Source organism: Bos mutus, chromosome 5 (genome assembly GCF_027580195.1).
Source record: "Bos mutus isolate GX-2022 chromosome 5, NWIPB_WYAK_1.1, whole genome shotgun sequence".
NCBI lineage: Eukaryota > Metazoa > Chordata > Mammalia > Artiodactyla > Bovidae > Bos > Bos mutus.
This window is the reverse complement of record NC_091621.1, coordinates 33,735,355-33,979,147: the sequence shown is the minus strand read 5'-3', so window position 1 is coordinate 33,979,147 and position 243,793 is coordinate 33,735,355. Positions and strand designations below refer to the sequence as shown.

Below are 243,793 nucleotides of genomic sequence, written 5' to 3'. Positions count from 1 at the left end.
GCATCTGCAATTAAACGAGGGTTAGAGTCCTAGCTTTATCCTTTTCTAATTATGTAATATAGAGGAAATCACCTAACCTCTCCGGAGCCTCAGTTTCTTTTCCTCCGGAGTAAGGGCAACAATCCTTACTTGGTAGAGCATTCGTGTGCACAAAACCAAGTGGCTCAAAGCACCTAGCAATGGCGCTCACTGGCTCCCGCCTGTCCCCGGGGATCCTTCGGGCTGGGCAGACGCGCCGAGACGCGCCAGGCCCGGAAAGCGGTTCTACCTGGAGACCGCGGCCGCGCTCTCTGGTCCGGAGCTGAGATGACCTCCGAACGCCGGCCCACCTCGGCCCAGGCTTCCGGCGGGATGGCACAAGATAACCCCGACAGAGCGGCTCGGGGGACGCCCAAGGGAAGCAGGCGGCTCGGGGCAGAGAGGTGGCGACGGCGTTGGAGGCTGCGGCGGCCACCCCTACGCCGCCGCCAGCGAACTCCCCGCGAGTGCTGGGCCGCGCTGGCCGCGTTTGAAGTCTCCGGCGCGGCCGCTGGTTGGCTGGCGCGGGTCACGTGGCCCAGGCAGGAGTTTCCCCGACAGCTGGAGGCTGCGTGGGATCCGGCGGCGGCTCCGGAGCTCGGCGGTGCGGCCTTCCCCACCCCCTCCCTCCCTCCTCCCCCGCCCGCTTCCGCCCGGCTTATTATCCTCCTTATTGACAAACAGAGCGGCTGCGGCGGCGACTCTCGGCGTGCGTTTGTAGCCAAGTCATGGGAGACAAGAAGAGCCCCACCAGGTAACAGCGCCCGGGCCCCGGGGCCCGGACTGTGCAGGCGGCGGGGCCCTTGCGCCGGGCTTCGGGCGGCCGCCTCGCTCGCCGCCGGGGCAGCGGGACGAGAACGGGGCGGTGCCGCCGCTGTGCGAGCGCTGCCGCGTGAAGGGCCGGCGCCGGCCGCCCCACAATGGAGCCGCGATGGCGGCGGCCCCGGGTGTCCGGCGGCAGCCCTGGGTGTCCAGCGGCGGCCCCGGGTGTCCAGCGGCGGCGGCTACTGCTGCGGCCGTGCTCGCGCCCCCGCCTTCCTGACTCCCCTCCCCCTCCGAGCGAGAGCCTGGCGCGCCGGGGACCGGCGGGGCGGGGGTCGCGGCACTGGGGCTGGGGGCGGGGCGGGGGCGGCTGCGGGGCCCGGGCGCGGCCCGCTGGTGACCCCGCGCCGCGTCGTGTCCGGGTTATGTCCTGCAGGCCGAAGCGGCAGCCGAAGCCGTCCTCGGATGAGGGTTACTGGGACTGTAGCGTCTGCACCTTCCGGAACAGCGCCGAGGCCTTCAAGTGCATGATGTGCGATGTGCGGAAGGGCACCTCCACCCGGTGAGTCCCGGGCCTGCCCCGCGCGCCGCCAGCCCCCGGGGTCCCGGCGCCGAGGACGCCCCTGCGGCCGCCGCCCCCTCCCAGGATATTGGCAGACCCGGCGGGCCGAGGCGAGACTGAGGTGGTGGCCGCGATAGGAACTGGGTCAGATTGATCACGACCCGAGCGATGCTTTGCGGTGAGGGTAATTGAAGAGGCTGTAATGTTTTTTGCTGCCAAGAGAGACTAAATTATTTAAGGGAGGCATTAGCTCTGCCGCGATTAATTTGTGTCGCTGGATGTAATGCCACCCCCACCCCCCCATCCGCACCACATTCTCTGGATGAAATAACGTTGGCTGCATTGTTGTGATAGTGTGTAGGAATCAGAAAAATCATGAAAACCTCTTTAGGAGCAAACGATGTAATTTAATTTCGTTCCTCAAAAAAAGTATCTGATTAGAGAATACACAATAGATTAAGCTTCCTTTTTTAATATAGACTCTGGAAAGGTCAAATCAGGGATTTGTGTAGTGTTTTAAATCTCAGTTCTTTAATGTTTTATAAATAGTTGGAGGTGAGCCCAAGTCACAGGGACACATTTTTCCTGAAAGTATCTGAATATCTTTAGTTTGATTAAATGGCAATTTATTTTACTATACAAATGAGATAAAATGATCTCTGCCTATTTTCAGTCTTTATTTCATTGTCAGCTTACAGTATGATAACAGTCTTTTAAAAAACCACTTAGGTGTATTAAGTGGATAAAGACGATCATTCAGGAGATTCAAAGTCAGTGACATTCTTGAACTGCCAGCACTTGGTTGCTGTGATTTGTGGCCTGATATTTAGAGGGCATATATTTTTGATTAAAGTTTCTTGGAAAGTGAATTGTCATGAGTATACGAATGCAATATACTGTTGCTTTTGAAAAGGGCTATATGATATTAACCTTGGGGGAATATATTCAGTAGAAGTTATGATTCTAAAAACGAGATATCTTGATTCTAATTAAATTTTAAATGTAAAGACAAATGGTTATAAAAACTTTAAATTTTAAGATTTGCTTATTGAAGCTAGCTGCTTTTGACATACTTGTCTTTTTGTAAACCATAATATGCTGTTTGTATAGTCTCATTAAATTCAATAAATTGTTAAATATTTTTCTGATATCTTTTAAAAAGCAAACTTTCGAACAACTACTAAATTCAAGGGAATGTAACAACATACGAAAAAGGAAAAAGCACCATTTGCTGAAATGAATGTGGTAGCTATTTTTGGACCCGTGATTTAAGTATTTTGAAAAGCAAAGTATCTTTATACCTTTTAGTTTATATAAGGTTTGATTTGGTTTAGATTGTATTTATCTATGCAGTACTTTGTACTGTTTTAAATGCTCAATAAGCAATGTTAAGAAAAGGCAGGAACTTTAATGTGGAGACAGTTATAATCTTAACCTCTGGTACAGTATTGTTGCTTTTTGTTGTTCCCTTTCTATGTTCTTGTAGCCATTAGAAAAATACTGAAACTAGAAGAGCCTATATGTTTATTTGCAGGGACAGCAAGGAAGGGGGGAAGCTGGTGTCCTACTCCACAGCCAGTCTTGGGGTTAGAGGAACCCTGAGAAATAGAGTAGGTGGTGGCAGCTCAGAAGAGAAGAAACAGGCCGAATACCTGGCACCTGGAAGAAGAAGGAATATAGTGCACAGGGGAGTTGGCCCGGGACAGAGAAGTGGGCCTAGTTTAAAAGAGGTTTGAGGCCCACGTTGGGGGCCCCTGACATTTTTTACCAGTACATCTGAGCTCTTATAGATCCAATTTTTAGTGGTGGAAACATTTCTTGAGAAGGACTCAGAGAAGCATTGTCATTTGGATTGAAACTGAAGAGGCTCTGGGCAACTCACCAGAAGTCTAAGGGACACTCTGTTCCTAAAAGTAAGTGTTCTACACTACGACCCTCTCAGCTTCTTCCTTCCTCTCTCTGAATTTGTCTCTTCTCTTTTGATTTTGGCCCTAAGTTAAACCTAAGAGCTCTAATTTCTCTGTTATTTGTTACTTTTCTCCCACTGTTTCTGAAATGCAGAGTGGAATCCATGTTTGGAGAGAACAATGGAACAGGGCATTGTTAATAGGGCAGATATTGATTGCACCACAAAATATTTGCCTCTCTGGTGGTGTTAGAAATACAGAATTAAAGGACTATATAATACTCAGGAGCAGAAGTTTCAGTAGTTGGAAGAAATAATTCTCTACGACTGACATGTTAATTAGCAGTTAGGGTAATTTCAAGAATGAGGTTGGCGATTACCAAGGCAGGGACTGGATAGCTGCAAAGCAGAAGGAGGCAGTTTCCTAATGACTTGTTTGTGAGACTGACAGACGGGACTTCAGTCCCTTGGGTCAGACTGATCTTTGAACTGATTCTGTCTTAGTTGCCAAATGTGAGGCCATGTTTAAGCCAATCCCAGACATTTGAAAAACTTTTCTTTTTAAACCTCCAGAGAAGATGGAGTCTGTGGTCTCCCTTTAAAGTCTTTCTGGCAAGTCTTTTTTGTTTAAAGGATATCTAGTTCAAATCCTTTTATATTGCAACAGAAGATCTTTTCCTTTGACAATATCCCTGGTAAGTCATGTTTTTTTGCAGAGTAGCTGTATGAAATAAAATGGGGTTATATTCATAGCAGAGTTTTAAGATGAAATGTGATTTGAAGTAACTTCAATTCCTAAATTGTTAGCTTCTTTAAATGTATGCCATTTCCCCAATTGAATTGCAATTTTGTACTTGCTGGCCTTAGTTAGTTTAAATTTGATTAATTTTTAAAAAAAAATCTAAACTCTAAATAACTAGATAGTTCCAGTACTGAAAGTTTTATACATTGTGCTTTTGTAAGAAAATCAATGACAAATGTCAGTCTGACAGGAAAAATCGAAGAAGTTACAGTGACAATTACTATTAAAAGTGCTACACATTTTCCTTTATCTTTATATTTCATTCTTTTAAGGCAATAGTGTCTCAGATATAAGTCTAAGAAACTTTAAAAAATCAAGAACAATTCTGAATTATCAGAGAAAAAGAAGTAGCATAGCGTGTGTGAGGTAGTACAATCAATATGTTGAGTTAGAGTGGTATCTTATTGTCACTTCATATAGGAATGGAAATTAATGCTTAATTCAGATTGTAGATATTTGAAAATGAAAGTTGATAGAGCTATTTGGTTTTGAACTGTGATCTAAATGAATACTTAAAAACACCTAGCCCAGAGCAGGCTTTCAAATGTAATTTCAAGTATAATAGGTAGTGTTGTATTTTCTGAGGGTAAATTGTATTAGTTCCTTTGGGTTTCTCAGAGATGTTACAAGAATGATGAGAAAGGTTTCATGTATTAGCAAGAGCACTAGGTGTTATACTAGGAGTTTAACCATGAATTCTTATTTTTAACCACTTCAACATTCAGCAATGTTTACTGAACATCTTATTTTGTCCTGGGGTTGAGCTAGGTACTAGACTTACAGTGGTGAACAAAATAGATACTTGTTTCTTCTATAAAACTTTATGATTTGCTGTCAGTTCAGAAACACTTTGAATTGTACCCAATTCTATACATGAGGTCGTATTAGTAATTCTTAATGTGTAAGCAGAAGAGGTGAAATTTTCTTATTTAAAAAAACAGTGTTTATAATTAAATACAGCATTATGGTTAGGATTTGACTGTTGGTAAAAAGAGTGATTTAGTTTCTATAAAATGGAAGTAAATGATAAAATTCACATTTTTTTGAAGAAACCTTAAACCAGTTATCATCTGATAAAAATCTTTTCAGTGTCATTGTTGTCATGCTTGCTTTCTGTCTTCTAATTTGAGGCTTGGCACAGATTTCATCTAGACTCTTGTGTGAGAATGTGGAGAAAAACACTGAGGACCATCTCAGGCAGTGTGTTTTTCAGAAATGCAGAGTTGTGAGCCTCCCTTACCTGAGGAACCTTTCCCACCACACAGTTATATTGTTCATAGACTTCTGATTCTAAGAGGTTGGCTTATTTTCTCTACATCTTGGGTTAGAGTAGCCACACGGTTCTTTGTATCTTGGGTTAGAGTAGCCACATGGTTCTTTGTTTACAGAGAAATTTTAAAAAGTGATTAGTGTTTGGATAGTAATGGTTTTCAAAGTGTGAACCAAGAGTCCCTAAAGACTTCTTAGGGAGTCTGTAAACTCCAAACAATTTTCATAATCATTCTAAGATGTTACTTGCCTTTTTCACTGTGTTGACACTTGAGGTGGTGGTACAGAGTTAATGCTGGGTAATGTTGTTGGCTTGGGGCTTTGCTGGTGGCTCGGTGATTAAGAATCCGCCTGCCAGTTCAGGAGACGCGGGTTCAGTCACTGATTTGGGAAGGTTCCACGTGTCTCGGAACAACTAAACCCATATGCCACAACTACTGAGTACTAGAGCTCTTTAGAGCCCAGGAGCCACCACAAGAGGCACCACCACCGTGAGAGGCCCCTGCTTGCCACAACTAGAGAAAAGCCTGTACAGAAGTGAAGACCCAGCACAGCCAAGAATAAATAAATAAAATTATAAAAAAAACCCCAAACCTGCTAGCTCTTCAGTGGCACCACATTGCTGTATTCATCGTAATTTCACCACCATGCACATGTTGTAAAAATCATGCTAGTTTCACTTTAGAATATCCTTCGTGAAGCAATGAAAATGATTAATTTTAGAAAGTCTCGTGTCTTTTAAAATATTCTGTCTGATGAACTGGGAAGTACAAGTAAGGCATTCCTGCTGCATACCAAAATCATGTGGTTGATTCACGGGAAAGCATTTTTGTAGTTGTTTGAGTTTTGAGCAGAACTAGCTTTTTTGATAGAATATTGTTTTTATTTGAGAGAATACCTAGCAAACTGTGGTTATTCAGACTTGGATACTCATTAGATATTTTCTCAAAAATGAACATAGTCTGTCACTTCAAGGAAAACAATTGATGGTATTTGTTGCCAATGAAGAAAACTGAGCTTTCAAGTGAAAATTTTTGAAAACTTGTAACCTCTATATTGAGTTTAAGAGCTTCCTAGTACTTTAAAGATGAGATTGGATGGTTATATCAACAAATATAATTTCTGATACTTTATCATAAAGTTTGTTATCATTTGGAAGATTTGTATAACTCACTAAACCAGTATTTCCCAATTACCAGTGTATTATGTTATAAAACCATACATAGATAATCAATTCAAAGTATAAAAGAACCAGTGGATTTTAAGGGAACCCTGTGAAAACTTCCCTGATGTGGTTCCAGATTTCATATGCAACTAACCTTTTAGAAACAACTCCTTTTTGTGTTTTTATGTACGTATGGAAGAATATCCACAATTATCTGAAAAGGCTATTAAAATATGCCTCCCTTTCTCAACTACAAATTTGTGGGAGTCAAGATTTTCTTCATATTCTTAAAAAAACACATTGCACAAAATTGAATGCAAGAGGCATTATGACAATCCAGATGTCTTACGTTAAGCTGAATAGTTGAGTACATTAAAAATACACAAGTACACAAAGTTATATTTGTTTTGGAAAATATAGTTTTTTTCATAAAAATATATTAAAATATTTTAAAATGAAGTAATGTATAAATTTTTCTGTTTTTATTTTCAGTGTAGTAATTTATTTCTTGGTTTAGATAAGAGCTAGATAAACAAAAGCTCTTTTAGCTTTTGAGAGTATAATGAGATCCTGGGACCAAAATATTTATGCACTGCTGGCGTAGAGTTTTACTACCTTGGGTTTCTGTATGCGGTAGATGTCCTTCATTAAGCATTCTTTCCTTTTCTTTTGTCCTTAGTTAAGTGACAGCTCTCAGATATAACCTAGTGACCCCTAGTGACCTAGTGTTAAACTCAGAAGCCTAATTCTCAAGTCTTTTTCATGACACCTCAGCAGTATTTGATGTTGGCAGCCTTTCCTAAAAATTTAAGTTCCCCTTCCTTGACATCTCTAACACTCCTTTTCTTAGTTTTCCTAATACATTTTGAAATTAACTTCTGCTTACCCCAAATTGACTTCTCTCTATTCCTTATTTTGTATGGGACATAAGCTTTATGGAATTTCATTGTCTCAACTTTGATTTCAATTCATCATCCTCCCTCATGTCTGGTCTTCTTTTGGCTTTTTCTCAAATCTGTCCTTTTTACAGTTTTTGTTGTTAGAGTTAAGAAGCCAGTAATCATTTCTCTCATGAGTTATTGGACAAATGGATTTCTTCTCCAGAACACTGCTAATGTTACTACCTTCAGCACTTTTTTGACACCTGTGGGATTATTTTGATTGCTCTGTATTAAAAAAAAAAATTGAGATCTTTCTAGTGACTGCTGAATAAAGGTTGAGCTCTTGAGCATGGTATTCAAGGCCATGACAACCTATGTCTAGATTGCCTTGCTAGTTTCAGTTCTTGCTATGTATCCCAGCCAGGCCTGTGCTGCATCAGCACTCAAGTATTCCTATCAGATGGTGCTTCTAAAAAGAAGTCCTGTGGGATTGCAGCCCTCCCTGCACCCACTCCCACTATCATATTGATTCAGTGTATCTTTTTATGTGTATGTGTGTATAGTTACTTCCGCAGCAGAACACAGTACTGTGTAGGTGTTTGCTCTCCCCAACAAGGACTATCTTACTTTGCTATCTCTGAAGCTAGTACTTGGAACATTTTAGGCATTTAAACCTTGTCTGTTAATGTTCTTTTAAATTTGTTACTATTTGCCACCTGGCATTGCTTTTCCAATAACTTTAGAGATTGTCTTTGTAAAAATATGATTGGATTATTTTGTCTTAATTTGTTAAGTATATACTAATCCTTCGTGCATTTAAAAAATTTTTTGCAATTTTGCCAAATAGTAAAAGCACTATTTTTACAGTTGGATTAGTAACTGAGATGAGTAATTCTGAGTACTTTTTTAAAACATGGAAATAGTATTTTTATAATACAATATTTGTTTATTTCAAAGATCAGATAAAAACAAAGAGCTTAGCACATGTCTTATTTCTATTACCATATTTTATTTCTTATACACATTCTTAAAAGCATGTATGTGTACAAGAGAAAAAACAACTTTTATCTCAGTTTTAGTACATTTTTGGCTGTATCATTTTTTGTATTGACATATAACATGTTTCATGTTTTAACATTATTTCAAGGATGATATTGTACATGAATACCTTAACATTTTTAAGGTTTAACTTTGGAAAATTCTATGTTTATTATCTCACACCCTTTTGTTAGGTCTTGTTATTTACATTACTGAAGTTTGCATAGTATTGAAGTACTTCCTGACTATACTGAAATCATAAAAGAGTACAACATATTGTCAAGTATTTTTTATTACTCGATTAAATTGTAAGTTCTCCATTGAATATTCAAAGTTAAAATAGTTGATGTCAAGAGCCTATCAGAAACTAAAATATACTGGACATAAATTTGTAATATTTGAGATTGTTTAATTGAAAAATAATTTAGAATTCAGATTTTTGCAATTGTTTGAACTGTACTGACTTTAAAATTAACCAATGGAATGAATTAAATTTAATTATAATTAAAATGGCACTAATTTTTACCTTATGATTGAGGTAGCATTGTTTTATCTATCAACACGTTACTTTTAAAGATAAATCAGTTGTACAAATTAGCAGACACCTGTGTAACTGTAGAAATTAGCTGTTTTTCAGCCACTAAATCATGTCCAACTCTTGCTACTCCACGGACTAACACACCAGGTTCCTCTGTCCTCCTCTGTCTCCCGGAGTTTGCTCAAATTCACGTCCATTGAGTCAGTGATGCTATCTAACCATCTCATCTTCTCCCACTTCTCCTTTCCTGATAGAGATTAGGCAGACATTAAAAAGAAAAAAGAAATTTCCCTCATCTTGTGCTTCTTTACTATTTCTAATTTTTGTGAGTCAAGCTAAAAGAACTAGTCATTGATATCTTTCTAGAATTGGTTATTTTGCCTGCATTGTTAACTGCTGCTTCAAGATCCAGCTCACATGCATAGTCTCTGTGCCGTTCTCCTAAGTCCATCCAAAGCTTGCCTGCCTTTGTGTCTTTGTTCATACCTCTCATTGTGATCTCTAACTTGAGCATTTCCTCATAAACCCAGAATTGGTTTTGTCTTTCTCATGAAGCTGAGTATTTGAAAAAGGTGGAATTCTGATACAGTTTAAGTCAATACTTGGAAAAGAAACCTTCTGTATACATGTATGAATTATTGGAAATAAATGATCAGAAGTGAACAGAATCTAGATTCTGAAATCTTCAATTGCATAGCAAACATCTTCTTGTTGTTTGTTGGGCAACATGTTGTCATTGGACATGTACCATATGCCAGAAATTATGTTGCTGCTGCTACTGCTACATCAGTCCTGTCCGACTCTGTGCGACCCCATAGACAACAGCCCACCAGGCTCCTGTCCCTGGGATTCTCCAGGCAAGAATACTGGAGTGGGTTGCCATTTCCTTCTCCAGGGCATGAAAGTGAAAAGTGCAAGTGAAGTTGCTCAATGGTGTCCGACTCTAGCGACCCCATGGACTGCAGCCCACCAGGCTCCTCCGTCCATGGAATTAGGCCTGTAGAATTGTAGACACCAGTTCCAGCTTCTAAGAGTTTGAAATCTAGCAAAGAAGATTGATAGTATTTGCTAATGAGTAAACAAAAGAAGGAATTTAAAATTTTACAATATTGTCTAGTTTTTGGACCTATAGTTTTTATATTCAAGTTGAGTATAAAAACAGTTACTGTAGTGGCCAGTAGTAAAGTGCTTTTGGTACAAAGTGTGCTTTAACATTGTGGCCAATTTCCAGTTTGATTGATTACCTTTCTCCTAAGAAATTTCAGCCAAATGAGGCTGCCACTTCATTGTTGGGTAAAACCCTCTTTCTCTTTATATGTGTGTATATATGTATGTGGGTATATATATATATGTATATATGCATATATGTATAAATATGTATGTTTTTAAAAGGGATTGCTGTTTTTAACGAGATGTTTAAGGAGGAGGAGAAGGGGTTGACAGAGGATGAGATGGCTGGATGGCATCACTGACTCAATGGACATGAATTTGAGTAAACTCCAGGAGATGGTGAAGGACAAGGAAACCTCGTGTGCTGCAGTCCATGGGGTCACAAAGAGTCAGGCATGACTTAGTGACTAAACGATGAACAACAGGAGGATGTTTCCTATGTAATTGAAGATTTCAGAAGACTAAGATGATTACTATCAAGACTATGACAAATTTACATAGGATGGATTGAATGAGGTTTATGTATATTTTGTACTTATCCCAGGAGCCACTTTTTTCTCAGCTGTCTTACTGGTTATATTGGCAGTGATCTTCATTATGCCACTCAGGTTTTGTTTTTCTAGTTTGTTTTTCCTTTAAAAGTGTTGAGAAAATTAAATGAGTTAATTTCTGTAAAGCCTTTATCATTGTGGCTGGTACAAGTAAGTACTCACTAAATATTTTTAAAAAATATTTATAACTTATTGCTACCAAATTAATTCTTAGTTATTATAGGTTGTTTCTGTGGGTAGGGATTCAATAAAAGCAATATCATTAAATTATTTATCATTCATATAGTGCTTTACTGTGTTCAGAATGCTTTTGTTTATTCTTCCATTTGCTCATCAAGCCACCCTGCATTCAGGAGAGGGAGATGGTCATCTAATCATAGTTTTATTGCTAGAAGCATAGTTGTTTTTTTTTTTAATTCTAAATAAACCAAAGAAACACAGGTTTGTTTGACTCACCCTTCTGTCTCTGATAAAGAGGTTTATGAAACTATTTTATTTGGGTGAAAGATTTCTTTGCTGTTCCTCTTTCCTTCGAGGTTAGATATCTGGCCCACATGCTTTGGTACAAGATTGGCATTCTTTGGGGTATCAAGTTTTCATTCAGTGAAACCTGAGATGGTTCCTTTTTTTAAAAGACACATTTTCCTTAAATAGTGATTTTAATAAGTTGTAAAATATTATGTAATTGTGACTTTGAAAATAAATTATTCATTTAACAAATATTTACTGAACACTTAGCTGTGTTTTGTTTATCGGCTTTTATTCCTGCTAAAATCTCTACCTTTTGTTACATGATATGTGATCTATGATTGATCAGTTTTAAAAGATTCAGTAGAGATTTCATTCCTTAATATTGTTTATTATGGCAATTTACAGAATTACTGAGACTTTTAAGAGCTGCCATAGTGTTTAGTCATTTCCTGAGAGAGGCTGTTTTTTATTTCTTGAAACCTTAATGGTAGAGGGCTTCCCAGATGGCTCAGCAGTAAAGAGTCCATCTGTAATCCAGGAGATGCAGGAGACTGGGTTTGATCCGTGCGTCGGAGCTGTCCCTTGGAGGAGGAAATGGCAACCCACTTCAGTATTCTTGCCTGGAAAGTCTCATGGACAGAGGGGCCTGGTGGGCTACAGTCCACGAGGACACAAAGAGTTGGGCACGACTGAGCGCACGGGCACCTCATGGTAGAGAGAGAAGGTGGTCTCCAGAGGGAAGTTTTGAGGTGTATGGGGCGGAGATGTTGGTATTAAAACTTCTGAAATTGTCGAGGCCGTTATTGTTTCCAGATCCTTTTGTTTGACGTTTTCAGCTCAGTTTAGAGGATTCTTGTTTCACTCAAGTCTTAGAGAACTGCCAGGTAACACATAGCAATATGCTGGGTGAGGTCTTTTCTATGTGTTGGAACTCATGGCTCTAGCTTAGTTTCTTGACAAGTAAGAAAACAGGCCTGGAAAGATTGTGACCTGTTCAAGGTCAGTAGCTGGTTAATGCCAGGTTCAAATGTTTGGATTTCTTTAAGTCTTTTTTATTACCTTGCTGTGGTAGCTTTAAATTTGCTGCTGCTGAGTCACTTCAGTCGTGTCCAACTCTGTGCAACCCCACAGATGGCAGCCCACCAGGCTCCCCCGTCCCTGGGATTCTCCAGGCAAGAACACTGGAGTGGGTTGCCATTTCCTTCTCTAATTTAAATTTGCTAGCAAGTAGTTTCTTAAGGATTTCTTCTGGTGAATTTCCTATGCCTGTAGCTAGTGTTGTACACCTTGAAAACTTCTAACATTAAACCTACTACTTATAACTAATACATGAACTTATGTTAAAATTTGGGCTAGCATTATACTGAATGAAGAACAAAATGACTGTTGTTTTCCTTATTTTAGGTAATATTTTTGAAGTTAAAATGTTAAACTTCATTTTGATGTCTTTTATGGTAATGGTTATTGTGCTATATATTCTGACTTCTTTGATACCATAGTGTTTCTTAGGAGAAAAATCCCAGTAAATATTATTTCCTTCTTTTATTTGTGATACAAATACTAAGAATCTCTAATAGTATAACTAATAACAAATATGAATGTGTGTGTATGATAAAAAAATTTGTACAGTTCTCTGATAATTTTTAGGCATGAGTTGAGAGTCACTTCATCTTTGCATATTTTATAGTCTGATCACAGCTTTTTTATACAATATCATCCTTTATAGGATATACTAATGATGATAAACCTACAACAGCAGCAAGTAGGTAATATTCTATGCCAGAGAAGTAGTTGCTCAGGAAGTAGACCTCTTATGTGTGTTTTCAGAGTAGGCAGAGTTGTTTTAGTCGCTTTTCATCTTTTTCCATCCTTGTTCTTTATTTACTTTTTGTCTACCCAAGGCCCAGCATCTGCTTGATAATAATTTATAGCCTACTTTCTGAAATGTTCTGATTCCTTTATGTTGTTACTCCACCAGCAGTTATTCCTTTATTAGAACTTTCCTGTTTTAGGTAAATCTAAATAAAATAATACTTTCAACTATGAATGTAAATAACCTGAGCATGGGGGATAGAATTATTTTTTTGCTTTAAGACAGTAACTCTTTTTGGTAATAAAAGCACTACATGTTTATTGAAGATACTAAAGTATAAGGAGGAAAATAGGAATGCGCACCCATTATGACATCTCTCCAGCCAGAGAGATGTTAGTACAGCATTGAATGCACAGCCATCCATTCTTTCAGCTGTACTGCTTGTTCAGGGCTAGCTCTGGGAAGCCTCCTTCCTGCAAGTTGCAGGAAATAAGAAGTAAGGAGGAGACAGGTTTACCGCTTAGAATCAAGTAACATGTTTCTTGGTGTAGAGAGAGCTGTTTTTTCCTTTAGAAGGGTGCAGAGGTTTTGAATTGTGCTGTTTGGAGCCCTGAGATCTCTTGAAGTTGTCTCAGTGGCTGCCAATAGAGCAAACACGTGGGGCTTTGTGTTCCCCCTACTCTACTTCAGCCAGATCATCTGTGCTCTTAGACATTTTGTTGTTCAGTTGCCCATTCGTGTGTGACTCTTTGTGACCCCATGCATTGCAGCACGCCAAGCCTTTCTGATCCTCACCATTCCCGAAGTTTACCCAAGTTCATGTCCATTGCATCAGTGATGCCATCCAGCCATCTCATCCTCTGTCATCCCGTTCTCCTGCCTTCAATCTTTCCCAGTATCGGGGACTTGTCCAACGAGTCAGCTGTTCGCATCAGATGACCAAAATACTGAAGCTTCAACTTCAGCATCAGTCCTTCCAATGAGTATTCAGGGTTCATTTCCCTTAAGATTTACTTGATCTTGCTGTCCAAGGGACTTTGAGGAATATTCTCCAGTACCACAGTTTGAAGGCATCAATTCTTCGGCTTTCTCCCTTCTTTACAGTTCAGCTCTCACAACCATACGTGACCACTGGGAAGACCATAGCCTTGACTTACACATTTTACTTACTAGGATTTCTCTTAATTTTTATTTCCTAAACGTGTGGTGCTGTCAAAACTTTTTGAAGATCATTGTCCTGTTCTATCCATTCTACCACTCAAATTCTGTTCAGCACAGGCTGGGTTAATTGTGCCTAGACTTCTTAGGCTCACATTTCAAAGGAAAGAGCTAATACTGACTTTTGTACAGTGGTGGGGGAATTTGAAGCTTTTCCCTTCGAAAAGCCTTTTTCTTTCTCCCTCCTTCCCTGTTCCTTTCCTTTTTGTTCACCCATCTTAGACTTTATTTTTTGCTCTTTTTATTTTTTTAAAGACATTTTTGCTTTTTTTTTTAAGACCAAGGCTGGTAAGGCCCAGAGCTCTATAATCATTGATTAGATACATAATGAGCAGTACAACTTACAGGGTCATCAAGTTGTACTTTATGATAAAACTTAGTAAGACTATTTCCTCATCTATATGAACGTGGTTATCAGATTTGCTCAGTATGCTAGTTTTTTGTAACCTTCATGTCTCTGGTTCACACAGCACTTTTTGGTTCCTTGGTAGTGTGCGTTTTAATTGTAATCTTGCCATCTTCCACTTATGTAGAGTTTCATTATACTTGTTTTTAGTGCAGGAAAATATATTTAGTTTTATTTTTTCAAATGTGTATTTGTTTTTAATTTTTATGTATACTCATTATGATAACAAAAAGCAAAACAAAGGAAAGAATGTTGATATTTATGAGTTGCTTGTAATTATGTAGTATAGTGGTGAAGAGTTTTGATTCTGTAACTCATCTTCTTGGACTTACATATTAGTCTCCACTTACTGACTATGTGAACTTAGGAAAGTTACTATGAACCTGTTTTTTCATTTGTAAACGGAGATGATAATAACAACCAAGGGTGGTTGTAAGGATTAAATGAGATAATTTTTGTAAAGTACTTGGCACAGTGCCTGGCATACAATAAGTCCTCAGAAAATATTAGTTGAAACAGTCAAATACCTGAGTGGTGATATCATAGTAGATTTGTATTTAGGGGTATGACATTCCCTATTGTCAAATGTGTGGGTTCCAGTGGGGTGAGTGACAAAACCAGAACATAAGGGTAAGTGTCTTCTACTGAAAAATAATATTTCATCAGATTGCCTCAGGGATGTTTTCTCCTCTTACCTCCTTCCATCTCTCCCTCTTTCTTCTCTTCCTTGTGTGTGTGTGTGAAGCTGATGTGGACTGTCATAGAAACATTTGGACCTCACCAGTAAAAGTTTTAACCTCTAGGAAGTACTTTGATAGTATAATAGTGGTAAGCAGTTTATATAGACTTAATTGAATAGTTAAAAACAGCCTTTTTTTAAACTAAGAGTAAGTGTATTTTCATGTATTTGAGCAAACTCCAGGAGATAGTGGAGGACAGGGGCGCCTGATGTGCTTCAGTCCATGGGGTTGCAAGGAGTCCAACATGACTTAGTGACTGCACAACAGCAACAAGTCTGTTTTCAAGGTTGGATTGACAGACAGCTTGGTCATGGTCTTTTTTAGGCCACTGTGTCTTCTTGTTTATTATATTATTTCCTCTGCTTCATACTCTCCTATTCGTGACAGTTTCTTTCTTATTCTTTATGACTGCTCAAAGCATCATCTCTCTCAAGAAGCATTTCTTTATCTATTAGGCTAGAATGAATACCCTTTCAATTAGTCTTAAAGTGTTCTGTGCAAAATGTGATGATCATATTTACAGTGTACTGAAAATATTTTATTTTGCTTCCCTGAACTGTATTTCCTTGAGAATAGTGCCACTGATACTGGAATCACATTTTAGTTTAAATCCCTAACATGCCATTTATGGTCATATAACCATAGGACTCTGTGTTGATGATTGAATTTGATAATTGATATAAGAAACTTAACATAATTTTTAGTTAATAACAATGATAATAATTGTAAATGACATTAATAAAGGATCCCAATGTCTATCATTGTGTCTTGCATGAAAGCGAAAGTCGCTTAGCCATGTCCAACTTTTTGCGACCCCATGAACTACACAATCCATGGAATTTTCCAGGCCAGAATACTGGAGTGGGTAGCCTTTCCCTTCTCCAGGGGATCTTCCCAACCCAGGGATCGAACCCAGGTCTCCTGCATTGCAGACAGATTCTTTACCAGCTGAGCCATCAGGGAAGCCCATAGGTACTGACAATGCTTAACTGAATTGCAAAGGCTCTTTATCATTTATCTGGTTCTATTGTTCCTTTAAACTGTTTGTCACTTGTTTTTAAGGAACACTTACATCATTTCATTTCATTTTTTGAACTTTTGAGTTGGGTAGAGTATTTACTTCATAAGAGAACTTGTGTTAACCTAAATTATCTTCATACTCAACTTTTGCAGGAGTTTAAAATGTTTTCTTTTGCCATCAAAATAATGCATAGTAGAAACGAGAGCAGGCAGCATTTTATTCTGCTTAAATCATGCTTACTGTTTGTTGAATCTTAACTAGAGGTAGAGAAACCATTTGGTGGAATTCATTGCAGTATGCTAGGCAAGAGACAGTAGTGGCCTAAACAAAGTTAATGCCAATAGGAGAGAGAAATGAATGGATTCTAGATATGTTTAGGAGAAAATATATAGGCCTTGATGGATGGTTGAATATGGTTGTGGAAGATAGGAAGTTGGGTTTTAGAGAGGAAAATTTAGAGAGTATTTAGAGAGAAATTGAGGATAAATCCCCGGATTCTGGCTTAGTTATACAGCTAGGTCAATGGAGATACTTTTCACTGAAAGGGAACAGAAGAAAGGACAGGTTTTGGGGAAGGTAATATTCATTGGAAGGACTGATGCTAATGCTGAAGCTCCAGTGCTTTGGCCACCTGAGGCGAAGAGCTGACTTATTGGAAAAGGCCCTGATGCTGGGAAAGATTGAAGGCAAAAGGAGAAGGGGGCAGCAGAGGTGGAGACCCATATAGCATCACTGACTCAATGAACATGCATTTGAGCAAACTCTGGGAGATAGTGAAGGACAAGGAATCCTGGCATACTACAGTTCATGGGGTGAGGAGTCAGACGTGACTTGGCGACTGAATAGCAACAAATGGGTCACTTTTAGATTTGTTGAATTTCAAGCATCTGAGAGAAATATGAGAGGGTAGATATATGAGGCAGTTGGATATGTGGTGCTTAAGCTTAGGAAGGAAATCAGAGCTTTAAATGTATGTTCAGTAGTCATCAGCACATATGACCAATTGAGGCCATGAGAGTGAGACAGATCAAGGAGAGAATAGATTGAATAGCATGAGAAACGGAGAAGGCAGTGGCACCCCACTCCAGTACTCTTGCCTGGAAAATCCCATGGACGGAGGAGCCTGGTAGGCTGCAGTCCACGGGGCCGCGAAGAGTCGGACGTGACTGAGCGACTTCACTTTCACTTTTCACTTTCCTGCATTGGAGAAGGAAATGGCAACCCACTCCAGTGTTCTTGCCTGGAGAATCCCAGGGACGGTGGAGCCTGGGGTTGCACAGAGTCGGACATGACTGAAGTGACTTAGCAGCAGCAGCAGCATGAGAAAAGAGAACCCAGGACAGAAACTGAGAAACATCATCACTTCCTTAAGGTAGAAGAAAAGCACCATATAAAGAAGAAGAAAGAAATGGAGGAGAAAGAAAGATTAACTAGGGTATAAAAAGCCCAGGAGAGAGTAATGTTATAGGAATAGAAGGAAAAGAATGTTTTCAAAAGGAGAGGATGTGGTTGGCCATGGCAGAGGGCTTTTACTTTTGTCAGAATCTTAATTTTTCCTTTGCATTCTGTGTAGTGTTTATTTTTAACAAGTGTTGCATTAACATTTATATTTCAAATTGTAACAATAATATAATCCTGCATAGTTCTTGGGCTAAGCTTTCCATGATAGTTTCAACAATTCTGAATTAAATCTATAGATCACATAAAGGAGGTTATGGATGTGAGAGTTGGACTATAAAGAAAGCTGAGCACTGAAGAATTGACGCTTTTGAACTGTGGTGTTGGAGAAGACTCTTGAGAGTCCCTTGGACTGCAAGGAGATCCAACCAGTCCGTTCTAAAGGAGATCAGTCCTGGGTGCTTTTTGGAAGGACTGCTGTTGAGGCTGAAACTCCAGTACTTTGGCCACCTGATGCGGAGAGCTGACTCATTGGAAAAGAAAAGACCCTGATGCTGGGAAAGATTGAGGGCAGGAGGAGAAGGGGATGACAGAGGATGAGATGGTTGGATGGCATCATCGACTTGATGGACATGGGTTTGGGTGGACTCTGGGAGTTGGTGATGGACAGGGAGGCCTGGCATGCTGCGGTTCATGAGGTCGCAAAGAGTCAGACACGACTGAGCGACTGAACTGAACTGAATGATGGTAGATCAGGAGATGAGTAAAATTATGTTACTCTTTCAAGGAATAATGCTCTAATTATCTAGTTAAATCTGTAACTAAGCCTCTACGTTTACAGGTAACTCCTGATTGTAGCTATAGAAATGAATAGAATTAATTTGAAAATTGGGTCCAGGTTAGTATCAAAAATATTTTAAGTGGTAAGTATATTAACTTGGAACACTGTTTTGGAAAATTGCATTGTTAATTGTGGGGGAGCTTGTATAGTTTGAAGAAGTCCTTATCTTCTGTTTTTAGAAGGAAAGAATAATAGTTTTAGATTAGCTTAGTAAGCAAATCACAATACTTTTCATACAGTTCTACAGTTTGGTCTCTAAAGTGATAGCCATTGTGGGGTATGTTGACTTTGATGTGATCCATGATTCAGATTTTTTTTTAGGCAAAATAATTTTGTGACCTTTTAAGCCCTAGAGAAGGAAACAGCAACCCACTCCAGTATTCTTGCATGGGAAATTACATAGACAGAGGAGCCTGGAGGGCTACAGTCTGTTGGGTCAAAAAAGGGTCAGACATGACTTAGGGACTAAACAACAAGCAGATGTATGCTAGCTAGATATAAACAAACAGATATATAGCTAGATATAGATAAGCTCTAATAAGCCCATTTGTGGGGTATCTCTTTTGAGAATGTATGTTCATTACACTATGATTCAGATTTTATGAGTGCTGAATTAACAATATTTAGAATATAGTCAGTAGGTTGCAAACTGTTACTGTTGACCTCAGACTATTTGAGATTTATTGTTAGAAAAGTTTGCCATTGTTTTATAAAATCAATTTTACACTGAAAATATGCACTTATATTTTAGAGATGGTTATTAAAAATTGAACTGAAAATGAATACAGGGCTTAGAATCTCCTCAGATTAATTTTAATATTATAGTCAGAAAAGGTGAGAAAAAAGGTGAAGTTGCAGAGTAGAAGTTAGACTTCTTTATCATGTTGACATTCAAAATAGTTAGCTGTTTGTTATTTTTGTGTATTTAACTTGGATACTGACTATAATTAGCATATAAAGGACTAATGCTCCTGATACTTTGAACTAGGATCAGGAAAATATTTCCTTGAACTAGAAACTATTAAGGATAGAGGAGTGAGTGAGTGAGCGGGTGAAAGTTGCTCAGTCCGATTCTTTGGGACCCCATAGACTATAGAGTCCGTGGAATTCTCCAGGCGACACTACTGAAGTGGGCAGCCCTTCCCTTCTTCAGGGGATCTTCCCAACTCAGGCATCTTCCCAACCCAGGGATTGAACGGGGGACTCCTGCGTTGCAGGCAGATTCTTTACCAGCTGAGCCACAAGGAAAGCCCAAGAATACTGGAGTGGGTAGTCTATCCCTTCTCCAGTGGATCTTCCTGACTCAGGAATCGAATTGGGGTCTCCTGCATTGCAGGCAGATTCTTTACCAACTGAGCTACCAGGGAAGCCCCAAGAATAGAGGATATTAAAAGACCCCAATGCTGGGAAAGATTGAAGGCAAAAGGAGAAAGGGGCAGCAGAGGATGAAATGGTTAGACAGCATCACTTACTCAATGGACAGGAATTTGAGCAAATTCCCAGGAGATAGTGGAGGACAGAAGGGCCTGGCATGCTGCAGTTCATGGGTTGCAAAGCATCAGACATGACTTAGTGATTGAACAACAACATATTAACTTTCTACAGAAGTACCTCATTTTAAGATAGAGTTTTTAAAATGTGTTGCTTAGTTAAAGGCCTAGGGTATTTGTCAAATTAGAAAGATCAAAATATTGTTGAAGATCAATTAATGTGATTAAGGTGTCCTTAGGAAGAATGACTAGAACATAAAATGATATAAAACGCAAAACCATATAGCATTATGACACGGGGTAATTGGTCATGTTTAGCATAGTACAGGGGGCGGTAGGAAGTGAGAGATGTTATTTGGCACTTGCTAGAATGGTGCTTTATTCTGGAGTTGTAGTGATGTAGGCTTCTTTATATTAAGTTAACCACATCTTAAACTTAAAAATTAAAAAACGTAGCTTGTAGATAACAGCAGCCAGTTTTCAGGGCCGCACACCTAGACTGTGTGCACTGTGCAGGTCTTTGTAGTGCTTTGGCTCTGTCCAGAGGGTTGATGTGGGGCAGGAAACAGACCTGGAAGATGACGTCTGATTTGTTCGCAGTTTGAGGAGGTTTGTAGGTATAATTGAGTTGGGTCTTATCTGCTTTAGCCCTAGGTTGAATTTTTGAACCTAAAACCCAAAAATTCAGAATTGGGCCTCCACCAATTGGGACTCATGTTTTCCGGTGAGTTCCTTTTTAGGCACCAAATTGATACTCACTTTGCAACTTTTAGCTTAATACTAATTACTTTGTAACGCTTTCCGTATTAGTTACCTATTGCTGTATAACAAACTACCCCAAAATTTAGTGGTAGAAAACAATCAGCATTTATTATACTCCCTCCCTCTCCCCCATCCTTTCAGTTTAGCAGGTGGTTCTGGCTCAGGATCTCTCAGGCCCAACTATGGAGGGATCCATGTCCAAGCTCTCATGGTTTTCAGTGGCCTTAGAATACCTGCTCCCAGGTTACTCACACAGCTGTTAGCAGGCCTCTCTCGGAACTCTGGCTGTCACAACTTGACAGCTTACTTACCCCAAAGCACCATATCTGGTGAGAGTCATGAAAACAAGAGCCACTGTCCTTTTATAATCTAATTTTGGGAGTGACATCCATTACTTTGGCAGCTTCCCTGGTGGCTCAGATGGTAAAGAATCTGCTGCAATGCAGGAGACCTGGGTTCAAGCCCTGAGTTGAGAAGAACCCCTGGAGAAAGAAATGGCTACACACTCCAGTATTCCTCCCTGGAGAATTCCATGAACAGAGGAGCCTGGTGGGCTACCGTCCATGGGGTCGCAGAGTGGGACATGACTGAGCGACTAACGCTTTCCATTACTTCTGCTAAATTCTGTTCCCTAGAAGTGGGTCACTAAATTCACCCCATACTCGGGAGGAGATTACAGAAGGGCATGTATACCAGGAGGTGGGATCATTGTGGACCATCTTAAAGGCTGCCCACCACAATGTCCTTTAAAGTTGAAAACGTTTTTTTTTGTTGTTGTTACAGAATTCGTTATTGAAAGGAAAGTTTATAGAGGAAACCCAGAATATAAAATGGATAAATAGAGAGCTGTTCTGTCCAGAGCAGGGGTTTTAGGAAGCTAGAGCTGACCTACTAGCATCCCTCCCCTTCAGCTTTTCTGAACAGTTTGAGTATTAGTATGTTTACCATCTAATGTCCATCAGGAACATGAATATATACTATTTTCCTCAACCTTTCCTTTTATAATTTGTTAGCAGTTGCAGTTCTAAGATTCTAGCTTATAACAGTCAGGTTTTAGAACATGAAAAAATGATTTGTGTAAATGTTTCTGGCAATTTTAATAGTCTGGGGAGCTTTCTTTACTAGTAAATCTAATGGAATACCTGATTTTGTAATATTAGCAGATATAATTCATATATTGATAGGATAGTGATAGTGATTTACTTAGTAACTACTGTCTAGAATGTTTTCTTAACTATTTCCAAATTGTATGTATTTTTTAAAAAATCACAGGTATATCAATGATATTTGTACTTCAATTTCAATATTAACTTGTTTCGTATCTCTTTCATACTGCAAATCGTGATTCTTAAGTGAAGTGAAAGCCACTCAGTCATGTCCGACTCTTTGGGAACCCATGGACTATACAGTCCATGGAATTCTCCAGGCCAGAATAATGGAGTGGGCAGCCTTTCCCTTCCCCAGGGGGTCGTCCCAACCCAAGGATCGAACGTCTCCCGCATTGCAGGCAGATTCTTTACCAGCTGAGCCACAAGGGAAGCCCAAGAATACTGGAGTGGGTAATCTATCCCTCTCCAGCAGATCTTCCTGACCCAGGAATCAAACTGGGGTCTCCTGCATTGCAGGCAGATTCTTTACCAACTGAGCTATCAGGGAAGACCAATTCATGATTCCTAATGAATACCATAAATTACTTATTTTCTTTCTCTTGCAATATAAAGAATATAATCTCAAAATAATAGTAGAGTCATCCTTGTGTACCCATGGGGGATTGGTTCTGGGACCTTCTCCGTTACCAAAATCTGAATATGCCACAGTCACTTATATGTAGGTTTAGGATTATTAACAGCATATTCCACAAACCTACACATCCTCTTGTATATTTTAAATAATCCCTGGGATACTTATAATTCCTAATACAATATAAATGCTCTGTAAATAGTTGTTAGCATGAGAAATTCATGTTCTGCTTTTTGAAACTTAGTGGAAATTTTTTCTGAATATTTTTGACGTGTGGTTGGTAGAATCTGTGGATCCTGAGCCCGTGATACAGAGAGCCAACAGTTAATACAAACAATAAATCTCTAAACTTAGAATTTTTTTAGTAGTTCTTTGCAGATACGTAAAATCATTTGAAAATAATTCCATTTCTAGGTGGATATGTTACAATTTGATAACATGGTTAGATTCCAGGCATAGTTTTTAAATGCATTACTTAACTCTAGTACTTTGGCCACCTCATGCGAAGAGTTGACTCATTGGAAAAGACTCTGATGCTGGGACAGATTTGGGGGCAGGAGAAGGGAACGACAGAGGATGAGATGGCTGAATGGCATCACTGACTCGATGGACGTGAGTCTGAGTGAACTCCAGGAGTTGGTGATGGACAGGGAGGCCTGGTGTGCTGCAGTTCATGGGGTCTCAAAGAGCAACACGACTGAGCAACTGAACTGAACTGAACTGAACTTACATTTTTATTAACTTAATCGTCATAACTGTTCTGTGAAGTAGGTTCTGTTTTTACCCCTATTTTACAGATAAGTATAGTTTTTTCATCTTGATTTTAGGTTATTTATGTTAACAAGAAAATAATGCTGTTTTTGTTTCTTTATGAGTTCATGTAGAGCTAAAGGATAAAGCTGAAGGAAAGGAAAATTTAATTAACAGATTATCTGATGAGCTTGTTAAGGAACAAAGAAAGATGACAGTTTCCTTAAATAACATTATTTAATAAGTAAGTTTACAGCTCACTTTTGACCTTACTTTGCTTAATTGAGCTACACACCTCCCCCTATATTTATGAACCATTATGATGTCACTTAAGTATATGTGAATATATGTATAATATTAAATTTTATTACCTGCTAAAAGATTTCACATCCCGGATTTACCATGAACAACTTTCTACAACTATAGTACCCTACATTAGAATTGCAAACCTTATTTGAAAATTTGAACATGTACTTGGAATCACAGAACCAGTTGTCATTTAAGTTGCTTCCAGCCAAAACATAATATCTAGCAGTAGTGGAAGTGAAAGTTAGCTAACTTATTTTTTTTTCTGAGCAGTTTTTTCAAAAGTTCAGATTGATTTTTTAGAGTAGATTCTCATTAGTGAAATGCTTTATTAGGTTCTTAATTACTTGTTAACCTTTTTGTGAACCAGCATTATAATTGTTAGAACTTACAAAGGCTATTTTTGAGTAGAGTATTCTAATTTCTGGAATTTCTTTTCTAAGCTATTCTAATAAAATCCATTTTAGTTAAACCTATGGCATAATAACAGCAACAAATAGCTTTGAATGCTGGTCTCTTAAGTGACCTTTTAGGTTACCTTAAAATATTTTCAAGATATTTTAATTTCAAATTATTTTAAAAAGTGCATTTGATTTTATTTTAAATTCACAAGATCTTAGTCTAAATGAAGACTGTATGTGTTGCTATTAATTAAAATTGGAAATTATTGTTTCCAATTTCATTAGTTCTTAATGAAAAGTTTTATACTAGCTTTTACTGTAGGATAAAATATTTGGATTATTGCTCCTGTATCGGTTGTGTTAATCCAAACACATAGGACCTTCATGCCATGTACTGCTTCACACTTCAGGAAATATAAGTTAACTAGGAATCTAATTTAAACTAGATGATCCTTTTGGAATTTATCTCTATATTGCAGTTAGAAATTGAGGTCTATGTAGTGCTCCTGTTTGCCTGAATGAGTCATTTAAAAACTAATGCACTAATTGCTATTATTTTTTAAAACTCAGATTTATATAAAATGGATATAGCTTATCCAAAACAAATTGTATCCTTAAGTGAGAATCTAGGAAAAGTCTTGACATGGTGCTGTCCACCTTTACTAAATATAAATATTACCTCATAACAAGATTGAAATGCTAGATTTTCATTAGAGTTACATTTTAAGAATTTTTTTTGAATTACATTTTGTTTTTGATGAATTAATGATTTTATATACCATCTTACCCTGTTTACTCTTAAAGTAGAAGCTATGTATTTAATTTTTTCCATAAAAAGAACCATGAAACCATATTTTTTGAAGGTAGGAAATAACTATTAAATAGCAGCATAATGAGAAAAGGAAGACTGTTACTGAAATATATCTGTATCTTCAATAGGAGCTAGTGTTTGAAGTCATCACTACTATAGCACATCAAAATGGACATGTACCTGATGAATATGTATTGCTGCTGCTGCTGCTAAGTCACTTCAGTCGTGTCCGACTCTGTGCGACCCCATAGATGGCAGCCCACCAGGTCCGCTGTCCCTGGGATTCTCCAGGCGAGAATACTGGAGTGGGTTGCCATTTCTTTCTCTAATGCATGAAAGTGAAAAGTGAAAGTGAAGTCTCTCAGTCGTGTCCGACTTCTTTGAATATGTATTGAGTTAAAGGTAAAAGCAATCTTCATGTGTCCCTGAAGATAAATTTCTATTGAGGATACCTTTCTTTTGTTAGAAATAGTTTTCTTTTTGTTTTGTTTTGTAATGACAGGTCCAATTTAAAAAGTATAACAGTTAATTGAAAATATTACTGTACTACTTTTATAAGTGTTTACATTAAAATCAGCATTTTTATTTATCAGTGGCCTGGCATTCTTAAGGGCTTCACAGGTGGTGAAGTGGTAAAGAATCCGCCTGCCAATGCAGGAGATGTGGGTTTGATCCCTGGGTCAGGAAGATCCCCTGGAGAAAGAAATGGCAACCCACTCCAGTATTCTTGCCTGGAGAATCCCCATGGACAGAGGGGCCTGGTGGGCTACAGTCCATGGGGTCACAAAGAGTCAGACATGAACATAGCACAGTGACATACTTACATATATATATGTGGTTGGTTTGTTATAGGCAACAAATGGTTATTTTAAAGACTTATTGAGTGATGAATGGGACTTGCATTGCTGCTGTTTATCTGAAGTGTTATAGATTGTTAATTGACTGTAGTGGCCTCTACACCCAAATTCAGCCTATGTTAATGACAGTGTCTAGAAAGAAACGGTAGATTTTGATCAATTAATTACCCTTTACGGATATTAAAAAATGATGGTAGTACTTTAATGAGACAAAATAGTCCGATAGCTGATATTTTTATAAATTAAAATGTTGCTGTTGTTGCAGTAGAGATTTTAAAATGAAACTATTCAAATCATTTTCTTTTTCTTGTGTTTCTAATAGTGCCAGAAGTTTCTGTTGACTATATAGTTAGCACATTGTTTCTGTATTTACTTTGGTGTGTTCATGTATAGTTATCTAATTAATTTGCAGCCCTTTCCCCTGTAGTTCTTTATGTATTAATCTCAAATAAATTTAAATAATTTTCTTATTCTGATAGAGAAGAAAAAGCTGGATCACTTACCAGTAACTGGAGTTCTCCTATTGGGTAATCTCCACAGATCCACATTCTTTGAAGTTATTGTGAATGCCTCGTGGACCATGGGACTGTTGAAATTTCCAATTTCAGGAAGGTAAGCAAGCACACTGAAGCATGTCTCTAGCATCTCCCAAATCCCCTTCCCTCCACTTTCTTACATATGCATCTGTCCTGCATGCCCCCTCAGTTCCAGTGGATGCCCATCAGGAAGATTCCCATGCTGGACAGAAGGGCAGGAGAGGTGGATCTGTGAGGGAAAAGACCCAATAGGATAACTCAAGTTACCGGTAAGTAGTCTAGTTTTCACAGACTTGAGATTCTTTTTGCCCATTTCTTCTCTTGAGGAGTTCATTTAATTGCAAAGAGAGGAAATGGTTTGGGATAGTTTCTTTTTGTAAGTTTTATGTGGATTATAGTATTTATTGTATAGACGATAAATACCTAGTTCTTAATGGACATATGAATGAATGTGACATTAAGGTACAGCATTTACATAATAGTTTATAAAAATTATGTATTTACTACCTTTTGGTAAATAGTGTAATAGTTCTAAAGCAATATGAGGAGCTATGTGTTGAATTACTTTAGTTCTTTTATTTGTGATACTGCTTTTATTGAAGTAGATGCTCCTACTGTAAAATTTCTGCTTGTGTCTAATTTAGCCAAATTATTTTGACATTGTACTGAACAGCAAGAATAGTTTTACATTAATTGACCAACACTTCTTACTGATATAATTTTCAGTGTACCTTAAATTTCATTGAATGTATGTTTGGAAATAATTTAAGGTATCTTGCAATTATATTTACTACTTTGTTGTTTATAATGGATAGCCTTATTAATGTGAAGGGTAACACAGTTGGTTCAGTGTGAGCTCTGCCTCAGTTACTAACCCTATTTATTTGTATAAATGTTAGAATTGTATAGAGTTCCTTGCTTCCCATTTCTCTCTTACTCATTCTGTATTGTTACCAGTTACCGTTTCTAAAAGGCCACTTACATTACATAAAGAGCCATAGTGATGCCATGCTCTTGCTGTTTTATAAAATTTCATCCATAGCTCAGTACTTAGGGCCTCTCATAATCCAGTCCTATTTATCCAGCCTTAATTTCTTTTTATCCAGCCTTAATTTCTTCAATTTGAAACTTTTGTTTTGGTGTTACCTCAGCATTTATGCTTTAGCTTGTGCTTTTCCGTTTTCTTGAAATGACCTTGGAAGATCCATTCTGCTTCTCTATATTTTAAAGTTGAAGTTAAGTCCTATCCCTTACGTATATCCTTTTATGCTGACATCTCTGTTCGTCTCTTTCTTCAGTGAAAAAATGAGATTACTATGAGGCTTGAATTAATTAATTAATGAAATGTACTTAGAATAGTGACTAGCAGCACATACTAACTTCTCTTATTAACTATTATTTGACCATAGATTTATCTTAAATATTTTTGTGATTGTACATATAATTCTTATCTGTATGACACAGTTTAGCTTTAAATATTGGTATCAGATTGTACCAATAGATATTTCTTCTGATACAAAACTGTTACTCTGACTTTATTGTCTTTGACAGCAAGTATAGGCTTTTATTGGGCTTCCCTTGTGGCTCAGAGAATAAAGAATATGCCTGGGATGGGAAGATCCCCTGGAGAAGGTAAAGGCTACCCACTCCAGTATTTTGGCCTAGAAAATTCCATGGACTGTATAGTCCATTGGGTTGGAAAGAGTTGGACACGACTGAGAGACTTTTTTTTTTTAATAGGCTTTTTTTTTTTTTGTCTGTAACCTTACTTCTTAAGGTTAGTGACTGAGATTAAATCATGCCCATTGAAAAGTTAGTTTTCATGTAGAATGACATACATACTTACCAGTTTTTTCATTTGTAAAATAGGTTTTCATTTGGCTAATCAATCCTGTTTGTACTGTATGTTTTTCTTAAGAACAGCTTTCCTTCAAAGCTGATATACATTGTTAATTTCCATTGCACTCGAGAAAAGACTGTATAGTATTGAGAGAGTTAATTAGATTGTATTCACTTTAAGACTGTGTGTTATTGGAAAACAATCTGGAAACTTAATGTACTTGATTTTTGAGGCCTGAATATCTTAGGAGATAGTTGGTTGATTTTTTTTCAGAAATGCTTGAATTTAAAATACCTGTCTGATGAAACAGTATATAGAATCTGATTTCAAGGCCATTGAAGGAAGGAAATGCTCTTTGACAGATTGGGTGTCACTTTATTTTATTTTGTGGCTGTCCCATGCGCCGTGTGGGATCTTAGTTCTCTGACAAGGGATCAAACCTGTGCCCCCTGCATTGAAAGTGTGGAGTCTTCACTGGGCCTCCAGTGAAGTCCCAAGTGTCACTTCTAAATAATCACCAGAGAACCACTTCAGGTCCAGTTAGATGAGCCAAACTGAAGAATGTTTAGTCAAATGACAGCAGTGTTTGATTTGAATCTGCTGACTGTTCAGTCTCCTGATTTTTTAGTGTGATTGTGGTATGGTGGTTACATTGAGAATGGCCTTATTCTTTAGAGGTACATGCTGAAATACTTAGAAGTGAAATGTCATGGTGAGTTCAGAAAAATCATGTGTGGGTATCTGAATGTGGTATATGTTATGTGTATGTAAAGAGAGATAAAGGGAGAGAGAAAGCAAATCTGGCAAGTTTTAACAGTTTTGGGTCTAGGGGAAGGGTATAGTGGTACACATTGTACTTTAAGCTTTCCTGTGGCTCTGATATTTTTCAAAGAAAAGTTGTGTGTGGGGGAGAGTACTTTAAAAAGAACTTTATTGTGCTTCACTTTCTCTAATTCTAAAATGACAATAATAGAACTTATTCTTTCCATGCCCTGATGCAGGTAGGCACAGTGGGATAACATTTGGTAGAATAGCAGCCAGGAGAGCTTTTTAAGAAGTAATTTTCTTTTTACGTTAAAAAAGAATTTTATAGTGGAGAACTGTTCAAAGAACATTTCACCTAAAAGTGTATTAGATTAAAATATATCTGTTCCCTTTTTTATTATTCAGAGCACATTCCATTATAATTGAATAAAAACAATCAAGTAACAGTAAATACATGTAGATATATAAATTAACCAATTGAAATCTTGAAAATGAAAATATCTAGTTATAAAATAATCATGGGCAAAACAGAAGATTAGACATAATAAAGAGAAACGTTGTTAATTCCAAGATAAAACCAATAACTCATCCAGGACCAGAGCCCAGGGAGATGAAGAATGAAAAATAGAAAAGAAAAACTAAGACACTTTAGGGCTAGCTTGCAAAGCTCCAATGTAATGTACAGAAGACAGAATATGGAGAATGGTAGAGAAGCAATATTGAAGAAAAATGACTAAGGATTTTTCAAATATTAAAAAGAAATAATGGAAATTAAGAAATGACTAGAGTGGAATCACAAAAACGTTGTATCAAAACTAGAAGGATGTAAGAAAAGTGGTACTTAGGGGTAAATTTATAACCTTAAATGGCTGTGTTAGATTGAAAAAAAGTAAGTGAGCCATATATACAACTCAAGAAACAAAAATAAAAAGTAAAACCAAAGACAGGAGAAAAGAGAAAATAAAAATGGAATTAGATGAACTAGAAATAATCAACAATAGAAATGACAGCAATCATCTTTCAAATCAAAGCTGTTTCTCTTCAGCTGACTAAGTACTGGAAATACCAAGAAGCACATGACATAATAAAATTATAAAATGGGATATAATTACAAATAATAATTGTAATTTAAAAAATCATAAGAAATCACTATTAATTTATGTTATAAATTTTTAAAAACCTGATGAAATTGTCTGTTTTCTAGGCAAAATATCAGTTAGAAATTGACTGTAAAAGAAAAAGATAGTCATAGAAACTAAAAACCATTAAAAAATTGAAGCTGTAGTAAATTTCCCCAAGAAGTTTTTAAAAATATCAGCTTAATTGCCGTATAGTTCATAAACCATACCACCTACCCACCTAAAATGTACAATTTAATGGTTTTTAATATTTTTACATAATTGTTGAATCATCATCATAGCTAATTTTTAGGATATTTTCATCACCTCAGAAAGAAATGGTGTACCTATTAGCAGTCAGTTCCAATTCTCTGAAACCCTCCAGCCTTAGACAGTCACTAATCTACTCTCTTGTTTCTATAGGTTTGCCTGTTCTAGATCTTTCACATAAATAGAATCATTTAATAAATGGCCTTTTGTGGTTTGCTTCTTTCATTTAGCATATTTTTAAGGTCCAGCCATGTTGAAACATGTATCATATACCTCATTCCTTTTTATGGCCATATAATATTTCATTGTATGGATATACCACATCAGTTGATGGATATTTGGATTTTTTCCCATTATGAATAGTCCTTATACTGGCATTTGTGTATAAGATTTTGTGTAAACATAGTTATATGTTTTCATTTCTCTTGGATGTATACCTAGGGGTAGAATTGATGGGTCTTGTGGAAACCATGGAACAACAACAAATAGGGAAAGGAGTACATCAGGGCTGTCTATTGTCACCCTGCTTATTTAACTTCTATGCAGAGTACATCATGAGAAACACTGGGTTGGAGGAAGTACAAGCTGGAATCAAGATTGCTGGGAGAAATATCAATAACCTCACATATGCAGATTACACCACTTTTATGGCAGAAAGCAAAGAATTAAAGAGCCTCTTGATGAAAGTGAAAGAGGAGCTTGAAAAAGTTGGCTTAAAACTCAACATTCAGAAAACTAAGATCATGGCATCTGGTCCCATCACTTCATGGCAAATAGATGGGAAAACAGTGTCAGACTTTATTTTTTTGGGCTCCAAAATCACTGCAGATGGTGACTGCAGCCATGAAATTAAAAGACGCTTGCTGTTTGGAAGAAAAATTATGACCAACCTAGACAGCATATTAAAAAGCAGAGACATTACTTTCCCAACAAAGGTCCATATAGTCAAAGCTATGGTTTTTCCAGTAGTCATGTATGGATGTGAGAGTTGGACTATAAAGAAAGCTGAGTGCCGAAGAATTGATGCTTTTGAACTGTGGTGTTGGAGAAGACTCTTGAGAGTCCCCTGGACTGCAAGGAGATCCAACCAGTCCATCTTAAAGGAAATCAGTCCTGAATATTCATTGGAAGGACTGATGCTGAAGCTGAAAGTCCAATACTTTGGCCACGGGATGCAAAGAACTGACTCATTTGAAAGGACCCTGATGCTGGGAAAGATTGAAGGCAGGAGGAGAAGAGGGTGACAGAGGATGAGATGGTTGGATGGCATCACCGACTCAATGGACATGAGTTTGAGTAAACTCCGGGAGTTGATGATGGACAGGGAGGCCCGGCATGGTGCAGTCCCTGGGGTCACAAAGAGTCGGACACGACGGAGTGACTGAACTGAACTGTGGTAACCATGGAAGCTTTTAAGGGACTATCAAACTATTTTACAGAGTAGCTGTACCATTTTACTTTTCAACCAACAGTGTATGAAGGTTCTAGTTTTTCTACACCCTCATCAGCATTTTCATTATATGTTTTTTTTTTATTAAAGCATTCCTAATGGGTGTGAAGCAGTATCATAAAGAATAGTTTTAATTGTGATTTTGTTATCATAATTTCAGACATATTTTTGGGGAACAGGTAATCCCAATTTTATACAAACTGACCTAGATAGTAGAAAAAGAGGGAGAGCTGTTCTGTTGTTTATCAGAGAAACTTACCCTGGAAACCTAAACTGAAAAGAATATGCAAGGAAAAATAATGGTACATTCAATCTCATTTACAAACAGAGACAAAATTTTTAATTAGGATAAGAATGTAAACATAGCTCAATATTTGAAAATTATTAAGACGATCTTGAAAGATTTGATAAAATTCTTATAGAACTCAATACTCATTAGTTTTGTTTTTTTTTAAAGTAACCTTTAAACCATGACGAGAAACATGTTTCTTCCAATAGACGCTCTCTTTAAAACTTAACTGTCTAAATCTTAGAAACATACCCATTAATATCAAGAACAGGACAAATATACCTCTACTAGTAAGATTAAAAAAAAAAAGGAAATAAATTACAAAAGGACTAGAAAGGAAGAAAAATGAGATGAATGTATCCATAGGAAATTAAAAACAAAAAATAACAGACTATGGTACTTCCTTGTGGTTCAGTGGTCAAGACTCGACATTCCCAATGCAGGAGACACAGGTTCAATCCCTGCTCAGTAAACTAAGATCCCACGTGCCATGTGATGTGGCCAAAAAAAAAAAAAAAAAAATTTTTAAATCAACAGAATAGGGAATTCCCTGGCAGTGCAGTGGTTAACATTCAGCACTTTCATTGCTATGAGCCTGGGTTCCATCCCTGATCAGGAAACTAAGATCCCTCAAGTCATGTGGCTTGGTCAAAAAAACCCTCAAAAAGCCATCAACAGACTGACTATATTCATAAGAGAATTCAGTGTTGCTGGATACAAGATCAACATTCAAGTTGACAGTAGCTAATTAGGAAATAAAAATACCTCTTTTACAGCAAATTCTATGAAGTACCCAAAGTTTTATTGAAGGACATAAAATTAGACATGAACAAAAGACAAGATATAATTATTAGTGGGAAGTATAAATATTGCTAAAAAATTAACTTCTGTATGACTTATATGTAGTTTCAGACAAAAACCTGATAGAATTTGTTTTCTTTTTTGGAGGAAAATGATCTTCATATACAAAAGTAAAGAACCAAGACAGTTGTGAAAGAAGAATAAGAATGAGGAGGAAGGAGTTGACTGTTGGATATCTAGATTAATCTTAAATTTTGGTATTTAGAATAGAATCTGACACAGTAATGAAAAATAGTAAACTGCTACACACAACATGTGTGTGGCTTTCCTAGTGGCTCAGACAGTAAAGAATTCACCTGCAATGTGGGAGACCTGGGTTTGAGCTCTGGGTTGGGAAGATCCCCTGGAAGAGGACATGGCAACCCACTCCAGTATTGTTGTCTGAGAAATCCCATGGACAGAGGAGCCTGACGGGCTACAGTCCGTGGGGTCACGAAACATCGGCACACACAACATGAAATGAATCTTCCAGACTTAGCATTGAGCAAAAGAAGTGGGACAGAAAAGAGTTCATATGGTATGAGTTCATTTTTAGGAAGCTCAAAAACAGAACTAATCTATGATGATTGAGATCAGAATAGTAGTTCTCTTGGAAGCATGGTACTAACTGAGAATGTGTATGAGGGAGATTCTGAAGCATTGAAAAAAGTTAAATCTTAGTCTGAGTTGGATCACACAGGGGTATACATACTTAAAAATCAGGTTGTACACAGTACTTGTATTTAAAGTAGTATAGTCTTAATAATACGAAAAAACAGATTCATATAACAGAATAGAGTTAAGAAATGGATCCATATATATTTGAGAAGTTGGTTGGTGCTCAAGATGGCATTTTCTGTCATCAGGGAAAGGAAATGTGAACTGTTGGATTGGTTTTTCTATATGGGGGAAAACTAGATTTCTACTTCAGGACATATGCAGAAATAAATTCCAGTTGAATTAAATACTAATCGTGAAACCCGTTTTTTTTTAAAAAAGGAAAATATCTTTTTAAAAAAGTAAAGTATAGGTATCTTCAGAATATGTAAGGCCTTTTTTAACAAGTCAAGAAAAAAAGAAGAAACCATCAGGGATGAAAAACCATCAAGGATTTGACTACCTAAAAAAAAAAAGAAAAAACAACCTTAGGTTTAATGTAAGTTCCCATAAACCCAAATAAAACATAATGTCACAACTGGGAGATATATATAATGTCTGTACTATCCAGTGTTTTTGTGTCCAGAATATGTAAAGATCAAAAGAGGTAAGATAGGTAATACAAATAAAATGAACAATGGATAGTAAGACAATTCACGGCAAAGACTGGAAATTGTACTGAGAGGATGGTTAGTCTGTTTGTAGGGATTTTATTTGAAAGTGTTAGTTGCTCAGTCATGTCTGACTCTTTGTGACCCCATAGATTGTAGCCTGCCAGGGTCCTCTGTCTGTGGAATTCTCCAGGCAAGAATACCAGAGTGGGTAGCCATTCCCTTCTCCAGGGGATCTTCTCAACCCAGGGGTTGAACATGGGTCTCCTACATTGCAGGCAAATTCTTTATTGTCTGAGCCACCAGGGACATCCCATTTTTAGGGTAGATGCAGTTAAAAACTTACGAGTCATCAGTGTTTACCCATTAAGTTGCAAGGCTCAGGATCAGGTAAGTGTTACACACATAAGATAAGTGTTACACAATTAGAAATGTGCATACACAGTTACCCAACAATTTCTATTTAAGATATTGTCTAGAGAAGCTTGCACATTTGCCCAGGGTGATTTGTGCAGGGATGTTCATCTGGAAAACAGTCTAAATGGCTGCAATAAGAGTCACGGATATATAGGATATAATAGTTATTTAATTAAGAATTCCCTGAGTCTATGATTAGGTTACAGGCTTCCCTGTTGGCTCAGATGGTAAAGAGTCTGCCTGAAGAGTCTGCCTGCATTTCGATCCTTGGGTTTGGAAGATCCCTGGAGAATGAAATGGCGACTAACTATAGTATCCTTGAGTGGAAAATCTCATGGACAGAGAAGCCTAGTGGGCTATGGTCCATAGGGTCGCAAAGAGTCAGACATGACTGAGCCACTACACTTTCACTTTTCATGATTAGGTTATTATCAGTGGTTTAATTTACTTATTTATGGCTACACTGGGTCTTCATTGTTGTACACAGGCTTTCTCTAGTTACCGAGAGTTGGGGCTCTTCTTTGTTGTGGTGTTTGGGCTTCTCATTTTGTGGCTTCTCTTGTTGCAGAGCACAGGCTCTAGAGCGGGGGCTCAGTAGTTTTGCCTCGTGGGCTTAGTTGCCCCGTGGCATGTGGAATCTTCCCACATCAGGGATCAAATCCGTGTCCTCTGCATTGGTAGGCTGCTTCTTTACTTCCGAGCCACCAGAGAAGTCCAGTGATTTTTTTTTTAATATAATAAAGTGGTACTGTCTATAACCATGATTGTTTTAAGCATTTTATAAACATTAAATATTTTAGTCCTCATGAGAACTTAGAAGTAAGTACTGTCATTGTCTCCACTTTTTAGATGGAATACTAAAGCATAGAGGAGTAAATACCCCTGCCTACTCTCATGGGTAGTAAATAGCAGAGCTGGGATTCACAGTTGCCTTGCTCGAGTCCACTATGCCATGTTGCCTTTTGATGTTTAAAAATATGGAGAGGCCTCCTAAATATAAGGAAAAGTTAATTCCTTACATAAATGTAAGGAAGAGTCTCATTTACACCAGTTCATGGTAGTTGTTACCACTGAATGGGATTGGGAGGTGAGGGAGATCCAGTGATGGTGGTAAAATAAAACTAGCATAGGGAACTTTCCTTCAAGATGATGTATATTACTATATAGCTTTTAAATACTTGCACTTATTGTTTATATATGCTTATTCTGTTAAAAGAAACACTGAAAAGATTGGCCTTTATTTTAATCTTTATTTTTCTTTTTTTTTAAATTTTATTTTATTTTTAAACTTTACAGTATTGTATTGGTTCTGCCATATATCGAATTTATTTTTCTTGATATTGGTTATATAGAAAAAGAAAAAAGCAGTGGCCCTAGAACAATGGCTATGATTTAGTCTAGTTCTGAGATAGTGAGCAGCACATAAGTGCCAGACCCTGGATTAGGGTGCTGGAGATAGGGTGGTTTCATCCTCAATGGCTCAGCAGGTAAAGAATCTGCCTGCAATGCAGGAGATGCAGGTTCGATCCCTGGGTTGAGAAGATCCCCTGGGGGAGGAAATGGCAACCGACTCCAGTATTCTTGCCTGGAAAATCCCACGGACAGAGGAGCTTGGAAGGCTGCAGTCCACGGAGTGAACAAAAGAGTCGGACACAACTGAGGGGCTAACACTTTTATCCTCTCTCTTTAAGGAGTTCAGAGTTGTACAAGGAAAGAGATTAAAAAAATAGTTTTAATTCAGTATGTTATATCCGGATCTCTTCTTCTTCCCTATTTCTCTGTCCCCATCCTTTCCCCTCCATATGCAACTGGAGAAGGGGGAAATGTCTTGAGCTGAGGCAAGAGAAACAGGCAGTGAAATATTGATTGTGATTCTACTGCCTATTCTTTTAAAAACTACCGGGGAGTAAATTCTATAATGGTCGGTGATTGTGGCTTGTTTACCGTCTCCGAAACTTGGTATAATGCCCTGTGCTTAACAGACCCCTGGATGTTGGAATGAATAACTAATGCACTTTGACATTTTACTCTCAAATGACTTAGCACCTCAACCCAAAGTTCTTAAGCCATCTAGGGTATCTTCCATTGACTAATAAAGTTTAAAGCAATTTACCTGAGAACTTTATATGAAGTCTTATGTAAAATTGTTTTGTGCCAAAGAATTCTGACTTGAGAAATATTTTCATCTGTAGGAAATTTTGGATCTCTAAAATCTAATATAATTTTCTTTGTGCTGAGTCCATGGACTATTTCCAGGTGGTATTAGTATTTATAATCTGAGAATTCTAGTGTCTTTTAAAATTTATCTTTTAAAGTGACTACCACTTTTCAGTCCCACCAATGATGAATGAGAATTCCTGTTGCTTCACATCTCTCCAGTGTTTGGTGGTATCAGTGTTCTGGATTTTGACCATTCCAAGTAGGGCAACCAAGTAATTTTTGTTTTAACTTTAGTAAGATCATGTTATTCCCCATTTAGAATCTTCACATCCTACTTCATTTCCCATCCTACTTAGAATAAAATCCCAAGTTATTTCCAACTGTATGAGAGGAAGGCTTTGTATGATCTGGTCCATGGCCACCTCTTCAAACTAGTTTTACCATTTTCTCTCTTTTTCATTGCAATTCAGACATGTTGGTCACCCTAGTGTTCTTTGAACATGCCAGCCTTCTGCTTCAGGGCCTTTGCAGTTGGTCTTGCCTTTCCTGGAATGTTTCACATCTAGATACCTTCAGGGCTTACTCCTGTATTTCACTGAGGACTCTGCTTAAGTGTAACCTTGTCAGAGATGCTTCTCTGATTTTCCTGCCAAAAAATAGCACTTCTGTGCTTCTTCCTATACCCTGCTTTATTTTTCTTCTACTGCTACCTCATAATGTATATATGTATACTTGTTTATAATAATATATATAAATTATATATATAATATATATGTAGCCTATCTTTATGAAAATGTGCGCTTCATGTGTGGGATATTTCTGTATACCTCTAGAGTAGAACTGGTACACAGATGGTGTTTAATAAATATCTGTTGAGTGGATGAATGATTGTATTACATCAAAAAATGCTTTAATGTTAGTGATTTAGAATATTATGGTAGGACATAATCAGACACATAAGGCAGGCTTAAAACTTAATAAATAATTAATAATTAAATGTTTAATTTCACAACATGTAATCTATCCAAGGCTAGGAATTTTTTCTTCCTTGCTATATTCCCATGCCTAGAATGTTTCATGGCAGTAATACACATTTGATTAAGTATTTGCTGAATGAATGAGTTTATGTAGCATATCTTTTAAATAAACAACCAAATTATGCTATATGTAAAAGTAATATTGAATAGAACTAAAAGTAGACCACAGAACTCCAGAATTGGGAGAAAGGGGACGGGGATGAGCGATAAGTACTATGTAAATTTTTGGATCCAGCTTCACCATTTGCCAACTGCTCCAAGCCAGCACTGCTGCTTGTCAGGCCTACTCTAATACTGTACCATTTGTTCTTCAGTTCCGTATGTGTCATGTTTCATTCTCTATGTTTAAAATTTAAAAGTATTTCAGGATCTTTCCGTTCAGTTCAGTTCAGTCACTCAGTCGTGTCCGACTCTTTGTGACCCCATGAATCGCCAGGCCTCCCTGTCCATCACCAACTCCTGGAGGTCACTCAGACTCACGTCTATCGAGTCAGTGATGCCATCCAGCCATCTCATCCTCTGTCGTCCCCTTCTCCTCCTGCCCCCAATCCTTCCCAGCATCAGTCTTTTCCAATGAGTACTGTACCTAAAATAAAACTGAGATTCTCTCTTTAACTTGGAGACCTGATGTGGCCTTTTTACCTCTTAATCTCATTTAGTTCATCCCTCTTGCTCAATATCCTTCAGCTTTTCCTTCTGTTTCTATAGGCCATCAAGTTCTCAGACACACTTATACACTTACTGCTTACTTTCTGCCCATTATAACCTTTCTTTCACTGTGTCATTGAAGCACCTTCTTTGTGTTATTTAAGTCTGAGTGTGTTGGATCTTGTGAGCAGTCTTCCTTGAAAACCTTATCTACCCCTGCTCATATTAGAATTGCTTCTGATATTTGCATGGGGTGGGGAAGAACAAAACCACAGTTTGTAATTATGTATAGTGTCAGTCGCTCAGTTGCCTCCGACTCTTTGTGACCCCATGAACTGTAGCCCGCCAGTCTCCTCTGTCCATGGGATCCTCCAGGCAAGAATACTGGATTGGATTGCCACTCCTTTCTCCATTATTATGTATATGTGCTAACTTTTTTTTCATTTACCATTGTGTTCTTAATGCTAAGCATGGTACTTGGCACATAATAGGTGCTCAGTAAATTTTAAAAGATGCTTACTCCTTGAAAGGAAAGTTATGACCAACCTAGACAGCATATTAAAAAGCAGAGACATTACTTTGCCAACAAAGGTCCGTCTAGTCAAGGCTGTGGTTTTTCCAGTGGTCATGTATGGATGTGAGAGTTCGACTGTGAAGAAAGCTGAGCGCTGAAGAATTGATGCTTTTGAACTGTGGTGTTGGAGAAGACTCTTGAGAGTCCCTTGGACTGCAAGGAGATCCAACCAGTCCATCCTAAAGGAGATCAGCCCTGGGATTTCCTTGGAAGGAATGATGCTAAAGCTGAAACTCCAATACTTTGGCCACCTCATGCGAAGAGCTGACTCATTGGAAAAGACTGTGATGCTGGGAGGGATTGGGGGCAGGAGGAGAAGGGGACGACAGAGGATGAGATGGCTGGATGGCATCACCGACTCGATGGACGTGAGTTTAAGTGAACTCCAGGAGTTGGTGATGGACAGGGAGGCCTGGCCTGCTGCAGTTCATGGGGTCATAAAGAGTCGGACATGACTGAGCGATTGAATTGAACTGAACTGTTTAACATGTGAATAACTGTATAGCAAAAGATGGAATATAAAAATGAGCGTGAAAGGAAAAAAAGACCCTCAAAACCAGAAAAAAGATCATATGTGCTTATTAAAACAACAGAAATCCATGACATAAGCTCAGCTGTTAAGCAAGACTCTGATAAATCATAAAACCCAACTACATGCTTGATGTTAGAAACATTTAGAACAAAACTTCTGAGGGAGTTGTGGGTAAATGTATAATCAAAACAAGATACTAGGCAAATAAAAACAAAAAATTAATTGTTGCATGGTATTGCTAAACAAAGGTGAATTAAAAGTAAATTAACATTAGGTGAAAAAAGATGCACAGTGTAGTATGTATGTACATACATACCTGTCTTATCTATTTCTCTCTATATTCACACACACATATATATAAAATCAAGCATATAGTTACCAATATGAAGAGAACCACAAATCTTTATTTCTTGAAGATGAAGCATTGAAATGTTTAAAATAAAAATTATAAATTCAAGAAGGAAGAGAAAGAAGTCTAACGGTAACAGACTTTAAAACATCTTTCAGTTCTAGCCATGTCAGAAAAATTAAAAATAGAATCTGGAGATCTGAATTATGTAATTAATAAATCCATATAATATACTTTGTTATTATAAAAAGAATAGCATATTTTTAATTCCCCATGGGACATTGTCAAAAATAAATACTAGAAAGAAAGTTGGGGGAAAAAAGGTATTAACTACATGCTCTACAATGAAATCTTAAGTTAATAGAAAAGTTAGAACCAGAAACCAACCACAAAATCTTCCCAACCTCAAAACAAAAACCTCAGCTAATTGAGTTTAAAAATGTAAAAACATTCTCCTAAAAAATTTTAGATCAAAGGTCTAAAGGTACCTCAAACCAGCAATTGTGGTCTCTCTAGAAAATAATTACAATAAAAATTAAATACAAGGACTTCCCTGGCAGTTCAGCAGTTAACACTCTACTCCCAAGGCAGGGGGCGCAGGTTCAATCCCTAGTTAAGGAATAAAGATCCCACGTACCACATGGTATGGCTTAAAAAAATAAACTAAATAAATACATAAATTTATTTAAAAAATTAAATATATAAATATAAGACATAAGTAATTTCTAAAAGTTTCATTACTAAATGAAAATAAACAAGTTAGCATTCAAAGAATTTATTAAAAGAACAATAACACAAACCTAAGGAAAGATGGAAAAAAATAATAAAGCACAACATAGCAAGTAATAAATAAGAAAACAAAACAGGTAGTTAAGATAAATACAACCAAGAACTGATTCTTTGTTTAAAACAAAAATAAGACTAGCTAACTTTTTTTTTGTAAACAAAAGGATAAAGTACAAAACTTAAAATTTAGATTATGAAGAAGAAAGCAACCGTAGATGTAAATAATACAAACATAAGAGAATGGTTGGCACAATAAATAAATTAGAAAGCATTGGGAAAACATATCATTTTCTAGGAAAATAGACATTATTCTATATTCAAAACTGATCTAAGAAGAGACTGAAAATCTGAACCTACCAAGCCCAAATGGTTTTACAAGTGGTTTTTTTCAAGCCTTCATGGAACAGATAATTTCACATATATTTAAATTGACCTAGAGAAAATAAGGAAGAATCGAGGCTTTCCTATTATTTTTAAAAAAACTTCAGCATAAGTCCTTCCAATAACCAGGGCTGATTTTATTTAGGATTGACTTGTTTGATCTTGTAGTCCAAGGGGCTCTCAAGAATCTTCTCCAGCACCACAGTTTGAAAGCATCAATTCTTTGGTGCTCAGCCTTCTTTATGGTCCAGCTCTCATATCTGTACATGACTACTGGAAAAACCATAACTTTGACTATATGGGACCTTTGTCAGCAAAGTGATGTCTCTGCCTTTTTATACACTGTCTAGATTTTTCCATTGCTTTCCTTCCAGGGAGCAAACATCTTTTAATTTTGTGGCCTTAGTCACCATCCACAGTGATTTTGGAGCCCAAGAAAATAAAATCTATCACTGCTTCCACCTTTCCCCCTTCTATTTTTCATAAAGTAATGGGACTGGATACCATGATCTTCCTTTTTTTAGTGTTGAGTTTCAAGCCAGCTCGTTCACCTTTGTCAGGAAGGTCTTTAGTTTCTCTTCACTTTCTGCCATAAGGGTGAACTCGGCTATCTTGATTCCAGATTATGTTTCATCCAGCCTGGCATTTCACATGATGTTAATCTGCATAGCAGTTAAATAAACAGGGTGAAAATATATAGCCTTGTACTTCTTTCTCAGTTTTGAACCAGTCAGTTGTTCCATATCCAATTCTAACTGTTGAAGCAAAAGGCAAGGGAGAAAGGGAAAGGTATACCCAACTGAGTGGAGATTTCCAGAGAACAGAAAGAGCGATAAGAAAGCCTTCTTCAATGAACAATGCAAAGGAATAGAGGAAAACAATAGAATAGGAAAAACTAGAAATCCCTTCAAGAAAACTGGAGATATCAAGGGAACATTTCATGCAAGAATGGGTATGAAAAAAGACAGAAATGACAAGGACCTGACAGACAGAAGAGGTGGTAAGAATACACAGAAGAACTATACAAGAAAGGTTTTAATGACCCAGATAACCACGATGGTGTGGTCACTTTCCTAGAACTGGACATCCTGGAGTGTAAAGTTAAGTGGGGCTTAGGAAGAATTATTGTGAACAAAACTAGGGAGGTTATGGAATTCCAGCTGAGCTATTTAAAATCCTGAAACATAATGCTGTTAAAGTGCTTCGCTCAATATGCCAGCAAATTTCCAAAACTCAGCAGTCGCCACAGGACTGGAAAGGTCAGTATTCATAACAGTACCATACAGTTACACTCATTTCACATGCTACCAAGGTTATGTTCAAAATCCTTCAATCTAGCATTCAGTAGTATGTGAACTGAGAACTTCCAGATACTTAAGTGTATTAGTAGATAAAAGGAAAAAAGCTATGTGATTATCTCAATAGATCTTGAAATACAGTTAATAAAGTCAGACATTTATTCCTGGAAGCAGTCTTTAGTAATAACATGATTAAAATATGTACCTCAAAATCATACTCAGGAAAGTGCTTCAGGGAGATATATTAGAAATTAAGTGATATTAATATTAGAAACAAGGCAAGGCAGTTCTCATCACTATTATTTAACTTTGTTCTAGATGTGCTAACAGTAAAAGAAATTAGAGAAGCATGATATCGAAGTAATCCCCAAACACTTTGGATAACATTCAAGTGCTTTGTTCTGGGCATTTAGTTACCATGTTCAAGAGCTAAACTTTCAGCCACATTTCAGTTATTTCCACAAATGCAGTCTCACAGTGTTTTTGATTAGCTTATTTTAGTGGTTTTCCCATTAAAAAATCTCAAAAAATTTTGTTTGGAGCGCTAATGAATAAAGTGAAAGCAGAACTACTTTTGTTGCAGAGGGATTAGGGAGCACTGTAGTCACCTCTTCGTCATCCATGACTCCTCCATTAGCTTCTGGGAATGCTGTGTGCAACTTTAAGAATTACAACTCTATTCTGTTTCATGGAATTTTTTTTGTGTCACAGTTGTTAATAGTGATATAAAACAATTTTTGTATAAAATACGACCACCAATTTGATAAGATCTTATTACTCTTGGCAATTTTCAGTCCTTCTTTGGTTATGGTAGATATTAAATTAGAAGCAGCTCGGGGCTTGGAGTTGTGATTGAGATGACTAAGGTTGCCTAAAGCAGTTATACAGAGAAGTGGTAACTGATGCCAAGATGGGACACAATAAAAACACCAACTAGAATGAGGCAGCAGTCTGGAACTGCCATTTCAGATAAAGGCAGACTTTGCAAAACATCTTAATGGCTCCAGAACACCATGCTGCATGAAGTTCTAAAAGATGGTTCTGAGTAGAAAAGACAGCACAGCCTTGTGACATGTGGGAAGTATGGGCTGTGGAAAGACAGATACTACATAATGTGGAACATATGTGGAATCTAAAAAAGTTGAACTCATAAAAGCAGGGTGAATGGTTGCTTCCAGGGGCTGGGGATGAAAGAAATGGGGAAATGTTGGTAAAATGGTACAAAGTATCAGTTATGCAGAATAAGTAAATTCTGGGGAATCTAATGTATTAATCCATGTATTCAGTTCAGTTCAGTCGCTCAGTTGTGTCTGACACTTTGCAACCCCATGGACTCCAGCATGCCAGGTCTCTCTATTCATCAGCAGCTCCAAGAGCCTACTCGGTCTTATGTCCATTGAGTCGATGATGCCATCCAACCATCTCATCCTCTGTTGTCCCCTTCTCCTCCCGCCTTCAATGTTTCCCAGCATCAGAGTCTTTTCAAATGAGTTGGTTCTTCACATCAGGTGGCCAAAGTATTGGAGTTTCAGCTTCAGGATCAGTCCTTCCAGTAAATATTTAGGACTGATTTCCTTTAGGATGGACTGGTTGGATCTCCTTGCAGTCCAAGGGACTCTCAAGAGTCTTCTCCAACACCACAGTTCAAAAGCATCAGTACTTCGGTGCTCAGCTTTCTTTGTAGTACAACTCTCACACCATACATGACTACTGGAACAACCATAGCTTTGACTAGATGGGCTGCAGTCACCATCTGCAGTGATTTTGGATTAATCCAAGTTAATACATGGTTAACTGTAGTAACCATGTACAGCATGGTTGCTGTAGTTAGTAATATTATATACTGGAAAATTGTCAGAAGATTACATCTTTAATATTCTCTACATCTTTAATGTTTTCACCACCGCAAAAAGGTGATATTATGTGATGGATATGTTAATTAGTCTGTGTAACCATTTCATAGTATATATGTATATCAAAACATTACATTGTACAGCTTAAATTGTATATAGTTTTGTCAGTTGTGCTTTTTTTGGTTTATTTTTAATTGGAGGATAATTGCTTTCCAATAGTGTTGGTTTCTGCCATACATCAGCTTGAATCAGCCATAGGTATACATATGTCCCCTCCCTTTTGAACCTCCCTTCTACCTCCCACCCTATCGCACCCTACTGGGTTGTCACGGGGCACTGGATTTGAGCTCCCTGCTTCATACAGCAAATTCCCACTGGCTCTCTGTTTTATGTCTGGTAACGTATATGTTTCAACGCTACTCTCAGTTCGTCCCACCCTCTCCTTGCCCCACTGTGTCCACAAGTCTGTTGTCTATGTCTGTGTCTCCATTGCTGCCTTGCAAATAGGTTCATCAGTACCGTCTTGCTAGGTTCCAATATATGCGTTGATATATGATACTCATTTTTCTCTTTGTGACTGACTTTGCTGTATAATAAGCTCTAGGTTCATATACTTCATTAGAACTGACTTGAATGCTTTCCTTTTTATGGCTGAGTAATATTTCATTGTATATATGTACCACAACTTCATTCATCTGTCAGTGGACATCTAGGTTGCTTCCATATCCTACCTATTGTAAATGTTGCTGTGATGAACATTGGGGTACATGGCGTCTTTTTTCAGTTATGGTTTCCTCAGAGTATATGACCAGAAATGGGATTGTTAGGTCATATGGTAGTTTTATTCCTAATTTTTTAAGGAATCCCCATACTGTTCTCCATAGAGGCTGTCTCAATTTATATTCCCGCCAACAGTGCAAGAGGGTTCTTTTTTATCTACACGCTTTCCAGCATTTATTATTTGTAGATCTTTTGATGATGGCCATTCTGACTGGTGTGAGGTGATACCTCATTGTAGTTTTGATTTGCATTTCTATAATAATGAATGATGTTGAGCATCTTTTCATGTATTTATTAGCCATCTGTGCGTCTTTTTTGGAGAAATACCTGTTTAGGTCTTCTGCCTACCGTTAGATTGGGTTGTTTGTTTTTCTGGTTTTGAACAACATAAGCTGGTTGTATATTTTGGAGATTAATCCTTTGTTAGTTGTTTCATTTGCTGTTGTTTTCTCCCATTTTTGAGTTTTGTCTCCTTACCTTGTTTATAGTTTCCTTACAAAAGCCTTTAAGTTTAATTAGGTCCCATTTTTTTATTTTTGTTTTTATTTCCATTACTCTAGAAGCTGAGTCATAAAGAATTTTGCTGTGATTTATGTCAGAGTGTTCTGCCTATGTTTTATAGTTTCTGGTCTTACATTTGGTCTTTAATCCAGTTTGAGTTTATCTTTGCCTATGGTATTAGGAAGTGTTCTAATTTCATTCTGTATACGTACCTGTTCAGTTTTCCCAGCACCCCTATTGAAGAGACTGTTTTTTCTCCAAAGTTCTCATAGATGTGTGGGTTTATCTCTGGGCTTTTACCTTGCTCTGGTGGTTTATATTTCTGTTTTTTGTGCCAATACCATACTGTCTTTATGACTGTAGCTTTGTAGTATAGTCTGAAGTCAGGAAGATTGATTTCTCCAGCTCCATTCTTCTTTCTCAAGATGGCTTTAACTATTCAGGGTCTTTTGTGTTTCCATACAAATGGTGAAATTTTTTGGGCTAGCTCTGTGAAAAATACCTTTGGTAGTTTGGTAAGGATTGTATTGAATCTCTAGATTGCCTTGGGTCATGTAGTCATTTTTATAATATTGATTCTTCCAACCCAAGAACGTGGTCTATCTCTCCATCTGCTGTGTCGTCTTTGATTTCGTTCATCAGTGTCTTATAGTTTTCTGCATACAAGTTTTTTGTCTCTTTAGGTAGGTTTATTCCTAGGTATTTTATTCTTTTCATTGCAATGGTGAATTGAATTGTTTCCTTAACTTCTCTTTTTGATTTTTCATTGTTAGTTTATAAGAATGAAACGGATTTCTGTCTATTAACTTTATATCCTCCAACTTTACTATATTCATTGATTAGCTCTAGTAATTTTCTGGTGGCATCTTTAGGGTTTTCTGTGGATAGCATTAATGTCATCTGCAAACAGTGAGAGTTTTAGTTCTTCCTTTCCAATCTGGATTCCTTTTATTTCTTTTTCTTCTCTGTTTGCAGTGGCTGGGACTTCCAAAACTATGTTGACTAATAGTGGCCAGAGTGTGCTCCCTTGTGTTTGTCAATTGCACCTTAATAAAGCTGGCAAAAAATAAAAGTGCAGACTTTAGAATCAGGCAAACCTGGAGTTCAGTATAACTTGGAATATGATCATTACAGATTCATTAAGAATCACAGATTCTTAAACATACTGAACCTTGGTTTACCTGTCATATAAAAAGGAATATGAAATTAAATAAGTTAGTGAATGTATAAAGCTTAGTATGACCTTTGGCACTTGTAAGGTGTCTTGAAAAGATTAATAGCTTTTATATGTACTGTGTACTAAGGCAGTGAAGCCTGTACTGCATTTGGGGAACAAAATAAAAGATTAGTTTTTTTATGTGTGTGTATATATATATATTTAAAATATATTTTATTGAAATATAGTTGACTTACAATGTTTCAAGTGCACAACAAGGTGAATCAATTATTCAAATACACATAAATTATTTTTGAAATTATTTTCCATCATAGGTTATTGGACGATTTTGACTATGGTTCCCTGTGCTATACAGTAAAATTTGTTGCTTGTTGCATATCTATTTTTAAATTAGAAATCTAGCTTCTGTTCATACTAAGTCAAACAAGTGGAATCAAAATGTCATGATTTTTTTTAGTTTAGTTTAGTTCAGTTGCTCAGTCGTGTCCGACTCTTTACGACCCCATGAATTGCAGCATGCCAGGCCTCCCTGTCCATCACCAACTCCTGGAGTTCACGCAAACTCACGTCCATCAAGTTGGTGATGCCATCCAGCCATCTCATCCTCTGTCGTCCCCTTCTCCTCCTGCCCCCAATCCCTCCCAGCATCACAGTCTTTTCCAATGAGTCAACTCTTCACATGAGATGGCCAAAGTACTGGAGCTTCAGCTCTAGCATCATTCCCTCCAAAGAACACCCAAGGATGATCTCCTTCAGAATGGACTGGTTGGATCTCCTTGCAGTCCAAGGGACTCTCAAGAGTCTTCTCCAACACCACAGTTCAAAAGCATCAATTCTTTGGCGCTCAGCTTTCTTCACAGTAAAACTCTCACATCCATACATGACCACTGGAAAAACCATAGCCTTGACTAGACGGACCTTTGTTGGCAAAGTAATGTCTCTGCTTTTGAATATGCTATCTAGGTTGGTTATCTTTTCTTCCAAGGAGTAAGCATCTTTTAATTTCATGGCTGCAGTCACCATCTGCAGTGATTTTGGAGCCCCCAAAATAAAGTCTGACACTGTTTCCACTGTTTCCCCATCTATTTCCCATGAAGTGGTGGGACCAGATGCCATAGTTAGGCAAAAACTCATAAGTTTTCTAAAATATATACATTATGCATGTTTATATATATGTATAAAAAAGCTTTTCTGCCACACTTGATAAAGGCTGGAGTAAGAACATCAGAAAAAAAAAGAGATGGAGAAATTGGAGAAGATAAACTAAATGAAAGGGGAGCATTGAATATGAAATAGAAAAAGTGAAACAAACTAGATGTAAGTAAAAGAGTATCATACAGTCCAGTTGTTTTTAAACATGACTACTCATTAGAAACATATATGGAGCTCTGGAGAAAAAAGCAATACCTGAGCATTTATATTATATATTTCAAGATAATTCTGATATGCATCTGGATTTTAAGGAGTGATTACAGATTTTTCTATCAGATCTTCATTTTGCTGATACAAATTTCTATTATTTTTCTGTTGACCAACATGATACAGTGGTATTAAGTGAGTAATGTTTACTCAATCACAATGATGAAAGATCTTTATCAGTTTTCACCATCAATAGCTAGACAAAAATAAAAGATAATTACAGTTTGCAAGCCATAATGGAACATGATTAACTTAACAATATAAAATCAGTTCAGTTCAGTTGCTCAGTTGTGTCTGATTCTGCGACCCCATGGACTGCAGCATGCCAGGCTTCCCTGTCCATCATCAATTCCCAGAGCTTGCTCAAACTCATGTCCATCAAGTTGGTGATGCCATCCAACCATCTCATCCTCTGTCACCCCCTTCTCCTCCTGCCTTCAATCTTTCCCAGCATCATGGTTTTTCAAATGAGTCAGCTCTTCACATCAGGTGGCCAAAGCATTGGAATTTCAGCTTCAGCATCAGTCCTTCCAATGAATATTCAGGACTGATTTCCTTTAGGATGAACTGGTTGGATCTCCTTGCAGTCCAAGGGACTCTCAGAAGTCTTCTCTAACACCACAATTCAAAAGCATCAATTCTTTGGCACTCAGCTTTCTTTATAATCCAACTCTCACTTCCATATGTGACTACTGGAAAAACCATAGCTTTGACTAGATGGACCTTTGTTAGTAAAGGAATGTCTCTGCTTTTTAATAGGCCATTTAGATTGGTCATAGCTTTTCTTCCAAGGAGTAAGCATCTTTTAATTTCATGGCTGCAGTCACCATCTGCAGTGATTTTGGAGCCCCCAAAAATAAAGTCTGACATTGGTTCCATTGTTTCCCCATCTGTTTGCCATGAAGTAATGGAACCAGATGCCATGATCTTAGTTTTCTGAATGTTGAGTTTTAAGCCAACTTTTTTACTCTCCTCTTTTACTTTCATCAAGAGGCTCTTTAGTTCTTCGCTTTCTACCATAAGGGTGGTGTCATCTGCATACCTGAGGTTATTGATATTTCTCCCAGCAATATTGATTCTAGCTTGTGCTTTATCCAGCCTGACATTTTATATGATGTACTCTGTATGTAAGTTAAATAAGCAGGGTGACGACATACAGCCTTGATGTACTCTTTTCCCAATTTCAAACCAGTCTGTTGTTCCATGTCTAGTTCCAACTGTTGCTTCCTGACCTGTATACAGATTTCTCAGGAGGTAGGTCAGGTGCTCTGATATTCCTGTCTTTTGAAGAATTTTCCACAGTTTGTGGTTATCCACACAGTCAAAGGCTTTGGAGTAGTCAATAAAGCAGAAGTAGATGTTTTTCTGGAACTCTCTTGCTTTTTCAGTGATCCAACGGATGTTGGCAATTTGATCTCTGGTTCTTCTGGCTTTTCTAAATCCAGCTTGAACATCTGGAAGTCCACAGTTCACACACTGTTGATGCCTGGCTTGGAGAATTTTGAGCATTACATTGCTAGCGTGGGAGATGAGTGCAGTCGTGCTCAAAATGTGTTTGAACATCCTTTGGCATTACCTTTCTTTGGGATTGGAATGAAAACTGACCTTTTCCAGTCCTGTGGCCACTGCTGAGTTTTCCAAATTTGCTGGTATATCGAGTGCAGCACTTTCATAACTGGATTTGAAATAGCTCAACTGGAATTCCATCACCTCCACTAGCTTTGTCCGTGGAGGTGCTTCCTAGGCCAACTTGACTTTAGACTCCAGGATGTCTGGCTCTAGGTGAGTGATCACACCATCATGATTATCTGTGTCATTAACATCTTTCTTGTATAGTTTTTCTGTGTATTTTGCCACCTCTTCTTAATATTTTCAGCTTCTGTTAGGTCCATGCCATTTCTTTCCTTGATTGTGCCCATCTTTGCATGAAATGTTCCCTTGGTATCTCTAATTTTCTTGACTTGATCTCTAGTCTTTCTCATTCTTTTGTTTTCCTCTATTTCTTTGCATTTATCACTGAGGAAGGCTTTCTTATTGCTCCTTGCTATTCTTTGGAACTCTGCATTCAGATGAATATATCTTTCCTTTTCTCCTTTGTCTTTTGCTTCTCTTCTTTTCTCACCTATTTTAAGCTCTCCTCAGACAACCATTTAGCATTTTTGCATTTCTTTTTCTTGGGAATGGTTTTGATCACCACCTCCTGTATATCAGGACCATACAGTGTATACCTCCAACCATAGTTATTCAGGCACTCTGTCTATCAGCTCTAATCCCTTGAATCTGTTTGTCACTTCCACTGACAAATTAAGGGATTTGATTTAAGTCATGCCTGAATGGTCTAGTGGTTTTCCCTACTTTCTTCAATTTAAGTCTGAATTTGGCAATAAGGAGTTCATGATCTGAGCCACAGTCAGCTCCCAGTCTTGTTTTTGCTGACTGTGTAGAGCTTTTCCATCTGTGGCTGCAAAGAGTATAATCAATCTGATTTCGGTATTGACCATCTGGTGATGTCCATGTGTAGAGTGGTCTCTTGTGTTGTTGGAAGAGGGTGTTTGCTATGACCAGTGCGTTCTCTTGGCAGAACTCTGTTAGCCTTTGCCCTGCTTCATTTTGTACTCCAAGGCCAAACTTGTCTGTTACTCCAGGTATCTCTTGACTTCCTACTTTTGCATTCCAGTCTCCTATGTGAAAAGGACATCTTTTTTGGGTGTTAGTTCCAGAAAGTCTTGCAGGTCATCATAGAACCATTCAGCTTCAGCTTCTTTGGCATTGTTGGTTAGGGCATAGACTTGGATTCCTGTGATATTCAATGGTGGAGTAAAAGATGTGTGCTCATCTTCTCCTGTGAGAACTCCAGAATTGCAACTTCCTGCTGAACAACCATAACAGGAGAATGTTGGATCCCACAAAAAAAAAAAAAAAAAAACAAGATATATAGCCATTAATCCAAATTTTTGGAGAACTTTATGAAGGCTGAGTTAAATCTTCTCTTAGCAGACAGAAAATAATAATCATTTGTTGATATCTTGTGTCTCTGTGAAGAATTCATATGTAATGTAATCAAAGGGAAACAGACTTAACAGTGATTAGTATTACTAGGCTCAGTGTTTTAAAATCTTTCTGATTACAGGACACTATCTTTTGAAAGAATCCTCTTTAAATTAGAAATCTCTGTGATTGTAGAGATCCTGAATTAAATTGAACAAACCATATGAAGAATACAACAAAAGTTGATTTTATGGCATTTATATTTTAAAAAGACAATTTTGATCAAATTTGTGATTAATGTTTTAAAAATCAAGTGTATACACACGTCTAATACATATATACATGTGTGTGTGTTAGTCGTTTCAGTTGTGTCCGATTCTTTGTGACCCCATGGATTATAGCCTGCCAGGCTCCTGGGTACATGGGATTCTCCAGGCAAGAATATTGGAGTGGATTGCCATGCCCTCCTTCAGGGGATCTTCCCAACCCGGGGATCGAATTCTGGTCTCCTGTCTTGCTGGTGGACTCTTTACCATCTGAGCCAAGAGAAGCACATATATACATACACAAGACCAAATAATAAAGTTGAAGCACATCTCTGCTTTGTGGTGTCACCGTGCTCTTATGCTTCAGTTATAAATTGTGACATCATTGTTCATTCCTCCCCTCTGTCTCAACACCTCCAAATAAAAATAGATTTCTGATTATTTTCCCTACATATGCTCTCGCATGTAGCCCATCTAATCCCTGAAGCTCTATTTTAAACACTTCTGTAGTAACAATTTCTTAATGATTTTCTTTGCTTTCAGTCTAACCCTGAGCGTCTTGCATGGTCAGCAATGAGGATTCAAAAACAGTTTCAACTTTTAAACTTTTATTTATATGTTGTTGTTATTCAGTAGCTAAGTTGTTTCCCACTCTTTGTGACCCATGGAATGCAGCACGCCAGGCTTCCCTGTCCTCCACTATGTCCTGGAATTTGCTCAAGTTCATGTCCATTGAGTCAGTGGTGCTATCTAACTTTTTCATCATCTGCTGCCCTCTTTCTTTTGCCTTCAGTCTTTTTCAGCATCACTCTGTTTTCCAGTGAGTTGGCTCTTCACATTGGGTGGCCAAAGTATTGGAGATTCAGCTTCAGCATCAATCCTTCCATTGAATATTCAGGGTTGATTTCCTTTAGCATTGACTGGTTTGATCTCCTTGCTATTCAAAGGATTCTCAAGAGTCTTCCCAGGACCACAATTTGAAAGCATCTATTCTTTGCTTCGAAAGCCTTCTTTATGGTCCTACTCTCACACCTGTCCATGACTACTGGAAAAACCATAGCTTTGACTATATGGACCTTTGTCAGCAAAGTGATTTCTTTGCTTTGTAATATGCTGTCTATGTTGGTCATAGATTTCCTTCCAAGAAGCCAGTGTCTTCTAGGTGCAGTCACCAGCTATGGTGACTTTATATAACATTATATGAAGTTTCAAACATATGATAGAAAGAATATTATATGGATTGAACTTGATAGCTCCTTATTCTTTCAGAATGAAATCCAGACTCCAGACCACTGAATATATATCAGTCAGAACTGTCCATAGCCTGGCTTCAACTTGCCTTTCCACCTTTATCTCTACACACGAGGCTAAGTTTAAGTACCGTCTCCTTAGCGGGGCTTCCCTGACATGTTTCTTTTCAACTCTGACTCTCCTAGCTGCAGGTGTGCTCTTTGAGTGTATCCTACTCCTCATATTTTTTTCAACAAATATTTATTAAGACTATACCAAGTTCTAGGTCATTATTGAATTCCTCCTGACAGTTTCTTCTACTAAATTGAGCCTCCATGACATTAGGAACCACGTCATCTTCATCGTTTGGTCTCTTCTTCCATTTAGCACAGTGTCTTGCATATAGATGAAGCTTTGAAGTCAGTAGTGATCTCAACAGTTGACCTTCAGTTATTTTCAAATAGATCATTACCTAATAAAATTATACACATGACATTCAGAAAGTCTTTAGAATTAAAAATTAAAAAGTTTTTAGGATTACAAATTTCTGTTTTAACTTTTTAATTTTTTTCTGTTTTTATTTTTAAAGTATAATAGATTGTTAAAAGTCTGGAAAATATAGATAAGAGCAAAAAAGAAGATTAAAATGACTTTTGAAACCTAGAGATAACAACCTAAAACGTTTTAAAAACTTTGCATTGATGTATTCTGTTCACTTGATTCAGTCTCTTCCCCACTCCCACCCCCTTCTGTATTCCTCTTTCCCACACCAGAAACCACTTTCTTTTCACCTGGATTTTTGGCAAACAGATTTATATATTTCTGTGTAACAGAGTATTCCAAAACATTTGTTTTCTTACAGCTTTTGTGAAGGAGTAGTTTGGGAACAGCTTAGCTTGATAGTTCTGGCCTTGGGTTTATCATGAGGTTGCAATTAAGATGTTAACTGAGGCTACAGTTGTTTGAAGGCCAGACCCAGCTGCAGCATCTGCTTCCAAGATGGTGCACTCACACTGGCTTTTGTTGGTGGGATGTCTCAGTGTCTTGCCATGTGTACTTCCCCATAGGCCCTGCATGAATGTTCTGATGACATAACAGCTGGCTTCCCCAGTGTGAGTGATCAAGGGTGAGCAAGATAGAAGGCAAGTGTTGTTTATGACATAGCCTCGAAAGTCCCACTTAAATCCACTTCTGCAGTTTCCTTCTGTTGGTAGAAATCAGCACTGTTCATCTTAGGAGGAGCCTGTGTAAGGGTGTGAATGCCAAGAGATGTGAAACTGTCTTGGAGGCCAGCAACAGTTGTCTAATCTAGCTCCAGAACTGCGAAACAGAGGGGAAATGAATAAGCCAAATAGCTTTTAGTTTTTTCCAAATTGGGATTTTGTAGTGTAGAAGTGATTTTTTTTTTTAAGATGACAAAGTATGAAAAACTTAAAGTCTTATAAAAGTATGTGTTCCTAAATCATATTTTAATTCTACCTTCACGTATCAGCTTTCAGATTTCTTACACAATTATAGGTTGCTGAAATGATAGCAAGCAATAGCTTGCTCAGATAATTCTGAATGTTCAAACTGAACATACCTCCAAGATTATAGATAGTTCCTTAAACTGTTTCTTGCACTCTCTCTTGATCAACTTTGTCTTACTAAAATGCTGAAAGTTTGCATTTTTTCAAATTGAGGCAGTGGTGAGTGTAATATTAATTAGCTTCCTGGTTATTTTTTAGTGGGAAGATCAATCTCTAGGTGATCAACCCACCATATCTGACTTTTCTTAAACTAAAACAGAATTTATTATTTTGTACCCTAAATCACCATATTTCATGCTACTCAAGATTTTAAACATATTGCTCAGATATTTATATTACTTGAACAAGTCTCTAGAAGTCATAGAAATGATCATTTCACATGTTATCAGTGTTTTAAAGAAACATAAACATTTTTTACTGCAACAGATTATATTGATGTGCAAAATTCAGTATATTCAATGTTTTCTTTGTATAGAAAAACATTATGACCATTCTGATCACATTGAATCAAAACAGGGAGGTGTATTTTTGATTGCCAGCTATATACTGAACAGTAAAGTAATGTGAAGGTTAGGCAATCAACTGCAACCTCTTTTGTAAGTTGGTATCTATACAAATGGGCTTCCCAGGTGGCACTAGTGGTAAAGAACCTGCCTGCCGGTGCAGGAGACATAAGAGACGTGGGTTTGATCCCTGGGTCAGGAAGCATGGTAACCCACTCCAGTATCTTTGCCTGGAGAATCCCATGGACAGAGGAGCCTGGTGGGCTATAGTCCAAAGGGTCGCAGAGAGTTGGACACGACTGAAGTGACTTAGCATACACACATGCATCTATATAAATATCTGGTGTTCTATCAATACTGACCCTGACCCACCTTTTGCAACTGATACTGTGGTTCACAGTTTTCAATATAGTGTCACTCTACTGGAAATAACTTTTCTGTAGCTTGGGATGTCAGTGATAAATCAAACAAAATCATTGATCATTTCTCTTTCAAATAGATTGCTTATAATGACATAAGAACTGCTTGGGTTTTTTTCACATTTATTTTTTTCCAACTGTAAAACAAAAATATCTGCTAGCGGGCACATGTACAATACATAGTATTGTATGCTATTAACATTATATGATGTCCAACTATATCATATTACAGGAATTTTATGCCTTCTACTTTCCCTTTAAACATATCATTGACTTTGTGAATTTTTTTAAAAAGCTTCTAGTTTATGATGTTTTTGATAATTGCCAACCTCCGCTGGATCATGGAAAAAGCAAGAGAGTTCCAGAAAAACATCTATTTCTGCTTTATTGACTATGCCAAAGCCTTTGACTGTGTGGATCACAATAAACTGTGGGAAATTCTGAAAGAAATGGGAATACCAGACCACCTGACCTGCCTCTTGAGAAATCTGTATGCAGGTCAGGAAGCAACAGTTAGAATTGGACATGGGACAACAGACTGGTTCCAAATAGGAAAAGGAGTCCGTCAAGGCTGTGTTTTGTCACCCTGCTTATTTAACTTATATGCAGAGTACATCATGAGAAACGCTGGGCTGGAAGAAACACAAGCTGGAATCAAGATTGCCGGGAGAAATATCAATAACCTCAGATATGCAGATGACACCACCCTTATGGCAGAAAGTGAAGAGGAACTAAAAAGCCTCTTGATGAAAGTGAAAGTGGAGAGTGAAAAAGTTGGCTTGAAGCTCAACATTCAGAAAACAAAGATCATGGCATCTGGTCCCATCACTTCATGGGAAACGGATGGGGAAACAGTGGAAACAGTGTCAGACTTTATTTTTTTGGGCTCCAAAATCACTGCATATGGTGACTGCAGCCATGAAATTAAAAGATGCTTGTTCCTTGGAAGGAAAGTTATGTCCAACCTAGATAGCATATTGAAAAGCAGAGACATTACTTTGCCAACAAAGGTCCGTCTAGTCAAGGCTATGGTTTTTCCAGTGGTCATGTATGGATGTGAGAGTTGGACTGTGAAGAAGGCTGAGCGCTGAAGAATTGATGCTTTTGAACTGTGGTGTTGGAGACGACTTGAGAGTCCCTTGGACTGCAAGGAGATCCAACCAGTCCATTCTGAAGGAGATCAGCCCTGGGATTTCTTTGGAAGGAATGATGCTAAAGCGGAAACTCCAGTACTTTGGCCACCTCATGCGAAGAGTTGACTCATTGGAAAAGACTGTGATGCTGGGAGGGATTGAGGGCAGGAGGAGAAGGGGACGACAGAGGATGAGATGGCTGGATGGCATCACTGACTCGATGGACGTGAGTCTGAGTGAACTCTGGAGTTGGTGATGGCCAGGGATGCCTGGTGTGCTGCAATTCATGGGGTCGCAAAAGAGTTGGACACGACTGAGCAACTGATCTGATCTGATCTGATCTGAAAACTATGAATGCTACCTTTATAGTTTTAGACTTAGCTGTTTTTGATGACAGAGTTCATTGATTTCACACCAAAGACCGTATTTTGCCTTCATTTTGTAAAAGCTTACTTGGTTTGACAGAAAAGTACTACATTTTAAAAAATAATTCAGAAGCTTCAATGCTCATGCCACTGTTTGAAAAAAGATTATACCGTGATCATGTGAGATGACAGGATGCTAGTTTATTAAAAAACAGTTTTCAGATATTTATCAGATATTTTTCCATTCACACTTTTCTTTTCCAGGTATTTGTGCATACACATGATGTAGATTCATTTACCTGTCATAATGACTGATGCTCTGTATTCTCTTGAAGCCCTATTCAGTGAATTCTGGTATTTTTTCACTTCTACTCTTATGAGTTTGAGTTACACATTATAAAATAATAAGGTTTTTGTGGAAATTTGTAATTGACCTTCCTTTTAAATTTATCATTATACCAGGCTGCCTGTAGATACTTAATAGATGACAGGGACACTGGTGGTACACAAGCCAAACTTTGAAAGTATTGCACTGAGTTGTTCCAGGAGCAGTTGTTAAAATAGCCACAGATCTGATTATTACATAAGTAATAGGTCTGGCAGGTAAAAAATAAAGGAGAGATAAAAATGAAAGTAGAAGTTATTAATGCCTTGTGATGATTCTGAAAAACCATTGTCTTAACCCACACCAGGCCAGGAAGCAGAGGAGAAGCAGTAGAGCAAGGAGTAGGATAGACAACACAAAGGAAACTTCATAACAAGAAGAACTGATAGTACAGACTAAAGGTGAACAGTACAAAGGAGTGAAAAGAAATACCAGTTGGAACTTGTGCGAACATTAAGTGAAGAAGAAATCAAGTATTTACTTGAGTAACTTCAAGCACAGGACAGCTTGTCCCATGCTGAAGGTGCTGTATCTGATAGATGATTTGTTATAGTCCAGTGGTGACCTGAGTCCATACCATAATCTCTGTGTAATATATAAAGATTCAGTGGATCAGAGTAGGTGTATCAAAGAGGCCATTATCATCCAATATGGGTATCAGATTTTCTGTAATGAAGGATGATGTCATAATACCTGGAATCTGAATTGGTCTTAATAAGTATATTATCTATTTCTGCATAATAAATTATCTCAACATTTAGCTGCTTAAAAACACAAACATTAATTGCCTCACTGGTTCTTTGGGTTAGGAATCTGGGGACAGCTTAGCTGGGGCTTCTGACTTGGGCTGCAGTCATCTCAAGGCATCGGTGAGGGAGGAATTGCTTCCAGGCTTGCTTAGGTGGCTGTTGGCAGCCCTCCTTTCCTCACTGGGTGCTGAACAGGCTTCTTTGTCATGTGGACCACTTTATATAGAGGCACTCACAACAAGGCAGGAAGATGTGAACAAGGTGGAAGATAGAGTCCTTTGGTCTCCTAATTTTGGAAGTGGCATCAATCAATTTTGCTGTAGTCTGTTAGAAGCACTTTATAAGATCCAGTCACTCCCAGGGACATGAGATAGGGCATGAATACCAGTGAGTGGGATTACTGGGGACATCCTAGAAGAAGGCTGCCACAATAAACATGTTCATGAATGAGTAGATGAATGAAGGAAAGAAGAAAAACTTAAGAAAAATAGCTTGTACTAGTAAGTCCTCTACAAATATGGATTACTAGAAAAGAAGCTGAGCCATAGAACAGAAAATTAATCTCCGGATAAGACTTGTTTTAGCTTAAAATAGACATCTTGATCAATAAGTACACTAGGAGTTCTTCAATATCATAAAAGAAAGACTTTGAAAATGTAAGTGCTATTTTCTGCAGACTGTAACTCAACATCTTTTTTTTTTTTAAGATTTACTTAATTTTTTGACTGTGGTGGGTCTTCATTGCTGTACTCGAGCTTGCTGTAGTTGCAGTCAGCGGGGTTGCCTTTTCATTGTGGTGCGTGTTCTTCTCATTGTGGTGGCTTTTCTTGTTGCTGAACACAGGCTGAGGTGTGCGGGCTTCAGTAGTGGGCTCAGTAGTTTCGACTTGCCTGTGGACTAAGTAGTTGTGGCTCATAGGCTTAGTTTTTCTCACCATCTTTTAAATGTTATCAGTTTCTATGTTTACAAAAGTTAATGACTTTTGATGTGTTTCAGTCATTGGTTTCCAGCTCTCCTGCACATTGGGATCCCTTTAGGAACTAGAAAACCGAACTAAAAAAGAATACCAGACTCTATTCCAGGCTAAATAAATCACAGCTCCAAAAGGTGGGGCCCAGACAAGGAAGTAGTGTCGTAAAAGCTCCTCAGGTGTTAGCAGTTTGTCATCAGGGTTTGGGACCACTGATTTAAGTGGTTCTGGTTTTTGGGGGAGAGGGATTGTGTTGCATTGATAGGTCAGATGAGAGGGATTGGTATTTTTAAGAAACTACTTACTTTTGTCTGTGCTGGGTCTTCGCGGCTGCGTGGGCTTTTCTCTAGTTGTTGATGGTGTGATGGTGAGCAGGGGCCGCTCTCTAGTTGTGGTGTGAGGCCTTCTCATTGCGGTGGCTCCTCGTGTTGTGGAACCTGGGCTCTAGGACACGCAGGCTTCAGTAGTTTCGGCTCCCGGACTCTAGAGCACAGGCTCAGTTGCTCTGCGGCATGTGGGATCTTCTGGATGGGTGATCAAACAAACCTGTGTCTGCTGCGTGGGCAGGCAGATTCTTTACCACTGAACCACCAGGGAACCCCTAAGTGGTTCTTAAAGGAAAGATTTGAGCATATACCCTTTCTCAGGTGTAGTACAAATTGAAAAAGGAAATAATTTTATTAACAAGCTTTCTTTATTCAACATGTTTATTGTGTCTAGTATGTGCATAGCACATGTGGGGGATTAAAATACATATACGTAGTCTAAAAATGGGACTAAGCTTTACTTCGTGGTATATATGTATTTACTATGATTACCTGATAGTCCTCATGGGCTGTGGGATTTTCGAGAGGGGAGAGATACATACAGGCTCCAGTAAGAAGGCTGTTTGGAAGAGGTGGGATCTGGGTGCGTTAGAGCAGTACAAGGTGCAAGGCAGTAATTTGCTTCACTTGACAGATCCTAGAATCTGACTTGGAGAAATTTGACAGTTTAGCTAGCACTTTGATCTTACTCTGTAGTGGCTATATAAGAAGAGCAATGGAGGAGCTATGAAAAATACCAAGTTTCACTGCTGGAGAATTTTATTCAGTTGGTCTGAGTGGGGCCTAAGTATTGTGATTTGTAAAAGACTTCCTGTGTTGGCTGCTGTGCAGCCAGCGTTCAAAAACTGCTATAGGACCGCCTAAGGTCCCTGGAAATCTTTGAGGAGGAGGGTTTCAATTTACCCTTCTATTAAAAACACATTAGGGTGGCTTTTTGTTTTGTTTTGTTTTTTATGCCATAGAAAGAGGGCAAACAGCAGTGAACAAAATAAAACAGGACAAAGTCCTTGTTTACACTTATAGGGGTGGAAGGCAGCTTAAATTCTTTTCTGGTAGAGGAAGACAGGCAATAAACTAATAATACATGATGTGATAAGCAAAAACAAATGTTTTGAAGGAAATAAAGCATAATGAGGGAAACAGGAATGGGCACAGAAGGGGGAGTAGGATCAGAGAAGAGAGTGCTATTTTATGTCAAGTTAGGAGAGACTTCCCTGATGGTTGGCATGTGAGCAGAGACATGGAAGAAGTGAGGGAGTGAGTAGACAGAGGAAGTCATAAGGGAAACTTCCAGGCAGCCATAGGCCAGTGAGGTTGGATGTTGTGGACTGCATTGTGCAAAACACATACCTATACCCATTTATATATCCAAACCTTAATCCCCAGCATGACTGTTTGGAGATAGGGCTTCCAGGAGGTCATGAAAGTTAAATAAGTTGTAAGTGAAGTGAAAGTTGCTCAGTTATGTCCGACTCTTTGCCATCCCATGGGCTACATGGTCCATGGAATTATCCAGGCCAGAATACTGGAATGGGTAGCTCCTCCCTTCTCCAGGGGATCTTCCCAATCCAGGGATCAAACTCAGGTCTCCCACATTGCAGGCAGATTCTTTACCAGCTGAACCAGCAGGGAAGGCCAAGGTCATAAGTATGAAATCCTAATGGGATGGGATTGGTGACCTTTTAAGAAGAGGAAAAAGAAATCACTCTCCCTGTTTGCCATGAGAGAAACAGCAGGGAGGCCTCTGCAAGCCAGGAGGGGGAGCACTCACCAGAAGCTGAATCCTCGACTTGATGTTGGACTTTCTGTCTCCCAAACTTTGAGAAAATAAATTTCTGTTCTTTCAGCTACCCAGTCTCCAGTATTTGTTATGGCAGCCCTAGCCAACTAAGACAGCATATTAAAAAGCAGAGACATTACTTTGCCATCAAAGATCCATATAGTCAAAGTATGGTTTTTCGAGTAGTCATGTATGGATGTGAGTATTGGACCGTAAAGAAAGCTGAGTGCTGAAGAATTGATGCTTTTGAACTGTGGTGTTGGAGAAGACTCCTGAGAGTCCTTGGACTGCAAGGAGATCCAACCAATCAATCCTAAAAGAAATCAGTCCTGAGTATTCATTGAAAGGACTGATGGCTGAAGCAGAACCTTTAATACTTTGGCCACCTGATGTGAAGAACTGACTCATTAGAAAAGACCCTGATTCTGGGAAGGATTGAAGGCAGGAGGACAAGGTGATGACAGAGGACAAGATGGTTGAATGACATCACCCACTCGATGGACTTGAGTTTGAGCAAGCTCTGGGAGTTGGTGATGGACAGAGAAGCCTGGAGTCCATGGGGTCGCAAAGAGTCAGACACAGCTAAGTGACTGAACTGAACCAACTGAGACTCCGGAAACAGAGGATTTCAGAGGGGAGAGTATAGGAGATGAAGTAGAAGAGGAACTAAATCATGTAGGGCTGCAGTCTAGGGCAAGAATTTTGGATTTTCTTGTCAGTTGCCATGTATTCTTTTTGCCTGGGGAAGGAGTTGGGTAGGGAGGAGGAATCCATTGAATTGTTTCAGGCATAGGAGTGGTATACTTTGATTTACACCTAGAAGGATCAGCTGGCTGCTTTGAGGGAGCATAGTCTTCCTTCCAGGGACATCAGTTATCTTGATAACTGTGGCACATATAGTATCAGTGGGAACGGTGTGAAATCATCCAATTCTAGATATAGTTTGAAGGTAGAGTGGAAAGAAATTGCTTGTGAATTAGATGTGGGTGTGAGAGAAAGTGGGGCATGAATACTGTGTCTAAGTGTCTGGTCAGAGAAACTGAAAAAATGGAGTGCTATTTACTAAGATAGGAAGACTGTCAAAGAATGGAAGAATGGGAGGAGGGAGCAATCAAAATTATAAGTTATTTTGAGTTGCTGCTAAACATCCAAATGAAGATTTAAGTAGGTAGTTGGTTTATAAGAGTTTAGAGGGGACACTGGGGCTGGTGATAGAAATTTTGGAGTATCATTGTATAGATCAGTAGTTTTCAACCTTGGATGCCCTTTATAATCAGCTTGGGAATTTTCAGAACATTTCTAAACCTGGTCCCACCCCTGTATATTCTCATTTAATGTGGGAGTGGGGCTCAGGTATTCCTGTTTTAATTTGGCTAGTGGTTAAACATTTTTTTCAACAACTTTTATTGAGGTATATTTGATGCCCCATGTACTATACACAAAGTGTGCAGTTTGATAAGTTTTGGCAGATGAATACACCTGTGAAACCATCACCACAATTATGATAGTGAAACATATCCATCACCAGCAGAAGTTTCTTTATATCCTATTTCAGTTCTTCCCTATTATGCCTCCCTCCCATCTTCAGTCACTGAGCAACTGCTGATCTGCTTTCTGTGTAGATTAGCTTACATTTTCTGGGATTCTATAAATGAAATCTTAACAGTATATACTCTTCTGTGTGTCTTCTGTAACTGCTTTGAGTGTAACTCCTTTAAGTATAATTCCTTTTTGTTACTGAGTAGTATTCCATGGTATGAATCTCTTTTTTTATTCAGCTGTTAATGAACATTTGGGTTGTTTTCAGTTTGGGGCCACCACAAATAAAGCTACTGTGAACGTTTGTGTATAAGTCTTTGTGTGGACATATATTTCCTTTAGATAAATATCTTAGAATGGAATAGCTGGCTTGTATGGATCACATTTTTTAATATATTTCAGCATGAGGGATTTTGTGTGTGCATGGATGTATGTGTGTCCTTGAGGAAACCTTTTATGCCCAGAAGTTTTTCAGACACTATTTTCATTATTAAAATTAATACTCAGTGTATTAATTTCAGTTTAAATCTATAATTTTTTTCTTAAACATTCATTTTGACAGATCTTACTCAATTTAGAAAATTTAGCAAAATTTAACTTATTTTTTCCTAGGTGCAGTTATTTTTAAGAAGCATCACAGGTTAATTCTTATGTGGAGCCAGGGCTGAGAACCATGGCACAGATAGTATTTAAAGCCAAATATTGAATGAGGTCACCTAGGATAGTCATTTTTCAAGCTTTTGTTTGCAAGCAAATACACATATTCCTGGGGCAAATTCTGAGAATTTGTATTTCTGTGAGGCTCCCAGATGCTGATACCCTCAGTTGAGCCGATGGATCATACTTTGAATAGCCCATCCTAGAAGGTTAATGTAGATAGAAGAGATAACCTCAAGGCTGATACCTGGCCCCTCCAAAGTTTAGAATTTGGAAAGAGGAGTAGAAAATGAGGCAAAAAAAAAAAAAAGAGGGTGGTGTTCTAGAGGCTTCTGAAGATAATTATAGTTCTGTCAGGAGGTAAAGTGTGATAAACTCTAAAATATGGCTTGAAGAAACGGAGTGAAATTTGAGCTGTAGTTGACTAATGGACATGGTAAAGTGCTCATTGAAATACTTTACTTGAAAGAAGTGCTTTTGGTGGAGTGATAGGGACAAAAGCCTGATTGATGTGAGCTCATGAGAGAAGGGAGGAAAGTAAGTACAGACAAATCATTTAATGCTTACTGTGGAAAAGAGAACAAAGAAATGGGGCAAGTGACTAGAAGGGGATGTGGAAGTAGGGATGGGCTTTCTTTTTTTTTCTTTTCAGGTAAGAACTATCATAATGTATTTGTATGCTGACAGGAATAACAGTAGAGAGGGAAATATGGTTGGAGCAGGAGTTGTGTCCTGGGAGAAGGAATCTTGTTGGCAGATAGAGGCATGACTAAATAGGAATATGGAGAGGGAAAATTAGACTATCAAATAGCATCTGTTGTCTTTCTGAAATGAGAATCAAGGTCACTCCATGATAAGTAAAGAGAACACAGTAAGTTTTGTTCAGCACTCTATCCTCAGTACTTAGAATGGTAATTTGAACATGTGAGGGCTTAGTTAATATTTGTTAACTGAATGAATGTAAGGAAGAGTGACCTTGGATTGGAGGGGAGGAGGTAAGGAGTCAAGTCAGGTAGTACAGAAGGTGGCTGTTGGCTTAGGCCAGAGTAGTGCTTATGGGGATGATGAGAGCTGTTCCAATAATATTGAAAGAAAAGTGAAAGGACTTGATTTTAATTTGACTAAGGGGATGGAAAAGTTGAGGATGACTTGTCTATAGCTCTGGAGCATGTCTTTAGTCTTTCAAATGAAGTGGACTGTGATGTTCTTTAATTATTTGAGTGATTTTTCAAAGACTTAACTGCTGAACACTAGCATAGTTTTTATAAAGTTGATGTAGTCATCTATCTTGTCTATACTTACCAGAGAGTGTTTCAGTAGCTCCCAAGGAATCAAGTCTCTCCTGCCACCATCTCTCAGGAATTTAGGGAAAATTGTGTCCCGGGCCTCTGAGGAAATGTTTGATGTTGAAAATTAAATGTATGTAAACCCTGGAATAAAAATTCTTCAAAATACTCAGCATAGATTCTTAAAATGATGACGGATACTGTACATTGCATTCTATAAGCAAATTAAGGCAAGTGACAAGACAAAGTGCATTGAACCTGAGGTGTCAGTTGGTTTGGTGTGAATACCTTGGATCAGCAGACAGAATTGCTTTCCTCACAGCCATACCTCAGGGTCAACTGGGAGATGCAAGGATGAGCACTGAACAGGTGGGGGCTGTGGAGTCTCCACGTTAACTTCAGTAGAAGTTAGTTTGCTTTTGAGATTGATTCAAGATGGTGGTGTAGAAGCACATGTGTTCATCTCCTCCTGGGAGAGCACCAAAATCGAAATTGGCTGTTAAACAGCCATCGACAGGAGGATGCTGGAACCCCCCCAAAGAAGATACCCCATGTCCAAAGACAAGGAAAAAGCCACAACGAGACAGTAGGAGGAACACAATCACAATAAAATCAAATCACATACTCGCCAGGTGGGTGACCACAAAGTGGAGCACAGTAATACCAAAGAAGTTCTCTTCCATTTGGGAAGGTTCTGAACCCCACATCACGCTTCCCAGCCTGGGGATCTGACAAAGGGACTGGGAATCCCCAGGGAATCTGACTTTGAAGACCAATGAGATTTTATTATAGGACTTCCATCAGACTAGGGGGAACAGAAATTCTACTCTTAGAGGGCACAGACAAAATCCTGTGTGCATCAAGTGTCAGGGGAAAGGAACAGTGACTCTATAGGAGACTGAACCAGACCTCCTGCTAGTGTTGGAGGGTCTCCTGTGGAGGCGTGAGTCACTGGTGGCTCACCATTGGCATGGGGGCACTGGCAGCAGCAATCCTGGAAGGTGCTCCTTGGCATAAGCCCTCTTCGAGAGTTAGCCCTACCACAGAGCGCATAGACCCCAGGGCTGAGACGCCTCAGGCCAAACAAGTAACAAGAAGGGAGTGCAACCCCACTTATCAGCAGATAACTGGATTAAAGTTTTACTGAGCATGGCCCTGCCTGCCAGACCAAGACCCACTTTCCCCCACCACTAGTCCCTCCCATCAGGAAACTTACACAGGCCTCTTAGCCTTATCCACCAGAGGGCAGACAGAAGAAGCAAGAAGAACCACTATCCCACAGTGGCTAGAACAAAAACCACGTCACAGAAAGTTAATCAGAATGAAAAAGTAGCAGGTTATGTCTCAGATGTAGGGACAAGATAAAACCTCAGAAAAGCAACTAAATGAAGTGGAGATAGGCAACTGTCCAGAAAAAGAATTCAGGATAATGATAGTGAAGATGATCCAGGATCTTGGAAAAAGAATGGGGAAGATGCAAGAAATGCTTACCAAAGACCTAGAAGAACTAAAGAACAAACAGAGATGAATGATACAGTAGAAGGAATCATAGCAGAATAACTGAGGCAGAAGAATGGATAAGTGACCTGGAGGACAGAATATAGAAAAAAGAAAGAAAATGAAGACAGTCTGAGACCTCTGGGACAACATTAAATGCACCAACATTTGCATTTTAGGGGTCCCAGAAGGAGAAGAGAGAGAGAAAGGATCCAAGAAAATATTTGAAGAGATAATAGCTGAAAAGTTCCCTAACATGGGAAAGGAAATAATCAGCCAAGTCCAGGAATTCCACACACAGAGTCCCAGGCAGGATAAACCCAAGGAGGAACACACTGAGACACATCATAATCAAACTGATGAAAACTAAAGACAGAGATAAAATATGAAAAACAACAAGGGAAAATGACAAATAACATACAAGGGTACAAGCCAGAAGGGAATGGCAAGATTATTTGAAGTGATGAAAGGGAAGAACTTACAACCAAGAATACTCTACTCAGCAGGACTCTCATTGAGATTTGATGGAGAAATCAAAAGCTTTCCAGACAAGCACAAGTTAAGAGAATTTAGCAGCACCAAATCAGCTTTACAGCAAATGCTAAGGGAACTTCTCTGGCAGGAAACACAAGAGAAGGAAAAGACCTACACAAAATAAACCCAAAACAATTAAGATAATTACCTTAAGTGTAAATGGATTAAATACACCAACCAAAAGATGTAGACTGGCTAGGCAGATGAAAACATGTATGCACTTCCACTTAGCACATCATTCTACTTAACCCCCCAAATTGTATGTAATTATTTTATATTGTTAGGTTAATCATATTTCCATTATGTTTGAAGTTGTAATTATCTTTTATTTTTTTGTCTAGCTATTGAGTGTAAAAACTGATAAACATCTTTTATTATTGTGATTATGTAACTATTATTTGCTTAATACTATTGTATCATGATTGGTCAACAAAAATTAGACTTCTATATCACGAAAACTATCATTTAATAGAAAAACCTATTTAAAATTTAGGTGCATATCCGAATTATTTTGAAATTTTTTGAGAAATACAAATGCCCAAGTATTGCTTTTTTTCTCCAAAGCTCCAGATGTGTTTCTAATGAGCACCTATGTTTAAAAACAATTGGACTATATGATGGTCTTTTACTTTTATCTAGTATGTTTCACTTTTTCTATTTCATATTCAGTGCTCCCTTTTCATTTAGTTTGTTTTCCAATTTCTCCATCTCTTTTTTCTTGTTCTTTCTCAATCCTTTATCAAGCATAGTATAAAAGCTTTAGTATACATATGTAAATATAATAGTATGTATAATATAAAGAGTATGTATAATATATATATTTTAGAAATTTTAGGAATTTTTGCCTAGCTAAATAATTTATGACATTTTGATTCCACTTATTTGACTTAATATGAACAGAATGATAGATTTCTGATTTATATTTACTCAGAACTTTGGTATAGTTCCATGGATTTTGGCACCTAGTATTACTGCTAAAAGTTTAGAAAGTTTATTAATGATTTTTGAAAAAGAGAATTTGAATGAGGCTTGAAACCTCTAATCCAATTCTGAGAATATAAAGAAATACTGTATCATAAAAAAACAGGAAGTTAAATGTGATACAGTATTGTTAAAGTACAGATTTTGTTCAAATTACAAAAAAATCTTATGCTAGTGTCCATTATTTATTTTCATACCTTATTCAAGATTCCACATTGTATTTAGTTGCATTGAGCATCTCCAGTGCATGCAACAGATTCTGGTAAGTTCTTTTTTTATTTTTATTCTAGTACAAATATTTTCTGATTTTCTTTGTTGTATCTTCTTAGATATACCCATCATTTAAAAGTGGACATTTAATTTTCAAATATATGGGATTTTAAGTTATCTTAGTTACCTTAAATTTCTCATTTTAATATTGATTGCTCATTAAATGCTTTCTTCTCTATAGTCACCCTCTGTTTTTTCAGTCTCCTAACTTGATTGAGGCTTTCAGTGGTTAAATCAAAGATCTCTCTTGGTAAATGTCACATTGCACTTGAAAATATGTTGGTTATTTTCAAATAGCTTTTGATACTGATTTTTAACAAAATTCCATAGTGATAAGAGAACACAGTCTGTATGATTTCAATACCTTTGCTGTTGTTCAGTCACCTAGTTGTGTCCGACTTTGCAGTGCCCCAGGCTTCCCTGTCCCTCACCATCTCCTGGAATTTGCCCAAGTTCATTTCCATTACATTGGTGATGCCATCCAGCCATCTCATCCTCTGTCACCCTCTTTTCCTTCTGCCTTCAATCTTTCCTAGCATCATGGTCTTTTCCAGTGAGTTGGCTATTCTCATCACGTGGCCAAAGTATTCGAGCTTTAGCTTCAACATCAGTCCTTTCAGTGATTATTTTGAATTTCCTTTAAGATTGACTGGTTTGATCTCCTTGCTGTCCAAGGAGCACCACAGTTTCAAAGCATCAATTCTTTGTCACTCTACCTTCTTTATGTCAAGGTCTCAACCATATGTGACTGCTGGAAAGACCATAGCCTTGACTATACAGACTTTTGTTGTCAAAGTGATGTCTTTGCTTTTTTAACAGACTGTCTAGGTTTGCAATAGCTTTCCTGTCAAGAAGCAATCGTCTACTAATTCCATGGCTGCAGTCACCATCCACAGTGATTATAGAGCCCAAGAAGAGGAAATCAGTCACCGCTTCTACCTTTCCCCCTTCTATTTGGCTTGAAGTGATGGGGCTGGATGCCATGATCTTAGTTTTTTTAATATTGAGTTTTAAGCTGGCCTTTTCACTCTCCTCCTTCACATCAAGAGACTGTTTAGTTCCTCTTTGCTTTCTGCCATTAGAGTGATACCATCCACATATCTAAGGTTGTTGGTATTTCTCCCAGCATTCTTGATTCCAGCTTATAACTCATCCAGCCTGGCATTTCTCATGATGTACTGAGCCTATAAGTTTAATAAACAGGGTGACAATAAACAGCCTTGTCGTACTAGTTTGTCAGTCCTGAACCAGTCAGTTCTCTATAGGATTCTTCTGTTGTTTCTTGACCAGTATACAGGTTTCTCAGCAGACAGGTAAGATGGTCTGGTATTCCCATCTCTTTAGAGTTTTCCACTGTTATGATCCACACAATCAAAGGCTTTAGCGTTGTCAATGAAACAGGTAGATTTTTTCTGGAATTCCCTTGCTTTCTCTGTGATCCAGAAAATATTGGCAATTTGATTTCTGATTTCTCTGCCTTTTCTAAACCCAGCTTGAACATCTGGAAGTTCTCTGTTCATGTAATGCTGAAGCCTAGCATGCAGGAGTTTGAGCATAACCTTACTAGCATGGGAGATGATTGCAATTGTCTGGTGGTTTGAACATTCTTTAGTACTGCTCTTCTTGGGAATTGGGATTTGGATTGATCTTTTGCAGTCCTGTGGCCACTACTAGACCATGAAACTTTTGTACTTTGTTTTATGTCCCTGGATGCGTTCCAGTGTCTCCTAGTTGATAGTCTATGGGAACTTAAACAGAATTTGTATTCTACTGTTGTGTGAAAATTGTATAAATCTTAATTATATTAAGTTGATTCATGGTGCTTTTCAGGTCTACTGTACCCTTCTACTTTTCTATCCATGCTATTAATTTTTGAAAGTTTAATATTGAAACTCCAACTAAAAATCTTAATTTACTTAAAATTAATTGTAATATATAGTGGGAATATATGTAACTTTGTTCTGTATTTTCTAAGTCTCCTGTGTTACCATACTTATAATTTAAAAAATAAAGATATATAAAAGACTTTAGTTTGCTTTCAGTTTTATATATTGTGATTCTTTGTAAAGATTTTATTTGCATGATTATCTACTGTAGAAATAGTAACAGAAAATATTTGTATATCTCTAGGGTAGGTAGCATTGAGTTTTGCTGAGAAGTTAGTGCTGGTATTAGCAGAGTAGATTATTTCATTGTTTGGAGGTGGGGAAAGCCACATAGAAAGGACTTTTTAATCCTTTAATAGTCACTATTTATGCAAAGCAGTCATACTTTAAACCTTTAATTCGTTTTCATGAAAAAGGAAGTAAATGGCTCAGAAGCAAAATGGCATCAGCAAATTTTTCAAGAAAGTGAATTCTTGGAAGTTGGCACCTAGTTAAATCAGTGTTTACAAAATTAATTTATAGTTGTATTTATGCATCATATTTAACAGGTTTTTATGATTGGTACTGTTGAGATATTTATTGAGCATCTAATACTGTAAGATCTACTGTATATGTATTTGTTGGGGATAGAAAAACAGGCAATATGTGATCTTTTCCCACGTAGGAATTAGAGTCCCATTGGTGAGGAGATAGAATGCAGCCATAAAAGGATCAACAGCATTGCAGAAGAGAGTAAAAGACCACCACTCCACAGAGCTGCTGCAGGGGTTCCACAGACATGTGATGTACATTTCTTTTTAAAAATTTCAGTAACCTGTTATATAAATGTGTTCTATGTACTAAATAGGGCTTCCCAGGTGGATAGTGGTACAAAATCCGCCTGCAGTGCAGGAGACACACTGGAGATATGGGTTCAATCCCTGGGTTGGGAAGATTCCCCTGGAGGAGGAAATGGCAACCCACTCTAGTATTCTTGCCTGGGGAAATCCCATGGACAGAGGAGCCTGGCAGGCTACAGTCCATGGAGCTGCATAGAGTCTGACATGACTGATCGACTAAGCAGCAGGATCAGTGTGCATCAAATATTCACGTGCACAAAAGGAAGATGATAAAGCTTACTAATTTATTTTGCTTATTAGTTCACTTTTTTTTTTTACCACTTCAAAATATAGTAGCAAATCCTTCATTTGTATTTCTCCAACATAGTGAAAACATTCACATGGCCTTAGCAACATTATTTAGTCATCATTTTCTCTCTTCTACCTCTGCTCTCACACAATAGTTTTGCTCCCAAGCTACACTCATCAAAACCTCTGTAGCCTCAAAAACTGATCTGTCGAAAATAAGATCTGACCTAGAAAGCCTGGGAAAGGAAGACACACTGAGCAGGCCAGGCCACGGAATGTACTTCCCTGGGCCCTGGGGGGAGAAATCCAGGGAATTTCAACGGAGTAACTTACCTACCTTCATGCTTGTTAGGCTGCACGGTGTTTGGGCTCTCTGACTCCAAGTCATCGTATGACAGTAATCCTGGATGAGTTTTTCTGCAGATTTAAGCAGACCACCTGATCTGCCTCTTGAGAAACCTATATGCAGGTCAGGAAGCAACAGTTAGAACTGGACATGGAACAACAGACTGGTTCCAAATAGGAAAAGGAGTAGGTCAAGGCTGTATATTGTCGCCCTGCTTATTTAACTTCTATGCAGAGTACATCATGAGAAACGCTGGGCTGGAAGAAGCACAAGCTGGAATCAAGATTGCTGGGAGAAATATCAATCACCTTCTGAGGTGCTATGCAGATGACACCACCCTTAGGGCAGAAAGTGAAGAGGAACTAAAAAGCCTCTTGATGAAAGTGAAAGAGGAGAGTGAAAAAGCTGGCTTAAAGCTCAACATTCAGAAAACGAAGATCATGGCATCTGGTCCCATTACTTCATGGGAAATAGATGAGGAAACAGTGGAAACAGTGTCAGACTTTATTTTTTTGAGCTCCAAAATCACTGTATATGGTGACTGCAGCCATGAAATTAAAAGACGCTTAACTCCTTGAAAGCAAAGTTATGACCAACCTAGATAGCAGAGACATTACTTTGCCAACAAAGGTCCATTTAGTCAAGGCTATGGTTTTTCCAGTGGTCATGTATGGATGTGAGAGTTGGATTGTGAAGAAGGCTGAGTGCCGAAGAATTGATGCTTTTGAACTGTGGTTTTGGAGAAGACTCTTGAGAGTCCCTTGGACTGCAAGGAGATCCAACCAGTCCATTCTAAAGGAGATCAGCCCTGGGTGTTCTTTGGAAGGAATGATGCTAAAGCTGAAACTCCAGTACTTTGGCCACCTCATGCGAAGAGTTGACTCATTGGAAAAGACTTTGATGCTGGGAGGGATTGTGGGCAGGAGGAAGAGGGGATGACAGAGGATGAGATGGCTGGATGGCATCACTGACTCGATGAACGTGAGTTTTAGTGAACTCTGGGAGTTGGTGATGGGCAGGGATGCCTTGCATGCTGCTATTCATGGGGTGGCAAAGAGTCAGACACGACTGAGCGACTGAACTGAACTGAAGAATTATAACATGAATAGTCTTTTAAGAACAGAAAGGGATATGGTTTCTCACACAAGTAGTCATTCAACCCAAAAGACTCTGTCATGAAATATTTCACAATAGTGAACCTGAATCATCTTGTTTTGCTGTAGGACATGTGATAGTATTCTTTCTTCATCTTTGATATTTGGCACTGAAATTTGTTTGATATGATTGATAAGTGGACAGCTGCTGAAGGGTTGGAGTGTATACCTAGTCTAGAAATGACAATGTGTGATATTTTGGGAGCAAAGAAAATGGCTGTCCTCTTCAAAAAATTGTGAGCTGTCAGGCTTTCAGATTAAAAGTGTTTTGATGATGCAATGCAAGACATGGAAGCAAAGAGAAGCCAGAGTCTATTAGAGATGTATTTGAGATCAGGAGTCACTATTTACAAGGTAGATATGTTCCTAGGATTAGGCCTATCAAGCTGATGAGGAATTAGTTACATTAGTCTATATCAGGTCTGCTGCTGCTGCTGCTGCTAAGTCACTTCAGTCGTGTCCGACTCTGTGCGATCCCATAGACGGCAGCCCACCAGGCTCCTCTGTCCCTGGGATTCTCCAGGCAAGAACACTGGAGTGGGTTGCCATTTCCTTCTCCAATTCATGAAAGTGAAAAGTGAAAGTGAAGTCACTCAGTCATGTCCGACTCTTAGCGACCCCATGGACTGCAGCCTACCAAGCTCCTCCATCCATGGGATTTTCCAGGCAAGAGCACCGGAGTGGGGTGCCATTGCCTTCACTATATCAGGTCTATATACCTTCAAATAGAATAAAAATTTGGGTTTACTACATTTTAAAGTCTTATAAAATTTTTAGTAATATTAAAATTTTTAATATTAACTGTTCCTTTGTTTTTTACTTCTGTAAATTATTCATAAAATGATTTAAAAGAGGAGGGTGGCAGTCCATGGTGATGGCTGTTTTTCTTGGTGTACTGATGGTTTAAACATGAGCTAAAGTTCCTTCCATCATGGAGTAAATCCTCTGTCTGATTTTTGAAATCACAGCACATCCTTTTTTCCTTCTTGGTGCTTTTGACAAAAGTTACTTTTATTTATTTAGTTATCCTTTGTGTGGCTTCTCTCCCATATATTAAGGAAACACTTTGAGGGTGAGAACTGTGTCTGTCTCGTTCACAGTGAATCTCCAGCACCGTGTCTAGTGTCTGACACGTGTGGATGTGCAATATATTTGTCAAACAGTGGGGCTTCTTTATAAAATCTTCCTTGGTTATATTTTTGGACTTTTGTTAGCAGTGTATCAACAGACTTGCAACAAGTTTAAGTTTTTGGTTTAGTTTTTTAACTCACTTAAATTTATTATATTGCTTCAATTTACAATATACGTATTTTAGTGTTTTGCAACAGATTGTATCTTTCTCAGCTATGAATAATGTTGCCTCCTTTAGAAAAGAATGAATAATTGCTTTATATCTTATTTATTGCCTATCCAGTTCAACAAAACTAATTTGTGATGAGGTTAATCAAGCTTAAAATATTTATTTCGTAATATTCAGCACATAGAATTTTTGTTGCAGGGTGGTTGGGGTGGAGGGCAGAGACATAGTTAGAAACGGTATATATCAAGCCACCATTAACCAGTCTCCTACCCACATGAAAAGTCAAACAGCTCCTAAAAGTACTTTGTTCTGATGAGTAGGAGATATCCATAAATGTTTGTTGAAATGTTCCCTCCTCTTTTTTTTAATGTTACAGGAAATCAATTTTTAGGTTACAGGAAAGCAAAAGAGACCTGTCAAACTTTACATAGTCTCTTTGACCTATTTGTGATGGATACATAGGGAGACATGGAGATCCCAAAATTTTGGAATGCCATATTTTACAAGTTACATCAAATCATGACATATGTGAATAATAGAGTACAGTTGAGATATGTCTGGATAGCACTTGTTTTTCTAACTGGGTAACCTTTTTGTCCTCCTGATCACAGAACCTTCAGGATTGTAGGTTTATTGTCAAAAATCATGAATGATAAATTGCTGAACATAAAAAAGGCATACCATATACATACCCTTCCCCTAATATCCTAACTATCTCCCATATCTTATCTCCCACCTCTAAAATCCCCTGCTCTCCTCTAGATTTTTCTCACTAAGTAGAAAATGGATCACAGTTAAACCTAAGACTCTAGAGATAGGAGAGCTTTCTTTTGAATAGAGCATGGTGAAGGTGAGTCAGTTTATGATAGGCTGAAAAGATGGTCAGAAGCTGTGTTCCTCCTGCCTTCATTGAAGGCTCTTTAAAACTCATTCAGCCATTAGAGAGCAGCGGAAAGCTTGTTCAGTAGTTAAGCTACGTGTATACACATGTTTTGTGCTTCTTTCATCCATAGTTGTACCACATCAAATAATCCTACAAAAGAGGAGCAAAGATGTAATTTTTAAGTGAAAATCAACCATCTAATTAAAATAAGAATAAAAGAATGAATTAATAGGAAAATCTAGGATTGAAAGAGAAAGAGATGTAACTACTGAAAAACAAAAACAATATTTTTTGAGGCAGAAGAGAGCAACTATAGAAAGTTTGTTGGTGCTTAAAAACTAACAAAAAATTAACAGCAGACAGACAGTGCCAAGTACACAGATTACTGGTTGCTTGTGCGAACACTGGTCTCACATTTCCACTTGCCCCAGGGACACCTTTTCTTAAATTTTATAAAATCCACAAGCCCAGCACGACCAGCACCATCATTTCTAGTTTGTTGTGATGGTCTTCGAGCTTGTCCCCCGATTCCAGTCTTTCACCTGACCAGGCCAGCTAGTCTTTCTTTCTGTGTTGTGTTCACCTTGTAGGAGAATATACATTTATTATTTTTATTCTTACCTCTGAGAATATGACACTTAGAAGAAATCTAGATTCATAACTTGTTTTAAAATATTGATTTATTTAACTCAACCTCATGGTTTTATGGAGAAAATCATTCTCTACTGACTGATATGCTTTCCTTTTCAGATTTATGGGCCATATAAAAAGGGGAAATGGTTCTAGAAAAATTCTGGAGCGAGAACTTGTTAACTATGAAAAACACTTGGCAGCAGTTTTATTGTAAGGTTCATGAAGTTGGGAATGAGTTTTCTAATTTCTTTCTTACGTAAAAGTGGGAGTGACTGAGGAACTGTGTCTCGTAAGCAACATGTACCAAGTTGGAGACAGATACTGATGGGGAAGGGGAGTGGTTGATAGTGTTGTAAAAATATTAAGTACCTAACCACAACACAGCAGTTACATTCCTAAAAACTTAGTGATCAGAGAATCCATGATTGAGACAGTTTCGTCTTAAGGGAAATACTGTATTGAGGTTAATAATGAATCCAGAAAAACCTAGAAAAATATTCAGTTTTGCTTAAAAACAGCACTAAATAAAGAGAATATACATGATTATATATCTGAAGTTAGTGATAATGGCCTATAAATAACTAAAGTCAATTTATTGATTGATGGAAACATCAGGATTTCTACTCTAGAATGTGAATTTTTAAAATTTTCCAGTTTATTGTAATTCAGTTTAAAGTTTTTATAAATTTATTTTGTATTCAGTTTTAGGTTTAAGGGAGTAACAGTACAAACTGTAATAAAGGAAGTTGTGAAATTCAGACACCCATAATACCTTGGGAGAGAAATGATGACCACACCTCAGTTGCATTATATAGCTTGGAGTGACTCTCAATTTTAGGTGACTCACTGTTCACCAGGCACTAGTCTAACCAAATCTTTATACAACCTGCCACACCTTTGAACTCTTTCTTTTCATACCCTAGAATAATTAAAAGAGAAATTAATTCCTGCTGCTTTTGCCTTTCACTACTTGCTTGCTTCTATGTAGTGAGTGAGTGGTTGAGCCTGTGAGTATGCATAGAGACAGTATTCCTTTCCTTAAAAAACATCTTTGTGGGTGAAGGGTGGGAGGGAGGTTCAAGAGGGAGGGAACATATGTATACTAATCGCTGATTGTAAAGCAGTTGTCTTCCAATTAAAATTTTTTAATAAATGCAAAAACCTTTCCTCGTTAAACCTGATTTTATCATTCATTCATTTTTCAACAAATATTAGGTATCTAGTATTTTCCAATACTATGCTAGGTACTAGTTATCCAGTGGTATATAAAACTGATATTGTCTCTTTCTTTGTAGAGTTTATACTCTAGATGAAGAAAGAGACGGTGAAATTAAAATTGCAATTCCTTCCTTAAAACTCCCTGTGTTCCTTACCTTTTTTTCTTCCATAGCATTTATCCACATCTAAGACTTTATTTTTTGTTAAATTTCATCCACAGAATACTGGTTACATGAGAACAAGCAAGAATTTCTGTACGTTTTGCTAAGGGACTATGTTGGTTGAGAAGTGGGAAAGGCATGTTTAATTAGTCACCATGTCCCCTGATTCTCTGTTTCTTCATTCTGTCTTTAAATAACCCCATGGCTGCTTCCTTTTTAGTTCAAGCCCTTTGTATTTTAGCCTGATCTATTAAAGTGGCTTTCCCTGCCTCTGTAGTACCTTTCTCTTCCACATTGCTGCCAGTAATTTTTGTAAAATTCAAGTCTGAATTTCTTCAGTGAGCTCCCATCTTTAAAGAGTAAATCAGACTCCTTAGCTTTGCATTATCAGGTTCCTTCATATCTTTTTTCATTTCTCTGCTGCTCCCTGCTCTCCATCTTAAAGTCTTTGTTGCAGTAATGTTAATATATTACACTCCTTCAAGCTTCTTTGCAAAGTGTGGTGGCTGGACCAGAGGCTTCTGCTTAACTGGGAAGCTATTAAAAATGCAGATTTTAGGGTCCGTCTGAGACCTACTGAATCAGAACCCGGGGAGCAGAGCTAAGCAAGCTAAACAAGACTTTCTAGTAATCCTGATGTACCTTAAATTTGAGAACAGTGCTTTAGTCCTTTTTCTTTTAAAGTTTATTTCCTGAACAAGCTCAGCCAATAATATTTTCATCTATGTAACTCTTGATATGTATGTATCATTAACCCTGGTATCTGGGTTAGCCCTACTTTTTTTTTTTTAATCGAATTTATTATTTATTTATTTATTTTTTACTTTACAATACTGTATTGGTTTTGCTGTATTCTGGACATCTTTCCTGGATATCCTACCTTTACTTCAAACTCTGTTGGTTCTAAACAAAATTCAGTATCCATCTATTAAGATGTTTTATATACTGCATTTCCTGTTTCCTCCTTCAAAGGATTCCTTCCTCCTTACAGCTTTGAAAGCTAGATTGTGCAGTATTTTCTCTTTGGTTTCTATTTTGTCTTGCTTTAGAAGAACAGAGGAAAAAAAATGTTTTTAATAGCTGTGCTGACCAAAAGAGGGTCAGGATTTTCCAGGCAATAGATTACTGTTGTTTGTAGACCATCTGTTATGATTTATTTTTATCTTACTTTTCCCTGTTTCGTTCTCCCATCTTTTTTCCCCTCTTTAGTAGTCTTTCTCATTTTAAGAGACCCTCAGCCTCCCACACTGTACCATAAAGTTGGAGGGATCCTTGACCCTGGGCTAATAGAGTGACAACTGGTACCAAAGGCTGTAGTCAGGCAACATTTCATCTCTCTTGGTACAGTTTTGCAGTAGGTTCTCAATACATTTATTTATTTATTTTTAATAAGTAAGCTAGGCAAGTCTCAAAAGACTGGGAAGATCTCCAAGGTTAAAAAAGCACAGTGAAATTGTGGCTAGATAGGTAAGGAAACTTAAAGACTTTAACAATAAGGAGAAAATTTACTGAATGAATAAACGAATGATTTTTAAAGAAAAGAATAGCCACTGTCACAGATGGTGAGCTATTTCCTTCTCTGAAAGAGGAGGGATACATTTAGATTTTATTTCAGTGTAAACTTTCAAATTTAATTTAAAAGTTTCATGTTTGTTTATATGTTTGCTTCCCCATGAGCACAGTTTGATATACATTTTTAATAATTTTCATGTCAATTTATGTGACAGTTACATTTTAATTGTTTGACTATATATCTTGGGTGATAACTTTGAACTGTTATTATAGTTCTATTTTTGTTGACTAGGAAAGAAATTATGTGTGTGTGTATATACATATATAGATCTGTTAAATTGCACATCTGAATTACCTTAGATATGAAAATTTTTATATGTGAAAATCACAATATATATCTATTCTCATAATTTGAGGTAGTCTCATAAAAAATCATGTTCTTAAATTATAGTAAGAAAAAAACCTTTGTTTTTAACATGCACACAGGAAACCTCGACCTGTCTCCCAGTTGGTTGCACAGCAGGTTACTCAGCAGTTTGTACCCCCTACACAGTCAAAGAAAGAGAAAAAAGATAAAGTAGAAAAAGAAAAAAGTGAAAAGGAAACAACTAGCAAAAAGAACAGTCATAAGAAAACCAGGTAAATTTGAAGAGTGTTTTAATGGTACTTTTGAAATAATAAAATTAACCATTTAATATTGTCTTTTAACACTGATATATAAAGTAGAATATGAAATATATAATATAGAAATAAAAGATTTCATCTGTTTTACTATGTCATGAAAGTATTTTTTCAAGTTGAAGATATATTAGAAATTAAATATGGAGGCCACAAATACAGGCTTAAGTGTGCGGACACTTTCTGCTTTTTGTTTTTGTTTTACTAGATTAAAAGACATTTGTGTTTGAACTATTTCTTTTTCACTCATAAAGCCAGGAGTGATATTCACAATACTGAACAGATATTTGCATGAATTCTAACCAATCGGAATGGTTTTGGGTCCTGGCAGAGCAGACAGTCACGATGCCCTTATCGTAAGTGCGCATCACTGGAGTGGCAGCCCTCCATCTGACTCAGCCTTAGCTGCTGTCAGCTTCCTCTGTGATGCAGCTGTGACTGCTGTTCTAAAATCTTTACTGTAGTAAAATTGATAAGCTGTTTGCCAAACTGAGATAAAGTTATAAAAGCACAAGTAGGAGACCATTACTCCCAGTATTTTTTGTCATGTTGAGGAAGATTCATGAATGATTGGCTTGATTAATGTTAATGATTTCAAGCATTTAATTATATTTTTGCATTTAGTTACACATGAATAGAGAGCTTTAAATATAGATGTACTTATTTTGTCATTTTTACTTAATTTAATATGCACTGCATGCTCAGAGACTTGGTAGAGAGAAAAGCTAGTTAAAAATTTTATTATCTTTTGTGTTTAGGCCAAGATTGAAAAATGTGGATCGGAGTAGTGCTCAACATTTGGAAGTTACCGTTGGAGATCTGACAGTCATTATTACAGACTTTAAGGAGAAAACGAAGTCCCCGCCTGCGTCTAGTGCTGCCTCTGCAGATCAACACAGTCAGAGTGGCTCCAGCTCTGATAACACAGAGAGGGGAATGTCCAGGTCGTCTTCACCCAGAGGAGAAGCCTCATCACTGAATGGAGAATCTCATTAAAGTCTATTTTCTCCAGTTTCCATCACTTCTGTCATACCATGCAAATACACAGATTATGCCAAGAAGTACCACATTTTCATGACAAACATATTCGTGCACAATCCATGATTTGCGTTTTAATTAAAATAGAAATTTGTTAGAATTCGTTAGGTTTTAATTGCAATCTGTGCCTACCAAACATTTCCAGACTTAATGTTTTGGTCTCCACAGTTAAGCTGCCATGAAAATGTGGTTGAGTTATTCATTATGCAGTGTTATTGGTAAGTCTATTTTCACTTTTAGTTTAGTGAATTCTAACACATAATTCTTGAATTCTCTACTATTGGCATGTAACGAATTTAAATTTTTATAACATAGTGCAAGCTGCCTAAATATGTATTATTTGAGAATTGTGAAACAAATAGTTATATGTATACAAGTCAAAGATCAACTTAATCAACTATTGCTGCAACAGAATTTTCTTAATGGATATCCTCTTAAATACACCTGCTGGTACTTGGTGTGGTTAAATAGGAAGATTGTTATTAAATAAAGAATTTGTATGAACCATTGCCAATGTTTTTGACACATTTTACTAAATTATTGTTTCTGAATTACGTTTTAGGTTTTATCTGTTTTGGGGGGATTTGCTTATCTTTCAAAACATTCATTTATTGTAATGTTTACTAGCAGACTAGTAAACAATAAAACATTGATTACGTAGCTTTATAATTCAGGTTTAGTGCTATTGTCATTGAACACTGGTATTTTCTGTATTGTATAGAACATTAAAATTCAAGTAATTATAAGCATTTGACGAAAACAGAAAAGAAAAGCTGTAATTTTAAGAGCTGCAATTTTGGAAAAGCTTTAATTTAATAATAGTTTTATCACTGTTTCCTTGCCCCAGACTTATCCAGGGTCATAGGAGTATGAATCTAATTAATACACAAATGGGAACTGTTGCACAGAACCAGGAAATAACTAATATTTAATCAGCTTAATTGGCCTCTTTATTAAATATAACAATTCTTATAAAAATTATAGTACCCTATTTTCAGAGACACTTGCCAGTTTATGCATTTATCAATATCCTAAAATTAAAAAAATATTTACAGCCCCACTTACTATTATGTAAATTTACCAATAAAATATTTTTATGACTACAGATTTTGCATTTTTGTTTGCAACTAATAAAAGTGTTTCATGTTGTCTTTAAAAATCAAACTTAGAAACCACACAGTACTTCTTAAATTCTAGGGTCTCCTGCTTTCTCTTAGCCATTTGTTTAATACATATTTACCTGTAGGAGACTTTTGAACTATAAATGAACTTAAAATCATAATGTGGATACAAAATATCACATAAAAACATCATGATCGCATTTGAAGAAAGGAAACTGTAGACTCTGACAGTTGTGATATTTGGTGGTTTCATGTGGTAATGTAACTTTTTGTTTAATTGCAGTACTTTTTACAGGCACTATGGTACTGTCTTTTTGTAAGATGCAAGTTGTGAAATACAGTTAATTGCATACAGTAAAAGTCTGTGATTAAAACATTTATATACCTCATTCTTTAGTGTTGTTAAGTGGAAGAATTTTGTTTTTAAGATACTTCCAGTGGAACCCCAAATAACTGGTATGTTCTTTTAAAACATGAAATTTTTAAATTTTATTCTTTTTCACATGTTTCAAATGTTTTATATATATGCATATATATTCATTTTTTAGACATAGTAAAAATTGCAAGTATTAACTGTAATAGGGAAAATATTATAATATTTAAGTTAGAACTACTCTTTGGAGGTACTGGGTCTTCTGATGATGATCAAATACTTTCTAGATGTGTTTTAAATGGACTGCAAGAGAGAATAATCGGACAGAAGATGGGATTTTACCTGAACGGAGCATAGTCATCTGTGTGAATAGTAAGGAGACACTGCAGCATGGAAATGAAGAGTGCTAACTGGTGTCTGGCATTTTAATCTCTTGTAGAACCTAAGGTAGCTTGAGTTAGTCACTCCAGGTCATTTCCTCTTTGGTATACAGGGATAATGATAATCATGTCTAGCTCGTAGTGTTGTTGGATTAAATGTCAATCCATATGCAGTTCTTAATAATTACCTGATCCATACCCAATGCTCAGTAAAGGTGAGCCGTTAACTGTCTTTATAGGTAAAATCCCATTTACAGAAACATAATGCTTTTTGGGTTTTTTTTGATAACAAAAATTATTTCCATGCCTTCTTGGATGACTGAAAGGAATTGTGTTCTACAGGTTAAACTGAATTTTTACACCAGATGTTTGCTCTGATCCCAGATGAGCTGTCTTTCTATAATTAACTTGATGATATGTATTATGAGACAAGAGAAATGAGTTGAGTTGGCTACTTTGACATTTTGTTTTCCTTTCGTTAATTATAGTTACGTTTATCTGCCTTTGTTTCACCCTACCTCAAATACACTTCCAAACCAGGAGACAGACCCCAATTCTATAAATACTTATCTCTAATGTTCAAGTATGCAAAAAGATTCAGAGCCTGGGCTTAAGGTATATATTTAGCTCTGTTTCATCAATTTACCTTGTGGTTTTAATAGTGGATTCTTTTAGCCAAATTCTACACAAAAAGAGCATTTGGATGTTTTTCAGAGTTTATTAGCTTATTTTGATATAAGTAAGAGTGAAGATATAATTTGAGGCGTACAAGAATACATATTCTTAAAACCTTTTATATTACACAGAAATAGTTGACTTAATAACTTAAAGGTTTTATTTTTATTAAATGCTTCCTAAAATTATAGTGATTATAGACAAAGTGAAAACATTTAAAAAGAAAAGACCTCAGCTTTTCTAAGTTGACATATTTATTACCATTTTTTTAGACAAAAGTCCTCATTGCCTGACAATATTGTAGTTTATTCATAGTATATGCATTTATGCTGAGTGGTCCAGAATTTTTAGTTTCCACTGACAGTCTTATTTTACCTGTTTCCTTGGTCTGCCACTTATCTCTTTCCTTAAATCTTTTAAAGACTTGAAGTAGGAACTGGGCCATTAATAAACTTCTGTACTGTACTTTGAAAATTAAGTGAAAACAGTGAATGTGTGTGTTAAGAATAATCACAGAGTAATACTTTGACTTAGCACTGGCTCCCCTCTTCAACCACAGGCACCTTCAGGTGTCTGGAACAACAACGGAAATGTAGAAAAACTGTAGAAATGTCATCAGTGACAAAATAGCCGAGCAGAATCAGGAGACAGCGGAGGTTACAGAATACACGACGTGACTGATCATTTTGTGAAAGCAGAAGGAAAAAACATTCCCTGGCTATTGAGGGTGATGAAAAAGAAGGTCCCCTAATAACAGAGGCAAGAAAATGAGGGAGGCAGAGAAAAAGCAATAATAGTAGGAGAAATTAGAAAATGGCACATTGGAATGCAGTTGATGACAGCAGAGAAGAACCACTAGGAAGGGAGAAAGAGAACAAATAGAAGAATTTGTCTTGGAAAGTCTCTTGTCTTGGAAAAAATTTTAAAACATGATAAATCATCTTCATAATGATGCATTGTTCCAGTTGTGTTTACTAGAGCAGCAATATGTGAAATAGCTATAAAATGATTTTCTTCAAAACCAGTTCACTTTTAGAAGCGTCATAGAGAAGATTTACCTTGAATTATATGAACACTTTGCTGTCTTGAATCACAGCCCTGCTAGCCTGGATAATCTAAATGTTATACTTTTTAATACAGATTTGTATTTAGCCAGTGCAGGTATTCCTGCCTGTGCAGAATGGGCCAATTCTGGAGCATATGAAATGTCATGATAAGACCAGGTCCATATGTACTAGAAAAATCAAGTAGAGCTCTGGAAGCTTTCAGTTCTCTGGGACATGTTTCATGTTCTGAATTGCTTTTTGGTGGTGATTTCTCTCCCCTCCTTCAGTGAAAGTTGTAGACTATAGTTGCTGTTTGATCACTACTTCCAGTATTTTCCTGATCTTGATTTTCTTGATGTTGGTATTCAGTGAACATTTATTGAGTATATTTGTGTGCTAGGCACTGGTCTGGGGGTTGATTTCAAAGAGGACTAAGATGTGGAACTCTCATACTAGAGGAGAGATCTGTAAATATAATGGCATTACTTCAACACTAAAAATACATATACAGAAGTAACAGAGAAGAGGGAGTGCTTGCCACTTTCCTTTCCTTCCTAGAAAATTCAGGCTTGGCCTGAGTGCCCACTGTGAGTCCACATTGATATTAGGATCTCACCTTGATAACTTGCAGCTGATAATGTTGGGTGTTAACCAGTAACTTTAGCCAGCTACCATTTCATCACCCTAGCTTGAATTTTCAAAAGTTAGACCGTAAGCCATGTAATGTGAGATTATTATTTTCCTGTTCTAATGTTTAAAAGTCAGTAAACCATTGAATGAGATCTCCTGTTGCCTTTTTGTGAGGATATTGAGGAAACATTACATCTCTCAGAATCTAAATGAGAAATTTTGTTCAGACCTGTTTCAGGAAGAGCTTTACTTCAACCTGAGAAATCAATTTGCATGTTTCTTATGAACAATGCAAATCACTGACTGTTTTCAGTGTTTGCTTTAGTTGTGAGAAATCTCAGATTAAAATCAGGCCTACTTTTAATATTTAGGTAGAACTCAATCATCTGTGTATTTGTATTCTGACTTGTTATTTTTGATCCAACTATATTTTTTTAGATTCCAATTTTTATCTACTTAACCTTTTTCCTTGTGTTCTAAAGTTCCTCAAATCTCTTCTGTAAATAAGGCTAAATAGTAATACTTAAAAAAAAATATCAAAAAAGCTGCTTAATTTTAGTTGTAAGGATAAGCCCCAATGTGAAATTTTCAGGGCAAGTATCCAGTAAAATGCATCCAACTGAAATTCCTGTAGAGTGGAAATAATACACAAGTTTGGTAGGTCTTCAGTTAACATCCAGGGAAACCTGGATCTGCTGATTTACCTAGAAGTAGGGAATGTGAATGAAAGTTACTATTTCATCTTCATATTTTCATCAACTCTTACAAGAGAATTCAGAAGCTAAACTGGGTACCAAGATTTATTAATTTAAACTTTTTCATGTGTATTATTTTCACTGTTTTAATTCAGACTAATAGAAACAATGAGGTTAGCCTGTGTTTAGAGTTGGGATACTCTTATAAAACCAGTTGGGGAGAAGACTCCTAAAGAACAAAAATGTAGTGAGAGCATTAAAAAGGAAAGTAGGTTGGTTTCAAAATTAAAGAACTGAGTGATCTGGCCTTTGGTCGGAGAGAGAGCTTTTGGTCTTTAATAAGAGATATATGAAAGACTATGATGTTTTCAATATACGATAAGTAAATAATGTAAGGGACACTTAATTAGAACAAAAAGAATTTTTTAACTATTTAAAATACAGAAATGAGAAAAAAAATTCAACATATGAAACCTATTAATATTTAAAAAAAACATACGACTGTTTAGGATGTAATTTCTATATAGAAAGGCATATAGATAACAAGAATTCTGACTTTATTTTTCAACTAAGCACTGTACTTCTGAAGTGTAATGGTATCAGAATTCTTTATTTTCATCTTTCAATTTGGAGGAATCTAGGTCCAGATGGCATGAATGTTTTAATTCTTATTTTCCCCGTGACTAAATTTCCCTACAAATCTAGACTTTTAATTTCACTGACACTAAATAATAATAGATTGTAATCTATTAATGGGAATGGAGAGTTCCTGTAGATTTAACCAGGGAGGATTATAAGGATGGCCCATAGGATATTCCTTTCTCCCATCCCCACTCTGCCTCTTCATACTCTCCCTCCTTTGTGGGCAGAAATAAACCAGCTGAATTCTGGGATTATTTGGGAGTGAAAAATGAAAGTGAGAGCCGCTCAGTTGTGTCCGACTCTTTGCGACCCCATGGACTATACAGTACATGGAATTCTCCAGGCCACAATTCTGGAGTGGGTACCTGTTCCCTTCTCCAGGGGATCTTGCCAACCCAGGAATCGAACTGGGGTCTCCTGCATTAAAGTGTCACCATTTATTAGTTTTCCACTGCCACTTTTTTCCTAATCTTTTTGCCTACAGCTGAGTTTTTTGAGCGTGAAAATAATCACTTTACTCTTTCATCTTCCCCCTTACCCTACCCTTTTTCCATATTTGCTGGTCTGAATGAACACAAAATGAAATTTTTTGCTCCAACTGACAACATAGTCTTCCAACTTTTTCCTCCAGTCCAACAAGGTCTCTAGGAAGTGGCTTGTGAAAAAGGTAATTTCACTAGAGGCCAAGAAGAGGAGAGAGTGGTTTTCACTTTCAGTGTGAATTTCTGATTCTTTGTGCTCTGCAACTAATCTGATTTCTGTTTCTTTGGTTGTAAATTTAATTTGTCTTATACCTTAAGACCGATCTCACAGATTTCCATGTAATATCTTTTTTTTTCCTTTTTGCTTTTCCTTTTAATCTGCATAACTTAGTTTAGCATTTATTTGTTCATAGTGAGATAGCTTGGAGAAGGCAATGGCACCCCACTCCAGTATTCTTGCCTGGAAAACCCCATGTACGGAGGAGCCTGGTAGGCTGAAGTCCACGGGATCGCTGAGGGTCAGACATGACTAAGCGACTTCACTTTCACTTTTCACTTTCACTTTTCACTTTCACTTTTCACTTTCCTGCATTGGAGAAGGAAATGGCAACCCACTCCAGTGTTCTTGCCTGGAGAATCCCAGGGACGGGGGAGCCTTGTGGGCTGCCGTCTATGGTGTCGCACAGAGTTGGACACGACTGAAGTGACTTAGCAGCAGCAGCAGCATGGTATAAGGGAAAAAAACAAATACACAGTTTGGATCCTCAAATGTTCCCATTTGAATTATGGATCTTCATTATTAGCCATGTGGTTAATGAACTTCTCTAAATTTCAGGTTCCTTGTTTTTATTAAAGAATAAAATAACATCTATTTCATATAGCTGTTATCAGGATTAAGTTAGATTATGCAGACCTTTATAAAGTGAAAGTTATATAAAAAAGTCTTTGAGCTTTACTCTGAAAAGGTGTAGAATTTACCTTGTTCCTCATAGGATATCTTTTTTTAAAGAAGTACTGAAATGTAGAATTGGAAAAGAAATGTTGAGCAGAACCTAAATTTGCTCTAGAATGACTTGGGAAAGATTTTTAAAATTTCATTAACTTGAGTGTCTATTATATATCCAACATGTACCAGGAGCTGCATGAAAAATCAAGATTAATCTTTTGAATATAAGATTGTTGATACTGGGATTATCCTGAATCTGAGAGTTTTCCAGGTCTGGAGAAGGTCTCTATCTCCATAATTTAACCAACAACCAATGTTGCTGTTTTTAAATTTCTTTTCATCCACCTAAACTTAACCTTTTTGACAGAATGAAGGGAAAATCAAAATTGATTAAAAATGTGAATATAGCCAGCCTGTCATTAGAGAATCAAGAGGGTGGTCTAGAGATGCCAAAATAGACTTAAGAACATGTACATACACAGAGTAAATGAAATAAATGCCTAACCGTTACGACAAAAATATTTTAAATCACTTGCAGTAATTTACAGTTGATTTTAGAAATATCAATATGTATGAATCCTGGAAATGATCAGAAGTATTCACACAGCTCCTTATACTCCAGGATAACCAGTTAGGACAGTGGGTGGGTAATACAAAAGTCATATCTAGTTTTGGAATGCCATATATACTTTTTCAACAATTTCCTTTTTAATTACAGGATTAAAAGGGATCTAAAGGTCTAGAACCCTGATGTCAAGTAAAAGGATGATTGTGCTTCTCGATATGCTCTTCCCATATATTGTGCAGAAATGAATACTGCCATTCCAGTATTTTAACATTCTCTGGGTCATTAAATTATTCTTTATTATATTTAGTTTGTTGCAATAGAAACAATCGTAGTTAGCATCTCTTTAAACTAAACATACTTTGAGTACTAGCTCGTACTCTAGTTTCTTGTTACAATATCCTTTAGTTGTCTCTCAAAGTCTATTTTCTGTTCTTACAGATGCTTTTATTATCCATCTTTGTATCTCATTAAGTTTCTATTTATTTCTCTAAGAATTGTAAGGTGTAGTGAAAGGATTATTGTTGCTGTTTTTACTTGCCTGTCTCCCCTTTTGGGGGCAGTACAGAATAGCCCCTTGTCTGGCATGTAGAACATATTCAATAAATGTTTATTGAATGAATAAGTGTATGTTTTCATTCTATTCATACATCTTATCAGCATGCTAGTTTTACTTTTTTGTTAAGTAAGGCAAAAAATTTAATCCTTATAGGGGGAGAAACTGAGGCTTAAATGTGTTAGTAAGTAGTTCCCATGGTCACAGAAGCAGCACTTATTTGGTGTAGGGATTCCAAATGAAGAAGTACTACTAATTACACAGCATTTCCCGGTCTTGTTTTGCATGGCCAAACTCTTCCAAGCTTCAACTGCAATTTGAACAGTTTAACAGCATGATTTTTCTCCATGGAGAGAGAGAGAGAGAGAGGTGTGTGTGTGTGTGTGTGTGTGTGTGTGTGTGTGTGTGTGTGTGTGTTTAAAGCCTCCTTCCTTTCCCTCACTTTCTGGCACTGTAGCTGCTTTCTGGCTCGTTTGCTCTCTCTCCCAGCCTCCACACAGTAGCCAGAATCTGCCCTCCAAAAGGCAGATGTTACCATGTTACTTCATAACTTAAAACACCCTCAGTGGTTCACCGTTGTCTGCCAGATTACCTTCAAACTCCTTGGTGTGCTGAACAAGGAATTCAGATATCTGGCCCCTTCAACCTCCAGTCTTATCGCTCATCATATTTTCTCTTGCGTTTGCTTAACTGATGGTATCACACTTCTCCCAGCTCCCTGAACACAAGAGCCTGTTTCACTGATTCCTCAGCCTGGAATCACTTCCATTACCCCATCCAAGACTCTGGGGCCAGTTTTGCTATACTCAAAGATTCACAAAGAACAGAAGTAAAACCTATGAATCACTGAAGTAGTTACCAGTAAAAGTGTATTGTGCACACAACCAAAAGACAGCAAACTGGTAACACTCAAACCAAAATATGCAATGAGGCTTAGAGGTATATTGTTATCAAGCAGTGTATATAGTGTGAAGGCAGTGAGTGTGTTGTCTTTTCAGTGATTGGTTAAAACATTACAATTTTTTCTTTCTTTTTTTTTTTTTTTTTGCAGTTTAAACTTCAAACATTGAATATTTTATTCAACTGCTTTTCTTTCTTATTTCTAAATTCTTTTTATTATACAAGTTTCAGGTGTATAGCATTATAGGTTGCACTAGTAGTAAAGAACCTGCCTGCCAATGCAGGAGATATAAGAGACCTAGGTTCAATCCCTGGGTTGGGAAGATCCCCTGGAGGAGAACTTGGCAATCCACTCCAGTATTGCCTGGAGAAGCCCACGCACAGAGGAGCCAGGTGGGCTATATTTCATGGGGTCGAAGAATCCCTCACGACTGAAGCAATTTAGTAGACATTCTGCAAAGGCATCACTACCATAAGTCTAGTTATTAACCATCACCATACAATTGACTCCCTTCATCTATTTGCCTATGCCCCCGGGAGAATTTACTTAAATGAAAAGGGAATTGGTTAGTGGTTACCTCATACCAGTTTTGGGGACTTAAATATTTAAGTTATACTTATTTTCAGATGTATAGGCAAGAAGTGACGCAGATCAAGTTAAACTCTTATCCTGCAAAATATGCTAAATTAACCTTTGCTTGTATGACCCGGTTTTGTCTGGTCAAGGAATTTGCAAGTCTGGTCTCTGTTTCATTTGACATTATGAAGTATCTCCTGACCATGCCCGCAGGTAGAACTGGTGCTCCTTTCTGTGTGTACCCACACCTTTACAGGCTTCTATCCTGACGTCTGTATGGTTGTATTGCACTTACAAATATTCACTGTCCCACCCCCATGCCCCAACTAGGGGTTTTTGTGCTCCAAGATACTCACAGTGCTTGGCACATAGTAATCATCTATAAATGTTCAATAGATGAATGGCGTGAAAATAGGGCCGAAGAAGAGGGAGAAGGACTGGAAAGCTCTCTTTAGGGGGATATTATTGCAAATGGTGAGTTGTGAGCTGGTTCATAAAGGAGTAAAAGCTTGGACCTTAGTCTTACAGGAACTTACAACCTCGATGGGAGGCGGAATATGCATCCTCAACAGCATTAGGCATCTGCACTCGATTTCTGCGTGAGAACGGCTCGAACCAACTCTATTACAGGATACTGGAGGCTAGGGAAGTCGCTGCTGGATGAGGTTGGAGCGGAAAAGCGGCTTAATCAAGTGCCTTCTCAATACAAGCCGTTTTTTGTGCGTTAAGCAATTTAATCTTTACAACCATCCTATGATGAGGATATCATCTCCATTTTAGAAACGAAGAAACCCGCTCAGAGAATTTAGGTCGCTCAGCGTCCCAAACTACTGTGTGGCAGAACCATAATTTGAAATTGGGTCAGTTGCCTCCAACGCCCCGCTCATTTCGCTACACTTCTGCAGCGCAGTTGGGAGTTGCAGGGCTTGGGAGTCGCTCGCCCGGCAGTCCCCAGTTCCCAGAGCTCCAGGACACCCCAGCCCACCAGGCGCGCCCCGCCCTCGCGCTCAGTGCGCCGGCGCGTCGGGCCGCCAGCCCTCCGGGAGGGGCCCGCGGCGGAGGCGGGGTCAGGGCGCCGGGGCGGGGTGTCGGCGCGCTGGTGAAGGTGGTGGGCAGGGAGCGGAGTGGGGCGGGTGCGAGGCCGTGGCGGAGGAGGAACTTGTTGCGCTCGCGGCTGCGCGGTGCCGCTCCCTCGGTTCCAGTTCGCCCGGGCGGGCGCGGCGACGGCGGCGGCGGCAGCAGCGCTGGGCCAGCGCGATGCGGCGCTATCTGCGCGTCGTGGTGCTGTGCCTGGCCTGCGGCTTCTGCTCGCTTCTCTATGCCTTCAGCCAGCTCGCCGTGTCCCTGGAGGAAGGAGCGGGCGGCGTTGGCGGGAAGCCGCAGGCCGCAGCGGCTTCCTGGCTTGGGGGCGATGGACGCGGAGCCGGGAGAGGGGTGGGCAGCGCGGGCCCTGCGGCGCATCACGGCCGGTCGGACAGGTACGGGCGGTTCCCTCTTGGGGGGCCGGGGGTGCTGCGGCACGGGGCTCGGGACTCGGCCTGGCCCGGGCTGCCCGCGAGTCCGCCTAGCGCCTCTCGCCGCCGGGCCCGCGTCTCCCGCTCCTTTGCAGCCGACTCTGACCTTCTTTGCTCGTTTCCCTCCTTCCCTTCACCCCAGGGGTGAGCTCCGTGCTGCTCTAGCCCGAGAGCACACCACGCGTTTTGCGTTTGTCTTCTGACCTGTTCCTTAGGCACAATTCAGAGCAGTTAGAAATTAATTTTCAACTCTTACTTGACAGTTGCGTCTTCCTTTTCTTTCTTTCTTAGAATTTGTCGAAAATAAGGGGGTCTTACAAAACCTTCTTGCTGTCTGACTAGTGGGAATTCCCTCTTGTTTCCATGGCGTTCCAGTTGAGATATTTAAACAGCCGCCTGGCGCCCTGGTTCAGCTTTCCGCCTCCCTCGTAAATGAGGCGTCTAAATTTCCTGTTAACGCTTAAAATTTTCATTATTAGCCGATCAGTTAAATCTGGAGAGAGCATTTTCTGCTGATGGTGAATTTTTCTTTAGGAAACAATCGGTCTATTGTGAAACTTAGAGCAAGTTAAGAAAAATAAGGGATACTTAACATACGTCTTTTGTGAGTTGGGATAGAGGTGTCTTTCTTTAAAAATGGGAATTTAAAAAGCACAGTGACTTAAGTGGATTAACACAAATCACTGTCAGAGTTGGAATCAGTATGAGATTTAAATGGAAAAAAGAATGCAACGCATTACGAATGCTTAAAATCTGAGCGCTCCCACTTCCTTGAAAAAGAGGCTCCTCCATTTCTGGGCAACTCTGTTGCTCCGAGTACGCTTTTAGTAAGAGGCAAAGGCTGCTTTGATCGGATAAAATATCGGATTGGTAGGAGGAGGGAGCGCAGGTCAGCTGTAGACTGTTGAAGGTTCTTCTCAAAGTTGATGGCCATTCCTAAAATGCAAAGGAGCGTTTGGGCAGAGGAGCAGCACAGAAGAGCCGGACTGTCGTGTTTTTTCACCCTCTGACTTGATTACAAGGGCTCTGTTCATAAAAGCAGAACTACTTTCCAGAGCCAGGTTTGTCACTGCCTTTATCTGTCCTGGGAGAGGCAGTGACCGAAGATCTGGACGAGCTCATGAAAAGCTGATCGAAGTCTGTGTTGTTCTGTGAAGCATTTAAAGTTAAGGGAAGGAAACTGTTTTTGTATTGGGTAGAATTGAAGAAACATTTTTGTCAAAATGGAATTGAACTATGATACTAGCATTTCAATTTGATAGAGTAACATGCATTTTTAGTGCCTTGTCTGAGATACTTAAATATTTTGTGACAAATTTTTATAAACTGTATTTGCTTGGCTAGCTAATTTTAACAGAATTACGTTATTTGAAATTCAGAAAATAAGCGCCTCAGTTTTAAAAGATATTTTATAGAGCTGTTACTGAAATCTGAAGTTTGATGTGTCAGAACCAACTAAAAGCTTTGTATTATAAGTCCTCTGAGCAGCATAACTCCTCATTTTAAATGAGGCATATATTTGAGTTAAAACTGAAGGTGTATCATTCTTTGCTAAAATGTTGTGAAATAACATTTCACCGTGTGTGCATGCATAAGAAGGTTGAGAAGAGGAACAACGTGGAAAAGCTGGATTGCTTGGATCGCATGATTTGATTACGGTCAGGAGAATTCCTAAAAGATACCAGGCTCTTTTCATTTTAGATATTATCATTTATAACATCTTTTTAGACTTCTCACAGAGTTCAGTTTTTTTGGCTATCATGGGATATGGAGTAGGCATTAACCTGCTTCCAGTGTATAAATTGTTTAGCCAAGATGCAGGGAGCATCAGTAGTGGACCAGAATTAGGAACTGTGTATCTTCTGCTTGCTCTGCCAGTACTCCTGTAAAGCTGCTGTGCAAAGACCCTAGTCTAGATAGTGTTTAATCAGTGAAAAATGGGGCTATGAGGCAAGCAACGTCTGTTTTTTCCTTGGTAGGACTTATCAATTACATTCTTACTTTTTTTTGAAGCAGTCTTAGCTCAAAGATTAAAACTACTATTTCTCTCTCTCATTTAACACAAGGGATTACAGTTGTATCTAATAGGTTCCACTGGTCAAATCTTAATAGAAAATATTCATTGCACAGTATTCCATGATAACAAAATACTTGTAAACGTCCTTTCACATTCTCAAAGTAAAAAGTTGAAAATGATGGAAACAGTTTTTCAGTGAAATTTATTATTAATTAGTCATTTTGTTTGAATCCATTGTTTTGGTATTTAGAAAATGGGTAGATCTTAGTGTCAGACAAACCTGTGCTGTCTTTCTGGCTCTGATTGCTATGAAACCTTGACCACCTTTCTGCTTTACTTTTCTCACCTGTAAAATATAGTTTATATTTACTTTAATAGCTCAAGTCGGTAAAGAATCCGCCTGCAATGCAGGAGACCTGAGTTCGATTCCTGGGTCAGGACGATACCCTGGAGAAGGAAATGGCAACCCACTCCAGTATTCTTGCCTGGAGAATCCCATGGACAGAGGAGCCTGGCAGGCTACAGTCTATGGGGTTTCAAGAGTCGGACTTGACTGAATGACTAAGCACACAGCACACACACAATCAGAATTCTTAGTTGTCAGTCATCAGAACCCATTAAAACTGACTTAATATAGTATTATATATAGACTATAGACTATGTAATAATAGACTATATATATATGAGTCTCTCTCTCTCTATATATATAGTATTACATATAGACTTATATGGGTTGTTAGAAGGAACAGGAGAAATGCTTGCTCAGCCATAGGAACCTCAAGGGCTGAGGACTCTTTCTCTTCTGCTGTATACAGGCTTTGTTCATGCATCTTTCCACTTCTTACAGTGTTTCATCTCTAATCTCAAGTAAAAATTCTAGAAAAAGACTCTCTTTGGACTTGCTTTGCATCACATGCCCATCGTGGGCCAGCTGTTGTTGACTGGAATGGGGACCTCTGATTCTGTGGGCTATATCCCTTGCACATCTCTACTGCAGACAGAATCACATGACCGGTGTAGGAGAGGAGTGCTGCCTCAGTGGAGGGAAGTGAGAGACTCTGAAGCTGCTAACTATGGACAGACTGTGTTACAGGTATTCGATCTACAGCACTTAATATTACCAGGTGTCAGTAATTCTCCAGAAGGAATTAAACCATTTTGTAACTACATTCTCAGGATGAGTAATTTCTCACCTTTCACTGATGAATCCTGGTAGTGGCGAACCAAGAAACTACTAAGCACTTCAGTGATGCCTTTTCTGGACTGTCCTACCCTTAGTGTGAATGACTGTTACCTTGAGAGGTAGGCATCTTACTTTCCTTTGCAGATCTGGTCAGGCCATCAAGTTATGGTTTCTGCTGGGTCCCAGGAACACCAGTAGGATATACTGAAAATGTAGGGTGCCAAGAGTCAGGGCTTTGGAAACAGGCTTCAGCTTTGCCCCTTATTGACTCTGTTAACCTTGAACACATTTCCTCATCAGTTACAAAGAGGTAAGAGTATCTATGATAACTGGGTTTTTTGGTGGGAACCGAAATAAAATAGCATGTGTAGATTACTTGGTGGTGCCTAGCACAGTAAAATTAGAGCTAATTCAGTGATGGTTTTGATCATTTAAATTTTAAGTGATTTTTTTTTTTTTTTTCTTGATTTCTGACCTTTGAGGAAAATTGAGGCCCCAGTCCAGACCTACTAAACCAGAGTGCCAGGCAGTGGGGCCTGGGAATATATATTTTAGATATGTGCTCCAGGTTATTGTTATAAAACCAAAGATTGATTAAACCATTGATTTAACTGGGAATCATTTGACCACTATTTTTGCACTGTTGTTTTCTGGGGGAGAATTTTCTTCCCTCTTCCTTGTGCTTATTTTTGAAGAGGAGAGGAGTTAAGCAGTGAACAGTGAAGAAGGCTGAATTATTTACTAAAGCCACTTTAATCTCTGCTTTGTTAATGCAGCGACATCTTATATAAAAACCAGTAACTTAGCACCTTGTATTTCATTTCATTGAAGATTACATTTCATGTATTTGTAAAGTGCTTAGCACAAACTTAACTAGTAATTAGTTATTCTGTGATTTTGAAAAGCGAAAATGATTAGGCAAGTGAAAAAATGTGTACTTTTGATTTAGAAATCCTATTTTAAAACCTTAAGATTATTATCTATGTGTCATATCTGTTGGAAATACTTCCCCCAAACATGTTGACTTAAATTTGTTGTTGGAGTGTATACTACGTGAAGTTCAAAATTTTACTGTATTCAGATTGGCAGGTTTTCCTTTTCTTTTTACTGTTGTTGTGTAGAAAAACTTTCTATCAGTGGGATTCCCCCCCCCCCCTTTTTCTTTACATTTAAATCTTTAATTCAGTTTTTTTTTTTTTTGGATAGAGGATAGGTTGTACAGTGTGATGCTAACCTATTTTTTGAAATAACTGTTCATTGCCATTTATATGTAGACAATTCTTTCTCACTTCCTGACTATTCCTGAAACTAGATATTTAAGAAGAAGAAAACTGATTAGAGCTAGAAACTAATCTAACTTGTCTGAAGACAATTTTTAGGTAAAAATGGGCTGTGCAGGTACTGATCTTTAAATAGTAGTGGTCAGAACCATGGGAATGGTCTCCTCTTACGTGGCTGTGAGCATCTTCGTTTCTCTCGCAGTCACAGTGAAGGTATCCGTTCATGCCTTAAGGTGCATCATTGGTGAGGCACCTCATTGAGACATTGTTATGCTGGATATGCCTAGACATATCCCCGACTCTCCTCAGTATGTATGGTTTTCACTAAAGCCTCATGGTTATCATGGATGTTTTGAAATGAAAAATACCTTTTCCAGTTGAATTTAAAAGTATAACTGACCTTCCACTATTGGATTTAAGTAAATTTGAAGTTTGGAAACTGTTATCGTGGAGAGAGTTGCTACTGTTTAATGCTCTGTTTATCTCCAGAGGGTGATGCCTCAGTTTTTAAAACATTTTTCAAGTACTGAAATTTGTGACCTGTTTGTTTTTTTAAACTTTTGAAGTAAATGTAAGTTTACAGGAAACTTTGTGGACATCCCATTTAATCTTCACTCAGTTTTTCCCCAGTAGTGACATCTTACGTGAGCTTGGTATAATACCTCTATATCTGGAATATATGTGTATGAACGTAGTGGAGTACTGGAACCCTAGACACTGACATTGTACAACCCATACACCATCTTCAGACATCACCAGTTTTACATACACGTGTGTGTGTGTGTAGTTTTATGATGTTTTATCAATAGGTAAAGTTCCTGTCACCACCCCCACAGTCATCATGGAGAGTCCCGTGCTGTCCCTTGATCAGTTTGCGTCTAGACAAGCCACCTAGTTAGAAACATTAAGCCTATGAAGTAGGAGGATGAGCCTTAGTAAAGTTTTATTTCTGTCTGATCCACGGTGGAAAAACTTTGCATTTATGAACTTTACTGATTCTGGATATCATTACTTACTGAAGACATACCTATTTGGCTCAGCTACAATTTTATTCCATTAAATATATTGAAGTTATCTTTTTGAATTTTGTATATCTAATGTTCCATTTTTCAGTAGTCTTAAGGAATAAAAGCAAAAGGAACTAATAACTAGAACTTGGATAAGTACCTTTACTTTTCCAACATTTTTAAGATTTTTTTTTTCTGGCCTGAAAGTGCAAGTACTATCATCGCTAGTTTAGTTGCTTTTCCTAATTTATTGTTTGTAGTGAGGGTTACTGGTATGTAATGAGTTCTCAGTATGAGTTTCTACTTTTTCAGTCTTTAAAACCAAGTTTTCATAAGTGAGAGAATGTAAGCTTGGGAGATAGAAAACTTAAGTAAATTATGTCTCCTCTTGCCAGCAGCACCTCAGTGTTTTATGTGTGTGTGTGTGTGTTTTTTTTAAATAAGGAAAATGTATAATCACTAATGGATATGTTTTATATTTTCATTAAAGAAAGAAACAAAACATTCTTCCTATAAACTGTGTTTTCTGACATTGAGTTATTTATGGTCAAGAAACTTAAGTAAAACTTGACATTTTTTTCCCCTGTAGTTTTATCTGCATTAATCAGTTTACAGTGGTTACACGATCCAGCAATTCCTCTTGTAGGGATACGTACTCACACTCAAGAGAACTGCAAACATATGTTCACTTTAAAATTGTACATGAATCTTCATAAAAGCATTATTTATAATAGCCAAAACTATCAATGACCCAAATATTCACTAATTCAAGAATGGATAAAGAAAATGTGGTATATACATTTATTTATAAAAGGGAATATTATTTGGCCATTAAAAGGAATGAAATGTGCTGATAAGTGCTACAGTGGGTGAACCTTGAAAATAAGCTAAGCGAAAAAAAAGTCAGATTCAAAAGGCCACATACTAATGACTCCATTTATCTATGGAGACAGAAAATAAATGTGTGATTCCTTAGGGCTAAGGGATTGAATAATGCAAGTTAAGGCAGAAAATGGTGTTAATACATAATTTCAGATAATCATTTTTACAGAAAAATTTACTTAGTCATTTTCTTGAGACTTCATTTTCATTTTCTACTGTTGGAAGATTTGACAGGAAACGGAATAACTAGCTTCCTTCCTTAAATAAAGGTGTTGATTATAAATAAATTGTGGGCTTGAAAGAAAGGTTTGATAATCTGTATCTGAAAGATAGGGATACCTATTTGAACAGTTCGTTGTGAGGCTGAAATGGATGTGAAAGCTCTTGAGTCTGGAAAAAAAACTTCGTAGTTGCCACTTCCACTGAGCCTAAGGAAATGCAAAAGTTAAAAAGTAGGTGACCACACCTGGAAGGGGACAAACATAAATTTCCTTATCAAGTTGTACATTTTACTGGTCTGTACATGTTTTCTTTTTCTTATTTATTAACCATTTAAATTAAGATATGTTAACGTTTTATGCTGTGCTTGAGAATGCCGTCCCTTTCAAGAAAAACCACATTACAATGTCAGTTTTTCCCATTGATTTAAAATTCTGATCTAGTTCCTTGTGCAGTAGTATACAGAATTACTTAGGCAGGGTTTTAAAAACTACTAGTTTTTAAAAAAAAAACTACCAGTGCCTGGCCCCAGAGAAGGCACTGGCACCCTACTCCAGTGCTCTTGCCTGGAAAATCCCATGGGCGGAGGAGCCTGGTGGGCTGCATGCAGTCCATGGGGTCGCTAAGAGTCGGACACGACTGAGCGACTTCGCTTTCACTTTCCACTTTCATGCATTGGAGAAGGAAATGGCAACCCACTCCGGTGTTCTTGCCTGGAGAATCCCAGGGACAGAGGAGCCTAGTGGGCTGCGGTCTATGGGGTCGCACAGAGTCGGACATGACTGACGCGACTTAGCAGCAGCAGCAGTGCCTGGCCCTGTTTTCACAGTTTCTGATTTAACAGGTCTGGTGTAGGGGTCTCTGGTGACTTCACTGTGTGTCCTGGATCTGAAACTCCCCTGTCTTAACCTGTTGGCATTTGTGAGAGGTGGACTCAGAGATCTTGCAAATATGACATTTCATAGACCTTTCACTGTAAGAACAGTCAATTGAATTCATGATGATGGGACATGGTTTAGTGACTCTGGCTTCAGACTTGCTTACTTTAGTAAACTCAGGCTTCCACTGTCCTGAATTACCAGCTAGACTATTGTTTTGAGAAGAAATAACAATGAAAATACATACATTTTGTATTGTTAAGTAGCTGCTGTTGTGTGTGGTTTCTTTTTTTTTTTTAGCTCCAACCTGCAGTCTAAGAAGAAATTTGATCCTCCCGTTTAGCTTGTGAAATACAGTGAAGCTGAGATAAATGTAGAAAAGTGAAACAGAACTGTGAATATCAGCATGATTTCTTATTTCCCACTTAAAACATCATATGTGTAACTTGGATTCAAGATTAATTTAAAAGCGTTTAAAGATCTTTTTCCTTTCCACCAGCATTTGTGGCTTAAATTTTGCCCCAGGATAAGCAGATGTTTTGTTTGGCTGAAATAGATTTTTTTTTTCTAGGGGGGATGTGTGCAGTTCATGAAGGAAAATTTTAGAAGTATTCCAGTATTTTCTGTGTCATCTGAGAAGGAGATCTTACTATATTAGAGAATTCATGACTAAAAAACTTTTCCAGTCTGTAGTATTTTCTGCCTAAAAGTTTCACAGTTCTGTTTAAAATAGTGGTACCCTAAGGGAGAAATCAATTTCCAGAAATCCTCATTACCATAGCAGGTTGGATTTGCAGTTTTGTTGCTGTAAAATAGAACAGTACGTTTTTATGTTATTGAGTAAATTTCTTGTTAGTTTTAAGCCTGAATACTCACATAGGTTTCTGTCTCACTCTGTTAGGTGTAAAGAGTTCTCTCTGTGTTACTGGAATCCCTATTGGATGCTGCCCTCTGATGTTTGTGGAATGAACTGCTTTTGGGAAGCGGCCTTTAGGTAGGCACTTAATATTTAATTGGTAGATCAGTGTAGGTAAGATCAGATAGTAGATAATACATTTTTAACTGTAACAGGTCAGAAAAAGGTTTCTTTTCTTGTCTTCTAACATTATCATAAAAGTAAGTAAGTCATTTTCTGATTAGGTTTTCTTTTTTTTTTCCCACTTTGAAGTAGTTACGACTAATTTTTAAATCCATACTTTGTGTGAAATGCTCTAAAATTTTTTAGATGTTATTAAGATAAACCATTGTTCATAGAACAATTTATGGTCTAATTTTAGGTAATAGGTGATAAAATGATAAACAGATATTGAATATAGACTTCCACTGACATTTGCAGGCATATGGCATTTATCTAATTTAAAGCTGGTGTACTAAAAAAACATTTGTAGGTAGATGGAGACAACTGGGGCAGGGTTAAGTTGGTCATTAGCAGAGGGATTGAATATTTGGGAATGGGAGGAAAAAGACAAATGTATAATGAAGAAGCAAATGATGTGACAATGTTTATTGACCCTTTTTAAAAAAGTTTTTGAAGAGTGTGGCTTTGTTAACTTATCAGGATAATGAAGGCACAGGGTTGGCTGACTCTGGTACCTCCTGCTTCTAACCCTGGATGAGGGAAACAAGTGTAGGTAGAAATGGAATATCAGACTCTGAGATAGTGGCAGGGGAATGCCCTCCCCAAGAGTAACATTTTTTTGTGATTCATTTGAATTTTAATTCTACTCATTCCATTTGCCAGGCACAGTGCTAGATGGTAAGAATCAGACTGAGTCTGGTTAACACGGCCCTGTTCTTCTGGAGCTTACATTCTGATGGAAGCTTCAGATCTGAGATTATAGTAGAGGGTGACAAGTTATAGCCAAGATGATGGGAGAAGCAGGTGATCATCAGATGGAATTATCTTAAGGCATCAAGGAAGGCTTTTTGGAGGGGTTGACTACATGAACAGGAAATTAGCTAGGCTTAAGGACAGGAGGTGACATATTCCAGGTGGGAAGAACTGCATTCTTAATCAATACTAGTAGTGTATATTTTTAAATTCTTATAGTCCAGATATATTATGCAGCCCACAAACAACTGGGAAGAAATCGTTGAAATCAGATATTTTAATCTGGTTGCTATGGAAAAGATTGGATGAATGAAATTCTAATACGAGTCAGTCAAGTCAGATTATGTAAGCTTTTAAATAAAACTAAGTTTTTAAGGTAATCTTACCATTCAGCTTGTTCATAATTTTGGAGAGTAGGAGCTCCATATTTTTCCTTCTTTAAAGAGTTGGCTAATGAATAGAGTATTGACAAGCTTCACTTGTTGTCTCTGGTCTTGTGACATAAATCTGTTCACTCTGGAAGCTGGGTAAGCTTGAAAGCCCCTGTATTCTCCGATTTATACAACCCAGACCCTTTTGTAAGTTCTGGCATGAGTAATAATCTTTCTACTCCTTTACTGCAGGAGCAGCCTAGAGAAGCTGACCTAATCTGAATCCTGGAGCTCTGCTCAATATTCCTTTTGTTTGAGCCTCTCCAACTCATTATTTTCCCAACACTCCCATGTATTCCCTGGAAGGAATTCCGTGTGGATGGATACATGATATTGCAAACCTTGTGCTTTTTACCATCCTAAATTGGAGATTTTAAAAGTTATACATCCAAAGTGTAATTCTGAAACCGTTTTAGATGTATGTATGCATATTACTGTATGTGTACATATATGTATATGTACATATTACTGTAACATACTGTTAACATGTATCATATCATTATGTAAAATCTCTTAAACTTAGTGTATGATCAGGCCACCCAAGATGGCTTGTTCTCTTGCTCTCTGTACATTCCCTCTCCACCGGTGCCTACTTCACATTCACCCTACTCATGTGACTGACCTTCCTGCGTACTTGCCCCTAAACGGACTAGTGAGTGTTCTAACACTTAAATCAGAACATCTCTATGATAGCTTATCAAAGGGATGGTAAGAGGCCTACCCCTCTGCTGGTTTCCCTGGTAACCAGTGAGCCAACCTGAGGTCAGTTCTCGATAACTGGTAATCTTTCCTTCCCCAGAAGCTCAATAACTGGTCATCTTTCCTTCCCCAGAAGCAGACACTGCTGCCCTGTCCTCTGCACACGGTGGGGTGTTGCTGCAGGGCCTTGCCTCCTATGTGTAAACTCCCCTTGTCCATTAAGCCACTGGTGTCCCTGTCGCGTGACTCCAGCCTCCCCCTCCTGTCTTGGAACTGAGCAAGTACAGGCTTGCAGGCCTGCATGCTGCAGTCCAGCATGCGCAGTTTCTTGCTGTAAACTTGGGAATCCCGTATTTACTTGGCCTGTTCACACTGGCAGACAAGCCAAAGTGCTGTACAGCTGCTGTGTCATTCTCATGCTCCACTTCAGTATTTAATTAACACCGCATTTTGGCCTGACTCGAGGGCTTCTCCACCCACCTAGGAAAGCATCTTGGAAATCCCCTCTGCCAACATTAGGACTCCCGTCTTGTCTGGCAGCAGTGGGCCCTCAGCTGGCACCGTTTTCTCCTCCTCAGACTTGTCTCAGAGTTCCCAGTTTGAATTTGTATATTTTGATCTTCTCTGGAGGGTTAATTCCTCCCAATTGATTTATTATACTATGATCATAAAGTAACAGTTCAGTGGCTCAGTCCTGTCTGACTTTTTGGGATCCCATGGACTGCCAGAAGTAACATAAAAAAGCCCAAATCGCCACGTGTTTTGTCCATTTCCTGCATGTGCTTTTGGTAATTTGTATCTGCATCTGAGTGTTTGCTGGCTGACTGTGCCCCAGTGCTCACACCTCGTCTCCCTCCTCTGTCCTTGAAACAACTGCGAAGTCCCTACAGCACCTGCTTCCAGCCCTTTCCCTTCAAGCCTCCTTCCTTTATTTTTTCTCTTCACCAGCAAGCATTTATAAGAGTATCTTCTGGCTTTACTTCCTTAAAAAACAAAAGCCACCTTCACACCTCAACTGTGAGCAGCACCCGCTGCTGACCCGATGTCACCTCTGGTGTCGGAATTGTTCCGAGGCCTAATCTGCTTCCTTGTTACCTCTTCCTCTGTCTTCCTTTCAGTGCTGTCTCCATCTCTGGCTCTTGAGACCAGTGTCCCAGGGTTTGTTTCTCTCTGCCTCTGGACTCCTTAGGACTCTGCTCTTTCCCTGCTCCCTGGATGGTCACGGGATCACCTGTTTAATTGGTCTCTTCAGTCCAGAGCTCTTTCCTGAGCTCCCGAGCCGTGTTTGCAGCTGCGCTGGGGTGATTTTTACCTGCCGATTCGTTCTGGCTCATCACGCCTCCCCTCGTCTGGGTTTTGTATCTTCACGCGCGGTGGACTTTGCGTGTGTCAGTCCACAGTGACTATTCCTGCTTGTCTCCTTTCTTGCCCGGGCTCTTGCCGGCCCCCTCCTTTCTCTGCCTGAACTCCCATGCCATCATTTCTCATCCAGCCACTGTGATCTCACTTCCTGCCCACCTCTTCTTCCTTCTCTGTATCCTGTCACGTACCGTACCTGCTGCATCTCCTGTGGTTGTGAATTGTTACCCATTTCAAGAAGTGCTGGCTTTGTAGACAGACACCAAGTGTTGCTCATTATTTAAGCCCCATTATTTAGCCAGGTGCTTGGCAACCAGTAAATGACTAGTAGTAATTTCCCCCAGCACTTCCAGACTTAAGGTTAGATGTTTGTGTAGTAAACCCTCTTAGCAACCTCAGTTGTTTTCTAGTTAAGCAGTTACCATGCTTTTTGTTTAAATCTTTAAAAAATCTGTTCTTCACAACAGGCTCTAAATTGTATGAGGTTCGGATCGTGGCTTTCTGGCTTATCCCGTGTCTAGCATGTGAAAGGAGTTCAAATATTACAAAGAATGGATAATCCCTTGTGTTCTAAAAATTATAAGCCTGCACCAGCATTGTGTTGTCACCATAACTTTAGCATTCATTATTGGGAATTATAATTTTGCCACCTAGTAGAGTAAAATGATATTTTTTATTGATTTATATTCATTGATTATTTCTTGATATATTTCTGTATGTGTTTATCTTTTAAAAGTTTTGTTTGCATTGTCTGTATTGATATTTACCTGTTTGGTTTTTAATGATTACTTTATGAACTCTAAGAAGAATATATTTGACATTGATTACAAATGTTTACCTAATCTGTTTAATTTAAAAATTTTAGCTATCTTTTCATTATATAATCTCTTAATTTTAATATTATTAAATGACTTGAGCTTTTAAAATAATCTTTCTCTTTGTGATGGGAATTGATTTTCAGTTCATAGTGTCTGTGTATTTACTACTTGAACTGTTATCTTGAATGGTTCCATACTAGTTTTAAGAGGTATATTTTTACAGACTATGTTAAATTGTATTTTAACAGTTAATACTTCATATTGAATTTTTAGATTTTTAATGCTTTACATAAAATCTTGCAGTTTTTTGCAAAGAATTGCATTTTGTCCCAAAAGTGATTTATGCGTGCTGCATGTTAAGTTGCTTCAGTTGTGTTTGACTCTTGTGACCCCGTGGACTGTAGCCTGCCAGGCTCTACTGTCCATGGGATTCTCTAGGCAAGAATACTGGAGTGGGTTGCCATGCCCTTTTCCAAAAGTGATTTATATACAACCTTTAAAGTAGTTTTACCTAGTATGATAATTCACTACAATTCTTTTTCTCTATAGTAAGAGGAAAAACTTTTTTTTAAAAGGTTACACATTAAGGAAATTATCATTAGTGTTTCTGAGTAGAGTTTTCCAATTTTGTTCAACTGCAAATTTTAAAAATTAGTTCATAGTAGCTATTATTTTAGTTTGAGGAGAATGTTACCAGAAATGTAATTACTTACCTTGAGTTTATGTACTTCGTTATAATGCTAATTCCTAGTCTAAATCTTATTGTATGTTGTTTTCTTTTATAGAGAAAACACTAGTTTAATTATAGGCTAGAAGAACACACTGGAAGCTTTCAGTGTGGCCTGATTTTTTAAAAAGAGAGGGAAAGTTATTATTCCTTTATAACAGGAATGTTACTTAAAATAAGTCTGTTCTTAAGGCTTATTTACAGTATTTATATTAGAATTTTCATCTAAAACATTGTGTTAACTTTTTTCCCTAGATTCCTCCTCTCAACTTTCTACCTTGATAAGTTTTCACATCTACAGAGGCTATAAGAACAACAGAGTGGACACACTTACCCGTACTGGATATTCACCTGTTACTAACATTTTGCCATTTTGTGGCTGAATCATTTGAGCAACAGCCATTATGACACATGGGCTTCTCAGGTTGCTCAGCAGTAAAGAATCCACCAGCAATGTGGAAGAAGCGGGTTCGATCCCTGGGTCAGGAAGATCCCCTGGAGAAGGAACTGGCAACCCATTCCAGTCTTCTTGCTTAGAAGATCTCATGGACAGAGGAGCCTGGCAGGCTACAGTCCTTGGAGTCACAAAAATCAGGCACAACTGAGAGATTAAATCGCCACCACCATGACACATATTTTTGTATTTGCCTAAGAACATGTATTGCCTAAGAACACGGGTATTCTCCAATTTCACCATAACAAAATTGGCACTTCAGTTTATTTAACACTGACAATATGTGTATGTTAGTTGCTCAAACGTGTCCAACTGTTTGCGACCCCATGGACTGTAGCCTGCCAGGCTCCTCTGTCCATGAAATTCTCCAGGCAAGAATACTGGAGTGGGTGGCCATTTCCTGCTTCAAACACTGATAATATTATATTTGTATACTACATATACATTTATATATATTCATATCTCCTTATTTACCTATTAATGAATTTTATATCTTTTCTTTCCCATTCAGAACCCAGTCAAGGAAAATACATTACATTCAGTTATTTAAATCTATTTAGTCCCCCTTTTCTCTAGGACAGTTTGCAGACTTTTTTTTGAAGGAGGGGCAGGGCAGGGACATGATATTTTTGTTTTGTAGAATGTTCCTTTGTTTGAACTTGCCTGTCCGCTTGGGATCAGATTCAGGATCTTTGGCAGGAATTCTGCACAGGAGATCCGGTGCCCTTTGGGCGTGCTGTTGGGAGGCACCTGGTGGTAGATGGTTAACATAATTGGTTGTTTGATCAGGTGGTTATGGTGGTGGTATCACGTTTCTACACTGTTTCAGTATCATTATCCCCTTTGTAATGTGTGGGGATAAAACCTTGATACTGTGTGGTTTTAGCATCTATTAATTATTCCTGTTCAAATCATCTACTACAAGAGTGAATGCAAAATAGTGCTTTGTTTGGTTTTCCCATTCCTTCTACATTTTTTGGTTGGTATTCTTCTTTAAAGGAGAGTTCCTCCCCCTGCCCTCCTTACCCTTTACTAGTATCATTTTGGACCCATTGATTCAGTTTTTTTGATAGAATGTGTTACCCTTCATTACTGTCAAAATTGCTGTTTGTGTTCAGGTGATGCCAAATTTAGTCATGGGGACCCTCAGGTATTAACTTTGAATTATCTGAAGGATATCTTCTGATCCTATATCTGTAGAAGAAGAGAGTGGACTTTAAAATGTCCTTTTGGATAACATTTCTTTAAATCCACAGGGGTTTTTTCTTATTCACACTGTGATTAATATATAACATATAGCACATTTTTGTAGATCCTGACAATATTAACACCATTCAGTTGGGATCAAAATTCCTTGAATGGCTACTTTCCTATTAATTTCTTCGAAAGTTTCAGTCATCCCTTCCTCTAGTGTAGAAGCTTACTTTAGATTTCGTCCAGTTGCAGTGACTTCCCATCCCTGGGTCTAGGGACTGGGTGGTGGGCAGAGACATCTTCAAACCATGTTTTGTCTTCTCAGTTTAGATGTACTGTGTATAATGCTTTTACTGAAAAGAGACACAGAAAAGCAAATTTCATAGAAACTGGTGGGAGGAGTGCTAGCAGTATGATTAGAAGAAGCCTTGCTGCAGTGCCTGAGAGCCAGAGTCCCTGGGACTGACTCAGAGGGACTTTTTTTCCATGAAGAACATTTGACTTGTTTTTCTTGAGAAGGTTTATTCTGCTTCTTGTCTCTGTATGTAGAGAGTTCTCTGCAAAGTGGCACATGCCTGTTACTGCTTACTCTCTTAAGTCTCCAGGCTTTTTATCTTTGAAACAGGATCGAGTTATGGCCAGCTGGGTAATTCGAGCCCATTATAAGATTCTCAGATCTTGGTCATCATAAGGAACAGGATCTGGAGGCGTTTATCAGAAAGATGAGACAGTTTAGAGCTCTGTGAAATTGTTGTGTGTCTTGATTGCCCTGGCTTCTGCTTGTGTTACTTGACTTCCACTGCTTAGAGATGAACTGGGTTCACATGCCCTTGTTTAGATATAGAATGTGTGGATGGTCTCCCCTGATAGGGATCCAGTGTTAAACACTGACGGGCTCCACAGAAAAGAGGGGAATGGATAGAGGGTGCAGACAGGAAGGAGGTGCTGTTGCTTTCTAATTGCTATCAGTACAGAAGAACAGAGCTTTCAAAAGACCCGAGCTTGGGCTACACCTTATGTGTGAGAGAGGTGGCATAGCAGGTGGGTAGGGAAAGGCTGGCCTCTCTGTGACCCTGTAACAGAAGGAGCTTGGACGACTGGATAGCCACATGCAAAATTGTGCAGTTGTCCCCTCTTCAGACCACTCATAAAAATCAGTTCCTGGTAGATTGATGTAAATTTTAAAGGCAAGATATGTACCTGATATCTTAATCTTATTAATAATCTTAATAACTTGATGAGTGAAATATCAGCACCGTTTCTTGAATAGTAAATATTCTTCTTCCAAGAATACCACTTTATATGTGACTTCTCCATTTACCACCTTTAACAAAGTGGTGTAATAATGTTTAACTTTGTCAGGTATCTGGGGAAAGTTTCATTTTCTTAAAAGCAGTTTTTGTTGTTTTTTTGTAAAGAGCTTCACCTTTAGAATAATCAGCCCATTAAGGGTAAGTTATCAAGGTTATGAGTTTCAGTCTCCCAGTTGAGGGATCAGGGAAGGAAATCACCCCTTTTTTTCCTAGGAGGTGAGTATTCTGTGCTGAAGGCTGACAGTTACCAGTAATTGTGTATACAAGAGAAATGAACCTGTTTTCAGGCCTCAGGAACCCAGTAAGACCAGAAAAGCATCAGTTTCAACTGCTGTCTTAAGTGTCTCTAGGCCCTTAACAAACAAGCTTGTTAATAGGAATGGACAGATCCACAGTAAAAGCAGGAGCACGTTTTATCTATCTATCTATCTATCTCCAGGCTTAATTTTTTATCATGTTAATATAAATAATTGGTATAATTATTAAAAAGGATAAAAGTATAATTCCAAATGTTTAATGTTAAAACATTAAGATGTATGAATTTAATATTTGGGCCTACCTGGCTTAGTGGTAAAGAATCCACCTGCCCAAGGCAAGAGATGCAGAAGACATGAGCTCAGTCCCTGTGTTGGGAAGATCCCCTGGAGGAGGAAATGGTAACCTACTCCAGTATTCTTGCCTGGGAAATCCCATGGACAGAGGAGCCTGGCGGGCTGTAGTCCATGGGGTTGCAAAGAGTCAGACATGACTGAGCACACACACATGCCTGCATTTTTTTATATAGTCAGTTGTTTGTATTTAATTTTATTTAGCATATTTTCTCTTTTTTGATATCCTCATTAGTTGAGGGAATATCCATGAACAAGATTTTCTTCGGAAAACAGTTCTGGGTCCACTCTGCCACATGCAAACGTGAATACTCAAGATTCCAAAGTCCTGTGCTAATAAGCAATGTAACTGCAATAATTTTAGCCTGTAAAATTAAGAAAAATGATTGATCACCCACCTGTTCCTGCTACTTAGTAATATATATATACAACTATTAATGTTAAACAATATAATTTCTAATGCCCTTTACATTTTACAGAAGGGATCTCTAAACAAAAATTGAAGTCAACAAAGTGATTTAATTATATACATATATTTTTTCATATTCTTTCCATTATGGTTTATTGCAGGATATTGAATATAATCCCTTCTGCTATACAGTAGGACCTTATTGTTCAAACCTAAGTCTTTGAACACAGTCAGAATACCATGTTGTTAACATGTTACCCTGTACTAAAACTGTTGGAATATGTGGTTATCTTTTCTATCAGATATGGCGTGAAAATGCAGCCCGTTGAGAGAGTGCACCTAGCCGTGGTTGCCTGCGGGGAAAGACTGGAAGAAACTGTAACCATGTTGAAGTCAGCGCTCATTTTTAGCATCAAACCTCTTCAGTTCCATATTTTTGCTGAAGATCAACTGCATGATAGTTTTAAAGGCATAGTAAGTATTTGAGACTTAGTCAGGTCTGTAGAGTTGAATATTTAACATATACTATAGTAAAATGTTGTTGAACAAAAATATTTATCCTGCAGCTCTGCCCTCTTAGAGTGGGGACTGCTCCCTGCTGCCACTTGCGTCTGTGCATCCAGACCTGGGGTGTAAGAAGGAGGCTTGTCTCTGTGAAGGCGTTAGGCTGCTTAGTCCTACTTAGTCCTTTGCCAAGCATGGAGGTTTTGTTTTACTAACTGTAGTTCCAGGATGTTTTGACTGAGAAGTCCTGTGTCTTAATTGTGTTCCCATCCGTGCCTTGAGAGTGGCTCAGTCAGAGTGTGCACAAGGTTTTGATTCTGTTTTGAGTGGAGGGAACTTTTAATTGATAATATGGAAGGAAGTGACTTCTTGTTCTGATAGTAAGGTTTTCTATTTTGGTTTTGCATTAGTTGCAATCAGTTTGGCTGTAACGGCAGAAAACCCAAAATGTCTTAAAAAGATAGAAGTTTATTTCTCTCTTATATAAAAGCAGGTAGTCTGTGTTACGTGGCAGCCCCATGTTTTCAGGGATTCTGCTCTTTTTTCTCTCATGTGGCTGAGCCATCTTTAACATAAGACTTCTACCTCATGATCCAGGATGGCTGCTCAAGCTCCAGTCATCACACTCATATCCTAGCCAACATGAGGGAAAAAGGAGTGAAGAACAGTGTTCTCCTCCTTTCTAAGGAGACTTTCTAGAAGTCGCACAGGATGTTCCTGCCAGTATATCATTGGTCTGATCTTAGTCATGTGACCATATCTAGCTACTTGTGAAGATTGAAAATATACTCTTTTAATCAGGACCACTGCATTATCTTAGCAAAAAAAATTACTATGCAGGAAGAAGAGAACAGATAAACATAGAAGGGAGAACATACACAAAAAAGAAAATTCCCCAGAAATCTCATGACCTTGTGTTCTGAAATGGTGGTAAAAGTGACGGTGGTTATGCCTTAACCATCTCTGTCTGTCTCTCTGTGTCCATTCAGTTAAGCTTTCAAACTGATTTGGATTTTTATGCTTGACCTATGTAGGTAAAGCTTGTTTGATATTTTCTCAGGTAATTTAGTTCATTTTTCATATTAGTTGAAAAATACTACTTGTGACCTCAAGTCTTTTAGTTTCCTGCTAAAATCTTTGATTCTAAGAGGTATAAAGCTTTACTTACTGTTTTACAAGGAATGGAATTGGAACATTCTCTTAAGACCGTACACAAAAACTCAAAATGGATTGAAAACCTAAATGTAACACCTGAGACCATAAAACTCATGGAAGAAGATATAGGAAGAACACTGTTTGACATAAATCATAGCAGTGTTTTTTGGATCTGTCTCCTAAAGCAAAAATAAACACATAGGACCTCATTAAGCTTAAAAGCTTTTACACAGTGAAGGAAACCATTGACCAGCCAAAAAGACACAGCTTACTTAATGGGAGAAATACTTGCAGATGATATGACCAGTATGCCTAGCATGCAGGATTTACTCAAAATCCTGCATGCTAGGCTTCAGCATTACATGAACTGGGAAATTCCAGATGTCCAAGCTGGGTTTAGAAAAGGCTGAGGAACCAGAGATCAAATTGCCAGCATTTGCTGGATCATAGAGAAATCAAGCGAATTCCAGAAAAGCATCTACCTCTGTTTCATTGACTATGCTAAAGCATTTGACTGTGTGGATCATAAAAAACTGTGGAAGGCTCTTAAATTAAGAGATGGGAATACCAGACCACCTTACCTTTATGTTGAGAAACCTGTGTGCCAGTCAAGAAGCAACAGTTAGAAACCTGTGTGCAACAGCTGACTGGTACAGGATTGAGAAAGGAGTATGACAAGGCTGTATATTGTCACCCGTTTATTTATCTTACAGAGCACATCATGAGAAATGTTGGGTTGGGTGGGTTACAAGCTGGAATCAAGATAGCTGGGAGAAACATCATCAGCCTCAGATATGCAGATGATACCACTCTAATGGCAGCAAAGAGGAACTAAAGAACCTCTTGATGAAGGTGAAGGAGGAGAGTGAAAAAGCTGACTTAAAACTCACTATTGAGAAATGAAGATCATGGAATCTGGTCCTGTCACTTCATGGCAAATAGAGGGGGAAAAGGTGGAAGCAGTGACAGATTTCCTCTTCTTGGGCTCTAAAATCACTGCAGATGGTTACTGTAGCCTTAAAATTAGAAGACGATTGCTTCTTGGCAAGAAACCTATAACAAATCTAGACAGTGTGTTATAAAGCAAAGACATCACTTTGCCGACAAAGGTCTGTATAGTCAAGGCTATGGTCTTTCCAGTAATTATGTACAGTTGTGGGAGCTGGACCATGAAGAAGGTAGAGCACTGAAGAATTGATGCTTTTGAACTGTGGTGTTGGAGAAGACTCCTGAGAGTCCCTTGGATAGGAACGAGATCAAACCAGTCAATCTTAAAGGAAATCAACCCCGAACACTCATTGGACTGATGCTGAAGTTCCAACACTTTGGCCACTTGTTGTGAATAGCTGACTCATTGGAAAACACTGATGCTGGGAAAGATTAAAGGCAGAAGGAGAAGAGGGTGACAGAGGATGAGATGCCTGGATGGCATCACTGATACAAGGGACATTAACTTGGGCAAACTCTGGAAGATGGTGATGGACAAGGAAGCCTGGTGTGCTGCAATCTATGGGTCACAAAGAGTTGGACACGATTTGGCGACTGAACAACAACATGACCAGTAAGGGGTTAATGTCCAAAATATATAAACAACTCATACGACTTACCATCAAAAAACAGCCTGATTAAAAAAATGGGCAGAAGAACTGAGTAGACGTTTCTCCAGAGAGGACATGCAGATGACCAACAGTCATAGGAAGAGATGGTCAATATTGCATGTTAGTCATCAGGGAAACGCAGATCAAAACCACGGTGGATCTTGCCTCATACCTGTCATAATGGCTATCATCACGAAGATCCGAACAGCAAATGTTAGGATGTGGAAAAAGGGAATCCTGTGTGCTCTTGGTGAGAATGTAAAGTGGTGCAGACTGTGGAAAACCGTATGGAGGTTTCTCAAAGAATTGAAAATAGAACTACCATATGACTTAGCAGTTCCACTCCTGGGTTTATATTTGGGGAAAAAACCTAAAAACACTCATTAGAAAAGATGCATGCACCCCAATGTTCATAGCAGCATTACTTACAGTTGCTAAGATATGGAAGCAACCTGTGTCCATCAACAGATGAATGGATAAAGAAGAGGTTGTGTGTACACACACACACACACACACACACACACACACACACACACAGTGAAATGCTAACAAGCCATAAAGAAGAATGAAAATGTTGCCATTTGCATCAACATGGATGGACTTGGAGGATACTGTGCTAAGTGAAATAAGAGAAAAAAAGTACTGTTTAATATTACTTATAGGTGGAATCTAAAAATTACAGTGAGCAAGTGAATATAACTAAAAAGAAACAGACTCACAGTTATAGAGAACAAACTAGTGGTTACCAGTGGGGAGAGGGAAAGGAGGAGGGATAATACAAGGGTAGGAGATTAAGAAATGCAGACTATTATGTATAAAATAAGCTACAGGATATATTGTACAACATAGGAACTGTAGCTGGTATTTTATAATAACTATAAATGGTGTATAACCTTTAAAAAGTGTGTATCACTGTATTGTATACCTGTAACTTACAGAATATTGTACATCAGCTGTAGTTCAATAAAATAACCAAAATAAAAGCCTTACTTAACCATTTTAAAATATTTATAGTTTCTGTATCTGTGATATGTGCTTTTCTGATCCTAAGGTCATTATCTGGGTTGTTTTCTGAAATATTAACAGAAGAATTAATCTTGTCCTAACAGTTCAAAGACCAGCAACAGATTGCTACCAACTGTGGAAGCCTTTGAAAATATAATATAAAAGTAAAATAAATTTATTGCTTCATCTTATATGCAGCTCTCTGTTGTCTTCAAATCTGGATGAGTTATTGCTTGTGTAGTATTATTATATTTTTAAACTTAGTTTTTCATTAACTATCATAGTTAACTCTGAGAATGTTTGGGTTTTCTTTTGATGAAAGAGAATCAAATATTTTCTGGAATGTGCTTTTACTGCAAAAAAGATGACTAGATACTGGAGCTTTAAAAATGATTAAGATTTCATTTTGATGTTGGTATTTAAAGGGTCTTTAATAAGTGATTAATAAGTCACGCAAGGGTAATAAAATGCTAGTGTTTGAAACTAGTTGATGGAGACATCAAAGCTGTGTTGGATATAAAGCTATTCCCTTAAACTATGTTGGAAGGCATATGTTCCTTCCAAACATATGTTGGAAGAAAAGAAGAAGGAGGATGTTTCTAAAAATTACTTGAACACAGACATAATTCAAAAAGAGACCTTCAGTCTGTATTTTTTTCTTCTCCCAGAGATTGTGAATGCTCTGTAGAAAATTTACATCAACAATACTGTTGAAGCAGCAATGATAGGTAACGCTTTCTGAATTTGAAACAATTCAGAGTCTCCAGATGCATTCAGGAAACTAAAATGTATTCATTATAGATTTTCAGATGAGAAAATCAGATTTTGCTTTTTTTTGTAATGATTTTTAAAAAATTGGCACTGGAAGAATTTCCCTGGCAGACCAGTGGTAAGGACTTGGAGCTTTTCTGGCCAAGGGCCTGGGTTCAGTCCCTGATTGGAGAGATGTGAGATCCTGTGGGCCGCACAGTGCGGCCAGAAACAAAAACTCTGCGTTAGATATATATTTACTGAAATATTTAATCATGAGGAATATCTATGAATATAGAAAATGCATAGATAAATATTTTCTTTCTTTTTTAAAAAATATATTTTGGCCATGCGTCACAGCATGTGGGATCTTAGTTTCCCAGCCAGGGATGAACCTGAGCCCCCTGCGGTGGAAACATGGAGTCTTAACCACTGGACCACCAGAGAAGTCCTGATAATATTTTCTCATCAGTTCTTTCCGTTGATCTGACTCGGATTGTAAACATTTTCTATTATGTCATACATACGATGGTAATAAAATTAGTGCTTAATTTTTCTGACTTCAACTTGTTTAAGGATTGAGAAGATTTGTACATCAGGTCAAGTTTGATGGAGGTGAACAGTTTGTATAGTTCTTTCAACTTCCTGGTTTTTTGACTGATACTCTTATCCTTTTAATTGTCCCTTAGATCTTTATGGTGAATTCTTTCTAGCTATTAGAATGATTTTAAGATTTTGAATGAAAACGGTGGGAAAGAAAAATCTTCTTTCTCTTAACTGTGTATGACATACGATGTATAACATCTTAATTTTTAGCTTTTGAAAAATAATCTTGGTTTATAATTTTGCAGAAGTTTGAATTGAGTTCTTTTATTTTTTTTTATTGTAGCTTGACAGCTGGTCATTTCTGCAAACATTTAATTATTCATTATACCCGATAACTTTTCCAAGTGAGAATGCAGCAGAGTGGAAAAAACTGTTTAAACCGTGTGCTTCCCAGAGATTGTTCTTGCCAGTAAGTTTTTCTCCAGTGTTTTTTGTTTGCATCTTGCTTTTACACACGAGTTAATGAAGAGTTTCATGTAAATCAGTTAAATGAACACACACAAATTATTTTCCCTTTGAATATTAGAAGAAAGAAAAAACTTCCCATAGAACAAATAAAAGCTATGGTAAAATATGCTGTTAAAAATGAAAAGTGTAAGTAATTTCTGTTGCAATACTATTTCTTACATTTTAATTTATTCAATTGCTATAAACTGTTTCTTCTCTGAGGAGGAGTTGCCTGTCTGCCTGCTAAGTCACTTCAGTTGTGTCCGATTCTTGCGACCCCATGGACTATGGCCCACCAGGCTCCTCTGGCCAGGGGATTCTCTACGCAGGAATAGTGGAGTGGGTTGCCATGCCCTTCTCCAGGGAATCTTCCCGACCCAGGGACTGTACCCACGTCTCTTATGCTTCCTGCATTGGCAGGCAGGTTCTTTACTGCTAGCGCCATGTGGGAAGCCCTGAGAAGGAGTTAGAGGTTATCAGATCTTAATGCAGCCAAGTCTTTGCCAGTAGGAATGCAGTGGCAGGATCACCTGCCAGTTGCAGGCTGCATTTGTAATTTGGGAAATGAAGCAGTTTATTAAATAACTATTTCTGTTTTAACAGCAAGTCAGTTCACCTTTTCTAGCTGGTGCTTTTAACACAGAAACAGAATTTGAGGCACGTGAACTAAAAGGGAAATGGGAACCATTTATTCAGTGGGGCTCTTTGGTGGTAGTCTCTGGTGATAAACCCTGATTATTATTTTTTTAATCTAAAAATATTCAGGGACTTCCCTGGTGGTCCAGTGATTAAGACTCTGCCCCCAGTGTAGAGGGCCCAGGTTTGAGCCCTAGTTAGGGAACTAGATCCCACTGCCACAGCTAGCGATAGAGGATCCCATGTGTCGCTATTAAGACCCAGTACACTCAAACAAGTAATAAATAAATATTTTTAAAAATATTCAGAAGCAAGATTACCTCTTCCATTTTAATTCACCCACATTTAAAAAATTCTCAGTAGTTGTTAAAACCACTATAATGTTTAAAATAATTACGGTAGTAGAAATATTGAAAGTGCATGAGTTCTGTATAGGAATTATCGGGAAGAAGCTTGTTTGTTATTAAGTGGAATAAGGCAGTTCTTAGCATATTGAGAATAGAGTTTGTCAAATCTAGAATGTCAGTTAAGATTTAAAATCATGTTACATTTTGATAGCTGAATCTGCCTAACCAGTAGGTTTATTGCTGGGCATAAAAAGTCTTGATCCTAGGCTATCTTCCTTGTTGTCTGCCTCCCTTGTAAGAAGCACACAAATAAGGGATTAAGAGGGGAAAAGCCTAAGAAGTTTTAGATAACTTCATGCAGGCTTTAAATTTTAAAAATTAAAAAAAATATTTAGGTTGAATCATTGCAGTGTTACATCATTTAATTAGTAGTTTGAGTGCCTTTGTTCTGCCACGTATCCGTACTGAAGTGCTGTGCATATAGGAATGAATATGTACCCAGATTTCTTGTTTTCATAGAGTTTATTGTCTGATATGGGAGATGAACATTTAAACAAGCACTTTATGACATTAAATAAACAAGAATACACCACTGGAAAGCAATGAGTGGTGAAAGAAGCATGAGGTTACAACCACTGCTCTTCTGTTTTATTCAGCATTGTAAAGTTTACTTGTTGATGTTTTGATAGGAAGTTTGCCAGATCATTTAATGATGTGATGTAGTTAAAAATTTGAAATGCTGAAATTAAATACTTGAAACCTGTCAAATTGTTCTTGTACTTCATTCACTCTTAGTTCTGCATCTTTTTAACCAGTTCTAAGTAAGTTGATTCTTCATTTTTCTTAAATGAAGAATTTTCCTAAAGTATTTACTGAAGTAGTTAAGTAAAAACCTTAACTTTCTCCTCTTTTAAAATGGAGGGATTAAGGGACTTCCCTGGTCCAGTGGTTAAGAATCTACCTTACAGTGCAGGGATGTGGTTTCGATCCCTGAACAGGCAACCAACATCCCACGTGCCACAGGGCAGCTAAGCCTGCACACTGCAGGAAAGACCCCATGTTCCACGACTAAGACCTGACACAGCCAAGTCAATTAATAAACATTAAAAAACTTTTTTAAAAAATGGAGGGATTAAAAGATCCAATGTAAGCTCTGGCAAATCTTCCTTCCTCCAGAAGGAACCATAGAAAAATACTGATGTGATTGTCATTTCACCTTATGTGTGAAGGTGGACTTCCTTGGTGGCTTCCAGGTGGACTTCCCTGGTGGCTCAGTGGTAAAGCGTCCACCTGCAATGCAGGAAACGTGGGTTCCATCCCTGGGTTGAGAAGATCCCCTGAGGAGGAAGTGATTACCCACTCCAGTATTCTTGGCTGGGAAATCCTATGGACAGAGGAGCCTAGTGGGCTACAGTCCAGAGTCACAAAGAGTGGGACATGACTAAGTGACAGAACACACACACACACACACATACAACGTGACCGCCGATGGCAGTGGCTCCCGACAGTGACCTTGGAGCTTCCTGTAGCGTCTTCCTAGATTGCTAACAATACAGTAGTCTGTAAACACATTTGTCTCATGGTACAGAAGCAAAACAATTGCGTTCGCTTTTCTGTCCTCCAAAAAAGAAGAGAGGGACAGACAGACAGACACATACATACATATCCTTTTAATTATAGTCCTTGAACAAGTGAACCTTCTCTATTCAGGCTCTGTGGTTAACTGTCAGGTTTTTTTCCCTCAGCCTGCTATTAAATCTGGGGGCATGGAGTGATTTCAGCTTCGCAACTGGTCATTAAGGTGATGGCTTAACCCTAGCTTCAGAAGGAGGCAGCAGCTTTGAAAGGGAGCAGAATGAGGATCAAGCTCTTATCCTCATTATATTCTTAACCAAAAAGCTTTAATTTAGGTTAACCTAATCATTGAGTCTTACTAGTACACTGGGATAGACAAATTTAAATTTGCAGGGGTCAGATTCTAAAGTCTTTGGGTGAGGCAGAAATAAAAACTTACCCTTGAAAATTCCTGTAAAAGATACATGTTGGAGGTTTAACCCCCGGAGTGGGGAAGATCCTATGGAGTAGGAAAGGGCAACCTACTCCAACATTCTTGCCTGAAACATTCCATGGACAGAGGAACTTGGCAGGCTGCAGGCCACGGGGCTGCAAAGAGTTAGACACAGCTGAATACAGCCAGAGCAGAAAGGAGGTTTGACATGTCTTGGAGAAGTGACATAGCCAGTCTTCCAAGACAAGTCTTGTTTTAGCCCTTGCTATTTAAATGCAGGATCTTTGATTTGTTAGGAGATGGTCAGCTCATCTTTAAGAGCATGGACTCAAGCTTGGTGGTCTGGATTTCAATTTTGGCTCTACTGATTGCTGGCTGAGGGCATTATGAAGTAAAGGTACCAGTTATTAGTGTTACGGTAGAGGGGACAAGTTCAGATCTTCATTTGTATTGGCTAATTTCTGTATTTATCTCAGGAAATTAAGATTTGCTATGTCAGTTCACCAAAGGTAATGTTGTTTTCCATTATGGAAAACATTTCCTCCCTAGTCGTTGAGGATATTGCTTTTACTTTTTTAGTCTAGTTTTTAGTATTGAGTTTTTATTCTGATGTGTTTTCATAGCTTTTCTTCTTTAAAAGTTAATAAAAAGATTAGCAGAATATCTATATATGCTATTGTAAAAATGGCAGACTTGGGAAAAATTAATTAAAAAAATTAATGTCAAGTAGTTTATCTCTTAAGTAGTTTTTAAAAAAATAATGAAAGCCTCTTGGTGTTTTATAATGAAATAGAGTTACTGATTCAAATATCTCTCCCCGTAGTTAATCCTGAAAGAAGTTGACTCACTATTGTATGTTGACACTGATATCCTTTTTTTACGGCCCATTGACGATATTTGGGCTTTGCTAAAGAAGTTTAATTCCACACAAATTGCTGCAATGGCACCAGAACATGAAGAGCCTCGAATAGGCTGGTATAATCGCTTTGCCAGACATCCATACTATGGGAAAACTGGAGTGAACTCGGGAGTTATGCTGATGAACATGACCAGAATGAGAAGGAAGTATTTCAAGGTAAGTGACTGATTCAGGTTAGCATTCTGCTCTTTTCCCTCCAGATTGTTTGGTTTCCAATTTAGTTTTGTTTTATTAAAAGCTAGATTGACCTATTCAGAATTTTTCTACTTACCTAGAATAATTGAAGCAAGTGTGTTCTTAGTATTCTGTTTATTAGAGCATTACAGTAGGTCAAAGCAGATGGCATTACAGTCAAGTATCAAGCAGCAAGTGTGAACATTCCTAGATAGGTATTCCAGACAAGAGTTGTCATTTTGTAGTTGTGCAGCCTCATAATACTTGACTCTAAAGTGTGATATGTCCTGGAGGAGCACAGATTGTAGTTAAGAGCTTAAGACTGTCATGTTAGCTTGGTTCAAACACTGAGATCTTGGGTAAGTTTTGAACATCTCCAGGCTTTGATTTCCTCATCTGTGAAATGGTATGATAGATAACAGTATGTATGTCATGGGGTTTTTGTGAGGAATAAATTAGTTAGAACGAGGCTTAACACATAGGAAATGTTGGCTATTTTGGTGCTATTGGAAGTTATAGTGACTTTTTAAAAAATTCCTACCATGTTTCTTGTCTCAAATTTTGGGAAAGTCCGGCTATTTCAATTCTCTGTGCGTTCTGAACGCATTGTACTGTTTATCAGTCTCATGCTGATGAGTCCTTAAGTCATTGTAGTCTGGGGCCATTGGAGTCAAGTGGTTTGGCCTTATGTTTAGCTTTGTCGCCTGTTCACCACAACTACTGGCCAGCTAGTTAATTTTCAAATGTCAGTTCCCTCAGCTGAAAAATAGAGATAATAAATGACTTAAGTAGGTTGTCTTTTTAAAAGAGACCCACTCAAAGTGCTTAGTATAGGGCATGACACATAGTAAGCACTTCAGTGTTAGCTAAAAGCAGTGATTTCTGAAACACTCATACTCACTGTTTAACCCTTTACATCTGGTTAATACTGAATTAAGCATTAAGGGATATTATCTTTTATAACATGAATATCTATACATACATATTTGCACATGTATATATTTAGGATTTTTCCGTTGGCTGTGGTGGACCAGAGTTTACACTGTTATTTTTATTCCTGTCTTTGTGTCTAATTTAAATCTATCGTCCCTTCGTATCCTTCCTGTACTTCACTGTACTGCTTGTGGCCGTCACCACCCACATCTGGACATTTCAATCCTAAGGCAGTTTAACATCCATCACTCTTGTCTTCTGTATATCTAGCCTACATAGGGCTTGTTTGTTTAGCTTTCCCATCTTCTTTACCTTTCTGAAATCTTGATGTCTTTTCAGTTTGTCTTCCACAAATGAATGCTTTAATGAAGCCAGTGTAACCTGTGTTCTCGCTTATCAGTCAACCTCAGTTACCCAATTTGATAATATATTTTGAGTTTTAAAAATGTATCTACCATAACATTTTACTAAATAAAGCAGGTGTCATACCATGAGTTTTCTTCCTTTTCTGATGGTTAGACTATGCACGGTAATACTATACCAGAAGATGGTGCTGTAAGATTGTGTGCTAAGGAATAATGTAAGTCCTTAGGAACTCTTCATTTGAAATTCTTAGAATTATGAGAAGTGTTATGTTGCAAAGAACCTTAGAGATAATTTAGTGTAACACCATTATTTGATTTTTAAGAACATTTCAAATTACAGCTATGTAGTTCAAATCTATAATTATTTATTTGCCTTTTACTTATTTGAATGTCATTCTTAAGTATATGTAATGGTTTCTCCCTTTTCCTTTTTGTGTGTGGTATGTGATAATCCAGCTAGCGATGTAGATACGGGAGTTGAAATAATTTCTAAGCTTTCAAACATTTGTTTCTGTCTGTGTACTACTAACTTAATGAAGAACGTATGAGGTGTATGATTGTATATTAATTTAGTAGGTGCAATTTACTTCATACGTACTATCCCTTTGTTTCAGACAACTCTGTTCTTGCCCAGCGGGAACAAAGATTTGCTCTGTTTTTAAAATATTTTATTTACGATTGCTGATATGTTTCGACAAAATTTATTGATTTTTTTTGTTCCATTTTATATCTCTTTATTTTTCCTGATTTCCAAAAATATCTTTAGCAGACATGGCTTTGTTTTTTTCCCTACTGACTCATAATTTCTGGCACAAATGTTAAATTTTAGAGCTCTAGTGATATAACTGAATTACTTGTAATAACTTTTCAAACTGTTTCATACACGTCCACAAATGTTATCCCATAGTTATCGCATGAAAGGCTGTAAGACAACCCATAGGACAATGACCATGTTTTAAATTCTTAATATGCTTTGTTGTCACCCAGCCCCTACCATTCATAATTATTCAGTCCCAGCCTTATGTAATATAATTATATATTTTAAAATTTTAAATAGTAAAATTTAGCTTTTTGTTTTATGTCTCATAATGCTGACAGACACTGATATAACCCTGGCTAAGATACCGCTTTGTATTTTGTGTTATGATTGTTTCTGCAGTGTTGAATCCCTAGTAGATTTCTTGACCTTTTCCTATTTATTAGATAAAAACCAAAGACTATACATAAGGCATCTTGAGAATTCTTTTCTTGTATGTTTGCTGTACCTTGTTTGTGTCCTGCCATTTATTATTTTGTAGAGTTTAATTTTTGCCTGTTTTCTCCATGTACTGAAGGAAGGGTATGTCTTTTTACAGCTTTGCTTTCAGAATATTTAGCATGGAGTCTGGCATAAAGTAGCAACTCAATGGATAATTACTGGCAGAAGACAGAAGTTTTAGAAACCAGGCTGTTACTGAACTATTTTTTTTTTTTCCATTGATGAATTATTGAAAAGTATTAAAAAATAGAATACTTACTGTGAGGTAGTTGTGATGATTGTTTTTACATATTTGAAATATGTGTATGATGGAAGGCTTTTATTGTGTTACATATATAGCCTAACTTTTCAGAAAACAGTAGAGTAACCAATCTTTGAGAATTCATGAGTTCTCAGTTTCTAGTGTTGTCGGAGCATGATATGAATAGTCATCTGTCAGTTTTATTTTTACATATAACATAGACTTATGGTAATAATGAGTTTGTTTTCAAAAGCTTACATAATTCTAAAAATGAAACTAATTTATCTTAATATGATACATGTGCATTTTTGGTAGAGTTCCTGAAATGAATATTAGAGCTGCATCTTTTTTAAAAAGTTACAAAATCATGCTTGTAAAAATTCAGGCAATTCATTGAGTTAAAAAGACACTTTTCTGCTTTACATACCACTATCCCCAGAAAGGCAATGCCAAAGAATGCTCAAACTACTGCACAATTGCACTCATCTCACACGCTAGTAAAGTAATGCTCAAAGTTCTTCAAGCCAGGCTTCAGCAATACGTGAACCGTGAACTTCCAGATGTTCAAGCTGGTTTTAGAAGAGGCAGAGGAACCAGAGATCAAATTGCCAACATCCGCTGGATCATGGAAAAAGCAAGAGAGTTCCAGAAAAACATCTATTTCTGCTTTACTGACTATGCCAAAGCCTTTGACTGTGTGCATCACAATAAACTGTGGAAAATTCTGAAAGAGATGGGAATACCAGAACACCTGACCTGCCTCTTGAGAAATTTGTATGCAGGTCAGGAAGCAACAATTAGAACTGGACATGGAACAACGGACTGGTTCCAAATAGGAAAAGGAGTACATTAAGGCTGTATATTGTCACCCTGCTTATTTAACTTCTATGCAGAGTACATCATGAGAAACGCTGGACTGGAAGAAACACAAGCTGGAATCAAGATTGCCAGGAGAAATATCAATAACCTCAGATATGCAGATGACACCACCCTTATGGCAGAAAGTGAAGAGGAACTAAAAAGCCTCTTGATGAAAGTGAAAGAGGAGAGTGAAAAAGTTGGCTTAAAGCTCAACATTCAGAAAACAAAGATCATGGCATCCGGTCCCATCACTTCATGGGAAATAGATGGGGAAACAGTGGAAACAGTGTCAGACTTTATTTTTCTGGGCTCCAAAATCACTACAGATGGTGATTGCAGCCATGAAATTAAAAGACGCTTACTCCTTGGAAGGAAAGTTATGACCAACCTAGATAGCGTATTCAAAAGCAGAGACATTACTTTGCCAACAAAGGTCCGTCTAGTCAAGGCTATGGTTTTTCCTGTGGTCATGTATGGGTGTGAGAGTTGGACTGAGAAGAAGGCTGAGTGCCGAAGAATTGATGCTTTTGAACTGTGGTGTTGGACTCTTGAGAGTCCCTTGGACTGCAAGGAGATCCAACCAGTCCATTCTGAAGGAGATCAGCCCTGGGTGTTCTTTGGAAGGAATGATGCTAAGGCTGAAACTCCAGTACTTTGGCCACCTCATGTGAAGAGTTGACTCATTGGAAAAGACTGTGATGCTGGGAGGGATTAGGGGCAGGAGGAGAAGGGGACGACAGAGGATGAGATGGCTGGATGGCATCACTGACTCGATGGACGTGAGTCTGAGTGAACTCCGGGAGTTGGTGTTGGACACGGAGGCCTGGCGTGCTGCGATTCATGGGGTTGCAAAGAGTCGGACACGACTGAGTGACTGATCTGATCTGATCTGATCCCCAGTTTCATTCTTTGCCCAAATGACATTATGTACTTTGCTCTGTATTCTTCAGACACTTTTAAAAAGGCATTTTGAAGCAGATATACATGGACATTAGCATTTAAATGTGCAGTCCTTTTATACAGCTTCAGTTTGCTTTTTTCACTTAGCAAATATATAGTTGATTTTTATGTCAGTACATATAGCCCATCACATTTAATGTGTGTCATATTATGGAGAAAGAATGATTTGATTCTGTGTACTAGTATTAATATGTAGTTATATGGTTACTTCTGCTTTATTGACTATGCCAAAGCCTTTGACTGTGTGGATCACAATAAACGGTGGAAAATTCAGAAAGACATGGGAACACCAGACCACCTGACTGCCTCTTGAGAAGTCTGTATGCAGGTCAGGAAGCAACAATTAGAACTGGACGTAGAACAACAGACTGGTTCCAAATAGGAAAAGGAGTATGTCAAGGCTGTGTATTGTCACCCTGCTTATTTAACTTATATTCAGCATACATCATGAGAAACGCTGGGCTGGAAGAAGCACAAGCTGGAATCAAGATTGCCGGGAGAAATATCAATAACCTCAGATATGCAGATGACACCACCCTTATGGCAGAAAGTGAAGAGGAACTAAAGAACCTCTTAATGAAAGTGAAAGAGGAGAGTTGGCTTAAAGCTCAACATTCAGAAAACTAAGATCATGGCATCTGGTCCCATGACTTCATGTCAAATAGATGGGGAAACAGTGGGAACTGTGGCTGACTTTGTTTTGGAGAGCTCCAAAATCACTGGAGCTGGTGACTGTAGCCATGAAATTAAAAGACGCTTACTCCTTGGAAGGAAAGTTATAACTGACCTACACAGCATATTAAAAAGTAGAGACATTACTTTGCCAACAAAGGTCTGTCTAGTCAAGGCTATGGTTTTTCCAGTAGTCATGTATGGATGTGAGAGCTGGACTATAAAGAAAGCTGAGTGCCGAAGAATTGATGCTTTTGAACTGTGGTGTTGGAGAAGACTCTTGAGAGTCCCTTGGACTGCAAGGAGATTCAACCAGTCCATCCTAAAGGAAATCAGTCCTGAATATTCATTGAAAGGACTGATGCTGAAGCTGAAACTCCAGTACTTTGGCCACCTATTGCAAAGAGCTGACTTATTTGAAAAGACCCTGATCCTGGGAAAGATTGAGGGCAGGAGGAGAAGGGGATGACAGAGGATAAGATGGTTGGATGGCATCACCGACTCAATGGACATGAGTTTGGGTAAACTCTGGGATTTGGTGATGGACAGGGAAGCCTGGCGTGCTGTAGTCCATGGGGTGGCAAAGAGTTGGACACGACTGAGCAACTGAACTGAAGGCTGAAAAACACCTCATGTATTTTAATTTTTACTTCCCTGACTACACCACCCGCTACTGCTACTGCTAAGTCACTTCAGTCGTGTCCGACTCTGTGCGACCCCATAGACGGCAGCCCACCAGGCTCCTCCGTCCCTGGGATTCTCCAGGCAAGAACACTGGAGCGGGGTGCCATTGCCTTCTCCAATATCACCTATGTGGGTGAAAATCTTTTCATACAATTTTTAGCTGTTTTTGTTTCCTCCTTTGTGAATGGCTGTATGTCCATTTCCTTTGACTTTTTCTAGTTTGCTGTTTTTCTATTTCTGTTGGCTTAAACTCTTTTTGTGTATAATGCCTCTTTATTAAACTCATTTTTCATGGCTTTTTTAGTCTTGGATATTCTAGGTTATATCCTCAACAAGTACTACTAGTGTTATTTCTTCTTGTCCAATATTTTTCCGGTAGGACTTCTCCTTTGCATAATAAAGATTTTTTTTTCTTTGAGTAGATGTGTTTCTTTGAGTAGGTATATTTTTCTTCTTCTTTTTTAAATAAGTAAAGTGTAGTGAAGACTTGAGCATGACATGATACAAGGGGTATTCCAGCAGTACTATCTATTGAATGTGTTGCTGGTCTTGGTCCTTGTTGGTCAACTCATATTTTCCTTTTCAGATCCTAAGAACATTTAGTTAACATGATCAATGACTCATTGCAGAGTTATCCTTTCAAATAAATTGTTTTCTTACTATTTCCTTAAGTAAAATTTGTTTCAGTCATTTTCCAGATTTTGTGTATGTGTGTATAGTCACTATATTTATTGCATCCTGAGAAATAAGGTAATACAGTTACTATAGTAGATTAAATTTAATTTAAATATTTAGTTTTTTCCCCTAGGAATTCTTACTTTTCCTTCTCAAAGGATAGATTGCTCATACCTCCATTGAGTTTATTATATATATCAGTATTCTTGCCTAGAGAATCCCTTAGACAGAGGAGCCTGGTGGACTGTTGTCCATGGGGTCGCACAGAGTCGGACACGACTGAAGCGACTCAGCATGCTTGCAAGCATTGGAGAAGGAAATGGCAACCCACTCCAGTATTCTTGCCTAGAGAATCCCGGGGACAGAGGAGTCTGGTGGGCTGCCGTCTATGGGGTTGCATAGAGTGGGACATGACTGAAGTGACTTAGTAGCAGCAGTAGCAGCAACAGCAGAATAGCTTGTAACAATTGTTTTCAGACTATCTGGAGATAGGATCAGTGAAGAAGGAAAGTGCTTTTTTAAACATTGTTTGCAATCTGTCATGAGCCAATGGTTTTGTAAAAAATAATATAAATTACTTGGAAAATGTTAAAATAAATAGATATAAAATTACTCTGTTAAATTGCTATAAAAGTTTCTAAATCTTACTCTCAATTTCTGTACTTAAATCTCTCAGAGGATATGAAAAATTCACTCATCAGCATGTTGCAAACTATAATTTGAAAAGTACTTAGTTTAAACCTGGAGAGTTTCCAAGAGTCAAATTTGTATAAAAGACTTAGTATTCAACTCCACCCCTTTTCACCCCAGATTCAAATGATCCCCAGCCCTCTTTCAACTCTGTTGTTTCCTTAGGTATCTGACTTGGAGTTTTAAAATAATGAGCTATGAGTAATTCCATAGAGGCTGAAAAGGCATCTGATTAAATTCAGTATCTATTTTTTATTTATCAGTTTCAAGTGGTCTCTTTGAAATGCCAATTATAAAGGATTAGCAGATCAGTCTAAGAATCATAGTGATCATGGTGATAAGAGCTAACCAACACTGTGCCAAGTACTGCTCCTGTGTGTGTGTTAGTCGCTCAGTCATGTCTGACTCCCGGAGAAGAAACGGCAACCCACTCCAGTACTCTTGCCTGGAAACTCCCGTGGATGGAGGAGCCTGGTAGGCTGCAGTCCATAGGGTCGCTAAGGGTCAGACACGACTGAGCGACTTCACTTTCACTTTTCACTTTCATGCTTTGGGGAAGGAAATGGCAACCCACTCCAGTGTTCTTGCCTGGAGAATCCCAGGGAGGGGGAGCCTGGTGGGCTGCCATCTATGGGGTCACACAGAGTCGGACACGACTGAAGTGACTTAGCAGCAGCAGTAGCGTATCCGACTCTTTGCGACCCCATAGCCTATAGGTTGCAAAGCTTCTCTGTCCATGGAATTCTCCAGGCAAGAATAATGGAGTGAGGAGACATTTCCATCTTCAGGGATCTTCCTGACTCAGGGATTGAACCCTGGTCTCCTGCATTGCAGGCAGATTCTTTGTCGTCTGAGGTACCAGGGAAGCCCCACTGCTTCTAGTACTTTTCATTTATATATTAACACCTTTAGTCTTCAACAGCTGTATTACAAAGACATAGGTACTGTGTCTAGATATATGACATAGGTACTAAAACTGTGCTTTTTAAGATGAGGGTACAGTCATATCACTGGAACCACCACCTCCTTTCTCTTTCCCTTTTCTTCCCGACTTCTGTTAGTTTCATCATGGCTCTGTACAGCTTCAGATATCTTTTGTTATCTGTCCAGTTGAGCTGTTCGTTCTTCCTCACATTTAGGTTTATGTTAGGGTCACACTGTTTTGTAACAAAAGAAGTTTGCACATCTGTTGCTCTGTAACAGTGGCTAAGGGAAGAATGAGGAGCTGTCATTATGCTGCCATTTTTAACCTGGAAGTCTGAGAAATTTGTTAATGTATTTACCAACAGAATGATATGACCACCGTGCGACTACGATGGGGAGATATACTGATGCCGTTGCTTAAAAAATACAAACTGAACATTACATGGGGTGATCAAGATCTGTTGAATATCATATTTTTTCACAATCCAGGTAATTTAAAAAATTTCTTTTATTCTTTGTAAAAAAGAAAAACATAGTATTTAGTCAAAATTGAAAAAAATGCATTTATTTGACTTTGGCTTATATTAAGTTATCACTCTTTATGTTTAAGACAGAGTAAACTAAGTTTAAAATCTTTGCAGAACGTTAATTCTGTGGAATTAGTGTGTGTTTACTTCTTTGTTTTATCTTTGCATAGAAAGCCTTTTTGTTTTTCCTTGCCAATGGAATTATCGACCAGATCATTGCATATATGGAAGCAATTGCCAAGAAGCTGAAGAAGAAGGAATCTTTATTCTCCATGGGAACAGAGGTGTTTACCATGATGATAAGCAACCAGCATTTAGAGCTATTTATGAAGCACTGAGAAATGTAAGCTCTTTTTTTTTTGAAGTGTTTTGTGGACAGACTCCCTGGTTTACAGAGAGTTTGCATATCCTTTGCTCCAGTTCATCAGTATAAAGCCCACCACGCCCTCCCCTCACAGCTCTGGCACTTGGTGTCCTGCTGGAAGGAAGGGCACTGCCTTTTGCCCACTTACTGACCTGTGCGTTATCAGTATGAGCTCACTGATACTATTCTTTTCAGCAAATTATAATCAGTGTTCAATTTTATTTATATTGATGCTGAAGTTGTGCCAAATTTGGCGATTGGGTGCCCCTTTTGGCCATCTCTTGTGCTTATGTGACACATTCCCATCATTATTTTGAGTGCCTTCTCAAAGAGGAGGTACAAGCAAAATATCCCAGGCTTATCTTATTATGCCTTCCCTGCCCTCGCCCTGAAATTAGCTGTCTCTCTAAGGAACTCTGATGCTTATTGCTGCAAAGGTGTCTTCCCTTCCAGGCCCTTTCAGCAGCAGAGCTGGGAAATACAAAAATGCAAACACACACACACACACACAGTCCTGTGCTCACACCAGTCGCCCAGTTTCATTCTCCCAGGCTCCTTCCATTCCTCTTCTACTTGGTTTCTGTTTTCTTCCAGTTAGAATCCCGGCTCCAAACTAAAACTTTTCCTCTGTTGCTTAATGCTATAATACATTTAAAATAATTTCAATAACACTCCATTTGTACTACTCTTCCCCACTCCTCTCCTTGAAAAACTAGCCGGCTGTAAGCGTTCAGTTTGTTTAGAGTCCTTCTCCCGCCCTCCCCACCCCCAGATGAGGGTGTATGTTCTGTACTGTGTTCAGACGTGATTTGCGTTAGTTTTTTTCTCCTCCTGTCAATGTCTTTATTTATTCATTTGAAATACTGTTGGATTCATATATTTCCATATGCTTTCAGTTACAAGTTTTTTTCCTCATGTTTGTTGATTTAACTTTAATTTTTAAGAGCTTAATTACTTTTTTGACTGTGCTGGGTCTTTGTTGCTGCACGAGGGCTTACTCTGGTTGCAGTGAGTGGGAGCTGCTCTCTAGTTTCAGTGCGTAGGCTTCCCCTTAGAGTGGCTTCTCTTGTTGCAGATCACAGACTCTAGAGCAGGGGCCTCCGTAGTTGTGGCTCTTGGGCTTCGTTGCCCCATGGCATGTGAAATCTTCCAGGACCAGGAATTGAACCCGTGTCCTGCGTTGGCAGGCAGAGTCTTAACCACTGGACCACCAGGGAAGTCCTAAGTTCAGGTTGATGTGAGGAATATTAATGTACTTCAAAAAGTCAAAGCTGTATTAGGGCTTACTCAGAAATTGTTCCTTCCGCATCCTTCTACCCCAAGTCCCAGCCCCAGTCACCAATTTCATTTTCTGGTTTGTCCTTCCTATACAGATGAGTAGATACACGTATGTTTTGTAAGTCCCCTTTTCTTACATGAAAGGTATTCTTCATCTTTATTTGTTCTTTGCTTTTGTTTTACAATATTCTGTAAGTTTGGACATTTATAAATATCTTCCTCATACCTTTTTAACACAATTGTATGATACTCCACTTGGTGCATGTACTAGAGTTTATTCAACTAATCTCTTATGTTTGAACGTTTTGGTATTCTCCAACATTTTGAATAAGAATGCAGCAGAATTCCCTGGTGGACCAGTGGTTAGTACTCCATGCTTTTACTGCCAGGGCTCTGGTTAGATCTCTTGTTTGGCGGCAGTAAGATTCTGCAAACTGCAAGGTGGGCCAATAAAGAGAGAGGGGCAAAGAGAGAATAAGAGAGAGATAGAAAAGAAGGAAAGAACGGAGGGAGGGAGGAAGGAAGTAAAAAGCAATATATTAAGTAGGATAAATTCCTGGACATGAGATAATTTTATTTGAAGTTACTGCCTGTTTCCCCTACATAGGGATTATTTGCATTCCTGCCAACAGTTCATGAGGAAGCCTGTTATGCACAGGAGTGGATTGTCAACCTTGAAAATTTTTTGCCATGCTCCATAAGTGAGAAATGGAATCTTAGTTTAAATTTCACTTTCTCTTGTGAGTGAGATGAACATCTTTTTATATATCTAACAGTTGTTTTTACATCTTTTTGGAGTGAAATTTCTTTCAGATCTCTTAGTCTTCTATTGATTTTTTAAAATGACTTTATTTTTAACATATTTTATATGCCATCCTTTTCACTCATAGTGTAAATTATTCGGTGGTTTTTAGCATATTTACAGAGTTGTACAATCATCACCATGTGAGACTTTCATACTTTACTTCCCACCTCCCCAGCAGTTGCTGCAAGTTCTTTGTGTATTAAAGATATTAATTCTTTTTCTGTTATATCTGATGTAAATATTTCCTCCCAGTTTGACTTTGTTTATGGCATTTTTTGTCGTTCAGAGTTGTTTTTTTAAAAATTTTTGTGTAATCAAGTTTAAAACTTAAAAAAACAGTCATAGTTAGAAAGTCTTTCCCTACCTATACTCAGTTTACAGAAAGGTTTACCTGTATACTGTTTCACTTACTACGTTTAGTCTTCTGCTTGGTTTGGAATTTACTCTTGAGTAAGGGATAGATCTGATTTGATCTTTTTCCAAGTGGCCGTCTTGTCCCAATTATGTTTATTTGAAAGGTTATCTATAACCTGAAGATTTGAGATACTGACTTTATCATGTACTAAAGTTCAGAACTGGACATGTAACAACAGACTGGTTCCAAATAGGAAAAGGAGTCCGTCAAGGCTGTATATTGTCACCCTGCCTATTTAACTTATATGCAGAGTACATCATGAGGAACGCTGGGCTGGAAGAAGCACAAGCTGGAATCAAGATTGCTGGGAGAAATATCAATAACCTCAGATATGTGGATGACACCACCCTTATGGCAGAAAGTGAAGAGGAACTAAAAAGCCTCTTGATGAAAGTGAAAGAGGAGAGTGAGAAAGTTGGCTTTAAAGCTCAACATTCAGAAAACTAAGATCATGGCATCTGGTCCCATGACTTCATGTCAAATAGATGGGGTAACAGTGGAAACAGTGTCAGACTTTGTTTTTTGGGGCTCCAAAATCACTGCAGATGGTGAGTGCAGTCATGAAATTAAAAGATGCTTACTCCTCGGAAGGAAAGTTATGACCAACCTAGACAGCATATTAAAAAGCACAGATATTACTTTGCCAGCAAAGGTCCATCTAGTCAAGGCTATGATTTTTCCAGTGGTCATGTATGGGTGTGAGAGTTGGACTGTGAAGAAAGCTGAGCGCCAAAGAATTGATGCTTTTGAACTGTGGTATTGGAGAAGACTCTTGAGAGTCCCTTGGACTGCAAGGAGATCAAACCAGTCTATCCTAAAGGAGATCAGTCCTGGGTGTTCATTGGAAGGAATGATGCTGAAGCTAAAACTCCAGTACTTTGGCCACCTCATGCGAAGAGTTGACTCTCTGGAAAAGACCCTGATGCTGGGAGGGATTGAGGGCAGGAGGAGAAGGGGACGACAGAGGATGAGATGGCTGGTTGGCATCACTGACTCGATGGACGTGAGTTTGGGTAAACTCTGGGAGTTGGTGATGGACAGGGACGCCTGGCGTGCTGCTCATGGGGTGGCAAAGAGTCGGACACGACTGAGCGACTGAACTGAAAGTTCCATTTGTGATTTCTGGATTTTCTTTTCTGCTCCACTGGTCTGTCCATTTGTGCACTAACACACACTGTTTTCACTATGAAGTCTTTGTGCTGTATTTTAATACCCTGTTCACATCCTGTCCTTTTAGTGTCTTCCTACTTAGTGTATTTTTATTTTTACACAGATACCAACACATTTAACAAAAAGTTGTTTTTTTGTTGGGAGTGTGTCATCTTCACATGTTGACTTAGTGACTGCTGACGTTTTGATGGTGTTGAGACATTTTAGGAACAAGGGTTGTCTTTGAGTTGTGTCTTTCAGGAATGTTGAATAGATCTCTTCATACTGTGGATTTTGAACATATCTTAAGTCTGTTCTGTTTTCTTTGTTGCCTTTGTAAATGAGGTTTTCTTTTTTAAGTACTAAACTTTATATTGAGTTTGGAAAAAATGATTCTGGCCCTGTCACCCCAGACACCTGTTTCTGTCTCTTTTTCCCCTTGGTCTTAACAGTCCACTTTTATGTAGCTGAGGTGGATTGACAGGGAGAGATGATTGTACTTCACGTGCCTGTAGACTGATGCATGAATCAGGTCTCTGAGTATGTTGGGGACCAAGACTTGGGGCAAAACCAAATAAGGGTTGGATTTATGATTTTGCTTAATGAGCTGTATATCAGGCACTATCCATGCAGCTAATTCACCGATACCTGGGGAGAGGTTATATGTGACCATTCATCTCTCAGCGGGTATGTTCACTGTGCTGCTGGACTGTGTCTAATCGTATATGGATGTGAAGACAAATACCAGTAACAGGAGTGCTGGTGTGGTCTAAGTGTGGGGATCAAAAGAGCTGATGCCCCTATTGGCAAGAGACTAAGCATTTGCTAATGACTGATCTCAGTATTTGCTAGTACAGTCTCATTAATAGGAATGAGAATAAAGATACTGAACTCTAATCTCCTGAGACACAGACTGTTTTAGGATGTGGAAGAGTGCAACAGCTGTGCCCCAAAGGGCCAGGGAAGGCCTCATTGATGAGGAGGCATTTGAAGTGAACCCTGAAGAATGAGTTAAGAGTTTGCCAGGTAAGCAGGCAGAACCAATACTGCCTGAGAAAAGGTCTTGCTGCTGCTGCGTCGCTTCAGTTGTGTCCGACTCTGTGCGACCCCATAGACGGCAGCCCACCAGGCTCCCCCGTCCCTGGGATTCTCCAGGCAAGAACACTGGAGTGGGTTGCCATTTCCTTCTCCAGTGAATCAAAGTGAAAAGTGAAAGTGAAGTCACTCAGTCATGTGGGTGGTGAAAAACCCATGAGGAGGTCAGGAGTTGAGCTGTTTAACTGGGGTGATGGGTGGAAGTAGGCAGTGGCTGGACTGGGCCAGACGTGGTGACGATGTGTGCTGTGTAAGGTGATGATCTGCAGTACAGGGAGCTGAAGTTTTCTCCTGGAAATGAGTGTTGCTCACACTTGGTGGTAGGGAAAGTGCTGATAGCATTGTAAGCTACAGTTTTAGTGTTTTTCTAAGTTTCTTAATCCTATAAGCCTGAGAGATAGGGTTTCTGAATAATCAGTTTATCATGATACAGCTACACTCACTGAAGAATTATAAAATTTAGTGTTGATGTTCATTTTCATGTAGCTGACCTTGTATGCCTTCAGAATCAACATTATATTTTAATAATGCTTTATTATGGCTTGTCAAGAGGTGATAAAAATAACAAAAGGTACTTTTGGAGTTCTGAGACTTTGCAGGGTAGAAAAGAAATGCACTCCTATAAAAATGTGATTTCTTTGTTGCCCCCGAGCATTTTAAAAAAATCCATTATTAAGGAATTAAATCTTACTAGTTTTATTTGATCTTTTCTTTGATCTCTTATAAGTATATACTTAAAAAAAAAGCTGAGTATTTGTTTTAAGCTGATTAATTACACTCGATTTTTAAGAAATAAATCTTATTTTAAAAACTGTTTCAAACACTGAAGTAATTAATGACTAGTGGTTGTTTTCGGTTTGTATTAATTAGCCGTATCTACCCAGTTTTCAACTTAATGAAGTTAATCAGTCTTTTTGGTGCTTGGTTAGTGTTTTTATCTTCTCTTATCTATTATTCAATGGAAAGTATAATTTTTAAAAGAATTACTGTTCAGACAGAGGTATTTATGCAAGTTTCAGAGAGAAGCTTAGTCATAGCCATTGAATGCTATGAACCATAAGGATGTGAACAATCTGTAAAATGTGAATGCATGGCTATGTCTGCCAGCAAATCAGGTTTTACAGTCCATACATAATTGTTAAATATTAGTTGTTGAGTGAATACAAATACTAAGATTAAAAAGTGCAGATTCACAGTGGGAATAAAACATTTTATTGCTCTGTTAAGTATTTTTTGCTTCCTGTATTTCATTTGAATTATTAGATTTTGTGGTGTTTCTCTGTTAACTTTGATTTACCTCACACCCTTCTTGTATCTGCATGAGATGCAGTAGATTTGCAGAGATGCAGGGGACTTGACATCCTCTCCTGCACAATTTTCTTATATGTAGCTGGCACTTGGCATCTGAAGGCTTGAACTGCCTGCCATTGTACCTGTATTTTTAAAACATGTTCTGTTTTTTGAAAATGCCTTGAAGTATCTCATTGTGGGCATCATAGCATCACTGTTTACTCTCTGCTTTCAGCTGACATTCTTATATATAAAACATGACCTTCCTAAAAGTTTGTGTGCTGGGCACAGTGCCAGTGAAGAGGGAGTGATTATCTGTGTGAGGAGAGTTTCTTGGAGGAGCTGACATTGGACTGAGCTGGAAGGACGAGTACCAGGCAGCCAGGAAAGGTGTGGACAAGTCTGGGTAGCACACAGTAGGGGAGGAGGAGGCTTGCAGTCAGGTGAGGGCACTGTAGCCTCTGGGCAGGTGAGCCTCTGGATGCAGTGTGGGTGCACAGCCCTGGGTGTTTGTGGAGTCTGCCTGGCGGAGGGCATGACTGCTGGCTGTGTATGTACAGGTGGGCATTTGGGGGTTTCTCACCTTCTTCTTTTGGAGAAGGCGATGGCAGCCAACTCCAGCACTCTTGCCTGGAAAATCCCATGGACGGAGGAGCCTGGTAGGCTGTGGTGCTTGGGGTCGCTAAGAGTTGGACACGACTGAGCGCCTTCACTTTCACTTTTCACTTTCATGCATTGGAGAAGGAAATGGCAACCCACTCCAGTGTTCTTGCCTGGAGAATCCCAGGGATGGGGGAGCCTGGTGGGCTGCCGTCTGTGGGGTTGCAGAGAGTCGGACACGACTGAAGTGACTCAGCAGCAGCAGCAGTAGCAGCACCTTCTTTAAAGGTCAAACTTCTTGTGGTATATGGTGGACTAAAAGAGCTGTAATCCATGGGGCACTGTTTTTATTTCAGGAAAATATTCATCAAAAGACCTCCCCAGTGAAGAAAAAAAATTTTAACCACAAACACTGGGATTTAAAATCACAAGGAAATGAACTGAATCTCAAGTATTCCCAGGAATTAACTTTTAAAACACCTTTGTAACATTTTCATTTTTAGTCATTGTAGAGTAGGAAAAAGACCAGTTTGGTCTTCCCAAATTCCCTATTACTTCCCTATTACTCGCTTCTCAGCCACAGTTGTCTAGGATGTTTTTGTACACAGTGAAATGTTACCATACAGTGTCACTTCATACAGGTGTTACACCTTGAGGAAGGTTACCTTCTTCAGCATGGCTGCTCCTTTTAACCCCAGAGGAATGTAGACATATCTATATACAACACACAACAGTTGCCCACTGTTAACTGAGCTTCATCTTTTCAGCAGAGTTTTTGAAACTCACTTGGCACAATTTCATTTGCTTTTTTGTGTAAACAGTGCTGTGTGGTTGTAAAGCTCTTTGCAGGTGGAATCCTGGCTTAGCCACTTAGAGCTTTGTAAGTGGAAAAATTCTCTCTCCCTACCTTAGTTGCTTCATTGTAAATTGTCATGTTTCATAAAGTCAGTGTGAGGCTTAAATGCATTACTACATATAAAGCTGTTAGCCTGATGCCTGGTGTGTAGGAAGTGCTTTCTTTTTAACCAGTCCAGCTTTCAGCAGTTTCTCCCAGATTCCAGAGTGCTGGCTGTTATTATTTTCATTACATTTCTTCCTAGTTAAGCCTCTTCTCCCCTCTGCCTTTTTTTTTATTATTATTTTTAAAAATACCTGAAGATATTAATCTTCAGTATATGGGATTAGGTTTGAAAAAATTACCCAAGAGGGAAGGTTTCATGCATAATGATCCTAGTTTTCTTGCATAGAGGCACCAGGGTGTAGGATCTCTGTGCAGCCCTATCACATCAGTGTTCTGAATGAGCATTGAAGTTCAGCCTGTTCTCCGTAGAGAGGCTGCAGCTTCCTACAGACTCACTAATTGTGATTCAAGTGGTGCTTCCATTTCCTCTCCCTCTGTGGCAGAGTAGTAAACCTCAGGTCATTTGCAGTCCTCCTAGATTTCAGGTTCTGAATTTCCTTTAGAGTCTTCCATTTTTTACTGACGTCAAAATTTCCTGTAAGATATTTTCAAGCCTCATCAGTCTTTCTAATTGTGGTTGCAAATAACAAAAAGGTACATGGCCGAAAATACTAAGATCTCAGCTTTTTTCCCACTTACTACTACTACTGCATTGTTTTCCAAAATATATTTCTTGAGATATGAATACATTTTGTAGTGAAAAAGGATTCTGAAAGTACATTTTGGAGTTAGTGGCCAAACAACATTCAGCAGGTGCATCTTCTGTTTTAATAGTTTCTCACGTGCCCCTGTGAATTTCGCTCAAGAGTGCATGGTGTTTAGCAGTTCTCACACATTTATCCTTGTGCAGCTAGGGGTCTTTGGGAAGCCCTGAACTGTGCTCTCTTTATCTCACTCCTTTCCAGTCCAGCTTCACCAGTGTTACCGGAGTGATTTTTTGGCTTTTATTAGTCTTTCTCAGCCCCTTTCAGACTGGTTGCTTGTCTTCTCACAGTTGTGAGAATCTCTGGGTCTTTTCTGCTCTTGACCATGTCCTTGCCTTGACACAGGGTTCCCCGCCTCCTCCCTCCTCCTGTGAGATGTCTTCTATTTAATTCATTGAAATTATTTGTTGGGCACGTGCTTTCTATGAGACTTTAAAGTGGAGACTGTTGATACAAAGTTGATTGAAGAAGTTATTGGGAATAGAGTTAAATTTTTATGTATATCTTTGTCTTTTTATCTCTAGTGTTCTTTTGAAGATGACAGCATCCATTCCTTATTAAAGCCATTAGAACTGGAACTACAAAAGACAGTGCATACATACTGTGGAAAAATTTACAAAATATTTATCAAACAGCTGACAAAAAGCATACAAGATCGTTACGACAGACCGCCAAAAGAAAGGTGATTCGTGGTGACTGCTAAATCAAATGAATTAAAACAACAAAATATCAGAGACTATTGTGAAGGAATAGTCTTAGATGAAGTTTTCAGGAAGAAATTACTCATCTTCAGTATAATTTTTTTCCTGAAGAAGTTAAATGAGCTGTATTTTCATGTAATGAAGAACAAGTTGAAGTCTTGGACCTCAACAAGAAGATATTTTTGATCTCTGATGTTTTATAATGTTATCTGGTATCATTCCAGTATTGACAAAAATCTTATTGAATGGATATAGCCTACAGACTTGGGTTGACTCTTAACTCTCAAGTAGGTAAGAGTAGTAGGGATGTATGGATGGAGAAAATGTACCTCATACACAGTGGAAACACTCAAACTGTGAGTATAGCAATAATCTTATGTCAGCACTAACCTCACTTTAAATGTGTGAGAAAAAAAAAGTTGTTTACAGAAACAGGAAAGGTTCTGTTTCTAAAGAAATGTGATGTAACTGATGTCACTATCGACAATCTGTGCGTGCCTTCATACATTTCATCTCTGTTTAAAATATTTTTGTGACAATCATGTTTAAAAGTGTTTTTAGTTTATATGTAAGCTGCACATTTACGACTGAGCTCTATAAGAAAAACAGTGAAAGTTTGGATTTTTTTTGTGTGTATTTGTGAAATGTAGTGTTTTCATTTCTATGTGCTTAACTGTCTTGCCAAAAGTCAAATCTAAGATGATTAAGCAAGTATTTTAGGAAAATTTTTCTATCACTTTAAATGAAAAATTTCAGCTTTACTGGGCATTCTGGAAGCAATAAATAGGCAGATAATAAAGTGAGAACCTAACAAGCTTACTTACGTGATGATGGAAAATGTGGTGGACCAAAATATGGAAGCTATGTCTTCTGTGAGCAGTGATCAATTATGGTTACAGTGGAGCAGGAAAAAGCGGTCCATTGAAACCTTTTCCCTTCTACCTCAAAGTGGCTTTGCAAAATATCTTTGAAGAAGCAAATATACGTATACAACCTTAATTTAAGTACATTAGAAAACTTTCATGGATGATTTGGCTTAAGATTGTCACATCTAACTGTAGAAAAAACAGTTTTGATTTGGTTAATGTGCATGTCCTCCTTTTTTTTGAATGTCACTTGAGACAGCTATGTTTTTTATCTTAACAGTAAGAAAAATATTACTTTTCTTAGTGTTTTTGACCTTTAACTGATATAACTATAGATTCTGAGTACTTGGCATGTACTGTGCTGGGGCACATGTCTCTTTACCAAGTACTATGAGGTTAACTTCTTTTTCTCCTTTTGATATTTTAATACTTAAATAGAGAAGAGAAAATCATGAAGGAAAACTGCCACTCTCTGGTCGTTTATGAAGTACCTAAAATAGTGGTGACTGGCTTTATGAAGACACAGTGCCCTCTGTGGGGATGTGAGAGAAGATCTGGCCTCTGGTGCAGTTCAGTCAGGGACAGATTGAGAAAGGAAGGTGTAAGAAAGACGAATCCGAATTTGACAACCAGCCCGGCTCTCATGGGACAGAAGCATTTAGGGAATGCCACAGTGAACATGAGCACTCATGAACTTGTTGATTGTTCAGACTGAATTGGCTAAATAAAAAATAGGATCCCTAGAATTTCAAAGTTTGGAGCAGATAGGATCATTTTTAATGGCCCCGGAGGAGCCCCTTGGCTGCCTGGCATATTAGGCTCTTGTGGGGACCTTGATGAGAATGGCCTGGGCTTCACCTTAGATGACCCTGGTATGCCATATCCAGATGGATCTGCACATTACACAGAAGTGGAGAGAACAGTACAGTGTGGGACTCCTTGTCCAGATTGAACACGTCAGTGTTTTACCACATTTGTGTTATCTGTCCCTTTTTCCTTTGCTGATGTATCTTAAAGAAAATGCCAGTCATCATGTTATTTCACCTGTATAAACACTTTGCTAACTGCAATGACATTGTACCCCCTTTGGCTTCAGTTAATATCAAAGGCACATTTCCCTTATGATAAGAGTGCAAAAATAAGTCACCTTATAATTCTATTTTTAACAAGCACCTCAGATGATTTCGGTGTCATTTAGTTTGGGAACCACTGGAAATCATTCTGCCAACTTGAAGGTTGAAGTTAGGACCACAGTTCTCAGCACAGTTGGTGGATTATAAATGTGATTCTGAAATGTTAGTGGAAGTACTTGGGGTTATTTACAAAATATGAATTTATATTATTAGGAGGTTTCTTAGGTTTAATTTTCTCAGTGAACAGACTCTTAGCCCCATGGGCTCTAGTATGATTGAGACTGGGTAGAGTGTGTCATAGTTTAACTGGACTGTGTGCTGTGGTCTCACACATGTTGTGCCTTATTTATACCATCACACACTCTCCATTGTGGGGTCAGTTGGAAGGTTCTTCACTTGGTTTATTCAGTCCTGACCTAATTTTAGCATTTTACCATAAATTGGGTTATGGTGAAAACTCTCCACTGAGGGACTGTTTTTACCTAAAATTTAGGATATCACAGAAAGTCCTTAACAATATTAAAATGAATTTTCTGAATTTATCTTTAGATAAACTTTTTCCTTGAGAAGTTTCAAGAAATACAGTTTCTCAGCATTAGTGAGGTTAAATTCAAGAGCAGCTTAGAGAATGTTTTATATTTCTTTCCTTAAGACAGTATATCTATGCAGTGTATTTGAATTATATATTCTTTGAGTCTATGTCTTAGAAAAATTTTGACCTCAGAATTATCTCTGGGCTACAGTGTTACCAAAGTGAAATGACTTTATAATGTAGTCAACCTTCATTTATATGAAGTTGCCATATTAGAGGAAAAAACCTTTAGAAAATATGTATTGTGATTTACATTTTAAGAAAATACATATTTTGTTTTTTCCCCCTGGGAAGAGTAGTTCATAATGTATATACAGTAACCTGGTTATCTCTGGATACTTCAGAGCCTGAAACAGTTTTACTGCTTCACTGCTCTCTCATTTTGCCTCAAGTCAAATGTTATTGGTATAAAGGAAAGAAAACCAAACTGAACTGGATCTACATTCTCCTCTTGGTTAGGGGCCAGGGCATATCATTCACCTTCTCTGTACCCTAAGTTTGCGAACAATCAGCGTGCCTTTCCCGCCTCACAAGACTCGGCAGTCATGGAGCTGTGAGACCCAGAAGAGAGAATGGGTTAGCTGCGTGGCTTGCCTCATGCCCCTCCAGCCTTGCTGCTGAAGTTCTGGGCTGCCCTGTTGCCTCCTGTACAGATCATTCTGTTTTAGACTGAATGTTTGCTGACGTGCATTGTATCTCCAGTGTGAATTTGCTTAGCTTGTGTAAGGAAGAATTTTTAAGGAAGAGAAAGCAAAGAAAAGAATGATGTAAATGAATGATTAGAGGAAGAAGGGAAAGAGAGGAAGTGAGAAAAGTGAGGAAGTAGAAGGGAATAAGAGTGAGAATGGCCAAAGGCAGAGAAAGAGAAGAGTGGCTAAGAGTGGGGAATAGGGAAGGCAAGAGGGAGGGAAGTGGTGTGGGGACAGTCACTTCTGAAGCGGCAGCCCCCTAGCCTGTACTGCCGTCAGCTTGCCTTCCTCTGTTTCAGTTCATGGCCCTGCGGGGTCAGGCGTTCATGGAAGGGGCAGCCAGGCTACCTCTGTTGAATTTGTTTGTTTGATTTGTTGATAGTAGAGTCTTTCCCCAGTTACTCTGCTCACTGATCATTTAGTGCTATGATTCTACATTGTAGTTTTTTTCTTCTTTTTATATATTGGATCCCAGTTTGTGACCTAAGACCTGTGGAAACAGGATGACAAATATCTTCTTTTTTGACATCCTTTAGTCCTCCCAGATAATGGATTATGCAGGACTGACCACATAGATCATACAGGAGGTTAGAGTGGAGGGCATAACCTTATTAGATCTGAAGGGGGCCCAGGAATCTATCTGGTTTTCTCAGATGATACTGATAGGAGGCCAGGTTTGGGAACCACTGCCCTGCCTTGAGTGGCAGTTTAAACCACACATCACATCCATTGATTCCTCAATAGGCATACTTCCAGGTGGAGTGTTAGGAAGGGATTCAAGAGAACAGGAGACAACAGGAGTACATTAAATGGGAAAACCTTAAAAGAGGGTAGTCAGTGTCTTCTTTTTCAGAAGTTTATATTGTAAGGAGTAAACATCTTAGTGTTAATCTGTAGCTATTTAGCAAGACCACTAATTTTTTTCTTTTACTTTTTGATTTTGTAAACAGAGAAGGAAAGTAGGGGCACACTGTGTCAGGAAAGGTAGGCGCACAGTGTGCCAGTGTAGGAACAGTTGTCAGTTTATTAAATGTAACTTCAAGTGTCTTAAAACAATTGCCTTATTGCATTTTAATCTTTAATAAAAGTAGATTAAATAATGATTAGTACTGTAACAGTTATCCTTTTATACATTGCCAAAGCAACCCTTTTTTGCCTATTAAAGCCTGGCTTAACTGTCCTGATGTTTGTTGTTTCTTGATTCACTGAACATGAAACTAGATTTTTAAAACTAAGTTATATGAACTTAAAGCAGGTGTAAAATGTGGTGCAAGAATTTTTTTAACTAAAAATGAATATGATGTTAATTTAGATATCTAGCAATTACAGAATTATGAGAAGAACATGGAATAACATGTTGAACTAGGCAATTTAAAACTGATTACAAATCAATGTCAGACTTACTTCTAAATGGAAAATATCTATTGTCACCTCATTTCTACCAATAATTCCAAATATCTAATGGGGTTATTTTTTAAGAATTTTCTATAACTCCAGTTATCAAACAAAAGAGAGCCTTTGGAAAGATATGGAGAGAAGAAGGAAAATCTCTCTCACTTCTAATGCTGTGAATGCTATTTGGAAGGTCTGGTCAGACTTTTTAATACAAACTGAACTGATGTGAAGCCTCTGATGATGTGTAGTTTACATATACCGTCTGAATTTGTAAGCATATTCAAATATATAACAGCATAGTAAGTCCTTGTAAAAACTAAAGAGAAGCCAACAGTGTACCTTCCATTTAAGATATAAGTGGACTTTGACTATGATGGAAAATAGCTGTTTTCAATCTGTGTATAAAATTTCTTCAGGGAATATTGGGGTGTTATGCAAAAATAATTCAGGTCTTGCAGCTTTGCTGTGGACTGTGTCATCCATTTCAAAGTCAACAGAACACACGTGCACCACATTCACTGCCAGTGTCTGAGGGCTGGGCCAGTGGCTTTTGATGGATGTTGTAACAGAAGATCTGTGAAGGAGATGGTGGTTTGCACCTGTTCCTGAAATCAGAAACTGGAAGGTGTTTCCATTTTTCACAAGTCTTTGCATAAATGTGTTAATATTTTGGGTAGTAATGATTCTAAAGCTGCAAGAAGGCATTTTGCTATACTGTGATACATAGCGATTACTACTCTTAAACCGCTTTTTACCTTAAAATATTATGATTTTAGGATAAATTGAATATCCTCCTCCAAGTAGTTTGTGTGTCTTGACATTTATTAAAGAGAAGGTGAGTGCAAGATTATAGATTCAGATATAATGTGAGAATAATGGCAAGTTGCTTTGTTCTCTTGGGGGGAGTTCATATCATCTTTTTCACTCTGTGGTGTTATTAAATGAACATATACTCAATAAATGTCTGATTTCTTCAAATGATGTGTCTGAATTATTCTAGAAGGCTAATACCTGTTGATGTACGGCAAAAAACCATCACAGTATTTTAAAGTAATTATCTTCCATTTAAATAATTTTTTTAAGTTATTTTGAAATCATTAGGCTTGGGAAACTTGATAACTAAAAGTTCAGGCAGATGGCAGTTCCTGGATTGACTAATTCAGCAACTGGACAATGTCATTGGAAACCTAGGTACCTTCTGTCTTTACATTACTGTTCTCACCATGTGAGCTAGTTTTCCCCCCATGGTCGCCAAATGACAGCCAGCATTCTGGGTCCCAAATGACAACCAGAGGCAAAAATACATCTTTTTATAAGAGGAAGGTGCCACCTGTCCCCGTTCACTTGCCCTCATAGCCATAGCAGTGGCTGGCTGTGTCCAAAACCATTACTTTTCAAAGAGAATGAAACTTGAACGGTTCGCTCAGATCTTGATTTGCCCCAGACTTAAACATAGCCTCCCCTTGAAAAATGGCTACTCACAGGAAGGGAAGAGGAAGTAACATCAGGGTTCTGTTAGAAGTCTGTGGGGTAGAGGGTAGATAACAGACCTACATGATTTTACTGGCCCAAGTATTTCTTAAAACTTCCCAAAGGATCAAATTTCAGATCTAGAGAAGAGCACTTTTCCTGTGCCGGAGTGTAATTGTGCTTTAATCGGTCTCTGTAATGTTATGATCCAATAGTTCTCAGGTTTTTACATATTTTATTATTTATACTGTGATTTTCTGGTCACAAATGATAGCATAAGCATAAGGGTTTTAAAAGATACTGAGGTGATGAGTACTTACAAGAGAGTTAAAATCAACTATCTTTTGTTTTAAATCATTTATGTTACACAATGTCCTTTTTGAAAAAAATTCAAACAGTACAGAAGAATTAAAAGTATACGAAGTAAAAAAAAAGACTCCTAACAAGCCACCCCTGAGAAGATTTAGTGTGTATCCTCCCTGTCTTGCTCTGCACGTTTACACATGAGGCACCCACACTGGGCTTGCTGCTCCAGTGTCTGACAGCTTGCCTCATTTCAGATTATACATTATAATATCTTGCCTTGATACATTAGACCCACCCTATTCTTTAGCTACATACTATGTAATAATAGTGTACTTAAGTAGAGATTAGCCTATGGACTTCTGAAGTATGAAACCAAAAGTAATGAGTTTTAACTTGTTAGGGGAAGTAGTCATTAACTACTTTTACCATTTTTCTAGTTGTGATTTAAGTGCATTAAGTGGAAAGTTTTTGTAAAATAAATAATTTGTAATATACAATAGATAATATAATCAAAGTAAGTAATAGTTACATCTTTGTGAGACTGACATGTCTAAGTGCTGTTACTTCGGGGTTATTCTTACACCTTTCCATTCTTTCTTAAAAAGACATTTTGAATAGTAAAGTTTTAAAAAATTTGTGAAAATTAACAAAATTTGACCATCAATTTTACTTATGCTTTGTCTACTGTTCTTTAGCATTTAAAATATTTTAATAGGGTCACTTAACAGGTTAAAAGAGGTTTTTAATCTGTTGGAACAGTGTTGTCTGAAAAATATAATACAAGCATGTATATAATTAAGTTTTCTAGTAGCCACATGAAAAGCAGTAAAAAGCACTTGCTACTAATTTTAATAATACATTTTGCTTAAGTGTATCCAAAATTTTATCATCTGGGCATGTAGTCAATATAAAAATATTCAGTGAGATCGTATTTTTTCCATAGTGTACTAATAAGCATGTGCTTATCACATACAGCACATCTCACTTCAGCTTTGTCACGTTTCAAGTGGCCACTTGTGGCTCGTGATTAACGTATTGGACAATACAGCTCTACCAGAGTGTAAACTCTGGAGGCAAAAGTCATTTCTTTTTTCAAGTAGTGTCTGTCACCATGACTGTACATGGTAGACACAGATTTGCTCAATATATTTTAATTGAGAGATGTTTTATAAAACTTTGGAGGTGTTTTGTAAATTGGTATGAGTTTGAACTCTGGCCATTTTATTTTTAAAGACAATAAATAAAATTCTATTTCCCCAAAATGTATACCCTCATGGATAGTGAGGGAAGTTAAACCAGAAAAGGTGAAAAAATTTTAGTCTAATTAAAGTGTGTATGTCTGAGATAATGAGAGGAAGCTCAGTGCTAGCAAGGTTGTGGTGTCTACTGCACAGAACTTCAGGTGACAGTGTGAGGTCATATGATTCACATACCCTTCTGGTCCACTTTTTGGATCATTGATTATTCATGCACACATATTAATCTCAAATCTGTATAAACCTGAATCTGCTCCGGTAGATTCTGGCTTTCCTATGTTACTATGCTGCTGCTGCTAAGTCATTTCAGTCATGTCCGACTCTGTGCGACCCCATAGACAGCAGCCCACCAGGCTCCCCAGTCCCTGGGATTCTCCAGGCAAGAACACTGGAGTGGGTTGCCATTTCCTTCTCCAATGCATGAAAGTGAAAAGTGAAAGTGAAGTAGCTCAGTCATGTCCGAACCTCAGCGACCCCAGGCTCCTCCGTCCATGGGATTTTCCAGGCAAGAGTACTGGAGTGGGATGCCATTGCCTTATACCTCCCATCTAAAGCCAGTTCTTTGACTTTGCACTGGATTTGTCATGAGGCTGCTGTTAGCATGTGTGTGGTGGTGAAAGGTACCCGCTCTGCCAACTGTCACCCTTGCAGTGGTGCTTGTTGCAGAGTGCGGAGAGAGGTGGATCGCTGCCTTCTCCCTGGGGCCCTCCTGGCGGCCCATAGTTCATAGGGTTGCAGTCAGACACAACTGAAGCGACTTAGCACGTGTGCCCACCTCTCTCCTACTCATCTCTGGATTTGTTTTTATATTTTAAATTTCTGGTGTTTTCTTTCATAGCATCTTGTACTCATTTTAAAAATGCACTCTTTTCTTTTTTCTCCCCAAGGATGTTAATGATTTTGCATTATTCCAATCACAGAGTTTCTTTCTATTCTTTGTTTTGGTCTGCCTCTAATGTTGGATGTCTGGTGATTGTAGTTAATATTAAAGTGCCTAAGAGCTGAGTGGAAGCTCTGTGTGGGTGGGATTTATTATCTGATGGGCTTTACTATAGGATAATCTGTGCTGTTTTATTGGGAACTCTTGATTCTCTCAGTATCTATAGGTCTTTTTCTTGGGCTGCTCAGATGCCTCAGAAAGGAGACCAAGTTTATGTGGTTTGAGCCTGCATTCAATTATGAGAACTAAGGAGGGGAAGGGGGATGTTAGCTATCATTTAATTCACCTCCCCCTCTTTTTTTTTGGTAACGTCAGTTGAGGCTAATGTATCCAAAGTCAGAGATTTTTATTTTTTTAAAAAATTCAAACTCTAGCCAGTTAAACTCCAGTCTCTGTGGAGGAATGGTACTCACTGTACAGAGGTACAGGGTTGGGTGAGGTTGGCGGGGCTGTCTAGCAGCGGCAGCTAGCTCTCATTTGTTGAGGTCACCAGTGCCCCTACGTTCAGTAGAAACTTGTACTCCAGTTCCTGATATTTCTCCAGGACTCTGATTCAAGTGGCTTATTCCTGTGCTTTCCCCATTTCCTGCTTGTGCTGTGTGCTAAGTTGCTTCAGTCGTGTCTGACTTTGTGACCCGCCAGGCTCATCTGTCCATGGGATTCTCCAGGCAAGAATACTGGAGTGGGTTGCCATGCCCTTCTCTAGGGAATCTTCCCAACCCAGGGATCAAACCTGTGTCTCCTGTGTATCCTGCATTGCTGGCGAATTCTTTGCTGCTGAAACCACTAGGGAAGCCCATTTTCTGCTTACATTTCAGCAAAGAAAATGGTCAGCAACTCCTCGTCCCTTTACTTTTCAGCTTTCAATTTTTCGTTGCTGCTCTCATCTCCTGTCTTTTGTTTTCTTTGCCCGTGTGGATGTATGCTTCTGTTTTGCTATCATTTTGGTGGAATTTAGTGAAGACACAAAGGTAAATATGTGAGTTCAATTCACTATGTTTAATTAGGCAATTTGTTGTATTTTAGCCATGAGCTGTTGCAGGATCTTAGTTCCTCAACCAGGGATTGAACCTGTGTCTTATGCTGCAGTGGAAGCATGGAGTCCTAATCATTGAATCACTAGGGACGTCCCAACATGAAGAGCTTTTAAAAAAAAATTTGTTTATTTGTGTCTGTGCTGGGTCTTTGTTGCTGCATGCCCTTTTTTCCAGTTGTGGTGAGCTGGGGCTACTCTAGTTGTGGTGTATGGGCTTCTAATTGCAGTGGCTTCTCTTGTTGCAGAGCGCAGGCGCTAGGGCGAGCGGGCTTCAGTATTTGTGGCATGTGAACTCAGTAGTTGTGGGACTTGGGCCCTAGAGCGCAGGCTCAGTCCTTGCAGTGCATGGGCTTAGTTGCCGTGCATCATAGGATCCTTCCGGATCAGGGATTGAACCTCTGTCTCCTGCACTGGCAGGTGGATTATTTACCATTGAGCCACCAGGAAAGCCTGAATGAAGAGTTTTGTTCTTGAAACTCCAGCATGAAGAGTTTTGATTTTCTTTTCTGTCTATGCTTCTAACTTTATACATTTCTAATGGCCCTAATTACATGTGAAAGACTCATTTAGCTAAACTCTGGGTGTTTTAAGCTCTGTCTTCTTTCAGAAAGCTCCTTATTCCACCCGCACAAGAGTTTATTAAAGGAGCTAAGCTTTTTCTGAGATAGAGCACTAAGTATGATGCTCTTTGCTTTATATTTATTATCTCATGAAATCTTTATGACAGTTGTAGGAGTGAGATAGTACTATCTGCATTTTTTAAGTGGAGCAAATGAGAGGCATGGTGTGTTACTGGCCTAAGGCAAAACAACTTTTAAGTGGCAAAAGCAGACTTCAATGCTCTTATTCTTTTTTTTTTAGCATTGTTTTTATTTTCTTTAATTTATTTGTTATAAATGAAACAAAGATGAGTATTTTTAATGATAAAAGGTACAATTCACAAAGAAAATAGAAACCATAAACCGTTAGACACTGAACAACAAAGGAAAGATACATAAAGCAAAAAGCAGAAGAAATATAAGAGAAAAGAAAAAAATATATAGTCATAGTGAGACATACCAACATTTCTCTGAGAATATTTTATCAAGTGGAGAAAAATAAGAATAGGAGCATCTTGAATTATATCAATAATTTAAATATAATAGATTTATATTTAATTCATTTGTATTAATCTTGTGTCCTACACAAATATATTTAAAACTTTGTATCACGTTGTGATTAGACATTTAGAAAAACTGACAAAAAGATAAACATTACTAAATTTCAAAAAGAATTATTTTTTGTGTGATTCATTTACACATATACACATAAATTATTTTTTAAAATTATTTTCCATTATAGGTTATTACAAGATATTGAGTATAATTCCTTATGCTATACAGTGAACCTTTGTTGCTTCTTGCATATCTGTTTTTTTAAATTAGAAATCTAACATTCTATTCATACTAAGTCAAACAAGTGAAATCAAAATGTCATAAGTTTTTTAGGCAAAAATTCATAAGTTTTCTAAAACATATATATTATACTGGAGTGGGATGCCATTGCCTTCTCCAATATATTATACATATTTATATGTATGTATACCAAAGCTTTTCTACTGTGCTTGATAAAGGCTTGAGAAAGAACATCAGAAAAAAAAGGAGATGGAGAAATTGAAAAACATAAAGTAAATGAAATGGGAGCACGGAATATGAAGTAGAAAAAGTGAATCAAACTAGACAAAAGTAAAAGATCCTAATATACTCCAGTTGTTTTTAAACATGCTGCTCATTAGAAACATATCTGGATCTCTGGTGAATAAAAGCAATACCTGGGCATTTGTATTTTTCAAAAAATTCCAAGATAATTCTGATATACACCTGGATTTTAAAAAGTGATTATAGGATTTTCTATTAAATGGTAATTTTGGTGATATAGAATTCTTTTATTTTTCTGTTGACCAATCATGATGCAATGGTATTAAGTGAGTAATAGTTAAATAATCACAATAGTAAAAGATGTTTATCAGTTTTTACAATCAATAGCCAGACCAAAATAAAAGATAATTACAATTGCAAGTCATAATGGAAACATGATTAACCTAACAATATAAAATAATTACATACAATTTGGATCAAGCAGAGTGATGTGGTAAATGGAAGTGCATACATGCACGTTTTCATCCACCCAGTCTATGTCTTTTGGTTGAAGCATTTAATCCATTTACGTTTAAGGTAATTATCAATATGTATAATCCTATTACTGTTTTCTTAATTGTTTTGATTTATTTTCTGTAGTAGGTCTTTTTCTTCTTTACTTTCCTGCCCAGAGGAGTTCCTTTAGCATTTGTTGTAAAGCTGGTTTGGTGGTGCTGAATTCTCTGAACTTTTGCTTGCCTGGAAAGCTTTTGATTTCTCCATCAACTCTGAAGAGGAGTCTTGCTTGGTAGAATGTTCTTGGTTGTAGTTTCTTCCCTTTCATCACTTTAAATATATTATGCCATTCCCTTCTGGCTTGTAGAGTTTCTGTTGAGAAATCAGCTGATAGCCTGATGGGAGTATGTTATTTGTCTTTTTCCCTGTTTCTTTTAATATTTTATCTGTCTTTAATTTTCATCAGTTTTTTTTATGTGTCTTGGTGTGTTCCTCCTTGGGTTTATCCTACCTGGGGCTCTCTGTGCTTCCTGAACTTGATTATTTCCTTTCCCATGTTAGGGAAATTTTCAGCTTCAGTTATCTCTTTGAAGTTATCTCTTCAAATATTTTCTCAGGTCCTTTGTCTCTTCTTCTTCTGGGACCCCTATAATGCAGATTTTGCTGCATTTAATGTTCTCCCTGATCTCTTAGGCTGTATTCATTTGTTCTCATTCTTTTTTCTATATTCTGTTCTGTGGTAGTGGTTTCCACCATTCTGTCCTCCCAGTCATTTATCCGTTCTTCTGCCTCAGTTATTCTGCTACGGATTCCTTCTAGTGTATTATTCATCTCTGTTTCTTTGTTCTTTAGTTCTTCTAGGTCTTTGGAAAACATTTCTTGCATCTTCTCAATCTTTGCCTCTATTCTTTTTCTGAGATCCTGAATCATCTTCACTATCATCATTCTGAATTCTTTTTCTGGAAGGTTGCCTATCTCCACTTCATTTAGTTGTTATATGTGATTTTATCTTGTCCCTTCATCTGGGACATAGCTTTATGCTTTTTCATTGATTGACTTTCTGTAATGTTTTTGTTTTAGTTGCTGTGGGATTTTGGTTTTTCTTGCTTCTTCAGTCTGCCCTCTGATGGAGGAGGCTCAGAGGCTTGTGTAAGCTTCCTGATGGGAGGAACTGGTGGTGGGAAAAACTGGGTCTTGCCCTGGTGGGCAGGCCCTTGCTCAGTAAAGCTTTAGTGCAGTTATCTGCTGATTGATGGGTTTGTGCTCCCTCTCTGGTAGTTTTTGGCCTGAGGTGACCCAGCCTTCAAGTCTATGGTAGAATTAATGACAACCTCCAAGAGGGCTTATGCCAAGGGGCCTTTCCAGGACTGCTGCTGCCAGTGCCCCCATTCCTGTGGCCTCCACAGGAGACCCTCCAATACTAGCAGGTGGTTTTGGTTCAGTTTCCTGTGGAGGCACTGCTCTTTTCCTTTGAGTCTTGGTGTTGGCAAGGTTTTGTTTGTGCCCTCCAAGACTGGAGTCTCTGTTTCCCCCAGTCCTGTGGAAGTCTTATAATCAAATCCCACTGGCCTTAAAAGTCAGATTCTCTGTGGATTCCCAGTCCCTTTGTCAGTCCCCAGGTGGGAAGCCTGATGTGGTGTTCCAAGTCTTCACAGCATTGGGGGAACTTCTTTGATATTATTGTTCTCCAGTTTGTGGGTCACCCACCGGTGGGTATGAGATTTGATTTTATTGTGATTGTGTCCCTTCTACCGTCTTGCTATGGCTTCTTCTTTATCTTTGGACACGGGTATCTTTTTTGGTAGGTTCCAGCGTTCTGCTGATGGCTGTTCAATAGCTAGTTGTGATTTTGGTGCTCTCGCAGGAGGAGATAAGCGCATGTCCTTCTACTATGCCATCTTGAACTGGAAGTTCCTCAGTGCTCTTATTCTTAGCCTCAGAACAACTAATATGCATCCTTTTGCTTTGTTGTTATTGTGGTTCTTCCTTTTTCTACTACTATATTATCCTTGGGGAATATGTAGTTAGCTACTGAATGAATCATTTAAATTTCTCTTTAAAAGGACTTTCTGTTGGTTTTTATGTTAATACCACTTTAGGTCATGTGAGGGAGGGTAGTTTATTAGAGTAAAGTGCTTTTCATTACCCTCATGCTCCAAGAATCAAATTCACCCCATACTTATCCTTTTGATAGCTTAGCATCATATCCACAGCTCTGTAATTATATACTGTACCATAGAGACTCATTGGATAAAATGTTCATTTTTAAACAATTGTCAAATTTGTTGAAAATTTGCCAACTTTTTAATACCAAAATATCATCTGTGAAATTAATTTATATTTATATAAAGTATTCCAAACATGTGACCACTCATTCTGTAAAAAAAAAAAACCTACCCTGCAAAAGCAAACAACAGCAGAAAACCTTCTCACCCAAGACCTACAAATCGATACAGAATTTGTATATATTCCAGATATCACTGATCCTTATTTGTGATAGTTTTAGAAAAACATTATATTTAAACTTTAAATTTTTAAATTTACTCTAATTTGCCCTCTCTGTCAGTCTCTCCCTCTGTAAAATTAAAGCTTCTATATGAATCTTTCCAGAGTGAGAAAAGAATCAGTGAAGAAATGTGAAGGTGATCAAAAGTCTGAAATTTTATAATTATTCTCTCTCCTTTAAAAAAAACCCATAATATATCAGAGATGCTTTAACTGCCTCAGGGAATAAACTGAGTACTTCTGGCTAAATATCGAAGAGAAGATTCTGATATTGATGCCAGCTAGTCTGAGTCCTATTCATTCCTGTTAGAGTTCTTGTATAACAAGTGATTAAAAATGGCTTGTTACTAAGTGCCAAAACAGTAAATTTAAGAAAATCCAAACCATCTCAAGCATCTTTTCTAACCAAAATGTTATGTGACTAGAAATCAAGTACAAGGAAAAAACTACAAAAGACACAAACATGTGGAGGCCAAACAATATGCTACGAAACAACTATGAATCACTGAAAATCAAAGAGGGAGTAAAAAATATGTGGAGACAAATGGAAATGGAAGCACAATGATCCAAAATCTCTGGGATGCAGCAAAATCAGTTCTAAGAGGGAAGTTTATAGTAATACAAGCTTACCTCAGGGAACAACAATAACAAAACACAGTATTGGATGTCCTAGCCACAGTAGTCAGACAATAAAAAGAAATGAGGAATCCAAATTGGAAAGGAATAAGTAAAACTGTCACTGTTTGCAGATGACACGATACTGTACGCAGATGACGTGATACTGGACATGAAAATTCTAAAGAACTCAACAAAAAACTACCAGAACTCATCAACAAATTTCATGAAGTTGCACAATATCAAATTAATATACAGAAATCTGTTGCATTTCTATACAATAACAACAAATGGTCAGAGAGAAATTGAGTAAATCCCATTTATCATCACATCAAAAAGACTAGAACATTTAGAAAAAATGGAACTAAGGAGGTAAAAGGCCTTTATATGGAGAACTATAGACACTGATGACAGGAAGTGAAGATGACACAAACAAAAACATACATTCATGAACTATAAGAATATTGTTAATATGTCCATACTGCTCAAAGCAATGCAGATTTGATGCAATTCCTATCAAAATAGCCATGACATTTTCATAGAAATAGGACAAATAATCTTAAAATTTATATAGAACCACAAAAGACCCCTAATTACCAAAGCAATCTTGAGAAAAAGAACAAAGCTGAAGCTAATCACACCCTGTGACTTTAGACTATACTACAAAGATATAGTCATCAAAACAGTATGGTACTGGCACAAAACATAGATCATGGATCAATGAAACAGAATAGAGAGCTAAGAAATAGACCCTTGCACCTATGGCCAATTAATCTATGACAAAGGAGATAAAACTGTACAATGGAGAAAAGACATTCTTAATGTAATGATGGGAAAATGAGACAGCTACTTGTAAAAGAATGAAATTAGACCATTTTCTCATACCACATACAAAAATAAGCCCAAAACGGATTAAAGAGCTAAATGTAAGAGCAGAAACCATAAAACTCCTAGAGGAAAACATCAGCAGAACACTCTGACATAAACCATAGCAATACTTTCATGGATTTGTCTTCTAAGGCAAAAACAAATGGGATCTAATTAAACTTAAAAGATTTTTCACAGCAAAGAAAGTCATTGATAGGGAATTCGCTGGTGGTCCAATGATTAGAGCTTGGCCCTTCACTGCTGTGGCCCTAGATTCAATTCCTGGCCAGGGAACTAAGATCCCACAAGCCACACAACTCAACCAAGAAAGAAAGAAAGAAAACCATTGACAAAACTAAAAGACAACCTAATAAATGGGAGCAAATATTTGTAAGTGTTGCGACCAATAAGTGGTTAATATCCAAAATATATAATCAACTTATACAACTGAATATCAAAAAACAAATCAGTTAAAAAATGGGCAGAAGACCTGAATAGACATTTTTTCAAAGAAGACATCCAGATGGCCAGCAGGCACATAAAAAGATGCTTAACACTGCTAATCATCAGAGAAATGTCAATCAAAACTACAATGAGTTATCATCTCATGCCTGTCAGAATGACTATCATCAAAAAGACCACATATAACAATTCCTGGCAAAGATATGGAGAAAAGGGAACCCTTGTGCACAGTTGGTGGGAATGTAACTTGGTGCAGCAGCTGTGGAAAACACTATGGAGGTTCCTCAAAAAAATTAAAAACAGAACTACCATATGATAGAGCAGTTCTACTCCTGCGTATATATCTGGAAAAAACAAAAACACTAATTTGAAAAGATACATGCACCCCTGTGTTCATAGCAGCATTAGCCAAAGTATGGAAGCAAAACAATGTCCATCAACAGATGAATGGATAAAGATGTTTTATATGTATAATATATGTAAATGAACCTGGAAAGTATTATGCTTAGTGAAGTAAGTCAAACAGAGAAACATATAGTATTTACTATATGTTTTCACTTACATATGGAATCTAAAAAGTGAAGCAAATGGATGAATATAACAAAACAGAAACAAACTCATAAAGAACAAATAATGGTTAGCAGCAGGGAGAAGAAAGTGAGAGGAGTAATACATGAGAAGGGGATTATTACCATGTATAAAATAAGCTACAAGGATATATTGTACAGCATGGGAAACATAGTTTATGGGAACCGATAGTATATAATAAGTTTAAAAAGCCTAACATACAGATATAATGAGGGTTTCCATTTGGTATGTATCTTTTCAGGTATTTTCCTTCACACGTTGAAGTGTTGTTTCTGTCGGGGTACAGTCAGGGAAACAGAGTCCCCATGGATGTTACAGAAGAGGGGTTAATTATAATAATTAGACTCTAGCCAATTGTGGGGGGTGCTGGAGAAATGAAAGTCCAGAAGAGGGAGTTTGAGGATTGAGAAAGAGCTAGTAGCCCTTCTCTGGAAGCAGTGGTGTGGGTGGATAAGTTGAAGCTTGCAGGAAATCTGAGAAGCCCTACTACATCTCACAAAAAGCCAAGACTTGTGGTGAGGTCTGTGGGAAGCTTTTGCCTCTGTGAGGTGGGCTGGGATGGGGGTTGCTGTGGCAGCAGCAGAAGAGATGGACATGGAATGAGAAGAGTTAGAACAAGTTGGAAGCTGCCAGGTAAATCTGGGTCTGTCTGACTATATCTCACTGGAAATTCCTTCAGAATGTGGCTGCTGACTCCAGCTCAGACCCAGACAGGGAAGGGGCTTCTGGGAAACGGTTCCTAGGTTAACAAATTTGACTATAGTGTGTGTGTAAGTACATACATGTTCATATAGTGAAAGTGAAGTTGCTCAGTCGTGCCCGACTCTTTGCGACCCCATGGACACCAGGCTCCTCCGTCCATGGGATTTTCTAGGCAAGAGTACTGGAGTGGGTTGCCATTTCCTTCTCCAGGGAACTTCCCGACCCAGAGATAGAACCCAGGTCTCCCACATTGTAGACAGACGCTTTACTGTCTGAGCCACCAGGAAGTATGAATTCATACACACACACACATATATATGTATATACGTGTATGTATATGAATTCATACTCTACAAGGGGTTCTGTAACCTATTTTTCTTACTTCAATCATTGTAAACACTATTGTCTATATAGCTCTTTAGCATATCTTTAATCTTTAATGGCTGTTTAGTTTCCCATCATTTTAAAGATTTATTTGATCTGTTAATCTTCTCAGTTGTTTCACACTGGAAGTTTAGGCGGGGTTGCTTCTGGTGACTGACTGAAGCAGTGAGTGAATTAGATGAAGAACACCAGGACATTCCAGAGCAGAGTGGTAGGTGTTAAGTTATAATATTCCAAGACTTTTAGTAATTTCTATTAACACTGACTACATTTTCTCTGATTTGTGTGTGTGTGCTAAGTTGTTTCAGTTGTGTCCGACTCTTTTTCAACTCAATGGACTGTAGCCCTCAGAGGCTCCTCTATCCATGGGATTCTCCAGGTAAGAACACTGGAGTAGGTTGCCGTGCCCTCCTCCAGGGGATCTTCCCAGGAACGGAACTCACGTCTCTTATATCTCTTGCATTGAAAGGTGGGTTCTTTACCACTAGTGCCACCATTTACAGGGAAGATCATTCCTCTGAGAAATGAATGAAAACCACATTAACTGGTCTCGGCAGGTGATCATACATGTGTCACTGTCATCAAACACAGTGGCACGTGGACACGAGGAGGCCAGAGCAGAAGAGATTGAAGACCCTGCTCCTGGTGTCTGTAAGGTGGCCCACTTTGGGGATGGCTCAAATACAGCTGGAGAACATTTAGGCAAGATTAATCTCCAAACCACAGGGCCGGGCAAGAGAGGGTTTAGGAAAGGTGCCTGAGTAATTCAGGTTATGATTGAGGGTATCACAGTGCATTTTATTTAGCTGCATTCAATTTTTTACTTTGGATTGTAAGCACTTGGAACTCATGGTTCATGTTCAACCATCTTGTTATCTCTAGTGTCTAGGGAGTATAATGAAGCATGTTCAAATTGGGTAACTGAGCAGAAATACATGGAGAAACAAGTTACCAATGTGGGGTCAAGGTTTAGGGAAAACAACACAAACTGTTGGAATATCCAGGGCTCATAACACTGGGGAACTATTATCACTTCTAAGTCCAAAGGGGCAGAGCAGGGAGGTAGGGTTGCCAGAACCCAGAGAACATCTCCTGCTGGGCAAATCCAGGTGAAAACCAGAAAGCACAGAGTCCACTGATGGAGGCCTCAAAGATAGATCCCCAGAGATCAAACTGGGGCAAGAAGGGTGGTGGAGGCCAAACTGGAGGGGCCAGTGGGAGATACACAAAGGTGTTTTTGAGAAGATGAGCCCTGAGCTAACCATTATATATGTTATCATGAATTTTAGGTACGTTTTCATTTTCATTCACTTCAAACTAGAAAATTACAAGAATAGCACCAGGAACTCCTGTATATTCTTAATTCTTTTGCCTCGTTTGTTTTATCATTTCCACCTCCCCTGTTGCATTCTGAGGCTTCCCTCAACCATTAGAGAGTAAGTTGGACATATTATGCCTCCTTTCCCCTAACTACTTCAGTGTGTGTTTCCTAGGCATAAGGACATTCTCTTTTATAACCATGGTACAATAATTTAAATCGAGAAATTTCGGGCTTTCCTGGGGGTTCAGTGGTAAAGAATCCACCTGCCAATGCAGGAGACATGGGTTCAATCCCTGATCCAGGAAGATCCCGCATGCCGTGGAGCAGCTAAGCCTGTGCACCACAACTTCTGAGCCTGTGCTCTAGAGCCATGCACTGCAACCACCGAAACCTGAGAGACCTAGCACCTGTTCTCCACAACAAGAGAAACCGCCACAGTGAGAAGCCCGAGCACCACAGCTAGAGAAAAGCCCATGCAGCAGTGAAGACTCAACACAGCCCAAAGAAAATAAATAAATAAACAGAAATTTAACAAGTATACAATTCTGTTTGTTTAAAATACAGCCTGTATTCAAATTTTATCAATCATCCCAATAATGTCTTTTATAGCTTTTTTTTTTTTTTTCCTGGTTCAAGATTTAATCCATGCACATACATTGTGTGACACTGTCATGGTTCTTTAGCCTCTTTTAATCTGGAACATTTCATTAGCTTCTTTTAGTTTTTGATCCTGACTTTTTTTTTTTTTTTGCTATTACTATTATATTTAGGTTAAATCTATGGACTCAAAATAGTTTGAATCCATGTCATCATGGAAATTGAGTTTATAGGATTCCCCTTTCTTCCTTACAAATGTAGATGTTATTTAACCTGTTGCACAGATGTTGAAACCAAAGCCCAGAGAGGGTAAGTAACTTGGTGAAACTTGTAAATAGAAAAGTTAGTCCTGGAATCTAGAGCTTCATGACTCCAAAAACCTGTGTTTTTCACCATCATGTTATGAGGTACATAGTCAAGTAATTTGGAAAAGGCTATTTTAGACATTTGGTCCCATCACTTTATGACAAATAGATGGGAAAAAAATGGAAACAGTGGCAGATTTTATTTTCCTGGGTTCCAAAATCACTGTGGACAGTGACTGCAACCATGAAATTAAAAAGTGCTTGCTCCTTGGAAGAAAAGCTATGACAAACATAGACAACATATTAAAAAGCAGAGACATCACTTTGCCGACCAAGTTCTGTACAGTTAAAGCTACGTTTTTTCCAGTAGTCATGAATGGATGTGAGAGTTGGACCATAAAGCACTGAAGAATTGATGCTTTTGAATTGTGGCGCTGGAGACGACTCTTGGGAGTCACTTGGACAGCAAGGAAATCAAAATAGTCAATCCTAAAGAAAATCAATCCTGAATACCCATTGGAAGGGCTGATGTTTAAGCTGAAGCTCCAATACTTGGCCACCTATGCAAAGAGCTGACTCACTGGAAAACACCCTGATCCTGGGAAAGATTGAGGACAAGAGGAGAAGGGGGCAACAGAAGATGAGATGGTTGGATGGCGTCACCGATTCAATGAACATGGGTTTGAGCCAACTCTGGTAGACAGTGAAGGACCGGGAAGCCTGGCGTGCTGCAGTCCATGGGGGCTGCAAAGAGTCAGACACTCCTGAGCAACTGAACAACATTTTAGATGAAATTACATTGACTTCTTCATTACAGCACTTGTCAGAGCTTTTATTATTCAAATGAACATTGGGAATTTCCAAGAGGGGAAAAGAGTACACAGTGTTGTCTAAATTTGTGTTCACAGAGGTCTTTCCCCCACCTCCTATCTCTCCGGACACGTCTATGCAGTGCTGTTTGTAAACAGTGGGCTACAAGATGGAGTATCAGTGGCTAAGGTGTGTGTGGGGGGCGGGGTGGAAGTACAGAGCTATGGTTGAAAAGGGAAGGTTAAAGACTCTTAATGGGAGAATGGCCAAGAAAGTGGTTTTTAGGAATGAATTCTGGTCCAGGTGCTCTAGGCAGCCATCTTTTCATTGTCTCCTCAGTCTCTGTTTTGCTTTGCTATAGCCGCCTACACCCCTGCTACTACTGCTACTCAGCAAACACAGCCTTCAGAAAAGTTTTAAACTTGTGTTTAAAATGTCAACTCAGAGTCAGTCTAAAAGAAAATAAATCTGGGGAGAAGGAAGAGCTGTTCCAGCCACTATGGATGCTAAGGAGGAAACGGGGAGCACTGAGTAGGAGAGGAGTGATGAGGAGAAGCATGGAGATGAGTGCGACAAAGCTAAGAGGGCTGCTTGGGCAGAGAGCGGAAGCTGGCAGAGCCAACGCCTTTAATTCCTGGAAGCAGAAAACTGGTGGGGACCATCAAACAGGCAGCACTGAAAGGAAACGAAACAGGGGTTTCTTAAAAGGGCATAAATGCCAGAGGATGGGGTAGGACGGAATGGGAGTTACAGTTTAATGGGTAGAGAGTTTCAGATTTAAAAGGTGAGGAGAATTCTGGTCATGGGTTGCAGAGCAGTGTGAATGTATTTGGCACTACTGAACTGTCCACTTAAACATGGATGAGATGTTAAATTTAACGGTATATGTGTTCTACCACACACACGCCATAAAGGTGCTAGTGGTTGACACACTTCTCATTGCAGAATCCAGTCTGGGTAGAGGGTTCCTTCTGCCTCAGGGTTACCACCCTGTTAGAGAACACAGTGCTTCTCAATAAAATGACATCAAACCAGCTGAGGGGAAAACTGCCATCAGTGGGGAGAAGACAAAAACTCGAAGGACAAGCTTTCCACTCAGAAATTACTTTTAAAGGGAAAGTTTTATTTGTATTTCAATTTACATCATATTAATTTATAATTTAGTTTTTAAAAATGAAATGATTAAGATGTCAATTGTTGAGCAAAACATCTTTGAAGTATTCTCAGTCCTCTACAGCCATGGGGTCACAAAGAGTCAGACACGACTGAGCTACTGAACCAAACTTAATCATGTTTATCATAATTTCACAAAATAGTAAAAGCATTTTGTATAAGGAAAAGCATCAAAAAAGGTCATTTTATTTGGTGCATTTTGAGAACCCCTTTCTACTTCCAAGTCCCAAACATCTGTAATTTATTCTTTCTTCACCTCTGACCCCCACTACCAACTCCCACTGCCCTAATGCAGTTTTATAAATATGTCTACAGACACAACTCAACTGCAGAGTTGTGGAGCTGTGTGTCTATTTTGGCACTGAATGCTGTGTATGTCAGATCAGTACAAAGAGCGACTAAATTAACAGCAATGTCAAGATAACAGAAAAATCCAAGTCAACACTCTGTTAGAAAAAAGTCATTGTGTGACACAAATGAAGACCCGAGAAGGTCTGAATCTGCAACTTTGAATAACAGGTATGGAAAAAATTCTCTGCTTTATACAATATACTATATAGAATTATTGTATTTTTAATACTTAGTTATTGAACAATAGTCCATTGTGTAGTAAAGACCAAATGAATACAGTCAAGATTTTAAAAAGAGATTCCTCCCATCAGCACAGGAGCAGATGGAGCCAGGCAGAAATAATGGGACTCTCTTAATGGCTGAATTGGTATGACACCACCGAGGCATATTTGTAACCTCACATTGCTCCTTCTGTGGCTGGATGAAAAATGTAATAATAAGACACCAATTGCACATTCCAGGTTCAAGGGGGAAAACCCCACAATATAATAAGAAGTAAATCATATGTTTTGGAATGAGCAATAAAGGAGGCAGATGCTCTGACAATAATGCTGATATATCCAGGGAGGCATCTGGGATCTTGTAGGACGGCTCCTCCTCAGATTAGCACTGCCTAATTAAGAATAATTGAATTATGGGCCCTGCTGGTGAAGCTTGTATCATTTGTCTTGTTGATAGCAACTCCAAAACACCCACACTTGAATTAATTCACTGGTAGTTATTACTGAATGAGAAGTGAAATGAATCAACAGCCTAATCAGAAGGGCTGGGGAAGTGGAACAGACAGCCATGCTGTCAACTGCATACCGCGGCCCAGTGGGATATGTTATGGAGCCTGTCAGTGACACTTCTGCCTCAGTTTCTTTGTGGTGAAGCTGGAAAACACAAGCAGCTCAGATCTACAGAGACATCTGCTCATCTCAACAACCTGACTGAACACGTGTCAAGTTTATTGGCTTCAAATTCTGGGTTGATCCTGTAGAAGCTAAGAGTGACATTTTGCCCTCTTTCTAATATGCTTAAGCAATTCATATGTGACAGTCAGAGAAAACATGTAACCCTCTGACGTATACCAAAAATAACGAGGCCACCTTGACTGGGTTTGGCCCATGCAGAGCAAAACCTTGAATATTTCCTGAAAATCATTTTATACCTGTTATTTGCCATGTTGGTGTCTGAAGATACATCATGACCATTTGAATGTGATAATCTTATGAGAAAACTGCTGTTTTTCCTTGATGGACAGAATTATGTAAACTTGGTAACCTGGGTAATTCTGCAGCTTTTAAATTTAAATACTTTGGCCAGCCACTTCTGAAGTCCGATTCTTTTGCTGTCTTGGAAAATAGATGCTTTCTTTCCTTTTCTAAATGCTTCTTTCTCTCTCATGCTTTGACAACCATCTCAAAAACCATTGTGCAAAACCCCTAATGGTTTCTTATTATTTGTTTGATCAGATGCAAATTCCTTTGGATGTTTTGTCATGGCTGCTGAAATCTGACCTTGAACTCTTTCTGCACATTTATGTCCCATGGTTCCCTCATGTGAATCCCCTGGCAGCTAGGTAGACCATGGTTGCCTGGATTGCCATACTTGCACATTGGCTCATGATGCCTCTTCCTTTTGAAAAATCCTTCTGACATCACTTTATCAATGCAAATTATATTCATCTCTCCAGGCACAGCTTAGGTCCTATATTGTCCGTGAACCTCACTGGGTACCTCACAGCATTTTCCTTCTCTCAACTTGTAGTATGTGCCACACATTCAGCACTTAACCTCTTGTACCTATGTGAAGTACTTTGCATTAACATTTTATGTCTGAGAACTTCATCCCTCTAAATAGATTGTAAATTTCAATCCACAAGAAAAACGAATGCAGGTGTACTATTTAATGGAGGAACTGGAAACTGAGTACTGTATTGTTTTCTGCTTTTTGCAGAGTTTTCATTGCAATATTGAGACATGTGAAACATCAGAATACAAGCCACTTTTAATAATTCTATGCCAAGTATGACTTTCAGCCTCCTAACAACACCTTGAGCAATTCCTACACCTTTCTGATCAATTTTTGTTATTTGTGCCAAGATGGCAGAGTAGAAGGACGTGCGCTTATCTTCTCCTGTGGGAACTCCAAAATTACAACTTGCTGCTGAACAATCATCGATAGGAGAATGTTGGAGCCCACCAAAAAAAGGTACCCCACATCCAAGGGCAAAGGAGAAGCCCCAGCAAGATGATAGGAGGGGCAAAATTGCATTTAGAATCAAACCCCTTACCCACCAGAGATGTTTAGGGGGACCAAACAAACCTTGTGCACCAGGAGACCTCACAGAGACTGAGCCAGACCTGCCTTTGAATGTTTGAGTGTCTCCTGCAGCGGTATGGTTCAGCAGTGGCCTGCCATGGGGGCAGGGGCTCTGGGTGCAGCAGACCTGGGCGTGGCATAAGCCCTCTTGGAGGAGGTCACATTTAATCCCACTACAGAGCCACCAGAACTTACACAGGACTAGGGAAACAGACTCTTGGAGGGCACAAACAAAACCAGGTGCACACCAGGATCAACTGACCCAGACTTGCCTGTGAGTTAGTGTCCATGAGTCGCTGGTGGAGGTGTGGGTCGTCAGTGGCCTGCTGCAGGTTCAGAGGCACTGAGTGCGGCAGTGTGTGCATAGGACCTTTTGAAGGAGGTCGCCATTATCTTCATTACCTCCACTATAATTTGGTCTCAAACAACAGGGAACACAGCCATGCCCATCACAGAAAATTGAATTAAAGATTTACTGTGCATGGCCCCACCCATTAGAACAAGATCCAGTTTCCCCTTCAATCAGCCTCTGCCAGCAGGAAGCTTCCATAAGCCTCATATCCTTATCCCTCAAAGGGCAGACAGAATGAAAACCACAATAACAGAAAACTAATGAAACATATCACATGGACCATAGCCTTGTCTAACTCAATTAAACAATGAGCCATGCCATGTAGGGCCACCCAAGATGGATGGGTCATGGTGGAGAATTCTGACAAAATGTGGTCCACTGGAGAAGGCAATGGCAAACCACTTCAGCATTCTTGCTTTGAGAACTCCATGAACAGTATGAAAAGGCAAAAAGACAGGACACTGAAAGATGAACTCCCCAGGTCAGTAGGTGCCCAATAAAGAGATGGAGCCAAAGCAAAAACAAGACCCAGTTGTGGATGCAACTGGTGATGGAAGTAAAGTCCGATGCTATAAAAAACAATACTGCATAGGAAGATGGAATGTTATGTCCATCAGTTCAGTTCAGTTCAGTCGCTCTGTCGTGTTATGTCCATGAATAAAGGTAAATTGGAAGTGGTCAAACAGACGACAAGAGTGAACATTGACATTTTAGGAATCAGTGAATTAAAATGGACAGAAATGGGTGAATTTAACTCAGATGACCATTATATCTACTACTGTGGGTAAGAATCCCTTAGAAGAAATGGAGTAGCCCTCATAGTCAAAAAAAAAAACAGTCCAAAATGCAGTACTTGGGTGCAATCTCAAAAACGACAGAATGACTCTGTTCATTTCCAAGGCAAACCATTCAATATCACAGTAATCCAAGTCTATGACCCAACCAATAATGCTGAAAAAGCTGAAGTTGAACGGTTCTATGAAGACCTACAAGACCTTCTAGAATTAACACCCAAAAAAGATGTCCTTTTCATTATAGGGGACTGAAATGCAAAAGTAGGAAAACTAGGAAATTGCCTGGCATAACAGGCAAATTTGGCCTTGGAGTACAAAATGAATCAAGGCAAAGGCTAACAGAACTTTGCCAAGAGATACACTGGTCATACAAACACCCTCTTCCAACAACACAAGAGAATTCTACACATGAACATCACCAGATGGTCAATACTGAAATTAGATTGATTATATTCTTTGCAGTCAAAGATGGAGAAGCTTTATACAGTCAGCAAAAACAAGACTGGAAGCTGACTGTGGCTCAGATCATGAACTTCTTATTGCAAAATTCAGACTTAAATTGAAGAAAGTAGAGAAAACCACTAGACCATTCAGGTATGACCTAAATCAAATCCCTTATGATTATACAGTGGAAGTGACAAATAGATTCAAGGTATTAGATCTGAGAGAGTGCCTGAAGAACTATGGATGGAGGTTTGCAACACTGTACAGGAGGCAGTGATCAAGACCATTCCCAAGAAAAAGAAATGCAAAAGAGCAAAATGGTAGTCTGAGGAGCCTTTACAAATAGCTGAGGAAAGAAGAGAAGCTAAAGGCAAAGGAGAAAAGGAAGGATATACCCATTTGAATGCAGAGTTTCAAAGAACAGCAAGGAGAGGTAAAAAGTCTTCCTCAGTGATCAATGCAAAGAAATAGAGGAAAACAATAGAATGGGAAAGACTAGACATCTCTTCAAGAAAATTGGAGATACCAAGGGAATATTTCATGCAAAGATGGACACAATAAAGGACAGAAATGGTATGGTCTTAACAGAAGCAGAAGATATTAAGAAGAGGTGGCAAGAATACGCAGAATAACCTATACAAAAAAGATCTTCATGACCCAGATAATCACAATGGTGTTATCACTTACCTAGAGCCAGACATCCTGGAATGTGAAGTCAAGAGGGCCTCCTTAGGAAGAATCTCTACAAAGCTAGTGGAGGTGATGGAATTCCAGCTGAGCTATTTCAAATGCAAAAAGATGATGCTGTGAAAGTGCTGCACTCAACATGCCAGCAAATTTGGAAAACTCAGCAGTGGCCACAGAACTGGAAAAGGTCAGTTTTCATTCCAGTCCCAAAGAAAGGCAATGCCAGTGAAAGTTGCTCAGTTCAGTTCAGTCAGTTCAGTCATTCAGTCATGTCTGACTCTTTGTGACCCCATGAATCGCAGCACGCCAGGCCTCCCTGTCCATCACCAACTCCTGGAGTTCACCAAGACTCACGTCCATCGAGTCAGTGATGCCATCCAGCCATCTCATCCTCTGTCATCCCCTTCTCCTCCTGCCCCCAATCCCTCCCAGCATCAGAGTCTTTTCCAATGAGTCAACTCTTCACATGAGGTGGCCAAAGTACTGGAGTTTCAGCTTTAGCATCATTCCTTCCAAAGAAATACCAGGGCTGATCTCCTTCAGAATGGACTGGTTGGATCTCCTTGCAGTCCAAGGCACTCTCAAGAGTCTTCTCCAACACCACAGTTCAAAAGCATCAATTCTTTGGCGCTCAGCCTTCTTCACAGTTGTGTCCAACTCTTTGTGACCCCATAGACTATACAGTCCATGGAATTTTCCAGGCCAGAATACTGGAGTGAATAGCCTTTCCCTTCTCCAGGGGATCTTCCCAACCCAAGGATTGAATCCAGGTCTCCCACTTTGCAGGTGGATTCTTTCCCAGCTGAGCCACCAGGGAAGCCCCACATTTTGAGCACAGTTGCACTCATCTCACACGCTAGCAAAGTAATGCTCAGAATTCTTCAGATCAGGTTTCAACAGTACGTGAACCATAAACTTCTAGATGTTCAAGCTGAATTTAGAAAAGCCAGAAGAACTAGAGATCAAATTTCCAACATCCGTTGGATCATCAAAAAAGCAAGAGAGTTCCAGAAAAACATCGACTTCTGCTTTATTGACTATGCCAAAGACTTTGACTGTGTGGATCACAATAAACTGTGGAAAATTCTTTAAGAGATGGGAATACCAGACCACCTCACCTGCCTCCTGAGAAATTTGTATGTAGGTCAAGGAGCAACAGTTAGAACTGGACATGGAACAACAGACTGGTTCCAAATAGGGAAAGGAGTATGTCAAGGCTGTATACTGTCACCCTGCTTATTTAACTTCTGTGCAGAGTACATCATGCAAAATGCCAGGCTGGATGAAGCACAAACAAATCAAGGTTGCACGGAGAAATACTGATAACCTCAGATATGCAGATGACACTGCCCTTATGGCAGAGTGTGAAGAAGAACTAAAGAGCCTCTTGATGAAAGTGAAAGAGGAGGGTGATAAAGCTGGCTTAAAACTCAACATTCAGAAAACTAAGATCATGGCATCTGATCCCATCACTTCATGGCAAATAGATGGGGAAACAATGAAAACAGCAAGAGACTTTATATTTTTTGGCTCCAAAATCACTGCAGATGGTGATTGCAGCCATGAAATTAAAAGATATTTGCTCCTTGGAAGAAAAGCCATGACCAACCTAGACAGCATATTAAAAAATAGAGACATTACTTTTCCAACAAAGGTCCATCTAGTCAAAGCTATGGTTTTTCCAGTAGTCATGTGAGAGTTGGACTATAAAGAAAGCTGAGCACCAAAGAATTGATGCTTTTGAATTGTGGTGTTGGAGAAGACTCTGGAGAGTCCCTTGGACTGCAAGGAGAACCAAGCAGTCTATTCTAAAGGAAATCAGTCCTGAGTATTCATTGAAAGGACTGATGCTGAGGCTGAAGGTCTAATACTTTGGCCACATGATGCGAAGAACTGAGTCAGAAAAGACCCTGATGCTGGGAAAGATTGAAGGCAGGAGAATGGGACGAGAGAGGATGAGATAGTTGGATGGCATCACTGACTCAATGGATTGAGTTTGCGCAAGCTCCGGGAGTTAGTGATGGACAGGGAAGCCTGGCGTGCTGCAGTCCATGGGGTTGCAAACAGTCGGAAACGACTGAGTGACTGGACTGAACTGAACTGAGTCCAGTTAAAAGCTTCAATTCCATATCTGATGCAAAACTCTTATCCAGTGCTGGTCAGACTTTTTCATCTTCTGTCTTCTATCTTCTGTCTTCTAGCTTGGGGAAGGGATGGCAGGGAAGAAAAACTTCTCTTGTCATCTTTGGGTGATTACAATCTGCTTTTTGTTGCTTTTCTGGTAATGCTGACGGGAGAGGATGCCTGGTTGCAGAGTGCAGACGCTGATTTTCTGACGGGGTCCACACTACAACATCCCTTCCTCTGGGATCTTTGGTTTCAGATCAGCCTCTTCCCTTGACCTGCTCTTCCTACCAGACCACTTTCCTGGCAATGGCTTCCATGAGTGCTGTTCTGGTTGGATGATTCCCTTCCATGCAGTTTCTGTGGATCCATCAACCACACATAAAGTCATGTTATTCATACAAAGTAGCACAGGTGCTGACTCCAACCTCCGCTTTCTCCGACTGCTTCTCCCCTGTTCCCCTTCCTCTGTTCATGGCAGCCTGGGGGCACATATGCAAGACCACTTTCTCAGCAGATACCAAGTGGGGAGAAAATGACAGTGCCCGATGTGTACACACCTGCATTTCACACATATGATTCTCTTGTACACTCCTGATCAAGCAGTTCTTGGTCAAAATTATTCTTGATCAAAATTGTAAAATGAGTAGCTGTTTCAATTCTAAATAAGGTAGTTCTAATGAAAGCCTGAGATCGCCTCAGACATGATATCATATCATATTATATTATATGCACAAGAATCTTTGTTTCACTGAAGAAGACACTTTCAGCAGTTTATTCTCAGTCCTGAAACTTTAAAAAATGTGTGATGTATGAATTTTATTTTATTAGAGGTAGTTTGAGACATCTGTGTAAGTTTCACACACCTTCCAGACAATTCCATTATATTTTATAGACATCCATTTCTCCTATAATTTTTTAAGCTTAATTTTTATTTTTGATTAAGTTTTTGTGGGTATCCTACCCTGTCATCAGTATAATTTTTTCTAGATTTTTACTTTAGGGTCACTTTAAGCTGCTTTGGGGCATTCTAATTTTGTACTCTCTATCTGATATTTCCAACAGCTACAGTTCTTGAGGGCCTAATTCTTTATTTCTCCAGCTCTTTTGCTCATGGCTGGTGTGTTTTATAATTTTGGATTGTGATACCATGTTTGTCTGAATTTTGTATGTTAATTTATTGTTTGGGGGTTTCCCAAACCAATCAGAGACTGAATTTTAATCCCAAATGCATGAGGGTAAACCAGTAGTTATGAATTTCAGAAGATATTTTTTATCTTTTAAGTACCCTAAATCTGTGCCAAGACATAACAATCTTGTGTTTCCTTTTTGCTGATAGGCAGACAGCAATTTTCTAGCCTTCTTTTTTTACTGAGGTTGAACACATGGATTTCAACTCCAAATCCCTGTTTTTTGTAAGTTCAAGATCTTATTTTCTGTCTGCAGGTCACTCTTAAAAACCAAGCCTTTAGAAAATGGGAACTGTCCACTGCTTTGAGGCCAATTGCACTTTTAGGGTCAGCCTGCAACCATGGGTTACAACTTGCTTTTAGGGGGAAATCCCCATACATAAAAAAAATGAACTCAGGTATGCATTGGAGAGAATGACTTATATTTGATTCAGTTTTTCTAAGTAGCTTATAGAAAAAAAGTTAAAACATCTAGCCTGCTGTTCCTTTAAATTTCAAATCCTACCTACTCGTATTTTAGAATTTTCTCCATATCTTGCTCTGAGCAATGTAATAAGAAAATACTGTTTATTGAATGCCATTTATGTGCCAAGTGCTTTATATTTGTGATTCCATTTTGTTGTAATCTTTACTGTAATTCTGATTATACCATATAAATGGGACTCTATCTATTACTCTTTGTATCCACCCCTTGTGTGTATTCTGTATATTGCTATGTTGTTGTTCAGTCGCTAAGTTGTATCTGACTCTTTGCGATCCCATGGACTACAGTATGACAGCATTCCCTGTCTTTCACAGTCTCCCAGAGTTTGCTCAAATTCATGTCCATTGAGTCGGTGATGATATCTAAACATCTCATCCTCTGTTGCCCCCTTATCATTTTGCCTTCAATCTTTCCCAACATCAGGGTCTTTTGCAATGAGTCAGCTCTTCGCATCAGGCGGCCAAAGTATTGGAGCTTCCGCTTCAGCATCAGTCCTTCCATTGTGACATATATTTGGTCTTCACTCAGTTGAGCTCCTAAAACTCTGAATTTCCTAAGTGATGAGAGCTGTTAAGGTGTCTCTTGTTATGTTAACTGGACTTCCCAGGCAGTGCTAGTGGTAAAGAACCCTCCTAGCAATGCAGGGTTTGATCCCTAGGTTGGGAAGATACTCTGGAGAAGGAAATGACAAGCTACTCCATTATAATTGGGAGGGCTGGCGCTTTCAGTCCTGCCACGTGCCCTCCTGGGAAGGTAGAGGGTCTGGCGGTTAAATTCATCGCCAATGGCCAGTGATTTAATCAATCATGCCTATGTAATGAACCTCTGTAAAACCTGAAAGGACAGGTTGGTGAATTTGTGGAGATTCAGGAAGAAAGGTTTGCCATTCAGGAATAGCGGGCGGTCTGGGCCCTTTCCCTAGACCTTACCCTGTGCATCTCTTCAATGTGGCTGTCGCTGAGTTACGCCTTCTAAAATAAACTGCCAATGTGGTGAGTAAGGTGTTTCTCTGAGTTCTGCAAGCCACTCTAGCAAATTAATCAAGCCAAATTTGATTGGTTGGAACCTTCAGTCCATAGCTGGTGACAGCACTGGTGACAGGCGCATAGAAAAAAATGTACGTATTTTCAGATAAAGACCTGTGACCAGGGAAGTGAAGTGACTTGTCCAAGGTTATAGACGTAGTCAGTGATTGATTTGTAGTAAAAGATCAGATGCCAAAGTCCATAACCTCTGCCATTTGGGAAGTTATTTCTTTCATTAGTTTCTGAAAAGCCAAGGTGACTAGCTGAATTATGAAAGTGGCTTGATTAAATGATAACTGAAAAAAATTCTTCACATCATTAATTTTAAATTACATTGAATTTTAATAGGTAGAGGATTTATATTGTATAGAATCAAAGGAATTTCATAGAGAGCATTACAGAGTAAAACTTCCAGGCTGTATCGGTTATACATTGTGCCAATTTTTGTCTTATTTCTGAAAAATAGGTAACATTTGTTTTGAAAACTGTATTTTGAGTTCTCACCTTATTCAAGAGAAATATTAAAAACCACTGTGCTTTATTTCTTTCCTCCCCTACTTTTCTTAGTCCCTGATATAAAGGAGATTGGCAAACTATTGTTTTTACTGAGTCCATTATAAAAATCAGTTTATTATTATTTCTAAAAAACCCACAAAAATTAGCTAGTTCAAAATGTCTTATTCTTACAAGTCTCTAAACATTCTAAAATAGATAAAATTGCCTTGCTTCAACTAATCTATTACAGTTTTCTATTTAAGTCAAAGTATTTAAACTAGACAACACTTTCTTCAATAGAGGCTAAAGCTAGCAAACTGGTGATCAAAGTCAAGCGAGTATGACAAAGAATTTCTATACCTAGAGAGAGTATGTAGTGAAGATGAGATTCTCACAATAGATGAGTAGATATTGTATGCTGAATAGAAAGGCTATTTGGGATCTTTTCAGGATAAATCAGCCTGTAACAAATTGTGAGTCACCACTGCTGTGGTTCATTCTCAGATGGAATTTGGAATAAATGAGTACGTGTGCTGAGTATAAAGATTCTGACTTATAGTGCCTTTTTCAGTTTAGTGCTATGAAAAAAATGACTTCCATTGTCCGAAAGAGTAGTTTTTGGTAGAGTCTGGAAAACGTTCTTATACTTTTAATGGCAAATTTAAAAATGTTGTCCACAGGGTTCTATATTGTACAGCTGAGAGGCGAAGTCTGAGTCCATTTCACAGAAAGCATGGAGCCTTGATTACTGGATGGGCTCCCATGGTGGCATGCACAGAAAACAGCTTTTCAATCTTTAGAGTCAGAGTGTGGGTTTGCTTATGTTAGGTTGTAAATCAATGCTTTTTAACTGCAGAATTGAAATACAAAATATTTTGGCAATATAGTTTTAAAAAATACACAAAGACCTGTAAAAGTCAGTATTTAGGCAAAAGAATCTTTCCAAAATAGGATAGTTTTGAGTGACAGTATGATTTTAACATGCCAATTTCCACACACCTCTTTATATAGAGCGTGATATTAGATCGAAGGCAGGGACATCTCTTATTCACTGTTTTACCCTCTCACTCCTATTATGCCTGGTCAGTCCTGGATGAAGGTCTTTGGAGATATCCATCTGAATGGTCATGGACAAGCCTCTGCTTGAACATGTTTCAACACTTTTACCCCCACTATACAAGTCAACCCATTCTGGTTTTGACAGCTTAGGCAGAAATCTTTTCTTCTCTTGAAGAATTTTTATTCTCTCTTCTTTAATTGAAACTGAGCGCAGCCATGTGGCTTCCCTGCCTGCAAGTACAAAGGCCCCTCTGTGTCTTTTGCTTCTTGTTTGTAGAAAAGCTGAAGTCTCCCAGGCCTCCCAGGATCACATAAGAACAGGCTGAAGCAATGAATGATTAGGATAATAAAGTCATAGACTTAGTGTCTGATGAAAAATTGGGATTAATGCTGTTGCTTATAATCATCTATATTTTTGAGGGCATTAGAATAATTGTAGCTTGCTCTAAAATTGTGAGCAAAGAGATGCTACAGACTCATGCTGATAATTCTCAATCTAAGATCTCGATGCCCTTTCTCAGCATGAAACAGAGAAGAGGGACCTTTGCCCCTAATCTCATAGAAATGGAAGGATATCTGACAGTGGGAATTGGCAAGCAGCTTTTCTATTTATCTCTGTTTTCCTCGAATCTTAATCATAAAAATGAGATCCCTAGGTAACATTTAACCTAATTCTTGACTTCTATTTTACTGAACATACACAATGCCTTGCCTAACCTGTTGATTCCTTTCCTGGATTAAAAGGAGTAAAAAGTGAAGAAGTAAGTAGTAAAAGAATAACTGACTCTCTACATCAAACTTCCCCTTAGCAAATTTGCATGTTGTCCATGTGGGCAATACAGCATCCAAAAAAGGGTCAGAAGCCAGTCCGTCTGCACTCAATGGAAAAATGACAAAGAATCTGACCTCTTACCTTAATGACTAACTGGGATTGTTTCTCCCTTTTCCCTAAAAAAATTGTCATGGCTGAGCGAACCTCAGACAAATGTTCACTATCTCTGCAGATTGCCAGATTTTCTGAATAAAGCAGATTTCCTTTCTCATCAACACTTGCCTCTCAGTTGTTTGCTTTTGAAAGGTGAAAAGCCAAATCTGTTCAGTAAATAACTTTCTCATGCCAGGCTTGTCCTCTGAAGCCTCACAGAACAAGTCTGTTCCTTCTTCCATGTGAAAAACCTTTTAGACATTTGAAGTCAAATACAATGACACAGAATTTGATTTATGGTGTGGCAAGTGCTACAGCACTGGGTTAGGAAGATCTCCTGGGGAAGGGAACAGCAACCCACTCCAGTAGAATTGCCTAGAGAATTCCATGGACAGAGGAGCCTGTGCTGGGTCTTCGTCGCCGTATGCGGGCTTCATCTGGTTGTGGAGAGCCAGGGCTGCTCTCTAGTTGCAGCGTATGACCTGCTCGTCGTGGTGGCTTCTCTTGTGGAGCATGGGCTCTAGGTATGCAGGCTTCAGCAGCTGGCAGCGTGCAGGCTTAGGGGTTGTGGCACGTGGGCTTCGTTGCCCCACTGCTTGTGGAATCTTTCCAGACCAGGATCAAACCATGTCCCCTGCATTGGCAGGCAGATTCCTAACTCTTGGACCATCAGGGAAGTCCTAGGATTTGGATTTTGAAGAAGTCTTTTTTATGGGTTACCTTCACACTTGTTTAAATCGTGTTAATCTTGTTGTCAACCAAAATCCCTGTTCTCTTTTCTCATGCTCTTTAAACACTTTCACACATCCTTGAGTAGAGTTTGAGTTAGACTTTGAAATTTGCATTTATCTCTCTTAAATTTCTTGTTGTATTTACTTATCGTTTTGGCTTACCAGAATCTTCATAATTTTTTCTTATATTAGCTAACGATCCTATAATGCTCTTTTATGTCACTTCCAGCCTCATCTCTCATCACTCCTACCCTCATACACTCTACTCCATACATACAATCAGAAATATAATTCTTGGACAAGTCATGCTTTATCTCAGTTTGAGTCCTTGCATATACTGTTTTGTGATACTTTTTCCTTTTTGTTCTCTGCTAGCTCTTATTCTTCAAGGCTTGACTGAGACATCACTTTTTCTAGGACTTTGTTTATTACTTGGTGAGATGGCCTACCTCAGAGCTCTTATAGTACTCTGTATTTAGGTTAGTCCTAGCACTCATCAAATTATTATACATTATAATGGTCATATCCGTGGATCATTTCCTCACTAACCTGTATGATCCTGAATGCATTTTGTATCTTCATGTCTAGTATAATGCATGGCATATAGTAAGTTTTTACTACATATTTCTTGAGTCAAATGACCTCAGCAAAGTAATAAGAATCATGTGTATATGACCAAGGATGTTGCCCCTTATACCTCATTAAACCCTGCTCCTGCAACCCACAATCTGTGTTTTAGACTCTGGTCATTCAACCAGTTATGGGCCCACCACACTAAGTCACTTTCAGCACGCTTGTTATATCTTACAAGATCATCACCAAATATAAGAATACCATTCTGAAATTCAGTGATACTATGCATATAGACTTTACTTGGCCTACAGTCCCAGAAATGAAATATTTGTGTTGACCTTAAACTATAATGGTATTTAATTCTTTTTTTTTTTTTAAATTATTTATGGCTGCACTGGGTCTTCAGTGCTGTGTGTGGCTTTTCTCTAGTTGTGGTGAGCAGGGAGTACTCTTCATTGTGGTATGTGGGCTTCTCATTGCAGTGGCTTCTCTTGTTGCAGAGCACCAGAGTGAGCTGTGCTAATCTCAGTCACTCAGTTGTGTCCTACTCTTTGCAACCCCATGGACTGTAGCCCATTGGGCTTCTCTGTCTACAAGATTCTCCAGGCAAGAATACTGGAGTGGATTGCTGTGCCCTTCTCCAGGGGATCTTCCCAACCCAGGGATGGAACCCACATCTGTTGCTGTCTACCTGCATTAGAAGGTGGGTTCTTTACTACAGGTGCCACCTATGTAGTTACAGCGTGCAGACTCAGTAGTTACAGCACATGGGCTTAGTTACTCTGCAGCATGTGGGATCTTCCCAGACCAGGGGTTGAGCCCATCTCCCCTGCACTGGGAAGTGGACTCAACCACTGGACCACTGGTTGTTCAGTTGCTCAGTCACGTCCGACTCTTTGCAACTGCATGGACTGCAGCACGCCAAGGCTTCCCTGTCCTTCACTATCACCTGAAGTTTGCTCACACTCATCCTCATTGAGTTGGTGATGCCATTCAATCATCTCATCCTCGATCGCCCCCTTCTTTTCCTGCCCTCAATCTTTCCCAGCATCAGGGTCTTTTTCATTGAGTTGGCTCTTGGCATCAGGTGACCAAAATATTGGAGCTTCAGCATCAATCTTTCCAATGAATAGTCAGGGTTGATTTCCTTTAGGATTGGCTGATTTGATCTCCTTGCAGTCCAAAGGATTCTCAAGAGTCTTCTCCACAATTTAAAAGTATCAATTCTTCGACAGCTCAGCCTTCTTCATGATCCAACTCTCACATCCATACATGACTGCTGGAAAAACCATAGCTTTGACTATATGGACCTTTGTTGTTAGGGAAGTCCCTATAATGTATTTAATTTTTATTCCCAGTTTCTTGTTTAATTCTTCCCTGTATTGTTTATATAAGCCTTTAATCTCATCTTAGTTTTCTGTAGATTTTATTTGTATTTTCAAAACACCTTTAGCAAATTTAGGATACCTCATTATTTTTACAAATATTAAATATGTTTATGCTATCACTGATCCTTGTCTTTTAACTCTACCTTATGATCCCCTTTCTTAACGTTAAACAAGTTTTATTTATGGTTTAAGTGAGTCTAGAGAAAGGGAATTAACCTTGATGAAGTACATGTATGCCAGACAGTTCCTCCTTGAATTATTTCTTATTTCTCAGAAAACACTGCAAAGCAGATTATACTATATCTGTTTATATAAGAGGGAAGTAAGATGTGAAGCAAGGAAGGCATAGAGTTGTCACTGAAATTCAGTTAGGTTTGGTTCTAAAGCAGAGAACCTCTGAAAGAATCTGATGAAGGCCAAACCTCCCTTCCCAATAAATCCACGTAAGCCACACATCAGTTGGGGTGCTCTGTTATAAGCTAAAAAAAAAAAAAGAAAGAAAAAGAATTGGATTTTGAAATGGAAAAGAGGCTTTATGATTTTCAGACTTTGGTAGCTCACAAAACCTCTGGGAGCATTTTAGAGTTGGAACTGAGATTAACTAACCAGGGAGGAATGTTCAAGCCCACCCTACAGAGGTGTCTGGTGAGGAATCCACTGTTACATTGCACTCTAAGCTGCAGTTTGGACTGCTATTTCTGGAATTTAGTGCTTTGAAACCATAGCTTCCACCCCATTTTTGGGGAAGTGGGTAAACTGTGTTTATTTCCTTCTATTTGCGTGTATGTGTTTAAGGAAAAGGAGAAAACCCCTCCTCCCTTCCAGCACAAAGTGTCCACTAGGCTTAGAGGTGAGTGCATACATGCGTGCTAAGTCACTTCAGTCGTGTTTGACTCTTTGCCACACTATGGACTGTAGCCCGCCAGGCTCCTCTGTCCATGGGATTCTCCAGGCAAAAATACTGGAGTGGCTTGCCATCCTCCAGGGGATTTTCCCGACCCAGGGATCGAACCTGTGTCTCTTACGCCTCCTGCATTGGCAGGTGGGTTCTTTACCAGGAGGTGAGTGCAGTCAGGGCCAAGTGCCCCACTAGAAGATGTAGAAGCAAAAGGCAATGGCATTGACTCTGTAGTCCATGAGGAGGAAGGTGCTGTACGTGGCTGACCCCTAGGCTGCCCTGCACAGTAGGAAGTGCCACAACTTCATCAGGGTGAAGGTAGAGAAGCAGTTCCAAGTCAGGAGCTCTCTGCCTTGGGTCAGCACCAAAAAGGAACCTTCCTTCAGCTACTCCCAGTTCCTCCACATGGAGCCCACACACAGGATGGGATGGCCAGTCTCCCACTGGAACACGACCTGGTCAATCCCAGGCAATGTTGCCATGATGCATCTGTCCAGCATCCTCCTGGTTTTCCTGAAGGTGTAATGAGAAAGGGGAACTGCCTGCTGAGCACCTCCTTCAATTTTACAGCAAAACCTAGTAAACCTGTGTTTATCAAACGGTGGTGGATGAGGACTCCTAGCGGATCTGGCACCTGAAAATAGTTGAACCTGGTGGGCAGTGTCATGAGGAGCTAGGCTATTCATGGTCAGACAGAAACACCCCACTAACTTTGTCCCGCAGCAACAAACATCAAGACTGGCTGGCCTCACAAATGTGGACCCATAGCAACCATCATCTGCACCTTGTTGACACTGCAAATAGAACCCACTCCTGGGCTTGCAAGTTGAGCAGCTGCACAGGGCACCATGTTCTGAAGGGCTCACATTTGGTTTAAGGCTCTGTTGTTACCATCTTGGATTGCTTAATCATTTTTGAACACCAGGCTTCACATTTGAATTTTGCATTAAGCCCTGCGAATTATGTAACTGGCCCTGACTACCCATATGGTCCTGTAGCAACCACCACCAACTCTGCGTGGACACCGTGAACATAGACCTAGATAAACCATCACTGCCATTGCGCTGCCACTACAAACATGTTCTGCTGCAGCTGGGATTGCCAACATGCCAATACCATAGGTACAACCCACTCCTACCCTGAGAGGGTAAAATCCATGAGATACAAATTTTGTATGAATTTTATGAGGTTCTTGGATTTCTAAAACCCTCTTTGTGGTTCTAGGTTAAGACGCTAAGTTTCTAAAGCCCATTTCACACATGATACTGCCTCCTGGACTAGAAGAAGAACGCTTTTCTCTTCTAGTTTTATTGAGATATAATTGACATAGATCACTGTATAAGTTTAAGAGGTACAGCATAATGATTTGATTTAATACATCATGAAATAACTACCACAACAGGTCTGGTTAACATCCATGATCTCATATAGATACATTATTAAAGAAATAGAAAAATATATATACTTTTTTCTTGTGATGAGAACTCTTCGGATTTACTCTCAACAATTTTCATTATAGTATGTAATGGGTTAATTATACCTATTATGTTGTACATTACATCCCTAGTACTTACCTTACAACTGGAAGTTTGTGCCTTTTGACTACCTTCATATAATTTCCCCTCATATGGTAGTTCTAATTTTAATTTTTTGAGTAATCTCTATACTGTTTTCTATACAACTGTACCAATTTACATTTCCACCAACAGTGCACAAGGTTGCTCTTTCTCCACATCCTTACCAACACTTGTTGTCTTTGATAATAGCTATCTGTAGGTGTGAGATCTTTTCATGTGTTTGTGATTCATCTCTATGTCTCCCTTGGAAAAATGTCTATTCAGGTCCTCTGCCCAGTTTCAGTTGAGTTGTTTGCTATTAATATTTTGATGTTGAGGAATATGATTTCTTTATATAGTTTGGATATTAACCTCTTGTTGCATATATCATTTGCAAATATCTTCTTATTCAGTATGCAGTTTTTTGGTTTTCTTTTCTTTCTTCTTCTTCTTCTTTTTTTTTTTTTATAATTTCCTTATCTGTGTTTGCTTATTAATTTGATGGAGTTCCATTTATTTTTGCTTTTGTTTCCCTTGGCTGAGGAGCGAACCAAAAAACTCTGCTAAGACATCAGAGAGTATATTGCCTAGAAGAGGATACTCTTCTAGGAGATTTATGGTTTCATTACATGTAAGTCTTTAATCCATCTTGAGTTTATTTTTGTATGTAGTGTGAGAAAGGGATCCAGTTAGATCCTTTTGAATGTAGTTTCCAGTTTTAGCAATACTATTTACTGAAAAGAGTATCTTTTCTTCATTGGAAAAGTTCCTGGTGCTGGGAAAGATTGAGAGCAGAAGGAGAAGAGGGCATTAGAGGATGAGATGGCTGGATGGCATCACCAATGCAATGGATATGAACTTGGGCAAACTCCTGGAGATGGTGAGGGATAGAGAGGCCTGACGTGCTGCAGTCCATGGGATTGCAAAAAGTCGGACATGATTGGGCGACTAAACAACAACAAGACTGCATATATATAGGTCTTATTTTTTATCCATTCAGCTGTTCTATGTCTTTTGTTGGAATCTACAATCAGGTTTATATGTAGTAATCTATAGGTTTATATGGACTTCCCTGGTGGCTCAGATGGTAAAGAATCTGTCTGCCATGTGGGACACCCAGATTTAATCCCTGAATTGGGAAGATCTGCTGGAGAAGAGAATGGCTACCCTTTCCAGTAAACTTGTCTGGAGAATCCCATGGACAGAGGATCCTGGTGGGCTACAGTCCATGATTATTTGAAGTTGCTGATCTATTAAGTTCAAATGCATTTTAAAATTCTGCAGTGTTACTCCTCCTCTCCATGTTTGTTGTTTGTGACATCATATTTTAACATCCTTTTTTTTTTTGTGCATAGCTTTCCTTATTATTCTATACCAACTGAGCCACAGTAAAGGACAGAAATGCTATGGATGTAACAGAAGCAGAAGATATCAAGAAGAGGTGGCAAGAATACACAGAATAACCTATACAAACAAGATCTTCATGACCCAGATAATCATGATGGTGTGATCACTCACCTAGAGTCAGACATCCTGGAATTCGAAGTCAAATTGGCTGTAGGAAGCATCACTACGAACAAGGCTAGTGGAGGTGGTGGAATTCCAGTTGACCTATTTCAAATCCTAAAAGATGATGCTGTGAAAGTGCTGCACTCAATATACCAGCAAATCTGGAAAATTCAGCAGTGGCCACAGGACTGGAAAAGATCAGTTTTCATTCTAATCCCAAAGAAAGGCAATGCCAAAGAATGCTCAAACTACCACACAATTGCATTAATCTCACATGTTAGCAAAGTAATGCATAAAATTCTCCAAGCCAGGCTTCAACAATATGTGAACTGTGAACTTCCAGATGTTCAGGCTGGGTTTAGAAAAGGCAGAGGAACCAGAGATCAAATTGCCAACATCTGTTGGATCATTGAAAAAGCAAGAAAGTTCCAGAAAAAAACCTATTTTCGCTTTATTGGCTAAGCCAAAGACTTTGACTGTGTGGATCACAACAAACTGTGGAAAATTCTTCAAGAGATGGGAATACCAGACCACCTTACCTGCCTCCTAAGAAATCTGCATGCAGGTCAAGAAGCAACAGTTAGAACTGGACATGGAACAACAGACTGGTTCCAAATAGGAAAAGGAGTACATCAAGGCTGTATACTGTCATCCTGCTTATTTAACTTCTATGCAGAGTACATCATGAGAAATGCTGGACTGGATGAAGCACGATCTGGAATCAAGATTGCTGGGAGAAATATCAATAACCTCAGATATGCAGATGACACCGCCCTTACGGCAGAAAGTGAAGAAGAACTAAAGAGCCTCTTGATGAAAGTGAAAGAGGAGAGTGAAAAAGTTGGCTTAAAGCTCAACATTCAGAAAACTAAGATCATGGCATCTGATCCCATCACTTCATGGCAAATAGATGGGGAAACAATGGAAATAGTGAGAGATTTTATTGTTTTGGGCTCCAAAATCACTGCAGATGGTGATTGCAGCCATAAAATTAAAATATGCTTGTTTCTTGAAAGAAAAGCTATGACCAACCTAGACAGCCTATTAAAAAGTAGAGACATTACTTTTCCAACAAAGGTCGGTCTATTCAAAGCTATGGTTTTCCTAGTAGTCATGTCTGGATGTGAGACTTGGACTATAAAGAAAGCTGAGCACTGAAGAATTGATGTTTTTGAACTGGTGTTGGATAAGACTCTTGAGAGTCCCTTGTACTGCAAGGAGATCCAAGCAGTCTATCCTAAAGGAAATCAGTCCTGAATATTCATTGGAAGGACTGATGTTGAGGCTGAAACTCCAATACTCTGGCCACCTGATGTGAAGAACTGACTCACTGGAAAAGACCCTGATGCTGGGAAAGATTGAAGGTGGCAGGAGAAGGGGATGACAGAGGATGAGTTGGTTCGATGGCATCACTGACTCAATGGTCATGAGTTTGAGTAAGCTTCGGGAGTTGGTGGTGGACAGGGAAACCTGGCATACTGCAGTGATGGGGTCATAAAGAGTTGGACATGACTGAGTGACTGAACTGACTGAATTCCTCATTATGGATGTAAATGATTTCATTACTTTTTTGTTTTAACCTTCCTATTAGCTTTATAAATTGTTGATTTGCTGCCTTTACTGTGTATTTGCCTTTACCAATGAAATATTTTCTTTTGTGCTTTTCATATTTCTAGTTTTGACCTTTTTTTTTTCCCACTTAGAGAAGTATCTTTACCTCATTTCTTGTTTAGCTGGTTTAGTGATGCTAAACTCTTTCTAACTTTTGCTTGTCTAAAAAAACTTGATCTCCTTATCAAATCTGAATGAAAGCCTTGCTGGGTAGAGTATTCTTGGCTGCCATTTTTTTCCTTTTATCACTTTATAAAAGTGCTAACACTTCAAAAAAGTGGAGTATCTTGCCATTCCTCTGGCCTGCAGAGTTTCTGTTGATAAGTCTGCATATAGCCTCATGGAAGTTCCCTTGCACATAACTTGTTGCTTTGCCCTTGCAGCTTTTAATATTCTCTCTTTATTTTTAACTTCTGCCATTTTAATTACAGTGTGTCTTGATTTGGTCCTCTTTAGGTTGATTCTGTTTGGCACTCTCTGTACTTCCTGGAACTGGATGTCCATTTCCTCTCCCAGGCCAGGGAAGTTATCCACTATTATGTCTTCAAATATGTCTTGGCCCCTTTCTCTCTCCTTCTTCTCCTGGGATCCTTATAATGTGAATGTTTTGATGCTGTCCCGGAGGTCTCTTAAACTGTCCTCATTTTTTAAAATCACTGTCCAGTTTCAGTGATTTCCACTAGTGTCTTTCAATTTGCTAATTCATTTCTCTGAATCATCTAATGTACTGTTGATTCCTTCCAGTGTATTTTTTAGTTTCAGTTGTTGTATTCTTCATCCAGGTCTGGTTGTCCTTTATATTTTTTTAACTCTTTGTTAAAACTTCCTAACTACTCCCTTTGCTTATTCATTTTCCCCTCTGAGTTCTGTGAGCATCTTTATCAGATTGGTTGCTTATCTCTACTTCATTTAATTCTTCTAGGGTTTTATCTTCATATTTCTCTGTTGCCTCATCTTGCCCAATGTGATATTTTTATTTCTACGTATTTGGTAGGTTGCTTTATGTTTCTTGATCTTGGAAAATAGGCCTTGTGTAGGAAACATCTTATGGATCCCAGCAAGGTGCTCTCCTCTGGTCACCAGAGCTATATGCTTTAGGAGCGCCCTCTTTGTGGGCTGCGTGGGTTTTTATGTTGTGGTGGGGCTGACTAGTGTGGAAATACTTGGAGATGTGACTGGCCCTTGGTCTGGTTGGCTGCCAGGCTCTTCCTTGTGTGGAGTCTACTGATAGGTGAGACTGGGTCCTGGTGTAGCAGACTGCATGTCCAGAGAAGTCCTTGTATTGGTATTGGCTATCAGGTGAGTGGTACCAGGACATAAAGTGCCTGGCTATGAAACTCTGGGGATCCTCAGGCTCATGTTGGCCTACTGTTGGGCAGAGCTGGGTCCCCAGGTATCTGGCTGCTGGGCTTGGGGTCCTAGCACTAGTATCAGTCTGCTGGTAGATGAGGTCAACTGTTGACATGGCTGGCTACGGAATCTGGGGTGAGCCAGAGCTGATCGCAGCATGCTGGTACATGGCACCAGATTCTGCTATGCTGCCTGAGGGGGCAAAATTGTTCTGAGCTTGTGTTTGCCTACTGTTGGGTGTGGCCAGGGTCCAGCATGCTGGTGGGTAATGGGTCTTGATTTGGCTGTCTATGAGGTGTGGTTGTCTGGGGCCTGGTGTCAGCCTGCTGGTGGAGGGGCCAATCCGACAGCTAGCCATGGTGGCCCCTGGGTCCTGGGGCTAGTAGACTCATTGGTGGATGGGGGTAGGTCCTGGGCTCTCTGGTGGATGGAGCTGAGTCCCAGGTTGGCTAGGTGCTCAGGGAATCCTATAGCAGTTGGCCTGCTGGTGGGTGGGGACCTGGCCTAGGGCATCTTACCCCTGGGCCAGGTCCTAACACTAATAAGCTAGAAGGAGGATTTCAAAATGGTGCTTAACAGCATCAGTGTCTTCATGGTGAAATGAGCTTCCAAAAAGTGTCGCTGCCAGAGTCTGTGGCCCCAGGGTGAGTTTCAATTGACTTTTGCCTCTCTAGGAGGCTCTCCAATATTTAACAAGTGGGTCTGACACAGGGCCTTTTCAACTTACTGCTTTTGCCCTGGGTCTCAGGGTGTGTGAGATTTTGTGTACATCCTTTAAGAGTGGAGTCTTTATTTCCCACACTCCTCTGGCTCTCCTAAAAGTAAGCCTCACTGGTTTTCAAAGGCAAATGTTCTGGGGGCCTGTTTTTCTGGTGCACGACTCCTGGTCTTGGGAGCTCAGTGTGGGGCTCAGACCTCGTGCTCCTTGGGGGGAGTTTTTGTAATTATAATTATCGTCTCATCTGTGAGTTGCCTAACTGGACTGTGGATCTTGACTGTACTGTATCTATGCCTCTGTATCTATGCCTCTCCTACCTGTCTTTTTTTTAGCTGGTTCTGGTTCTTAGCTGGTACAGAAGATGTTTTCTGCTAGTCTTCAGGTGACTTTCATGGAAAATCGCTCTGTAAATAGTTGTAGCTTTGGCGTGCCTTTGGAAGGAGGTGAGCTCAGGGTTTTCCTACTCCACCATCTTGGCCACTTCTCTCTCTAGCAGAAGAAAGATGGACCAGGGATACTGTGAAATCTTGATCTTGATCTGAATGACTGTAAACTTAAAAAATAATTACAACTGTATCACAGTACAGCATATATTGTCTGTAGAATGGTGACATACTGAAAGATATCTTGTAAGTGAACAGAAGCCGGGAGCTTAGAGAGTGGTTAGAAGTGGAAATTTGAGAGTCATCAACAGAGATGCAGAAGATGAATTAATTTAACCAATATACATTGAGCACTTACATATGCTGGGTAATCTCTTTAGGCATATGCATAAAATTTTGAGCATTAGCACATGTTACTACCTTTAGAGTTCATATCTAGGCACTAGAGCTTTAGAGACAACAGGGAGACTGATTAGAAGGGATATTCTGATACTAATAATTAAAAGGATATGCTTATTCATGTAAATACAACTTTTAAGTTTCCTAGGCATTGAATTGTAATTTTGTCATTAAACTGAAATCTGTAACAGCCGTTCAAAAATAGCAATGTCATATCTAAACGTTTTGTGGGACCTTAAAAAATAAGGCATTTAAATTTAAACATGAACTAAAAAATGAAGCAAGTCCTGTCATAATTTGACAGGCATAATCACTTATCCTTTAAGGCAAACAGTAACCTAATAGTAAGATGCTAATAGCGTCTTGGTGCAGGTGTTGCTAATTAGCTGTTGGATTAAACTGAATCGTATTCTCTTTTACCTGTGCTTAATGTTTGTGCAGAATGCAAATATGAACTGTAAGCTGAAGTGTTTTAAGTGCCAGCTTTGGCTCATGGATTGACCTTGAAGCAATGAGAATTTTGAATTGGGCAATAATCATGGCTTAATTGTAGCTTAGAGCTTAGTCAGACTCCTGGTTCTCCTCTTGATGGTCAAGGGTTGCTCTCAGATAGGAAGTTTAGTTAATTTGGGCTCTGGTCAAGTGGCTAGGTGAGAAGACAGAGTCATTTCTTATTCTTTTCATATTCATTTCTAGCAGTTGGACTGCTCTGAGAGAAATGGTAGGCAGCAATTACTAGTATAATTAGGGATCATACATTTGTTTATTTAGCAAATATTTATTGAGTGCCTACCATGTTCCTGCACTCAGCATATGGTTCAGTTCAGTTCAGTTGCTCAGTCATGTCTGACTCTTTGTGACCCCATGAATTGCAGCATGCCAGGCCTCCTGTCCACCACCAACTCCCGGAGTTCACTCAAACTCATGTCCATCGAGTCGGCGATGCCATCCAGCCATCTCATCCTCTGTTGTCCCCTTCTCCTCCTGCCCCCAATCCCTCCTAGCATCAGGGTCTTTTCCAATGAGTCAACTCTTCACATGAGGTGGCCAAAGTATTGGAGTTGCAGCTTTAGCATCAGTCCTTCCAATGAACACCCAGGACTGATCTCCTTTAGAATGGACTGGTTGGATCTCCTTGCAGTCCAAGGGACTCTCAAGAGTCCAACACCACAGTTCAAAAGCATCAATTCTTCGGCGCTCAGCTTTCTTCACAGTCCAACTCTCACATCCATACATGACCACTGGAAAAACCATAGCCTTGACTAGATGGACCTTTGTTGGCAAAGTAATGTCTCTGCTTTTCAAAATGCTATCTAGGTTGGTCATAACTTTCCTTCCAAGGAGAAAGCGTCTTTTAATTTTATGGCTGCAATCACCATCTGCAGTGATTTTTGAGCCTCCCAAAATAAAGTCTGACACTGTTTCCATTGTTTCCCCATCTATTTGCCATGAAGTGATGGGACCAGATGCCATAATCTTCATTTTCTGAATGTTGAGCTTTAAGCCAAGTTTTTCACTCTCCCCTTTTACTTTCATCAAGAGTGATATAAATGTTTGTTGAATGAAATATAATCACTTGAGAGTTAAATAAAACCTTCTTGAAATAATTTGTAAATTTTGGGCTTACCTTAATGAGGAAATTAATTCTATTTGTGCAATTGAAGTATGGAAGAGATGCTGAAATAGTTTATTTTACTCCCCTACATTTTTTTCAGCCTCCTTTCAGTTAAGAGGGAGAAAATACTAGTCCTGGCTAATGTGATGTATCCCCTTCTGGGTTGAGACTGTGGGAATCCCAAGGAGGGAGGCTATGTCTTCTAGATGATGAAGAAGAAGATGGTGGAGCTATGTGGAAAGAAGCCGTTGCTGATTTCTGCTGGACATGTCACCTGCGGAGGAAAGAAACTCTTGTATTAAGAGAAACTGGGAGGTCAGTAAAGGATTTGGGGTTTGTTTTTTTCAGTGTCATGAAGTCTATCCTGACCAATAAGAACTATTGTATACTTTGTTTTTTAAAGGATTTTTATACTATATCAAAAAACCACAAAATAAAAAAGGGATCAGTTGATGAATATCTTAGAATTCTTTCCAGAATTTCTGCACCCTCAGCCATGAAGGTTGCCTATCACCTTGTTCTTCTCTGCTCAGTCTGCAGCTTGTTGAAGGATCATTGGAGATGACTCAAACTCTAGTTTTTAAGTCAAACTTGTTCTGCCAAATCCAAGACCCTGATTTATCCAAATTGTAGAAATATTCTTTGGCCACCCATCCACCAAAATACCTCCCCTTTGGATCAACAGCAGCTCTAATTGTTGATTCAGCCCTATCAAATTCTAAAACTATTCTTACTGCTTCATCATCAGGGGCACCAGGAATTTCAAACATTTTACAACTGTGCCATATTTTTCACACTCTTCCTTGATTTCAGCTTCCAAATCTTCATCTACCTCTCCTGCACCAACCATGTTCCTTAGTGTTGTGCTGTGCTTAGTTGCTCGGTCGCCTCCAACTCTTTGTGATCCCATGAACCACATGCCTGGCTCCTCTGTTCATGGGGATTCTCCAGGCAAGAAAACTGGAGTGGGTTGCCATGCCTTCCTCCATGTTCCTTAGTAGGACCACTTTAGTAGGCACAAGTATTTCAGTTAATCTATTTGAATCTGACTTCCTGGCTTCATCTTTCTGAGTGGTGTCACCCATGATGATTTTGCCTTCCCGCTTTCTGGTCTTCTCCTCCGACAGCATTGTGCTTAGGCCCTGCTCAGTCTTCCCAAGAAGCCATACTTCTGCATGATTTTCTGTGTTAGAGTTTGTGCACCGCCCCCGCCTCCCCCTGCTTGCCCCCCTCCAACCCGCCCCATGTTGGCAAGGAAGGAATTGCTGGAGCCAGTCGGGGATCTGGGTCTGTCTTGTTGCTCATACACTGGGGAGAGATAGCAGCTTTGGAAGACTGGGAGCCGAATCTTGCATCTTCTTCATAAGGAAAGCCTCGGGATAACTCTTTGTCTTTCTCTACAAGAGAAGTGGGTGGTGCAATGGCAGCTCCGCTCATACTTCTCTCTCACTCATAATATTCATGTTCATCAATCTGGATCTCCTAACCTGAAAAACCCACTAGCTTCGTGTCTGGCTTTATGCCTGTTTTCTCTCTCTTCTGTCTTTCCACCTCCCGCTGCCCCTATCGCTCCTCTCTTTGGCCCCTCACTACTTTCTCATAATCATTAGGAAACACTGAATCATATTCCTCATCTGTAGGGATCAAAACTTCTCCTGCAGAAAATCCACTGGGAACAGGATCCTTGAGGCCCGTGGCTGTGTGTGGTGGGGTGTCCCGGATCTGCTGCTCATCTGAAGAGCCACCTTGCTTGAAGTCAATGGATGACTGCGGCAAGGACAGTACTTTGTATTGTCCCCTGGCTCTTTGCCTGAGTGAGAGCTGCCTTCTTCATTTGGAGTTGAGGCTGCAGAAGTTTGAAGTTTGGTGACCAACCTTCTGTTTTTTGAGTCACTATTCTCCACTCCCAGGTCTTTGTATACGGACATCTTCTTAGTTTAATGCCCACTGGATGGGTGGACGCTCCTGGCTGCGGCAGGGCACCTAGGCCCAGGTGCCCTGGACCTGGCGGGCTGGGTGCTCAGAGTCAGCCAGTGTACCTTTTATTGTAGAGAATTTGTTGTTGTTGTTGCCACACTGTGTATTGTAACAAAAGACTGTAGATAATTAAATGACCATTGCCAACAGGTAGCTTAGATAAAGTTTAGTATCCTGTACCATAGAATATCAACCAGCCATTTAAAAGAATGTGCTGATATGGAATTCTCTCTCAGATATGTTGTTACCAGAATAAAAGAAGATTCAGAACAGTGTTCACAGTTTCAATTAGTATAAAAAAGAGACTCTATCATCTACTTACATTATCTGCATGCACAAATGAACACATGTGGTCTTTTTTTATTGTAGTAAAATATACTCGATGGACGTGAGTCTCAGTGATCTCCGGGAGTTGGTGATGGACAGGGAGGCCTGGCGTGCTGCGATTCATGGGGTTGCAAAGAGTCAGACACGACTGAGCGACTGATCTGAAAATATACTTAATATAAAATTTAACCATTTTAGCTGTACTGTTTGGTAGAATGAAATATAATCACACTTGTGCAACTGTCACCATCATACATCTCCTGAACATTTTTCATCTTCTCAGATGGAAGTTGTGTTCCTATCAGACACTAATTCTTCATTTCCCTCTTACCCCAGCATCTGGTAACCATCATGCCACTTCCATTGCTGTGAGTTTGATTACTCTATGTATCTCATATATGTGGAATTATGCAGTATTTGTTCTTTTGTGATTGGCATAATACTTAGCATAATATCTTCAAGGCTCATCCATGTTGAGCATGTGTCAGATTATCTTTCCTTTTTAAAGCTGAATAATATTCCCATCATATGTATGTATGACATTTTGTTTATCCAATCATCTCTTAGTCAATACTTAGATTGCTTCCACCATTTTGCCACTGTGAATAATGCTGCTTTGAACACGAGCATACGAATGTCTGTTCAGATCCCTGTTTTCAGTTTGTTCAGGTGTATACCCAGAAGTGGAACTGCTAGATCATATGGTAATTCTATGTCTACTTTTTAAGGAACACTTTCTTGTTTTCCATAGCAGTTGCACTATTTATATCCTCACTAGCAAGTGTTCTGATTTTTCAACATCCTCACCAGCACTTGTTATTTTCTGTTTTTCTCTTTTGATGATAGGCCTCCTAATGGGTGTGAAGTGGCATTTTGTGATTTTTATTTGCATTTCTCTAGATTATAAATTGAGACAATTTAAAAGTTATACATGATGATAAGACCCTGAGTATTTTATTAAGCTATGGAGTAATAAAATTTTTGTTATTCTCTAAATTATTTTTTTTTGAAGATAAAACTGAACTTGAAAAAGTTGCATTTCCTTTTTTTAAAAAAATCTTTTCAGCTTTACTGAGGCATAATTATAAAAAATTGTATATATTTAAGGTATTCAACATTGGTTCATATAAATATACATTGTGAAATGCTCACCACAATTAAGCTAATTAGTATTTATTATCTCATATAGTTACCTTTTTTTTTTAAATCCCTCCACCCTTCTTTTGTCTGGTAACCACTGGTTTGTTCTCTGTATCTATGATTCTGTTTCTATTTAGTTATGTTTGTTTATTTTTGTTTTTAGGATTCCACATATAAGTGAAATCATATGGTATTTTTTTTTCTGTCTGACTTATTTTACTTAGTATAATACATTCTAGGTCCATCCATGTTGTTGCAAATGGCAAGATTTCATTCTTTTCAGTGGCTAAGTAATATTCCATCCTATATCTACATCAACCACATCTTCTTTACCCATTCATCTATCAATGGACACTGAGATTGCTCCCATATCATGGCTATTGTAAATAATGTAATGAACATGGGGTGCATATATTTTTTTCAAATTAGCGTTTTCATTTTCCTTAAAAATATACTTAGAGATAGAATGGTTGGATCATGTGGTAGTTCTACTTTTCTGTTTTTGAGGGCCTTCTATACTGTTTTCCATAGTGGATATACCAATTTACATTCCCACCAAAAGGGCAGGAAGGTTCCCCTTTCCCAAGGCAATATACAGAGTCAGTGCAGTCCTTATCAAAATACCAATGGCATTTTCAAAGATTAGAACAAATACTTTAAAAATTTGTATGGAAACACAAAATACCCAGAATACTGTAATCAATCTTTAGAAAGAAGTATGAAATAGGAAGTATCGAACTCCCTGATTTCAAACTAAACTGCAAAGCTAGAGTAATCAAAATAATCTAGTACTGGCGCAAATGCAGACACATAGATCAAAGGTACAGAAGAGAGCCCAGAAATAAACCCACGTTTATATGATCAATTAATCTATGACCAAGGAGCCAAGAATATACAGTGGAGAAAAGACAGCCTCTTCATAAATGGTATTGGGAAAACTGAACTGCATGCAAACAAATCAAATTGGCTACTTTCTTGTATCATGTACAAAAATAAACTCAAAATGGCTTAGAGACTTACATGTAAGACCTGAAGCCGTAAAACTCCCAGAATAAAACACAGGCAATAAGGTCTTTAACACTGGTCTTAGCAATATTTTTTGGATATGTCTCCTCAAACAGAGGAAACAAAAATAAACAGATGGGACTACATCAAACTAACAAGCTTTTGCACAGTGAAAGAAACCACCAACAAATGAAAACTTTAGATGAGAGAAAATATTTGCAAATAATATATTTGATAAGAGATCAACATCCAAAATGCACAAAGAACTCATATAACTCAGGATCAAAAGACCAAATAACCCAATTAAACAATGGTCAGAGGATGTGACTAAGACATTTTTCCAAAGAAGACATGCAGATGGCCAATAGGCACACACATAAAAAATGTTCACCATCACTAAATATCAGGGAAATGCAAATCAAAATCACAGAGATACCACCTCACGCCTGTCAGATTAGCTATCATCAGAAAGATAACAAATTACCTTTTCTTTGTCACCTTCTTCAGATGCAGAATAATGGCTGCTATTTAAATAATTTTTATTTGCAATTTTGACACATGAAGTTTCTCACATTTTCCTTAACATATGCTGCTGCTGCTGCTGCAGCATCGCTTCAGTCATGTCCGACTCTGTGCGACCCCATAGATGGCAGCCTACCAGGCTCCCCCATCCCTGGGATTCTCCAGGCAAGAATTCTGGAGTGGGTTGCCATTTCCTTCTCAAATGCAGGAAAGTGAAAAGTGAAAGCGAACTCGCTCAGTCGTGTCCGACTCTCAGCGACGCTATGGACTGCAGCCTTCCAGGCTCTTCTGTCCATGGGATTTTCCAGGCAAGAGTACTGGAGTGGGGTGCCATCACCTTCTCTGAGTCAGGCTACTTGAGTTCAAAGTCTGGCTCTGCTACTTACTAGCTGTGTGACTTTGGACAAGCTACATAAACTTTCTATGCTTCAGTTTACTCTTCTGTAAAATAGGAATAATATTGGCACCTAACTCAGAGAGGTATTATGAACATTAAAAAAATAAATATATGTAAATCACTTGGAACAATTCTTGGGACATAGTAAATATTAAATGTATTAGTCATTATTACAGTTAAGATTAAATATGAATCATTTGGTAACAGTGCAGCATATATTTACATGTATTTGGAAAATATGTTGACACTGTTATTTAGATCTCAAGCAAGGAAGTAAAATAGTTTATTCATTATGGCCTCTGGAGAAGAGTCTATGGCTTCAATGAAAGGATTTATCTGGTTTGTGTTAGTCAATAAAAAGTAGCTGAAAGTCACCTTTAGTACTTCTCTTCAAAGTAACTAATCTTTTGGTTCCATGGGGCCTTGAATCAATGGTTGCAGATCAATATTTTCTATATACAATTATTGTTTCCTTTCACCTTCTACACGATGGGCTGAAAATCAGCACACTGTAGACTGCGAAAATCAATGGGGTACATTTGTGATTTAGAGAACACTGGATAGGAGATGTATGTCTTTTTGGAAAACACATACAAAGGAAATTATGTAAGCACTTTCTCAGAGGAATCCTAGGTAATTACTGGGTGAATTTGTGATCCAACAGGTTTCTCCTCAATTACACCTGGAGAACACATCAATTCATTTACCTTGTGGTAAACAATCTGCCTCAGGCATCCAAATAAAGACACCAAGATTGTCCCTTTTAGAGTAATTGGCTCTGGTGGACCCAAACTCAGGATTTACAAATGGTTTCTCATTTCTGGCCCATTTGGTCTTGATTTTTAGGGGCAATTACTACTTACTGCTTTGAAGGGAATCTTATTTTCAGCAGTCTCAAGGAAACACGTTTGAATGGTTTGAGCTTTCTGTGTTAGTGGAACCAGATGAATTGCTATCAAAAGCTAATCCATGTAGTGAATTATGTCTTTTTAACAACATGTACTCCCTCTGGGGCAATTAAAAAAGCTGTGCCATGGTTTTAAAGTCAGGACCTCCAGAGTGTTGGTTGGCCCTTGTACTGGGAGTTAGCTCTGCAATAGCTTTCAAGAAATAAACGCATTTCTGTGGTTTGGATGGGGAATGGACTTTAGTGTTGTACTCTGAATCTCCGCATGCTGTTTACTGGTGCAGTCTGTGGTGGGATAGACATGCTGTGAGTTTTTCTCACGTGGATGACCACTTCTTTCAAACAGGAAAAAGGCTGAGAGGAAGAATTTGTATTTTTATTTTATGAATCTACTAGAATGTTCACAATGGGTTGATTATATTATTATTTGCAAAATAGATTCACACAATTTAGAAAACTTATCCTTCATTGTGTTATTATCAGCTAGCATCTGAGCTAGTTCAAGCTCTGCCACATTCTAGTCAAGACATTGGGCAACTCATCCATTCAGTCATTTTTGTGCAAATACACCACATGTCAAGCGGCAACTAGGTTCTGGGGATATAGTAGGGAACAAAATTAAATCTATTCCTTTATGAATCTTATCTAACTGGGAAAAGTGGTTTGTTCTAATCTTGTCAGGATGCCATAATGACATACCATGAACTGGGTGGTTTCAACAACAGAAACTTACGTTTTCACAGTTCTGGAAGCTAGGAAGTTCAAAATCAAGGGGTGGGCAGAGTCAGTTCCTGGCAAAGCCCTCTTTCTGACTTGCAGATGATTGCCTTCTAGCTATGTCCTCACAGGGCAGAGAAAGAGGAGGCCAGCTCTCAGTTGTCTCTTCTTATAAGAATGTTAATCTTATAAGAGAGTGAGACCTCACTCTCATGACCTCATCTAACCCTGATTACCTCTCAAAGGATCTGTCTACTTTGGGGGTCAGGGCTTCAACATAGGAACTTAGACACAATGCAGTTCACAGTAGCGAAATAGAATACCACATAAATACATAATAGTCTGATGGGGATATACATCAAGGGCAGAGCTTATGGGGTTGCTGCTTTATGTAAGGTGGTCAGGATGAACCTTTGTGATAAAAAAAACTCTTGACTACTCTGAGTGAAATGGAGTCATTGTAGAATTCTGAGCAGAGAAGTGATGTGATCTAATGTATGTTGTATGCTTTAGACGCAGCCCTCTGCATACTGTACTGTAAATAGATTTGGGATGGAATAGGAGATAACTGCAGTAATTTAGATTGGTGCTTACACAGGGTTACAGAGGTGGAGGTGATGAGATGTGGACAGATTCTTCTTGAGCATAGAGCTGATAGGATTTGGTGTGCATGGACTTTGGCATGAGGGAAAATAAAAAATGACTGTTGATATAAGCAACTGAAAAAGTAGAGTTGTTATTTATTGGAAAGTGGAAGGCTGAGGGATAACTTTTCTTGGGGGTAATCAAGAGTTTGGTTGGGCCTATTAGACATGTGAACAGAGAAGAGGGCATTGGGGTACATGAATTATGAGTGTTGGGGCATCTGAACTGGAGATGCATATTTGGGAGTCATCAGTACACAGATATCATTTAAAGTTATAAGATCGGATGAGATGAGCAAGGAGATCCCAGGACAGATCTCTGGGAAACAAAGAGGAAGTATCAAAAAAGAGTGAGAAAGATAAACTAGGTAAAAGATGAGCCAAAAGAAAGTGCTATTTCAGAAATCAGGGGAAGAAAGTATTTTGAAAAGAAGGAAATAGCCAACTGTGTCTAATGCTAAAAGTTTTAGTAGAGGAAAAAGTGAAGTTCTGTATACTAGGTTGTCCATTCCCAACTCTGCACCATGTAAAGCTAGAACTACATTTCTCCAAATCCCTTTCCCTGTAAGGAGAGAGCTGGGCGAGAGAGAAACTTGTATAAAGATCTCAAATGTGAAAGCAACAGCCATTATTCACAGGAAGTCGGGGGCGACTCGGGATGGCTCAGCAGGTTTCTCTAGAGCTCCCCCTGCTGGTTGTGATGGCCACAAGCCCTCGGGCTTCCCCCTGTGTGTAGCTCTGCCACTTCTCTACTATCGCTTTAGTTTGTCAAGGTTGTTAGTCACTCTTTTTCTTCTTTTTCAGCTGCAGACTTTAATTCCTATGAAAAACTCCTTACTTCTTAAAACTTGTAGTGGCTCTGTTCTCTGACCAAACCCAGACTGATAAATCCTGCTTGGATCTTTATGGAGTCACTTTAAATATGTTAGCTACTTCTTGGGACTAATTAAAAAGGCACTGCGGCCCCTGAAGGGCTTTTGTAAATTCTTCTTTTATGTTGCTCCCAGAAATCCTGAAATGGGTCAAGGAAGAGCAGTAATTAAGTAAACCTGAAGGCTACATACACAATAATTTCTGTTGGAGGAAGAGGTCTCCCTGCCCTGGAGAATTCACTCATTTCCCTCGACTCTTCTGTGCTGGACCTGCCAGCAACATGCCCTGAATTTGATTTGAGCATCTCCTCACTGTCAAGTAAATGCCTGAAAAGTTTAGGTTCCTCTTCTCATTAATATCATATATTTTTTTCTATCAGAAAGTTAAAGCACACTTGACTATTAAATCTCCTTTGTGCTGTTCAAACACAGTACAGAAAGTGAATTTTCCTTCCTCTCATCAGCATGATAAATCACAAAGTCCCACTATGATATTATGATTTATAAGAAATGTATATTTGAGTATTCAGATAAATATATTTTTCATACGTATTTGATCTTCATCCACAGCTCCCCAAACCCTTGGGATTTCCTAAGTATTGAGAGTAATAAAAGTATCTTTTGTTATGTGAATGAAGTGACCTCTGGCAGTACCTGAGAATGGAGGCTATTTGCCATGGATCTTCCCCACCCAGGGATTGAATCGAACTCATGTTCCCTGTGTCTCCTGCACTGGCAGGCAGATTCTTTACCACTATGCCACCTGGGAAGCCCTAGTCCCTCACTAAGTGACATATTGTTTTAAAATATTTTCCTATTAAATACAATACTAGAATGAATGATCTTTGTATCATTTGGAAAGACAATACATTTATTTTGCATTTCAAACTGAAGGAATTCAACATAGAACACTGGTTAGAAAGGTCTTAGAAAGATTGGAATAGCAAAAGTTAGAAAATTTAGAGGACTCTGGAAAAAATGGAAGATAGTGTGACAAGCTGAGATCAGCAGGCACCTGAATATCCCTGGAGTTGAGACCCACACCAGCAGCTGTTCTGTTGGAGACTGCTGCTGACCAATTGCTGCTGAGTCTGTGCACCTAGGTCAGCACTGAAATGGCTGAAAAGATGCTTCTTAGGGTACTAAGTTCGGAATTCTGCTGCCATGACAGTATCTGTCAGCCACCAGCAGTAACTACCACATTGCCAGAGCCAGAAGTAGAAAGTTTGCCTTTTTTTCTCTGACCTTCTCAGTACCTTCCAGAGTCTCTTACTGACAGAACCAAATGGGAAGCCAGAAAATGCAGTTTGCACACTACCAGTCTCAGGAACACAGAACATATTGTAGAAGGTGGGTGAGGGTCTGAGAATAACTAGCACAGTCTACGCCTTAGAATTCTCAGCTCTCACAAAGGTCCTTCTACCCCAAATTGCCTTCTGTAAATAAATTTATAGGACAAATTCCTCAAGTGGAATTGTCCAGCCAATGGGAAACATACTTTGAAAATCTGAAAGATAGAACAAAATTACTCTCCTTAGAGGAGTATTTGAGAGTACTTATTTTTCCATGCCCTTACCAAATCCATGTACCTGCCCATTTGGAAGAACTGGTCAATCTCTAAATCCATATCAATCATACACCAAAGCCTTTGTTCTCAGGAAATACCATGCTTATCACCCATAAGAAAATCATTCTTAAAAATGCCTGAAATCCACCTAATTAGAGACTTGTGGTTAATAATATGAAAATAAATACACACCTGGAAGGGTCAAGGCTATCTATCATTCATTCACACAGTCCTTTCAATTAGATCAACAGCTTGCTATCTTAAATGGAGGTGGGAAGACTGGAAAGGTATTCATATACATGGCTAAAAGGTTTTACAACCAATTTCCAATGTATGGGAAAGGAGTTCCCACCCCAGCAAGCAGTTCTCTGACAGCAGCTGAGTGTCCTACAATTCAGTTCGATTCTGACACTATCATCTGGGAGGTAGAGTCAGATCCAACAGCCTAAGGGCTTAGTCTTATAAGATGGCACTCTCCCCTGCCCCCTCTTCCTTAACAATTCCCCTTTGGATGCAAGTGGCAACTCCGGATTGTCACCTGTGCTTCTGACAGACTAGCTACAGATCCAAGGTTCCAGTGGTCATCCCCACCACCGCCTCCCCCCCCCCCACCCAGAGCCAATTTATTTGCTGGAGTGGCACTCCGAATTCAGAGAACATTTCACTTACTAGATATGGAAGAGATCCATAGGGTGAGGTGTGGGGAAATGTCTTGGATCTTCCATGCCCTCTCCAGGAGTGCTACTCTTCCCAATAACTATGTGTACACCAATGCCAAAGCTCTCCAAATCCTGTCTTTTCTGTTTTTGTTTTTGTTTTTTTTTAAATGGAGGCTTTATTACAATACATAAGCATGATTGATTGAATTTAATCTCTAGCCCCTCCCCCTTCCTGAAGGTCTCATAGTGGGACTGAAAGTTCCAACTCTCTGATCACCTGGCTTGTTCTCTAGGCAACCAGTCTCCATCCTTAGGTGGGGTCCTATGCTGTGCTGCACTAAATCACTCAGTTGAGTCCTACTCTTTGCGACCCTGAACTGCAGCCCAGCAGGCCCCTCTGTACATGGGATTCTCCTGGCAAGAATACTGGAGTGGGTTGCCATGCCCTTCTCCAGGGGATCTTCCCAACCCAGGGACTGAACCTGTACCTCTAAAGTCTCCTGGCAGGCAGGCTCCTTATCACTAGCACCACCTAGGAAGCTCTAGGTGGGGTCCAAAAGCCACCTAATTAACACAAGAGACACCTTAATCCCCCTCACCTCTTAGGAAATTACAAGGTTTTTAGAAGCTCTAAAGTGCCAGAAATGGGAATGAAGACCAATATATTATCTTATTATAAATCACAATATCACATTTGTCTAGGACTGATTCTGCAGTGACTGGAAGTGGGGAGTAATTCTGTAGAGCTGGATGGGAGGCTGGATGTCATCTAATCAAAAGCTTTATTGTGCCGATGAAGAAAGAGGCCTGAAGAGGTGAAATCACTGGTGAACAGAAGCATAGTTGGAGCCAAAGGAGGCTGGGGAGGACTGGACTCCATGTAGATGGATGAAGCATGTCATGTATTTAGGGAACCAACACATATTTTCTAGTGGAAGATGAAATATTTAACAAAAATATTTATTATTCATTGTGAGAAAAATAAAGACTGTTGGATTTAGTTTATGACTTAGTATTGTTTTAATTTTTAATTACATATTGGTGAAGGGGTAACATTTGCTATTTATGGTCTCTGTAGGTCTTATTTCAGTCTGAAATATAGGTCTCTTGAGTCCTAATTCCTTGTTCCTCCACCATGTTCCTCCTCAATGTGCTGTCTCTGAGCATCACTAGAAATGATAATCTACCAGAAAAAATGACATTTCTAGCACTTCTGTATTTATTTTGATCTTAAGTGAAATGAGCAATGAAATCCATGCATCATCTATAATTTATTTAAAACAAAGTTTCAGAATTCTAAACATTCAGTTGGATTAAAAACATCATATATTTCAAAAATGAAATTATAAACCTAGAAACCCTCAAGTAACATATACATTTATGAAAATAAATAGGCATTATAATAGTATAAATTATTAAAAGATGAAATATATAAAATAATGCCTTATTTAAATGGGCTTTTTAGAAAAGGAAGAAAATTAAATTAGTCACAAAATAGAAAATCAAGTATCTAGTGTAATATATAGTTCTTTTAAGAAGTACCAGCTTAAAAGAAATGAGGTCAACAGTATCATTATTCAGTTGCAAGTCTGTGTTTATACAAATTTCTCCAGCTGCTGCTGCTGCTCTTTCATGATTCTGTACATGTCAGAAGTGGAGAAGCAAGCTGGAAGCTAAACCCAGACATTTGCTTCTTTTGACTCTTTTATCTTCAAATAATCCCATCTCTTTGAGGAGTACTTTTTGACGATTTTTGAGAGTGACAATCTCTTTGTTATGGTGAGCTACGATATTTTGTTTGGAAGAAAGCATTTCGGGTTGTCTTTGTCTTTTTTAGTGTCTTGGAGTCACTGTCTTGGAGGGATCTGTATCAGTTTCAGTACTGACACATTCAGATTTCCCTTGTTTAGAAAATCTTTGAATTGGAAGACTAATTCTTTCTGTGAAAACTTTGCAATTGCACATTTGCTTGCTTATCGCACCCTTTTGGGTGTGGTCTTGCCCAGGTTTTAAAAACAAGCACAGATATGTCTTGTGGCACAAACTGAACAACTGAGTCGCTGGATTTTTGAATAAGTAAAGGATTCAGATTTCATATTTTTTCAAATATTGGAACGATATCATCCAGAACTAAATGCGCATTTTAGTACTTAAAAATAGCATAATAATAATAATAGATCCTGCAAATGGCGTCACAATGCCACTTTTTGATCCTTTTCCTGCCCCTTTTTAGCTTTCTGTTTCCTGGGCTTGTGATTCTGGTTTGTATAATCAGGTATTAATGTCAAGTGCATGATAAACTATGCAGACTTGTGAGTTGGCTTGAGAACTTACCCACTTTTTTAGTTCTTTGAGGAGGTACTTTCTTACCTTCAAGCAACTGCCATAAAAATGGACGTTTGCAATATAGTATGTCTATTACCTAATTTAATTGCAGTTCTTATCTATATTATAACAAAAAAGGTTTGACAGAAAGTTAGTAAACAAGAATGAGAACTCTAAGTTCCAACACCCAAATTGATAGCCCTCACTGGAAGCTTATTTGAGTGGGCGTATTCTCCTAAGTGCTCTTTGATAAAACGCATGCAGCCAGCCAGGCACATTGCATAAACATGGCCTTGGCTGTGAACAAACTGCACGTACAAGGGATGATATTCCCTAGTCACACCCATGCTGGTGTACCTTTTCTTGAGTTTCCTGTTTTCTAAGTGATGTGTGAAATTGCTTTATTTAAAGTAAAAAATAGTCAACTAGCAGCGACTTAGCAGCAGCAGCAGCAGCAGCTTCTTATGGCTCAATCTATAATTTGTTTCATGAATACTATTTTTAGCATCTCGTTCTCTCCCAGTATTTTGGGTAATATTTATAATAAAAATAAAAATTGTTTATCTCTTACTGTCACTCCCATCTCAAGCTTTAGGAATAGAAATTTAATTAATAAAAGTCAACATCTGGAATTAGATGTTGGCAGGAGGTGTCAAAAGAGGCTGCCTTTGTGTGGAGGTTTCTGCTGTGTTCCCAATCTAGAATTTTACAGCTGGCTATACATTAGGTACGGAGAAGGCAATGGCACCCCACTCCAGTACTCTTGCCTGGAAAATCCCACGGATGGCGGAGCCTGGTAGGCTGCAGTCCATGGGGTCGCTAAGAGTCGGACACGACTGAGCGACTTCCCTTTCATGTTTCACTTTCACGCATTGGAGAAGGAAATGGCAACCCACTCCAGTGTTCTTGCCTGGAGAATCCCAGGGACAGGGGAGCCTGGTGGGCTTCCATCTATGCGGTAGCACAGTCAGACACGACTGAAGCGACTTAGCAGCAGCAGCAGCAGCAGCATACATTAGGTAAGGGTTTCAAGACATTTGTGGCTGTTTTTGACATCCTGTTTACCATTTTCCCCAGTCATATTACACAAGCCCCAAATCATCCAAGTTAGAGACCAATATCTAGTCCTATCTGGGGCATATTTCATCTGGAGAAGGAAATGGCAACCCACTCCAGTATTCTTGCCTAGAGAATCCCATGAACAGAGGAGCCTGGCGGGCTACAGTCCATGGGGTCTCAAGAGTCGTACACGACTTAGTGACTAAACCACCACCACCACCGCCACCACTGGGACATATTCATCTATAGTTGAAAAAAATCCCATGTACCACTGTTAGGTCTGAAAATAGGCTTCATTAAAAGAGAATTACATTCTGAGTCCAGTAAGAAAAGATCAGTAAACTCGGTGCAAAATTTCACATGGAACTCTGCTCAATGTTATGTGGCAGTCTGGATGGAAGGAATCTGGGAGAGAATGGATACAAATATATGTATGGCTAAGTCCCTTAGCTGTTCACCTGAAATTATCCCAATATTGTTAATCGGCTATACTCCAGTACAAAATTTAAAAGTTAAAAAAATTTCAGCAATTTTAAGGAAGGAATAATAGTTTTGAAATATTCTTTAAATTCTAATATGTTATTTTAAAAATATATATCTTAGTAACTCAAAAGGTGCTTTTTTAAAAAATTTTATTTTATTTTTAAACTTTACATAATTGTATTAGTTTTGCCAAATATCAAAATGAATCCACCACAGGTATACATGTGTTCCCCATCCTGAACCCTCCTCCCTCCTCCCTCCCCATACCATCCCTCTGGGTCGTCCCAGTGCACTAGCCCCAAGCATCCAGTATCGTGCATCGAACCTGGACTGGCAACTCGTTTCTTACATATTTTACATGTTTCAATGTCATTCTCCCAAATCTTCCCACCCTCTCCCTCTCCCACAGAGTCCATAAGACTGTTCTGTACATCAGTGTCTCTTTTGCATTGTTTGAATACATTTTTCCCTCTGCAATATTTCCCTTTGTGTGTGGCATTAACTTTGTAGTATTTAAAATAAAGGCAAGAACTGTAATTAAGTTCTGATGCTTTATTAAAAAATGTATGCTGTGGTTCTATGACATGCATAAATATAAACTAGGTTTTAAACTTCAAATCTCATTTTTGTCTGAGACCCTTATCTAGAATATCAAACAAAAATAAAATGATAGTAAATAATAAAAAATTCAACGACAAATAAATGTCATGTATTCGTTTATATTAGAGAAAATTTCTTTCCAGAACGTAGTCACAGTGCCATTGGAAGAAACGCTTTCAGGACACAGCGTCATTTCTTCCCGGTGTCAGGTCTTCGCCCAGACAGACAGCAGATGGCGCTGCGCTTCCCCTTTTGTCTGCCTTTAGGGATGGGCTGCTGCTGCTGCTAAGTCGCTTTAGTCGTGTCCGAACGGCAGCCCACCAGGCTCCCCTGTCCCTGGGATTCTCCAGGCAAGAACACTGGAGTGGGTTGCCATTTCCTTCTCCAATGCATGAAAGTGAAAACTGAAAGTGAAGTCGCTCAGTCATGTCCAACTCCCAGCGACCCCATGGACTGCAGCCCACCAGGCAGAGCTGAGCTGAAGATGGTAAACATATTCAGAATTGGGTGAACAAATGAAACTACGCATTCAGCATCATAATTCACCTCACTTTGTACTGATCTGTGTGCTCAAGGACATACTTTTCGTTATCTTTGATCTAGGGGGCTTAATGCATTGCATTAACAGGGCTCATTACCGCTAAAAGAACTGGCTGCTTGTTAGGAGAAAGGACCCGATTGTTGAGGTGGGAGATTGAAAGTCTGTTCTCAGCAACACCCAAGGAACACCAAGAAAAGGATGTTGTCTTCTTCCTTGTCACCAATTTGCATTTGTTAAGGGTCCCTTGGTGCTTTGTGGTCAGCTGCCAAGTTGTGACTTGTAACTTTGAGAAGTTTGTGGTCACCCATAGACATTTAGTCAAAATAATTTTCTGCCCGTTGATACTAAACAACCAGCTTCGTTTTGCACTGTTCTAGCATTACTGTGCTGCTGTTGCTGCTGTTAAGTCGCTTTAGTCGTGTCCAAATCTGTGTGACCCCATAGACGGCAGCCCACCAGGCTCCCCCATCCCTGGGATTTTCCAGGCAAGAACACTGGAGTGGGTTGCCATGTCCTTCTCTAATGCATGAAAGTGAAAAGTGAAAGTGAAGTTGCTCAGTCGTATCCGACTCTTAGCGACTCCATGGACTGCAGCCTACCAGGCTCCTCCGTCCATAAGATTTTCCAGGCAAGAGTACTGGAGTGGGGTGCCATTGCCTTCTCCGATTACTGTGCTAATTGCAGCTAATGCTCATCAGCAATCTCTCCTCTCTTCAGTCTTTTGGTCTCTGTCTATTTCTTCTTCTGAGTCTGTTTCTTTAGTTAAATTGCACTTATTGACCTTGGCAAACAAGTATGATTAGCTGTATTTCCTTAAATAATTGAATAAAAATGCCTTTTGTGGGAAAATGATAACAGTTCAGTATCATAATCATGTGATTTTCAGCTAGGTAAGATCGTAAGAGATTATTTCACCTAACTGGCTAAATAATATGGTGAGAAAGTGATGCTTAGACGTGTACAAGGGTTCTCTCAAGTGCCTGTAGACTCAGAGTGAGAACTTTGCCCCATGGTTCTTAAGCAGTCTAACAAGCCACTTTACATTACGCTCTATTGCGTTTTAAAACAGGTTCAGATCAGAAACGTCAAAGTTAATTTCTGTCGCTGACACACTGATCATGGATGGGTTTTGGCAGGTCACATTCATCACACACAGCCTGCATGCAAAGCTACAGCCAACGGTCAGCTCTTTGCTCCTGCTCCCTTTGCAGGTGCCTAGGCTGCCGAGAGCCCCATTGTACTGGCATTTATCAGTGGTCTTCTATAGGCTATCAGGTTGTTGGGAACAGGCTTTTCATCTCACTTCTGTTTGTCTCATTTCCTGTGACTTGCATAGTGCCTGACACCTCTTAAGGATTCAAATAGGCTGGTTGAGTAAAGAATGAAATTTTTGTGGAGACCCTGAAAATGGCAAACTCGAGGGCTATGAGAAAACCTCCTCCAGCTCTGAACATAGAGACATGCTGGATTGGATGTAAGAGAAATCCTTAACTATAGCTGAGCCTGAAATCAAGAACACAAACCCTCAAATACTAAAAATAAGCAAAGCCAAAAGTCTGCAGAGACAGCAGAACAGGACGTGTTGGAGATATATTCAACTAGATGGATATTAAGTGAGTTTATATGCATAGACTCTTTGATGACAAGGAACGATTAAACTGAGCTACTTTTTATACAACGAGGAAAGGCCCTGACACCTGGGTGTAAAAACTTGCCTAATAATTGTGTGCTTTCCCTTTCTTTTGTATGTCTCCAAAGAGCCATACTAGTTGTTTAATGTCATACACTTAGGATAGTAATTGGTGTTAGAGACAATCCATCATGTAGTAAAGACAGGGAAACCCAAGTGGCACTTTAAATGACTGAGGTCTGCATAGGAAACAAGGAAAAGCACATGCTAGCCAACAGTCTGCCTAATAAACTGTCTCATTCCACACAAAGGTTGCTCTTTTTTTTCTTTTTTTAGTTTTATTTATTTATTTTTTACTTTACAATATTGTATTGGTTTTGCCATACATTGACATGAATCCGCCATGGGTGAAAGGTTGCGCTTATAACTTAAATATGTGATTTTTCTGGATGTTTGGCATCTTATTTTCCTTTTATTCACAGGTAGGGAAAAATTTGCAATCACAAAATAAGATTTGCAAGGAATTTAATATATTTTCATTAAAAAAAGTCAACACAAAACTTGGAAGCAACCAAGATATCCTTTAGTAGGTGAACAGATAAATAAACTGTGGTACGTCCAGACAATGGAATATTGCTCAGTGCTAAAAAGAAGTGATCCTATCAAGCCCAAAAAAGACTTGGAGGAAACTTAAATGAATATCACTAAGTTAAAGAAGACGATCTGTAAAGACTACATACTATAGTCCTCTGGACAGTGAGGAGATCAAACCAATCAATTTTAAAGGAAATCAACACTGAATGCTCATTGGAAGAACTGATGTTGCAGCTGAAGCTCCAATACTTTGGTCACCTATGTGAAGAGCCGACTCATTGTCAAAGACCCTGATGCTGGGAAAGTTTGAAGGCAGGAGGAGAAGAGGGCAGCAGAGGATGTCTCATCAGGGCAGCAGAGGATTAGATAGCATCACTGACTCAATGGACATGAATTTGAGCAAACTCTGGGAGATGGTGAAGGACAAGGAAGCCTGGGGTGCTGGAGTCCACGGGGTCACAAAGAGTTGGACATGACTTAGAGACTGAATGACAATACAACAAATATGACGTTCTGGAAAAGATGGAAGTATAGAGACAGTAAATAGATCAGTGGTTGTCAAGGATTATGGGTGGAAGGGTAGATGAGAAGGCAGAGTACAGAGAATTTTTAGGGTCGTAAAAATACTCTGCAGGATACCATAATGGTGAATACATGTCATTATACATCTGTCCCAAGAATGCACAGCACCTTATGGTAACTGTGGACTTCGGGTAATTATGATGTGTCCATGTAGTTTCATCCATTGTAACAAATGTACCACCCTGGTGGAGGATGTAGATAAGCAGGGAGGCGATACATGTGTAGGGGTGGGTGTGTGTGTGTGAAATCTTTATACCTTCCTGGTAATTCTGCTGTGAACTTTAAACTGCTCTAAGTTCCCTTAATTTAAAAACAAATAGTCAACATGAACATGACTGTGCAACCTCATTTCCCACAGTGAGCAAGAAACTTATTTATAGTTATTATTGGGGCTTCTTCCAACTCCTTTGCATTGTGTGAGGACCCAGGAAGCTTGGGGGTGCCTAGCTTTCCAGGAAGGACCATGCATAATCAGTCCAGTGTGCTCACAGCTGGCAATTGCCCTGTCCAGGCCGTGTGCCTTGAAGGCAGGCAGCTCTGAGGCTTCTGGACCAGGCCCGGGCACAAGAACCTTGCTCATGTCTGAGTGCTACACTCCGAGAGGCCTGACCTGCCTGAGTCTTAACCACTTGATCCCGTCTTTCCCTGTAGAACAAATGCAGAGAGAAAAAACACAATGTATTATCATAAAATATTATCTTGCCCCAGCACAAGTTAGGGGTAAGCTCATCTCTTCTATCTCCCCCATCTCCGGGATGTTGACAAGACTGGATGAGGTGGGGTCTGTGAAAGCACTTTCACAACAGTACGATGCTGAACAGTGGAGGAGCTGCAGCTCTGGGAAGGGTGCCATGAGGGCCAGATACTGTCCCTCGCTTGGGTTTTCCTCCAGTGTCTAACACATGGTTATTTCCTTGGGGAACACGAGGAGAACTAGTCAGGTTCATCTGTACTTAGGAGTTTGTTGTCCCCAGATACAAACCTTCAAGTCTTAGAATCATGTTCAGTAAGATGAGATGCTCCATGAAAGCCTCTGAGGACCGAGATGAAAAGTGAACAGCTTGGTCCCACCTTCAATCATGTTCTGCTTCCGCTGTGTGTTTGCCTCGCAAGAATGGGTCAGAGATGCTGCCTGCACTTCATAAATGGGTCCTCCCTGGTTTTTCCTTCTAGCTGTATCTTTCTCTTCTTTTTTTTTCCTATTTAAATTCAAGTTTAATCTGATTATGATGTGACTGACTATTAGAGAGAATCACAAGATTTGAAATTACGAGCCATGGGTTCAGTTCGCAGGCCTGCTACATGTGTGTGATCGTGGCCAATCACTTTCTCTGTGTCATTTTGGCTAACCGTGAGGTTAAAAGTCAGAAAAGACAAGAAATGAGGTCATGGAAGCACATTGTGAATGTAACAGGCTTGACAGAAATTAGTTATTGTGGCTGACTGTGATTTGTATTACTATTTTGGACTGGTCTTTGATGGCCTGTGACCACTGTTCACCCAGCAGTTTGTTACATTGTCTTTTGTCCCTTATCCAAGAATGTTATGATTATCAAAAACAAACCAGCTCTGAAGTCCATGGAAAGGCTTTTCCTGAAGTGAAAGTTCATATTTTGAGTTCCTTATAGAGACTGGGGACCCTGCTAGGAAAGGGGTTCAGAAGCCTCTTTAAAACTCTCCCAGGAGCTAGACCTCCCTGGGCTGTCTCCCACTGAGGAAGAGGGGCTTCGACAGTGGTCCAGGGTCAAAGGAGGTCCCAGGAATACAGCTGGGCTGCAAGGCTCCAGGGCAGGCCCTTATGAGTGGATGTGGGGCCAGAGGTTTACATGCTTGGAAGTTCTCCTCCACCTGGATGGTTTCTTCTCCCTGTTAGCCCAGGAGGCTGGTGTCACGTGACAGGCTTGAGCCACTTCCAATTTGCTGCAGGTGACTTGGAGGGACTCCTGCCCTCTGTCGTGTAGGGGCTGGATAACCACAGAATTTATCCTCCCTACCTGGGTGTGTGGGCTTCCCTTGTGGCTCAGCTGGTAAAGAATCTGCCTGCAATGCAGGAGACCTGGGTTCAACCCCTGGGTTGGGAAGATCCCCTGGAGAAGGGAATGGCTACCCACCCCAATATTCTGGCCTGGAGAATTCCATGGACCTGGGTGTGTAGGGAGGGCATCTTATAATAATTATACTAATCTTATACTAATAATTTTGTCAAGATGATCTAGCAGTGAGGCTTAGGGAAGGCTTTTCTCTTCCTCAGCATCTCTTTTCTGAATGTCTTCTTTCCACGGAGTGGTGAAACTTCAAGACCTGAGATCAGAGGGTGGACCCAAGAGAGGGGCTGTGGAAATCTCCCGGCTGCAGCTTTTGGTCCAAGTACACCAGGGTTAGGCTTCCACATAAGGCTCATCGCCAGGACTGAGGGTGACCAGCAGTGGGCATGTAACCAGCCTTGACTTCTGTCTACCTCAGGGGCTCGTCTGGAGCTAGAGGCTGGCCTTGGTTAGATGGGTATCAGATATCCCCATGACATATTCCTGAGGACACAAAATGAACAATAATTATAAGAGCTAATGACACCACCCTTATGGCAGAAAGTGAAGAGGAACTAAAAAGCCTCTTGATGAAAGTGAGGGAGGACAGTGAAAAGGTTGGCTTAAAGCTCAACATTCAGAAAACTAAGATCATGGCATCTGGTCCCATCACTTCATGGGAAATAGATGGGGAAACAGTGGAAACAGTGTCAGACTTTCTTTTTTTGGGCTCCAAAATCACTGCAGATGGTGACTGCAGCCATGAAATTAAAAGATGCTTACTCCTTGGAAGGAAAGTTATGACCAACTTAGATAGCATATTCAAAAGCAGAGACATTACTTTGCCATCAAAGGTCTGTATAGTCAAGGCTATGGTTTTTCCAGTAGTCATGTATGGATGTGAGAGTTGGACGGTGAAGAAAGCTGAGCGCCGAAGAATTGATGTTTTTGAACTGTGGTGTTGGAGAAGACTCTTGAGAGTCCCTTGGACTGCAAGGAGATCCAACCAGTCCATCCTAAAGGAGATCAGTCCTGGGTGTTCATTGGAAGGACTGATGCTAAAGCTGAAACTCCAATACTTTGGCCACCTCATGCGAAGAGTTGACTCATTGGAAAAGACACTGATGCTGGGAGGGATTGGGGGCAGGAGGAGAAGGGGACGACAGAGGATGAGATGGCTGGATGGAATCACTGACTCGATGGACATGGGTTTGGATAGACTCCCGGAGTTGGTGATGGACAGGAAGGCCTGGCGTGCTGGGATTCATGGGATTGCAGAGTCGGACATGACTGAGCGACTGAACTGAACTGAACTGAACACATATCTGACACTTACTAAGCAAGTTTGCTAAGCATTTCACATGGATTATTTCACTTAATTAATTTAATAATTTCTCCAGGGAAGTTATTACTGTGTCCATTTGGCAGATGAGGAGAGGATAAGTTGTCAGGGTCACACAGCTAATAAATGGCAGACTTGTACTTGAATTTGGGGTCTGCCTCTACAATAAGCTGTTAATCATGATACCATCAGTCATCGGCCCTGCCTTGAAAGGGTTTATGAACTCATGAGGCAGTGAGCCATGAACTAGACAATACTGTAAAAAGCTCTGCTGTATAGACATACCCTTGTTAGAACAGGAACACAGCCAGGAGGCAACTCCACTGCCAGAGAAACCAGCAGAGACATGACATTTCTAACCTTCTTTCTTCCTTTATATTTTCTGGCTTCTACTAGTATCCTAGAAAGCTGACTTTCCTGTACTTGTTCCTTCAGCCTGACAGTGTATTTAGGCTTCTCCCCGACTCCTCTGGCCTCTTCTTAAAGGTGGGAATCACTCCACTCTTGCGTGTGTTTCCTTCTATAGCCAGGTGCCTGTAAATTCACGAGGTGGAGGTCACAAGAAAACCACATGAGGGGAGACATTTTAATGAATGTCTTCATGAATTCTGCCTGAAAATGTTTTCACACATTTCACTTAGGGATGCCTTCTTAACTAATTTGTGCTGAAACTCAGGACTGGAAATATGTTTTAAAGATATGCTTGATCATTTTCCTAGTCTTAGATAAATGATGCATCAAAGCAACAACAAAAATAGACACTTGCAGCAGAAATGGGTCAGCTTACAAAATTTGTCATATAGCAAACATTAACATACTGTTTTGCTTTTTTAAGTAAGAGTCAGATCACTGAAGACACTGATATTTTAAATCAAAGCATGTCACGTAGGGTACTTGGTAAAAATCCAGGTACACGCACCTGATCCAGACCTGTTAAATAAACATTTTGGGGCGAACGGGGTCTAGGAATCCATATATAAACATGATTTCAAGTGATTTCTTTTAATGCCAACTAAAATTTGAAAACCACTTTAAATTGAGCTTCCTAGGTGGCACTAGTGGTAAAATAAAAAAAAAAAAACCAAAAACTGCCTGCCGATGCAGGAGACAGAAGAGACACAGATTCAATCCCTGGGTTAGGAAGATCCGCTGGAGGAGGGCATGGCAACCCACTCCAGTATTCTTGCTTGGAGAATCCCATTGACAGAGGAGCCTGGTGGGCTACAGTCCATATGGTTGCAAAGAGTTGGACACTACTGAAGCGACTTAGCATGTATGCACACTTTAAATTAATTAGTTGATTAATCCAGCCATTGAATATTTACTAAACCCCATGCTCTGCCATTCATTGCATGGGTTATAAAGACAGGGAACCTCTGTTTTAAGCACTTTCGTTTCAGCTGGTGACATGTAGGGAGGGTTCATGAGAAATTCAGCTATTTAACCACTCTATGAATTCCTGAGAAATCTATATGCAGGTCAAGAAGCAACAGTTAGTACCGGACATGGAACAAGGGACTGGTTCCAAATTGGGAAAGGAGTACTTCAAGGCTATATATTGTCATCCTGCTTATTTAACTTTTATGCAGAGTACATCATGCGAAATGCTGGACTGGATGAAGTACAAACTAGAATCAAGATTGCCAGGAGAAATATCAATAACCTCAGATATGCAGATGATGCCACCCTTATGGCAGAAAGTGAAGAAGAACTAAAGAGCCTCTTAATGAAAGTGAAAGAGGAGGGTGAAAAAGCTGGCTTAAAACACAACATTCAAAAAAAATGAAGATCATGGCATCCAGTCCCATCACTTCATTGCAAATAGATGGGGAAACAGTGACAGATTTTATTTTCTTGGGCTCCAAAATCACCACAGATGGTGAATGCAGCCATGAAATTAGAAGATGCTTGGTCCTTGAAAGAAAAGATATGACCAACCTATACAGCATATATACAGCAGAGACATCATTTTACCAATAAAGGTCTGTCTAGTCAAAGGTATGGTTTTTCCAGTAGTCATGCATGGATGTGAGAGTTGGACCGTAAAGAAAGATGAGCATGGAAGAATTGATGCCTTTGAACTGTGGTGTTAGAGATGCCTCTGGAGAGTCCCTTGGACTGCAAGGAGATCCAACCAGCTAATCCTAAATAAAATCAGTCCTGAATATTCATTGGAAGCACTTATGCTGAAGCTGAAACTCCAATACTTTGGCCACCTGGTGTAAAGAACTGACTCATTGGAAAAGACCCTGATGCTGGGAAAGATTGAAGGCAGGAGGAGAAGGGGACGACAGAGGATGAAGTGGTTGATGGCATCACTGACTCGGTGGCCATGAGTTTGAGCAAGCTCTGGGAGTTGGTGATGGACAGGAAAGCCTGGCGTGCTGCAGTCCACGGGGCTGCAAAGAGTCAGACACAACTGAGTGACTGAACTGAACTGATGGATTCTAGAAGCTCTTGACTGACTATGAGAGGGATGCAATGAGAGGCTGGTAAACAAGCTTCTTGGATGAAATGCTGGAGAAGACTGAGATGTCAGTTTGAGAATCACTGGTAACATACTCTCAAGCAGGGTCAAAGGTGAACCCTGAATTCTAGAAGCACTGAGAAGGCAGCCAGGGGAGTCCTCCTCAAGGGAGCTCAGCATGTTCTCTGGAGCCCCAGGCTGCAGTTAGCCTGGAGAGGTATTTGGTGCTGCTTAGCAAGTGTCTCCTAGTTCCATGCCAGATGCCAAGGGAACTCAAAAATACTTGGAAGAGATGGGCTTACTTTCTGTGGAATTCTGGCTGCATGAGAACCTTACCCTACCCAGTGAGAGAGAAGCAGCTGCCACAGTAGCGATGTGAAACCACGAAGAACCTTTGATTTGCATGTGTCTACAGGTGTCAGTTCAGTTCAATGAACTGATAAAATTGATTTTCTCACTGCATTGACTGGTTGTCATACTGAATCGCTGAGGTGATTGACTGGTTCAGCACCTTGCAGATATACCTACAAACTCCAGTGATTCGGTCACATTCCAAATAATAAATTATAGAAATGCTGGGTTCAACTTAATCTAAAAAAGTTGTAAGTTTAGTAACAAATAGCTAGGACTCACTCATTCAGTGGCATTGGCAAATGCTTGGTACTGGGTAACAGGGAACTCACCTGAACTTTACCCTGATTTGACTTTGAGGATACTATGAGTGATAACTAAAGAAATTAGATCTGTTCTACTTTGTATTCAATAGGTTAGCTGATTGGGGTTTTAAAAAATCTACTGTAACTACCTTCAAATTTTGTGAGTCATTATGGTGCTGATTGAAAGTTGGGATCAAATTGTGATGGGCCCTTAAATGCCAATCAAGAGGATTTTTTTTCCATAAAGCACCACACTTTTGCCTGAATTGCTAGACACCCATTTGAAAATTTCAATCTGTGTAGAAAACAAATACTCTTTGCTTTCAAGTAGGATATGCATGATGAGAACTCTCAAATGACATTAGTCCCACTCATACAGCATTAGTGAAATCCCTGTCATTAGGAAATGTTATTTTATATAAAAAATTGATAATAGGATACAAAGATGCTAATATGATTAGGTGATGAGCTGATAATGGGAATTTTTTTCATATCAGTGATTTTCATTTGTCACCAGCAAAGCTGATCTCCCTAATATGATATGATATTATAATAAAACTCAGGCAGAGAGTCAGCAGTGAAATTTATGATGCAAAAGAAAAGTCAATAGCATTATAAATCTTAGAAACTGATTATATTTCAGCTGTCAATGTTCTTGGCTGGAAAATCTCCTTCAATTCTCATGTCTTAGTCCTATTTACTTTAGTGATACCGAGCAAGGAAATGAAATAGATTTAAATCTTTATCTAAGGATAACTTTAATGAGTAACAGTCAATTCCACATGGCCCGGTGACTATAGATCTGCACCTTTGCCTGGATAAACTCCCATCCAATTAAATGTACATTTAAATGCAAGTGTATAGTTGGCAGGGTATAGTCAGCGGAATCTAATTCTATGAGATATAAACCTATTTTTCTCTGATATCATGGTTTTAAGTAATAATGGCTGTCTGAAGGTGTGGGACAATCATTTGAGTATCATTAAAGGTGAATTCTTCTTTTCAGTTACAATATAGTGTGGCCAATGAGCATTTTTAGAAAAGAAGTTCTCTGAGTAGGGAGGGGGGCAAAGGCAATGAGATTCGTTTGAACCACTCATTCAACCAGCATCTTTTGAGTTTAAACAAAACTGTATAAGAAATTCACATCAAAGTCATGACTAGATAACTGATGTGACTATCAGTGTACTGGAGAAATTCTCAAAGGGGCCGACAGTCCTAGCGAGTTGTTTCTAGTTTGATGGCACTAATAGAATAGGAAATGCACCAGAATGGGAATGTGAGGTGACATTTTCCCTTCTAGCTTATATATTAAGAAAGTGTAAGTAAATAAAAGTTACTCTCAACAATATAACATATACTGTATGTAATAAGGAGAAGGCAATGGCACCCTACTCCGGTACTGTTGCCTGGAAAATCCCATGGATGGAGGAGCCTGGTAGGCTGCAGTCCATGGGGTCGCTAAGAGTCAGACATGACTGAGCGACTTCACTTTCACTTTCCACTTTCATGCATTGGAGAAGGAAATGGCAACCCACTCCAGTGTTCTTGCCTGGAGAATCCCATGGATGGAGAAGCCTGGTAGGCTGCAGTCCATGGGGTCGCACAGAGTCGGACACGACTGAAGCGACTTAGCAGCAGCAGCAGCAGTAGCAGTATGTAATAAGGTGTGAAAGTCTTACTATAAGTCTAATTTTGGTGGCTAATGCACTGTCTATAAACTGCTTTTCAACATTATTAACGTGCTAGTGCTAAGTTGTGTCAATCGTTTCCGACTCTGCGACCCTAGGAACCATAGCCCACCAGGCTCCTCTGTCCATGGGATTCTGCAGGCAAGAATCATGGAGGAAGTTGCCATTTCCTCCTCCAGGGCATCTTCCTGACCTGGGGATCAAACTTATGTCTCTTAAGTCTCCTGCCTTGGCAGGCGGGTTCTTTACCACTAGTGCCACCTGGGAAGCCCATCAGCCTTCTGTCAGCCTTTAAAAAAAGGTTTATATTGGAGAGCTTTGTTGGAACCTTTTTCTACCCATGACCAGGATTATGACACCCAGAGAACGGTCCTGTCTATGGAACTTTCATAAATGTTTTTCCCCTCAGAGTCTCTACACACTTTATAAAGCAGATTCTGAGGTTCCTCTCATGTGCATAACTCTTGCTGTTGTCAGACTATGGGAACAAAACCTCATGCATAATGTTTACTGAACCACTTCGTCTCATGAGATAGTCACTTGCATAGTTTAGGGCCAGAGAGTACCCTTCCTTTCTTCCAATAATAGATTTGAATTTAACAAAATTTCCACTCCTGCGGTGAGCTTCTGGCTGGGCTGAACTTGGGGTTAATTTGACTGAGCTTGGGTCAGAAGCCACACCAGTTCAGGTTTCTACTCCAGGCAGCGAACAGTTGCTTGAAATAGGCAGTAAGAGGAACAGCCCCAAGAAGGCTAGCAGGATCTTTTCTGTGAACTTCCAATGCTTCAGTGATTTGACCTTTGTCTTCTGTTGTTACCCTAACTGCACAGATTGAATTCAGAAGTTCTTTTGGTTCCTGATTATCTGCTCTGTATTGGCCTGCAGCCTCCTCTTCCTCCTGCATTCCTGGGCTTCAGAGCTAATTTTCCCAATATGCACTCACATACTGCCTTTAACTCATTATGCATTAGAGCCCACTTCTGCCTCTTGGTCAATTTTGTCCCAAGAAATGTGGCAAGTGGGCCAGAACTGACTCACCACATGTAATTAAGGTGTAGTAGCTGACTCCCAACTTATTTTCAGGTCTGGGCTTTTAAGAATTTTTGAAAAAGATACTTGATGATAATAGGGCTACTTTTTCAGTTTTTCATTTTCTTCCATCAATGTCATGTCCCTTAAATTTTGTTCGACATTAGTAAAATTTGTTTTTGCCTGAGCAAATGTTAAAATTCATCTTTCCAGTAAGTTTCTACCTGTAGACACTTCCCAGCCACAGCATGGTCCAGAACTGCAGCAGTCCTGCCATTAAAATACAGTAGAAGATGAAATGAGGGAAAGGATAGGGGTGGGGGGAGGGAGTCAGTAGAAAGAGAGAGCCAACTAGAGCTGTGCATCCCAACATTCTGGAACCTACAAGGGCTCACTATTTCTGAGCACTGAGCAATCAGCTGTGCATTTTCCTGTGCAGTCCTTGAAACCACTCTGTTAAGTCCATTTCTATCACCAATCTAGAGGTAGAGAGATTGAGGCTTGTGATTTTCTCAGGGCTACGTAACCAATAGGTGTCTGTATTTAAATTTAGAGCTGTCTGACAGCAGAGCTTGAACTCCTAATCATCTTGTTAAATTGCTTATACATTTTTATGAGCTGATTGAAAAATATTTAATGACTAAAATTTCCTAAGAATTCAATATGCCCTTCAATAAATTTGTATTATAGCTATTACACATAGAATAACTTGAAACCTAGCAGTGCTCCCACCCAGAAGCTAAGTCTAATCATTGTCGCTTGAATCAGGCTAGCCCTGTGAGTTGCTTGACCAATAGAATGAGGAGGAAATGATAACTGTGTGGTGTCCAAGGCAGGGTCATAAGAAGCTTTGTTGCTTTCATCTGGCTCTTTGCAACACTCCCTTTTTTTGGGGTGCTACTTTTTGCAACCTTGCCACCCAACCAGGAAGCCCAATCTACATGGAGGCTCCACGTGTAGGTGTTCCAGTTGACAGCCTCAGCTGAGCTCCTCTTGCCTCCCCAAGAAGAGGCAGCCATGCAAGTGAGCTGTCTTGGATGTTCCAGGCCAGTCAAGTTTCTGGGTGACTGCAGACATTCTGATACTCCAGGTAACACCAGGTGGAGCAGCAGAAACCCTGGTCAAGCCACAGAATTATAAGGGAGAAAACATTTTGTTTTAAGCCTCTGTGTTTTGGGGTGGTTGCTATTACTATCGCACAATAATCGATAACTGGCACACACATCCTTTGTGATAATATGCTCTTTGTACACTGTACACAGTGAATGATTGTGTTCATATTGATTCAAGAAGTCTTGGCAACTACTCTATAGCTCTGTGAAGTTTCACGGGAAGTTTTCTACAGTGCCACACCCGTGCATATTGGCTTCCTTCACATCGCTCCTGGCCTCAGGCAGGACAGTATTATTAACTGTCTCATAGGGGCAGAGAAACTCCTGTGAGGTGCTGTGGAAAGTGTGTGTTCAATGTGCACACACACACACACACAAACATATAGATGATCTCAAATGAGCACCATGTATCTGGGTGACATTTGAAAGAAGCAGCCATTTGGCTCTCTCTCTCTTCCAAAGACAAGATACAGGCTAAATGATGCATCAGTAAATGCTTTCCACAGGCATTCTTAATAGCTCCAGTTTATGTGCCTATAATTCTAACACAGGCTTTCAGAATGCAATAAACAAAGAACCAAGTGCAACCATTTTATGATATTACTAAAATAGTGCATATAATTGTTGTCTAGTAATCAGAATATTTTAAAAAATACTTGATTATAATGAGTGTTCTGTTTTAAATGTTTTTCTTCTTTGAACATTGATTCACTTATATAGGAAGTTTTAAATTTATTCTTTTAAAAACATGATCAAAACCCTTAAGCTTTGCTTATATTCTTTTGGATTTAATGATAGCTCCTACTTTTTGAGCACCTATGTGCTTTTAAAGAACCCACCTGCAATGCAGGAGACCCCGGTTCAATTCTTCAGTTGGGAAGATCTGCTGAAGAAGGGATAAGCTACCCACTCCAGTATTCTTGGGCTTCCCTTGTGGCTCAACTGGTAAAGAATCCACCTGCAGTGTGGGAGACCTGGGTTTGATCCCTGGGTTGGGGAGATCCCCTGGAAAAGGGAAAGGCTACCCACTTCATATTTCTGCCTGGAGAATTCTGTGGACTGTATAGTCCATGGGGTTGCAAAGAGTTGAACTCGACTTGAGTGACTCTCACTTTCATGTGCCCTGCATCATGGTGAATCCTTATACAATCTTGCGAAGTAATTATTTTGAAAATTGCTCAGTCATGTCCAACTCTTTGTGACCCCATGGACCATACATTCTATGGAATTTTCCAGGCCAGAATACTGGAGTGGGTAGCCTTTCCCTTCTCCAGGGGATCTTTCCAACCCAGGGATCGAATCCAGATCTCCCTCACTGCAGGTGGATTCTTTACCTACTGTGCTATAAGGGAAGCCCAAGAATACTGGAGTAGGTAGCCTATCCATTCTTCAGAGGATCTCCCCGACCCAGGAATTGAACTGGGGTCTCCTGCATTACAGGCGGGTCTTTACCAACTGAGCTATCAGGGAAGCCCCTTTATAGATGGTGAGACTGAGTCTTAGAGAGTGAGATCACTTGCCCAAGGTTACTCAGTTAATAAATGCAGGGCTGGGATTTGAACCACAGGCTTTCTGATTTCACAGCCATATGCTCTTGCTGTCTTCCGATGACTGCATCTCCTACTGCCCTTCTAAAAGGCTTATGATTCAAAAGGCAATTTATAATAAAGAGCCAGACTGGAATTGAGGTTTTAAAAGCACTGCCTGCCCTTTGAGGTATAAAACATTTTGTTAGAAGTAATAACAGCCTAATTATAGCAAATTGTCTCCACCTTCACTGTCGCCACTGCACACAGGTCTAGGTTACAAGTTTGAAATTTTACTGATTATTGGTGCATAATTGGCTTCATGTAGATGATAAATGCATTGCTGATTGATTATCATGACTTGGTCATATTTGAAATGTCAAAGTAGAAAATTGAATTGTCGTATTATCGCATGTTCTCATTCAAGCACCAGATAAATATTACAAATGATGATTTTCCACTGAGTACTATATAAAGAATTTATGGAATATTAATAATACTGTTATCCACAACCTTCACGCTTGGTGGATGACCCCAAACTGAAATCATGTTTGACTTTTGAGGAATAAACCTCAAGAACGTTCTGCTTTAACCCACTTCTGTTCTGCCTCCAGGTTTATAGTGTAACTGCTCCTAAGGACAATGTCTTCCTCCTATAGAGAGAACTGGATGATTATGAGCTACCTGACGATGCCTTTTGACTCACTCTTTTACTACCCACCATGCTTTAAGCTAATCAAGGTGTCTGGGGCGAAATCAGATCTTTGTAGAGGATGAAGTAGGTGCTCTGAGCCAGCCGAGGTTCAGTTCCTGGTACTAAAGGTGGTGAAGAGCCTGACAACTTTAGAAAATGCTGCTGTAAACCATTTGCGGAAGCCAGCGTCTGCTGTCAGCCTTCCCATTTCCTAACAGGTCTGACCTCCGTGCTTTCACTGGACGCTAGGGCTGTCTTTCCACAGACCAGCTAAGGACAAGAGCCTGGGAGGAATCCCTTGAGATAAAAGGCTAGGATACAGATCTTAGCCTGTGAAACGTGAGCCTCTGCTTCTGGCCCTTGAAACTATTAAAGAGAACTTCTGATTCTGCAGTTCACCAAAACTGGTCTGTAGCCTGACTCAACCACATGATTTAACTGCTCGTTAGATATATGTAGAATGCAGATACTGCTGGGCTTAATAAAGTACAAGTTATTTTAAGATAAAACTGAATGTGTTACCTTTCAGCAGTATGCATTTTCTTAACAGATACTACAAAAATAACGTTATGGAAGATGCATGGATTTTTTTTCCCCTCCATCTTCTGGAGTCACTGACTGGATTGAGGAAACAATGGTACAATCGCATGTGCTCTGGAGAGCCAGGAGGGCTGTTCGGAGGGGGCAGTTCCTGCTTCCTAAACCTTGCTAGTTGATGAAGCAGTTGAGGAAAACTTGTGTTTCAGTGTTTTTACAATTTCTTTGATCAGACTGAAGGAGGATGCTTCCTATTTGCTCCAAATTTGCTCCAGGACTCAGCTTGATCATTCTTTCAGATACTGTCATCTTCAGGTTTCCATGGCATAGTGTCTAGATATTTTCCAAATCTTTCATTTTATACTTTATACATAGTAAGTGTTCAATAAATGTTTATTAACGTTGGCAAAGAAGCTGCTTTACTCCAAATTTGCCTGACATCAAATCATCATTGTTAATCATGTTCATATTTAGGGGGGTATCTGTAAAGTGAATGGAGTATCCCTGAGTTAGAAAGGAAAATCAATGCTTCGTAAATGTTATTGAAAAGGTCTATTCTGCTCATCCCTCATATTCAGAAAAGAAACAAAATACATTTTAATTTGAATTAGCCACCTGGCGTTTAGAACTGGCTTATTACAGAGCTTGATCTAAATCTCTGGTATCCATGTTGCTTTCTTACACATCTGTTTGTTTGAAGTGGAAATGCCAAAAGGGTGTGCATACTCTTTGACTTGTAAATAGGCAGCAAACATGAATGAAACCCATGACATGTGTTTTGCAAGCCACCACGCTCTCTCTTTCTTTGTGTTCCATAACTAACATTTCTTCAGTTATTAGTACCAAGGTTTGACTGGTTCCACAGTTAAGCTGCGTGATGGATAACCCTGCTTTGGCTGGCTAAACTAAGAGCCCAATAAACATTTATGAGAAATGCCAAACAGAGTGTTGTCTTTGTGACCAAACCTGCTTGGAGCTGGTGCAACTCTTGCCAGACTCCAAGTGTCCCTGGATCACCCTGTCATTAGAACACCCATTTCATGTGACCTAGGGCAGACCAGTGCTCTCAACATCAGTGAGCTTCAGAATCCCCCAGTGACTGTTGAAATGCACAGTTTAAAAAAAAAATGTAGTCAAGCTCCACTCTCCTAGATTATAATTCACTGGATTAGGGATAGGGCAATATTCATTGGAAGGACTGTTGCTGAAGCTGAAACTCCAATACTTTGGCCACTTGATGCAAAGAGTCGACTTTTTGGAAGAGACCCTGATGCTGGGAAGAAAGATTGAAGGCAAAAGGAGAAGGGGGTGGTAGAGGATGAGATGGTTAGATAACATCACCAACTTAATGGAGATGAGTTTGAGCAAAGTCTAGAAGGTAGAGGAGGACAGAGGAGCTTGGAGTGCTACAGCTTATGGGGTTGCAAAGAGTAGGACATGACTTAGCAACTGAACAACAACAACAATAACAGGAAGTTACATTTAAACCAAGCACCTTGGGTCGTTTTGAGGCTTGTGTTCTGGTGTAAAGGGCTGCAGGTGGGGCAGGAAAGATGGAAACTGGTGCTTTGGAATATGATTAAGATTTGGAGGGAAAAGAAGGCTTTCACAAGTGGGAACTAGTGTGAGTAGAGGTTATAGAGGAGAATGCTAGTTGGAACCATTAATAAGGAAGCCTGGAGTTAGGGGGTGTGGTCTCTGTCTGACAAAACCGGTTCTGAGGCTCCTGCTCCACCACTGATGACCTGTTAGACTTGGACCAGCCACCTCAACCTCTCTACCCGCAGTTTCCTCATCTCTACAACAATTTAGAATGGCACCTGCCCATTGCCAAGGTTGGTGTGAGGATGAAATGAGGAAGTGCAATGACTGTGCCCTGGTTCAGTTCAGTTCAGTCCCTCAGTCGTGTCCAACTCTTTGCAACCCCATGGTCTGGAGCACGCCAGGCTTCCCTGTCCATCACCAACTCCTCCAGCTTGTTCTAACTCATGTCCTTCGAGTTGGTGATGCCATCTAACCATCTCATCCTCTGTCATCCCCTTCTCTTCCTGCCTTCAATCTTTCCCAGCACATCAGGGTCTTTTCCAATGAGTCAGTTCTTTGCATCAGGTGGCCAAAGTATTGGAGCTTCAGCTTCAGCATCAATCCTTCCAATGAATATTCAGGGTTGATTTCCTTTAGGATTGACTGGTTTGATCTCCTTGCAGTCAGAGGGACTCTCTGTCAGTTAGGGCCTTCATAAATACTAGCTTTTATGTGCAAGTGCACACACAAAAATGTTGTGTTAAAATTTTCTTTTTCACCCTGTAGTCACAGAATTTATATTTTGAAAATTTTCTTTTCTTTTCTTTTATTGTTCTGAGAGTCACCAAATCACACAGAGAGGTAGAAAGTATCCAGAGTCTGGTGAAAGTCAACATATTCACTTGGGAAAAAAAAAAAAAAACAATCTCTGAAAATTATGTATGTTGAAAAGAGAGCCAGGGCCAAGTTGGGAGAGGGCACAGGCCACAGGCCAGAAGGACTCTTAAGTTCTGGCTTTACCACCTGCCTGCTATACAGTTTGGGGTAATTAGTCAGGACTCATCTCAGTGTCTCACTTCCTGCATTAACAAGGTGAGCGGGTGCTGAGGGCTCGCACCGATGGGGCACTGTGAGTGCTTCTGAGGAGGGCGTGGGTCCTGGCGTGCATGCAGTCGGAACTCTGGGGCAGAACTGCCAGCATCTAACTCCATTTCACAGTGATAAGTCAGTTTTTTCCATTTTAGTTACTTCATCTATAGAGTGGGGGTAATTATTATCAGATCTATGTCAATGGATTATCATACTCATAATAATAAGTAATTAATACACATGAAGCAATTAGTACATAACAAAATGTTTAAAATAGCTCCTGGCACACATGGGTGCTTAGCAACTGTCAACTGTTCTTATACAGATATATTGTCAATTTGGGAGCACAGTATTCCTTTTAGGGAAATTCTTTTGGAAGAATTCAGGTTAGTCTCAAGTCCTTACAGAGGACACCCCTTATCGCTCACTGTTTCTCAGGCTATCTTTCCTTTTTTTCTGTCCTCACTGTTCTCTCATAATTCCATTACTCTTATTGAGAGCTTAATATATGCCAGCAAATCACTTCCACAGCACTGTCACAGTTAATCTTCACCACAGCCCCATGAAGTATGCATTTATTGTCTCCACCTGAAGGTCATGTATCTAGTTAGGTGTAACGACTGCTCCAGAACACACGCCGGTCACCTCCTTGTTTCACTCTCTCTTAAGCCTTCACCATCTGCACTGTTGTTCACTCTACCCCTACCCCACCCAGCCTCAGTTCTGCCCTCTTTTTACACTCTTCTCTGGGTGATCTGTGCTGCTCTGGCTTGGCTTTGATCCCTTGAGGATAGCACTTATCTCCTCTACTGGACCTATTAGTCTCTGTCTCATCCATGTATATGTCTTTCTGAGATACTGGAAGTTCCTTGAAAAAAGGGTCCACGACATCTTCCTAATCATATAGTTTTATGTCAGACGTAGAATGGTAATTATTTGTTTCACGGAATGAAATGTGCATGTGTGTTACTTTGCTTCAGCAGTCAGAACACGACAGACTGGGTGGCCTAAAAAACAGAAGTTTATTTTCCCACACTTCTGGAGGCTGGAAGTCCAAGATCAAGGTGTCAGCAGGTTTGGTGTCTTCTGAGGCTTCTCTCCTTGGCTTGCAGATGGCCACCTTCCTACTGAGCCCCACATGGCCCTGCCTCTGTGTGCACGCACCCTTGGCATCACTCTGTGTGTCTAATTTCCTCTCCTTATAAGGACAGCAGTCGTACTGGATTAGGGCCCACCCTAATGGCCTCATTTAAAGGGCTATTTCTGAATATAATCACATTCTGAGGTCCTGGGGGATTGGACTTGAACATTTGAAATTTAGGGAAGAATGATTCAACCCACAACAGTATATATCTTTCAAATAACACACATTAGTACTGAGTGTGAAATGCTGATCAAAAATTTAGAATTTCTATAAATATATGATCTCATATAAATGTATGATCCATATATGAGGAATGCATTGAGAATATCACATACAATATATGGAGATAACCTCAATGAATCCTCTATATAAGAAGATTTAATGAAAATTAACTTCAGAATTTATTAGGCTGATTACAGAATTCAGGTATCTAACAGGCAGGCTAATGATAGCTATATGGTCTGCCTGCCTAATCACAGCCCACTGGAAATTTTTAAACATTGCTCTTACAGGATTAGTTGGCAGGTATATCATAGATCAATAAGGCCTAACTGCCCACCCAGCTCTACTCCCTCCCTCCAGGTGTCACATCAGCAGGTGTGAATCAGATTAGTAATTTGTGATGGAAACTGAATGCAATCAATTACACAATTTTGAGCTGTTCACATTTAATTCCATTAAATTATATCACAAAACTAGTCCAATGAAGTACTGAAAATAAGATGGGCATAAACGTGCATAAAGGCCTTTCACTGGGAAAATACAGTTATGAGAGAGGGGTATAAGAGTATGGTGGTTTGATTCCTCCAGGCCTGGGTATGAATCCTCCTAAGGGAATCTGTCACTTAGTAGTTGTATGACTTTTTTCAAGTTTGTTAACAACTTATTGACCAGAAAGGTATTAATACATCTTTTGTTACCTGAACGTTATTGAGCAGAGTGTTTCAATATTCTCTTACATAACCAATCGCTGGCCATAGGGGTTAATTTCTGCAAAAATTCCCTGGTCAGTAATGTGTTAGCTGGATGAATGCTGTTTCCTCACCTGAAAAGTGAGAATAATAATGGTCACTGCATATATTTGTTGTGAGAATTAAATAAGATGATGAAAGAAAAAAACAATTGTCTGGTATGTGAAGAGCATGAGAGCAAGAACATTGTGTCTTTTCTTCATTGCTGTATCCCTGGTGTTTACAACAAGGCTGGAAAATGGAAGTGCCATCTTTTAATAAATAAATGAGTAACTGAATGAGTTAACAACAAAAGAAAGAACTCCTACAGAACAATAGTGATATTCTCCGTGGATGAAAGCAGTGGTTCTCAAATCTGGTTGCACTTTAGAATCTCTTAGAGAACTTTTAAAAAATACTGATGCCAAGGCCTTATGCCCAGAGAACTCGACTTACTGGTTTGTATTTTTGTCTCTAGCATTGGGCTTTTAAAAAATAACATTTATTGTCTCCTATCATACTGTTTAATCAGTGAAAGTGTAAAACTGTTAGTCGCTCAGTCATGTCTGACTCTTCACTACCTCATAGAAGGTAATCTGCCAGGCTTATCTATCCATGGGATTCTCCAGGCAAGAATACTGGAGTGGGTAGCCATTCCCTTCTCCAGGGAATCTTATTGACTAAGGGATCAAACCCAGGTCTCCTGCATTGCAGGTGGATTCTTTCCTGTCTAAGCCACCAGGGAAGCCCCATTCAATCAGTTCAGTTCAGTTCAGTTCAGTCGCTCAGTCGTGTCCAACTCTTTGCGACCCCATGAATCGCAGCACACCAGGCCTCCCTGTCCATCACCAACTCCCGGAGTTCACTCAGACTCACATCCATCGAGTCAGTGATGCCATCCAGCCATCTCATCCTCTGTCGTCCCCTTCTCCTCCTGCCCCCAATTCCTCCCAGCATCAGAGTCTTTTCCAATGAGTCAACTCTTTGCATGAGGTGGCCAAAGGACTGGAGTTTCAGCTTCAGCATCATTCCTTCCAAAGAAATCCCAGGGCTGATCTCCTTCAGAATGGACTGGTTGGATCTCCTTGCAGTCCAAGGGACTCTAAAGAGTCTTCTCCAACACCACAGTTCAAAAGCATTAATTCTTTGGCGCTCAGCTTTCTTCACAGTCCAACTCTCACATCCATACATGACCACTCAGTACATATACTATTTAATCTTTTGTATATGTAATATACTAAATGAAATAATAAAGTATTATATTTATTCATTATAGTTTACCATCTCCCTCTAGCACATAAGTTTCATGGTGTAGAAATTTTTTATGTTTGACATCTTGCCATATTCAAAGTGCCTAGAACATATTTGACACATAGTAGTTACTAATAGGGCTTCCCTGGTAGCTCAGCTGGTAGAGAATTTGCCTGGAATGCAGGAGACCTGGATTTTATCCCTGAGCTGGGAAGATCCCCTGGAGGCCAGCACGGCAACCCACTCTAGTATTCTTGCCTGGAGAACTCCCATGGACAGAGAAGCCTGGTAACAAACAATGAATAACCATGGTATATTATCCAAATAATTTGGAGGTAAGTGAAGAATTGATGCTTTTTAACTGTGGTGTTTGGGAAGACTCTTGAGAGTCCCTTGGACTGCAAAGAGATCAAACCAGTAAATTCTAAAGGAAATCAATCTTGAATATTCATTGGGAGGACTGATGCTGAAGCTGACACTCCAAAACTTTGGCTACCTGATGCAAAGAACTGAATCCTTGGAAAAAATCCTGATGCTGGGAAAGATTGAAGGCAGGAGGAGAAGGGGTCAACAGAGGATGAGATGGTTGTATAGCATCACCAACTCAATGGACATGAGTTTGAGCAATCTCTGGGAGTTGGTGATGGATGGGGAAGCCTGGCATGCTGCAGTCTATGGGGTTGCAAAGAGTCAGACAAGACTGAGCGACTGAACTGAACTGAGCTGAAGTTTCTTTCTTTTTCAAGTAACAGATTTTACTGCTCTGAAAGAGACATAAGTTCCGTCAGTTGGTGGTAGGAGGAGGGTTGGAGGGGCTACACCAGAGCTGGTGGATGATGGAGAAGCGATTCCATACCTTCTGGGATGAGGTCATGGCAGAAGTTAAACAATGGAAATCCCAGAGAAGTCTGGGGGAGGATGCAAAGGAGGTGTACTTGTGCTTTGCTTCTTGGGTGAAGCCTGAGAAAACAAAAAGCTTCTTAGACCCCTGCACCAACTGGGTCCCTAGTAGATTACAAATGACTAACGTATACTTAAAGAAGAGTTGACAGCCCACAGCACCAAGTTTACTCATCTCTGGAATAATGCAGAAAGGTAGAGAAAGCAATTGTGTCCTTTAGAGGGGCACAGCCACTTCTGTACCTGAGAGGCCTTGACATCCAGACAAGAAGGATGCAGATGACCTTTATGGCCCTGGTGCCCAGAGATCAGGGTGAAGCCTGCAGGGTTCAGCAGCAGTTGCAGTGTGGTTAGTGCTCCCAAAGTAAAAACATCTGGCCAGAGGTGTTAGTAGTCGACACAGCATATGACCAAAGAAGAAGAAGATGGGGAAAAGATGCTGTCTGCCAAAGACACATAGTGGCCACTTGAGTGTCCGTGATTGAAATAATCTCTGGGCCAAAAAAAAAAGTTAAAAGGAGAAGATGAGTACACTGAATGGACTGAATTTCCTTGGAAGTGACCAGACAAATTTTTCTGCTTCAGGTGAAATTGAAGTTTGAAAGCTAAGGTAGGTTGAGTGATAGGGAAACAATTTTCTCAAGGTTTTATTTTTGTACATCTGAGCTTATACCCATACTATCTGTCTTTTAACATTTTATCATTATTGTGCATTTGATTCATGTTTGTGTCAGGCTCTGTGGCTGTACATCAGGTACAGTCTTCACAACCTCATCACCAGTAGAACACCCACATGACTGACACAGATGGAAAGCTGATATGTGGTCCAGGTAAAAATTCCTGCCAATGTCTGGGCTTCTGGGGTCTTAGACAGAACTTACTCTTGGATGTAGTAGCTTCCAGATAGCAGCTTGTTTGGTGGTCTCTGTGTTGTGTCTCAATTTCTCAATTTGTTGTCTGATTGATTTTTGTGGCTAACATTTCCTCAAACTCCAGAATGGCTTTGGTGGCTATGGACAGATTCAGAGAACTGGACTGGAGCCCAAAGATGATTCCAGAAGGATAGTGAGCTCATCTTTTGTGCAAACACAAATCTGACCTGAAAACCTCTTGGTTGTTCCAAGCTGCAATGCCCTAGACTGGCATTTAAGCACATATAGACACGATCTCCAGACAGTCCCTCAAGTACGCATGAGAGCCTTTTATTTTTCTCTGAGCACCAGACCTTTTTCTCTGTTGGTTGTCTTTTACATCTGTTCCTTTTGTTGCCCAAAAACTCCTTACTTCATCTTCCCCTCTCATTCACCTTTCAAGTGCCAGGTCTAATGTCACCTCCTTTTTTGAGAACTTTCCTAAACTGCTTGGCAGTTAATAACTCACCCCTTTGGGCTTCCACAAATTTGGTACATATTTTCTCTAAAGCATTTTTCATGTTGTTCTCTAATTATTTATGTCTGTACTTTTTTCCCCATTAGACTGGGAGTTATTCATGGGGAAGGATTCAATGTGTCTCACTTGTTTTGAATTATTCCCGTGTGTTATGTATTCTTCTGCACGAGTGTGTGCGTGTGCACAAAATTCCTTAGGAATCACATAGCCTTGAAAGTGAAAGTCGCTCAGTCATGTCCTACTCTTTGCAACACTATGGACTATACAGTCCATGGAATTCTCCAGGCCAGAATGTTGGAGTGGGTAGCCTTTCCCTTCTCCAGGGGATCTTCTCAACTCAGGGATCAAACCCAGGTCTCCCACAAGGGAAGCCAAGGAATACTGGAGTGGGTAGCCTATCCCTTCTTCAGCAGATCTTCCCAACCCAGGAATCAAACCGGGGTCTCCTGCATTGCAGGCGGATTCTTTACCAACTGAGCTCTCAGGGAAGCCCAATCACATAGCCTTAGAATCTTTATAGATCATGATGCAGTCAGATCTGGTACATTGTGGTCTGTTCTTAGCACAACCTCATTCCTACACGAGTCCCATCAATGAAGCCTAGGTCTCTGAGAACTTAGATGAGTTGCTTCCAAAGTGTGGCTCCCAGTACAACAGCATCACCCGTAAACTTGTTAGGATGTAGATTCTAACAAATTGGGCACAAAAGGAATGTACTGCAACATAATGAATGTGTAGGACCAGTTCACAGCTAACATTATATTCAATGTTGAACTGGAGGTCCTAGCCATAGCATTTAGGCCAAAAAAAAAAAAAAAAGGAGGGGGCGGGGAGAAGTATAAGGCATCTAAATTGGAAAGGAAGAAACAAAATTATCTTTGTTTGCAAATGCTATATTATATATAGAAAACTTAAAGAATCCATCAAAAAACCTGTTGAAACTAATAAGCAAATTCAGTAAAGTGGCAGGATACAAAGTTGATATGCAAAAATCAGGTGCATTTCTGTATGCTAACAACAGCAAAGTATCTGACAAAGAAATAAAGAAAATAAACCCATTCACAATAATATCAAAACAGTAAAATACTTAGGAATAAATTTAACCAAGATGGTGAAAGATTTGTACCCTAAAAACTACAGGACATTGATGAAAGAAATCAAAGGAGATATAAATGAAAAGATATCACATACTCATGGACTGAAATAATATTTTTAAATGTCCATAATACCTAAAGCAATCTAAGATTAAATGTAATCCTGGAAATTGGAATAAAAATATCAGTTTTTTGGGGAATAAAATTGGAATAAAAATATGACAGTTTTTATAGAAATAGAAAAAATTCTAAAATTTGTATGGAACCACAAAAGATCCCACATAGCCAAAGCAATATTGAGAAACAAGAACACAGCTGAATGTATCACATGTCCTGATTTTAAATTATTTGTTGCTATTTAGTTGTTAAGTTTTGTCCAGCTCTTTGTGACCCCATGGATTGCAGCAGGCCAGGCTTCCTTGTCCTTCATATCTCCTGGAGTTTACTCAAACTCACGTCCATTGAGTCGATGATGCTATCCAACCATCTCATCCTCTGCCACCCTCTTCTCCTCCTGTCCTCAATCTTTCCCAGCATCAGGGTCTTTTCCAATGAGTCAGCTCTTCGCATCAGATGGCCAAAGTACTGACGCTTCAGCTTCAGCATTCATACTTCCAATGAATATTTAGGGTTTATTTCCTTTTGGATTGATTGGTTTGATCTCCTTGCTGTCCAAGGGACTCTCAAGAGTCTTCTCCAGCACCACAGCTTGAAAACATCAGTTCTTTGGCTTTCAGACTTCTTTATGGTCCAACTCTCACATCCATACATGACCACTGGAAAAGCCATAACTTTGACTAGATGGACCTTTGTTGACAAAGTGATGTGTCTGCTTTTGAATATGCTGTCTAGGTTTGTTATAGCTTTCCTTCCAAGGAGCAAGTGTCTTTTAATTCCATAGCTGCAGTCACCATCCTCAGTGAGCCCCCCAAAATAAAATATGTCACTGCTTCCACTCTTTCTCCTTCTAATTGCTATGAAGTGATGAGAAAACTATTATAATCAAAACAATAAGGTATGGTTTCCCTTGTGGCTCAATGGTAAGGAATCCACCTGCCAACGCCTGAGACACGGATTGGATCCCTGGTCTGGGAAAATCCTGCATGTTGTGGAGCAACTAAGCCTGTGAGCCACAGCTATTGAGCCTGTGCTTTAGAGCCCAGGAACTGCAACTGCTGAGCCCACGCCCTGCAACTACCGAAGCCCGTGTGCCCTAGAGCCCGTGCTCTGCAACAGTATAAGCCACTGCAATGGCACGCTGCCACTAGAGAGCAGCGCCGGCTCTCTGCAGCTAGAGAAAAGCCCACACAGCAACAAAGACCCATCACAGCCACACACACACGCAGAGACACTGGCATAAAAATTGACACATAGAATTACTGGGTCATGTCTAGAGGCAAGAAACAAACCCACACATATATGGTTAATTTTGGATGAAAGAACCAAGAATACTCAATGGAGAAAAGATAAATCTCTTCATAAGTGATGCTGGGAAAATTAGATATGCACATTCAAAAGAATGAAACTGGAAAACTATCTTACACCACTCACAAAAATTAACTTGAAATGGGTTAAACTCTTAAATGTAAGACCTGAAACCATTAAACTCTGAGAAGAAAACATAGGAATAAAAATTCCTTGACACTGAACTTGGCAATGATTTTCTGGCTATGATACCAAAGGCATGCAAAACAACAGCACGCATAAGCAACTGGGACTATAACAAACTAAAAAGCTTCTGCACACTAAGAGAATTGATCAACAAAATGAAAAGGCAACCTACAGTATAGTAAAAATATTTGCATATCATATATCTGATAATGGGTTAATATCTAAAATATATAAGGAACTCACACAGAAAACCAAACGATTCAGTTAAAAAAATGGGCAAAGGAGCTGAACAGACGTATTTCTAAAGAAGAAATACAAATACAAGAACTCCTCATTTTACTGTGCTTCTCCCTTTTGCACTGTGAAAGTGTTGTGATTTTTACAAACTTAAGGTTTGTGAAAACCCTTCATTGAGCAAGTCTATTGGTGCCATTTTTTCCAGCAGCATTTGCTCACTTCATGTCTCTGTGTCACATTCCATTTTTTTGCAATCTTTTAAACTTTTGCATTGTTATTATGTTTGCTGTGGTAATCTATGATTAGTGATCTTATAATTAAAAAAATCATTTTTAAATTGAAGTATACTTGATTTATAATGTGTGAGTTTCAAGTATAGAGCACAAAACATTTTCAGATTCTTTTCCCTTATAGGTTTACAAAATATTGAGTATAGTTTCTCTGTACTATACAGTAGGTCCTTGTTGGTTGTCTATTTTGTATATAGTAGTGTGGGGATCAACCCTGGGATTTCTTTGGAAGAAATGATGCTAAAGCTGAAACTGCAGTACTTTGGCCACCTTATGCGAAGAGTTGACTCATTGGAAAAGACTCTGATGCTGGGAGGGATTGGGGGCAGGAGGAGAAGGGGACAACAGAGGATGAGATGGCTGGATGGCATCAGCGACTCAATGGAGATGAGTTTGGGTGAACTCTGGGAGTTGGTGATGGACAGGGAGGCCTGGTGTGCTGCGATTCATGGGGTTCAAAGAGTCGGACACGACTGAGTGACTGAACTGAACTGAACTGAACTGAATGTGTATATGTTGATCTCAAGCTCCTAGCTTATCGCTCCACACCCCTTTCCCTTTTGGTAACCATAAGTTTGCTTTCTATGTCTGTGGGTCTATTTCTGTTTTGTAAATAATTTGATTTGTATCTTTTTTCTTTTAAGATTCCACATGTAAATGATATAGTATGATGTTTGTCTTTCTCTTTTTGACTTACTTTGCTTAGTATGATAATTTCTTGTTCCGTCCATGTTGCTGTAAATGGCATTATTTCATTCTTTTTTAGTGGCTGAGCAATATTCTGTTGCATGTGTGCACGCGCGCATGCACACACACAAACACACACACACATGCCCCTTCTTTATCCATGCATCTGTTGATGAACATTTAGGTTGTTTCCATGTCTTGGCTATTGTCAGTAGTGCTGCAATACATATTGAAGTGCATGTATTTTTTTGAATTACAGTTTTCTCTGAATATATGCACTGGAGTGCGATTGCAGTGTCATGCGTGCCTGTGTGCTAAGTCACTTCAGTCGTGTCTGACTCTTTGTGACACTATGGACTATAGCCCATCAGGCTTCTCTGTTCATGGGATTCTCCAGGCAAGAACACTGGAGTGAGTTGCCATTTCCTCCTCCAGGGGATCTTTCCCATCCAGGGATCGAACCCTCATCTCTTATGTCTCCTGCATTGGCAGGCATGTTCTTTACCACTAGCACCACCTGGGAAACCCCTTGCAGTGTCGTATGGCAATTCTATCTTTAGTTTTTTAAGAAAGCTCCATACTATTCTCCATAGTAGGTTGTACCAATTTATATTCCCATCACCAGTGTAGAAGGATTCCCTTTTCTTCACACCCTCTCCAGCATTTATTATTTGTACACTTATTAATGATGGCCATTCTGACTGGAGTGAGGTGATACCTCATTGTAGTTTTGATTTGCATTTCCCCAATTATTAGTGATGTTGAGCAATTTTTTCATGTGCCTATTGGTTGTCTGAATACCTTCTTTGGTGAAATGTCTATTTAGATTGTGATTAGTGATTCTTGATATTACTATTGTAATTATTTTGGGGTTCCACAAACCATGACCATATAAAGGTAGCAAATGTAATTGATAAATGTAATGTTTATTTACTGATTACATTGACTGCTTCCCTGACTAGCCATTCTCCCATTTCTCTCTCCTTAGGTTTCCCTATTCCCTGAAAAACAACAATTAATAACCCTAGTACTCTTGCCTGGAAAATCCCATGGATGGAGGAGCCTGGTAGGCTGCAGTCCATGGGGTCGCTAGGAGTTGGACACGACTGAGCAACTTCACTTTGACTTTTCACTTTCCTGCATGGAGAATGAAATGGCAACCCATTCCAGTGTTCTTGCCTGGAGAATCCCAGGGATGGGGGAGCCTGGTGGGCTGCTATCTCTGGGGTCGCACAGAGTCAGACATGACTGAAGCGACTTAGCAGCAGCAGCAGAATGACCTCTAAATGTGCACATGAAATATCTCTCACTTTAAATCAAAAGCTAGAAATGATTAAGCTTAACTGAAGGCTGAGATAGGCCAAAAGCTAGGCCACTTGTGCCAGTTGGACAAGCTGTGAATGTAAAAAAAAATTCTTGAAGGAAACTAAAAGTACTACTCTAATGAATGATAAAAAGTGAAATAGTCTTATTAATATGGAGAAATCTGTAGTGGTCTGTATAGAAAATCTAACCAGCAACAACATTCCCTTAAGCCAAAGACTAATCCAGAGCAAGACCCCAGCTCTCTCTGTGAAAGCGGAGAGAGGTGGGGAAGCTGCAGAAGAAAAGTGCGAAGCTAGCAGAGGTTGGGTTAGTGAAAGAAGCCGTCTCCATAATATAAAAGTACAAGGTGAAATGCAAGAAAGTGCTGATGTAGAAGCTGCAGCAACTGAGCCCATGTGCCACAACTACTGAGCTCACACTTGGCAACAAGAGAAGCCACCAAAACCAGAAGTCTGCTTACCACAACTAGAGAAAGCTCTTGCACAGCAATGAAGATCCAGCACAGCCAAAAATAAAACGACCGAATTTTAAAGTTGCTATCAAACAGCATCACATGCTACAGAGAAATTGTCTATGAAAGGAAGAGCCATCAGTGTAGCAAACTTCATTGTTATTACATTTTAAGAAATTGCCACAGCCACTCCAACCTTCAGCAACTACCACCCTGAACAGTCAGTAGCCATTGACGTGGAGGAAAGATTAGGACTCACTGAAGGTTCAAATGATGTAAGCATTTTTTAACCATAAAGTATTTTAAAATTAAAGGATGTACATTTTTTATACATAATGCTGTTGTAAACTTAATAGACTATAATATAGTATAAACACAACTTAATATGAATTGGGAAACCAATAACTTTACAATTCACTTTACTGTGCTATTTGCTTTATTGTGAGGCAGCTAGAACCAAACCCTTAATATTTTGGATGTCTGTGTAGATACAATGGAATATTAATCAGTCATAGAAAAGAAAGATATCTTGCCTTTAGTGACAACATGGATGGACTTTGAGGGTATTATGCTAAGTGAAATAAGTCAGACAAAGACAAATAGCATGATTTCACTTACATGTGGAATCACTCCCAAACTGAAATCATAGAACAGAGAGTAGATTGGTGGTTGCCAGGTTTGAGGGTTGGGGGAAAAGGGTGAAAGTGGTCAAAAGGTATAAACTTCCAGGTATAAGATGAATCAGTCAGTTCATTTCAGTTGCTCAGTCATGTCGGACTCTTTGTGACCCCATGGATTGCAGCACGCCAGGCCTCCCTGTCCATCACCAACTCCTAGAGCATTCTCAGACTGATGTCCATCGAGTCAGTGATGCCATCCAACCATCTCATCCTCTGTCATCCCTTTCTCCTCCTGCCTTCAGTCTTTCCCCGCATCAGGGTCTTTTCCAATGAGTCAGTTCTTCACATCAGGTGGCCAAAGTATTGGAGTTTCAGCTTCAGCATCAGTCCCTCCAATGAATATTTAGGACTGATTTCCTTTAGGATGGACTGGTTGGATCTCCTTGCAGTCCAAGGGACTCTCAAGAGTCTTTTCCAACACCACAGTTCAAATGCATCAATTCTTTGGTGGTCTGCTTTCTTTATGGTCCAACTCTCACATCCATACATGACTACTGGAAAAACCATAGCCTTGACTAGATGGACCTTTGTTGGCAAAGTAATGTCTCTGCTTTTTAATAGCTGTCTAGGTTGGGCATAGCTTTTCTTCCAAGGAGCAGCATCTTTTAATTTCATGGCTGCAGTCACCATCTGCAGTGATTTTAGAATCTCCCAAAATAAAGTCTGTCACTGTTTCCATTGTTTCCCCATCTATTTGCCATGAAGTGATTGGACTGGATGCAATGATCTTAGTTTTTTGAATGTTGAGTTTTAACCAACTTTTTCACTCTCCTCTTTCACTTTCATCAAGAGGCTCTTTAGTTCTTCTTCACTTTCTGCCATAAGGGTGGTGTCAGCTGCATATCTGAGGTTATTGGTATTTCTCCCAGAAATCTTGATTCCAGCTTGTGCTTCATCCAGCCTGGTATTTCACATGATGTACTCTGCATATAAGTTAAATAAGCAGGGTGACAGTATACAGCCTTGATGTACTCCTTTTCCTATTTGGAACCAGTCTGTTCCATGTCCAGTTCTAACTGTTGCTTCCTGACCTGCATACAGGTTTCTCAAGAGGCAGGTCAGGTGGTCTGGTATTCCCATCTCTTTCAGAATTTTCCACAGTTTATTGTGATTCACACAGTCAAAGGCTTTGACCTAGTCAATAAAGCAAAAGTAGATGTTTTTCTGGAGCTCTCTTGCTTTTTCAATGATCCAACAGATGTTGGCAATTTGATCTCTGGTTCCTCTGCCTTTCCTAAATCCAGCTTGAACATCTGGAAGTTCATGGTTCAAGTACTTTTGAAGCCTGGGGATGAATAGTCCTGGGGATCTAACGTAGCACATGGTGACTGTGGTTAACAATGCTATATTGAGCACTTCAAAGTTGCTGTATCGGTAATCCTATTTACAGCACCAATTGTCTTGCTGTATCTCACTGTGTGTACTATTTGTTGAACCCAAGGTAGACAAAGTGCAAGCAGGGGAGCTGGAAGAAAATTCGAGAAGTCGGAGGAAATCTAGATGCGTTTATTCTTTCCTGGCTGGTGAAGCAGCCATAGCAGCAGACATAACATAACACAGCATAACTGCACACAACCCCCAGGGCTTTTCCAGGTGAAGCTTATATATACTTATAGAACAAAAGTAGCTCGTGGCCAAGTGAGTACCTTGTGACATGCATGTGCAATGAGTGCTCTCAGTGCTCTCAGCCACTGTTTACAGAACATGGGACAAGAAAGCATGAGAGTGTGGGGTGAGAGAGCCTGACTGGCATCATCTCGTTAATTTCCCCACATTCCATCCCTTCAGGGCCTCTTGCCTCACCATCTATGTGCAGTCCGTCTTCTGCGATGTTCCCTTGGCGAGTGACACTGATTCTTGGATTTAACAACATGCAACAGCAGTAGCTACAACAAACAGTTACATCCCCAATACATAGCAAAACCCAATGCCAGGTATCACCTGGAACTCATGTTGCAGTCCTTGCCCTCCTGGGGCTAGAAGAGCCATGCACTGCATGTGGAGTGCCTTTATCTTCCATGGCCAAGTCCGGTCCACCATCTGTCCTTTTGAAATTTCAGGAAAGCCTCCACAGGAGCAACTCCATCCCTGCAGGGTTTTTTATTATTAAGGACCTGCAAAACCCTCAATAGGCATTGGGCCCACCCCTTAAAGGAGGGAATTTTGAGGCCCCACCCACAAGATTCCAAATGATTTCACACTGATCTAAATCTGTAAGAGAATCAGAGGTTAGTAGCACAGCATAGGACACAGCCTTTAGACCCTGTTCTAAATCTACATCACAGGACAAGCCTGAATCTACATCATACATCACAGGACAAAGCCTTTACAGAATACTGTTCTACTAAATCTACATCATAGGACACAGGTTTTAGAGCATACTATTCTAAATCTAGGACACAGCCTTTACCATAAACAAGGTTGCACCAGTGTCAACCAGGGCCATTACTCTCTGTACATTAGCTAGTGACCAGCGTATTGCAAGTTCTACATGGGCTCTCTGGTTTCTGCTTGGGCTCTTCAGGTGGGCATCGAGGTTTGAGCCCCATTCAAAGCAGAAAAGGGCATCATCAAAAGGAACATCCTTGGGCATCATGTACTGTTTTAATTGAACCACCTGTATCACTTGCTGTGGGTGCTTCCCAAATTTGGCAAGCTGCTGCTCTGGTCTCAGTTACCTCCATATCTCTAGGGGCAGAGCATTGGGCTGTCTATCAGTTTTATTTCTGTAAACTCCCACTGCCAGCAAATAAGCCCACTTTCTTGTCACCTGGATGGGGCCTTTACCAGCTTTGGCCCTCTTCAGGTCTTCACACTTCTAATCCCTGTTGCCTGCTTTTGTCCCTCTATTTCTCCCCAGCTAGCTACCACTGAGGTCACCTTATAGATGGGTGCCTCACATAGGGTGCAAGAATAGCAGTCAGGGACCCAAAAGTGGTAGATGGGATATTGTTCAAAATGGTACCAGCCACCAGTAAAACACTTGCCATCTGGGCTTCAGGTATTTGGGTTAAGTATTGACTGCTTCATGCTCCATTCTCTCACCACTTGCATCAACTCAGCACAGGCATGCCATTTACTCACAGTATATGGGAGCTCTTCTGTGTTCGACTACATGGTGTGGATGGCAGCATTAATCCATTCCATGATGATGTGCATTTAGTTAGGTGCACCTTGCATAAGTTGCCTAGCGTTCTGCAACCTTTGTCTCGATGGGGAGTGAGTGGTTATAGATGCCAGCCATTCTACTTCATCCCCAGAACACAGGATACTGTCCACCCCTGTGTTCTAGAGTCACAAAAGCCCTGCTGCCAAGGGTTCCCCTTGCTTTTGCTGAAATTGCATACCCAAGTCGACCAACTCTGCCTGAGTATACAGTTGATATGTCATGAACTCCATCATCTTGGGAGGGTCCCTTGAGGATGTCCCCTAGGCTGTAGGCTGCTCATGCTTCACTTTCTGCTGCACAATGGGCTTCACTGCCAAGTGGCAACCCACAGTCTCGTAACGTTCATTATCACCATCGCTTTCAGACTCACTGTCAGAGATGCTGGGTTCTTCATGGCCATGGGGTTCTTGCTCTAATGCCATATACATTGCTCTAGTTCTTCCAAGCATCTCTGCACATTGCACACTGGTGCAGCATCACAGAGAGAACTATCCATATTCACTTTCAAGGGAGTCAGGAAAATCCACCCCATGGTATCAACGGCAGTCTGTGCCACCTAGTTCGGCAAATGGGAACTCACCACCTGTGACACCTTTTCAGTGCTATCCGGCGACCTGTCCACCGCCTCTCAATCTTCCACTGGAGCCCAAGCTGAGAGGGTCACAGCCACACGGTATTACAAACCATATGGTGGCCACTGGCTTCCTCCATCCAGTGGAGTGTCAGGCTCTTCTATCTGCTGGGTATCCTGCCCACCACACCAATTGTGTTGCTGATCCTGTTTACAGCTGTGTCTCATTGTACACACTGTTCGCTGAACCCGTGGTAGACAAAGTGCAAGTGGGAAGCTGGAAGAAAATGAGAGGAGCCAAAGGAACTGCAGATGCGTTTACTCTCTCCTGGCTGGTGCAGCAGCCATAGCAGCAGACATAACGTAACACAACATAACCACACACAACCTTCAGGGCTTTTCCAGGTGGAGCTTATGTATACTTACAGAATGAAAGTAGCCTGTGGCCAAGTGGGTACCTCATGACGTGCGTATGCAGTGAGTGCTACAAGCACCCTCAGCTGTTACATAACTGTGCAAAGTCGTTGTTTACAGAACATGGGGTGAGAGGGCATAACAGCACGGGGTGAGAGAGCCTGATGAGAGCTTCTTGTTGAATTCCCCACAGCTGCCATGGGGACTGACCTTAAAAGTTCTCATGACACACACACACACACAAACACCACACACCCCCCCACACACACCCACACACCCCCTATATGAAGTGATGGATGTGATAATTAAACTTAATGTGGTAATCATTTTGCAACAATCATGTGTGTGTATATATATATCTCAAATCAACACGATTGTAGACCTTAAACTTATCCAATGTTATGTATCAATTATATTTTAATAAAGCTGGGGGGAAAAAGAAATGTAGGTTTTCAGGTCTCACCACAGAGCTACTGAATCAAAACTCTCTGGGCCCCAGAAACCTGTGTTTCCACAAGCCCTCCAGGGGATTCTGTGCATGTCAACTACTGCCCGAGTCCACTCCAGGTACCTCTGTGGTTACCATGGCAGGGAACTGGGGATCAGCAGGGAATGGGGAAGGCTAAGGTGGGTGGAGGAGTGAACTTAGCTCCACAGTGCCTTTCTCTAAGACTGGGGCGCGAATAAAATCCCCTGAGGATAAGGCGTTTCACTCTTCAGCCCCCACCTGTTGATGTCCTGACAGACTTTTTCATCCCAGCATTTTTGCTAAAATCAGAGCCCTGTAAGGAGGAGATATAGAGCTGTACCATGTCTCCACGGATAAAATCAGCCTGGCGCTTTGATGGATAAAGGGAGAGCGACATTCTCTGAGAACCGGCAGACATCCGGGTGTTCTCCGTTGTCAAGGCAGCGTGGGCAGAAGACTGCAGGGGAACCCAGAGCAGCCCCACCACCCCAAGGATCCGTGCTGCAGCGCACTCTTGACAGGTAGGGAGACAGGAAAGTGAATGTTTTAGTATTTTATAAATCATTTGGAGGAAATTATGTTTTATTTATGTTCATTTTTTAATGTATTTGAATTTTATTACAGATATTTTTCAAAGATGCAAGCATTGCAGGCAATCCTGGGGGAACATGCACCTCAAAAGAATGTAGTAGGGGTTGCCCTGATCGGCTGAGGGGGTGAAATTATTCATATTTTAAAGAGCAGTCTGAAGGTGGTTTTCAAAGTGGCCAAATCTGAATGAAACTCGAAAATTTTAAGTTGTGATTATGAAGGACCTAGTTTTAAAAGGATGATTTAGTGTAAGTGAATCACAAGACCACCTAAGTGATGTGGAACAGAATTCAGAATAAGAAAACAGAAGGAAGAATTAGGGGTGAATCTCAATTAAATGGGCTGATAATTGTGTGAACTACTGCAGTGGGTACTTTTCAGAATCCCCCTTCTCTGGTATACTTGAGCCTGCAGTTGTATCCATTTATCATCTGGAACTCAGTTCAATGGCACTAGCTCTTCCAGCTGCCTTTATTACCAACACTGGTCTTCAGGGCTGCTTCCCCAGTGGGATTGATGGTGTGGCTATTGGCACCAATCAATGAATGGAATGACTGTACTGCATGTGTTAACAGGAGGTGCATTTCATGTAGAGATGTGACTGGTGTCCCGCTCCTATTTGATTAGCAAACGGCTTTAATGCTGTTGGAACTAAAATGAAAATGGACATTTTAATTTGAAATTTTTCATGTTGTGATTTTTGCCTCTACAGAGGTTTTCACTGATTTTTGTAAGGATGTTGAATGTTGGGATATAGTTTTCCTTTTTTATTACAGTATGAAGTTAGTCATGGGAAAAATGTATTCTCAATAAATGAGGAATGGTAAATGGAGACAATGAGCATTTCTTCTTCAATGTATCACTGAATCAGGATACAGGCAAATATTTTAGGGTTAAAAAGGTGCATGACAGTGCCAGATACTGGTACTTTTCTTACAGTTCAGTTCAGTTCAGTCGCTCAGTCCTGTCCGACTCTTTGCGACCCCATGGACCACAGCACACCAGGCCTTCCTGTCCATCACCAACTCCTAGAGTTTACCCAAACTCATGTCCATCGAGTCGATGATGCCGTTCAACCATCTCATCCTCTATCATCCCCTTCTCCTCCCGCCTTCAATCTTTCCCAGCATCAGGCTCTTTTCAAATGAGTCAGCTCTTTGCATCAGGTGGCCAAAGTGTTGGAGTTTCAGCTTCAACATCAGTCCTTCCAATGAACACTCAGGACTGATCTCCTTTAGGATGGACTGGTTGGACCTCCTTGCTGTCCAAGAGACTCTCAAGAGTCTTCTCCAACACCACAGTTCAAAACAGTATCTGGTTTCAAATTCTCCCTATTATATGATAATGCAACAACAAAAAATTGGTCCTGAGAGGAGATAATGCCTTTCGCATGGGAAAGCAAGAGTCAAATAAGAACATTTTTGTTGACAAAAACTATAAATTAAAAGGTTTTTAGAAAGGCATTTTGATTAGCAACATTAGTTGTCACTGGTTTATGATGACCATGTGGTAAGCCATGCCCACAACTTGATGTTTATTCAGTGATTAATTCAACTCATATTTAGTGAATTATTAATGTGTGCCAGGCACTAGTGTGAACTACCATGGTTAGTTAACAATTCAGCCCTGTTTATACATCAGCCCTGTTTGTCAAAACAAGTTTGTCCTATAGTTCACTGCTCAGGAAACTAAATCTCAAGAACATGGCATGAGAGGCTCGCACCTCTGTTACATTAGAATCACCTGGATTGTTCTGCTTTTGAAAATACTGATGTCTGGGCTCTACCCTAAACCAAATAAACTGGAACGGCTAAATATGGGACTGGCGGAGTGTGGGGAGGACAGTCTTTTCTTGAAAAATATTCCCTTGGGGTTTCCGATGTGCAGTCAGAGCTGGGGACAATGCTGCAGAGTCACCTTGGGCCTCCGATGGACAGAAGCCATGAAGTTGGGTGAACTTAGAACACTGTCGTTGACTAAACTCAGCTCTGTGCGGTGGTGTCAGAGGTTATCAGGAGGATGCTCCCAGGGCCTTATGGATTCTCAGCGCAATGTCTGCTCTAGGCCTCACAGTTTCTTGAAAAGTTCTGTCAAGGTTGCCAGTTTGAAGACAAATACATGATCCTCTGAAGGCTTTTCATTTAATAGATTACTAGGCGCTGTGCAGCATGTGTGCTTTGTAACTTCACTTAGGAGGTTTGTTTTATATATATATATATATATATCTCTGGTAATAGCAGTGGCAGAGATAGTGGGGGAGGGAGGGCACGGGGGAAGGCTTCTCCGGTCCTCTCAGAGGACAGCAAGTTATCGCTTTGTTTTCAAATAATGCAGTTGGTAATAAGTTTTTGGATGTGTGTGAGCTGTAAATCGTTCTGAAAATTGAACTGAAGATACAATATCGTAAATCTCTTCCTTGGTGGTGGAATATTTATGGGGAGAGCAATCTAATCAGTTATGTGGGTATGCTGTGTCTGATGTCTGACTGAGCAGACCCTGTACTGACGATCTATCGCCTATTAGAAAATTCCTCTAGGTGAGCACACCCCTGTGTCAACTGGAGGACTATTTTCAATGGAAATGATCAGATGATCCTTTAATAGAATCAATCCAGAGTGTATTAGTGGAGCAGGTGGGGGTGTCGGGGCAGCGCAGTGCCAGGAAGAAGGGCAAGGAGATGCAGGCTGCACATGCATCTTCCTGGGGCAGCCCCCCTCCCCTGGTTGCTGTGTAATTTGGTTCCCTAAATCAACACTTGTTTATTCTAGGGACTCACACTTCTACAGAAATGCATATTTCATTAGATTTGTTTTGAAACTCATTATCATCACTCTAAATACCTCTGTGTGTAAAGTAATGAAATAAAGCCCAAAGAAGTAGTGAAATCACAGGCAAGCTGTGAGAAGTGAAGAATCAAGGCTGCAAGTGTACAGCACTGTCGTGATTTCTCTTTTGAATAATTATTTAAATTATTTTTATTTATTAAAATAAATTTTTATTTAAAAGACAAAATTTTATAATTACTATTGATGGTTTTCAGACTTTTTTGGAAGGAGGGTTTGTAGTGAAACACTTTTTTCAAACAAAATCTGATTTGCAGTCACATTATATAAAACAGACCAAAGGCTGAAGCTGAGGAAGTGACTCAGGTCTTTCCCTGCTTAGCCTCTAGCAGCAGCACCTCCCTCCAGGGCCCCAGGTACCTCCACTACCTGATGGTTGTGCCAGTCGTGGTTCTGTAACAGCTGACCTGCTTTAGGACTCTTTCTCCTTTCACAGAGGAGAAGGCAATGGCACCCCACTCCAGTACTCTTGCCTGGAAAATCCCATGGATGGAGGAGCCTAGCAGGCTGCAGTCCATGGGGTCGCTAAGAGTCGGACACGACTGAGCAACTTCATTTTGACTTTTCACTTTCATGCATTGGAGAAGGAAATGGCAACCCACTTCACTGTTCTTGCCTGGAGAATCCCAAGGACGGGGGAGCCTGGTGGGCTGCCGTCTATAGGGTTGCACAGAATCGGACACGACTGAAGTGACTTAGCAGCAGCTCCTTTCACAGACGAGGAAACTAGTCCAGGAAAAGTCAACTGGTAGAGAGTGAACAGGGACAAGGATTCTTGACTCTGATCTTTCTTGCATTTTGTTTTTGTTTTTATCATGAGCTTTTGTTTATTTTTTAAAATTTAATGAGAGGATAATTGCTTTACAATGTTTGTGTTGGTTTCTGCTGTATACCATCACGAATCAGTCATAACTGTATATATACATCTCCTGCCTCTTGAGTCTCCCTCCCACCACCCCCCAATCCTGCCCCTTTAGGTTATTGCAAAGCCCCAGGCTGGGCTCCTTGTGTTATATAGCAGCTTCCCACTAGGTATCTATTTTACACATGGTAGTATATACTTTCTTAATTTGTCCTACCCTCTCCTTTCCCCAGATATACGCATCTGAATGCAGAGTTCCAAAGAATAGCAAGGAGAGATAAGAAACCCTTCCTCAGTGATCAATGCAAAGAAATAGAGGAAAACAATAGAATGAGAAAGACTAGAGATCTCTTCAAGAAAATTGGAGATACCAAGGGAACACTTCATGCAAAGATGGGCACAATAAAGGACAGAAGTGTTATGGATCGAACAGAAGCAGAAAGTATTAAGACAAGGTGGCAAGAATACACAGAAGAACGATACAAAAAAGATCTTCATGGCTCAGATAACCACGATGGTGTGATCACTCACCTAGAGCCAGATATCCTAGAATGCAAAGTGAAGTGGGCCTTAGGAAGCATCACTACAAAGCTAGTGGAGGTGATGGAATTCTAGTTGAGCTACTTCAAATTCTAAAAGATGATGCTGTTAAAGTGCTGCACTCAATATGCCAGCAAATGTGGAAAACTCAGCAGTGGCCACAGGACTGGAAAAGATCAATTTTCATTCCTATGTTCAAACTACTGCACAATTGTACTCATCTCACATGCTAGCAAAGTAATGCTCAATATTCTCCAAGTAAGGCTCCAACAGTACATGAACTGAGAACTCCAGATATTCAAGCTGGGTTTACAAAAGGCAGAGGAACCAGAGATCAAAGTGCCAACATCTGTTGGAAAATAGAAAAAGCAAGAGAGTTCCAGAAAAACATCTACTTCTACTTTATTGACTACCCCAAAACCTTTGACAGTGTGGATCACAACAAACTGGGAAATTCTTAAAGAGATGGGAATTCCAGACCACCTTACCTGACCTCCTGAGAAATCTGTATGCAGGTCAAGAAGTGACAGTTAGAACCAGATATGGAGCAATGGACTGGTTCCAAATTGGGAAAGGAGTACCCCAAGGCTGTATATTGTCACCCTGATTATTTAACTTATATGCAGAGTACATCATGAGAAACGCTGGGCTGGAAGAAGTACAAGCTGGAATCAAGATTGCCGGGAGAAATATCAATAACTTCAGATATGCAGATGATACCACCCTTATGGAAGAAAGAAAGCAAAGAGGAACTAAAGAGCCTCTTAATGAAAGTGAAAGAGGAGAGTGAAAAAGCTGGCTTAAAACTCAACATTCAAAAAACTAAGATCATGGCATCCGGTCCAATCACTTCATGGCAAATAGATGGGGAAACAACAGAAACAGTGACAGACTTGATTTTCTTGGCCTCCAAAATCACTGCAGATGGTGACTGCAGCCATGAAATTAAAAGACGCTTGCTCCTTGGAAGAAAAGCTATGACCTACCCAGACAGCGTATTAAAAAACAGAGATATTACTGTGCCAACAAAAGTCCATCTATTCAAAGCTATGGTTTTTTCCAGTAGTCATGTATGGATGTGAGAGTTGGACCATGAAGAAAGCTGAATACCAAAGAATTGATGCTTTTGAGCTGTGTTGTTAGAGAAGACTCTTCCGAGTCCCTTGGACTGCAAGGAGATCCAACCAGTCAATCCTAAAGGAAATCGACCCTGAATATTCACTGGAAGGGCTGATGCTGAAGCTGAAACTCCAATAGTTTGGGCACCTGATTCAAAGAACTGACTCATTAGAAAAGACCCTGATGCTGGGAAAGATTGAAGGCAGGAGGAGAAGGGGATGACAGAGGATGAGATGGTTGATGCCATCACCAAGTTGATGGACATGAGTTTGAGAAAGCTCTGGGAGTTGGAGATGGACAGGGAAGCCTGGTGTGCTGCAGTTCATGGGGTCTTAAAGAGTCAGGCATGACTGAGCAACTGAGCTGGACTTCCCGAGCTGTGTCCACAAGTTCATTATCTACATCTGTGTCTCCACTCCTTCCCTACAAATAAATTCATCAGTACCATTTTTTCTAAATTCCATGTGCAGGCTTTAATATACTATATTTGCTTTTCTCTTTCTGACTTACTTCACTCTATATAACAGGCTCTGTGTTCATCTGCCTCACTGCAACTGACTCAAATTTGTTCCTTTTTATGGTTGAGTAATATTCCATTGTATATATGTACCACAACCTTTTTATCCATTCATCTGTCAGTGCATGTCTTACTTCCATGTCCTGGCTGTTGTAAATAGTGCCACAATGAACACTGGGGGTACATGTTAGATTCCATTCTTGAACTCCTTGTGTTAGCCACACCGCCTATTGACAAAGAAAATGTGGTCACTTTGGGAGAGATAAGTCATTTGATTAATTTCATCTTCTTCAAGTGTTTTCTTAAATATCACCAACTTCCTAATCAACTTTACCATGATCTCTCCATTTAAAGTTGCATCTCTCCTTCTGACTCCTTACAATGTTATATATATTTTTTCATAGCACTTGTCTCCTGTCTATGATATTGTTTATATCATTTGTTTGAGTTTATTGTCTCACTGCCATTATTACCAGCCCCTCCCTCCAACCACTCTCCACTGGAATCTCAAAGTTATGAGGGAAGGGCTTTTGGGGGATCTATTTGTTTATTAATGTATTCCTAGTATATATAATACACTACACATATAGAATAGGAGAAGGCAATGGCACCCCACTCCAGTACTCTTGCCTGGAAAATCCCATGGACAGAGGAGCCTGGCAGGCTATAGTCCATGGGATCACAAAGAGTCAGACATGACTGAGGGACTTCACTTTCATGCATTGGAGAAGGAAATGGCAACCCACTCCAGTGTTCTTGCTTGGAGAATCCCAGGGACAGGGGAGCCTGGTGGGCTGCTGTCTATGGGGTCGCATGGAATTGGACACGACTGAAGTGAGTTAGCAGCACACATATTGAATACATATATAAGAGTGCCTGTTATATAATTGGTGCTCAATATATATTTGCCAAATGAGTAAATTTTATGAAAACTGATTATAAATTAATGAAATGGTCTCCACAAGTTATCCATGACCATCTTCCTCATGATTATGTATAATCAAAATTTATTTGGGAATAGAAAAGGCTCAGTAAACCAAATAGTTCAACTATTTTCTATCTGTAAGGAAAGGTAATAGCCCTTTGAATCAACACTCTGTGTTAGTTTTGCTTTCAGTAGCATCTGCCTATTGTGGCCATGAAGACAGCATGACAGGATTAGGCCAGTGGAACTCAATTCAGGGAGTATATGAACTCGGATTGGGGAAAGATTACTATTTTATTTTTGCTTACCTATAGCTTAAATTTAGCATTTGTTTAACTACAAATGTAGGATTCGACTACAGATGTGTAGTATTTATTCAACTACAAACCCCAAGAGACTGTCAGCAATAGAAATCAATTTTTTTTCATATTATGTTATTAATTCAGACATATCAAAATCGTTTCAATTATTCTCTCTTTGAAATTATGGTAGCTATATACCTGTCCCTAGATTTTATTATTTAACACATTAATAAAGAATCACATATATTACTATTAATATATGACTAATTTATTAAAATATTTGATAGTTAAATTTCAATATAAATTTTTTTCCTTTGTAATACCATGGATTTTATTTTATGTCTTGAAAAAATTATTCTAAAAAGGAATTCAGGCTTCATCAGACTGCTAAGAAGGCCCATGGCACTGTCTGTGCCAGGAGAGAGTGCAGTGGGAAATCCTCGCTGCTGGGTGACTCCAAAGAACCAGCTAAGACTCACAACAAAAAGAGCCAGCCTCCTGTTCCCCTCTAGGAAATGTTCTCTAGGTGCCAAGTCTGGTGTCTGCAAGCCCAGTATCACCAAAATAGTCAAGCCATCCTAATGCAATTCTGTTGTAGTTAGGATTTCCAGCCCACAAGAGGTGGATCTTCAATTTATCAGTTGCATGAAGCCCTCCTGGGCTACTGTATCTGAAATTTCAAAGATTCTACTCCCACACATACTTTCTAACCCCCGGTCTGCTTAATTCTAGCCACTATATATCATACTATATATTTTGGCTACCACGATTATTGTCACTAGATTATAAGCTTCTTGAAGGCAGGGAATTTTGTGTTTTATTAATGCTATGTCTTCCAGAATAAATGTGCCTAGAATGATGCTTGGAACAGAGATAATAAGTTGACATTGCTTGAACCAGTGGATGCATCCTGCTGCCTTTATTTTGAAAAGTGTTGTATTCTGTAGGGGACATAGGCATCACTTGTATTTCTTCCTAATATCATCCTGCTGTGTTTAACAGATTGGATGACTAGGTGAGTGCTTTTGTTTTATTCAGTGACCTCAAATTCCTTTACTGGATTGAACAGCTGGCCTGAATCACAGGCCCTTGGGCTGAAGCCTTACTCCTTAATTTCTCTAGTCAAGATAGACAAATACAGAGCATCTGGGCGACCAGTCCTGCACTCATGGCAGACATAATGAATTGATTACAGTGTTCATTTGCTGGAGTCAGGGTTGTTTTCACAGCCTTTTCTAACCTAGTGGTCAGGAATGATTGTTCTTTGGGAATTGCCCATAAGATTTTACATTTTGGCCTTATCTTGAGCTAAGTCCTATTTCTTGTACCCTTCAGCTGTTGTCTGGGATCCTGCTCCAGTTTAAACTCACTCTTAGAATCTTGATGCCTTCTCGTACCACTCGCCACAGCCCATGTCTCCCTCACCAGGACCAATTCATTCATCCTACAGACCCTGCTCTTGGTAATTTGGTGTAGCAATGAACAATATACACAAAATTTCCTGCCCCTGTGCTTACATTCTTGCGTGGGCAGAGAAGCTTTAAATCATAAACACAACATAATTAAATTATGTAGTATTTTAGAACATTAAAATGCAAAGTGTTTCAGTTATACATATATATATTCTTTTTTCTTTTTCATTATAGGTTATTATAAGATATTGAATATAGTTTTCTGTACTTTACAGTAGGACTTTGTTGTTTATCTATTTTATATGTTAATATAATTCTGTGTATCTGTTAATCCCAAATTCCTCATTTATTCCTCCCCCTGCTCTTCCCCTTTGGTAACTGTAAGTCTCCTTTATATATCTGTAATTCTATTTCTGTTTTGTAAATAAGCCCATTTGTATCTTTTAGATTTCACAGTAAATTAATTTTTTTAAAGTGAGGATGAAATAAACTCACTCTGAAAAAAAAAAAAATCCTATGGATAAAACCTAGAGCAGGATTTAGAGTGATCTTTAGAATTTTCATTCCCCACGTTCAGCTGACAGTTTTGTTTGATTGGCCCTGCCCCTGTGTGGTCCTGTTTTCTTTGTTTTAGTTGCCTAGTGTGCTTGGAGAAGGCAATGGCACC

At 39.3% G+C, this 243,793-nt stretch overlaps 2 protein-coding genes and 1 pseudogene across 7 annotated transcripts; 2 read left to right on the top strand and 1 right to left on the bottom strand.

Moving 5' to 3' along the window:
• Positions 1-589: 589 nt before the first annotated feature.
• YAF2 (YY1 associated factor 2) lies at positions 590-79,827 on the top strand. Of its 5 annotated transcripts, none has more exons than XR_011464214.1 (5): positions 590-772; positions 1,217-1,342; positions 2,877-3,255; positions 26,167-26,299; positions 26,393-26,469. XR_011464214.1 is itself a non-coding variant. In XM_070370625.1 (5 exons), exons 1-5 carry the CDS (start codon positions 747-749, stop codon positions 79,274-79,276), a joined length of 615 nt encoding a protein of 204 aa, XP_070226726.1. In that variant the 5' UTR covers positions 614-746; the 3' UTR covers positions 79,277-79,827. The 5 variants fall into 5 exon arrangements, 2 of the variants coding, with proteins under 2 accessions (XP_070226726.1, XP_070226725.1); XR_011464216.1 differs by having other exon boundaries at positions 26,228-26,299; positions 26,393-26,457; XM_070370625.1 differs by lacking the exons at positions 2,877-3,255; positions 26,393-26,469 and adding exons at positions 78,089-78,241; positions 79,039-79,827 and having other exon boundaries at positions 614-772; positions 26,228-26,299.
• Positions 79,828-90,041: 10,214 nt separating this feature from the next.
• Positions 90,042-141,685, top strand: GXYLT1 (glucoside xylosyltransferase 1). 2 transcript variants are annotated; one of them, XM_070370622.1, is made up of 8 exons: positions 90,042-90,384; positions 98,788-98,880; positions 108,032-108,203; positions 113,631-113,756; positions 117,609-117,860; positions 126,507-126,630; positions 126,839-127,011; positions 135,854-141,685. In XM_070370622.1, exons 1-8 carry the CDS (start codon positions 90,164-90,166, stop codon positions 136,013-136,015), a joined length of 1,323 nt encoding a protein of 440 aa, XP_070226723.1. In that variant the 5' UTR covers positions 90,042-90,163; the 3' UTR covers positions 136,016-141,685. The 2 variants fall into 2 exon arrangements, with proteins under 2 accessions (XP_070226723.1, XP_070226724.1); XM_070370623.1 differs by lacking the exon at positions 98,788-98,880.
• A 42,042-nt stretch (positions 141,686-183,727) lies between these two features.
• Positions 183,728-185,070, bottom strand: LOC102285824 (splicing factor 45-like; annotated as a pseudogene).
• Positions 185,071-243,793: the final 58,723 nt, after the last annotated feature.

What these genes read in the sequence shown, in the direction of transcription:
- YAF2 (XM_070370625.1), top strand. Translation starts at nt 747, where the DNA reads ATGGGAGACAAGAAGAGCCCCACCAG. An exon ending in CGGAAGGGCACCTCCACCCG is followed by an intron (nt 1,343 to 26,227) that starts GTGAGTCCCGGG and finishes TAATCTCCACAG; the next exon opens with ATCCACATTCTTTGAAGTTA. An exon ending in AAATTTCCAATTTCAGGAAG is followed by an intron (nt 26,300 to 78,088) that starts GTAAGCAAGCAC and finishes ACATGCACACAG; the next exon opens with GAAACCTCGACCTGTCTCCC.
- GXYLT1 (XM_070370622.1), top strand. Translation starts at nt 90,164, where the DNA reads ATGCGGCGCTATCTGCGCGTCGTGGTGCTGTGCCTGGCCTGCGGCTTC. An exon ending in TGAGAAGGAAGTATTTCAAG is followed by an intron (nt 117,861 to 126,506) that starts GTAAGTGACTGA and finishes ATTTACCAACAG; the next exon opens with AATGATATGACCACCGTGCG. An exon ending in CATATTTTTTCACAATCCAG is followed by an intron (nt 126,631 to 126,838) that starts GTAATTTAAAAA and finishes ATCTTTGCATAG; the next exon opens with AAAGCCTTTTTGTTTTTCCT.